Source organism: Schistocerca americana, chromosome 2 (assembly GCF_021461395.2).
Source record: "Schistocerca americana isolate TAMUIC-IGC-003095 chromosome 2, iqSchAmer2.1, whole genome shotgun sequence".
Lineage (NCBI taxonomy): Eukaryota > Metazoa > Arthropoda > Insecta > Orthoptera > Acrididae > Schistocerca > Schistocerca americana.
In genome coordinates, this window is record NC_060120.1 from 471,221,524 (window position 1) to 471,509,881 (window position 288,358).

At 42.3% G+C, this 288,358-nt stretch overlaps 1 protein-coding gene and 1 non-coding gene across 2 annotated transcripts; one reads left to right on the forward strand and one right to left on the reverse strand.

Annotated features, from left to right (window-relative positions):
* Positions 1 to 56,793: 56,793 nt before the first annotated feature.
* On the reverse strand, positions 56,794 to 208,975 carry LOC124593733 (lysosomal acid glucosylceramidase-like). Its single transcript, XM_047132063.1, has 10 exons — positions 208,827 to 208,975; positions 168,525 to 168,743; positions 147,763 to 147,904; positions 126,720 to 126,882; positions 117,680 to 117,840; positions 104,480 to 104,717; positions 96,648 to 96,792; positions 89,858 to 89,940; positions 76,516 to 76,805; positions 56,794 to 56,983 (listed from the first exon to the last, which is right to left on the reverse strand). Exons 1-10 carry the CDS (start codon positions 208,876 to 208,878, stop codon positions 56,866 to 56,868), a joined length of 1,611 nt encoding a protein of 536 aa, XP_046988019.1. The 5' UTR covers positions 208,879 to 208,975; the 3' UTR covers positions 56,794 to 56,865.
* Positions 86,426 to 86,500, forward strand: Trnat-ugu. Its single transcript has one exon. It is a non-coding gene; the product is annotated as a tRNA-Thr (tRNA).
* Positions 208,976 to 288,358: the final 79,383 nt, after the last annotated feature.

A 288,358-nucleotide genomic window follows, 5' to 3' on the forward strand; every position in this document is an offset into this window, starting at 1 on the left:
ACGGAGAGGTTTGCAGCAAGTTATCTCTGAGGACAACTTATTCTGCCTATTCTACTTTCAGGTAAATTTAGTTCAGTTATCAAAAATTGTGCTATTATTCACATGTTGTCCAACGAAAAGTGATACTGCGGGACTCGAGATAAAAACAATAAAATTTACTAATACTTTTGGAATAAATGAAAAACGGTAGCCAGCCCAACTGCGCACTGTCTGTTCACTAAGTGATTACTATTGCGAACAGCAAAAAGTAAGGAATAATTTGAATATGTGCCGCAACAGAATGCTATACGCGCGTTTGCAGTAAGAAAACACATCGTGAAACAATAATGAGAAAGAATTTCGGTTATTACTGCACTTGTTATTAAACAAAATGAAATGAATTTGAAATAAATAAATCTCACACAGATGAACTGGAGGCTGACTACTATTAAGGTAAATAGGTACATAACCTCACAGCAGCATTTACCCACTTTTGCTAACTTGGGGATTGGCATTGAAGCACGAAATAAAACTACAGTTGACTTTAGAATTACTTAAATAAAAGAACTACCCATGGATATCAACACAACTGCAAAGTCAAAATACGAACAAGGCCAACACACAAAACAGCATCACAAGTTTATGTAAAATTAGCAAGTGCGAATAATTGTTTTCTTTTAAATAAAATCTTTCGTTTCAAGTGCCACGAATTAGTTTACTTTCAGATTACTGAATTTACTTTTGATCTACAAGAATAACTTTGGCTCTAAACAATATTTATCTCAACAGTGAAGTTACAGAGGCGCATTAAAAATACTTTTACTTTTACTTTCAAAATTGTTAAAAAATATAGAAACGAACTGGCACTGAAATTAATTTTGATGTGTCTCTTTCTTTTCAAATAAATAACACTCGGATTGTTTCAATAACAGGACTGGACATGGGACCTTCTTGGTAATAATGACTTGAGATAATTATTTGGTTAAAGTTTCTAAGTTTTTGCAATAATTATTATTAAAACTAAAAGTTCGTCAGTGTCACTAGGTAATGCCGTTATAGTTGTACAAAACGTGAACTACGTGGAACAGCCTTACACTCGTTCGTTGTTTAAGAGATGAAGCCGTAGCCATGTTGGGACAGTCCTGCAGTAGCTCCAGAAAAAAATTTGCGAGTACAGATTTTCTTAGCGATGACCACTGGCGGAGCAGGATCTTGATGTGAATGGACCTGACTTTCCTCTGCCCACACTCCTCAATTGCTGTCGTGCCGCTAATTAAGACTTCTCTTCACGTTGACTTAACGCGCAACTCGCGCGTACGATCGGTTCAGTCAGCATCCAAGTGCCCGTGCAACACACACCTTCCAACGTCACTCCGCTCTCATCCAGAGACGTCGCTGTACTGAGCGTTTTTACTCTTTGATACACATCCGTAAAATTTCCCTAACCAGCTCTAGCCAAGTATAAATTACAGTTATTTGCATTATTATTCACACATATCAATAAACATTCCTTACACACTCTAATATCTTTTAAGCTTTACAAGAAAATCTAAACACAATATTTATAGTATAGGAAGGAAAAACTTTTAAATATGTACATCTGTATTAATGTGTGGCAGTGACGAGCTTGAGTCTACCCTCAGCAATTGCTTCAGGTGTGTGGATAGGATGGGGGTTACTTGGGGTTTCCCTGGGTGACCTTGAATAAAATTCGTCCTATTGCCTCAAGTGTAACACGGGAAGTCCCTATCGTTGACGCTGAGATAAGACTCTGCTCATAACTGGATTGGTACCAGAATACCTACAGATAATCTACCTGTCGCCTTACGAGATTTAGGGAAATCAGGCTAAAAACAAATCTGGATAGCTGTATGGAGATTTTATCTGCCATTCTCTCGAATATGAGTCCAGAATCACCATTTGCGTTTTGATGGTCAAATATGAGTCGTGTTTGTAGACATTCAGTCCTGGAAAGAAGGATATGGAGGAGAAATAGCTCCGCCACTGATAAGCTGATTATTTCCAGGATGAATCTCTGACTCTGCAGCAGAGTATGCACTGTTTTGAAACTTCTTGGTAGATGACAGCTATATGACTGACCGAGAATCGAATCTAGAAACTTTCTTTCGTAGACAATGCTCTCACAGTCTGATCCTTCCATTGAAGATCCACGTCCCATTCTCACAGATCCTACTTTTCGAATTTCACAGAAGTTGTCTTGCAGACACTGATGGACGAGCACTCCTTGAAGAAACTGTATTTCGGTGATATGTCTTATTCGCGGCCAGAGGATTGTTTCCTGAATCAACGTTCTAATCTATACTGGAATGTGAGCTGTTTTGAAACGTCCTTGCTCTAAACCCCGTCTCACAGGAAAAATACATTTTTCTACTGAAGTGCCCACTTTGTTTGAGTAGTGCACGCTCGACCTACTGAAGGGGGATGTGGAAGGGAGGGAGGGTGTGGCTGTAAAAAGTATCCACTCATTTGTAAAAGTCAAGATATTCGTATCTGAGATGAGATGTGCTGTGTGCTGCCACAGTTGTTCAAGGCTGTATGTCTTCTTCTCCAAGGGAGGTGTTTTCAAAATGGTGGAACACCATTGTAATCAGATATTAACTTCTATGAGCACCTGAAGAAAAGATAGCTGTATCGTAGGATTTGTAGGAGAAGTTCTGTCTCATGTCTCTCTGGTCTCCCACCTACTGATTTTTTGCATATTCTGTTACGTGAAGTGGCTGATCTGTGAAGTCCGGGGAGAAACTCAAGGATAACTGGTTGGTAGGTCCTATCTGCCTGTCTCATTGTACAGGGATATTTGTGAGAGTGCCATGTTGTAATGCCGGCCAGAGTGGCCTAGCGGTTCTAGGCGCTACAGTCTGGAACCGCGCGACCGCTACGGTCGCAGGTTCGAATCCTGCCTCGGGCATGGATGTGTGCTGCCTTAGGTTTGTTAGGTTTAAGTAGTTCTCAGTTCTAGGGGACTGATGACCACAGATGTTAAGTCTCATAGTGCTCAGAGCCATTTGAACCATTTTTTGATGTTGTAATGCATCAGTCAAGACATGTAGGCTACTTTGAACAGCTGTTATGAAGTTATTCTAACGTGCAAGTTTCTTATTTCAATACAAAGCTAAATGGTACAGAGAGTTTCAGCTTACATCCTGAAACACATTCGAATGTTAATAAGTAAAGTATTGGTGCAGCTATATGGTGTTTCTGTAAACGCTCAGAAAATTTTAGTTTTATTATTATTTTACTATTTCTGCATTGGAGCTGCAGTGATTTTGTCTTTTAGTATACTTTTTCTGCATCTGATTTTGATATGTCCCCTTTCATCATTTTTCATCCAGTTATTAATGGTTACAGATCTCTAATACGTAACTGGATTTTAATTTCTGTAATATGAGGTTATCAATGCACCTATTTCACTTCTTTACGTCATTCAGTAATTCTGGTGTCTTTCTCAATTTCATCAGTTAAAGGTGGATTTTCCTCCTACAGCAGTTCACAAAAATTTTTCTCGATGGAACCCTTTTGAAATACTACATATTTTAAAGGGCCCTAAAATAAGCAAACCTGGTTGTATGTTATTTCTTTAGCTCTTTCAGACCTGAATTTTTCTAGAGGAAGGAACATTTTTCTTTTTGTCGTAATGTTCTTAGGTAAATTTTTGGTGATTTTAAATGGAATACTGATATAAAAATATCTATCCATTTTCAAAAGATACTGTGTACACTCGGCTTCATTTCATGGACTAAAATAATTAATTACGAAATATTCTCTACTGCAATAAATAATAAAATGTTCATTCAATAGTTAACATGCAAAATAACAATAACAACATTCCGTTATACAGTGGAATATAGCGAACCAATCACATCTGTGTATTCTGTATAATATAATAAAAATATACAATAAAAAATGATAAAATGTTTTTAGATACATTTAATTAACGATATTATTTTTTCGGGACTCGGACAAGCACAATAAGCTGGGCTCTGCCTGTAAATGAATTCTTATCGGTTCATATTGGTTCTACATGCACAAAGTACTCTTTTCCCTCTGTACATTTTTGCTTAGCAATTCATAATGCTATGTCCGATCTCTGTATCCACCTACAAAATCTTGACCGTGTCCATGATGCGTTAATCGGATCTTCGTTAATACTGCAAAGTACACAGGTGGGCTTCAATTCTCATTATTACAGTACTACTTGGAATAATGACTCATACAATCTTTCAGCTAGTAAAATAATATAGTATTCTTTTCTTCGATGCACACAGAAAATACATACTCTTCACTTATTCACATAACCCAAAATGCTATCTCCGGTTACGCTCAAAGATTACGTGCGTCTACCTTCGTTCAATAGCAGAGAGGGAGTCCTTCCTCTTACCGAGGAACAGGAAAACATCTTATATTTTTTGACATTTAAATATCAAAAATACATGACGGTAGGCGCAGGCTCTATGCAGGGCTACTGCTTCATCTTTTCGATTTGCCTTTAAAGAAAACGAAAACATAAAAGCAAGAAACGCAAAAGGTGCATCACATCTGGTAGTTACGAGCCGCTGTGCACTGCTATGCTAACTTGCTGATATTTTCATAGTGATGCCCAACGGTTGGCAGCACTTGTGAATAATGAAAAGGTTGAACATTCAAAAATGTGTACCTCAGGTTTCTATTGGGAAAAAAAACGTCTGTTGCAGTCAAAATGCAGTGAAAGTTAATCTACACAATTTTAGCTAGAGAGTTTGAAATGATTAATTATAATTATTTAATGAAAATCATACAAAAATGATTATGTTACATACTTAAAATAAAGTTTAGCAACCATATTTAAGTTTTAAGGAAGAGCAAAAACAGTCAAACAGCGGCACAACTTTTTTTGCATTGACGTGGTTTTGGTACCACCTAAGGGTATCTTCATCAGCATAACTTAGTTACCTATAATTTGTTAATAAATATAGGGTGAAATGCAGCAGGAAAATTTGCATTCCTTTTTCGTTAATTTTGATATCAATTTGGTAATTTAGAGAATGGGTATGATGGGGAATGCAGTAACAAAACATTTATTAAAGTTCTGGGACCGCAGTGACTGGCAGTACAGTGCCCTAGGTAATTTCCTTTCTTTAACATGGTGAAGGACTCACTTTTTTTGAATGCTTTTGCGTGTGGAGCAAGACATAATGCGCTGGAGGTGAGATGGGTGAACAGAAAATATTACAGAGAACGACACTATACGGGGTGACCGAAGCGACAGGCATTGACTTCATGAAACTGGAACTACGGTAGCTTCCCAGGGGGATCCAAAGTGTTGTCTACCTTACAACTATGAGCGGGCCATCACACAGTGGAGAGGTACCACGAACTGCTGGAAATGGTTGAATTCCCATGTTGTGCAGTCCAGCTTTGTAGCCAGCTATGGGCCACTTTCTAAAACACAAGCTGCGAAAAATAATGGGCTACCTTCACGAGTAGTATTTCCCAATCCTAGAGGTCCTATGATGCGTGGCTAACTCCATGGACGTGAAGAGGCGGAATTGGTTTGTTAGAGTATGGCGTCACAAGCACAAGTTTGATGTGAACTTTTTTGACAGTAGTGGAGAGTTTTGCGAAATGATTGGCTTCTGATGGTGACACACTGTCTTGGCGGAATTCTTTATGTTGGAGGGAAACCTCGCTATTGTGCTACAGTGTTTTGTACATCTGTTACTGGCAACAGACACTGTTCGGTGGGAAAGAAGAGCGCAGAACGTAAAGGAAAGCCAAAATTTTCACATTCATGAGTTCACCGTGGCAATTAATGGGCTGACTTCCTTTGGTGGTGGCTCGTACAGTTTCACAGAAGGATTTCAATCGGTGGCACTCCGTTGAGATTTGCTGGTGGACTTTCATTGAAAAGAGAGGCACATTTTAGCAGAAGACCATGGGGTGGTGTTTCAGATACCGTGGCACGACCTCGTCTTCTCCACCAAGCCACCTCCACACCGGCAGCGAGCATTAAAGGTGGCCCTGGCGAGCCAATTCATTCTGTTCCACAGTTGTGAAATTTCATACAATTGCCCGACTCAGGTTTAACGTACATGTGTTGAATGTGTGATCGATTTACTCAGTCACCTGACTTTGGGTCCCAGTGTTTTTCAATAGATGTTAAATTGTGTCTAAGATTGGGAACTGAGTTAACTGGGTGCAGTTTGTTGGGTAGTAGAGTAACATTGATATCTCTTAAAATCTGCAATCAGAAAGTTCATACAGATACAATTTAACAACTGTTTCAATGTTTCTTTCCCATGAGTATGATAATCATTGTCTTAATGAATTAAATTGGAATATTTCAATGGAAGCTTGTTTTTGTCCGATACCCTCCTATCACATTAATTATTCTGCGCATCACCCACTTTGGGACCATATCTTGGGCCCCACATCACGTTCTCTGTTTAAAATTGTGTGTATGTCAATTCATAGGATGTATCTAAGAGAAGTGGCTAACACAATTAGGTTTCTGCGTTGGGGAGATAAAATCTTGTAGTGGGGATCTTACATAAATTGGTGAAACCTGTGCCAGGACTAGAACCTGGATTCTACTGGTGTTGTTGTTGTTGTTGTGGTCTTCAGTCCTGAGACTGGTTTGATGCAGCTCTCCATGCTACTCTATCCTGTGCAAGCTTCTTCATCTCCCAGTACCTACTGCAACCTACATCCTTCTGAATCTGCTTAGTGTATTCATCTCTTGGTCTTCCTCTACGATTTTTACCCTCCACGCTGCTCTCCAATATATTCTACTGGTATACAGTCAAAAACAATAGCAGTCGGTTTCATATAAATTTGGGAACCTGCTCAGTTAGAATTGTTAGATTCAGTTATTATTCATTCATGTTCTACTTGGTGACTAAGTAAGAGAAAGTATCATAAGGCAGTAGTTTTAATACATACTTACACATATCACCAATCTTTGTACATTCTTTCCTATTGGTGCTAATTATGGATTTTGTTCAACACCTGATGATGCATCAGCGTTCAACACCAGCGTTGAAATTTTGGATTCGAAAACGAGATTATCTAATGTAGACTACAATGAGCATAAACAACTATACCAGTGTCAGAATTTCAATTTTTGTACTATGTGTTAGTGCAGTCAAATCTGGATGTTAACATGGAGCAAGGTGCGGCGTGAATCATTGCTCCTAATCAAACCTATCATTATCTACTGCCTCAAATTACCAGTAAATGAAATAAATGTATCATTAACTTCTTGAATTGGAGGTAGAGCAGTGTGATTATAGTATAACTCACCTGGCGGTCGTGTTATGAGACAAAAGCATTGTGTGAAGTTGTGATATCAATGTTGGGTTCCCCTCCCCCTCCACAAATGAACTTACAAGTACAGGAAACTGTTGGTTGGAATTGTTAAAGCATCTTGGCTTTGAAATAGATTCCTAATCGTCTCATTATTATTAAATATCACCAAAGCGAAAAGTTTGTCGGAGAAATATTCCTGGCTGATAACTCACTCTTGATGTGGAATTTGAGGTATTGTATCAAATGACGGCATTGCATGGTTTCAATCCTCCCAATTCTAGGAACTTGTAATTCTCCCATGTTATCACATTGCGCTTTCACTGAAGAATGGTGCATTGATGGCTGCGTGCATCATTTTTATATGTTACACCCATACTGCTTCAGTTGTAGATGTACCACGAATTTCTCATCTCGATAATCAATTAAATTTCTGTCCTGGTCCACAATATTCAAATCGAGATGATCTAATGTCTGAACAGTCACTGAGAGGTATACTGCGCTGAAAGGTGCCTTATCTATCCTATATGCTTGACCCACTGTAAGGAGATTTCCATAGTTTGCGTTAATCAGTCTCCCACTGAGGCACGATTATTACAGTCGATGTGTATCATGCTAAGTGGCTGTGTATCCACTAGATAATTGGAATCGTAAATTTTATGAGAATTCTTGGCCAAAATTTGGCTGCTTGAGAAACCCAGTAGTGGTTCTATTGTACCCTCTGGCCTAAAGTCTATTTTGACGCTTTTACTTTTGCTTTAAACGTACTAACATTTGCACGTAACTCTAACCCATTTACGAATTGTTTTATAAATGGATTTGAATCGCCAGTGTCGTATTAACCAGGTGGTATTGCAACAATCTTACCTCTTCCCCGATACATTTTATTGTTCACATTTGCAATATCTTGAATAATATTTTCAAAATTCAGTCAGTGCATTCCATTGCTTCTTGCTAAGATCTATTGGTGGAAAGTAATTCTCACATAATGTTGATTATCATTCTTTTAAATTTAGAGTGTATGACACCTCAGCTGACCCAGTGGTGTACTTGTTCTTATGCAGTCCCATGGGGCAACATGAGGCAGTATTGCCCACACAGGTACGTATCAAAGTCTTGGTAGCATCGAAAATTATAGAAACACAGTTGATGGTAAAACATTGGTGTGGCCATAATTACCTGAACTGGTCGAAATTCTAGTACACATTATTATGGTTATTTGAACATATGCAACCCAGTGCGTTCCTGATCCTTCTGCAACATCTAAATGTATAATCCCACACTCTTCAGATTTCCACCTTGTCTCTAGCATTTTATTCTGCATGAACATTCTGGTAATGTTCATTTTTTTATGAATTTAAGTAGATCTGTATTTTTAAGCGTTCTGTCAGGTAGTATAGCTAAGAGTTTCTTTATGAACAGTTCATGTCATTTTCTCTGTGGTTTCATACGCATAACTTTTCCAATAGTGACAGATTCCATAATTCTGTCATATTTTTTCGAGTTGTGAAGCTTTTTTAGTGAGCTTTTCGGTTTATTCAACGTTTGGTCTCCGGTTGATGCTCCTTCAGCCAAAGAACCAATTATTGAAAGACCCATCAGCACAGAAATTAGGAATGGGCAAATTTCACCAGATGTCTTCGGGTTCAGTAAAATGTGGGGTACTTTAACCACTCTTCTTCTTCTTCTTCTTCTTCTAGCTGCTTCCATTTCAAGACACTTTTAGCCACTAACACTGCTGACTGGATACATTTTTTAAACATCCTAAAAGTCTTTTCTTCTGCTTCTTTAGTGTATCACAACCTAAATTTATAAATTGTCATAAATTTATTTTAGCATCCAATTTAAGTTTGGCATGCGTTGCTTTATCATCTGCGAACGTCGCAATATGTTGCCCTTTGCCGACGTCCCCTCTTCCATGTATTTGCTGGGCTTTGTCAGCTAAAATTCGATCTGGAGCATGCTGTTTCACCAAACCTTCATTTGCTGTACACGTTATATTGTCCTCCTTGCAGGCCCAGTCCAAGAGATTAATCCCCTTATAGCCATATGCTAGTCTTTTGTAAGTTTTGTTCCAGGCCTACAGTACTTATATGAAAGAAAGTGCAATTCAGTTGATAGTTTACCAAGAATGCCGCCATCACCTTCGATGCACTTCCTAACTCCCATCTTATGCTACTTTACTGTTTGTGGTTTGTACACCCTGTTATATATGAAATCACGATAGTTCACCCAACTGTTGTGCAATGATGAGAAGTCAAGCCATTTTACTATAGTCTTGTTCCCTCAACACCTTATGAAACGCTCTATGAGAAACACATCTGGTTCAGAACTTCTCTGTGAGCCTTCTGTGAAAAAACTCCTAGCAATTTTTTCACCTTTGCCTCCATTAAGTTCTTGAGTTTCTTCGTTGCGCTTCGAAAACTGTGATTATCTCTACTGATCAGTTTGCTACGTAAGAGTTTTCAAATGTAGTCTTCTTTCTTGAAATAAAAACCATATCACCTGCATTTTTGTTTTGCTTATGTGGATGCAACATTTTAATACGATTTACAGGCTCACTGCCATGAACATCAACCAGTTTCATTTTTTCATATGATGTTTAGTATAGTTAAACTGCCTGCTTACTTTTGGAAAAATATCTAGCCTTTGAATGAACCATAAAAATTAAAACACATTCACATATGGGTTTTCCACAACACTCCCTGTCATATGGGACAATGTCGAGTAGTGGTGTATTCAATACCTATCTGATACCGTCTCGAAATACTTTTGTAAAATTCGTCTCAGTGGTTGGTTTGAAGGTTTATGGGACATCGATTCGTCACCATCTACAGCAATTGTTAAAGCATTCTGTGTACTTCGTTTTCCAGTCTTTCATTTTACAAATAGTGCCTAACAGAGCTTGGAATACATATTGATAACCATTAAAATATACATGAAATCTTTATTCGCCTCATATCTATGACATCTGCCTGCCATAAATCATTTAAAATTTGTACTATAACACTTCTAAGCAGGAATGTTCTGTGCACCAATTTATGGAGTTGTAAAACTACAATCCCCGAAATTATTCAATAACGCATTTTTCTTGACGATCTGAAATGATTGATACGATTTCATCCATTGAAGCCATATTCCCGGGTCTATGAGCAACCATAACTGTACTCTTATTTGATTGTGGTCATCATAATATATGGTACATACTTTACATGTTGACTGTTCATTATTTTTTGCTTGCCAGCGTCATGTACACCAGCTAATGCTAGTCTACTAACATTTCCTGTTATTTGGAATATTTATTCGTCAGTCTGGAGTGTTGTGTCACCTATGTTTCACCACATGTTTGTATCTCTTTCCCCAAATACTTGTCGGGATTCAATGTTAAGAATGTTAGCTCCATTAATCTGGTTGCTCTTTCAGTTTCTCTATCCTCAACCTTTATAGCATACTGCAGTAAATATATGGGATGCCTACCTGGTATATACTGTTTCTTCCTGATGACCACATACGTTACATCTATTTCGCTAACACTGCAATGATTAATGTAGCCAGTAACTGTATATCCTTGCTTTTCTTCTTCTTCTTCTTCTTCTTCTTCTTCATCATCTTTTCTTCCTCTTCTGCCTACTTCCACTGTGACGTTTAAGACTTTCAGTTTTGAGCTTCAACGTTTCTGTGAGAGAATGATCTTGCACCATCTGTCCCAAATCGAGCTACCACAAATTTCAACGAACAGCCCTGGGCACCTCAATGTCTTTGCATCTTGTCAATATGCCATTGTGTACTAAACTGACTTTGAGACAGGATGCAGTTTATACTGCTTCTCATGCTTATACATATTAATGCATGGGGTTTTCTCTTCACATGCCTAAAACTCAATCTCATAACCTCTGCATTTACTATACTGATTAAGCTCAAGAGGGTACTAGTGCTTCCTTTCCCAAGCATTTGTTTTCTTTTAAATTTTCAGGAGGCTTTTTATCCCTCTAATTTTTCTTATTTCATGGATCTCTAACAGTTACTGTTTTCATAGTGTTTCCCAATGTCTGCATTTCCATAGTGTGATGTATAAGAATTTCATTGATACGTATTTTGAATTTCTATAGTGCAGCTTTAAGACTTACGCTTATTGCTTCAATTTTTGTACCAATGAATAAATGGGTGTTTGGTCTGATCATCATCCACCTGGAATGAGTGCATGACATGCATGTGAACTTGTCCATCGAACACTACCAACCGACACAGTTACATGTTGTTATACTATCTTTTAAACACTACCAACCGACACAGTTACATGTTGTTATACTATCTTTTAAACAGAAAGTAAGTTTTGTCTATATCGCCGATTATTTAATTTTCTTGTTTTATCAATAGCCAGAAACCCGTATTGTGAGTGATTCCAGCAATCTCCGCATATGGTTATAAATTCAAGTCATTTCCTACATGTGCTTGATAAATGCGTTTTAAATTCATATCGTCCTTTCTGAAGGCAATAACACACTTTGAATTATCCCTTACCAACTGTTCCAGAATCCTGGAATATGTATGACTCAAATGAAAAACGTAAACAGCTATATAAAACCATAACAGAAATATTTCCGTATGTGATCCTCGTTTTCTACTGCTGCATCATCAAATATGAACACAATACTAGGCTTTACTCTTTCCATTGGCAGATATCACCATTTTCATTGAATATTTCATGTAACAGCTGGAATTTCAACTGAAATAATGTATTCGATAATATATACACATTTTAGTAGCAAATCCTATCAGGAAGTGTTACCAGTGGCACAATAATATTCGTTTTGCCACAGTCAGACGGTTCAACTATTATAGTTTGTATATAATGTGTAAGGAGTGATACATTCCTCTTGTTGTTGTTTTTGTTGTTCTTCTTCTTCTCCTTCTTCTTCCAGTTCTCAATATCACTGCAGGACCAATTGTAACTACAAAGTTCTTCTGACAGGGGTCATTGTCCACTTATCATGGTGATGTCTAACAAGGGAACCTCCCCATCGCACCCCCTCAGATTTAGTTATAAGTTGGCACAGTGGATAGGCCTTGATAAACTGAACACAGATCAATTGAGAAAACAGGAAGAAGTTGTGTGGAACTGTGAAAAAATAAGCAAAATATACAAACTGAGTAGTCCATGGGTGACATAAGCAACATCATGGACGAAGTGTGCTTAGAAGCGCCGTGGTCCCGTGGTAGCGTGAGCAGCTGCTGAACGAGAGATCTTTGCTTCAAGTCTTCCCTCGACTGAAAATTTTACTTTCTTTATTTTTGCATAGTTATTATCTGTCCGTTCGTTCATTGACATCTATGTTCACTATAATAAGTTTAGCGTCTGTGTTTTGCGACCGCACTGCAAAACCGTGCGATTAGTAGACGAAAGGACGTGCCTCTCCAATGGGAACAGAAAACATTTGACCGTAAGGTCATAGGTCAACCGATTCCTCCACAGGAAAACACATCTGATATATTCTATACGACACTGGTGACGGCATGTGCGTCACACGACAGGAATATGTTGTCGACCCACCTAACTTGTACACTTGGCGAATGGGTAAAAAGATTCTTCTACCTTGCCCGATTTAGGTTTTCTTGTGGATGTGATAATCACTCCCAAAAAAGTGATGAAAACATAAGAGTTTGTCACATAAACTGAAAATAAAAAATTAAAATTTACCCTTGATGGATGATTTGAACCTAGGACCTTTCGTTCCGCAGCTGCTCACGTTACCACGAGACCACGGCGCTCCTACGTCATTATAGTCCTTATTGTTGCTTATCTTCCCTTGAACTACTCAGTTTGTATATTTCGCTTATTTTTTCTGTTCTACACAACTTCTTTCTGTTTTCTCAATTGATCTGTGTTCAGTTTTTCAAGGCCTATCCACTGTGCCAACTTACAACTAAATCTGAGGGGGGTGCGATGGGGAGGTTCCCTTGTAAGTGTTAGCGTTAGCATATAGGGGATTTTACGGAGAAATAAAACCACACATGTAGCTCTTAAACTTTTTTTCTTTATAAGATCTTACTTACAGCAGGATACGTCAACATACATATTCATACCTATTTCCATGTGTGAAATATACAGGATGGTCCATTGATATCTCACGAAATAAGCATCAAACGAGAAAACTACAAAGAACGAAACTTGTCTAGCTTGAAGGGGGAAACCAGATGGCGCTATGATTGGCCGGCTAGATGGCGCTGCCATGGGTCAAACGGATATCAACTGCGTTTTTTTTTAAATAGGAACCACCATTTTTTATTACATATTCGTGTAGTACGTAAGGAAATAAGAATGTTTTAGTTGGACCACATTTTTCACTTTGTGATAGATGGCGCTGTAATAGCCACAATCGTGTAAGTACGTCGTATCACGTAACATTCCGCCAGTGCGGACGGTATTTGCTTCGTGATACAGAACCCGTGTTAAAATGGACCTTTTACCAATTGCGGAAAAGGTCGATATCGTGTTGATGTTTGGCTATTGTGATCAAAATGCCCAACGGGCGTGTGCTATGTATGCTGCTCGGTATCCTGGACGACACCATCGGAGTGTCCGGACCGTTCGCCGGATAGTTACGTTATTTCAGGAAACAGGAAGTGTTCAGCCACATGTGAAACATCAGCCACGACCTGCAACAAATGATGATGCCCAAGTGGGTGTTTTAGCTCCCGTCACGGCTAATCCGCACATGAGTAGCAGACAAATTGCGCGAGAATCGGGAATCTCAAAAACATGGATGTTGAGAATGCTACATCAATATCGATTACACCCGTACCATTTGTCTATGCAACAGGAATTACATGGCGACGACTTTGAACGTCGTGTACCGTTCTGCCACTGGGCACAAGAGAAATCACGGGACGATGACAGATTTTTTGCACGCGTTCGATTTAGCGACGAAGCGTCATTCACCAACAGTGATAACGTAAACCGGCATAATATGCACTATTGGATAACGGAGAATCCACGATGGCTGTGACAATTGGAGCATCAGCGACCTTGGCGGGTTAATGTATGGTGCGGCATTATGGGAGGAAGTATAATTGGCCCCCATGTTATTGATGGCAATCTTAATGGTGCAATGTATGCTGATTTCCTACGTAATGTTCTACCGATGTTACTAAAAGATGTTTCACTGCATGACAGAATGGCGATGTACTTCCAACATGATGGATGTCCGGCACATAGTTCGCGTGCGGTTGAAGCCGTATTGAATAGCATATTTCATGACAGGTGGATTGGTCGTCGAAGCACCCAGATTTCTTTCTGTGGGGAAAGTTGAAGGATATTTGCTATCGTGATCCACAGACAACGCCTGACAACATGCATCAACGCATTGTCAATGCATGTGTGAACATTACGGAAGGCGAACTACTCGCTGTTGAGAGGAATGTCGTTACACTTATTTCCAAATGCATTGAGGTTGACGGACATCATTTTGAGCATTTATTGCATTAATGTGGTATTTACAGGCAATCACGCTGTAACGGCATGCGTTCTCACAAATGATAAGTTCACAAAGATACATGTATCACATTGAAACAACCAAAATAAAATGTTCAAAAGTACCTACGTTCTGTATTTTAATTTAACAAACCTACCTGTTACCAAATGTTCGTCTAAAATTGTGAGCCATGTGTTTGTGACTATTACAGTGCCATCTATCACAAAGCGAGAAAAGTGGTCCAACTAAAACATTCATATTTCTTTACGAACTACACGAATGTGTAATAAAAAATGTGAGTTCCCATTTTTAAAAAAACGCAGTTTATATCCGTCTGACCTATGGCAGCGCCATCTAGCGGGCCAATTATAGCGCCATCTGGTTTCCCCCTTTAAGCTAGACGAGTTTCGTTATTTGTAGTTTTTTCGTTTGACGCTTATTTCGTGAGATATTTGACCCGGTCACGATCAATGGACCACCATGTATAGTTGAGCAATGATTTCCTGTGACAGATGAAGAGATTGGAACATTAACTCCAACATACTCATCCATATTTTCTTGTAGGATCTGTTTACATACGCTTGCCAGCTTAGCCACTTGTGAAGAGTATGCTCGATTCGTCACTGTCAAACACTAAATTTTTAAATGTATGCTCTTGTAGATCGACACATTCTGTCTCCATAAAAAGGTTAAGTTTTTGTGGGAAGCCTCTTTCGAGTTCATATTATCACATTCTTTCTCTGAGGGAGGCTCAGCATTTCCATGGAACATGGCAGCAATTTTTATTCCTTTTTCACGTAGGAGAACCCATGCATACATGGAGACTATGACTTTTGCAGCACTACACCGAGGATTCTCGCAAGCCACCGCTGGGTATAACTCACAATCTGAGAGCATTCCCACACTGGCGTATTCACTGTCGCTACTGCTTAAACTATATGTCAAATTTAACATCATAATTTGCATGTGAGGTGCCTGCCATGACTTTGCCTCACCCGCCAGATAAAAATATGGGTTATACATATATTTCTAGGACTACAATCATATTTGACTCATCAAGGTTGGGAGTAGTACTATACACTTCGACTATCACTTGCTCAGGCACTCTTGAAAAATGAATAAGATTAAGACACTTCCTGCTATACATGATAAATGCAGACTGATAGCTGTAGTTCTTAATTTAAGTGGTGGCAATGATTGTATACTGCAAGCTCTGAATACCAAAACATATGTCTGTTCTCTGAATACTTCCATTAACTCATTATTAGAGGAGAATTATGACTGCATAATACTGGTCTATTCAGGAAATCTACTAAGCCCAGAGATCCTAAATATTTCAGAATAAATTATTTCCAAATTCATCACAATGCTGCAGTTGGATGTCTATGGACTCAACAATAAGTAAGAAGAAAGTGTTAACTCTTATTACCTGTTTGAGTGGTTTACATGTAAATACATGTGTGAGCTGCTTTTAGACATTTATAAGAAACTTACTGAAAGACATCATAGTTTGAATGCAGTTTGAGCCGTGGTGCGCCTTTTCGGGCACACCAGCTTTTGGCACGACTATCGATTACCTGGCTGTACTATGATCGTTGCCCCTGTTGTTATCTGGCGGCGGGTATTGGCGTCAGAAAGTTGGTTGTGGGGCTCGCTACGATGCGCTAGGACGTGCTTGAGGGGACTACGGAAAAAAAAAGCAGCCCTCGGGCTCGGTAGCGGCCCGGACGGTCTACCTTGCGGGGCGGTCACGAGTTGGTGGTGCACCTGCCTGATGTCAGTCAACTCCGGGTGTTGCTCGTCACATTGCTTTGGTGCCTGTTCAGACCCATTCCTCGAGACCATCTCGAACAACGCTCTCCATCGAACGTGTAACTGGTTTTGGTGCCTTCGTTTCGTGGAACTATTTGCGTTGTAGCGACTGTCACGTGTTGGTTGGTTGCCCTTATGTATGGGTTGTAGAAGCAAGAGCAGCCACCAAGATGTGTGATCGTATGGAAACCAGCAGTCATTGGCCGCGGTGGTCTAACGGTTCTAGGCGCTCAGTCCGGAACCGCGCGACTGCTACGGTCGCAGGTTCGAATCCTGCCTCGGGCATGGATGTGTGTGCTGTCCTTAGGTTAGTTAGGTTTAAGTAGTTCTAAGTTCTAGGGGACTGATGACCACAGATGTTAAGTCCCATAGTGCTCAGAGCCATTCGAACCAACCAGCAGTCATTATCTGTATCCCCTAAAGGTGTAGTAACTGTGAAGTATTGAACATATTAGCTCATAGTCTAGATCTGTTTTTCTGCATATTAAGCTTACACAATTGGCACTTACATGGCAGACCTATGCAACGAAATTAAAGTGGACAAACCTAGTTTTGTTGTGAAGTTGTGCATTTGGATAACGTGATATTATCTTGAAATTATTTCCATTTCATCTTGGTACACACTGTCGACCTTAACCATATGTGTAAATGTTGTTGGGTAAACTATAAGAGTGTAAAAGTCTCATATTATTTTCCATCTGTGTACAAGTCTTGGTTTAAATGTCTTGCGGCACTGATATTGCTCCAAAATTTAACTAGTTTCCATTGAAAGCACCTATCGGTTTTTAAAAATTATATTGTTTATTGATCTCTTAACTTATATTAAGTGATGTTTGCTTGGTGTTTGCCGTGTTTTCTGAGGTCTGTTTGTGTTCCAGTTTTCTGCGAATTTGGGTGTGTGGGAGTGGCGCCACGTTCCGCTTCGGTGCACAGAAGCTGTGCCGTGCCGTCTAATGAGAACTGACTCCCAGTCGGGCCTCGGCGTTTAGGTATTGTTTTGGACGGCTGGTACGCTGCTTCCGGCATTTTAAGTTAAGTCACCTTTTGCCCAGGGCAGCCTGGCGACACTGCTCATTTGATAAACATTTAACATCCCTCACGTATTTTTAAAAAGATTATATTTGCTTGCCAATGAATTATATTATATGTAACGTATTGTGCTGATTGTGTATTGCTCAAAAAATTTATCTGAGCCACCTTTAAATTTCTTCAGATTTATTTTTCATTAAGTAATTCTAATTTGGTGCTTGCTTGAGAAGGAAGGTATTGGTCATTTTGGATATTGTTTTTAAGACGGCCACGTGTTGATTGTATGTTAGCTGTTTTATAAATGTGGTCTTGAATAAATTGTTAATTTATTAATCTACTAGTTGTTGTGTTTAAGGAGTGACATTATAGGGGCATTGACGTTCCACGCTAAACCCGACTTCCTAAGTCTTATGTGTTTATTAAAGAACTGATACCATTCTTATGTGATATTTCACACAGATTTCGCTGGCTATCTCATTTCTTTCAGAGTGATGTACTCGTTTCTAAGTATCTACATCTACATGGATACTCAGCAAATCACATTTAAGTGCTTGGCAGAGGGTTCATCGAATCACCTTCAGAATTAACTATTATTCCAATCTCGTATAGCACGCGGAAAGAATGAACATCTATATCTTTCCGTACGAGCTCTGATTTCCCTTATTTTATCGTGCTGATCGTTCCGCCCTGTGTAGGTCGGTGTTAACAAAATGTTTTAGCATTCGGAGGAGAAAGTTGATGATGGAATTTTGTGGGAAGATTCCGTCGCAGCGAAAAACGCTTTTCTTTTAATGATTTACAGCCCAAATCCTGTATCATTTCTTTGACACTCTCTCCCGTATTTCGCGATAATACAAAACGTACTGCCTTTCTTTGAACTTTTTCGATGTACTCCGTCAGTTCTACCTGGTAAGGATCCCACACCGTGCAGAAGTATTCTAAAGGAGGACGGACTAGTGTAGGCAGTCTCTTTAGCAGGTCTGTTACATTTTGTAAGTGTCCTGCCAATAAAACGCAGCCTTTGGTTAGACTTCCCCACAACATTTTCTATGTGTTCTTTCCAATTTAAGTTGTTCGTAATTGTAATACCTAGGTATTTATTTGAATTTACGGTTTTTAGATTAGATTGATTTATCGTGTAACCGAAGTTTAACGAGTTCCTTTTAGTACTCATGTGGATGACCTCACACGTTTCGTTATTTAGGGTCAACTGCCATTTTTCGCAGCATTCAGATTTCTTTTCTAAATCGTTTTGCAGTTTGTTTTGATCTTCTGATGACTTTATTAGTCGATAAACGAGAGCGTCGTCTGCAAACAACCGAAGTATGGTCCTATCTATAAACATTACGAGCTTAATGCATGATGTCAAATTGGTGGACTTCCTCCTATTATACTGCGTTGTGATGGTTGTTGAAAAGAAAAAAGAAAATAATTTCTCACTCTATTACATTTTCTATTTCTTTAAAACAATAGTCTATTTTGTGACTGCAGCTTCACAAGTTGATTGGATTACAGTGATGGGACACTTTCTGTATAAACCTCTGATTAAGAAACAGACACCTTATTCATTGACTCACAATGACTACAGGTTGGTGTGGGGGAAGTGAGATTAGTCGGTGCTTTCTCCTCTTCAGTGTGCTTAACTGGTCGATAAGTTCGGGCAGCTTGTATGTGTAGGTGGGACTGTTATCTCTCATGTGTTGGCTCCTGGACAGCTATGGCGCGTGACTGCTGTGGCTGGTGGTTACACATTGGCTACACATCTTCATAAATATTTGAATAACGAGATGGGCAGGAGGAAATAAAAGATATATATATATATATATATATATATATATATATATATATATATATATATATATATACACTCCTGGAAATGGAAAAAAGAACACATTGACACCGGTGTGTCAGACCCACCATACTTGCTCCGGACATTGCGAGAGGGCTGTACAAGCAATGATCACACGCACGGCACAGCGGACACACCAGGAAGCGCGGTGTTGGCCGTCGAATGGCGCTAGCTGCGCAGCATTTGTGCACCGCCGCCGTCAGTGTCAGCCACTTTGCCGTGGCATACGGAGCTCCATCGCAGTCTTTAACACTGGTAGCATGCCGCGACAGCGTGGACGTGAACCGTATGTGCAGTTGACGGACTTTGAGCGAGGGCGTATAGTGGGCATGCGGGAGGCCGGGTGGACGTACCGCCGAATTGCTCAACACGTGGGGCGTGAGGTCTCCACAGTACATCGATGTTGTCGCCAGTGGTCGGCGGAAGGTGCACGTGCCCGTCGACCTGGGACCGGACCGCAGCGACGCACGGATGCACGCCAAGACCGTAGGATCCTACGCAGTGCCGTAGGGGACCGCACCGCCACTTCCCAGCAAATTAGGGACACTGTTGCTCCTGGGGTATCGGCGAGGACCATTCGCAACCGTCTCCATGAAGCTGGGCTACGGTCCCGCACACCGTTAGGCCGTCTTCCGCTCACGCCCCAACATCGTGCAGCCCGCCTCCAGTGGTGTCGCGACAGGCGTGAATGGAGGGACGAATGGAGACGTGTCGTCTTCAGCGATGAGAGTCGCTTCTGCCTTGGTGCCAATGATGGTCGTATGCGTGTTTGGCGCCGTGCAGGTGAGCGCCACAATCAGGACTGCATACGACCGAGGCACACAGGGCCAACACCCGGCATCATGGTGTGGGGAGCGATCTCCTACACTGGCCGTACACCACTGGTGATCGTCGAGGGGACACTGAATAGTGCACGGTACATCCAAACCGTCATCGAACCCATCGTTCTACCATTCCTAGACCGGCAAGGGAACTTGCTGTTCCAACAGGACAATGCACGTCCGCATGTATCCCGTGCCACCCAACGTGCTCTAGAAGGTGTAAGTCAACTACCCTGGCCAGCAAGATCTCCGGATCTGTTCCCCATTGAGCATGTTTGGGACTGTATGAAGTGTCGTCTCACGCGGTCTGCACGTCCAGCACGAACGCTGGTCCAACTGAGGCGCCAGGTGGAAATGGCATGGCAAGCCGTTCCACAGGACTACATCCAGCATCTCTACGATCGTCTCCATGGGAGAATAGCAGCCTGCATTGCTGCGAAAGGTGGATATACACTGTACTAGTGCCGACATTGTGCATGCTCTGTTGCCTGTGTCTATGTGCCTGTGGTTCTGTCAGTGTGATCATGTGATGTATCTGACCCCAGGAATGTGTCAATAAAGTTTCCCCTTCCTGGGACAATGAATTCACGGTGTTCTTATTTCAATTTCCAGGAGTGTATATATATATATATATATATATATATATATATATATATATATATATATATATGTGTGTGTGTGTGTGTGTGTGTGTGTGTGTGTGTGTGTGTGTTTGTGTGTATAGGTTATAATAGTTAAAAATTGCAGTCATTCTGTTTCACAATAATTTGTAAATAATTGTTTACTCTATATCTTAAATTCACCTTCTATCACATTTAAACCAACAAGAGCAATAAGATACTGAGGTATTTTATCTGCAAAGTTTGCTTCTATGGATTTTATACTTATAGGGGCAAATAACAGTGTACTTTGGTACTGTATGTACACTGGAGTATATGTACCATTCTATCTTACTCACATGCACACTGAGCTCATATAGATAGCTTACAAAGTATTAGAATGTGGATATGACGCATGGCCACCACTGACTGGACCTGTATGTCGTGATCGATAATGCACAATATAAGTCTCATAACTTACAACACTTACATGTTGTGTGTAAACACATGGCTCACAAGATTTTAATTCCAACATTACTTTTCTGTACATATCGATAGTGAGCACACTCCTGCCAAATATACGAATGTTGACAGCTCTATGAGATGGGTCACACTCGGTTGTCTTCTTACTCTCGATGTACTCGATTATGCTATGTAAATAGTCTCACTCAAACCAGGTACAATGCACTTTAGCACCACAAAAAACATTCTCAACTTCAATTATTACATCAAAGTCTCTATCCAGTGCTAAACTTACATTCATGCACTTCAAACCACTGGAAGTTACGTGACAAGTATTTGCGAAGGACAATATTCTTGGAATCACCTAACTGTAACTCAGCTGCTTGAGGAGACTCTGAAAGCTACTCCAATAACCAATCAGTGTACTGCTGTAAGTGCTCTGTATTTCCTGGTCTCATAATTCATATATGTGTTGCAGCACTAACTGCCATGAGTCCTGGTCCAACGTATCAGCTGGTGGTGATTTCGATTTCAGTACATCAGTGGGGGGTGGGGGTACCATACTGTTGGAAAAAAATATAGTAAGTATTTGCAAGAAAAGCTTATATAAAAAGAATAATTGTGGGCAGTCAGATAATGATACTTACATTCAAATGTGACAGTTTTCTTATTCTTTTCATTCTGCCTGGTGCAGTGTTTGGTCCCTGGTGATGATTAACGACAACTCTTCCACTATGGTGTACAGAGCATGAATAACAAGATTCATGCAATTATCCTAGAGAGTGAAGAGGGAGGGGAGGTGATAAAAGGGGAGGGAACTTGATTTTACCGTTATGCTTATGTGCCCAATTGACCTTGATTAAGAGGGAGAGGGTGACCTCGAATTTGATGCTTATACCAGCCTAGAGGATGAGTGATCTTCATTTTCCCACTAGTTTTATGTCACATAAAGGGCCTAGAGGTGAGGGCGGAAGGAGTATTACCTTGACACATGATAACATATCACATTACATTGTGACCTTGAATTTACTGCATGCAGTTCCCCAGAGGGGTGGCCAGGGCATCAGATTACATCATGACCTTGAATTTGGTAGTCATGCCAGCCCTGTTCCTCTACTATCCAGTTTGTGCGAAGTGAATACATCTGGAATGCTATTGGACTTTAACTCTAAACCTGTAATTTATGTAACTTACGTATAAACAATCATCATCTTGTGGTGCAGTTCTTCTGCACTTTTACATAATGTTGTAAACGACGAAAATGTTAATATGTTAACAACAAATTTACAGTTAAAAATAAAAATAGAACCCACTGATGATAGCACAAAAGTGCTGAAACATGTATGGGTGAAACAAAAGAAAAAAGGTGTCTTGCATAAGGCGGAACTTCTCATCCCATTTCCGTATAAACATATGAATGAGATACCTCTGGGAGAAACCATTGTAAAACTGATTCATCTACGTGCTTCATCTGGCAATAATCGTAAGCCTGCGTACAGGATGCAGTTTAAGTCATAACAGCAGACCTCTCTATCCTGGCCTTAAGTAAACATCCCAACTGGAATGGTATGGGTCCTCATCGTATCCTAGCATCTTCACTATTGGTCTAAGAACTCTTTCCATTCTTCCTTTAGCTTGAGGATTGAAGGGGCTCTTTCTTAGTTTTTCACGCACAACAGCTTACACAATTCCTTCAACAAATCCGACAAGGTCTCAGTATCCAGTTGTTTACTAGCGATTGTGCGACAGTTGCTGCCTTTTGATGGGGGATCGTGGCCATTTCTAGATATCTCGAGAAATGGTCTATAATCGTACGTATTTGTTGCCTGCAGGTTTTTTTCTATTGAAAGGACCTATGACATCAACCCTGATCAAATGGGACGGTGTTAATGCTTCAGGTAACCTCTGTAATGACACTCTTGTCCGACACAAATCCGTTTTCTGTGCACACTCTATGCAATTCTGCACATATTTGTCGACGTCTGCCTTCCTATTCCTGCACCAGTACCTCTCCGCTACCCTCCTATTGGTAGACCTAAATCACCAACACCCGCTGACGTGTGATCATGCGTCTCCTTCAATACTCTGTGTGTCAGCTTTGCTTGCACCACTACTCACAGACCCAATTTAGTTTCTCTGCTCAGTAAGCCATCCTAAACACGAAACTGCGATTTTCATGCTTAATTCGGCAGCTATCTGCTGTGCTCTTGACACTCCCTGAGCTCATTATAAACAGTGACTGGTAACAGTAAACTTGTTGTTTCATTTGATGTCAATAACAGACACGGTAAAGCCTAACCTACAATGTTTGTATTTAAAGTTAATCTGCCTAGTCAGGCAATCAAGGCTATTTTTGGGCAAACAGTGACTGGTAACAGTAAACTTGTTGTTCTATTTAATGTCAATATAAGTCACCGTAAAGTCTAACCTAAAATGTTCGCATTTAAAGTCATTATCTCCTACTTATAGTACTGCTACATTCCTATTCAGTTCATCCACGTTTCCGTTTCTCTATCCAGGTTAATGAATTATCTCAAAATAAAATAAAATTGTCTATCGACTCAACCTGCTAGATGGATCTTTCAACCCTAGCAACAGTTTCAGCAATTACTGGCCCATTACCACTAGAAAATTTTTCCCACAAAGATAACATTTGAAGTGGGTGATTCCATACATAAGGCTCAACATTTGCATTTCTGTCATGGAGTAATTCTTCTCTGCTGAGTTCATTTGCCTTGATGCATAGGCCAATGGACGTTTTACGCCCTGGACTTCCTGGGACAAAACGCAGTGAAGTGCATGGTTGAATGCATCGCAAGACGGAACGAATTCCTTGTTGAAATTTGGAAACTCTGAGATCGGACTCAACGCCAAAGATTCTTTCAGTTTCTCGAAAGCATGCTACAGACCTCTGATCAAGTAAATTTTAAATCTTTATTCAGTAACTACATCAATGGTCTGGCAGTATCCACAAATTCTTTTTCAAATCTTCTGTAAGAATTCTTGACTCCACGAAATGATTGCAGTTCATTCACTCATTCAGGTACACAAAATTCATGTAGTTTTCATTTACCTTTGGTTTATCCTATCACCAGCCTTACTGATTATGTGACCAGGGTGTGCCACATCTTCTAACATAATATTACACTTCTCTGTACTCAACGATAAATTCGTGGCCCTCAAGCTCAGGAATACCTTTCATAGGTATCGTTTGTGCTCCTGCATATCACTCGCAAACACGATTATATCATCAAGATACTGGAGCAGTGACGTGGTTTCAACTAGGGATGACGGTTATCGCTGAAACAACCGATTTCGGTAATATCGTTTATTTTTCACGTAATTTTAACCTGACTCTTAAAACCGCTCAAAATAACTGGTTTCTGAAATAAACGATTTTGGTTTTTTTTATTCCTATTATTCCCTGTAATAAACGTCGACATCGACCAAAGATTGAAATATTTTGATTCATTCAGTTTCAAGATACATAGAATCAACATATGAAAATAAATAGGCGATGAAAAGAAAACATATTCTGTGCATCGTTCACTGCGTTTCTAGGAAAGTGGTAAGCGGTTGAATACTACAAGAAACAATCAGTATTCTCCAATTGATTCTAACTTTCGTAACTCTGCTCAAAAATCATATTATAATCGGAAATCATACCACTATCTGGGCATTACGTATAGACAGTGCTAAAGGGTGAAAACGGAGGTTGAAAAAGTCTATTTTCCGTGTTAATTTGTACGTTTTCGAGGGCTACAAGTAGACAAAGGCTTATCATGCATACACAGGCAGCAGATCAGCTACTTTCCATTTTTATTATAAGCCATGAATTAATTTATTAGTTATAACCTTCCTCCTTATATTTTGTCACGAGTTTGTTGTGTCTCCTCCCGTGTTTAATCTTTTAAAGCCAATGGAGAACTCTACTTGACTGATGCCGCACTTCGTAAAATTCTTCCAGACTCGAGAGTGTGCCATTCGGCAAAAAAAAAAAAAAAAGTCTGACGACGACAGTAAGAGACTACCGTACAGACCAGATGGGACAAGTCTTGCGCACTGCATGTACAGATGTACCCATCAATAGGCTACGCCATGTAGTAACAGGTCATTAATGTTTCGGCGACGCTGTACCAATTCTTGAGACATGTGTTTGTTGCTCGTTTCTGTCTGCGTTGTTATTAAAATAGCACTGATAGCTTTTCCCATTTTCTATTATAACGCGATATTTCTCAGCAATGGTAATTTTACGAATTAAAATCAATAGTTTTTTAAAAAAGGTTCATTTAAAAACCGAAAATTTTAGCACTGCTGCTATGGCTAATTGATACTTCTGCTTTTTTATCCGGTGAAACTCCTATATTAACCGAGGGCAAAAAAATTCCGAAAAATATCTGTTATTCAGAGCTAATACCGGTATTGGTTTAAACTGGTTGGTTTTTCCGCATCCCTAGTTTCAACCCTCTGAGGACTCCATCCAGTAACCTTTGAAACTTCGCAGGTGGGTTTTAGAACACGAATGGAATACTTCTATATTGATAATGTCCCCATACCTAAGAAAATGCTGTTTGTTGGCGGTCCAATTGCTGGTAGCCACTCTTTAAGTCTATTTAAGTCCATCATCGGCAAATACTTGCACTGGCTTCAATAGTCTATGGTTTTTGTAACGTTAGAGAAAGAGTAGGCATCCGTTATAGTCTTTGCATTCAGATTTTCGTGATCCACTCACTGACTTTTTGGGCACGACGACAGTTTCGGTAACCCATGGGTTATTGCTTTCCTCTACAATCCTATCCTTCAGCGGTTGATACATGAATTCCTTCAGAATCAACTGTATGTACCTCGGCATACTGTATGATTTGCGGTAAGCCGACGATTCATTTCCCGTCGGTATTCGGTACTGTGTAATATATATTGCTGGCAGTGACCCTTTTGGAAAAAACTGATCACTAAATTCAAACAGTAACTTATCCATCTGTTGCTTATCGCTTCCCTTTAGGTGCTTCACTTTCCCTCGTAAGGTAGTTTCAATGACATTCAGCGATTCACGCCCCGTCCTCTCAGCTTTACTTCTGCCAGTACCTCGTGTCCTACCTTCCAAACTTTACAGAAGCTCTCCTGCGAACCTAGCAGAACTAGCACTCCTGAAAGAAAGGATGTTACGGAGACAAGGCTTAGCCACAGCCTGGGGGATGTTTCCAGAATGACATTTTCATTCTGCAACGGAGTGTGCGCTGATATGAAACTTCCTGGCAGATTTAAAGTGTGTGCCGGACCGAGACTCGAACTCTGGACTTTTGTCTTTCGCGGGAAAGTGCTCTACCATGCCTCCGCAATATACTTTCTTTCAGGAGTGCTAATTCTGCTAAGTTCGCAGAAGAGCTTCTGTAAAGTCTGGAAGGTAGGAGACGAGATACTGGCAGAAGTAAAGGTGTGAGGACGGATCGTGAGTCATGCTTGGTTAAAAAAAATGGCTCTGAGAACTATGGGACTTAACTTCTGAGGTCATCAGTCACCTAGAACTTAGAACTACTTAAACCTAACTAACCTAAGGACATCACACACATCCATTCCCGAGGCAGGATTCGAACCTGCGACCGGAGCGGTCGCCCGGTTCCAGACTGTAGTGCCTAGAACCGCTCGGCAGTCGTGCTTGGGTAGCTCAGATGGTAGACCAGTTGCCCGTGAGAGGCAAAGGTCCCGAGTTCGAGTCTTGGTCCGGCACACAGTTTTAATCTGCCAGGAAGTTTCATATCAGCGCACACTCAGCTGCAGAGGGAAAACCTCATTCAGCGATTGTCTGTGACTGACACATCTCGTATCCCTTTGTCGCTCCTCCAGGATATCTATGTTAGCGTACAGCAATCTTTTTGTTAAGCTTAAATCCCCAGTGCTGAAATTGTCAACAAACACAGGTACCTGTTTCCACTATTTACCTTTTGTACAATTCTTCCTTTGACTAAGCAACCTGCCTAATCCAATACTTCATTTACGTCTAATGGTCCCATCACATGCAACACCCCTAGTGGTAAATTAGACGTAACATTATCCCAAAGCTATATCCCACTACACAACTATATGAAGTAAATTAGAGTGAGATTGTTCACGGTTTAAACAGCTTGTTATATTCAATAGACTCCGCTCACAACATCGCTACACTGGCAGCTGATTTGGCCGACTGAATCATTTTCCCGTCAAGCCCCACCATGTGTTGCTGAAGATCGATTTAGGCACACTACTGATGCAATAAATTCAAACCCAGGGTAATGTCATAGCCACCACTCATATCTGGCACAATCTCTACACTTAGTCTAAACTGAATCGTATCCAGGCAAAAATCTATGTCCACTAATCCAAACAGTGTAACATCGCTATTCCCTGTTCCACGCAATTCTGTACCATGGTCGATTCAATTGGTTAAGTTCCACCAGATATCCACTACACACTTGTGTCCAACAATATCCTGCAATTTTCTTCCCCGCTATTCCTTTGACTGCGCAATCTATCTACGCATATGAGGTCGTAGCATCTAATTGTACTAATAATGGCCGTAGGCGTACCTCGGGTTCCCTTTGGTGTTTAACGCCTGCTTCAACCCCTGGTTCCCTACCTCTGAAACTGCCATTACCATTATGCTGACCTCAGTTTCCACTTCCACTGTCCCGTGGCTGGCGGCATTGCTTCCACACATGCCCCATCTATAACACAATGTATTGGTCGAAAGTACTGTCTAACTTGCAATCCAGTTAACACATCAATTTCCACGCATTCTACTGCCAATCTAACACCAGCGCACAAATCTCTTGGTACCCGTGGTAGTACTCTCCTTGGCAACCCTCTTAAAAATGCGTCAAGCGCCTTCTGCTCAGCCTCCCGGAAAATTATTTCGTTCACTGTAGCATTCTGCTCCAACTTGTATGTACAACCTATGAGCTTCCTTATTCTGTACGAAAATTTTTCTAGTTATTCTGTACACCTGTTTGTTACTGTGCCCAACTGTTTCCTAAAATTCCTGACAATATTCTACTTCGTATACCTTTGAACTAACCCCTTTTTAAATTGTAACCTATTTTAATACACACAATTGTAATTGCATTTAAGTTGTTTATTTTTTTTTTTTTTAGATGACCAGTTTCGATCTTCTAAGAGATCACAATCAGATATTACATTCTGTGAAGAGGAATTTAAACACCATATCGAAACGGACACGAAAGTAAAATGATGAGGTAAAAAATCGCAGCTGATATATCCTTCAAGACCGTAGGAACTGTTGTCGTGGAGCAAGTCCATCTGTGCAGACATGGAGAACACTGCTAGAGATAGCTCGGCTCCCAGTAGTTGAATAGCAGAAGCCCCACCCATTGTCTCTGGCATAACGTCATTGGTAGACAATGGCAGTGAGACTTAATTACATTGTGAGAAGAACATGTGTTTAAAGCGGCTAAAGTCTTGATCAGGGCTAGCGGCTGTCACTGCGATGCTTATCCACTGCTCATAGGTTGGCAACGTGTCGGTTTCGCATCGCCAATGGGATGATTCTTTCAGATAACCAATGACAGCCGAGAAGAAAGGCAATGTATTTCTAGCGCCTAAACTGAAATCATTGTCATGTTTGCTGTTTTTCGGTGTATTAGCTAGTTTTGAGAGAAATATTTTGTGATTATGGCAGTGAGTGTTATAAGTGGACTGATTTAAGTGATTTAGTCCTACACAGCGTCATCCGTTGATGCACACCTCATCGATTAATTGCAGAGACATGAAAATGTATCATCTGTGGTGGTGAAATGACTACGCAATCGAACTGCGGGAGGACACTGAGTAAGTGGATTCATAAAAGATCAACCTGCGTTTCCCATGATTTAATTAATAACCATTGACCCGCTTGCTCAGTGAGAACGTGCAGATCGACTGCGTAGCAACACAGAGCAGAGAAAAATTTCACAGATTTTTCGAATTCATCATGGCTTGCAACTCTGTTCTTGATTTTCAGACACTAGCACAGCTTATTAAATAGCTGCCACTCAAACAAGGAGTAATTAAATCTATAATCCTCGTTCACGGCAATACGTCATCCTTACTTCCGAATGTACTACACTTCGAAACACGTCGTCTGCCTGCTGCTCTCCCTTTGGTTGCGTAGCACAAACAGCTGACACACCTCCTTTTGGTCATATCACAGCCCACTGCTAGCGCTGACAACATTCCTGCACGAAACACGTAAGTACGCCAGTGGTCCCATTCTAGACGGTTATCATTAAAGGTATAATTATTATGAGTTTGGCCCTTAAGAAAACAACGAAGGATATTTTGATGTTATAAAGAAGAACATATATTATAAGCGACGAAACAGAAAAACAGTCACTACCCAATGACAGGGCTGCCCTCTGCAGGACCTTCTGGTAAACGTAGAGAAGACGGTCTTGGCCCTTGGGTAACCACGAAGACGATGTACGTTCCATCATCAGTCAAAGTTACTGGCAACAAAGATGACAGTTAGTAACCACGGGAGCGATGTGGAATCGATAAGCACCGTCATCTGAACCATTTGCAGTTAGTGTGAAGCACTTACGTAAGGCGTATTTTACGTAAATAGCTACTTGTTATGCCGTTACGTTTGCCCAGATATAATTGTTCTTTGTTTAAATGACTGAGTCACCGCTTACAAGGAAAATACAGTCCTTTGCAATGAGCAATTAAACTAACAATAGTGATTAAGTGGTACAGCAAGAGTTATCCTGTATTGCCATTTGGTAGAAATTTACAGATATACATATAATTTGCGGTTCGTTGTAGCGTTACATGTGCACTGTCATAATATTTATCATTTAAATGTCAACGTCAGTGTTTACAAATATAATAATACAGTCTTACAGTATGGGTAAAAAATATTCATGTAACTTTTGTACAAATGTAAAATACATCCATACATCAACAATCTGAATGATTTTAGATCGTAGGTGCGTCTTAGTCACAAAGAACGATGAAATTAATTAGTGATAAAGTGGTATAAGGAAAGCGGTTCTGTGTAACCCTTTGGTATATACTTGTAAAAGAATTCATGCTAGCATACAATACTACATTTACGTTACATAAAATGAATGACAGTTATTACAGGCGAAAATGCTGTAATGTCGGGATTATAAAACGCAGTAACGTTTGCTAAATGTTCACTGTATGCAATTTACATGTTGTCATAAGAGTAAAATATTTAAAATTTTAAGATAATCAGTAGCAACTAAGAGTTGGAAAACTGCTGGCTGTTACGTACACTGAATTCTGAAAATATACATATGGATGGCATAGGGTAATATCTGCAATCCATGAACGTTTCTACGAAAAGTGAAAAAGTTCATGTAATTGCTCGATCAGAACTGCAAATGACTTCCGACCATAGACAACTCTTAGTCGCCCCGACAAGTTAATAACAGTGATGACACGGCACAGTAAAAAGCTAATTGTAGCCATTAGGTACTACATTTACGTTACATGTAAAGTAAAAGCGAACATTTAAAGCTGAAATACAGAAATGGTGATCTTGTGATACGAGGTACGTCCACAAAGTAAGTTCCGTTTGGTTATATAAAACGTCTACAGATACAGAAAAAATATTTATTGTACAAAAATATACAACTGTTAAACTACCATTCTACACAACTTCCGAAATTTTGTAGGCATTTGTAATAGCGTGGCACAAGTTTTTGTATGCCTTCTTCATAAATGGTAGCCACCTGTGTATTCAAACACGTGGTAACATTTCTTTCAGCTCGTCATCATCGTTGAAGTGTTGACCACCGAGGACAGATTTTAGGGGTAAGAAGAGATGAAAGTCGCTAGGAGCGAGGTCCTGGCTGTACGGAGGATGATCAAACGTATCCCAGTGAAATTCCCGTAAGAGTTGTTTGGTCACATTCGCCGTGTGAGATCGGGCATTATCGTGGAAAAAAACAGCACCTTTTGACAGTAATTCTCGACACTTGTTCTGTATTGCGCGGCCCAATTTCTTAATGGTCTCACAGTCACCATGTGCATTGATTGTTTGGCCTCGTGGTAAGAAATCAATCATCAAAATGCCTTTTCTGTCACAAAAAACTGTGCACATGACTTTTCGAGGTTCAAGATTTGCTTAGGTTTAACCTTCGCTGGGGTTGAAGTGTGCCTCCATTCCACTGATTGCCGTTTTGTTTCACGGGTGTCGTGCGATACCCATGGTTCATACCCCGTGACTATCCGAGAAAGAAAACCATCGCCTTCTTCGTTGTAGCGTATCAAAAACTGAAGTACACTGCCCATCCATTGTTTTTTGTGTTGTTCAGTAAGAATTTATGGTACACAACGTGAGAAAAGTTTTCGAAATTTCAGTTTTTCAGTAACAATTTCATTAATTTGTGATCGTGAGCATGGGTACTAAGTGTAAACTTACGGTTGTGCTTCATACCATAGACGGGCGTCCACTCCATTATTCATCGTGCACTTGATCACGCCCTTCATTGAACAGTCTGGCCCATCTTCTAACCATTGAATCACTCTTAGCTTTTTGTCCGTAAACCTCGCAGATATGCCGATGGATTTCCTCTGGTTTAACTTTCTTTGCATTTAGAAAACGAATCACAGATCTGATTTCACACACGGCGGAATTTTCAATTACGGCTGACATTATAAAGAAGCACTACAAAGCATACGTCGGCAGCAGCGGTCTGAAAATGGCGTACATGTCTTCTCCTTGAGTCAGAGTAACTGCCGCGCATGCTCGGAACTGCGGTTGTAGCGCTGCCGCGGACAGAAATAGAAACGGAACTTACTTTGTGGACGACCCCCATATATAGTATTATCTGCGAAATACGTTATAGACGAAAAGTACATATTGTCATAAATATAAAAACGTTTTATGATCATAAGTTGTAAAATAGCCAGTACCACTAGAAAGAACATAAAACTGCAGGACAATGCTTACCCCAGTTTGATTACAACGAGATAAGTGAAAACATACATTGATCTGTGGGAGAGTAGAATCTAATTGACAAACTGTGAACGTGAGGAGCTGGGAACTTTTTTTTTTTTCATCAGTCTTCTGACTGGTTTGATGCGACCTGCCGCGAATTCCTTTCCTGTGCCAACCTCTTCATCTCTAGCAACCGACGTCCTCAATTACTTGCTGGATGTATTCGAATATCTGTCTTCCTTTATACTTTTTGCCCTCTACAGCTCCCTGTAGTACTATAGAAGTCATTCCCTCATGTCATAACGGATGTCCTATCATCCTATCCCGTCTCCTTATAAATGATTTCCACATATTCCTTTCCGCTACGATTCTGCACAGAACCTCCTCATTCCGTACCTTATCAGTCCACCTAATTTTCAACATTCGTCTGTAGCACCATATCTCAAATGCCTCAATTCTCTTCACTCCAAACGTACATTCTCAGTATTTTCTTCCTCAAATTCAGGCCTATGTCTGACGCTAGTAGTCTTCTCTTGGCAAGGAATGCTCTTTTTCCCATTGCTAGTCTGCTTTTGATGTCCCCCTTACTCCATTCACTATTGGTTATTTTACTGCCTAGGTAGCAGAGTTCCTTAACTTCACCAATCTCATGACCATCAATTGTGGTGCTAAGTTTCTCGTTGTTCTCATTTCTGCTACTTTTCATTACTATCATATTTCTTCGATTTATACCAATCCATATTCTGTACTCATTAGATTGTTCATTCCGTTCAGCAGATCATGTAATTCTTCTTCACTTACACTCAGGATAGCACTGTCATTAGCGAATCGTATCATTCATATCCTTTGATCTTGAATTTTAATTCCACTCCCAAACCTTTCTTTTATTTTCATCATCGCTTCTTCGATGCACAGATCGAAAAGTAGGTGCGAAAGACTACATACTGTCTTACACCCTTTTTAATACGAGCACTTCGTTCTTGGTCGTCCGCTCTTATTATTCTCTTTTGGCTCTCGTGCATATTGTATGTTACCTGTCTCTCCCTATAGCTTACCCCTATTTTTCTGAGAATTTCAAACATGTTGCACCATTTTATATTGTCGAACGCTTTTTCCAGGTCGACAAATCCTATGAATGTGTCTTGATTTTTCTTTAGTCTTGCTTTCATTATCAACTGCAACGTCAGAATTGCCTCTATCGTGCCTTTACCTTTTCTAAAGTAACTGATCGTCATCTAGCACATCCTCAACTTTCTTTTCCGTTTTTCTGTGTATTATTCTTGTCAGCAACTTGGATGCATGAGCTGTTAAGATGATTGTGGGAAAATTGTCTCATTTTTCAGCTCCCGCAGTCTTCGGAAATGCTTGAATGATATTTTTCCGAAAGTCAGATGGTATGTCGCCAGACTCATACATTCTACACATCAACGTGAATAGTCGTTTTGTTGCCACTTCCCCCCATTATTTTACAATTTCTGATGGAATGTTATCTATCATTCTGCCTTATTTGATGTTAAGTCCTTCAAAACTCTTTCAAATTCTGATGCTAATACTGGATCCCCTTTCTCTTCTAAATCGACTCCCGTTTCTTCTTCTATCACATAAGACAAATCTTGCTCCTCATAGAGGCTTCCAATGTATTCTTTCAGCTATCCACTCTCTCGTCTGCATTTAACAGTGGCATTCTCGTCGCACGCTTAATGTTGCCACCCTTGCTTTTAATGCCACCGAAGGTTGTTTTAGCTTTCCTGTATGCTGAGTCTGTCCTTCCGACAATCAATTCTTTTTCGATTTCTTCACATTTTTCATGCAGCCGTTTCGTCTTAGCTTCCCAGCACTCCCTATTTATTTTGTTCCTCAGCGACTCGTATTTCTGTATTCCTTAGTTTCTCGGAACATTTTTGTACCTCCCCCATTCATCGTTCAACTGAAGTTTTTCTTCTGTTACCCATGATTTCTTCATAGCTGCCTTCTTTGTAACTACGTTTTTCTTCCCAATTTCTGTGATGGCCCTTTTAAGTGATGTCCATTCCTCTTCAACTGTACTGCCTACTGAGCTATTCCTTCTTGCTCTATCTATGGCCTTCGAGACCTTCCAGCGTATCTCGACATTCCTAAGTGCTTCTGTATCCCATTTCTCTGAGTATTGATTCTTCCTTCGATATGCGAACCATGAGTGACCCGGCAGACGTCAACACGGTAATCGAATTCTTGCCATACCCGACCCAGCACGTCATCGTCCACTGCTGTGGCAGTCGCTTCCCGTATTCTCTCCCGGATCTCTGCTACATCACGTCTTAGAGGCGGTACATGCACCAGATCTTTAATGTGTCCACATAGAGAAAGGCCACACGGAGTGAGATCTGGTGATCGGGGAGGCCATTTCATGAAAGAGCTGTCCACTTCTGTAGCCGGGCCGATCCATCGATGAGGCAGCTCCGTGTTCAGGTACCCAAGAACTTCACGGTGTAAATGGGGTGGAGCCCCATCCTGCTGAAAGATGAACGGAGAGTCCGATTGAATTTGAGGCATCAGCCATTGCTGCAACATGTCCAAGTAGGAATATCCAGCGACAGTGCTCTCGGCGAAGAAGAATGGCCCGTAGAGTTTTCGACGTGACAAGGCACAAAAAACATTTACCTTTGGGGAATCACGCTCAAATTCAATGCATTCGTGGCGATACTTTGTACTTACTTCTAAACATCCGTTGAACAGCTGTAGCACACTTGTTTTTGTCGAACTTCAACACACAGAAAGCTCGCTCTGCACCTGAACTCGCCATGTTTGCGATCAGCGCTGACTATCGGCTAATTACCAAACTATGCTGTGGTGGTATACATGAAAAAAGTTCGACAAAAACAAGTGTGCTACAGCTGTTCAACGGATGTTTGGAAGTAAGTACAAAGCATCCCCACGAATGCATTGAATTTGAGCGTGATTCCCCAAAGGTAAATGTTTCTTGTGCCTTGTCACGTCGAAAACTCTACGGGCCATTCTTCTTCGCCGAGAGCACTGTCATTGGATATTCCTACTTGGACATATTGCAGCAATGGCTGATGCCTCAAATTCAATCGGACTCTCCGTTCATCTTTCAGCAGGATGGGGCTCCACCCCATTTACACCGTGAAGTTCTTGGGTACCTGAACACGGAGCTGCCTCATCGATGGATCGGCCCGGCTACAGAAGTGGACAGCTCTTTCATGAAATGGCCTCCCCGATCACCAGATCTCACTCCGTGTGGCCTTTCTCTATGTGGACACATTAAAGATCTGGTGTATGTACCGCCTCTAACACGTGATGTAGCAGAGATCCGGGAGAGAATACGGGAAGCGACTGCCACAGCAGTGGACGATGACGTGCTGGGTCGGGTATGGCAAGAATTCGATTACCGTGTTGACGTCTGCCGGGTCACTCGTGGTTCGCATATCTGTACAGAGGGTTCTTTTGCAATAAATAATTGAAAGTGTTCCGGACTTTATGTACACCCTGTATATCTGCTCGTGGGGACTCCTTACAATCCCGTATTTGATTTCGGAATCTCTGTCTGACCATGATGTAATCTAACTGAAATCTTACCATATTACCAGGCCTTTTCCAAGTATACCTCCTCCGCTTGTGAATCTTGAACAGAGCATTCGCTATTACTAACTGAAATTTATTACAGAACTCAATCAGTCTTTCTCCTCTCTCATTCCTTGTCCAAGCTCACACTCTCCTGTAACCTTTCCTTCTACTCCTCCTACTACTGCATTCCAGTCCCCCACGACTATTAGATTTTCATTTCCTTTTACATACCGTGTTACCCTTTCAATATTCTCATATACTTTCTCTATCTCTTTATCTTCAGCTTGCGACGTCGTCGGTGTTGGTTTACTGGCGATTTTGATAAGCTCAACCCTATCACTGAATTGTTCAGAGTAACACACTCTCTGCCCTACCTTTCCGTTCAGAACGAATCCTACTCCCGTTATAACATTTTCTACTGCTGTTGATATGCCCTATACTCATCTAATCAGAAATCTTTGTCTTCTTTCCATTTCACTTCTCTGTCCCCTGCTATATCTAGGTTGAGCCATTGCATTTCCCTTATCAGATTTTCTAGTTTCCCTACCACGTTCAAGTTTCTGACATTCCACACCCCGATTCGTAGAACGTTATCCTTTCGTTGATTATTCAGTCTTTCTCTGATGGTAACCTCCCCCTTGGCAGTTCCCTCCCAGAGATCCGAATGGGGGACTATTCCAGAATCTTTTGCAATGGAGAGATCATCAAAACACTTTTTCAATTACAGGCCACATGTCCTGTGGATACACGTTACGTGTCTTTAATATAGTGGTTTCCATTGCCTTCTGCACCCTCATGCCGTTGGTGACTACTTAGGCCGGAAGTCTTCGGCCGCCAATACTGATTTTTATCAAAATTTAAGCAGTGGTGGGATTCGAACCCGGGACCGAGAAAGTTTAGATTACTAGTCAAAGACGCTATCCCTAGATCTCTGCATCGAAAAGATCGAAAAAACACTTTCCAATTACTTGTTAAGTTGGGCTGATGGTTCTTTTTTGTGATGGCTATAAATCCCAAGTTCCTACAAGGTATTAAGCAACATCCCTTTAGGGATTGTATGAAGAAGTTCGAGGTTGTTATCAATAGTCCCCTCAGAGTGTTTATTGTGGATGATGTTTGGATCATAAGAAGCTTTAATACTAGTTGTTCTGTAAGTATGTTCATGAAATCTAATCCTAAAATTCCTGACTGTCTAGCCTATTTAATGGCTGTTGCAAGTGCTACATTTTATTTTATAAACTCTAGAATTTAAAAATTTGCTCCCAGTGAAGTAGATTATTTGTTGAGAATGCTGTGGTCACTTCTGTGTTTGCGAAAATTTCACTAATTTTATCAGAGATATTGCCTAGGTAAGTAATTTTAGTAAATCTGTAGTCATCTTTAATTGTGGTTTCGTTAGAATTTTGGTAAGAATTTTTAGTTTATTAAATAAAGTGTCAGTGTATTCCATGCTGTAATTATTAGCTATAGCAAACTGTTTAGGGGTATTCAATTCTTTCTAAATTTCCTGTTTCTAGTGGCAGATTTATAATCCTCAAACTCATAGAATAAAAAAAACTTTTTGTACATGAATCGATGACAAGATTTCGCGTTAATAATGGCATCTGTGGTAATTGGTTTTCTGTAGATAACGAAGTGCTGTTTACCATTAATTAGTAATAATGATATCTAAAGATTTAATTCTTTTTTGGACCTCGTGTTCAATTGTCAAATGCAAATTTGGATGAATGTTGTTCAGCATAATTTTCAAAGCTTCGATTTCTTCTAGAGATCCATTATAAGGAATGATTGTGTCCTCTATGTATCATGTATAATAGAGGGCTTTATTGTTTATATCAGGATTGGTTTTAAAAAATTGTGTTTCTATGTGGTTAACAAATATCTGCAAATGTGCCTGCCAAAGAGTTACCCATGATGAGGCCATCTTTCTGAAAGTAAATTTTCCCATTAAATGAAAAATAATTGAAGGTTAAGATATTCTTGAGTAACTGAATGAACTCAAAAATTTCTTTGAAGTTCATGTCTTTATGTTTGGTGAGATTCTCTTCAATAATCGCATTAGTTTCTGTGATTGGAACATTGAAGGAAAGGTTAGCAATATCCAGTGATGCAAACCTTGCATCTGGAATATTAACTTCGTTTATTTGTTCAGTTAATTGAAACATATTCTTGGTGCTGAAATTTTCATCAAAGAAATAGAAAATTTTCAAGACACTACTTAGATTGCTATTTAATTTATAATGGTGGGCAATTTTTAACTATAAGGTGGATAGGCAAGTTTGCCTTATAAATCTTTATCTGAGACCTTAATTTTGGTAACTGTGGGTTCATAACTTTGAGAGAACATTTTTCCTCTGGCAAGAATGAGAAATTGTTGTCTTCAGTTAATTTTTTAATTTTTACTGAAACCATGGGGTTGGGTCTTTCGTCACCTCTATGATATTATTTTCACTGAAGAACCCTAAGGTCTTAGAAATGTAACCACGATCATGTACTGTTACTAAGGTGTGTCTTTTATCTGCTTTTATAATTATGGCATTATTAGCAGCTAAGTTACATAAATTCCGACAATTGTTTTCAGTTCTTGCTTTATATTTATGTTTGTTTTGTTTTACTGACTAAAAATAAGGTCTTTGGTTTTAAGTGCTATTTGACATGTTTCAGATTTCGTACATTTAGCGAATTTGGTGGTGATCCCGACATCAGATATTAATCATTGAACATTAGTGTTATTAAGAGGGAAGGCAAATTGTATTTTAGTCCTTTATTCAGTATAGCATTCTCAGACTGTGTAAACTGTATGTTAGTCAAATTTGAGACTAGAGTAAAACTCATTCACATCATTACTATATTCTAAATTTAATTTGTGCTCTTTTGTTACTAAAGAATCTATTTTCTCCTGATGTTTTTCAGTCACAGTTTTCTGTAAGTATTTATCCATCTGTCAGTGACAACAAATCTGAGAACATCAGTGTGGGAAGTTGATTACCAGCGACAAATGCAAATTATACATTTTGTGATTTTATTTCTTTGTAGGCATTCCTGATTTCGACTTTAATTCAAAATATCCCACTCTTCTGTTTTACAAAATTAGTGACATCACAGTCAGAACCAAAATTCATATTGACGTATTTATGGGTGACAAATTTCAGTAAACAAAGTTAATTGAAACTGTATTTTGTCTTCAACTTCTAAATTCTTCAAATGTTCTAGCTTCCTTGACAGCCTCAGTAAAACCTGCATAAGCTTTTGCTTTTCCACTAAACTTTTCTACCCTCAAATGTTCTATCAGATCACCATTCTATATCTGCCCTATTCCTAAGATCCTCCACAAACACTTACACTTACTCAGTGTGTAACGCTGGAAATGCATATCCTCCTATTTCCATCTATTGTACTATAATTTGTTTTCCTTACTTTTGTTACCTGAATATATGACATTTCTGTGTCTTTACATATTGTAATTGTTTTACTATTTGTATATATATATTTATGCATTTATGTCGATGTATAATTGGTTTGTTTCGTAAATATTATTTGTATTTTTACGCTGGGTCTTGCCTAGGGAAAACTGCTATCGAACGATTACATCGATAGGTCGTGTGAAGACTCAAAGCGTGTAGGATCTTTGGTAGTGTTATCTCTGCCGCGTGGAGCGCGGGCAGAGCGGTGAGAGTCTGGCTGGAGTAGCGAGTGGAGCAGGTGTGTTGTGTGACGCTCCCGCGAGTTGCCGCGCTTTCGTGGTTTGGCAGCATGTAATTGTGCTCGACTCACGATGATAGTTTCTGACATGGTGTCGCGGACGGGAAGCATTAGCTGGCGCACATCAAGAGCCCGTTTCGCCTGGTGACCGTGTCGAGAAGAAGGCGCGCCAACATCCAGCTTCTGCAACAGCGACGGCTGACAATGAGTGACTGTCGCCACCTCCTCGATCGACGGCTTCATACCTTCAATCAACCAACAAGGAAGGCTAAAAGCACGTAAAATTTCAGAACAGTATGGCAGACCTCAGCTTTTCAAATTGTTCCATTTGCCTCGCAAAATTACAGCAACGTAGCATGAACCTTTGTTGCTCATTGTCCCAGTTGCATTGCCAAGCAGGGTCCCTTCCTTTTCCGAAATGAACCCGAGTGTCGTTGAAATTCAAACCCCAGCATAATTCCATTTCACTGCTTTAATTTCAAAGTTCAATTTAAGTATTCATAGCTGGCTACAATAGTTAGATTACACAAGCACAAATTAAGGGTGCGAGTTTTGTTACCGTATTTTAGCTTACCTGTGACTGCAGCTCAGCTTGGTACGTACTAAATTTTACTATTGTTAATTGTTCAGAATCGTTTAATTCAAGTTCAAAGTTAAATCTCTTCTTTCTAAATTGTGTAGATTCAAGTAGCTTTAGAAATGATTGTTGAGGTAGTCCAAGACTAACTGTATTTCGATGTGCTTCAGAAAGAAAGCTCACTATTAACTTCAGTCACTAAATTAACTTTCGATTTTCCGGTTTCATTAATTCTTTTGCTAAATTAAGTGTAGCTAAATTTATTACTTCTGACAAACTTTCAGTTTTCACACTACACGTGTCAACCTTCAGTTGCTACGCTTCTAGTGCTAATTATATGTGTAATAACCTTTCTTTTTCAGTTATTTTAGTAATTGTCCATAAGACTGGCGACCATAATTTCCCCCAAATCTCAAATATCTAATTACCGCTAGTTGATTGTTAACGTAACGGCCGCACTATTACTTTCTTTATTAACTTTATCCCTATTTCAAAATTGATTTCCATCAGTTTCACTTGCATTTTTCCTTTCATTTAGATGTAACCCTTTCCTCCCTCTTTACCCACAGGTTAACTTCGGTGACGATTGCTTTTCCAAAATTCCCATTAGGTACACGCGGTTTCATTTTTCACTGTCATTAAGGTCGATAAGTGAGGGGGAGGTTACACGTGGCGACCTGGTGACAGGACAATCTTCAAATTTGAGGTTGTTCTGGACACGAATTTTGCATTGTACAAATCTCGTAACAAAGTACTGGTTACGAAATAGTCGATACGTCAGCGAGAATATTAGTGTGAGGAATCCTAATTAGATTTGAGATTTGGCATTTATATTGAGAATTATTAAAATGAGTGAAGGCAACAATTACCAAAATTTGGTAAGCTTGGATAAGGAACAATCGGTCGAACAGTGGGGAACGCGCACTGCGGTACCCATTGTTCAGGGACAGGCGGCTAGCATGAAAGACGCGACCGCCGAAACGCAACAAAGAGCAGAAATGGAATTCCACACTTTAGAAAATGTTTCGGAGTCGGAAGTGAAAACCAAATGCGAATCCCTTGATGACGAATACGGGGGGGACAATTAAAGAGGAAGCCGCTACGGAAGTAAAACCGGTAGTTTCCGGGAATTTAACTGATTTATTGAATGTTTTGATTAACGAAATCAAGAGTCAATCGGCCAAGCAAGAAGCTCAGTCTTAAAAAATCGAACGAAAGCTAGACAGTCACAACAAAGCTATTAATGTTGTTAACAACAATGTTGGAGTTGTTAACACAAAAGTTGATAAAATCAAAAAAGATATTGTTGTGATTAATAGCGAAATCGGTAATCTTAAACAGGAAATGATAGGCGTTCAGGCGGAAATTGCGAGCATAAATACTCGTTTTTATTCCGAAATTAGCAGAATCGAGAAAAGTGTAGGAGAATCAGTTGCTCCGATCATCGAGAATAAGGTGACGGAACAAATTCAATTAGTGAAAAAAGAGGATCAAAAGAAGGTGGAAACTTTAAAGGCTTTAGTATCCGAAGTAGATACCAAAGTGACGAAGCAGGCTAATACCTGCGAAGAGAAAAAAAGGGAAGTAGAAACGCTTGCGACAACCACTTGCCAAGTAATTACGAGAGTGTCGGAATTAGAAAAGATACTTGACGAAAAACAGAGCTATGTGCCAATCTATGCACATAGTTCGGAATTGTTGACGAAAGAGGAGCGGTTCGACCCCTTGAAAAAAGGCGGTATACACGCGATGGATTTCATTAAGAATTGTGAAAGAGTTTTACCCAGATCATGGACTAATGAGAGAAAAATTAATGCGATTATTGATGTGTTGGCTGGTGATGTCAAGCGATGGGGCTTAAACCTCAACATTACGGATCTGACTTTTGACGAATTTAAAAATTTGTTTCTGGCTGAATACTGGTCAGAGCAAAAACAGCAAAGTGTCTGGCGCGAATTTGTCGTATCGAGGCCTTTCGATGCGAATTCGCGCGGTTCGATGAAGGAGTTTTGTGAGGGCTGGATCCGCAAGTTGGAATACTTGCGTGATCGCCGCACGGAATCCGAAATAGTCTGGGAACTCTACAAAAAGCTTTCAGATGATACAAAACGCTACGTAGGAAGCAATTACAGAACAATAAATGATTTCCTGGAAAGAGTGGAGGACGAGGACAATTGGCGCAATAATCGCGACAGTGGTAGAGGCCGTGGTAACAACAACGGGTACCACAGCAACCACAACAACGATAACCATGGGAATAATGCATACCGCAACCATGGCAGCAATAACAATAATGGTTCGGATCGTAATAACAATCGGTACAATGCAAATAATAACAGGAATGACGGAAACCAGTATCATACTAACGTGATATGGGCTTCACAGAATAGTAATAACGCCAGAGGGTGTGATCAGCCGCCTCAGCAGCATCCGGGGACCGTATCTGCTGGGACGAGACAGGGAAACCATTAGCCGCGCCGGTGAGGGGCCGACCGGGCGTGGAGAAATTTTGGCGGCCCAATAGCAGGAGAAAACCCAGGTGTCGTCGATATGAAAATTCCGTGTGGAATAATCAACGGCGGGAGAGTGTGCCAGTGTTAGGAGAAAGGAGTGCGCCCACAAGTAGTAGATCAGCTGTATACACGGCAGTAGGAAGTACATTCACTGTCAGTGAGAACAATTTAAGTAGTGTTCCGGAAATCGATTATAAAGTGGCAGCTGTAATACCCACAGCGGAACTGGAGATTGAGTTTAAGAATGATTCGCAAGTGTTGAGAGAAGATCAGATGTCGGATAAAACGTCCGTCATCGAGCGAGGGGATGCAGAGAGGGATGAGGTCTGGTTAAGGCGGTTCGGTCGCTTATACGACGAACTAAGAGATTATAGGGGCCTGTATGGGAGAAGTGTTTATGGGGAGCGCGTGCAGGATTTTCCGCGTCTCGTCCCGCAGGAAGATAGTGTTTGTGAAATGATAGAAAGTTCTGGCCCTAACCGGCAGACTTTACCAGAAATAGTTGATGTTAATGGGGAGCACTAGCAAGATTGGTCGTGTTTCGTCCCGCAAGAGTTGGATGTTGAAGTAGTAACGGAAAGTTCTGGCCCTAACCGGCAGACCTTACCGAAAGTTTCAGTGGTAGAAGTAGCCGACCCATCCGACGCAAACCTCCAGTTTAAACATTGCGAAAGTATTAAGGAGAAAGATTGCGAAAATTTTAGTGATAGCCGGATACGATTGGTAGAAAACCACGTAGATTACAGTGTGTATGAGGTTAGAGCTGACGTTATACGGTCAGACGAAAACAGTGTGGGTTGAGCAGATCTAGAGGAAGTAATTGCAGATACTACTGGGCACATTTCTCCAGGTAGATTGGCAGATGAGATCAATCTGGCTAAAGAGGAATCAACGAAGGTGACAATTAGTGAATTGACAGCAAAGCAACACTCGCTAGTTGACGAGTTACAGGAAAAGGTTTCGGTATTGGAGGCGAAGCTACAGATAAAGCCTCAGGACAAACGTGTTGAAATTAAAACTGTATGTGAACAGAGGCTGAAAAAGCCGCCAGATAAGCCGGATTTGGGATCAAAGCCGGATGGTTTTTTCTGGAATGACCTGGATATAGACGAGGATTTACTGTGGGAAAATAAAGAAACAGTCGAGGACAAGTGTAGACGGGTAGTGGTGTCTGCTAATATGCACGACCTACAACTAAACGTGTTGATTGACACCGGTGCAGAATTGAGTGTTGTATCTGGGAAAATATTTGAGTTACTGAAAGATAGACCTGGCATCGTAGTTATGCCAGTAACAGGAGTGAAAATTATCGGTGCTACTGGGAAGGCCAGTAAACCGGTCACAAAACAGATTTTTGTCCACTTCGAGATATGTGGGGCACGATTTGAACAAGAGTTTGTCGTCGTGCCAGACTTAACTACGGAAGTAATTATCGGGTTAGATTGGCTATTAAAGTACCGTGCAGTGGTTAATTGCGAAAGCAAAACTTTGACATGTACGTCACAAGATAAAACAATAGTAGTTAGTTTTGACGAGGCAGGAGACGGTGTGCATAGGCAATACCAGCCTACACACATTGTTAACTGGCCGGATGCTATTGACGTAGGTATGAATTTGAACTACTGTAATGTGAGGAATCTCGGCATTGACAATAGTGTAGAAAGTGAATTGGAAAGTATTGTAGACGGTGTGTCAAACGTAACACACGAACAAAGACGAGGCCTGTATGAAGTGATAATGAGGAATAAGAGAGTGTTTTCAGACAAACCGGGACTTGTGGAAGGATATAAATGCAAGTTGCATGTAATTCCGCACGAACCATTCTTCGTGAGGCCGTATGCTATACCGCTGTCCAAAAAGGAGGCAGTGCAACGGGAGATAGATAAGATGATCGAATGGGGAGTGATTGAAAGAAGTACGAGTCCATACAGTAACGGTTTGGTCATTGTAGCAAAACGGGATGGTAGTGTCCGTATTGTGATTGACGCACGCACGTTCAATAGGGTCGTTCAACGCGAAACAGACAGACCAGAGAGTATGCAGGACATTTTGCAACGTTTTCATGACGTTAAATTCATGACTAGCCTCGATCTGACGGCTAGTTACTGGCAAATAGAACTCGAAGAAGAATCTAGGCCATACACCGCCTTCTTGTTTGCGGGCAGGTGTTATCAGTATAGAGTACTGCCGTTTGGACTTAATATATCTGTGTCCGTATTCATCAGGGCCCTAGATAAAGTGCTAAGACCGGCTTTGAGTTCAAGATTAACTGTATATGTTGACGACCTATTGTTGGCCAATGCCACTTGGCATGACCATTGTGACCTGTTAGATGAAGTTTTTAGAGCATTGCGCCGTGGCGGAATGACTCTAAAGCTAAAGAAATGCGAATTTGTGAAGCAGGAACTGAAATTTTTAGGGCATGTAATTACCACTGCTGGTATTGCAAAGGACCCAGAGAAACTGGAGGCAATAAGGAATTGTCCTCCACCCAAGTCTAGGAAACAGTTAAAAAGTTTTCTAGGGCTAACAGGATTTTATCGTAAATTTGTAAAAGGACAAGTGTTTAATGTTGAAAATTTGAATAACCTCTTACGCAAAAACGTTCCGTTTGTGTGGACTGACGGGTGTCAGGCCGCTTTCGAGAGATTAAAAGACGAGTTGTTAAGATCTAACATACTATTTCATCCTGATTTATCGCTACCCTTCCATCTGGGAACGGATTCGTCGAATTATGGGGTGGGGGTAGAACTGATCCAAGAAGTTGGTAAAGGAGAGAATAAGGAACACCGGACGATAGCGTTCGCGAGTCGAACTGTATCAAAAAGTGAGCGAAACTACACGATTTCTGAGAAAGAGTGTCTCGCTATCGTGTGGGGATTCAAAAAGTTCAAGGGTTACCTATGGGACCGTAAGGTGATTATTCATACGGACCATAAGGGGCTCACTTATCTGAAGGATTGTAAACTACTTCACGAAAGACTGACTAGGTGGTCGCTGTATTTACAGCAATTTAACTATGACATCTGTTACGTAAAAGAGACCGACAATTGCGTAGCGGATGCGCTGTCGCGTTTGCCCGAGTCTAATCAAGAGATATTGAAAGATGAGTCAGATGGAGTGGTCAAATTATACTATTTTAAAGAAGTTGAGGGACGTAAATTAATAATGAACATCTGTAAGAATCTACGTCGTCATCAGAACGAGGACGGTTGTTTAAATATGGTGAAAACCCGATATGACGAAAGGAGTCCAGAAGGAGAAAAATTAAGCAAGTATTACAAGATATACGATCATATCTTGTACATATGTAAGAGTGAAGATAGTAATATTTGGCGGGTATGCTGGCCCACCAAATACGTCACGGAAATAATTGACTACTACCATTTGGCGTATGGTCACTGTGGACCAAAGAAATGTACGGAAAAGCTGAGTGAAGTAGCGCATTTTAACAACATGTTAAAACGCGTTACTGACAGAGTGAAAACTTGCGATTTATGTCAGAAGGTGAAGGTTACCAACTGTACGAGTCGTGGTCCTATGCAAAGTATAAGGCCTAACGACACCTTTGAATTACTGTGTGTGGACTTGTACGGACCTTTGCCCAAGTCATCAGGAAACTTCGCCTACAATTCAGTAGTGCTAGAAGCTTTTTCCAAGTTCATCAAACTATACCCGATTAGGAAAGCTACAGCCAAAGCGGTCTATAGCAAGCTTGTGAACGATGATTTTGTTCATATTGGTAAGCCCAAGGCGATTCTATCAGACAATGGGGCACAATTTACTTCTAAGTTGTGGAATGAAGGCATGGAAAGTAATGGGGTCGAGGTGATCCATATTTCAGCTTATTGTCCGGCTGGGAATCCCGCTGAGAGGTATATGCGCGAGCTAGGCCGACTTTGCCGTACCTATTGCCATCACAACCATAGGGCATGGGGCAAATATGTGGCAGTATTTGAGAGAATTATGAACACCTTGAGACATGAATCTACGGGATTTTCTCCAGAGGAAATCCTGTTGGGTGACAGAAGTAAAAGTTTAGTGGAAGAGATAATCAAATTCCCTCCACGGATTGACATTAGTATTTGTGTGAAAAAAGATCGTTTGCGAGAAGTAATGAAGCTAAAAGCCGATGCTCGCATACGTCGTCATGACGCTAAAGTGCGTTTTGCTAAGTTTGCAATCGGAGACTTAGTACTTGTAAAAGCTCATGAGAAATCGAGCGAGATAGACAATGAAATCTCTAAATTTAAGTTTGTTTATAATGGACCATGTAAAGTCATTGGTATACCTCACACAAATGCTTATTGCTTAGAGTATCCAAGCTCTGGAAAACTATTAGGTATACGGAACATTGTAGACCTGAAATTGTACCAACCTAGGACTGATTAATACCACAGAATGGGTAATTTGTACAGTATGTAAAATAGAGTGTAACATTTAACGATTTGCTAGATTGCCATGCTTTTGACTGACCAAGGTCATTAAAGAAGTTGTAATTAATAAGTAATTAATTTTGATTAATCAATTTAATTTTAATCAATTTAATCATGATCTAATCAACTGAAACATCCAAGCTGCTAGTTTAAGTTTTCAGCTGAGTCACAGTAGATTAAGGAATGTAAATATGATTTTGTAAATAGCTGTAAGTTTCCATAAATATGTGATTTACTAGTCATTGCCGATGTACTTAGACGCTGTTTTAAGTTTCAGGCTAGTACATGCGTGTGATGATGGACAGTGTTGAGTTATCCACTGTGATAGTGTTTATGGACTCCTTGAGATTACTCGGGAGTGAGTTTTACCGAAAGAATTCAGTGAAACGGACGTTCTGGAAATGCCGTTACAAGGGCGAGAGAGATCAAGCGTGCCGCACAGGCGGGCGCAACAATATTGGCGGGGTGGAACCGCTGTCGGCTCTTGTGCCGCTGTCGGCTCTTGTGCCGCTGTCGGCATTCTTTGTACTTGCGAGTACGGAAGGCGGAGTTGTTTTTCTTCCCGGGCAGCTGATATGAAAGAATTCTGTTGTCAATATTTATGTTTTTGTCGATCTGCTGTATATTATTTTCTTGTTTAGCGTTAAGTGCACACTCATGACGAGAATATTAATTATGAAAAGTTTATATAAAATACGTATTCTATGTAATTTATTATTAATTTGCGTATTTAGATATACCTGTTTTCTATGACCATGTAATCTGATTAATTTTGTAAATAGTATTCCATTTCTTGATACTGCTAGGAATTTAGATTTTTAGAATAGCTAAACCATTTTCTATGTTTTCTATGAATTTTAATATGTTGTCAACCTGTTTTATTTTGATCAAGATGACAGAGTGGAATAAGATTAGGAGTGTCTCCACTCAATTATTATCGTCTAAAAATTGATTTATGGTTAATTAGGCGAATGCTAAATTTTGTTGATGTTTTGAGCATATGCATTTCCGCTGTTTCTTTTTTTTTTTTTTTTGGACATTTTCTGAGTCTGTTTACGTTACACGAACATCCTCAGACAATTTGGGGCACGTGTAACGCCGGAAATGCATATCCTCCTATTTCCATCTATTGTACTATAATTTGTTTTCCTTATTTTTGTTACCTGAATATATGACATTTCTGTGTCTTTACATATTGTAATTGTTTTACTATTTGTATATATATATTTATGCATTTATGTCGATGTATAATTGGTTTGTTTCGTAAATATTATTTGTATTTTTACGCTGGGTCTTGCCTAGGGAAAACTGCTATCGAACGATTACATCGATAGGTCGTGTGAAGACTCAAAGTGTGTAGGATCTTTGGTAGTGTTAACTCTGCCGCGTGGAGCGCGGGCAGAGCGGTGAGAGTCTGGCTGGAGTAGCGAGTGGAGCAGGTGTGTTGTGTGACGCTCCCGCGAGTTGCCGCGCTTTCGGGGTTTGGCAGCATGTAATTGCGCTCGACTCGCGATGATAGTTTCTGACATGGTGTCGCGGACGGGAAGCATTAGCTGGCGCACATCAAGAGCCCGTTTCGCCTGGTGACCATGTCGAGAAGAAGGCGCGCCAACATCCAGCTTCTGCAACAGCGACGGCCGACAATGAGTGACTGTCGCCACCTCCTCGATCGACGACTTCATACCTTCAATCAACCAACAAGGAAGGCTAAAAGCACGTAAAGTTTCAGAACTGTATGGCAGACCTCAGCTTTTCAAATTGTTCCATTTGCCTCGCAAAATTACAGCAATGTAGCATGAACCTTTATTGCTCATTGTCCCAGTTGCATTGCCAAGCAGGGTCCCTTCCTTTTCCGAAATGAACCCTAGTGTCATTGAAATTCAAACGCCAGCATAATTCCATTTCACTGCTTTAATTTCAAAGTTCAATTTAAGTATTCATAGCTGGCTACAATAGTTAAATTACACAAGCACAAATTAAGGGTGCGAGTTTTGTTACCGTATTTTAGCTTACCTGTGACTGCAGCTCAGCTTGGTACATACTAAATTTTACTATTGTTAATTGTTCAGAATCGTTTAATTCAAGTTCAAAGTTAAATCTCTTCTTTCTAAATTGCGTAGATTCAAGTAGCTTTAGAAATGATTGGTGAGGTAGTCCAAGACTAACTGTATTTCGATGTGCTTCAGAAAGAAAGCTCACTATTAACTTCAGTCACTAAATTAACTTTCGATTTTCCGGTTTCATTAATTCTTTTGCTAAATTAAGTGTAGCGAAATTTATTACTTCTGACAAACTTTCAGTTTTCACACTACACGTGTCAACCTTCAGTTGCCACGCTTCTAGTACTAATTATATGTGTAATAACCTTTCTTTTTCAGTTATTATAGTAATTGTCCATAAGACTGGCGACCGTAATTTCCCCCAAATCTCAAATATCTAATTACCGCTAGTTGATTGTTAACGTAACGGCCGCACTATTACTTTCTTTATTAACTTTACCCCATTTTCAAAATTAATTTCCACCAGTTTCACTTGCATTTTTCCTTTCATTTAGATGTAACCCTTTCCTCCCTCTTTACCGACAGGTTAACTTCGGTGACGATTGCTTTTCCAAAATTCCCATTAGGTACACACGGTTTCATTTTTCACTGTCATTAAGGTCGATAAGTGAGGGGGAGGTTACAAGTGGATGTACTAGAAAAAGGAACAACTAAATTTGCAGCTGACAAATTTATATTTCTCTGTGGTGACTGCACTGCTAATAGACCATGTCATTTCCTATTAACTGCTTACTGTCAACTGTGCTACCCTTTTAGACACTACGCAAACTGACTCTGTGTCTTTGATTTATCCAAACCTTGCCCCTCTCAGCAGTCATTTTGAAACACCAACAGTTACAAGACAAGTAAAATAAAATACTTTAACTTAATTCTTACATTTAATCATGACCCATTTTGATTTGTGACACTGTCTAGTCTGTAAAACTTACATTTGGAACATACCACTGACATTAGCTGTTTGCATGAAACTGAATGACTTTCCAAAGTATACTATGTAATACTGACAGGTATTAGCAAATCATGTCCCTCATTATCTCTAAAGTGCGACAAACACACTAGTTCCTTACCATTAACAAAACTCACCTTACAAAGAACGTGGCGGTTAGGGTTCTTTTCATAACCTAGACACTATGACATTAACAATTCAGTTTCTTGACTCATTGTACAGCAGCCCATAGCTTCAGACATGGCGCTGAAAAGACGACGCCAGTGCTCTAACACTAAAGATTTCGGCAGCCACCAGTGACAAAAAGATTTCGCAATCTTCCGATTAGGTATTGTTGTGTCAACTGTTTCAGTACCTCGCCAGGCTGGCTCGCCTCACAATGTTGCAAAGGCTGTGTTATATTTTGTAAGTCATAAAACCCGCGCTTGCCTGCGGCTGAGACAACCGCGGGCCATTTCCTACGTTGCCCATTTCTTATCAAATATGGTCAGCATGCTACAGTAACTTGTGTGCAAGCTACATGTGTAGAGGATGGCTAGGCTACTACTAGTAAGAAGAAACAGTGTGACAGTGTGTGTGTGTGTGTGGGGGGGGGGGGGGGGTTAATTTCAGACTTCTATAGGTGATACAATTGTGATTGGGTGCAGTGTTGAGGTTTTCTTTATGAAGAATTTTTTATATCTTGTGTTGCAGTTGGTGTGGTAAGTTGTGTTTGTGATATGTTGTCTACATACTGTGAAGCAGGAGCAAGAGGTGAGACAGAGGTATCAGTGTGTTCACAAACTATTGGCAATAAGCAGTAATCATAGTTGCATCATATTAGATTCTATAGGTGCAGGACAGGAAGGTGCAAAGTGATTAGTTTTGCTTAGGTTGTGAGGCGAAGGGCTATTGTTGCTTAGGAGTGGGTAACAGGGAGCAAGGTTGTTGCAGGTGAGACAGTGGATGGTCTTCCGGTACTTAGAGGATTTTGTGGATAGTGAGGTGTTGAGCCTGGGGGCATGTTTCTGCCATTCACCTCCATTTCTTTACATTTAGTGGGTTTCTCATCTATCTTCGAATTTTCGGTTTGTCTCATTCGTGAATCTGCTAAAGGTAGTATAAGCGGCAGGTTTCACACAAAAGGATCATAGCTCGTGGAGGGAGTATAGGGTGGGGTGGATAAATTTATTTGATAGGAATGTGGGTGGATACGATATGGCATTTGATAAAGCCTGCTGTAAGAAGAAACAGCATAGGGGATAAGAGTTTTGGAAGGTTAATGGATGGCTTCCGATGTGGATATCTATTGACTTCCGCCATGTTTTGCACTTGGTGAGGAAAGTGTCTTCGATAAGCTTTCGACAGACATTAAAAGTTTACGATTTTGAAGGAAGATGTCTTTTTTTAAAATTATTGTAAGACGTAGTGTATGGATATTCTGACCAAAGAGTAACCACTTTATCGGTCTATTGTGATAGACAATTCATCATATAAAAATCTGGACAAAAGCAAACAAACGATTCTTGAGCAGGAAACTTTATATTAATAATAAAGATATAAAGATAGAACAGTAGATTAAAGTTAAAGCAATGACAGCCCTCGGTCACAAAATTTAAATCTTTTGAGCAGATTTCAACACTTCTATGAGTGCCTTCACCAGAAATTTAATATTCAAATTGGCCTATAACATATATACAAAATTGTGGGGAAAATGTTTATATAAAAGTTTAAGTGCTGACTAACAGTACAGATAAAGAAACAGTATTTATATGTCATGTATAAGATAAATATCAAGCGAGAAAACAAGTCACAAAAAGTTTAAAAAAGAATACATGGTAGGCGAGCCACTATGGACTGCTGATACATATGAAACCACAGGTAGCAACTGCGGGCAGGTGAACGTTACACCAAGAGTGCCATCTAGTAGCCGCAAGTACAACCTGGCTACTTAACATTCAAATAAAGACAGACGAATATTATAATGAACAATATTCAGTATATGACTTAAGAGGCAATATTTTGTTTGACATTGACAGTTAAGGCAACATTTTGTCTACATCAGAGCTTAGAAGTACAGTTTAAAGGATGAAAACACAATTGTAGAAAATACAAGAGTGCTGAATGACACAGCCTGTAGAAAAAACGATATAACATGAAATGCACCCCATGTAAACCATTTAATAAACGAAAAATTATGCGTTGGCTTCGATGGAAAAACATTTCTGTAAACCGGAAATCAAATATCAAGTAACGGATTTATACCGTTGAAGAAGCTTTTATTACGCAACTGCAGATGCTCATTGAGAATGAGACTATCATTTCGAGAAAGATGTTTAAAAATTTGTAATTCTTCGAGAATATCCAATCTATGCCCTTTCTTCGCGGCGTGCAAAATGTTGATATCGTGAGTAGGTTTAGGTGCGTGACCTATAATCAGAAGGTGGTCGCTAAAAGACGAATTTTGGGTGCAAATGCCATTTTCTTTAAAGATGTTCTTCGTATCTGGTTGTAAAGGCACGTCCTGTTTGTCCTATGTTGTAAGAAGAGCAGGTGTCGCAGAAAATTTTATAGACGCCAGAATTTTCCAAGCGGGTACGAGAAGATTTTAAATTATGAATCAAGTTTTTTTTTCAAATTATTTTTGGTAGAAAAGGCAACGTTACAGTTGTATTTATTACGAACATGGAGTTGAATCTGATACTAGATGGGCCTCAAGAAAGGAATAGAAAAATACTATTCTGGGTTAGCTTCTATGATAGAGGTGCCGAGCGTAGTAACTCTTTTAACACTTTTATTTTTAAGGATGTCATCCACTATGCCAGGTTCATATTCGTTATTAACTGCTATCGTTTTGCGTAAATTAATGTCTTCATTGAATTCTTCTTTCGAGAGTGGAATAGAAGTAGCTCTGTGAATAGCAGAGTCAGAAAAGGCGCTTTTATGAGACTGTGGATGCACGGAAGAAGCAGGAACGAGCTGATCAGTGTATGTTTCTTTACTACAAACATTGAATGCGATTTTATTTTGTTCTACTGTAAGTATCAAGTCAAGAAAGTTTAACTGGTAGGCCTCGTTTTCGAGTTCGTTGGTGAAAGATTTTTTCTCATGAATTTCCTTAAAGAGATTGAAAATACGGTCAATGCCATCAGCAGGTCCTTGCAGATGACTAAAACATCATCAACGTATCTGAAATAGGAGAGAATGCCTAGTGCTGTAGCTGAAAAACAGTTGAAAAACTTTTCTTCTAGAGAGTTAATGAAGATATCAGCTAACGGATTTCCCATAGCGAGACCGTCGAACTGCTGGTACAATTGTTCATTAAATTCAAAATAGTTGTATTTGACTACGACTGTGATGTGATTCATGAAATCAGTGATTTGTTCATCTGAGAGATCTTTTTTGAAATGACATAAATTTTTTCCTACGATTATAAGCGTTTCTTGTATGGGAACATTAGTATAAAGATTTTTCATGTCTAATAATACAACTTGGTATCTGAACTTTATGCTAAATCTTTTATTTTGTGGACTAAGACGTGATTATTGGGGATGGAATAATTGCTCTCGGGAAAGAATTAATTTTTCAGTTTCATGCAGCAATTTGGCTAAATCATGGTACGCGCTATTCATACTATTAGAAATCGGACGTATCGGATGGTTGGGTTGGTAAATTTTAAATTGATACCGTAGTTTTAGGGGCTGAGGGTTTGTTTTAATAAGCGTTTTCTTCTGAAAAGGTTTGTTTAGAAATTTTGAGTTATTGATGGCTGACCTGACCTGTTTTTTGTAATTCTGGAGTCGGATCCTAATGCAGAATGAGATTTTCACCGTGCAGCGGAGTGTGCGCTGATATGAAACTTCCTGGCAGATTAAAACTGTGTGCCGGACCGAGACTCGAACTCGGGACTTTTGCCTTTCGCGGGCAAGTGCTCTACCATGTCTCCGCAATATCATTTCTTTCAGGAGTCCTAATTCTGCTAGGTTCGCAGGAGAGAGACTGTAAAGTTTGGAAGGTAGGAGACGAGCTACTGGCAGAAGAATGGCAGTGAGGATGGGTCGTGAGTCGTGCTTGGGTAGCTCATTTGGTAGAGCACTTACCTGCGAAAGGCAAAGGTCCCGAGTTCGAGTCTCGGTCCGCCACACAGTTTTAATCTGCCAGGAAGTTTCATATCAGCGCACACTCCGCTGCAGGGTCAAAATCTCATTCTGGAAACATCCCCCAGGCTGTGGCTAAGCCATATCTCCGCAATATCCTTTCTTTCAGGAGTGCTAGTTCTGCAAGGTTTGCAGGAGAGCTTCTGTAAAGTTTGGAAGGTAGGAGACGAGGTACTGGCAGAAGTAAAGCTGTGAGGGCGGGGCGTGAGTCGTGCTTGGGTAGCTCATTTGGTAGAGCACTTGCCCGTGAAAGGCAAAGGTCCCGAGTTCGAGTCTCGGTCCGGCACACAGTTTTAATCTGCCAGGAAGTTTCGGATCCTAATGCAGTTCCGAAATATTATTTTCGTTGAAAAATCTAAGGTTTTAGCAATATATTCAGAATTGTAGGCAATAGCTAAAGAGCAACCTTTGTCAGACTTAGTTATGAAAGCATCAACTTCTTTAAGTTTATTATTAATGGATTTAACCAATTTTATATCGTTACGTATAACATTATGAAGAGAGACTGTGTTTTTACTGAGAATGAGAGCATTTTTCATCAAGATATACCTGTTGAAAAAATTTAAACGTTATGTGTTCTTCCTGAGAAACGAGCAATCAGCTGAAAGAACTAGACGCAGCACTACAGTACATGAAGATGACCTGTCTGTCGTTAGAGAATAAGAAACAACAGTTGCGAACAATTCAGAAGGAAACAATATCCTCCTCACTTAGATCAATCAGGTATATGCACAGTACACTTAGTACTGTCGCACTCTAAACGCAGCCTGCAGTGCACACAAAAATACTATTTAATATCTACCAAAGTGTGTGAACACTTCCTCTTAAAGACCTTAAGAATGGCTGTTTGTAACTTAAATCCTTTGAAATTGTGTTACTGAGCGGCACATTGTGTAATTCCTAGTTGATTCAGTACGTAGTTGTTTCACACTGCTATTTACAGAGAATGGCATTGAGAAAGAAATCCCCATCATCGATGTCACAGCACACGTAGAAGCCACACTAATGCTGAAATGTGACCCAGACGCAATCTCTGTCTTACAATGCAACGACGCTACATGGTGATTCAGTTGGTCAATACAGAGCCTATCCCTCTTCCTTATTTTCTCTCTCTCTCTCTCTCTCTCTCTCTCTCTATCTCTCTCTCTCTCTCTCTCTCTCTCTCTCTCTTTCTCCTTCCCCTCATTCCCTCTATCTCGCTCATCCCTTCCCAATACTTGTTCGCTCTATATTTCAACCTATTCTCTGCTCTTAGCGTCTCCCCAGATTTCACTTAACTCCTCTCCTTCCTCTATCTTCCTCTATTTCTCTCCTCTCACCCTTACTTCCACCTTCTCTCTCTCTCTCTGGTATAGGCATGCGTATTCAAATACAGAGACACGTAAACGGGGATAATACGGCGGTGCGGTCGGCAACGCCTATATAAAACAAGTGTGTGGCGCAGTTGTTAGTTCGTTTACTGCTGCTACAATGGCAGGTTATCAAGAGAGATGGGACACAACATCTACGAGGTAGCGATGAAGAGGGGATTTACCCATACGACTATTTCACGAGTGTACCGTGAATAGCAGGAAACCGGTAAAACATCAAATCTCCGACATTGCTGCGGTAAGAAAAATATCGTGCAAGAACGGGACCAATGGCGAATGAAGAAAATCGTTCAGCGTGACAGAAGGGCAACCCTTCCGCAAATTCCTGCAGATTACAATGATGGGTCATTAACAAGTATCAGCGTCCGAATCATTCAACGAAACATCATCGATATGGGCTTTCGGAACCGAAGGCCCACTCGTGTACCCCTGATGACTGCACGCCATAAAGCTTTGCGCCTCGCCTGGACCCCTCAACACCGACACTGGACCGTTGATGACTGGAAACACGTTGCTGTACGGACGAATCGCGTTTCAAACTGTATCGAGCGGATGGACGTGTACGGGTATGGAGACAACCTCATGAATCCAAGGACCGTGCATGTCAGTAGGGGACTCTTCAAGCTGGTGGAGACTCTGCAATGGTGTGGGGAGTGTGCAGTTGGAGTGATATTAGACCTCTGATACGTCTAGATACGACTCTGACAGGTGACTCGTACGTAAACATCCTGTCTGATCACCTGCATCTGTTCATTCCGTTGTGCATTCCGACGGACTTGGGCAATTCCAGCAGGGCATCGCGACACCTGACACATCCAGAATAGCTACAGAGTGGCTCCAGGAACACTCTTCTGAGTTTAAACACTTCTGCTGGCTACAAAACTACCCAGACAGGAACATTATTGAGCATATCTGGGATGCCTTCGAACGTGCTATTAAGAAGAGATCTCCACTCCTCGTACTCTTACGGATTTAACGATAGCCCTGCAGGATGCATGGTGTCAATTCCCTTCAGCACTACCTCAGACATTAGTTGAGTCAATGTCACGTCGTGTTGCGCCACTTCTGCGTGCTCTTTGGCGCCGTACACGATATTAGGCAAGTGTACCAGTTTCTTTGGCTCTTCAGTGGGTTACAATACACAGATAAACATCGAAGTGTCACTTGTATGCACTAGTAGGGTTCCTGGAAGTCGCAGTACAACACAGAAACACAATACAAGGATTTTTCACTGTGTATATTTATTTAATCAGTAATACAAGTGTGTTTCAAGAGTGTTGTGGAGAAGCGGTTTTCACACAGTGTTGCTGGCTCTCTGGTAGACGAGCGTGTGCATCGAGTGGCCGGGCAGCGACAGCGACGCCTCTCCCAGCTGGGGGTCCGACACCACCACGGAGCGCCGCGTCCCCTGCCTGACAACACACAAACAACGTGGTCAGCACACAGCCTACCACGCAAACAGAGGTACCAATGGGCACTGATCTCTAGAGTACCCGGAAACAGCACTCTGAGCACAGAACTGAAGTGTGCCTGTATGGACTGCCATATTGCAGTTGACAAAAAATATTTTCGGTCGGCCTGCACATAGGAAGAGGTATCAAAAAATAACTGTATTAATTATTTAGTGGCCGGCCAGAGTGGCCGAGCGGTTCTAGGCGCTACAGTTTGGAACCGCGCGACCGCTACGGTCGCAGGTTCGAATCCTGCCTCGGGCATGGATGTTTGTGATGTCCTTAGATTAGTTAGGTTTAAGTAGTTCTAAGGTCTAGGTCTGTTTCTAATATTGTGCTATAATTTCATGTATTGACTCGTTCCATGACCATGAAGACTTCTCCTTAATTTGGTCCACGGAACAATAAATAAATAAAATAAATAAATAGAAGTTAAGTCCCATTGTGCTCAGAGCCATTTGAACCATTCTTGAATTATTTAGTGGAAAACACTGCTCACCTTCATTCAAATTCCATTACAGACATCCAAAGTAATATTTCTTGGACACTATACGACGATTTCAGTGTTCAATCCAATGTTCAAAACACTCCCTGAAACCCCTTTGTGATAGTCGGTTGAGTACACCAGAAGATCTAATTGTTTAAATCTCGATCACTCTGAAAATAAAAATTCTGAAGCTCTTTTTTCACTGCAGGAAATAGGTGGAAGTCACATGGCGCTAGGTCAGGTGAATAAGGTGGATGTGGCATCACCTCAATCCCTAATTCGGTGACTGTTTCTTGAGTCTTGATCGCGTTACGAGCTGGTGCATTATTCTGATGAAGGATCCATCCTCCTTAATGGCCCCTCCACAATAGTAATTGGCATTAACAGTACGTTGTTCATTCACCACGTGATCGTACACAATGCGTTGCTTATCGAAGAAGACAAGGTGCATGATTTTTCCCGCACTTAGTTGAACTTTGGCCTTTTTGGGTCGTGGACTTTCAAGTTTCCATTGGAATGATGATGATGATGATGATTATGTTTGATTTGTAGGGCGCTCAAATGCGCGGTGATCAGTGCCTGTTTAAAGTCCCAATTTCTACACAGTCCAATTTTTTTACCCAATACAACCTAACCAATGTCACGAATGATGATGATGATGATGATGATGATGATGATGATGGAATAATGCTTCCATTGGGAATGTCCCGTTTCGTCTCTGGGTCATAATGATGAAATCAGCATTCGTTGCATGTGATGACTTAGTCCAAAAACTCTGGTTCTCGCTGAGGCCTTCCCTTCCTTTGTTGACACGCCATCACATGGTGAGCCTTCTGTTCGTCACTGATCAGACAAGACACCCACTTTGTTGCAAATTTTATGTACCCCACAATATTTCATACAATGTCTTTTGCTGACCCATAATATACATTCTAATCTCTGCAGCCTTTGTTAGCGATAAACGACGGTCTTTCCGCAACATGACATCAGTTGTGTTGACATTGGTTTCAGTCTTCGAAGTTGATAGCCTTCTGGGGCGTGAAGCATCGGCACGGTCATTTTCACCCTCCTGAAATGGTATATGCCACTCAAAACTTGTGTTTTCCTTACAGCTTGCTCTTTGTAGGTTTGTGGCAACATTTCCAATGTTTGTGATGGAGTTTTGTCGATAAGAACGCAAAATCTAACTGACACATGCCGCTGCAACCTGAGATCCATGTTTCGTGTAATAAACACGCCTGTACATTTTCCATGCTTCCCACCAACTGCGCATCATCAGGAGACTGATGCATAGGGTAACACGTCACGCCAGGTCAGACCTCTCCCTTCCTGCCAACGTCAATCTCAAGTGCAGACGCAATAAAAAGCAAAAAAATAATCCCTGTTTTTTTACACTCCATTGTAAGTAAAAACTACTCACTTCTGACTAAGAACCTCATTTCATTGATTGTGACACAGTCAGGATAAGGGAAATGTCACAAACGACAGGATTGCAATACTTTATTAGACGATGCCCACAAACCGAAATAAAGCTGTCTTATGGTTATATTTCCACCATTGGATACAGAAATTATTTTGTGTGATTTGTGTCCTTACTGTGTACATCCTGCAAGAAACTGACAACCATTTGTAACATTACCAAGTCTAGTCAAGTAGTTTTAAATATTACATCGAAAAAAAAGTTACATAATTAATATCTCTGTTTGCAAGTATCTGTCTGTAGTCCTGGTATATACGCTAATCTCCGAACAACAGCACCGCAGCCCACCGCTAGAGGAGCCAAAACAAAATGGCGTCCAATAATTCGTTTCCTGCATTCGAAGGGAAACTACGCTGCAACAATACATACTGTGTTGGTGGAAGAGTACAGTAACAATGGATCATTATATGAGACAATGGTTGAGTGTCGCAAGCGCTTTGAGTGAGATAAGACAAGTGTGAACGACGAAAAACGGTGTGGCAGACCATATCTCTGCAAAGAGTCGGGACTCGCAAGACAAGAGGATGCACTGCTACTAGATGAACGGCGGATCACAAGAGGTTTTCAACGTGATGAACGTCACTTTGTACTAGGTTCCACGATTGCTTACAGTCCATCAAACAGCCCGCTAAACTGATGCAGTAGCACCAGCGTCACAGCTGTGTTTTGGTAAAGAACTCATTCCTGGAAATGTAACGTTTCGATGTAAAATAAGCTTCAAACTCGGATTACTTTCAAATATCCCGCTACACGGTATACACACAGCTCTAGAACGTGTGCTGCACAGGAGACCATGGGACGTGTAAGGTTTCGAGTACTCGCCGTCGGGTTCTCTTCTTTGCAGCGAACGACACCCTTTGCCTAGTCGATAGCGTGACGCGTCCGTGGAGCACCACGGTCAACCTTCCCAGTTTCCAAAGAATCAGTTACCTGCACCCGTTGCTACAGCTGGACGGGAATGCGAGATCATATAATTACAATGGGGACTGATGACGGAGCTCTCTTCTCAATTTCTGTGCAGTCAATGAAGCGAAAAATTTGAAACTGATGTGATCCTCAAATTTATTTTACATCCAAACTGTACATTTCTGGACGTGGGTTCCTTACCTACAACCCTTAAAAGCCTATAATAGGAATTGTAAACATCCTGTACACAAAGGTCCAATAAAGAAATCACTATTGACGATGAGAATTATTTCCCGAAAAGCGCCGTGACCAAGACAAATTTAGTAAAGAAAAGTCGTGAATGTCAGAAGCAACTGATCTGTTGTTAAAAACTAAACAGTTGCATTTGTAGTCACCTGCTTTCGAGAACCCAATGTTTTCTCGTTAAAAACCAAATAACTGGCTATATATCCGTCAGTTTTCAAGACCATTTTGTAACGGAAAAAATAAGAAATATTTATAACACGTACACAGCACAAACTAAGTTTTCAACCATTATTCTATCTGTGTCATTTAAAGGTTAACCCTGTGTGAGAGCGCACTAATTACATATTGCTTGCAGTGCACGTAGCATACTTCCTTAGCTGTTAGCTGTAAAGGAGCTAAGGATTAGAGAGACTAGTTACAGGCGATAGCATTCGCACGCAACGCTGATATCCCTGAAGTCGACCTTGCCCGTCCCCATAGTCCAAGCGTTGCCGCGCGGGATTAGCTGCGCCTTAGAGGCGCTGCAGTCATGGACTGTGCGGCTGGTCCCGGCGGAGGTTCGAGTCCTCCCTCGGGCATGGGTGTGTGTGTTTGTCCGTAGGATAATTTCGGTTAAGTAGTGTGTAAGCTTAGGGACTGATGACCTTATCGGTTAAGTCCCATAAGATTTCACATACATTTGAATTTCCAGTCCAAGTGTTGCTCGACATGCAACTATAGCTGTCCGAGTACTGCCACGTGCTCGTACTGCTGTATCTGGTTTAATAGATGCCAGCTGGCTGTTCAGTACACTCTAGATTCATTACCGATCGTCCTATTGCAATCCCGTTCCGGTAGCTTTTGTCCTTTTCTTTGGTTTTCCTTCCCACGACGTCATTAAACCTCAAAAACAGAATACAAATAATTAAGTAACTCAATGATCTTTATTCTCACCTTTAGCCCTAGTGGACAGCTATAATGCACTTTTATTTTGAGAGAAAATCGTTTAAAAAGGTGCACCATTGTATGTAAAAAAAAAAACTAGCAATTAATGGACGATCTGACTCTATGCTATGAGTCGTTTCTAGAGGCAATATGACACCTGAAACTTGTAATTTCACTCACAGCTCACAGTTATCGAAACATTCCTACTATAGTGGCCAAAGCTGTGTGTAATTTTAATTGTTCAATAGCTACATGACAGAAACACAGCTAGTATAATGATCAATTGTGCGAGCAGTTTTAACAATTCTCCAGCCATAGCAATCTTGCAAAGTATAATCTTTGCTAGGAGACGATACTTTAAAATATTTACAGTGTCAGTTGGGGTCCTGCATGTGATACAGGCTCTGAAAGAGTAACTCCATCAGTCTGTAGAGGTCGCTGAGGAGTTCAGAATGAGTTAAAAATATACAATACGTCATATTATTTGACCAAAAGCCTCAGATCAGAATGGGCGATCATAAAAAATTTGCTTACTGTCAGACACATCCAGCGGAGAGAACTCACAAACTCTTAATGGAACATAATAGGAGATGCCACTCAGAAAGAGAAGGTTTATATGAACCCAGGTCTTGTGTAAATAATGTTTCTGTGATGTGGGGATACAGTAAACCAATAAATACAATCATCACTCATAGCCCTTCGAAGGTAATGCAGACGACTACCATCGCAACTCTGAACCAAAGAGTCGTGACAGGATGGGAGTAGAGGGGCAGTGTATGTTCTGGACATCATCGCCGATGTAAGCAGTTTTCTGGCGTTACCGTTCCTGAAAGTGATGACAACAGAAATAGATCTTTTCCTGGAATTTCTGACGACACCATGCGACCCTCAGGCAATGACATTTATTCTTGGCATTTCCCCCTCCCATATCTTCCCACAGCGAACGACATAACGCGTTTTTGCGAAAACACGGAGGGGCCCCAGGGAACCAAATGCATGCAAGCTTGGCCCCCCACTCCTCAATCAATTTTGATATTTATAGTTCAGTTGCATGTACATCGTGATTTCTTTGCTCTCTAGAATGAAGGGGTTCCCACTCCTTATGAGCTAAATGCTCTCCATTGTTATAACAACTTTTGTCCCCAGTAGTATCTGAATGATCTCAAAGTGTCACACCAGCATATGCGGTATACACATGGCGTTGTGATGACATGATACAGGTGTTATGTCGCCATCATGACAGCGTCAATGCGAGTGTAAAATTGTATGCTGGCATACAATTTTATGTCTCCGTTTATACCACAATTACGCCATGTCTTAACCAAATACATACCTCCCAATGTAGCCTCATTGCTTGCTATTTAGGCTTTGAGACACATAGAGGCTACTGCCAGGCGCTTGACAGCCATACGCTGCTTCATGCTAAGTGACAAACTTCTCCACAGCTACGCTTGTTGCAGATAAGAACTTGGATGTCTCCCTACATATGGAGATTATTATATCGTAGCACAGCCACAGCAGAAACCGCCCACAGCCCAAACAGCCCCTAATCCAGTGGTGGACAAGGACACGCAGTAGCCACAGTTTATTTGAACAGTCAAGCAATCACAAGGAATATACGAGGCTAGACGACAGCCGGCCGCGGTGGCCGTGCGGTTCTAGGCGCTGCAGTCCGGAACCGCGGGACTGCTACGGTCGCAGGTTCGAATCCTGCCTCGGGCATGGATGTGTGTGATGTCCTAAGGTTACTTAGGTTTAAGTAGTTCTAAGTTCTAGGGGACTGATGACCTAAGATGTTAAGTCCCATAGTGCTCAGAGCCATAGCTAGACGATACATGGCTATTTCTGTAATTTTCAGTTGTAATTTAATGACATATATACTTAAATAAATATGTACAATAAATTTCCTTTTATTTTTTCAACCCTGTCAACCAATAACAGCAGACATGGGCGCGCAGACACACACACACACACACACACACACACACACACTTGCAAGCACGCATGCACACAAACAATGCTGGCGTGTACACCACAGTTATGCTTCATATACACTGCACAAATGTCAAACATATGCCACAATAAGATAATTTGATAGTATAAATTAATGACGACATCATGGGATAATCTGCAAAATGTTAGTCGAACGGCAGGAAATCTGGAAATTGGTAAAAAATTTGTAGGATACACAAAAATGCAGAAGTACCTGCAAAGAAAGTGATAACTTTATGTGGATGTGAGTGTATTTACGTGCAATGTAAATAATTAACTGTCTGACGTTAATTTGCAGGTCTCTGCCCAAACAGCACTTGAGCAAGAGCTAATCACAATGTTGCTACATAGCCTATACGTAAAAGTATCGGAATTATTTATCGATCATGAATTGTTGCTCTGAACCAATCACTGTAAGGCTCATCTGCTCTTTGGCAAGATGCTCTCCATTGTAGGTCAGTGCTCTGAGGTGAGAGGAGTAGGGTGTGAGTATTGAGAAAACACATCTTACAGTGCCCTCTGTGCATATGTACATTAAAATATTCGACATAACTCGCTTTTTCTGCAAGTCTCAGCTTGTCCCTTCACATGACATGCAGTTCTACCAAGTCTAAAGACGTATACCTGTTGCTTGTGTTCCTCTCACTATACTTCGTCCTTATTCTCAACACTAGCAAAGAGACTCGCTGTGGAGGCAGTGATTTTTCGCCAGTCATAGAAACTGCAAATAGCCATATTTTGGCGTGTTGATCGAAAAATATTGGAATCGAGACCGTTCACTGCAGTAAGGGACAAATGATACGAACATAACAACTGTTTCTGCAGAGTTTAAAGCAATAGATTAACTGGTTCAACGGCAATTTGGAAGCACTTTACAGCAGTGTGCTGTCAGATTCCAATAGGTAGCCTCTGCCTAAATGCAGTAAAAAGTACCAAACTGTGTGTGGTGTTCTGCAGTTTAGCTACTGGACAAAGAAGCCCCTAAAAGCACAGTTAATGTGATACATACATGTGTATGTGCTGACTAGGTACTTCTGTCAGAGCAAACATTCTGCCCAGTGGTCGAATTGAATGTTGTGCGCAAAAATGAATACCAATGTCGCTACACAAGTGCTTTATTAAAGCAGCAGGAGAAACGTATGTTTTGCCACAATACCATCAAGCAATGTTATTTCGTGGGTCTGAAGACAAGGACAAATAGAATCAGTGTACCAAACGCAAACTATCACCTACCTGTCTATAGTTGTGGAGTGTTTTTAACAGAGTCTGTATGCAGGAAACGTTCTGTGAGATGTCTTTAGCTTGGACGCTCAGAAGCGGGCCCAGTGGCACCATGCAAAACTGCATGTGTTGCGGAAATGCAGGTGTGAGCACTCTGGCCTAATCGATTTCTCAAAATTTCATTTATCCACACCGCTGTCACCGATTTTGAAAACTCGATCTGCGCCACAGCACTCACACCTGTATTTAGGCAACACATGCAATATCACATGCCCCACGGAGACCTCGGCCTAGTCGCTCCTTAGCATTCACTCTGAACAAGTCGCACAGAGCATTTCCTGCTTAAGACCACTGTTAAAACAACACCACAACTCCCGACAGAAGCCTACAAAATAACATTGCTTGACTGTAGTGTGGAAAGAAATGGATCACACGCTTCTTTAATATAACACTTGCACAATGACATAAGCATTGGGTTTTACACAAGACACATGATTCGACCTGTGGGTTGTAAGGGGTCCATAGGCCCTTACTATAAGTTTTGCGACAGCACAGGTCGACAGGACAAACAATCGATAGTGTGTGTCGGGTTGCGAGAGCGAGAGCGAGTGTTGAGACAGTAGTGGGGTACGCGCTGCGGGCCGCGCCGGGTGGAGTTCTGTTGCTGGAATGCAAGACCGTACCGACAAAGGGAGTGGCCATCGCCGTGGTTTAACCCCTTTGTGTTAGAAATATACGGGAAAGTGAAAAAAGTATAATTACTAGTGTGATTCAGTGATATTTTTGTGCCAATATTTGTAATTACGCGTCTACCGCGCCGGCATCATTTGGATTACAGTGTTGGATTGCAGTGTTGGATTATAGAGTTGGATTACAATGGTTGAAATTGCGTGTGACAATAATGATTAACGAAAGGGCCTGTGCTGCGATTAGTCGTTATTAATGCTGTACGACGAAGGCAGTGGCTGTCTCCTTACTTTGTGTTTTTGTGATGAATATAGGTCATTGATTAATGAAGCTGTGTTGTCGTTCTTCTTGGCACCAGACATTTCTTTATTACAGCATTTGAGAAGGACAGAATGGAATGTAACATCTCCGTAGCAGTCCAATCCGATTGCCAGCCCCATTAGGTACACGGTCACATTAATTATTATCTATTTGGGCTGCTATCAGATCCCAATCGAGCGGGATAAGTCAGTAAAATAAACCGGAGTGTTACACCCTTGGCTTACCGTGAAAGGACAAGTGCAATTTTCGGACGAATCATAAAGAACAATAGGTAATATTATCTTATTTAACGTGAGAAAAAATTTTCCAATGTTGGATCGAGACAAAGCATAAACTTTCAAATCGCAACAAGAAACAGTGCATTTTGAACAATACGAAGTAATAGCACCTTACGATTGTGACTAAACTTTTTCTTGCCATTTTAGATGAGAATAATAGTGTCAATAAACTGTGTTGTAATGTGCAAACGCGTAAATCCGCACGAAAAACTGTGAAAAGTGAACACTAAAGAAAGACACGTGTGAACATTACTATAGCAAAACGAACTAAGAATTCATCACGAAAGCTTTTAAAGAAGTGTTTAGTGGTAATATTTTGACTGAAATTGCCTTTTGAATAGTGAAAATCGGGCAGCTTCATGTGGACCCATAAACTGTTATGCAGGCGACAATTTATGTGGCAACGCAATTTTTGAGTGACGTCACGCAGACCCTTGTAGCAGTTGCGCCAAAGAGCTTCAATCTGCGAGGTGATTTCACACGTCATCCCTACTACCTGTGCAAAGAGTAGTTCAAGCACAGACGCACTACACCGAGCGCCGAACTACAAACTACGCCCGCCTGCAACGCCGCGGAGCGGCCGGCTGAGAACTACGACGTCCCACCACAGTGAGACCTCACGCAGTTCCGGCGGCAGTACAGCGCCACGCCCACTTCAAACGTCAAAACATCGCGACTCGTGGTAACGTCGATTGGTGAGTGGAGACGACTGGTTGACATAACAATTAAATTGCAATGTGCAGTTTTCGTGGTAAATAAACGTTTGTAAACTGAATTGCGTGTTAGGAAAAGTTCCCAATTGCAGTAATTTCCGAGAAGTTTGCGAAAAATAGTCTGAAATCGAGCATACTTATTTATGCATACTGCGCTGTCTAATGATAATTATACAGATATGCTTATTGTTTTTGGGGGATTTTATCTGTATAGATTTTATGAATGGTATGATTTATCTTATTTAAAACATTTTACATAAGCTGTGTATGTGAAAATTGATATTTGAAGTGATTAGGTTTTGAGAGTTGTTATGTTCGATGCTCTTGCATATTGTATCAATTTAGGGATTAACTGAAAATACTGCAGGTGCTGTTTGATTAGTTTCATGGTAATTAGGAGTGTTTTGGGTTACTAGAGGTTATTCTATATTACTTCCTGTGTGTTAAAAATAAACAAACATGTCTACTGAAGATAAGCAGGTTTGTGAGGCAGTAGTTGAAAGGAAAGGGATAGGACAGGAAGACCGAGATGATTCGGGTATCAGTGATTATGGAGTGTCATTAGATAGCCCATTAGCACTTTCAACCAGTTATCCCGAGACACCGGGACAAACGATGAGAAATAAGCCAGTTTCAGAGGGTGCAGATATACAGTCGATGTTGGCAGCCTTGCTAAAAGAAAATAACGCATCACTAAAGGAAGATTTACGAGAATCATTAGAGAAGGGTTTAAAAGAAACTAGAGAGAGGGAAGAAAAGTTCCACAAATCAGTAGAGAAAAGTTTACAAGAAAACACGCATCACTAAAGAAATATTTTCAAGAAAGGAGAGAAATAGTCCACAAGTCAATACAGGAAAGTTTACGAGAATTCAGAGAATCATTAAAGAAAACTTTACAAGAAACTATAGCACAAGAGATCAAAACATCATACATGAAGATGGAATGCAATCTGAAGGAGGAAGTGCAGGAGTTACCCGAACAACTGAAGGTGAACATCGACGAGAGAGAGAGGAAGCTACAGGACAATATAGACAAAGTCCAGGGAGACGTGGAGAAGGTAGAAGGGAAGCTAACAAAAAAGGCAGAAGACGATATTGAAGAAACTAAAGCCGAATTGGGAGAAAGGATCACCGAAGTGGAAACAAATTGCGATCATGGAATCGCCGAGATAACGCAGATGCAGAAACAATGTAATGATGCGGTTAAGGGGATAGGAGATAGGCAAAACCAACTGGCTGTCAATCTGAGAAATGCTATAACCATGCGACGAGAAGAGGATAGTCAGAGGGTTGCAATGGAAGGCGAGGCCTTCACTTGGGGAATCAAGAAGAAGGAAGGGACTAAGGTTCATGCAAAATCAAAGAAAATAAACTCTGAAATACATAAATTTAACCACATTTATAAGGGACCATACAGGATTATAAAAGTTGGTCATCCTAACACTATGGATTTGGAGTATGCACGGACAATGAGAGTGCATGGTAAGGAACATGTGGAAAACATAAAAAGGTACTACTCACACGAGAACAGGGATAACCCAGATGAGAGAAGAGGTGATAGACAAAGGGATCAAGAGGTACGAATTGAAGAAAGTTAGGTGTAGGGAGCTAGCAACTCTTTTGCTGGTATACCAAGTGGCGACTGGTACACTCCCAGCTGGGTGAGACTTTATTTCTAATTTCAAGTGTCACTCCTCTACCATCTTTCTCTATCCTTAGGTTAAGAAAATTAGTGTAGTAGTTAGGATTGGTAGTGGTCATCCAACTAATTCAGTCAGGAACCATGTAGTAAATTTATAGTTGACTTAAAATAAGGATAAGTAGTTACTGTTGATGTAGTGTGTGAGGTGTCAAAGAATCAATAAGTTGAAAGCTCAGTTTAGTGTGAGTACATTACAAAGTGAATAGTGCCAGAAGTAATAAAATGAGAACCAGATAAAAAAGCTAATGTATACAAAATGTCGTGGGAAGCTAATTGGTCAAACAAGATTTTGTGTAATCTTATAGAGTTGTTTTATGAGACATGAAAAGGTCAACTGTGGTAAGAAAATTGAAGTAGTGTATCAGCTTGTAAGTAGATGAACATATAAAGAAACAATTACATGGGGAGATAGTTGTTCGAATAAATGATGTGAAATAATGATGTATATTGAGTATGAGATGTTTGAAGTATTGAAGTATATGGAGGATTGATATAGGTTGAAGATATATATGTGTTTGCAGTTGAAGTTGGTGTTAAGTTATATGTAATGAAGAGTTTGGAGTATGAGATGTTTGAAATATTGAAATATGTCATTTAGCACATGAGCGACATCTGTTTGCAAGTTTATACATGTTTATCTGAAGTATGCTGATAAAACAAGGTGTAACTAATGAATAATTAGTAATTCATGCATCCAATTAGCTATCAGAGTCAATTATGGTTATATGTAGGTCAAGCTTTAGAAGCAGAATTCTGGCACTGAGTAATGAATGACGAATATCCATATAGTGGATTTAAATTAGTGTGAATATAACAGGACCTCTCATCTAAGCTTTCTTGATAACAATTCACATATGGGAGTAATGTTTGGCAAAATGAAATGATCAGTAGTTTAAAATTTTTCATTGGGTGACCACATTAGTTGTAGTGTTGCAAATAATTATGTAAGACATGCTCAGCGATACAATGTAGCATTTAAATTTATGGAATCTGTGATGAATAAGTTGTGAATTTCTTCCTTAACTTTTATGTGTGTTGGCCAAGTGAGTTATAAATTAGAGTGATAGTAGTATGGCCGGCACAAACCCCGCTGAAAGGACAGCATACCAAAGGGGTAGCTGGCATTCAATGTATAAATGTCATATTTTGTCTCAATTTCAATTGCTTGTGTTAAAGATTTAAATAAGTTGTGATTTTTTCTTCCTTAACTTTTATATGCGTTGGGAAGGGAGTTATAAGTTAGTGTGGTAGTAGTATGGACGGCACGAATCCCGCTGAAAGGACGGCATACCAAAGGGGTGGCTGGCATTTACCTAGTTTGTTTTCTTGTCTTTGATGTAGCAATAACTTGTGAATTTCTTCCTTAACTTTTATAAGTGTTGGCCAAGTGAGTTATAAATTAGAGTGATAGTAGTATGGACGGCATGAACCCCGCTGAAAGGACAGCATACCAAAGGGGTAGCTGGCATTCAACTAGTTTCTTTTCTTGTCTTTGCTATAGCAAGTTATAACAGATATGTAGTTAATGACTCGTACAATCCTTTGAAAGTGAAATTTTTTTGGAAATTTTTGGTAAGATAAGTTTATAAAAAAAAATATTTACCATGCTATGTTAAGTAAGTAGGATTCATGTTGTGTGTTATTTGGACAATGCCATATTTTTGAGATGTAATAACTTTTTGTAGAATATTATTGTAGAGGCAGCCCACTACCAGAGTCAAGGATTTTCTTGGTGATTGTAATTTCATTACTTATTTGCACTGTGTGTTTTGTTCATATGTAGCTATGTCTAAATTCCCTAGCTGATTCTTTTACGCCTGTGGCTTCAAAGAAGTTTTCGAGGGCGGGGATGTAAGGGGTCCGTAGGCCCTTACTATAAGTTTTGCGACAGCACAGGTCGACAGGACAAACAATCGATAGTGTGTGTCGGGTTGCGAGAGCGAGAGCGAGTGTTGAGACAGTAGTGGGGTACGCGCTGCGGGCCGCGCCGGGTGGAGTTCTGTTGCTGGAATGCAAGACCGTACCGACAAAGGGAGTGGCCATCGCCGTGGTTTAACCCCTTTGTGTTAGAAATATACGGGACAGTGAAAAAAGTATAATTACTAGTGTGATTCAGTGATATTTTTGTGCCAATATTTGTAATTACGCGTCTACCGCGCCGGCATCATTTGAATTACAGTGTTGGATTGCAGTGTTGGATTATAGAGTTGGATTACAATGGTTGAAATTGCGTGTGACGATAATGATTAACGAAAGGGCCTGTGCTGCGATTAGTCGTTATTAATGCTGTACGACGAAGGCAGTGGCTGTCTCCTTACTTTGTGTTTTTGTGATGAATATAGGTCATTGATTAATGAAGCTGTGTTGTCGTTCTTCTTGGCACCAGACATTTCTTTATTACAGCATTTGAGAAGGACAAAATGGAATGTAACATCTCCGTAGCAGTCCAATCCGATTGCCAGCCCCATTAGGTACACGGTCACATTAATTATTATCTATTTGGGCTGCTATCAGATCCCAATCGAGCGGGATAAGTCAGTAAAATAAACTGGAGTGTTACAAGGTGGAATGTTGTTTCTGAGAAAAGTACCCAGTCGATACTTTTAGCTTTTTCTTCATATAAATATCACATTAACTGTGTTTATAGGGGTTTATTATTCCAGCAGCCAAACTGCAGAACACTGCACATAGATTGGCATTTTCTTTTTACTGTATGCAGAGAGAGGCTCCCCACTGGAATATGACAGCAATCTGTTGTGGACCGCTTGCGAATTACCGTTAAAGTTTTAAAATCTTCAAAAATGGTTGTTGTGTCCCCGTCATACGTTTCCTCAATGCAGTTCCCAGCGGTTTTCTTTGCTAGTACAAAGAATAGCTGTACATATCTAGAGAGCTGGCAGTCTGCATGCAATAATACCTAAAAGAGTCAATTTGTTGACCTGACTTAACTCTTTACCTACTAAGAGCTTGTAAGCTGGCCACATGGCCATGACTCGCTTTTCGTTCCTTTATGGCAGCTGTCTACATCATACACTCTAGTTTTCATTTATTTGGCTTCAGTTTTCTACATTTACAGTACACAAACACATTAACAGTGCTTTTATGGACTTGTTACTTACTGTAGGCAAACAGAGGCTCACCATTGGAATATGACAGCAGGTTGCTTCTGAATTGCTGTTAAGCCAGTTATTACTTCGGTTTTTCTGTAAATTATCTCTTTTATGGTTGCTTCTGAATTGCTGTTAAACCAGCTAGTCCCTCGGTTTTAAACTCTGTAAATCATCTTTTATGGCTTTAACAATTAGCTCTGTTACTTCCTGCAAATCTTCTAGTCGATGGCATTTGAGGAGTTTAATTTTATCACTTACTTCCCTGCATAACATTATGGTTATAGAAGTTCACATCTGTCTTGAGTGCATGCTACTAGCCCTTCTGCTGCATATCCTTGTGGAATTCCCGTGTAGCTCTTTAAGTTTACAACTTTTTCTGTAAAAATATATGCATGATTATCCCTCATGTTCGGTCCAATCTATAATTATAGAGCATAAACATTTACATAGATACTATTTGTTTAGTGTGTGTAGCAATGGATGGTGTGTGCGTGTGATTGTCTTTCTGGGCACGCATACAAAAAAATATCTATCATTTTATAGTAATTTATTTTTCTGTTGCACGTGCAAATGGAGACAGGGAAAACACGTCTGTCTCAGCACCCGACACTGTGGACAGGGGTCTCCGTGGTGGTTGTAGCTGGGCGCTGAGTAGCACTAAATACTGCTGTGAATCGACTTCGGAAAATTGGGTTCATGCTGAATTTGCATTAGGTGATACAGTTGTCTGTGTCAAGTCGCCACAGCACCTCACGAAATGTACTTCATGCTGGCTGGCTGCGTGGCATCAAGAGAAGGATGGAGGTCATGTTTACAGACATGGTGGATAGTGGAGGTAGTGCCTCTGATCGTGTTATTTTATCGTGAGGCAGCTATGTCTACCAATTTTGGCCTGTTCCAGCACTTTTTTACTGCTGATTCACTTGACAAGTATGTCACGTGCTCATGCTAACGTCATTATTATTATTAACCATGTTCTGTCTGTACTCAGCTTTAATAAACTACACTGACTCCAACAAATAGTACACATTAGTGCTACATTAAAGGAGGAGAAACATATTCTTTTTTTTATGATAATACCCATGAGCAATGTCATTTGAGTGGTGCTGGCTTCCATGTGTATGCACTTTCACCACCTTCGATACGTTTTAGCAGTCAATGAAAAACAGACACATAAAAACTGAAGAGGCCTTGAAGGCCCAGTGGTACCGACCAACCGCCATCTCATCCTCAGCCCTTAGGCATCACTGGATGAGGATCCAGAGGTTCAAATGGCTCTGAGCACTATGGGACTTAACATCTATGGTCATCAGTCCCATAGAACTTAGAATTACTTAACCCTAACTAACCTAAGGACGTCACACAACACCCAGTCATCACGAGGCAGAGAAAATCCCTGACCCCGCCGGGAACCGAACCCGGGCGCGGGTAGCGAGAACGCTACCGCACGACCACGAGCTGCGGACGGATACAGAGGACCATGTGGTGACCGGTGCCGCTACTTCTCAATCAAGTAACTCCTCAATTGACCTCACAAGGTCTGCAAGGTCTGAGTGCACCTCGCTTGCCAACAGCACTCAGTAGACCTGCATGGTGACCCATCGAGGTGCTAGCCAAGTCTGACAGCACTTCGGTGCTCTGATGGGAGCTGATGTTACGTCTGTGGCAAGGTCGTTGGCTTTAGCAATCACTGACTCGATAGAAATCCATGTGTATATGACGAAACAGGCTTAAACCTGCAGAAAACGCGATTTCAGTCGAATATTTTAATGTAGATATGCACAGAGGGCGGTGTAAGACGTGTCTTCCCGAGATCCATACACTAATCCTGTCACCACAGATCACCAAACTAGAATGGAGAGTAAATTCCCAAAGAGCAGATGAGCCCTGTAGCTATTGGCTGAGAGCAACAGTGCATATCGATAAATAATTCCAATACTTTTGAGTACATGCTTTGTAGCAACATTGTGATTAGCTCTTGCTCAAGTGCTGTTTGGGCGAATACTTATTGTTTACATCGCATACATCTTTTTTCTGTATTTACACAGCAGACACATACATATTTGCATAAAGTACTTAGTTTTTTCGTTCATGTACCCCATCAATCTTTACCAATTTCCAGATTTGCTGCAATTAAATTGACATTTTAAAGTTTGCTGTGACATCATTACTATTTTATACTGTCAAAGTATCTTCCCATAGTGTATAAGCTGCACATGTGCAGTGTATGTGTGGATGTACGATCGAACAAGTACAACTTCAGAAAAATTGTATGATTTATTCCAGAGAAAAAGCTTCACAAACTGAGCAAGTCAATAGCGTGTTGATCCACCTCTGGCCCTTATGCAAGCAGTTATTCGGCCTGGCATTGACTGACAGAGTTATTGGATGTCTTCCTGAGGCATACCAGGCCAAACTGCGTCCAATTGGCAAGTTAGGTCGTCAAAATCCAGAATTGGTTGGAGGACCTTGCTCATAATGATCCGCACATTCCCAATTGGGGAGAGATCTGACGACGTTACTGGCCAAGGTAGAATTTGGCAAGCACAAAGACTGCAGGCAGGCATTATCTTGCTGAAATGTAAGCCCTGGATGGCTTGCCATAAATGACAACATATCAGGGTGAAGAATATCATCGATGTACCACTTTACCATAATGGTACCATGGTTGGCAACCAAAGGGATCCTCATATGAAATGAAATGGCACCCACTCCTGGCTGTCAGGCTATATGGTGGTGACATTCAGGTTGATTTTCCACTGCTGTCTGGGGCGCTGGTCATAGGGACCTGTAATCTCACTGACTGCTGTAGAATTGTCTTCAGTGATGAGTCCCATTACGAAATGAGCCCTGATGACCAGCAAAGTCATGTCTGGACACGCCCCATACAGTGGTGTGATACCAACCTGACTGTCACCAGTCAAACGGCCCCACAATCAGGAGAGATGGTCAAAAGTGCCATTTCATTTCATAGCAGGACTCTTTTGGTTGCCACGTTTGGCACCTTTACAGCACAGCAATACATAGACAATATTCTACGTCCTGTTTTGTTATCCTCCATGACAAGCCTTCTTGGGCTTACATTTAGGCTAGATAATGTCTACCTTCACACAGTGAAAGTCTCTACTACTTGTCGTCGTGCTTCCCAAAGCCTACCTTGACCAATAAGTTCGCCAATCTCCCCCCAGTTGAGAACTTTTGGTGCAGTATGAGCAGGGCCGTCTAACCAGCACGGAATTTTGACGATCTAGCGTGCCAGTTGGGCATTATTTGGCACAGTATCCCTCAGGAGGACATCCAACAACTCTATCAATCAATGCCAAGATAAATAACTGCTTTTGTTAGGGTCAGGCGCGTACCAGCACATTATTGACTTTGTCAGTTTCAGAAGTTCTTTCTCCTGAATAGATCATCCAATGTTTCTGAAATTGTAATTATTTTTGTCTATACATGTATGTAACTTCAACCGATTTCTGCCACATTCATATAATTCCTTCGTGTTGCATCTTTTTTTTTGTCTTAGAGTATACTTATCATTAATTTACAACCGACAGTGACAGTAATAACCACTTATTGTCAAGCAGTATTCTTCCTGTTTGCTTGATAATGCAAATGTTCTGGCCCAACATTGGAGCTCTTTGGGCTGCAGACAGTTCCTTCTGGGCATAGTCGAGCAACAGCAGGTCCAGTATGACACGCAAACATCTATGTCCTCATTTACAAGCACAGCTGTGGAGAAGTTCTTCACTTAGCAGGAAACAGCACACACCTGTAACACACCCAGCAGTAACCTCTATGTGTGTCAAAGCCAAAGTAGCGAGCAACGCGTCTTCATTGTGAGTTATGTCTATGGTCTATATGTTGCATAATTGTGGTGTACACGGTGGCAAAAATTTTACACTGGCTGGTGTAAAATCTTATGCCGGTGTTGATACCATCTCCACACAAACCTGATACATGTATGCATACATTGCATACACTGATGCTATGGCATCATATCGTTCAGACATTTTTTAGGCAAAAAATGTTAAATTCTTGTAACAGATACGCAAACACTGAGCTGAAAGAGAGAGCATGTTTCTCGAAATCAGTGGGAGCCTGTTATCCCTGAAGTACAGACTGCAAAGGAATGACAGTATGCACGCAATCGAACTAAAAAGGATTAAAATTACTCGATGGGTGAAAGGCCAAGCTTGCACGCCATTGGTTACTCAACGTTTTTGAAAAAACGCGTGACATCATTGGCTACAGGGCGATGGGTGATGGGAGAATTCTGGAAATAATGATATTGACCGACAGTCAGATACTGGTGTCAGTTAATGCGGAAAAAGAACAGATGCTGATGTCATCAATTTCAGGAATGCTGCCATCAGTGATTATGAGCCCTCTACTGATAGGCTGTAGGAATTGATTTTTATGATCTTGTTGCTGACCAGAAGATACAGAACTCAGGATAGAATCACAACATCGCCACAACTAGAGTAACCAACACCATAATTGATCTGTGCTGAGAAGGATGTGGTTTTGTGGTGTAATGTGACTCCTTGAGTCTGAGAGGTTAAGTTTGGTAACAGTGCTATGATCATCTGGGTCTGTTTGTCTGGCAAAGGCTCAGACTTTTAGCTTTGGCATAGAGAAAAACTCGCATTTATATTTTGGACCCCCCAACGGTGCTGCAACATGCGGAAATTGTTACTACTTTGCAATGCTCCATCCACGAAGCAGTGACTATTACATCGTGATGTGAAGAGAATCATGTTAATTTGGAAGACAGGCCTACTCATAGCAGAGGAAGCGGATGTGCCATGTCAGTTTATCTAAAAACCAATCAACAACTGCCAGCCGGTGTGGCCGAGCGGTTCAAGGCGCTTCAGTCTCGCTTCGCAGGTTCGATAGTAATTTTAATAATTTGTGGTAAGTTCCTATGGCTGATGAGGTCATCGGTCCCTAGGCTTACACACTACTTAATCTAACATAAACTAACTTACGCTAACGACACCACACACACCTACGCCCGAGGGAGGACTCGAACCTCCGACGGGGGTAGCCGCGCGAGCCCTGGCAAGGCGCCGTAGACCGCACGTCTACCCCACGCAGCCGCAGGTTCGAATTCTGCCTCGATCATGGATGTGTGTGATGTCCATAGGTTCGGTAGGTTTAAGTAATTCTAGGGGACTGATGACCTCAAATCTTAAGTCCCATAGTGCTCAGAGCCATTTGAACCATTTTTTCAACCAACAACTATTCTGTACACTCGCGTAAATGAGGTTATAAAATAAGGGGCGATCAAACGACAACAGTTCCGCAACTCAGTTCGACAGCCGTACGTGCCACATGTTGGAGAGTAAAGAAGCACAGCCAGACTAGTGTGAAACTGTATGGACTTCACAACTCGACCTCAGGTTGCGGAGAGAGCTCCGACTTACTTGTTCTGCAGGACGACGACGACGTCATCCTGAGGCGTGAGGAAGGCGACGCTCTCGACGTCGGTGGAGTTGGCGTCGGCGTCCATCTGGAGGCTGACGCGCCGGGATCCGCGCGGCACGAAGCGCGAGAAGTGTGCGATGGCGTAGTACATGGGCTGCTTGTAGAACTCGTCCGCCGTCGAATTTGACACGATGGACGCGTCCGCGGGGTTGCCGATCCAGCTGGGGCCGCCCTCAGTGTTCACCACCATGTTCCAGTCCTCCCACCCAGACGTCCAGTGGTTCGTCGCCTGTGCAGCACACAGAACGCATCTCAACAAGGGAGGCCAAACACGACTGCATCTCTTAGTCTCGTACTCGCGTTAGCACAGTACAGCTCTCAGGAAAGTGAAGGCAAAGTAGGATAGGTCCTACAAAGCAATATTCTAGAACAGGTAACATTAGTACACTACTGGCCATTAAAATAGTTACAACAAGAAGAAATGCAGATGATAAACGGGTATTCATTGGACAAATATATTATTCTAGAACTGACATGTGATTACGTTTTCACGCAATTTAGGTGGATAGATCCTGAGAAATCAGTACCCAGAACAACCACCTCTGGCAGTAATAACGGCCTTGATACGCCTGGGCATTGAGTCAAACAGAGTTTGGATGGCGTGTACAAGTACAGCTGCCCATGCAGCTTCAACACGATACCACAGTTCATCAAGAGTAGTGACTGGCGTTTTGTGATGAGCCAGTTGCTCGGCCCCCATTGACGAGACGTTTTCAATTGGTGAGAGATCTGCAGAATGTGCTGGCCAGGGCAGCAGTCGAACATTTTCTGTATCCAGAAAGACCCGTACAGGACTTGTAACATGCGGTCGTGCATTATCCTGCTGAAATGTAGGGTTTCGCAGGGATCGAATGAAGGGTAGAGCTACGGGTCGTAACACATCTTAAATGTAGCGTCCACTGTTCAAAGTGCCGTCAATGCGAACAAGAGGTGACCGAGACGTGTAACCAATGGCGCCCCATACCATTACGCCGAGTGTTACGCCAGTATGGCGATGACGAATACACGCTTCCTATGTGCGTTCATCGCGAAGTCGCCAAACACGAATGCGGCCATAATGATGCTGTAAATAGAAACCTGTTTCATCCGAAAAAAATGACGTTTTGCCATTCGTGCACCTGGGTTTGTCTTTGAGTACACCAACGCAGGCGCTCCTGTCTGTGATGCAGCGTCAAGGGTAACCGCAGCCATGGTCTCCGAGCTGATAGTCCATGCTTCACGTCGTCGAACTGTTCGTGCAGATGGTTGTTGTCTTGCAAACGTCCCCATCTGTTGATTCAGGGATCGAGACGTGGCTGCACGATCAGTTACAGCGATGCGGATAAGATGCCTGTCATCTCGACTGCTAGTGACACAAGGCCGTTGGGATCCAGCACGGCGTTCAGTATTACCCTCCTGAACCCACCGATTCCATATTCTACTAACAGTCATTGGATCTCGACCAATGCGAGCAGCAATGTCGCGATACGATAAACCGCAATCGCGATAGACTACAATCCGACGTTTATCAAAGTCGGAAACGTGATGGTACGCATTTCTCCTCCTTACACGAGGCATCACAACAACGTTTTACCAGGCAAAGCCGGTCATCTATTGTTTGGATATGAGAAATCCATTGGAAACTCTCCTCACGTCAGCAGGTTGTAGGTGTCGCCACCGGCGCCAACCTTCTGTGAATGCTCTGGAAAGCTTATCATTTGTATATCACAGCATCTTCTTCCTGTCGGTTAAATTTCACGTCTGTAGCACGTAATCTTCGTGGTGTAGCAATTTAAATGGCCAGTAGTGTATTTTGCAAGCATTCTCCTTTGCATCTTGGGACAAAAGAAGGCCTTAATGATTGACTTTCTTAGTTGCTGATCACTTCCCGTTTGTGTAGTCATGATCCACGAAACTGTTTTGTCCCCAGCATTTTGTCCAGAGCTGCGGTGACATTGTCAGAGGTACTCCTGATTCTGCTTAGGTTTTTCACCCGATTCCAAGTCACAGTAGAATCAGGAGCACCTCTGGGGATCCAGGACTAGCCCTGAACGAAACATCAAGAACAAAACAGTTTCATGGACCATCATCATACAATCTGAAAGTCACAAACAGCTGACTGCTATTTCCCACTGGTCTAGCCTACAAGTAAACTGAAGTGTACCGCTTGCTTTTCCTATGACTGATCTTGTGTGGTCATTGCATTTCATATCCCCACAGATTTGTACACCCAGGTATTTGGATCAGTTGAATGATTATAATTGTGACTCATTGATTTTGTAATCATAAACACCAAGATTTTTTTCGTTTTGCGAAGTGCACAGTTTTACTTTTGCGAACATTCAAAGAAAGTTGCCAACCTTTGAACCATTCAGGAATTTTACAGGGGTCTGACAACTTTTTTCAGATACAAGTAGGGCTTCATTACAGGCCACTGCATCATCTACAAGAAGACTGAGGTTAAAGATTAATGTTGTCTGCCAGGTCTTTAATATGCAACATGAACATCAACAGAATTTCCTGACGACATGCCTGAAGTTATCCCTATATCTGTCAAAGACTCTTTATCCTAGGTAATAGGTGGCGTCCCCTGTGCCAATAAGGTCTCAATCCAGCCAAATATTTCATATGATACCCCACAGAGTCAAATTTTATTAATAAGCGTTGATGTAGTACTGAGTCAAATGTTTTTTGGAAGTCGCGAAATATTGCATCTATCTTTTTGCCTTGATCAAAAAGAATTGGGTTTCACGTGACTGATGTCTCAAGAATCCATGTTTATTGGCATGGAGGGAGTCATCACATTTGAGTTCAAAATATGTTCTAAATTTCAAAAAGTGGATGTTCGTGATATTCTACAGTAGTTTCCTTTATCACTTCTGGTGCCCTTATTGTAGACAAGTGTGACCTGTGGCCCAGTGCCTTGAATTCAACTGATCTGAAACTTATCAGTTATTTTTGAGGCACAAAAAACAGCTCTTTTTCTTTATCTGCGAGGATAACAATTTTATTCCTCTTCTATTTTTTTAAAAAAAAGGCAAATGGAATCAATGGAGACAGCACACAGCTTCATAAACTAATGGTATCTTTTCAGTATAATCTCCGTCTTTCAGCCTACGTATAAAGATGTTAATGTCTATGTGATAAGAATAACTGCCTCTGTTCCTATTGCTAGGGAACAGGCTCCACATCCTCAAAGCGGTGACAATAATGATGTTCCCATAGATTGTACAGTTACCTTATCCTCAAACACCTTAAATGTCACCTCACATTTCTGTTAATCCACAGATGATTAAAAATTGTTATACGTGAATACCAGAATTTGTCCATGACATCAACGCTCCTTTCATGTAGCTGTTTCATTACAAAAATACAATAAAGAACAGTAATTGCTCAGATGAGTAGTGTGCTCCTATGACGATCACATGAAAGGCACACGTTTTGTTGCTGTCAGTTGCTGTGTGCTGCCGTGTGATGATGGAGTGAACCACAGGCAGAGGCACCCTGCTGAAGGAAGCCTATGTCAGTGTGAGTAGGATTGTAGTAGTGAGAGGACAGAGTCTTATTTGTGTGTCGTGGAATATGTGCAAAGAATTGATAAAATTAATAACTAGCATAGTATGTCAAGGGAGAAAGAAACACAAGAGTACTGCAACTAAAATAAAGTAGAAGTATGGACATTACTTCAGTGTTCAACGAAGTGTTTAACGTAATTGATCAAGGTTGTGCAATCGGTACAAGTTTTGTATGTGGATCACAGAAGCAGAACAGTAATTTACAACTCCTAGAAAGGCTAACCGATGGTTTCTTCCTTAATTTAATAATCTTCCCACAAAAATTAGTGCAATTAAAATTTACGACGACGCTACCGTATGGTGCACGCAGTCAGCCACAGTTCGCGGCTTTGATGCGTGTAAAGTAAAGCAAATTATTGGTATGCTCTGGAAGCCATACCTTCAAGTATAGAAGAAAGATCAAGAAACACTTAAACATAAAAACTATGGTGTTCAGTACTGAAGAATAGATATTGCTTGTGGCATATTCTTTCATAGACATTTCCTTTTGCAGTCAGATTGGATAATGTAAAAATAAAAACGTTGAGCAAATATAAAGTAAAAATGATATTTGTAGGGTCATAAACAGTAGTAAACAGTTCTTATTTTACAGAATAAACAATCAAAAGTAACGCAATTTATCGATTATACACGATTTGCAGTAATGACTTCGTATCTCAGAACTGTAGGGATAGTACTAAGTTATTTTCCAATGGCACTGGACAGGGAATATATGGCAGGTTAGGCAAACCGTTCCAGTTTCGCAGTCTTAGCAGTTTCTTGGTCAACCTGGGTCTTGCACTGTCATGCAAAAGTTCCAGGATTTAAATAAATGAACTAAGGGAGAACGTGCCTAAGGTTCCTTCAGATTGCTCATTCATTACGCCCAAATCAGTCCCTTTTCTACAAGATGCATGAAAGCCACATGCTTTTAATCCGAAAGATTACTTTTCTTCGCTTTTTCTGCACAGTATTTAGTTACTTATTTATTGCAGCTTTCTGCCAGATTAAAATTGTATGCCAGACCAGCGTTCGATCCTGCGACCTTTGCCTTTGGTGGGAAAGTGCTCTACTGACAGAGCTGTTCAAATACGACTAGCTAGCCCTTCTCACAGCTTTACTTCCTCTTCTCTTAGCTTCCAACTCTCATTCAAGTTCTCTTGTATGTCTTATTCTTACTTGAATATTGCTCGTCAGTTTGGAATACTTATTTATTTATTCATTTATTCTAATGACAACATTTTGTGACATAATTCCAACAACCAACTCTTCTATTCATTTTCAGATCAATAAATGTTCCATCTCTCGTTACAAAGCTGCTTAATAACTCATCTCATTCGATTCTGAAGCGATATAAGAAGTTGATAATTATTTGCTTCTTTATTCCCGTTGATCAATATTTGTGTTGCTCATTGTGAATAACCCAGATCACTAATAATAGCACTCATTGTAGCAATGTAACACATGGGATACACTACTGTCTACCCGAACTGTTCACAGATTCTATCTGAACCTACTCTCCATTGCACACCTTAATGGTGGCAGTTATCTCAAACATCACAGTGCTGTTAAACAGAACACACAGATACAGTAAGTGTTGGGACAAAGCCAGTTCTGATGCATTTTGTTTGTGTGAGTTGCATACATTCAGGAGTAAACATACATTCAGAGGCAAATTACAGCCCTCCCCTTAATAGACTATTATGATAACTGATTTATGATTCTTTCTGAGAAACCCACAACCCTCCCTCTCCTCCACATACCAGGGAAATCCTCAATCCCACTCTCGTCCTTGCTGATAAGAGCACACTTTTGATATCAAATTAATTGGCTGATTAATTAAATTGATCAATTAATTACCCACTCCACCTCTGGAAAATTCCCCAATCCTCCCCCCTCCCCACTTCTCCCCTCTCCTCCCCATCTGGAAATTGTCAGGAAGAAATTCAGTCTGTGCTGGAGAGGAAGGATCTCACGACATAAAATTCAAATCAATGTCAATAATTTATTGTTCAATTCAATTTGAATATTCTTTATTTAATCAGTTTGCGGAAGAAAAGGTTCTGTCCCATGGGCAGAGCTCATGTCTGCACCCTCTGCCTCCACTTCCATGATGTAATACCTCCAATCACCGATGAATGGAAACAAGTGTGATACTTTAGCCACCATTTTGGGTCACTCACGTGTGTGTCTGTCATCAGGGCGCCGCTGCACCAGGAAGGGCGTATCAGCACACCACATAGGTTGAAAACTGCCCAATGCTCTAATTACAGATCACGATACTAAAGACTACTGACCACGGACCAGAAGTCAGTGTCCTTTGGTATTCAATACTCTCCCTCAAGTGGGTACTTCCTGTTGTAACATTTGCGCCTCAAACCTGTAGACCAAGGGGATATGCCTACCCGCCCAACAGACCGCCATTTGATCTCGAAGCCCCCAAACAAATCATCAGGTGGCAGCATTCCTTTGATCGGGAAATTGCAGACTCAATTCCTGTCTCTGTCTCCCTCAAGTGACTATTTTCTGTTTGTGTGCACACATGCATGAACCAACATGTCCAAACACGCAGAATATCGTGTTCTTATTGGCTAGAACGGGGACAAATGGAGAGCTGACGCTACTGCGATATCAAAAATGGCGAGGAATAGCCCATTTGCACCCCCCTATCAAACTAACTTTTTAAAAATTGACAGGATTCAAACAGATCATTTAAAACACTCACCACCACCTTACAATCATTCTTCTATGCAATCAAATATATTTTCAACATTTAACAACTAAACACAAACATTTTGCAAGTAAAGTAATTAAATTAGTGCCATAAGTAAATTGTAGCGCTAAATGTATCCAAGGTTTTCTATGTACTGATGTTTGGGAACACAAGGACCCTCCTCCATCACAATGTTTACACCTTTTGCTGAAAATATCTGGCAAAAAAATTTCCCACCACATGCACTCATGATAGTAAAGTGCGCCATCTGCTGACTGCGAGGGAGCCACAGCCATGCAAGCCAGAAGAAGACTAGAGACAACCACCTGCATTGGCCACGCCATCAGTTATGTGAACATCTCCAGCTATACCAGACGCTCAGAAGCTGAAGACACTGTAACTGTGACTGCATGGCAGTCAACTGATAACTTTAGATGGAGGAACAATCGTTAAGTGCAAACACTCACCATACTGAATCTTCTCATGCACACACACGTTTGCTTCTGTCACGGCTCAGCCAGCATACTCGTTAGTTCGCTATTCAGGCATCCAGGGGGAATTGTGACTGCCATCACCAGGCAAGAGCTGACAGGTCTGAGCATTCTTTGTACCAACTGGTCACATGAACTAAGTCACAGTTTCCGGTCAGCCAAAGCCTTGTGTCCACTCATGCCACTGGCTGCATCACACTCTGAGACAAGCAGGTGTGGCTTGGAAATATAGTTCTAATTGCAATTTCACACCCGACATAGAGTCTCCCCAGTTTAAAATATCCACTTTACCCAACCAGAAATGGGAATTTTGCTATCCATACACCTCACTTATACAGTGTAAGTCACCTAACATTACCGCTGGATATATTTCGTAAACCACATCAAATACTGACGAATCGATTCCACAGACCGAACGTGAGGAGAGGGGCTAGTGTAATTCGTTAATACAAACCATAAAAAAAAGCACGGAAGTATGTTTTTTAACACAAACCTACGTTTTTTAAATGTAACCACGTTAGTTTTGTTAGCACATTTTAACGTATAAACAAATACGTAATCAGTGCCGTTTGTTGCATTGTAAAATGTTAATTACATCCGGAGATATTGTAACCTAAAGTTGACGCTTGAGTACTGCTCCACTGTTCGATCGTGTGTATCGGAGAGCACCGAATTACGTAGGGATCCAAAGGAAACGGTGATGGACCTTAGGTACAGAAGAGACTGGAACAGCACATTACGTCCACATGCTAACACCTTTTTATTGGTCTTTTTCACTGACGCACATGTACATTACCATGAGGGGTGAGGTACACGTACACACGTGGTTTCCGTTTTCAATTACGGAGTAGAATAGTGTGTGTCCCGACATGTCAGGCCAATAGATGTTCGATGTGGTGGGTATCATTTGTTGCACAAAATTGCAATCTCTGGCGTAATGAATGTCGTACACGCCGCAGTACATCTGGTGTAATGTCGCCGCAGGCTGCCACAATACGTTGTTTCATATCCTCTGGGGTTGTAGGTACATCACGGTACACATTCTCCTTTAACGTACCCCACAGAAAGAAGTCCAGAGGTGTAAGATCAGCAGAACGGGCTGGCCAATTTATGCGTCCTCCACGTCCTGCGAAACACCCGTCGAACATCCTGTCAAGGGTCGGCCTAGTGTTAATTGCGGAATGTGCAGGTGCACCATAATGCTGATACCACATACGTCGACGCGTTTCCAGTGGGACATTTTCGAGCAACGTTGGCAGATCATTCTGTACAAACGCGATGTATATTGCAGCTGTTTGGGCCCCTGCAACGAAGTGAGGGCCAATGAGGTGGTCGCCAATGATTCCGCACCATACATTTACAGTCCACGGTCGCTGTCGTTCTACCTGTCTGAGCCAGCGAGGATTGTCCACGGACCAGTAATGCATGTTCCGTAGATTCACTGCCCCGTAGTTTGTGAAACCCGCTTCATCGGTAAACAGGTAGAACTGCAACACATTCTCTGTTAATGCCCATTGACATAATTGCACTCGATGATTAAAGTCATCACCATGTAATTGCTGATGTAGCGACACATGAAACGGGTGAAAGCGGTGACGGTGCAGTATGCCCATGACACCACTTTGACTCAGTCCACCGGCTCTCGCAATGTCCCGTGTACTCACGTGTGGGTTCATGGCAACAGCAGCTAACACACCAACTGCACCCGCTTCTCCTGTGACGGGCCTGTTACGGCCCCGTTTGCGTGCTACAACCATACCTGTTGCATACAGTTGGCGGTATATGTTTTGCAATGTGCGGAACGTTGGATGCTCTCTGTCCGGGTACCGTTCTGCATACACCCTGCAGGCTTCAGCTGCATTTCGTCGCCATAGATGAGTATCATCTCCGCCTTTTCAGAGTTCGAATACGCCATAGTCACAGTTCCTACAACACTACACTATCACAGACGTCTGGTAACACGGTGTACTACAGTTGGTCTGCGTGCGGAGACGAATGCAGAATAACAATAGCAGCAAGCGCTACATGCGGACACTGCGACAGCTAGACCAAACCGCAACAGTGCACTACAGCCACACTCGTAAACACGGTCGTCACCGTAAACATGTCTCTGCAGATGCTGCTCGCCGACCGTGGCCCGTGTTTGTTACAACACGCAACTGAACGTCGGAGATTTCAAGGGTCAACTTTAGGTTACAATATCTCCGGATGTAATTAACATTTTACAATGCAACAAACGGCACTGATTACGTATTTGCTTATATGTTCAGATGTGCTAACAAAACTAACGTGGTTCCATTTAAAAAAACGTAGGTTTGTGTTAAAAAACATACTTCCGTGCATTTGTGTATGGTTTGTATTAAACAATTACACTAGCCCCTCTCCTCACGTTCGGTCTGTGGAATCGGCTCGTCAGTATTTGATGTGGTTTACGAAATATATCCAGCAGTAACGTTAGGTGACCCACCCTGTATATGAGTTATTTTCGATGACAGACGCAGTCAGAACATACACGCATTTTCACATAGCTAAAGTATCGTTACTTGTGAAAATCCTGCACATCAGAATGGTATAGGTTATATTTCATCTAAGTATTCTCTCATCAGGTAAAAATGAATTTTTTCTTGTCATTTTAATATCTGTTACGTCCTGCATCACAGGACTAGGATATTGAACTAATTTTTGACCCATGATGCAGTGCTAAGAGCGTGTTCTATATCTGTCACAGAATGCCCCCTCACACTCAAACTATCTTAAAGTATCCAAATGCCTCATCACCTAAGAAGACTTTTAAGGCAGCAGCACACGGGAATTGTATATATATGATATACTTATATGGATATGGTGTCTGTTCTTTTGGACATGTCCGAAAGAACAGACACCATGTCCATATAAGTTTATAGTTCTGGTGATACCGGCCATGAACGTCTGCTTCTGTGCGGATGCACACACATTCCCTGAACTCGTACAGGACTTGGAAGAATGTCTTCCACGAGTAATGAGTGTGTTGGGGTGGGACACAACGAACGTAGTGTGTGGACATACAGGATGAGAATGTGAGTCTCGCGGGAGACGTGCGCGAAATAGTCCCTGCAGTTGCACTATCACCTGTGCCCTCGGTGGCTCAGATGGATAGAGCGTCTGCCATGTAAGCAGGAGATCCCGGGTTCGAGTCCCGGTCGAGGCACACATTTTCCCCTGTCCCCGTTGATCTATATCAACGCCCGTGCGCAGCTGACGGTATTAATACAATTCTAATATCATTGTATATATCAGGTTAATACTGTGTACCACTTTATAAATTTGGTAATATAGCTGATTACAATGGTTATCTCTCCCTATGTAAGTGGGAAATTGAAGTTTCGTGAAAAGATCTCACTGCAACGAAAAAACACCTGATCAGCACTCTAACTCGTGAATCATATTCTGGTACTCCTGCTCTCGCCTCCACTCTCCCAGCGGCACGTCCTTTATACCAAACTGATTAATTAACGAGAGTCCCTCTGTACAGTGAGTATCCTTTTTCATGCAGTCGGATTACACTCGCCAGGTAACCTTTACAGACTCCTCTGTGACGTCCCTGAGGGCTTCCCATAAGCTAGGCCGTCACTTCTTCTGATACAAAAATTGGGGGTAACCATCGTCAAATAGCTGAAGATATCCAACGCTAATCATGTTGTGTCTGCTAGTTGCCTTACCAAGCTGGTGAAAGTAAGTCACTTAGAATTCTAGTGTATTGCTCCCAAACTAATCCTGTTGTGTTGAGACCTGTTGGTCTATGGGAGGAGGGAGGGGGGGGGGAGGGCAGTAGGACGTTTACTCTCTTCTCCATCCTCACAATGCCTCCAGCCCCGTCTGCCACGGTCAACAACCTTCATGTTCAAGCAGCTACTGCCGCCACTACTAAACGTGTATGAGCCTGCAGACTTGGCTTTCCCTCAGAATGTAGCTCTGTAGAAGCATGCCTATTGGCTCCCGCCAAATTACTGGCTGGATGCTTCGAGAACTCAAACGAGAATCGCTAGAAGGAAGATAATGTTCTTCTTGAGGAACACTATCGAGAAAACTTAAAGAATCGACATTCGAAGCTGTCTGCAGAAGGATTCCGCTGCCGCAAACATTGATTTCGCGTAAGGACCAAGAAGGTAAGGTATGGGAAATTAGCAGTCATATGGAGGGATATGGTCAGTCCTTTCTCGATCGCTGTATTTGCGAGTGGAACAGGAAAGGGAATGACTAGTAGTGGTACAGAACACCACCACCACACACCACACAATGGCTTGCAAAGTAAGCATATAGATAGATGGAAATTTAGACTACCTATTAACATGTCCCTCCATCCATTTATAGGCACACAAAACTCATGGAAGAATGTTGTCTCATATTTAAACAGGAAACTAAAAGATGGAACTTCTACTGATTGTATCTCGATAAAAATCTTCATATTAGCCCCTAATTTTCTCATTTCAGGCGCTTCACGGGACACATATGAGAGATTGTAATATGTGTGACCACAATACCAACAAGGAGCAGTATATAGCTCACGTCTCGAACCCCCCCCCCCCCCCCCCTTCATCAGAGTAGTCTTCGCTATATTGCATTTGAATCCATTTGATTTTGGCGAGTAAGAGATACAGGACAGTGGCAGTGGCAGGGATGGGGCTGGAGGTGTGGATAAGAGTTTGAAACATCCTACAGCCCCCCGCCCCCCATAAACAGGTCTCAGCAGGATTAGTTTGCGAGCAGTATACCAGGATTCTAAGTGACTTAATGCCACCAGCTTGATAAGGCAACTAACAGACACTATGTTTAGCGTTGAAAATCTTCAGCTATTTGATGACAGTTACCACCAACTGCATAAAAAAATTAGTCACCATCCAGAGGGACTCTTATGATAAATTTAATTAATCAGTCAATCAATTTGATATCAATGACATGCCACCGGGTGTGAGGAAGCGAGGGCGAGGGTACCAGGATTTGATTCGTAAGTTGGAGCAGTAACCAGAATTTTTTTCATCTCAGTGAGACTTTCAATGAAATTTCTATTTCTCCCTACACAAACAGAGGTGACCATCGTAATCAGCTCCTGGACGACAGACACACAGGTGGGTGACCCAACACTGCAGCTAATATCGCACTTCATTCCATTCCTAGGTGTTTGCAGTTATTACATCATGGGAAGTGGGGGTGGAGGGTGCAGGCGTGAGCTCTACCCAAGTGGGGAGCCCTGTCCCCTGAAACTGATTAAATAAGTAATAAGCAAATTGAATTGAACAATGTATTATTGATATCTATTTGAATGTCATGTTGTGAGGTTCTTCCCCTCCAGTACAGACTGTCTTTTTCCCACCAGTTTCCAGATAAGGGAGGGGAGGAAAAGTAGGGGAGGAGAGGGGAGGGCAGAGAGATTTTCCAGAGGGGTAGTTAAGAGATTAATTTAATTAATTAGTCAGTTAATTTTCTATCAAAATATGCTCGTATTGCTGAAGGGGAGGGTGGGGTTGAGGATTTCTCAGAGAGCTGGGGAAGGGGGAGGGAATTGGTTTCTCAGAAGAATGGATTATCTTCAGGGGGTCAGAAATCAACCCCCAAGTGGTCATAAATCAATCAGCACAACAATAGGTTACAGAGAGGGGTATAATTTAACCCTGAATGTATGCTTGCCTCTGAACATAAGCAATCAGCACAAACAAAACGCGCCAGAACTGGCTTTGTCCCAGTATTGCTGTGTTAAATAAGGTTAGTCAGAATGCACTAAAGTCAGTTTATTTTTGTATGTCTCTCACACAAAGAGCACTGGACACATAGTGAAACACAGTCACTGAAATTGCTGCTGATATCAAATACTGCGTTGGTGACGTGTCCAGGCGCTGCGTTTAGTTGAGGAGAAGTAAAGGTATGGAGACTACCGCCGGTGTAGCGGCCGCTAAAGGCAAAGGGATGGCACTTCTGGATGAGAAGGCAGAAACAAACCACACAGCAGATACCACAGAATTACATAGTGAAACACTGAGGTGCTTAAATATGTGTGTGGCGACTAAAAGAATGAGCGAATGAAGTCATATCTCAGGCCTTACTACAGGGACTGAAATTCATTAACATTACCACCTAAAAAAGCAGAAGAAGAACTCGACAGCATCTACATAACAAACAATTTACACTTATATTTCCCGTGCTTCAGGCGAATCCCATGGTGGTTGCTTTAGTAATAAGGCCACAGACAAGTCTTTCCTCAGTGCTTGACCAGTAGGTATTCCTCTGTGGCCACGACGTCCTAGAAAACAAATCAGTACCGTTTTCCTACTGATTTATATGTTGCGTAAAATATTGTAGCCTATTCTTTTCTGTATCTTTTAAAAGTTTAGGCCCTATGTACCTAATATCACTCTTTAACATGGTGTCGTATTTTTATTCATAGTGGCTGTTGTTTACATAAAACACCTACAGCTGCTGCAAACATTTTTAATACCTCGCTTGCTGGGTGGATGGTACTTTCTTACACTACACATGTAGGAGTGTAACGCGCTCAGACTGCGTGAGTTACCTGTATGATGTCGCTGGTGTAGTTCTCTGCCCGTTCCCACATTCCCAGCCTCACTGCTGGGTACCCAGTGCCTAAGAACGGACCTGCAACACAAAAGCACGTGGACGGCGGATGTGAATTGTGTGGCAAACAACTGGCACGACTGGCACTTCCTTAATGTCACGTAATCATTAATGTGTTGTTAGACGTAAATTACCCTGATGATATAACTGAAAACTTTTCTAGTGTATGACTTCTCTGAATCATGAAATACAGACACACACGATACAGAAATGAAGAGGCTGTAACACACAGACCTCGGACTATATCGATTTTGACTGGGTTACTACACTGGAAATTGACGAATAAGTAAATTGGCGAATTGTAATTCTGATCATCTAATGAACCGAAACTGCATTCACACAATAACGCGGGTTTTTTTTCTTTTTAATTGATATAGTGTTCACTTTTGTCATCTTTCTCGTGCTAGTTAAGTTGTATACGTATGTTATGCACTAAAAGCGTATAGCTAGATTCACAACGAAACATTGTACCTAAGCATTTTGAAATCAATGATGTTTTGTACTTACACTATATGATCAAAAGTATCCGGACACTTGGCTGAAAAAGACTTACAAATTCGTGGCACCCTCCATCGGTAATGCTGCAATTCAATATGGTGTCGGCCCACCCTTAGCCTTGATGACAGCTTACACTCTCGCAGGCATGCGTTCAATCAGGTGCTGGAAGGTTTTTTTCGGAAAATAGTAGCCCATTCTTCACGGAGTGCTGCACTGAGGAGAAGTATCGATGTCGGTCGGTGAAGCCTTGCACGAAGTCGGCGTTCCAAAACATCTCAAAGGTATTCAGTAGGATTCGGGTCAGGACTCTGTGCAGGCCAGTCCATTCCAGGGATTTTATTGTCGTGTAACCACTCCATCACAGGCCGTGCATTATGAACAGGTGTTCGGTCGTGTTGAAAGATGCAATCGCCATCCCAGAACCGCTCTACCACAGCGGGAAGTAAGAAGGTGCTTAAAACATCAATGTAGGCCTGTGCTGTGATAGCGCCACGCAAAACAAGGGGTGCAAGCCCTCTCCATGAAAAACACGACAACACCACCGCCTCCGAATTTTACTGTTGCCACTATACATTCTGGCAGACGACGTTCACCGGGCGTTCGCTATACCCACACCCTGCCATCGCATCGCCACATTGTGTACCGTGATTCGTCACTCCACACAACTTTTATCCACTGTTTAATCGTCCAATGTTTACGCTCCTTACACCAAGCGAGGCGTCGTTAGACATTTACCTGCGTGATGTGTAGTTTATGAGCATCCGCTCGACCATGAAATCCAAGTTTTCTCGCCTCCCGCCTATCTATCATAGTTTTTGCCGTGGCTCCTGATGCAGTTTGGAATTCCTGTGTGATGGTCTGGATAGATGTCTGCCTATTACGCATTACGACCCTCTTCCACTGTCGGCAGTCTCTGTCAGTCAACAGACGAGGTCGGCCTGTACGCTTTAGTGCTACACGTGTCTCTTCACGTTTCCACTTCACTATCACATTGGAAACAGTGTACCTAGGGATGTTTAGGAGTGTGGAAACCTCGTTTACTGACGTATGACCCAAGTGACACCCAATCATCTGACCACGTTCGAAGTCCGTGAGTTCCGCAGAGCGCCCCATTCTGCTCTCTCACGATGTTTAATGACTACTGAGGTCGCTGATATGCAGTATCTGGCAGTAGGTGGCAGCACAATGCACCTAATATGAAAAACGTATGTATTTGGTTATGTCAGGATACTTTTGATCACATAGTGTACATTATATATTCAAAGTAGTCAGTGTGTTGCTACATGATGCGAAAACATTACTGTTACGAACTATGAGGAATGATAAAAGGATGTTATTAAATTACTTGAGATAAGAATGTGAAGGTATAAAACTACTGATTTCATCTGGCGAATTAAATGTGAGAATGGCTGAGAAAAGTAAAATAATAACATATGTATTTATGGAATATTCGGTCATTACTTGGGTGAAGCTACGTATTAGAAACGAAATGCATAGCCGGCTTTACTTGTCTGGCTAAGGTCCCGAATGTCTAAAGTCAGCTCGCAACAATATGTAAAATAAATATAATTGTGAAACATTAATACTGTGTATATGAAGGTAGTATCTGTTCCCGAAAGAACAAATACCATCGATGACCGTGCAGCTCCTCTAGAATGAATATCAACGCCTGTTTGCTGCTAGGGTGTCGATTTAATTATCATTTCATCAATACTGTGTATTTCAGTTTTTAAATAATAGTAGCTTTGACCTTTTGAGTGATTCGTATTACTGACACATTGTTACAATAGTAGTAACTCAACATTTCCAGCATTCAAAGAGGAAGTGCATCTTTTGAAATGACATGGTCAGACTGTTTGGTATGTCACTTGGATAAGATTAACAATTGAGAAAGTAGCTGAACCACTAACGGCGAGATCCATGCCTGTCTCCACAGATTCAGAGTGCACCTAATCCTGCTCATGGCCCCACAGAAAGTAGTCCAGGTAACAAATATTGTTATCGTGATCAGCGTCTAAACCCTAAGCAAGTCAAACACTCTTTCTTATCATAAGTTGTTCATTGATACGTAATGAAGCGACCCTCTTAGTCTAGAAACACCAGTTCCTCGCACTTTTTCTAGGGTTCAGTGCTTCAATGTGCGAAAACGGAACCCCTATAGGATCCCTTTGTGGTCCGTCTATCTGTCTCTGCCCGACAGTTAAGAAACTTTTTTCTCATGAAAGTTGAAATTTATGTCACACATTAAGGCTTGTGGTCCCATGAAACTGTAAAAATTTTATGCTTGTAAGTCACTTCAGTCAAAAGATACGGCCAATTATGTCACATGTTTATGATACTCGAAAACTCACTCACCAAAATCTATTAGGAAGCTTCTCGTGGACGCAGAGTCATGAAATTTGACAAGAAGCAAGGTTTCACACTACAAGCACAGGAAAAAAATCTGGAAATTACGAATTTGTTATGAAAAAAATATTGTTTGTCATTTCTTATCAGACTGACTGTCTATTTGGCTGTCAGTTTAGACCCCTTTTCCTCCGGAACAGGTAGACGTATCAATACTACGATCAATGGTCTCTTATCAGTACAAGAACTGCAAGCTTCTAGTTCAATGCCACCAAAAGATACGGCCATTTATACCTTAAATATCTTCACTCGAAAACTCACTCATCAAAACTTACGCGAGAGGAGGGATCCTACGACGATGTGGTGCCTTTTTCAACTGGCGATCAGCTGACCTATGTCAGCAGACGTCGTAGGCCATTCCATTTTACTGATTACCTCTACATGGTCGAACAAGAACACAGAGTTCGGAGCGTGTCATCGTATATCACTGAGCTGAAGACCTGAATCCAGCTCCAAAATGTTGACTGTAGGGCTAGATGAAAGGTTGGTGGGTACTGTCGCGGTATTGCCAAGACCTCAAATTAGTTTCGACAGGTGTAAGAGATGTTTGACTTGCATTTATGATAAGGGTCCAAAACATGACTGACCTACCTCCATACTGGACCCATGGGGCTCTATGCCTCACTCATGATATGATACTTGGCCTCATCGGCACTCTTTTACGGGTATCACCAGGCAAACTCTGTTGGAAACGAGAACCAACCTTCAAGAGATCCAGGTATAGAAAGAAAAACACCGTGTAGGTGGATGTCAGATGACCTGCGCTTCTTAGTACTCCATAATTAATTGTCCTTAGGATGGATTAAATAAAGTTCGAAACTGGTTGTACAAAAAAATAAAAAAGTGCCGTAGACTGTGTCTATCTTTCTATACGTCTGAACTGGTCACGATACCCCGTGTCTTCAACTATGAAATTGATTCAGGGTTCACTCCAGATGTTTTCTCGCCCACCTTCCTTTTGCACCATGGTGTTGACGAGAGGGAGAGTTATAGTGTTGCTCGTAGTGAATGACAACAGACGAAATTGACCATGCTGTTACCGTGGAAATGGTTACGTACTCTCTACGTTCTCGTTGTTTCCTTCAAAAGGAAAGGTGCAGTTCTGTAATCTGTGGGCAGCGGTTACCAGCTGGTTTTGCTGACTATGAGTAACCACTACAAGGCAGACCTTTAGCTTTCTATGCCTCATAATAGCGATGGACTGTTCAACTGACGATGCTATGTTGTACCGCGATTTGTTGTTAATGTCCTGTAAAGACTACTCTTCTTATGGTAAAGTGAAAATGCGATCAGAGCTTCAAATGATCATTCGAGAGATGTTGGCCTACTGGAAAGTGCACACAGGCCGTGATATCTCCCTCATGACTGAAGACACGGCATGTTCGATTGAGAAACACTGATAATCTAGCTTTACTTTCACCTCCATTATACAGCTGGATGTTCTTAGCGATTTCTTGCTGTCAAAAAAATTATTGACAAAGGGATTTCAGACAAAAAGAAACTATGCAAGACATGTGGGTGGTTGAAAATATTTTTGAGCCTGTTTATTTGGCGTCGGTTTAAGAAATGCCAATACCTGTGACTACGAGGATCATTTCAAAAGTCCTGCACACTGCCCATGCGCGACCGTTACGGTGGCGTGACAATGTTAAAATTCATATCAATTGTGATCGAGAATTTAGGCGTGACGGTCGTATATGAGTTTGCTGCTTTGCATGGATGTATCGTGCGTAATTTAGTTTTAAAATGGCAGCCGAAACCGAGTTAGGTCGGATTACACGTAGTGATCAGCGTTCCTAAATCAAAATCGAATGCCCACGTGGAAAGGACCAAACGGAAGTTTACAGCGGTTTTAGAGACGTGTGTGGGAATAGTTTAGTGGATCTTAGAACATTTCTACGGTGGTCTGCTCGTTTTTCGTGGAGATCGGGTAAACACTGAGGACGAGCCAACAAGTGCAATGCCATCAGTTGCAACAGACTATACCTCTCAGGTTATTGTTAATGATATTTTGAGACAGCATCGACGAAAAACATGAGCAAATTTCAAATGAGACCAGAATGTCTGTCATTTCAGTTAGCAGACCCATAACTGAAAAGTTAAAGATGCGAAAAGTTGCTGCCAGATGGGTTCCCCACGATCTGAGTGAAGAGCACAAATCGGGTTGCAGAAGAATTACTTCAGCGTTGTCGAACAGTTTGTGAAAAGGACTGTTGCTCTTATGGAACCTGGATACGACATTTTGAGCCAGAACTGAATGGAAATGTTGCGACTCTCCACGTCCGAAGAATTCCACCGGTAACAATCACAGGTGAAACTGATGAAGATCTTTGCGTATGACTTGAATAGAGTAACAGCTACAAATAGAGTGCCGCTGGGGACGTCTGTAACAGGCACGTACTACAATCTGTTTCTACAACACCTTTTGTTGGCAAATGGTTCAAATGACTCTGGGCACTATGGGACTTAACTTCTGAGGTCATCAGTCCCCCAGAACTTAGAACTACTTAAACCTAACTAAGCTAAGGACAGCACACACATCCATGCCCGAGGCAGGTTTCGAACCTGCGACCGTAGCGGTTCGAAACCTGCCTCGGGCATGGATGTGTGTGCTGTCCTTAGCTTAGTTAGGTTTAAGTAGTTCTAAGTTCTGGGGGACTGATGACCTCAGAAGTTAAGTCCCATAGTGCCCAGACTGTAGCGCCTAGAACCGCTCGGCCACTCAGCCAGCCAACATCTTTTGCGCCCGAAAATTCGTCAAAGAGGGCCTTACATGCTTGTAGCTGATGTCCACATTTTGCACGGAAATGCAAGACCTACCAGTTCGAAAAGCGCTCGACAAATGCCGGTGGAAAATACTTTCCGACTCACCACACAATCGTGATACGAGCCCATCAAACTTTGCTTTCTTTCTCGAATTCAAGGAACAACTCCGTGGAAGACGTTTAGATGCAACCGATGACGCATTCAGAGACATGACCTGAGTAATCAGAGAGCTCTACAGTTAATATACCCTATCCGAAATAAAGAAGTTGCCAAACGTTGGTAAGCTGTCATAAGCAAAAGTGGAGATTATACTGAAGGCCTGTAAAGGGATTTTGTAAATTAATTTTCTCTTCAATTCAGTCTTACAGTTTGCGGCACTTTTGATGACCTTCGTATAAGAAAACGTTCATTTGAAAGCTATTTCAAGTATAGAACGATTAGCATACTACAGGGAGATAACTAGAGCCGCGCGGGGTAGCCGCGCGGCCTGAGGCGCCTCGCCACGGTTCGTGTGGCTGCCCCCGTCGGAAGTTCGAGTCCTCCCTCGGGCATGGGTGTGTGAGTTGTCCTTAGCGTAAGTTAGTCTATGTTAGATTAAGTAGTGTGTAAGCCTAGAGAGTCCACAGCTCGTGGTCTCGCGGTAGTGATCTCGCTTCCCGAGTTCGGGGTCCCGGGTTCGATTGCCGGCGGGGTCAGGGATTTTCACCTGCCTCGGGATTACTGGGTGTTGTGTCGTCTTCATCATCATCGTCATTCATCCCCATTACGGTCGGAGGAAGGCAATGGCAAACCACCTCCGCTAGGACCTTGCCTAGTACAGCGGTGCGGGTCTCCCGCATCGTCCCCTACTATCTGTCAAGGAGTATGGGACTTGATCATCATAAAGTCTAGAGACCGATGACCTGTGGAGTTTGGTCCCACAGGAACTTACAACAAATTTCAGAAAATTTCCGGAGATAACCAGACTTCGAAATCTAGAATGTCGACTACCAGGAGAAAGCAGGCCTACAAGAGATGTAGCGCGTTCGCTGACATTACAGTAGTGCAGGCCCACTTACCGTAGCAGGCCTCCGTGTAGAGGATGAAGAGGCCGCTGTGGTTCCGGTGCAGGTCGTCCAGCACGGCGGGGTCGGTCTCGCTGTCCCCGTACCAGTGCACCGCCACGCCGCTCGCCAGGCGCTCTGCAGCCTTGCTCTCCAGTATCTGCGGGCCAAGCGCACGTTTCTGACACACTCCCGTAACACACCTTCCATCGTGACACAATAATGATGTTGAAGCTGCAGTGAGCTAAACGCCAGGAAGACCCAAGCGACACAGTTGCTCATTCTCTGTCTCACTCACTTCTGCAGTGGAAAAGCCCGCTGTGATGCAAAGACTGGCGAACGGCCAATGGAGGTGATGTTAAAGTCCAGAAGCCGGGGTTGCTTCTGAGGGGTACAGTGTTCCACGGAAAATGAAAATAAATTAAAAAGCAATAAGATATTCTAGTATCTGTTACGAAATCAAATGAGATAATACAAAGAAAACATAGCAGAACAGGTAGTGCAAAATTGCAGAAAAAATAATAACGAACATATAACGATGAGCCAAAACATTTTGAACCCCGCTTAATAGCTTGTTGTTCTACTTTCCAAACACAGTACAACAGAAATTCTGCTCGGCATTGGATCTACAAGTCCCCGACATAATTGCAAAAGTAGTGGCAGCAGACGAGTGGGCATAGGTCAAGTAATTCCCGCAAATCACGGGATGGTGGTTTACGGACAAGCAGCTGGCGTCCAAAATGTGTTCCAGTGGGTACAGATCGCGCACATTTGCTGGCCAAGACGTCAATGTGAGCTCACCATAATGCCTCTCAACCCACTGTAGCACGATTCTGCATCTACAACACGGGCAGTATGGGGAGACTCCAACCATGAAGCGAAACAAGCGGTCCGCAGTATTGTTCACGTAATTGACTGCTGTCACGATGCCTTCAATCACCACCACAGATCCCATGGAAGCCTAACCCAGCGTACCAAAAGCATAATTCTGCTCTTACCGGCATGCAACTGTGGCGTGGTGCAGCCATTCGCCTAGATGACGGCGTGTAAGGACCCAACCATTGACCTGGTGTAACAAGAAACGCGATTCAATCAACAGGCGACACGTTCCTATTGATCAATGCCGAAAACTCAGCTGTATCCACTGTAATCATAATTGACGATGTCGTTGGCTCAACACGGGAACAAGTAGGGGTCATATGGTGTGGAGCTCCATGTTCAACAATGTTCTTTGAATGGCGCGCTACGAAACACTTGTGCCTGCACTAGCGCGGTACTCTGTCGTCAGACCTGACACTGATCGCTGCCTACCCTGTATTACATAGTGGGGGATCCTCCGACCTGTACCTTTTGCGATGAGACGTGGTCGTCCACCACCATACGGCGTACTCCTTAGTTCACCATCCTTCAGCCACTTTCCACGGGTGCTCACGACAGTAGTACGCAAACAGTCGACCAACTTCGCCATTTCTGAGGTTCCCGTTTCCAGCCGCAGCGCCACAACAAAGTGTTCTTTATCAAAACCGCTTATATTAGTGGGTTTCCGCATTTGCGGCCCGTATCTTCGCTATAATGACTGCCCATTCGTCTTTTTGTCGCTTACGTTCTTTCTTTACTGCGTCACGTGCTCGCAGGGACGATTCTAGAAGTCGGTCAAAGAGGGGCAAAGAGGGGAGTGCTAATGGGGGGGGGGGGAGGTTGAGGGAATGGGATATCGCTTAACGAAAGGAGAGCTGGGGTCCTCCACTGACAAATTGGTAAAATTTGGTTTTGCCTAAAGTAGTTTTTGGTAAGAGTTTTGGAGTTCAGGGTAAAATATGTGTATTAATAAATAATAATACACCCATTTTAAATTAAATTATATTTATTAGTTTAGATAGTAAGCTATTTGCCTGCTCTTATTATTTTGGAAAAATGTGAAATACAATGCAACCTATTGTGCTACATAATTATAAAAAAAATTATTGAACCTGTTGCAGTAATATATTCACTGATTTCTGGAGTCATTTTATTCAGTGTAATATGATATTCCATAGGGGGGGGGGGGCTATAGCCCCCATAGCCCCTCGCCTTGCCATCGCCCTTACATTCTCGCAGCACCACCACCAGGGGGCCATCAATCTCGCGGTGGGCAGTAGTCACAATGTTTTGACTCATCAGTGTAGGTATTGCAGAGTAATTTAAACGTATTCAAAGAGACAAGTGGACGTCAAGCAGACGATGGTAAGGCTGTCCCTGCACCAGCACGCAAGCCATCAGCAACGGCGCACAGAGGAGGAGATGCCTGGCGCAATTCAGAAGAGATGGACGTCACGCTTATGACATCATGGAGTGGGCAGAAGAATAATTTTAAATACGTTTAAACCACTGTGTCACGACAGCAGTAGGAAGTATACTGTAGTGGAATACAAACGACCAGTAGTAAACGACAATGTGCGAAAGAAAGTTCACAGAAGTTCATAATTTAACATTTTAAAGATAAGTCTGTCAGTACAGTTAGAAGTCCTTAATGATTGGAACCTGATGTTGCTGATGTCGTATGTTAAACACAAAACGAAAGTGTGGCGCAAGAGGAATTACGGCCCAGGATCGAACAATTTAACCCAATCCAACAGGCTTTCAGTGTTTCAAATCAGGCCGACATTGATCCTTATCAAACCACTAAACAATTAAATTCGGCAACTTTTGATCTGCTTGTCACTCGAGGTTCACTTTGAGTAGCTTCTTTCATTAATGCTAATCGATTGTTTTCTCTATCCAATTTTATATGTGAACACAAAGCGCTCGGTAAAGAAAAATGGTTAACAGATGTATTATGTAGTATACAGGGTGGTCCATTGATAGTGACCATGCCAAATATCTCACGAAATAAGCATCAAACGAAAAAACTACAAAGAACGAAACTCGTCTAGCTTGAAGGGGCAAACCAGGTGGCGCTATGGTTGACCCGCTAGATGGAGCTGCCATAGGTCAAACGGAAATCAACTGCGTTTTTTTTTTTTAAATAGGAACCCCCATTTTGTATTACATATTCGTGTAGTACATAAAGAAATATATATATATTTTAGTTGGACCACTTTTTCGCTTTGTGAAAGATGGCGCTGTAATAGTCACTGACGTGTAAGTACGTGGTATCACGTAACATTCCACCGGTGCGGACGGTATTTGCTTCGTGATACGTTACCCGTGTTAAAATGGACCGTTTACCAATTGCGGAAAAGGTCTATATCGTGTTGATGTATGGCTATTGTGATCAAAATGCCCAACGGGCGTGTGCTATGTATGCTGCTCGGTATCCTGGACGACATCATCCAAGTGTTCGGACCGTTCGGCGGATAGTTACGTTATTTAAGGAAGCAGGAATTCTTCAGCCACATGTGTAACGTCAACCACGACCTGCAACAAATCTGCACATCAGTAGCAGACAGATTGCGCGAGAATCGGGAATTTCAAAAACGTCGCTGTTGAGAATGCTACATCAACATCCATTGCACCCTTACCATATTGCTATGCACCAGGAATTGCATGGCGACGACTTTGAACGTCGTGTACAGTTCTGCCATTGGGCACAAGAGAAATTACGGGACGATGACAGATTTTTTGCAAGCGTTCTATTTAGTGACGTAAACCGGCATAATATGCGCTATTGGGAACGGAAAATCCACGATGGCTGCGACAAGTGGAACATCAGTGACCTTGGCCGGTTAATGTATGGTGCGGCATTATGGGAGGAAGGATAATTGGCCACCATTTATCTATGGCAATCTAAATGGTGCATTGTATGCTGATTTCCTACGTACTGTTCTACCGATTTTACTACAAGATGTTTCACTGCATGACAGAATGACGATGTACTTCCAACATGATGGATGTCCGGCACATAGCTCGCGTGCGGTTGAAGCGGTATTGAATAGTATATTTCATGACAGGTGGATTGGTCGTCGAAGCACCAGACCATGGCCCGAACGTTCACCGGATCTGACGTCCCCGGATTTCTTTCTGTCGGGAAAGTTGAAGGATATTTGCCATCGTGATCCACCGACAACGCCTGACAACATGCGTCAGCGCATTGTCAATGCATGTGCGAACACTACGAAAGGCGATCTACTCACTGTTGAGAGGAATGTCGTCACACGTATTGCCAAATGCATTGAGGTTGACGGACATCATTTTGCGCATTTATTGCATTAATGTGGTATTTACAGGTAATCACGCTGTAACAGCATGCGTTCTCAGAAATGATAAGATCACATGTATCACATTGGGACAACCGAAATAAAATGTTCAAACGTACCTACGTTCTGTACTTTAATTTAAAAAACCTACCTGTTACCAACTCTTCGTCTAAAATTGTGAGCCATATGTTTGTGATTATTACAGCACCTTCTATCACAAAGCGAAAAATGTGGTCCAAATAAAACATTCATATTTCTTTACGTACTACAGGAATATGTAATAAAAAATGGGGGTTCCTATTAAAAAAAACGCAGTTGATATCCGTTTGCCCTATGGCAGCGCTATCTAGCGGGCCAACCATATCGCCATGTGGTTTCCCTCTTCAAGCTAGACAAGTTTCGTTCTTTGTAGTTTTTTTGTTTGACGCTAATTCGTGAGATATTTGGCCAGGTCACGATCAGCGGACCACCCTGTATGAAATCCACATATCAACCTCCTGTAGACAATATCGTAATCAACCAAACATACGAAAAGGAGGATCACATGATTTTATTTCCTTGTGCCAATTGCTACTGATAAGTGGTCAAAATTTTAAAATGGCTGTAGTTTCGTGAATGTGACACTAAGAATTAAATATGATGTCCTTTCTTGATGATGGCCGCTATGGCACAGAAAGGAGAAATGTGCTTTAATTTGTATTTCAAACGCAGCATAGGTATTGATGTAAATTTATTTTTATAGTAACTGTAAGACTCGTATTCTATTATTTTTGTAAATATTTTGATCATTCCTGATCATAGAAAGATATTGTGAGAATGTTCCAAGAAATACACATATATTGTGGCTCTCTTTCATAATAAAACAGGACTATCAGCTCTGCTGGAAGTGATGGGATGAAGAACGGCTTAAATAAGTTCTAAAGTTTCTGCCATTATAAAACTGTTCTAGTAGTGTTACGCCCCAGGATAACATTCCTGACGGCCACCGAAAATTCTTCCAAGTTCTACTTTGGCAACTGCCAGCAACGGAACCACCTGTGTCTATGACCACCAAGCGGCCAGCTATGGGGAAATACTGAGCGATTTGCGGCACACACGGAAGTAATTGCAACATCAGGGAATGATCCAGCGCTAAAGTGCGTAAGCGAAGAATAATCTCATCGCGGTAGCTGAGAGACACCGTCACACCATGGGCAAAGCAGTGTCACAGGAGAGCTGACAACCAGGGAAAACCATAACACATGATGTCATTGCTATCCCCGCCGCCGTATATCGCACAAAAAGCAGCAATACCCCACAGTTCTTAATGAATGTCTCATCTGCTGAGTGCTGACTGCTGATTCCTCGGTGCAGTCTCACCCCTTGTCTCGGTTACGCCTATTCAGTGAGAGGGGAGGCTATGGGAGTTATCCCTCGGCACGCCTAGCGGTCTTCTATCGCCTGTGGAGCCACAAATCCTGCTGGAAGGACTCTGCCACTGCCAGATGCAGTGCCAGCTCCCGAGGCAACACTGATGGCGTGCGGAGACTGCCATCAGCCTGCAGGCCTGGTGTAGGCTTGACCTGCGTGACCAGGGTGCTGTCCGTCACCTGCCTTTGAGAGGGAGAGCAATTGTTGCCGCTCACGCCATTCCTGTGGCAGACATTGATGCTGCCAGCTCCTGTCCACTAAATTGGGGCTGAGAGCAGACCCATGCTTGACAGCAAGTACTCAAGGTGGACCTGGTGGCATGTTTCGTGAGTGCAAAACTTCGCTGTCACCGAAAGCATTTTGGAGAGCGATACGTTGAGCAGGAGTCCACCGGCGAGCGAGCGTCGGCAGCCGTCCAGCGGCGTTAACCGCCGCCACCCGAAATCTCACTCCGCCGGCGGAACTGCAAGTTGAGCGCATGCCGCCCTGCTTCTGCTGACGAGGCCGCTGCTTCGCTGGCCTAAAGCCGTCGGCACACGGGACGTGCTGTCGAACGTCAACGTTGAGCGTGCTAAGTTCAACGTGCTGCTGAACGCTCAGAAATGATGCGACTTATGCATGCGGTACGTGGGCCCCAACGTGGTGTACGCGGTCACAACGCACTCCATCGGCAGTTGCGGGATGTTTCTAGTTCGCAAATCACACTGTTTACGAATCGAGCGCGTCTAAAATTCCCATGTTAGCTCTATTAAAACACACATTTCCTCCATCGTCCACGAAAAGGAAAGTACCATGTCCAGTCAATAAGGAGATAGGCTTATAAAAGTTCCATTACAAACAGTGCGATACAAATTTGCAGTTCTTCTCCACATAAGATAAACATTATTTCTTCATTCCAACATTTAAGTAAAACCCCAAGGTCAGCCTTACTTGATCACTGTTCCTGCCCAGTAGCAGAATCTGTGTAACATCTGAATTACGAAGCGTAAAAGAAAAAGGAGCAAAATTACTTTATACAAGTAGCGCAAGCTGTCCTATAGATTAAGCCAATCAACAAAGTCACCCTTCAAAAAAAGGTGAACTTATCTTTACATAATATCGATTATTATAATACGTACTTACATTAAATAAAGCATCAAAACCTAATAAAAACGCAAATGTTAGGAAAATATTTGGAAGTGTCGAGTCGCGAACCACTGCACAAACGTTTTACTATTTATAGGTCAGTGACACTACTGACTTCGCTAAAGCTACAACTCGCTGTTTCACGCTCAATCAAAGCATGTTACCACTTACTGAAAACCGTAATCGTAGATATCTTACTAACTGAAATTTAATTATAACAAATATACCAAGAACAATGCGTTTTGGTGGCTCTTCAAATAGCATACTCTCATAATACGTAAATTACAATTCTTTTGCCAGGAATATGATGTTTCTCATTATTTTATTGGAACGAATCACACAGTTAACGACGGGTTATGCAGTGATTCTCAAGTTGCTGGAGCCCAGAAACGGCAGGTATACGTATAAGCATGAAATGAATGCCAATTGGCGCCTCACAACTCTGTACTGAAGGGAGACAGCGTGCGTGTGACGTAGGTGGCGTTGTGCCATCTCATTGGACAACGCTCAGACGCACGCTCAGAATATCTGACATGCTAGATATTGCTCTGCGCGTTCGTAAAGACTCCCGAACGTGCTGTTCCACACTATGACGTCAGAAACTCAGCACGCACAACGCTCAACGTTCGGTTGCACGGTCCGTGTGCCGACGGCTTAACTGTGGCGCGGCACCTTGGGCGACAATCCTAAATTACTGCTTAATAAACGTGTTGTTGCCAATATAATAATGTTTCCTTGAGGCTCTCGAGCGTAGCTAGGTCCTCACCACCGTGTCCTCACCGACTCTCTCCTGATGACTGTAGGGGTCTGTGACCAGACCCCTACAGCAGCGTGGTATAATACCCATAGAGTTATAAATTATAGAAAAGAAATCTTGTATATTAAAAGCTCCTGATGGCTTTCAGTGTGAGGTCAGTCAGTTTGATAGGTAAGATTCCTTCCCACAGAAAGCAGACGCTATGAAACACATCATATGAAGTTTTCCTTTTAATTTCCACTACAAGCTAATCCTGCTGCACCAGCATGTATTGCTTTTAGGTCTCTATGAAGTCTTTATATCCTACAGAATTATTACCATTACTCTAAGAGAGGCAGTTATAAGTAGTGTCATGGGAGACAGAGAAGAACCAGACTCACCTCCTCGGACCACTCCAAGTAGTTGCGTATGTCTTCCCCGATCATGATGTCCATGTCAGCCAGAGAGGACTCACGGCGCAGTGTGGGGCCCAGATAGTCTACAAGGAAGCGACGCAACCACTGCGGATTCCAGCCCATGCTGTTGAGGCCGTTGGTGACGACAGAACCAGATGTGGGTTCGTTTTGCAGCGATACAGCCCACACGTTCACGCCACGCCGCGCATACGCCTTCAGGAACCTGCCACGGACAAGTGAGCATCACAATGGTTGTCGTATTCCAGGCTAAATATGTCAGGCTATCCATTTATTCACTGATTTATTTCTAATCTATCAGGCCGTGCAGTCCTCGTCATAACCCTGGCTAACTAGGAACGGCACCTCCTATTGTGTCGAGAGTTTTTGTACTCGCTTCGCGGATGCTTTCTCGAGACGAGCAACATATGAGGAGCTCACCCGAAGCCATTTCGAGAACAACGCCCTGCAGCTGTCTCGCAAGCAGGGAGTGACATCACAGGCTTCAGGCGAACAGCTGCAACGGACGGGCAGACGGCAGTTGAATAGTACTGTTTATTGGTGCCCTGTAAATCGTTTGCTAAATCATTCTTTTCTTCTCTACTTGTGTGTAGATACCTGCTGCCACCTACCTGCAGAAATATAACACCTACTCGTCGAATCCATATCACAAACAATCGCTGCCGTGTTGCGTTCTAAAGGTGGACCGACACGTTATTAAGCTGGTGGTTTTAATGTTTTGCCTAATCAGTGTACCTGAATAGCTGGCTTAGCAATATTGTCATTATGCAGTGTTGGGTGAGAAGTGTTAGTATATGCTGACCAGGTGGTATGAGGAAGGTATTCTCAAGTTAGCTTTAGGGCTGAAAAGTGTGTATATTTTTATTTGGGACTTTTATTTTTTGTACCTCTCTGAAAACAAAGGAGCTTCATTTTGGATGTTTAAATTCTTTATGAGGTTTCCTACTTCTTAATATTTATAAAAGCATAATACTGAAATAGGATTTAGTTATTTTCTTCATCAAAAGTAAGCTACCCAAGGAATTCACAGCAGATTTCAAGAGGCACAGGTGTTAATGGATTGTTTGGTTGTGCTCTTAATATAAACTACTGTGATTTATTGGTATTGGGTCTCATTTCATCAGGTAAAAGCGTGTATTGTAATTACAAGCTGTTTGGTGAAAATGAGTGGTATTACCAGGGCGTGTTGAAAAGCAGTGCCTCAGAATTTTTTATGTGAAAATTATCAAAGCTTTCTTAATGAAACAAAATTTTTGTTGATGTCGTTACTGTAGAATGTTTGACTTTGTTGACGGAGCCACAACCTGACCTTTGCTTGTACCGCTTCATCATTATCAAAATGAAGTCCTCTAAGGTGTTCTTTAAGTTTTGGAAACAGATTAAATTCGGCTGGGGCCAAGTAGGGACTGTACGGAGGATGAAGTGAACTCAAAGCGCCCGTTTGTTGCAAATGTCGCAGTGCTCGTATGTGGTCTGGCACTGTGATGCGGAACGAAAGTGTCCTCCATGTGTAGACTAACTCTCCAAATTAGTGCTTTCAGTTTTCTGAGGAGCCCGCAGTGTATTTTTGTAGAGTCATGGTGGTGCTTTTAGGCATGAATTCCAAACGCACCACACCTTCTACATCCCTGAACGCTGTAAGCATGAATTTGCCTGCTAATGACATGGTCTTTAACTTTTTTGGTGTCGGTGATCCTTCGTGGCAGAGCTCTACTGGTGCTCTCTTGTTTTCAGGCTCAAAATGGAGAACCCAGCTTTCATCAATTGTCACGAGGTTGTTAAGCAACCCGTAATTCTCAAGCTCAAAACGCAAAAAAAAATTGTTGACACATGTCCAGTTTCCTCTGTTTCATGTCAAACGTGAGCATTCGAGGCATTCATCGAGCACACAGTTTTCTGTACCGCAGTTCAGCAATTACAGCCAGTATAATAAGCTCCTGTGATGCTCCATACTTATAGCTGTGTCTGTGTCGCCAGAGGATTTTTTCTGGTGAATTTATCAACACGATTCCAATGAGTCTTGTCTCTTGCCGTACGTGGTCGTCCGCTACGAGCTCTGTCAAAAAGGCTGAGGTTAGCACCACTGTTTCCTGCATTATGAGCACGGACAGCCCAACGTCGCCCATTACTGATGTCGATACAACCGTCACCATATGCACCTTTCATTGTTCTACGGATTTCAGTAGGAGCACATTTTCTGAGGTTAGAATTTCGACTGCAGCACACCGTTTCTCACGCACCGACATAGTTGCGTTACAGACAGCTATGTTACATTCCATAGTTCAGAGCACTCTAGCAACGGAAGGATGCAGCTGGTGCCAGTCAAGCGGGAAAGTCGAATAAGTCACAACCGATATTGAGAACTGAATTAAAAATTCGGCGACATTACGAGGTGCATTCAAGTTCTAAGGCCTCCGATTTTTTTTCTAATTAACTACTCACCCGAAATCGATGAAACTGGCGTTACTTCTCGACGTAATCGCCCTGCAGACGTACACATTTTTCACAACTCTGACGCCATGATTCAATGGCAGCGGCGAAGGCTTCTTTGGGAGTCTGTTTTGACCACTGGAAAATCGCGTAGGCAATAGCAGCATGGCTGGTGAATGTGCGGCCACAGAGAGTGTCTTTCATTGTTGTAAAAAGCCAATAGTCACTAGGAGCCAGGTCAGGTGAGTAGGGAGCATGAGGAATCACTTCAAAGTTGTTATCACGAAGAAACTCTTGCGTAACGTTAGCTCGATGTGCGGGTGCGTTGTCTTGGTGAAACAGCACACGTGCAGCCCTTCCCAGACGTTTTTGTTGCAGTGCAGGAAGGAATTTGTTCTTCAAAACATTTTCGTAGTATGCACCTGTTACTATAGTGCCCTTTGGAACGCAATGGGTAAGGATTACGCCCTCGCTGTCTCAGAACATGGACTCCATCATTTTTTCAGCACTGGCGGCTACCCGAAATTTTTTTGGTGGCGGTGAATCTGTGTGCTTCCATTGAGCTGACTGGCGCTTTGTTTCTGGATTGAAAAATGGCATCCACGTCTCATCCATTGTCACAACCGACGAAAAGAAAGTCCCATTCATGCAGTCGTTGTGCGTCAACATTGCTTGGCAACATGCCACACGGGCAGCCATGTGGTCGTCCGTCAGCATTCGTGGCACCCACCTGGATGACACTTTTCGCATTTTCAGGTCGTCATGCAGGATTGTGTGCACAGAACCCACACAAATGCCAACTCTGGAGGCGATCTGTTCAATAGTCATTCGGCGATCCCCCAAAACAATTCTCTCCACTTTCTCGATCATGTCGTCAGACCGGCTTGTGCGAGCCCGAGGTTGTTTCGGTTTGTTGTCACATGATGTTCTGCCTTCATTAAACTGTCGCACCCACGAACGCAGTTTCGACACATCCATAACTCCATCACCACATGTCTCCTTCAACTGTCGATGAATTTCAATTGGCTTCACACCACGCAAATTCAGAAAACGAATGATTGCACGCTGTTCAAGTAAGGAAAACGTCGCCATTTTAAGTATTTAAAACAGTTCTCATTCTCGCCGCTGGCGGTAAAATTCCATCTGCCGTCGGTGCTGCCATCTCTGGGACGTATTGACAATGAACGCGGCCTCATTTTAAAACAATGCGCATGTTTCTATCTCTTTCCAGTCCGGAGAAAAAAAATCGGAGGCCTTAGAACTTGAATGCACCTTTTACTTTTCAGCACGCCTTCGTACATCTCCTAATTTGTTTACTGTTACTAAATCACTGATTTTCAGCTTTGAAATTTACGTACAGTAGGTTTAATTACGCAACTATATCTCATGTACATACTGTCATAGTCTTCCGCCAGTTCGACGTTTGTAGCTAAATTTTCGGAATTAGTTACAAATAAATGTTGTAGATTTTGTGTTATATTTTAATCTGTCAATTTAACAATAAAATGGTGTAGTAGTATCGTAACATGACATTCATTTCAAATAAAACTTTCATACAATCACCATCATCATCTTCTTCTTCTTCTTCCTCATCTCTTCCCATCCCTCTATGAGGTCGGCATTATTAAGAGGTCTGTTCAAAAAATTTCGATCGTAATTGCGCGTCAATGGTGTGTAACTTCCGGAAGTTTCATTGTTATGTGTCGCTTAGTTATTGTTCAGTACTGTATTGAGTAGAACGTTGTGTCGCACAGTTTACGAAGTTCGAGATGGCAGAGTCAGAGGAGCAACACGTCTGCATTAAGTTTTCCGTGAAACTCAGGAAAACCTCTACAGAGACACGCCAAATGATGCAGGAAGCCTACGCTAATGAGTGATTAGGTCGTACTCGGTGTTACCAATGGTTCACACCGTTTAAAAATGGCTGGACGGAAGTTAAAGATGACCCTCGTCCGACGTCTACCGACGACACTCATGTCAGGAACTTCAACGAAATTAACCATGCCAATCGAAGACTGACTGTCCGAGAGACAGCACAAGATTGTAACATTTCAGTTGGATCATGTCATGAAATCCTGAAACGGCATCTTGATATGTATCGTGTTGCCGCCACGTTCATCCCACGGTTCATGAGTCAAGACCAGAAAGACCTTCCCCTCGCAACCTGTCAAGTGCTTTTGCATCGCGCAAATGAAAACGATATGTTCCTTAAGATAATTTTAACTGGTGGTGAGACATGGTCTACGTTTACGATGTTGAGACCATGGTTCAATGTTCACAGTGGGTCGGAAAAGGCTCTCCAAACCAAAAGAAAGCTCATCAGGTCAAACGTCAAAGTCACGTTGATAGTTTTCTTTGACTTTGAAGGATTAGTTCATCATGAATGCGTGCCACAGGGGCAAATTGTCAATTGATGGTACTATCGGGACTCGTTGCGATGAAGGCGAGAAAATGTGAGAAGGAAACGGCCTGAAATGTGGTTCTTGAATCACGACAACGCACCCGCACACTCATCCCTGTTGGTGCGTAACTATTGCACAAAAAACTAAATCACTGTGCTGCCTCGCCCTCCACACTCTCCAGACCTGACCAATGCGAACTGTTATTTTAATTTCCAAAGCTGACAGTCCCGTTGAAAGGACGCATATTTGCAACGACAGACGAGATGAAAGAAACTCAGCAGACTGCACTTCGCGCGATCCAGCAAGAGACGTACCAAGGCCACTTCCAGAAGTGGAAACGGTGTTGGGAGCAGTGTATCAATTGTGGAGGAGAGTATTTCGAAAGAGACCATGCACAATAAATAAAAGATAAAAGTAGAAAAATTCCCAAAATTTTTTGAACAGATCTCGTATACGAGTTTTGGCAGTGTTAATGATAGATGGTGGCCGGGTGCCATTCCTGTCACCACCACTCACCCCTGGGACAGAAGTTGTGTAACCTATCTGCCTGCGTGTAGGGTAAATATATTTTTCTAGAGTGAGAATGTTTTCTAAATGTTTGCGTAGGGCCTGTCTCGAGCATGAAGTGGGTACCGGCCCAGTATTCACCCAGTTGAATGTGGAAAACCACATCGGCCCTCGTCATTAATCCTTGAGCTTGTTCCGATACGGGGCAGGCTAGCTTCCCCCAATCCCAGATGCGACGCGTTAATTAGCCCGACTATCCAGGTACGGTAAAACTTTGGTACGTGTGCTGCAATATATTTGAAAGGATAAATGCTTACACTTAGTTTTAATGGGAAAAATATAGTACTCAGGAAATTCCTTTGCGTCGGATACATCATCACTGGAGAAACAGAGTGCTTATTATCATTCGCCAGAGTAGAGTTAGTTCAACAAGTTTGATGAAGTTACCACTAGCTGCTTAGCCTGCAGTGCATGACGTCATGCCTGAGCTGAATGGCCTCGTCTCTACATGCCAATGGCTGAACCTTGGTAGTCAGTGTCCCGATCGCCACAGCCACCCCACTTCTGCTGCTGTTTGTGTGGTAATTATCCCTTCCTTTATCTAGTATTTGATATTACTTGGTTATCAAATGATGTATTGAATACAATTCTCCATAAACTATAGTATTTATGTCACGCAATCCAACTGCATTTAAAAAATAGTACATGATATACACTGCTCGATAAAATTAAAGGGTCACTTTTTTCAAACCCTTAATTGTCTCCCGTTGCGACACAGAAGTTTGACATTCGTCTCTAGAGTGCCTACAATCTTCTTCCGTAATCGCGCAAAATCCTGGTGCCCTGCGATCTCACACTCGGGCTCGGTGACGCTTCCAACAGCAAGATGTCGACATATACGAAAGAAAGGGCAGAAATCAGAATTCATGTGACGTGTAAATTTGGTTAATAATGTCACGTAGACGCAAAATTTTACAACAGTTCTGCGCAACACCACAGTGGACGTGTCACACGATGGGAAGGTCATCACGACCAACCTTACTCATATCTCATTCCTCTTCTTGACGCCTTTGCGATGTAGGTCAGAACTGAAACGCCCAGCGTTTCAGTCACGCGGTTTCCTTATGGGTAGCCGAGGAAAACATTTCAGATACATTGCCGCTCACAGTCGAAGTGAAAACTGTTGACACCGTCGGGAAGATTCAACCCTTCTCTGAGGACATCATGGGGCTGCAAACCCCACTGAATATGATCTGACCCCTTTGGTTTCTAGCGTGACGGCAGTTCTTGCTCCGGTATATACGGAACAACTAGGAGCCGTTCAAAACCATCCGATCAAATTTCTGTGGTGTGATCAGGAGGGGAGAGTTTGGAGGGGGGAGGGGGGAGATCAGGGGGTTGCAACATTGACACACACGTGAATGAAATGGCAAACGGTATCTCTAACGCCTCCCATTTCGGCAACACCTTCGGTGCCACCTGTGAACCTTCGTTGAGCACTTTAAACATGTTCCTGTACAGAGACAGGTTCCTAGGCGTCGACCTGACAAGCATCCCTTTCGACACCCGTTAGATTTCGCATGCCGCCAGTAGGTGCTACGAGTAGTTTAGTGCCGAGCGCTTCTAGGCGCTTCAGTCTGGAAGCGTGCGACCGCTACGGTCTCAGGTTCGAATCCTGCCTCGGGCATGGGCAGGTTCGAATCCTGCCTCCGGCATGGATATGTGTGATGTCCTTAGGTTAGTTAGCTTTGAGTAGTTCTAAGTTCTAGGGGACTGATGACCTCAGATATTAAGTCCCATAGTGTTCAGAGCCATTTGAACCATTTGAAGTAGTTCAGTGACGTAGCGCCACTCAGCTTAGGGCTGTCGAAATGGCTGCCTCTCACGTCAGGCGCCTAGACTGGCTGTCTCCGTACAGGAACATTTTTACAGCGCCCAGCAAAGCGTCACAGGTGGCACTGAGCATGTTGCTGAACTGAGAGGTCTTCTGTTGAAGTGCTGATGCGCCTCTGATGAAGTCGAAGTTAACCAGATGGTCAGAAGCAGCTGGCGTAATTATTGAGCCTGGTGAAAAAGCTTCTAAGACTATTGATGAAGTGGACCTGAATGGCAACCACCCACGGAAAAGACAGTTGTCATTATTTATGTTATTTACTTATTTGTGTTAAGGTCATGCGTTCCTGTGTCTAAAAACAGAATTTGTTGTAGTGATAGGTGTCATAATATACTAGGAGATAACAATGAATCCGTACGATATACTCGTACATTTTTGCTGTCACTCTTAACACTCCAATATGACTACACTACGACGCCTCACATTGTGATGGTCACTTAGAACTAGCCACAGTAGCAACCATGTGGTCCTCAGTCGAAAACTGGAGGTTGATGCAGCTCTAGACGCTATTCTATTCCGTGCAGGCCTCTTCATCTCCGAATAATTACTGCAGCCTACATCCTTTTGAATCTGCTTACTTTGTTCGTCTTCTGATTACCCCCTCTTCCTTTCAATACTAAATTGATGATTCCATGATATTTCATAATGTATCTTAGCAATCGATTCCTTCTTTTAGTAACATTAAGCCATAAATTTCTTTTCTCCACAATTCTATTCAGTACTTCCTCATTACTTACTCGATATAACAACCTAATCTTCAGCATTCTTCTAAAACACCACGTTTCAAAAGCTTCTGTTGTCTTCTTATGTGAACTTCTTATTGTCCACGATCCATTTCCGTACAAGACTACTCTCCAGACAAATTCCTTCAGAAAAGACTTCATAACACTTAAATTTGTACGCGGTGTTAACGAATTTCTCTACTTCAGAAACGATTTTCTTGTCATTGCCAGTCTATATTTTATACCCTCTCTACTTCAGCCATCATCATTTATTTTAACGTTGGAATAGCAAAACTCATCTACTACTTTTAGTGCCTCATTTCCAAATACCGCTGATTGAATTCGACTACATTCCATTATCCATCTTTTGCTGTTATTGATTTTCATCTGATGGCCTTCTTTCAAGATGCTGTCCATTCCGTTCAACCGTTCTTCGAAGCCATTTGCTGTCTCTTACAGAATTATATTGTGATCACGGAACCTCGAAGTATTCATTTCTTCTCCCTGATCAAATTTTTCTTTAGTTTCCTGTAGTGTTTGATCAGTGTACAGATTGAATAACTTTAGTCATAGGGTACAATCCTCTCTCACTCCCCTCTCAACCACTGCTTCCCTTCCATGTCTTTCGACTCTTATAACTGCCATCTGGTTTCTGTATGAGTTCTACATAATCTTTCATTGCCTGTACTATACCCCCACCCCTTTCTCCTACTGCCTTCAGAATTCCAGGGAGTGTATTGCCAAAAACTTTCGAAGTACTTTTGACCAAACTATCTCAGAGTTGCATGGACCTCCATTAATCGTATTGAGCAGAAACGTACTCGTTGGTATTTTCGAGTAAATTAAACTCTTTTCTGTCACTGAAATGCGTTAACACTACATCCATCTTCTTTGAAACCGCTTACATATCACAGATCGTGGAAAGGCAGTATTACATGAAAACTGAATTAGGCATAGCTACTGTGTTGCACAGAGTGCTCCTATCACAACGGTGCATGGAACCCTTCAGAGGGTCACATGACTGGGATGTCATGTGGCTCTGTATTGACAGTCAGGGAAAGGGTGAAACGCTCCATGTTGGTGCGTTTGATCAGTCACGTGGTGGGTGTCGAAACCACGAGACACAGCATGTCTTATATTCTGCTACTGCATCGTGGATGGATTGGATTGGATTGTTTGAAGAAAGAGACCAAACAGCGAGGTCATCGGTCTCATCGGATTAGGGAAGGACAGGGAAGAAAGTCGGCCGTGTCCTGTCAAAGGAACCATCCCGGCATTTGCCTGGAGCGATTTAGGGAAATCACGGAAAACCTAAATCAGGATGGCCGGACGCGGGATTGAACCGTCGTCCTCCCGAATGCGAGTCCAGCCATCGTGGATGTATCGTAATTCGATTTTGGGACAACGTCCGCCACCAGTGTCAAGTGTCTTGGACATTAAGTAGCATGTTGACCGCCGATGTAACCATCAACTCTAACGAACTGTAACAGAAGTTAAGTGGATCACAGTGTTGCAAATAAGGTTGCAAATAAATCACTAATTCAGTACTGGACAACTACAGACGGTCAGCAAGCCATAAGATCCAGACGCACCTCCTCCTGTGGCCCTGGGATAACACCACCTATTACGTTTACAGCTCGCAATAAACGGCGTGGCACTGGCACACAAACGCATTCTCGTCGTCATCGCTAGGCGACTCCACCCCGTGGTTCCCAAGGGCGGCCGCATCAGCTGACTGCTGCTTGCCGAAGTGCTTACTGCTCACTGTAGACGCAGGGGAAGTTCTTCATAATCAGGCACGTGTGATTATATGCGATGCCATTAAATTTTTGTTGGGAGAAACAAATGAGAAAGCAAAAATTTCTTTAGAAATTGAGCGTGGGGGCGCTGCAAGTTCCGCTGGGTATTCCAGTTGTTAAATAAAGTGAATAAAAAAGAGTGGAGGGAGTGACGAATCACAGCTACAAGTATGTTCCAAGGCTTCGCTACTTTGTAAAGATCGAGAAGAAGCAGAAAAAAATTTTATCGTTAGGTAATATTACCGAAAAATTTATCAGAAGACTGACACACATTTTCACATGGCAAACAAATAAACACTATCCAACAGGCCTTGAAGGTCCAGCGGGACCGACTGGCCGCCGTGTCATCCTCAGCCTTTAGGCATCACCAAATGCGGATACGGAGGGGCATGTGGTCAGCACACCACTCTCCTGAAAGTTGTCAGTTTTCGTGACCTCGTGACCAGTAACTTTTATATGACTCATATTTTTTATTTTACATTCTCAGTACCGTAGTATGTGACATTGTGCACTATCCTACATCTACTAGCCTCACCTTATTTTGCGAGATATCTATCTGGCAGCCCATCTTCGCTCTTGGTATGCTTCGGTTGATTCTCGTTGGTTATGTGATTATTTCTTTTTCCATATTCTAATGAGAAGCTATTTACTTTGAACGTCTATATTTGTCGAATTATTAGTCATACTGACATAACTTGTTTATACTCACATGAGATTAGCTAACTATTGCTTGTAAGTTATGCAAGGTAAATGTCTGTGCACAAGCTTCAAATGTCGAGCTGCAGTTCCCCGACTGCTCGGTGGCCTTTCACACTGGAGCCCCCACCACTTCTTTGCCCCACTTTCAAGTGCACTGCCTGTGGACCTACGGTTCAAGTTACTTTGTGTGCACTCTAACTCAGCCCACTGTACACCACAGGTCACCAACGCTATCATGGATGCAGGAGTAGCACCACTAAATCTTTCAAGGTCTGACTGATCGGTACAGTCAGTATATGACAGTTGTACGCTATGAGCATATCTAAAGCTACATGATGTGGTGCATCGCAGTTTCGAACAGGGCATCAAGCAGGCGGGTCTTAGAGGTGTTCGCTTGTTGGTGATATTTCCATGGGATGAAGAGAGGGCTCCTTCATATGTTTGCCGTCATCTCTTACCAGGAACTGTACCAGAACCTACTGTCCAGTCTTGGGCATCAGTTAATTTGACTACAGAGCTCCTCAAATCACCCATGCCTTCAGAAAGATAATACATCAGAACACTTCTCTGTAACTGTGTTAAGAGTTGTTGAGAAACATATTACGGATTTAATTCCGTTATCTAGGCGACATCAGGCATTACACGTTACTACCTTTGCGTCTCCAATTTACACTACTGGACATTAAAATTGCTACACCAATAAGAAATGCAGATGATAAATGGCTATTCATTGGACAAATATATTATACTAGAACTGACATGTGATTACATTCTCACGCAATTTGGGTGCATAGATCCTGAGAAATCAGTACCCAGAACAACCACCTCTGGCCGTAATAACGGCCTTGAGACGCCTGGGCATTGAGTCAAACAGAGCTTGGATGGCGTGTACAGGTACAGCTGCCCATGCAGCTTCAACACGATACCAAAGTTCATCAAAAGTAGTGACTGGCGTATTGCGACGAGCCAGTTGCTCGGCCACCATTGACCAGACGTTTTCAATTGGTGAGAGATCTGGAGAATGTGATGGCCAGGGCAGCAGTCGAACATTCTCTGGATCCAGAAACGCCCGTACAGGACTTGCAACATGCGGTCGTGTATTGTCATGCTGAAATGTAGGGTTTCGCAGGGATCGAATGAAGGGTAGAGCCACGGGTCGTAACACATCTGAAATGTAACGTCCACTGTTCAAAGTGCCGTCAATGCGAACAAGAGGTGACCGAGACCTGTAACCAATGGCACCCCATACCATCACGCCGGGTGATACGCCAGTATGATGATGACGAATACACGTTTCCAATGTCCGTTCACCGCAATGTCGCCAAACACGGATGCGACCATCATGATGCTGTAAACAGAACCTGGATTCATCAGAAAAAATGACGTTTTGCCACTTGTGCACCCAGGTTCGTCGTTGAGTACACCATCGCAGGCGCTCCTGTCTGTGATGTAGCGTCAAGGATAACCGCAGCCATGGTCTCCGAGCTGATAGTCCATGCTGCTGCAAACGTCATCGAACTGTTCGTGCAGATGGTTGTTGTCTTGCAAACGTCCCCATCTGTTGACTCAGGGATCGAGAAGTGGCTGCACGATCCGTTACAGCCATGCAGATAAGATGCCTGTCATTTCGACTGCTAGTGATACGAGGCCGTTGGGATCCAGCACGGCGTTCCGTATTACCCTCCTGAACCCACCGATTCCATATTCTGCTAACAGTCATTGGATCTCGACCAATGTGAGCAGCAATGTCGCGATACGACAAACCGCAATCGCGATAGGCTGCAATCCGACCTTTATCAAAGTCGGAAACGTGAGGGTACGCATTTCTCCTCCTTACACGAGGCATCACAACAACGTTTCACCAGGCAACGCCGGTTGGGTTGGGTTGGGTTGGGTTGTTTGGGGAAGGAGACCAGACAGCGAGGTCATCGGTCTCATCGGATTAGGGAAGGACGGGGAAGGAAGTCGGCCGTGCCCTTTGAAAGGAACCGTCCCGGCATTAGCCTGGAGCGATTTAGGGAAATCACGGAAAACCTAAATCAGGATGGCCGGACGTGGCAACGCCGGTCAACAGCTGTTTGTGTATGAGAAATCGGTTGGAAACTTTCCTCATGTCAGCACGTTGTAGGTGTCCCCACCGGCACCAACCTTGTGTGACTGCTCTGAAAAGCTAATCATTTGCATATCACAGCATCTTCTTCCTGAGGGTTAAATTTCGCGTCTGTAGCACGTGATCTTCGTGGTGTAGCAATTTTAATGGCCAGTAGTGTAACTGCTCATCTACCTAGTCAAAACATACCGTCATACTCGGCCTACACTTCAGACATATATGGCACTTGTAACTCCCAATTTCTCAAGGCAATCGTTTGCAACTGTATCGTTAGACCACCTGCGTTACACGTTGGCCACATAGGTAAGTGAACTGTTTGCAGACTTCAACGTCCCAGAAATACTGCCCCTTTGGCTCAAAATACTAAGATGATACATGCACCATATTAGCAATGAATGACATGTGTGGAGACTACGTGTAAGTCTCCTTACATTCAAACTTCAGCCACGCACATGATGTTTCATAACTCATGAGCTACATACGGTGCAGGTAAAATCCAGGAAATGAAAGTAACAGTATTACTCAACAGTTTAAGTAAAAAACACATTCTGATTGCTATGAAATGACAACAACGTACATTCTGCTGTATCTTGCTAAATCTTACTTGACGAAATAGTTGGCCCAGGTCTGGTAGTATTTAGACTGCAGCCAGCTAATGCCACTCGTCCCGTTGTAGACTTTCATCCATCTGGGAGCTGACCAGGGCAACGCATGTATCTTCACCCCATTGTTTGTAAGGTTCTGAGCCATCAGTATCAGTGGAATCTGTAACCAGAGATTACTACTATATTACTATGTGTGACAATTTATTTTAGTTTAAATGCGAACTATAAGCAGATATTATCTCAAAATTTTCATCACTTATTTCACCTCCCTTAAGTGCTGCATTTCCAAAAAATGTGAAACATATTTTTTTTAATTTCTGATACTGAAGGAAAATATAAATTTCCATATATTTAGTTATGAAAATTATTTTATAATGAAATAATTTCATAAACTTTTCATCCCTTATTTCGCTCAATTACGAGTTAGAATTTCCAAAAACACTGAAACATATTTCTTTAATTTCCAGCTGAGGAGTCAAATACCAATTTTCATAGATGGAACTTTAAAACTGCTTTAGTAGTTCTTTAATAATGATTTATTTTCAAAAAAATCTTTCACCCACTATTTTACCCCCTTTTAAGTTGAATTTCTAAAAATTCTCAGACTTTTTTTTCTTGTTATCTTAATAGCGACATATTTTCAAAAAGGCTATTATCCCTTATTTAGCGCCTATTTCATCCCCTAAGGTTAAGAATTTCGAACAATCTTCTCGTAAACAGTCCTAGAGTTTAAGATGAATACGCTTTCCAAATTTGAAGTTTCTGTCATTCATTGGTTTGAGCTGTGCAGTAATGACCTCAGTGAATCAGTCTGGCATTATTTCGCTCCCTTAGGGGTAGAATTTTCAAATACAATGAAAAATATATTTTTTCATTTCTAACCGAGAAGCCAAATACAAGTTTTCAAAGATTTAGTTTTAAAGATGCTTTCACAATGAAACATTTCCATAAAACACTTCACCCCCTATTTCGCCCCCCTTAGGAGTTGAATTTCCAAAAACAGTGACATTCCAGTTTTATTTATAAGGAAGTCAAATAGATATTTTCATATATTTGGCTTCAAAAATGCTTGCATAATGAAATACTTTCATAAAAAAATTTCACCCGCTACTTCATCCCCATAGGGATTGAATTTACAAAAACAGTCAAACACATGTTCTTCATTTCTAACTGAGAAGCCAAATTCAAATTTTCATGCACTATATATAAATTTAATAATGCTTTGATAATTATATTTTGTCATAAAACATTTCATCCCCTTTTTGTCCCATCTGAGGGTTGAATTCCCAAAAACACTGAAACACATATATTTTTATTTGTAATAAAGAAGTGAAATAGCAATTTTCATAGATGTAGCTATAAAAGTACTTCAGTAGTTCTGTAATAATTATTTATTTTCTAAAAATTTTTCACTCACTATTTCATCCCCATAGGGTTACTCCTGAAAAATGCCGAAATATGTATTTCTTTATTTCTGACCTTCCCTATTTCACCCCATTAGGAGATGGAACTTCGAAAAATCGTTTCTTGAACGAGCCCATAGTATAAGATCAACACCCTCTGCAACTTTCGAGCTTCTATCCTTAACGGTTTTTGGCTGGGCGATGATGAGTCAGTGAGACAGTCAGTCGGGACGTTACATTTCATGTACAGAGATATGTGGAGGAATGTGGAGCACACAAAGAGGGTGGCAGGCACACAAGTAAACAATGTTGCTGCTGTGACCTTTACTGCAAATACTTTTTGGTGCAGCCCTCCACACTAGTTTATACTGTCCAAGTCTCTTCATATCAGCATAATTACTGCTATCAACACACGTTTGAACCTACTTGCTGTAATCGAGCCTACAATTTTTTACTCACCACACTTCCCTCCGCTACCAAATTTCCGACTCTTTGATACCTCAAAATGTCTACTATCAAACTGTCTCTTCTTTTAGTTGAAGTATCCCGGGGCCTTGTTTCGACTTAGATTTTACAGTGCTCTGTCAAATCCTCACAGTATAATATTTCCCCTCGCATCTTCGTCTACGTCCTCTTCCCTTTCTATAATACTGCCTTCAAGTTCATCTTCCTTGTACAGTCTCTTTATATACCCCTCCCACTTTTCAGCTTTCCCTTCTTTGCTTAGTACTGGTTTTCCATTTTAGCTCATGACACTGATACAACCGCTTCTCCTAAGGCCTCTTTAATTTTCCTGTAGGCGATATCTATCTTTCCCCTAGTGAGACATGCTTCTAAATCATTACATTTGTCCTCTAGGCATTTCTGCTTAGTCGTTTTGAACACCCTGTCAATCTCATTTTTTAGAGGTTTGTATTCCCTTTGGCCTGCTTCGTTTACTGCTTTTTTATATTTTCTCCTATCATCAATTAGACGCAATATCTCCTGTGTTATCCATGAATTTCTGCTTGGCTTTGTTTTTTTATGTATTTGATCCTCCGCTGCCTTCACATTTTCATCTCTTAAAGCTACTCATTCCGCCTCTACTGCATTCCTTTCTCCTGCTTTTCTCAATCGTTGCCTAATGCTCCATCTGAAACTCTCAACAACCTCTGGTTCTTTCAACTTATCCAGGTTCCGCCTCCTTAATTTCCTACACCAATTACATGTAAAAAGTATGTGTCTGGACTAAAGAATTGTATACATGCTTCATGGAGAATACATACTGTTCTGTCAACTACACACATCAAAAACAGTGTTGCATCACCCCAGTTCCCAGTTCTGAAGATAGACGTTGACTGTGGATATTGTATCACAGGCAGAGTCCCTTTGACTGTTAAAAGATGTCACTAAACCCTCCCTAAGATGTAACCGAGCATGCATGAGCTTCGCGTATTAGACGGAGGCCTCGTGTTGTCTGTAGTTCAACCATGCCTAGACGGTTAATATCGTGGTTTGATCGCTTCGGCATTGTTACTTTGTGCCAGGAAGGGCTCTCAACAAGGAAAGTGTGCGTCTCGGAGTGAACCAAAGCGATGTTGTTCGGACATGGTTGTGGTTGTGGAAGGCGCCGTAACGGCTATACGATATGTGATTGCCACCTTCCAACTGATAGTGCAACTACACCGGCAGCATATTGGCGAGGCATTCGTCTTCGTGGACGACAATTCGCGCCCATATCGTGCACATCTTGTGAATGACTTCCTTCAGGATAACGACATCGCTCTACTAGAGTGGCCAGCATGTTCTCCAGGCATGAACCCTATCGAACATGCCTGAGGTAGATTGGAAAGGGCTATTTATGGACGACGTGACCCACCAACCACTCTAGGGATCCACGCCGAGTCGCTGTTGAAGAGTGGGACAATCTGGACCAACTGTGCTCTGATGAACTTGTGGCTGGTATGCCACGACGAATACAGGCATGGGTCAATGCAAGAGGACGTGCTACTCGGTATTAGAGGCATCCATGTGTAGAGCAATCTGGACCACCACCTCTAAAGGTCTCGCTGTACTATGGCGCAACATGCAATGTGGGGTTTTCATCAGCAATAATAAGGGGTGGAAATGATGTTTATGTTGATCTCTATTCCAGTTTTCTGTACAGGTTACCGAACTCTCGGAACCGAGGTGATGCAAAACTTTTTTCATGTGTCTCTGTGTAAAATATTTTTGTATCTGTTTTCAAAGTGCATTGTGTGCTAGCTTAAGCTGGTGGCAGCACTCTGGGCGGCAAAGAGGATGCGAGAAGATCGATAAGTGAGCAGGAGATAGACCAAACAGAGGCTCACAAGCAACGTGCCGCCAACGCCCTCTCGACCGCTAGTATTTAAATCGCCGCCGCGGACCAGTCAGTCCCAATCAGTAATCCAGTGAGTCAACAATTCGAGTCTTCAGTCGCAGCCGAGTGGGAATCGCAGTCGCAGTTAGCGCAGCCTCTAGCTCAGAGTCAGTCAGTGTCTAGCGAGTAGAGTAGTGTGCATAGCGGGATGTATACTACACCAGCAGTGAGGCTAAAGTGAATTATTACAGAAGAGCTTGTACCACAACACCTGGACTATCTTAAGTAACTTCTTGTTCTTATGAATAAAGAACCGTGTTAACAAATGCGTGCAGTCTGTGTTATGGAAGAGGATATCAGCCACCAAACAACATCCACCCCTTGGTTCCTATGGTACAAGCCTACAGTGACAATGAGGCGACACAAAACATTGTGCACAGGAAATTGGAAGAGAGATGTACAATATGTGAGACTTGTTGCATAAGAAGACTAAAAGAAATAATAAGGAAGAGATTTTTGTAAATTTATCTTGAATGGATTCCCACGTAGATTTCGTCGAAGTTGTTATGGCTCATCTTGTTGATTCTAGGGTGATTCCAATTTGACTGCTAGAAGATTCAGATCTGTATTTTAGCAATATTTGAAGACCTAACAAATGCGTTTTTCAGGAAATTGTTAATGATCAAACAATCCCAGATCAGAACAATGGTATGGTAGAAATAATTTTTGACTTGGTGTTCACGATCCACATTTTTATTAAACTTCTTGTAAATTCAAATATATTTCTTCTTAATTGTCACATCATCAAGAAAACAGTTTTGTATCAATCTTCATATATTTAATTTCCACTTTAACCAAACACAAGACTTGACTGTTCTTTTACAAAGCGAAATAACAACTCGACTTCTGAAAAGTGAAACAAAGACTGCTCTGTGCGCATTCGCGCCAAAACGGTTACAAGTAAGTCAAAGATTATGACAGTCTCACAGAAATGAATACACACAAGAACCATATCACTGTAACATCGGAGTACCTACACATTAATAAAACCAAATGTGAATATTGTCACAAAAATATGTCTGTTACTTCGCAGAAAAGTAGTACGATATTACTGGTATCGAGAACTGGGGTTGGAGGGCCGTAACGGTCACGTAAATAAAGAACCATTACACTGTATATATACTCTGACAAAAAAGTGAAGCACCAAAACACATGGTTGGATGTCATGCACCCAGCATCGGTGAGTACATAAGTCATTAGAGTTACAATTCTGTGCGACAGGTGGAAGGTCCACCAGAATGCATTAATGTCGATCGTGTTTAGTGTTGTTACCAGATCTGGTAGGGTATAAAAGGGACGTGATCAGCGCCAGATGCTGACTGGTCACTGTGAATGACACGACGATGCCACATAATCTAGTATGATAGCATTATCAGCATCTGACAGAGTTGGAAAGGGCCACATTGATGCTCTCCATTTGGCAGGCTGATCGAATTGTGCAGTACACAAATTTTGGACATTCGAATGTGACAGTGGCCCGATACTGGACAGCATGGGAAGGCGAAGGCAGGCATACTGGCCGTCAACATTCCAGTCGATCATGTCTAATCACCACAAGGGAGGATCGCCCTACTGTACTCCAAGCAAAACGTAACTCCTTTATATATAGGCCTGGCATACAAGAATAAGTAATGGATTCGTTTCAATACTCTGCATCATTTCGCACCATTGGTCGGTAACTAACAGCAATTGGGGTAAGGTCTTACCCTCCCATGTGTAGGCAGCCGTTAACACCGCAGAATAAACGGGTAAGTTTGGAGTTTTGTCGTGACCTAGAAGCATAGACTGCGGATGAATAGCATCAAATTGTGTTGAGCGATGAATCGCGGTTGTGCACCACCACAGATGATGACCGTCGTCGGGAGTATGGTGGCGACCTGGGGAGGTTTCATTCTTCCACAGCCCTGTTGGTCCTGGCGTCATGATGTGGGGAGCCATCAGCTACCACTGGGTCAGCGATAGTAGATCCTGTGTCTTCATCTCTTATCTGTCATACGACAGTCTCGTGATGCTGTTTTTCAACAGGAAAATTCTCCTCCACACATGACACATGTCTCTACGAACTTTCTGCGTGATGCTGAGATATGCCCGAGGCCATCAAAATACCTATATCTGTCCCCGACAGCATATCGGGCGTCAACTGCATCCCAGTAGCAGTTCCATGATATCAAGGACAAGTTACAACAACATTGTGAGCTAGTTTTCCTCGGGAGAGGATTCAAAGGTTTTATGATAACCTTCCAAACGGAATCAGTGCATTCATTCTTGCCACAGGGGGTATAACGTCTTTCTGAAAAGTGGGCTCATACTGAGAAGTTCTTCGTAAATTCGACTCCATTTTATAATCACTGAAATAGCATCACATATCCTCTCAACGCGTGAACATTCAATTAGTTTTCCTTTTCGTCAGTCAGTGTATAAAGATCTGTCGTTATTTAGAAAATTGCGCAAGTTGACATATCACTGGAAACGCAACAGAATAATGCAGCAACTCACGCATAGAAAGCATCGTGCATGAATACCATTATACACGAAAACGCACTTCAGCATAGGAATCATTTCCTGAACGGTGCCGTGAAATAAATGCATAAAATTTAAATGATGAACGGCAGCAGAAAAATTTTTAATAACAAACTATCCCATAGTACGAAACTTAAAAAGTTGCATCGAAATGAAGACAATATTCGGTTCATTTCCTGAGAAGAATTCATCTTCGAAATTCGCCGGAAAGCCTGAATTCGCACGTAGCTTACATGTCTTAGACACTTGCCTACTGCGTAATAATATTAAAAAGATTGTCACAAACACATACAGTTAAATTACTCAGCAAGTGGATTTCTGAGTGGGGGCTGCAAACGACAGAATTTATAGTTGCAAGGAAGGAATGTAGTAATATACACATTTTATGTAAGAGAATATTCTGTTGTGGGGCGCAGTGTCACACCGTGCTCTGACCTACTTGTCCTGCGGAGGCAGGTTACAAGGTAGAATATGTCAAACTACTATGTGACGCTTTCCACGCGATGCCACAGTGTGTGTTCCCTAGTGGACGAACTGTCCACAAAGATAATATTGCTTCCATTCACATTTCTGGAATTGTCCAAGACTGGTTTAAACAACACGCTGATGTAATACTACAACTCGTGTGACCCCCTTCCCCAATGCCCGAAGTCAGAATAGCTATGAAATCTCTGTGGGGCATTGTCGAAATAAATTGTCCAATTTTCCCGCTCAAAGGACAAATTCTGAAATTGGTGCCTTTTTGCAGAAACATCATACTGTGTTGTGCATGATCGTTCATCGGACAAAAGTTGTAATTTATACACAAGGAGGGCCAACATCCTACCAAAAAAAACCAAATATTTCTTTCATAGTTATTCATATTATTTAATCGAACCATCTTTTCTGTCGTATCGTAGTTAGACGGAGGTGGGTGGGGGCAATAGTCTTTGACTTCTTTTATTTTTCATCATGGAATATACCTTTTAACCCGTTCGTGAGCCGTGGGAAACATGCTTCCCACTACAACGAACTCGCTCCTAGTCCCATGGGATTCACAGTTCCCACCTCTGTATGGTGTTACCACCTAGTGAACAGTATAGGGTACTACTTCCAATCGAAAGTTCCCGCCGTTTTTGCTGTGCCTTCGCGCAGAGCCATTGTATAGCTGAGTGTTGCTCTATAGAGGAGCCTTTCAGTGGTGTTTGCGTGACATTTTGTGATTTTTTTCCTCAAAGCTATAGTATAAGGTAAATACTTTTGATTTACCCAAATTTAGCACGTAAAATTGGAACGAGGAAAATTCCAGTTTGAAACAAAAGGAGCCATTTCTGCAGTAAAATGGATGGATAACCATCCAGTCACTTTCCTGTCCTCAATTCATGACCCATGAGAAACAGCCACAGTGAAAAGAAAAAACAAGGATGGCACTAGTACAGAGATTTCTTGTCCTGAAGTTGTCGCAGAATACAACAAAATAATGGGTGGTGTCGATAAGTTTGATCAATTACGAGAAAGGTATGCTATTGGCAGACGTTCTGTAAAATGGTGGTACAGAATATTTTATTTCCTGGTGGATGTTGCTGCAGTGAACAGTTTTATCCTGTGGAAAATCAGTAAAAGAGAAAGTGGACAGCATGATCAGCTCACATACAGGATCCATCTAGCCAGGCAATTGATCGCTGGCTTCTCATCCCAAAAAAGGCGTGGACAAAAACCTGTCTTTCTGACAAAAAGGGGTAAAGTACCTGAAGATTTTCGTCATTTGGCTGTAGGGGAGCATCAACCCATTTTAGGAGAAACCTACTGGACGTGCCGTCATTGTAGTACCAAAGCTGCGGAAAAGAGCACTCGCTGTGTTTGTACATACTTTCAAATACCACTTTGCATAGACCCATGTTTCAGAAAATTTCATGGCAAGTAACTGTGAACAATCATTGTAACAAGAGAAGTAAATTTATCAAATAAATATGGCATACATTGAAAAAGTTGTTTTTGTCATTTAACTCCAAGGAAGGGCAGTGGGAAGAATACTTCCCACCTTGTTGTGTGACCTCACTTTCAAGGTTGGAGCAAATTTGATATTCTGCATGATAAATTTACCTATCTGTTAACTACTAACTAATCTCCATTCATTTAAAAAACTGCTCAATAGTTGTGCCCACGAAAGGATTAATTGTTACAACTGCGAAGACTGGTCTTGACTTTTGGCGGAAGTGAGAACTGATGAATAATCAATAGCAATCCCAAATAACTTTGAAAAGAAGTAGTCTCACACTTCGGAAAATAAAGTGCATGAAATTAATTGAATTGTGTGTCGCCAGCGGACCAACCCTGTAACTAATCATATGGAATCCTAAGGAAATGCAGTCCGAAAACAAAGGAAGTAGGTTACAGTACACTTGTTCACCCACTGCTTGAATATTGCTCACCGGTGTGGGAACCGTACCAGATAGGGTTGACAGAAGAGTTAGAGAAGATCCAGCGGAGAGCAGCGCGCTTCGTTGCTCAAGGTACCCTCCGCCACACACCGTCAGGTGGCTTGCGGAGTATGGATGTAGATGTACAAGGAAACAAAACGCTATCCTTGACATGTTTACATAAATTAAAGTGCTTTTTATTTTTAATACGTTTAGGAAGTATACAGACAGTTGTGTGACGTGCTGTAGGAACAGGTCTATACAAGTTCTGATGATCATGCAGCATCGGAACTCTTGATTCCCAAATGTAATGCAGGAACGTAATAACACAAATTACCTTGTATTCGATGTCTTCCGGCTGGAGAGCAAAGTTCTTTAGGGACGGGTCAGGCTTATTGCTGTCATCATACGTGTAGTTGCGTACCGAGAAGTCGGTGCCACCCATGGGCAGACGGATCAGCGAGTACTGTGAGCTGCCGTCGCTGCTCCCGAAGTAGCTCCTGCAACACAGCGCCGCCTGTCAACACACCTGGCACCGAGCAGTTCTACTCATCAATGTACTGCATCGCTTGATTGGCTGGAAAGCAGAGCATAGGAGGGCAATTCAGAAAGTCTTTCTCCCAGTTTTTTGGTAACCAAATTACGGCTATAAGTCCGAAGTCACCATATCCATTACCAGCTTGGACCTTTCTTGGTTCATGCCGGCTTTATCTGCCGGTAGCTCCGCCGCAAGGCGCAGCTGTCAGTTGTTAAAGATGGCGCTCGTGCTTCACACGTCCAAGGCGTTAGAACAACGAAGTTTTCTATGGAGCAAGACAAGGATGCCTTCGAAATCTCCAGGTGAATGCAGCCCACGTATGGGGAAAACTGTCTCGCTTTGAAAACTGTGAGGTACTGGTGCTGTGAGTCCGACAAAGGCTGTGAAGTCTTGCATGGCAATGAGTTGACTGACGACAACATTTCCCGCGTAAATATAATGGTGAAAGCAAATCACAGCTATTTTTTGAGAGCTTAGCACATCGCATGGGAACGCAGCGATTCACAAGTAACGATGAAGCCAAGACAGCTGTCCGAACATGGTTCTGTAGTCAGTCGGATGCAGGAGCATCTCATATTTAGTGCTGCAATGGAATAGATGTGTGAACCAGTGTGGGGACTATTGGAAAAATAGTGCAAGGTACATAGAATAGGATACACATTTTTCACTTATTGTATGTACCTTACTTTGCCTAATACAGAACAGGGCCAAAGACTCTCTGATTTGCCCTCATGAATGGCAAATAGTGGTAAAACAATTCAGTCACCAGCCCACTCTCAAGAGTTGGTAAGAATTTAAACGACCCACTGTAGTAATCACGTGTACACAGAAACTCTAATTTTCTTGACTTGACAAACAGTTTACCTAAACATTTGAACTTCCATCACATCCGCCTTCATCTTTGCCTCTGTGGCAGATGTGACGACAGAGTACAATGCTGGTGCATGCATAGTTGTTTGGGAACATACCATTCGGCGCCCATTGATGAACATGGGGCTTCGCCGTAGACGATCCCTATTTGTTCACATATTGACCCACCGACGATTGCCATGGACATGGGATCATAGAGACTGGACCGTGGACCAATGGAAACGTGTCACTTGGTCGGATGAATCACGTTTCTTGCTAGACCAGGTCGATGGTCGTACCATGATACGCCTTCATCCAAGCAAAATCATGCTCGAAACATGCGCCAGTTCAAGGACGCAGGATATTGAGGGCAGGACTGTGCTTTGAGAGACATTCACCTGGGCTTCCACAGTAGTAATTGAATGTAGCATGGCAGGTGTGGACTAAGTGCACATTTTTATGGACCACCTGCATCCCTCAATGTTTGATGTCTTCTCCGATGGCACTGGCATCTTCCAGAAAGCAAGAGTGATCCTGCAGTGGATTGAGGAGCAAGAAAGTGAAGTCACGTTAATGTCTTGGCCACCAAATTCGCTTGATATGAACGTGATGATGCACGTCAGAGACACTATCTTGTGCCAGCTCCGCCCCCAAAAACCATCGGCCCTTAATATACAGGAATTGCGTGACCTGAGCACACACACCTGGTGCGACATACCTTCGAAAAGCCTACCAAGGGCTCGTCGAAGCCATGCCGGGCAGACTCGCTTGTGTACTGCCTTTCAAAGGTGAACAACAGGGGTAGGTGCTCGTACTGTTTTAGCTCATCAGCGCAGTTTTTTTTTCAGGTTTTGAATGATGCCTTCCTGTCAAATTCGTCAATAACAGGGACAAGGCGTAACTGGTAACACACAAGTAGTATAGCAGTGCCTGTGCTGGAAATAAAGGAACGTAATTTAAAGGGACAGGATTTAATGGGACGTGATTTAGAAGTAAACATAACTTGATTTAAAGAATCAGTAGGATGGCAGTGCAGGTGCTGGCCCACAACCAGCTATAACCAGTTTGATGACATCACTTGTAATGGCAGATTATGCATTGGGGCAATTTATATTGAAGGCCATCCTGGGGTGAAGTAAAAGCACACACACAACTACATACAAAATTTAGAAGCACATACACTCCTGGAAATGGAAAAAAGAACACATTGACACCGGTGTGTCAGACCCACCATACTTGCTCCGGACACTGCGAGAGGGCTGTACAAGCAATGATCACACGCACGGCACAGCGGACACACCAGGAACCGCGGTGTTGGCCGTCGAATGGCGCTAGCTGCGCAGCATTTGTGCACCGCCGCCGTCAGTGTCAGCCAGTTTCCCGTGGCATACGGAGCTCCATCGCAGTCTTTAACACTGGTAGCATGCCGCGACAGCGTGGACGTGAACCGTATGTGCAGTTGACGAACTTTGAGCGAGGGCGTATAGTGGGCATGCGGGAGGCCGGGTGGACGTACCGCCAAATTGCTCAACACGTGGGTCGTGAGGTCTCCACAGTACATCGATGTTGTCGCCAGTGGTCGGCGGAAGGTGTACGTGCCCGTCGACCTGGGACCGGACCGCAGCGACGCACGGATGCACGCCAAGACCGTAGGATCCTACGCAGTGCCGTAAGGGACCGCACCGCCACTTCCCAGCAAATTAGGGACACTGTTGCTCCTGGGGTATCGGCGAGGACCATTCGCAACCGTCTCCATGAAGCTGGGCTACGGTCCCGCACACCGTTAGGCCGTCTTCCGCTCACGCCCCAACTTCGTGCAGCCCGCCTCCAGTGGTGTCGCGACAGGCGTGAATGGAGGGACGAATGGAGACGTGTCGTCTTCAGCGATGAGAGTCGCTTCTGCCTTGATGCCAATGATGGTTCAAAATGGTTCAAATGGTTCTGAGCACTATGGGACTCAACTTCTGAGGTCATTAGTCCCCTAGAACTTAGAACTAGTTAAACCTAACTAACCTAAGAACATCACAAACATCCATGCCCGAGGCAGGATTCGAACCTGCGACCGTAGCGGTCTTGCGGTTCCAGACTGCAGCGCCTTTAACCGCACGGCCACTTCGGCCGGCGCCAATGATGGTCGTATGCGTGTTTGGCGCCGTGCAGGTGAGCGCCACAATCAGGACTGCATACGACCGAGGCACACAGGGCCAACACCTGGCATCATGGTGTGGGGAGCGATCTCCTACACTGGCCGTACACCACTGGTGATCGTCGAGGGGACACTGAATAGTGCACGGTACATCCAAACCGTCATCGAACCCATCGTTCTACCATTCCTAGACCGGCAAGGGAACTTGCTGTTCCAACAGGACAATGCACGTCCGCATGTATCCCGTGCCACCCAACGTGCTCTAGAAGGTGTAAGTCAACTACCCTGGCCAGCAAGATCTCCGGATCTGTCCCCCATTGAGCATGTTTGGGACTGGATGAAGCGTCGTCTCACGCGGTCTGCACGTCCAGCACGAACGCTGGCCCAACTGAGGCGCCAGGTAGAAATGGCATGGCAAGCCGTTCCACAGGACTACATCCAGCATCTCTACGATCGTCTCCATGGGAGAATAGCAGCCTGCATTGCTGCGAAAGGTGGATACACACTGTACTAGTGCCGACATTGTGCATGCTCTGTTGCCTGTGTCTATGTGCCTGTGGTTCTGTCAGTGTGATCATGTGATGTATCTGACCCCAGGAATGTGTCAATAAAGTTTCCCCTTCCTGGGACAATGAATTCACGGTGTTCTTATTTCAATTTCCAGGAGTGTATATTGTGCAGTCATTCCCACGTATTCAGATAGACAGACAGACACACACATACACACACACACACACACACACACACACGCACACACACACACCTGTGACAGGTTACTCATCCAACTATTCCATGTAAACATCCACTCTAAATTAACCTGGCACACACTCAATCACTCAGTGTTTAGTATGAGTACAGGAGGCTCTCGACCCCAGCCTTACAGATGAACCACATGTCGTCCTGACAATGCAGTATGTACCTCATGGCCTCTCAATAGGAAGATTACGTGGTGCAACAGATGCGGAGCATTGGTGACGCCCTCGAGCAGGCACCTCTTGTAATCCTTGTTCATAAGAGCCTTTGTGACCACATGATGCACACCTTAGGCTGCCTTGGGTGCCATCTTCATCTACGTGGTATGTGACAAATCCTTGATTGAAGATGGTGGCCTGCTTAAAATTTGACCTGGTGTTGTAATTTCTTATGCTGTACGTCCATCCCAAATGCAAACTAAATGAATTCCCCAGTATTCCCTAAAATTTTCCATGGTTCTTCCGAAAACTGAATCGTTCATTAATTTCTAAAATACTTTTTTCGAAATCACACATTGTGGATGCCTTCTTTTCGCTTTCTAAATCATAGTACTCTTTTAACCAGATTGACTAGGACTAGTCGAAGGCATGCCACATGTTACTCCAGCAGGTTTCATCTCTAACCTGAGAAAATATTGGACATTTCTGTAGCATAGAATATATCTCTGCTTTTTTCCCAGTGTTGTCACCAGCTTGGAGACCGAACTGCACTGTGAGGCTAGGCGCTCTGGACACTGTGCGTTTCATGCAAATTGGTAGTGTCCTACACGTTTGCCTGTAGGACATATCCCTTACCGCAGCACTCTGCCACACCATGGATCATTTCCTTCAGTCTGGCGACTTTTCCGTTGGACATCCATCAGAACCATCCAATCGGCACAGACTAGTGCACGAGTTGCCCAAAGAGGTTGTTTGCATCCATGTAAAGGACGTAACTCAAGTTTTCAGACGTCCTCTATTCCTACTCGCTCATTCCTAGGCTGTCCGCCTAAGTACACCTGTACACTGACTGGCAAAGCCGACCATGAACCCTGAGTTTGAAGAAAAACAACATGTCAGTATCAGTCAACAGTTGAATACCGACATGCAGCTTCCTTAACACTATGTCCCTTGAAAGTCCTGGCGCAGTGAAGCAGAAGGCAGATGCCCAATCCTATACTCCGAAATTTCTCGAAGATGTCCACGAGCAGTCATACATCGCTATTGATGTACGATCTCGCATATTCCCCTCACTGACAGATAATTAACTCTTGTCAAACATTCTCCACAGGCTCATACTCAGCATCGGTTACGGTAGTGCCTGTCAGTTTCCTGGATAATGTTGTTATGTCCAGCAACGTGATTTCATGGAGACACTTCATCTCATTCAGGTATTTGTATGGAAAGACCCCCTTCTTAATCACGGTCCGAAACTTTTCAGCATCGTGATACAGAGCTATGGTGATATGCACACATTCTCCTGGTGCATCATCTCAGCAGCTTTCTGAATAGAGGCGTGCTTGAAGTGTAGCGAATCCGTGAAGCAGAGAGTTATTTTTGGCAGGATTCAGCATGATTCACTTGGTACATGAAATGTAATTTTCAGTGTTATCAGGAATTACACTCATCTTATAACGTTTCAAACAGAAATCATCCATGTGCTCAGTAAAGGAGCAGACATCATACCCACTCAAATTATGTTGGAAGAGAGGTACCGGTTGTGGCACCTGGTACTTCGAGTTGTATTCATTCCGGACTGCACTGCTGAACTTCCCATTAGATGTCAGTGGTCACTCTGAGGAAATTCCGATTTCCTATCCAATGGCACCCCACAAATATGACAAGCAACTGCCTGCTTCTACCAGGCTTGATTCTCCTGTGTGTCAGATAGCCCATCAGTGAGAGAGCAACTCGAGTTCCTATTGCTAATAAGGCGAGTAGACCGTTCGTTTGTTATATATTTTTACGAGCTTCCAACAGGAGCGACATATATTTATAGATACCTGTTTAATTGCTAGTTTATTTTTATAATTTCTTGTGTGGTCGAGTGCTTATAAGGTACAAACTTTTATTTTAATAACAATGTAGCATACAGTGTTGCTGTTGTTATCGACTCTTATGTCGACACTCGTATCATACATACTTTTGTTTGTTTTGGTTAGAACAGCTCAGTGTCGGATAGATCGTCAGTGAGAGAGCACTTCAAATTCCTGCTACTAACAAGCCGAGCACACCGATCGTTTATTACATATTTTTACGATCTACAAATAGGAGCGACTTCAGTAATGGATAGGAACTGCGATTGCTGTGTACAGATGCGAGCTGAGTTGGTCACCCTTCGCTCACAGCTCCAGGCTGTGTTGGCTTCCGTCACACAGCTTGAGGCTGATGCCAAGGGTCATCACTGTGGGGGGTCAGATGCGGGGATGCAAGGGACGTCGAGCATGACCCACGTGTCCTCCAATCGGTCCACTGCTGTGACCGCCCCGGGTACTGCCTGCACTGAGGCTGACGCCTCACCTGTGGTCGAGTTGGAGATCATTCTAAAGTCTGGCAGGCAGCGAAAGACTTTCCAAGGGACTGGTCATAGGGCCTCCCTGGTTCGTTTGACGAACATGTTTTGGGCGTTATCTGTGGCTGACGAAGTCTCTAGGCTGGATGCAGTCGTCTACCCTGTTCCCAGAGGAAGTTTCTCGGCCCACAAGGCCTGAACATACACAGAGGATGCGTTTGTTGGTAGTTGGGAGCTCGGACGTTAGGCTCGTAATGGGACCCCTTAGGAACATGGCTGCCATGGGGAGGGGGGGGGGGAGGAAGCCAGTGTGCACTCAATGTGCATACTGGGGGGAGTCATTCCGGATGGGGAAACGGTGCTTGCGGATGGCATGAAGAGTACAGCACGCAGCTGACTGCAGGTGGTGGCTCATGTCAGGCAAACGACGTGTGTCACTTTCGATCGGAGGAGATTCTCTCTGGTTTCGGGCGGCTAGCGGAAATGGTAAAGACTGCCAGTCTTGTTTCCGAGATTAAGGCGGAGCTCGCCATCTGCGGCATCGTCGATAGAACCGACTGTGGTCCTTTGGTGCAGAGCCGAGTGGAGGGTCTGAATCAGAGTCTCAGGCCGTTCTGTGACCGTGTACGCTGCAGATTCCTTGACTTGAGCCATCGGGTGGTGGGTTTCCGGGTTCCGCTTTATAGGTCAGGAGTACACTACACGCAGGAAGCGGCTACACAGGTAGCGGGCCTGTGTGGAAAGGACTGGGCCATTTTTTAGGTTAGAGCTTCTCAGGAACCCACAGAAAGGGCGTCCGTCTAAAAGGGGGCAGGTAAAACACAGTAAGGTAGTTGTTGAAACGATCGATATTGTATTTGTAAATTGTCGTAGCTGTGTTGGGATAGAACTAGGGCTCTAAGCCCTAATAGAAAGCACTGAAACTCAAATAGTTGTAGGTTCAGAAAGCTGGCTAAAACCGAAAATAAATGCAATCAAAATCTAACGTTCAGAAAGGCCAGATTAAATACAGTTGTTGGCGGAGTTTTTATTGCTGTCACAAGTAGTTTATCTTGTAGTGAAATTGAAGTAGATAGTTCCTACGAAATAGTATGGGTAGAGCTTATACTTGACAATCGGACTAAACTATTAATTGGATCGTTTTACCGACCCCCGACTCAAAAAATACAGTTCAAAGAAAGCTTGAGTCTCATTTCAAATAGGTACCCCACTCACACAATCATAGTTGGTGACTTCAATCTACCCTCCATATGGTGCAAAAATTATACGTTTGAAGTCGGCGGCAGGCATAAAACGTCAACCGAAATTATACTGAATGCTTTCTCAGAAAATTATTTTGTACAATTAGTTCATGAGCTCACTCAAAGCGTAAATGGTTGCGAAAGCATACTTGACCCCTTAGCAACAAAAAATCCTAGACAAATAGGGAGTATCGCGACGAATACAGGGATTAGCGACCACAAGGCAGTTGCTGCTAGACTGGATACTGTAATACCTACAACCAACAAAAAGAAACGCAAAGTAGGCCTCTATCTATTTAAAAAAAAAAGGTGATAAAAATGCTCTTAACGCCTTTTTTAAGAGACAGTCTTCACTCCTTCCGATCTGACCATATAAGAGTAGAAAAGTTGTGGAATGACTTCAGAGAGATAGTGTCGACGGTAATTGAGAGATATGGAACACATAAATTAATAAGTGATGGTGCTGATCCCCCATGGTACACAAAACGGGTCAGATCGCCGTTGAAGAAGCAAAGAGAAAAGCATGCCAAATTTTAAAGAACGCAAAATCCCCAAGATTGGCAAAGTTTTGCAGAAGTTCGACATATAGCGCGTACTTCAAAGCGGGATGCTTTTAATAATTTCCACAACGAAACTGTCACGGAAACTGGCATAGAACCCAAAGAGATTCTGCTCATACATAAAGCACACCAGCGGGAAAACGCATCAATACCATCATTGCGCGATAACAACAGTGAAGTCACTGACGATAGTGCCACTAAAGCAGTTATTAAACACGGTTTTCCGAAACTCCTTCACCAAAGAAGATGAAGTAAATATTCCTGAATTCCAGTCAAGAACAACTGCCAAGATGAAAAACGTAGAAGTAAATATCCTCGGTGTAACAAAGCAGCTTAAATAATTTAATAAAGCCAAGGCCTCCGGTCCAGATTGTACACCGGTCAGGTTCCTCTCAGAGTATGCTGATGCAATAGCTCCACATTTATCAATTATATAAAACCGCTCGCTTACAGAAAGATCCGCACCTAAAGACTGGAAAATTGCTCGTCACATCAATACCCAGAAAGGGAAATAGGAGCAGTGCGCTAAATTACAGGCCCATATCACTACCGTCGATTTGCAGTAGGGTTTTGGAACATACATTGTGTTCGAACATTATGAATTACCTCGAAGAAAACGATTTATTGACACATAGTCAGCACGGATTCAGAAAATATCGTTATTCTGAAACACAACTAGCTCTTTATACTCACGAAGTAATGAGTGCTATCGACAGGATATGTCAAATTGATTCCATGTTTTTAGAATTCCAGAAGACTTTTGACACCGTTCGTCACAAGCGTTTTCTAATCAAAGGGCGTGCCTATGGAATATCGCTTCAGTTGTGCGACTGGATTAGTGATTTCCTGTCAGAAAGGTCACAGTTCGTAGTAATAGACGGAAAGTCATCGAGTAAAACATTTCCGGCGTTCCCCAAGGAAGTGTTATAGGCCCTCTGTTTTTCCCCATCTATATTAACGACATATGAGACAATCTGAGTAGCCCTCTTATATTGTTTGCAGATGATGCTGTCATTTACCGTCTTGAAAAGTCATCAAATGACCAAAACGAATTGCAAATTGATTTAGATACGGTATATGTATGGTGTGATAAGTGGCAATTGACGCTGAATAAAGAAAAGTGTGAAGTTATTCACATGAGTACTAAAAGAAATTCGGTGAATTTCGATTACGCGATAAGTCACACAAATGTGAAGGCTGCACATTCAACTAAATATTTAGGGATTACATTTACAAACAACCTAAATAGGAATGATCACATAGAAAATTTGAGTAGAGCAAGCTAAAGACTGCGATTCATTGGCAGAACACTTAAAAGGTGCAACAGGTCTACTAAAGAGACTGCTTACACCACTTGTCCGCCCTATTCTGGAGTACTGCTGTGCGATGTGGGATCCGCATCAGGTGGGAGTGAGTGAAGACATCGAAAAAGTTCAAAGAAGGGCAGCTCGTTTAGTATTATCGCGAAGTAGTGGAGATAGTGCCACAGACATGATTTGTGAACAGGAGTGGCAATCACTAAAAGAAAGACGTTTTTCGTTGCGACGGGATCTTCTCATGAAATTTCAATCACCAATTTTCTCCTTCGATTGCGAAAACATTCTGTTGGCATCTACCTACATAGGGAGAAATAATCATCACGATAAAATAAGAGAAATCAGGGCTCACACAGAAAGATTTAAGTGGTCGTTTCTCCCGCGCGCCGTTCGAGAGTGGAACGGTAGAGAGACAGTTTGAAGGTGGTTTATTGAACCCCCTGCCAAGCACTTTATTGTGAATAGCAGAGTAATCACGTAGATGTAGATGTAGTCGGTCATGCGAACTTTTTTGTGATTAACGCCATCTACTTCCCGAACAGGTTTGTCGAGCTCAGCGAGACATCGTCTCACAGGATTATCCCCAATGCATATTTCAAATTTGTTGTGAACTCTGTCATATGAGCATACAACTTGATACCATGCCGCATGTAATATGTGTCGTTCTGTGAAGACAGAATGACAGGCAGAGGCGTCACCTTCACAAGTCTGCATACATGATTAAGGGACATTGCTTCTTATGGAGTGCATTTTTAAACTTCAAAAACATTTCATCCTCGGCAAGCGTTTCCAAACATACCAGTTTTTAATCCAATCAATCAATAAGATGCCTCTCAAGAAACTATAGTCCTAGTAAAAGAGTTGAGACATCTGCAGCAAAAAGGTCGTTCGTGTTGATTTTTGCTCTATTGCTCGGAAAGCAGGTGGGATATGATTTTCATCAGGACGTAGTGTTGCTTCTCATTCTTGGAGAATAGCAACAGATCTACATGACTGAATACTGACTGCCTAATTTTGAAAAGTAGAGGTGTCCAACTGCTTTGTTCTTGAGTTCTTTGTTCTGCACAGTGTGCTAACGGCCGTTTTCTTCTGGCTCACTATCATCATCAACATCCAAGCTGTAAAGATGAACTCTATGGTCTGGATTCTGCTTCTCTAGTTTCGGTATGTCTTGGATTTTTACGAGGAATCAAACACCTGTGAAATTATAATGCCTGTGGACATTTGATGTATTGTAAGCGCTCAGAAGCACTCCATTTGCAGGGCAATTTCTGTCGCTAACCAGAGGTGACAATGTGAAGCAGTACTCATCCTCCTCATCTACATTCTGGACTGTAAATACATTTTTTTAGCAGTAATATCTTTCTGAAGAGGGATGAAGCTGGACCAACCATTAACTGGTTCATGGGCATGTGATTATATATCGAGATACATACACTCCTGGAAATGGAAAAAAGAACACATTGACACCGGTGTGTCAGACCCACCATACTTGCTCCGGACACTGCGAGAGGGCTGTACAAGCAATGATCACACGCACGGCACAGCGGACACACCAGGAACCGCGGTGTTGGCCGTCGAATGGCGCTAGCTGCGCAGCATTTGTGCACCGCCGCCGTCAGTGTCAGCCAGTTTGCCGTGGCATACGGAGCTCCATCGCAGTCTGTAACACTGGTAGCATGCCGCTACAGCGTGGACGTGAACCGTATGTGCAATTGACGGACTTTGAGCGAGGGCGTATAGTGGGCATGCGGGAGGCCGGGTGGACGTACCGCCGAATTGCTCAACACGTGGGGCGTGAGGTCTCCACAGTACATCGATGTTGTCGCCAGTGGTCGGCGGAAGGTGCACGTGCCCGTCGACCTGGGACCGGACCGCAGCGACGCACGGATGCACGCCAAGACCGTAGGATCCTACGCAGAGCCGTAGGGGACCGCACCGCCACTTCCCAGCAAATTAGGGACACTGTTGCTCCTGGGGTATCGGCGAGGACCATTCGCAACCGTCTCCATGAAGCTGGGCTACGGTCCCGCACACCGTTAGGCCGTCTCCCGCTCACGCCCCAACATCGTGCAGCCCGCCTCCAGTGGTGTCGCGACAGGCGTGAATGGAGGGACGAATGGAGACGTGTCGTCTTCAGCGATGAGAGTCGCTTCTGCCTTGGTGCCAATGATTGTCGTATGCGTGTTTGGCGCCGTGCAGGTGAGCGCCACAATCAGGACTGCATACGACTGAGGCACACAGGGCCAACACCCGGCATCATGGTGTGGGGAGCGATGTCCTACACTGGCCGTACACCACTGGTGATCGTCGAGGGGACACTGAATAGTGCACGGTACATCCAAACCGTCATCGAACCCATCGTTCTACCATTCCTAGACCGGCAAGGGAACTTGCTGTTCCAACAGGACAATGCACGTCCGCATGTATCCCGTGCCACCCAACGTGCTCTAGAAGGTGTAAGTCAACTACCCTGGCCAGCAAGATCTCCGGATCTGTCCCCCATTGAGCATGTTTGGGACTGGATGAAGCGTCGTCTCACGCGGTCTGCACGTCCAGCACGAACGCTGGTCCATCTGAGGCGCCAGGTGGAAATGGCATGGCAAGCCGTTCCACAGGACTACATCCAGCATCTCTACGGTCGTCTCCATGGGAGAATAGCAGCCTGCATTGCTGCGAAAGGTGGATATACACTGTACTAGTGCCGACATTGTGCATGCTCTGTTGCCTGTGTCTATGTGCCTGTGGTTCTGTCAGTGTGATCATGTGATGTATCTGACCCCAGGAATGTGTCAATAAAGTTTCCCCTTCCTGGGACAATGAATTCACGGTGTTCTTATTTCAATTTCCAGGAGTGTAGTTGAGTGCCTTACCAAAGCTCTTTCCTGCATTTCGAAAAAATGGCCGAGTATCACACTCTTAGAAACGACTTTGCGATTGAATCACATCATGATATCACACCAGACTTCCCCGAAATTTGGACTATGCTCTTTTCATCACTAACACCACCAACCTCTCTCATAGGGTAAGTCAGCTCACAATATAGAGCTACCTCTAGAGGCAAGTCATACAACAGTCGACTGGGGCGTTCTGACGGATGTCGAAAGGGAAAATCGCCAGACTGAAGGAAAAGACCCATGATGTACCTGAGAATACTGCTAAGCGGTATGTCCTAGAGGAAGACCTGTAACACACCACCAATTTGCATGACGTGCACAGTGACTGGCCTCTGCGTCCAGAGCACCTAGTCCCACAATATAGTTCGGTCTCCAGGCTGATGCAGGGGAAAATGCAGACACACATTCTGCGCTGCAGATATCTCCAGCAACGCCTCAGGTTGAGGATGAAAATTGTTAGAATCACCTATGGCATCTCCTTCGACCAGTAACGCTGGTTGAAAGAGTGCATTTATTCTTTGAATACCGCAAAATATGTTTAATTTATGGTTGGGATGAGCGTTAGGGCGCAAGATATTACATCGCCATGTCAATTTTGAAGTGGATCAGCATCTTCAATCAAGAACTGTTCGCTGTGGATATGGTTAAGATTTCAGTGCCATTCAAGAAGCCGATTTATATGGGTATGAGTATTCTTGATTCTTCAAACTCCACATGTACCGCTTTCACTACGAGTTTGCAAACCCAATCTTCGCTGATCCCAACTTACGTTATAGGAATACAGCTCCATCCTCATACATACTTTGCAAGCCACCATCAGAGCCTTTTGGCTGCGCGGTTCTAGGCGCTACAGTCTGGAACCGCGCGACCGCTACGGTCGTAGGTTCGAATCCTGCCTCGGGCATGGATGTGTGTGATGTCAGTTTAGTTAGGTTTAAGTAGTTCTAAGTTGTAGGGGACTGATGACCTCAGAAGGTAAGTCCCATAGTGCTCAGAGCCATTTGAACCATTTGAACAGAGCGTGTTGGAGGGTACCCTGTACCTCTGCTGATCATTTTCATTACTGTTCCACTCGCAAACAGAGCGAGTGACAAACGACTGTCTATATGCATCCGTACGAACCTTAATCTCTAGTATCTTCGTAGTCCTTGCACGAAATTTACGTCGGCGACAGTAGTATCGTTCTGCAGTCAACTTCTAATGCCGGTTCTCTAAATTTTCTCAACAGTATTCCTCCAAAAGAACGTTGTCTTCCCTCAAAGATTCCCACTGAAGATCCTGAAGCATCTCTTTAATACTTGTATGTTGATCGCACCTGCCTGTAACAAATGTAGCAGCCTTCTTCTGACTTGCTTTGATGTCTTCCCTTAATACGACCTAGTGCAGATCAGACACTCGAGCAGTGCTCAAGAATGAACTATACTAGTTTCCAACGTTCTGCCTCCTTTCCAATAAACCGAAGTCGACCATTCGCCTTAACTACTACAACCATGTGCTCGTTCCATTTCATATCGCTTTGCAAAGTTATTCCTAAATATTTAACCGATGTGACTTTTTCAAGTGGTACGCTGCTGATGCTGTATTCGAATATTCCGGGTCTTTTTTCCCTACTCATCTACACTAACTTAAATTTTTCTACTCGAACATTTAGAGCTAGCTGCCATTCATCACGGCACGTGCAGGCCATCTTGTACCCTGCTACACTCACTCAACGACGAGATCTTTCTGTACATCACAGCATCACCAGCAAGCAGCCGCAGATTTTTGTTTGTCCTCTCCGTCAGATCATTTATGTCAGCAGAGAATAACAGCGGTCCTATCAAATTTTCCTGGGGCTCTCCTGACGATACCCTTGTCTCTGATGAATACTCGCCATCGAGGATAACGTACTGAGTTCTGTTACTTAAGAAGTCTTCGAGGCACTGACACATCTGGGAACCTATTCTGTACGGTTGTTCCCTTGTCAACAGTCTGCAATGGGGCATCATACCAAATGCTCTTTGGAAATCTAGAAATATAGACTCCGTCTGTTGTCCTCCAACCTTAGTACGAGGATATCATGTGAGGAAAGGGCAAGCTGAGTTTCGACCGAGCGATGCTTTCTGAAACCATGCTGCTTCGTGAACAGAACGTTTTCTGTCTCAAGAACTATGCAGCAAACCGATGTTAAGGACTTTGGTCTGTAATTTAGCGCTTACGTTCTTTTTGCCTTCTTATACAGGGTGTTACAAAAACGTACGGCCAAACTTTCAGGAAACATTCCTCACACACAAATAAAGAAAAGATGTTATGTAGACATGTGTCCGGAGACGCTTAATTTCCATGTTAGAGCTCATTTTAGTTTCGTCAGTATGTACTGTACTTCCACGATTCACCGCCAGTTGGCTCAATTGAAGGAAGGTAATGTGTTGACATGCGACTCATTTCCCTACAGTACTAGCATCAAGCACATCAGTGCGTAGCATCAACAGGTTAGTGTTCATCACGAACGTGGTTTTGCAGTCAGTGCAATGTTTACAAATGCGGAGTTGGAGATGCCCATTTGATGTATGGATTAGCACGGGGCAATAGCCGTGGCACGGTGCGTTTGTATCGAGACAGATTTCCAGAACGAAGGTGTCCCGACAGGAAGGCGTTCGAAGCAATTGATCGGCGTCTTAGGGGGCACGGAACATTCCAGCCTATGACTCGTGACTGGGGAAGACCTAGAACGACGAGGACACTTGCGATGAACGAGGCAATTCTTCGTGCAGTTGACGATAACCCTAACGTCAGCATCAGAGAAGTTGCTGCTGTACAAGGTAACGTTGACCACGTCACTGTATGGAGAGTGCCACGGGAGAACCAGTTGTTTCTGTACCATGTAAGCGTGTGCAGGCACTATCAGCAGCTGATTGGCCTCCACGGGTACACTTCTGCGATTGGTTCATCCAACAATGCGTCAATCCGCATTTCAGTGCAAATGTTCTCTTTACGGATGAGGCTTCATTCCAACGTGATCAAATTGTAAATTTTCACAATCAACATGTGTGGGCTGACGAGAATCCGCACGCAATTGTGCAATCACGTCATCAACACAGATTTTCTGTGAACGTTTGGGCAGGTATTGTTGGTGATGTCTTGATTGGGCCCCATGTTCTTCCACCTACGCTCAATGGAGCACGTTATCATGATTTCATACGGGATACTCTACCTGTGCTGCTAGAACATGTGCCTTTACAAGTACGACACAACAAGTGGTTCATGCACGATGGAGCTTCTGCACATTTCAGTCGAAGTGTTCGTACGCTTCTCAACAACAGATTCGGTGACCAATGGATTGGTAGAGGCGGACCAATTCCATGGCCTCCACGCTCTCTGACCTCAACCCTCTTGACTTTCCTTTATGGGGGCATTTGAAAGCTCTTGTCTACGCAACCCCGGTACCAAATGTAGAGACTCTTCGTGCTCGTATTGTGGACGGCTGTGATACAATACGCCATTCTCCAGGGCTGCATCAGCGCATCAGGGATTCCATGCGACGGAGGGTGGATGCATGTATCCTCGCTAACGGAGGACATTTTCAACATTTCCTGTAACACAGTGTTTGAAGTCACGCTGGTACGTTCTGTTGCTGTGTGTTTCCATTCCATGAGTAATGTGATTTGAAGAGAAGTAATAAAATGAGCTCTAACATGGAAAGTAAGCGTTTCCGGACACATGTCCACATAACATATTTTCCTTCTTTGTGTGTGAGAAATGTTTCCTGAAAGTTTGGCTGTACCTTTTTGTAACACCCTGTATAAAGGGGTCAGCTGCACTGTTTTCCAATCGCTTGGGACTCTGCTCTGGGTGAGAGATTCGCGATAAATGCAAGCTATGTAAGAGTAGAGTACTCTTTGCAACACCGAAATCTCTACGCATATTAGCATGTCCTCCATATGTGAGCCCGTGCGAAGATCAAATGAAGGCATGTTTGTATGATTCTTCTGCGTGAACAATTTCTTAAAAGCGAAATTTAAAGAGCAGCTTTCCTTTTGGTATCTTCTACAGCCACACTGAAAATGTCGAACCTACAACACGCAGTTGTTCCAAACTAAAGTGACTAGATGAGACAGACGCCATATTTATTTTGGTGTATTTAGGTGGTTTCTATTATAACTTGCAGTATGCCGTTTCAAGGTAAAGATGCATTGAAGATTTATAACAAACACGCCATCCTCATCATTAAATATCAGGTAATGATGCATCAACGATATAAACCTTCAAAGTGCCGAAGGAAGTAGGTTTGTGCGTTTTCGTCCTGTTATGTACTCATATGTTTGTTTTTTTTTATTTTTTATTTTACCGTTGTTAACGTTTCTGGGAGTATGTTATGAATGCCATAGAAGTGTGTTCTGCAATGTTCGGGGTAGATGAAAAGGGCTGTTTATGGACGACATGACCGACCAATCACTCTGAGGGATCTACGCCGAATCGCCATTGAGGAGTGGGACAATCTGGACCAACAATGTCTTGATGAACTTGTGGATAGTATGCCACGACGAATAGAGGCATGCATCAATGCAAGAGGATGTGCTACAGGGTATTAGAGGTACCGGTGTGTACAACAATCTGGAGCACCACCTCTGAAGGTCTCGCTGTACAGTGGTACAACATGCAATGTGTGGTTTTCATGAGCAATAAAAAAGCGGAAATTATGTGTATGTTGATCTCTATTTTCTGTACAGGTTACGGAACTCTCGGAAACGAGTGATGCAAAACTTTTTTTGATGTGTGTATTGACTTCAGTAGCCATAGTTGCTATGATGACATCGTAATCACCAATCCCTGTATCTATACCGATACCGTCGATAAGGGCAGGTCTGTTTGTAGCTATAAGGACTATATTAGCGTGTAGGCTGGCGAAGTAGCTGCTCAAGACGCTTTTTGAAAAACGTGTTGAAAAGCATTTCACAAGACTGTCTGTCTGTCTGTACATTCTGTAATAAATCCACTGACATTTCGGTCTATACTCGGTAGATTAATTTTATCTTCAACTAATATTGGACGATCTCCGTATGCCCAACCTACTGACCGCAGTCTTTCTTTGACCGACTCAAAATTTTTATAGCGGAACTTGGTGACCAGTAAAACATCCAAAAATTAACATGATTTCACCTAGACCTGTTATACGTGGTAACTTCACTGTCACATTAGGATCCGACAATATTTTTGTTAACTACTCCTTCTAAGGTGCGTAAACTGAGTTTCCGATATACAACCCATGACTCGCTAAATATCTCAGAGCTTTCTGCTTCGGGTTTCAGCCAGCTCTCGGCCCCAAGAATAATTTTAACGTATGAAATTTCCTGGAGGACAATAAATTTCGGAACTTTGTTGTGAATACTCGATGATTTACTGATAAAATTTTGACAGTTGAAATGCCTTAACTCTGAACACGGTCTGATACAGCAGTATGCATGTCGTCTGGTGAGTATTCATTAGACTACTTCGAATTACCACATACCCTAAAAACACCCATGTGAAATCCACAAGCACACTGCTACCTGAATAGCTGCTTGCTTTGTGTGGTGCACCCCTGACCTATGAACAGTAGTTCTACAGTTCTCCATCCGACAATACAAGTCCAGAAATCTGCAGCCAAGACCATCCCAGAGTCGACGAAGCTTTTAACTGAGATCCTCCGCTCAGCTCCAAACCAAAGGCCTCTGATCAACTCTGTGATCCATGCTGAAAATTGTAAGCCCTACTTGCACCTCCCACGCAAGGTCAGCAGTCTTCACCACTTCCTCTAGCCGCCTGTATGAACTGAGGTTGGCCTCACAACTCAAGTGACAGGTATCGCTGGTGCTGACATTAGCCACAACTTGCATAGTATTGCACCCTGCACGCTCGAAAACCACGTGAAAGGCCTCCTCCATTACTCAAATAAGTTCCCCGTAGCAGACATACCAAGTGCACGTTGGTTTTATTTCTGTCTCTGAACCGCACCTAACGTTGGAGCCCCCAGTAGCTCAGTAACTAGCAAACCCATGCCTCAATGTGCCTGCTCAGAGCCTGCTGAAGGAATGGCCATCTGTCCACCCACAGTGCGAATAGGCTAGGCCAGACAACCAGTCTCCACGTCGGCCCTCCGCCAAAAGTGACATGAACGCGTTGCCACTCACCATGCACAGAACTTTTGGGCGAGACAAGCGATACCTGAAGTGTCCCATGAGACACAACAGATTCTCTGTTACCGTTACACACTGAGGCAGCAGCCTGAAGATGCCCGACTGCAGCCAAAAGTGCATTCAGCTCTTCGCAAAATGTAGCCAGCTCCTCCTGCATCTGCATGAACCATGCACACGTCCTACCCACCCTATCATGACTGGTTCAAGAAGTAAACCATAAAATACCAGACAGAACCTAGATATGCAACTTGATACCCTCCTAAAGTGTCGCCAATGGGGGCTGACGCCTTAATTTCCTATGTAGACAGTTTCATCACTGAGTAGAATGTAGCGATCCATATGAAGTAATTAGATACAAATCCCATTCGCGGCATTTGGATATACAGCCAGTAATCCTTACACAACAAAACAAGAAGGTTATCGCCCTAATAAAAGATGAGCTGAAGAGGTTGCGGATTGTAGAGTTTGTAGGGCTCATGTCAAAGATGTATACTTACCGCATAGATGCAGGTGCCACTTAGAGTCAGACTAAGAGTGTGCATCATGCAGCTTCAAAGGCTCTTACAATCGAGGATGACAAGAGGTACCTGCTCGAGGGGGTAGGCGCCACTCCACATATGGTGCACCAAATAGCCTTTCTACCAAGAGGCCATGGGATATATAGTGCAATTGCAGCTGAAAGTCAGGTGTCACATCATGACACTTCATCGTGAGGGAGCCACCCATACTCACACAATTACCTGGGTAATTGAGTGCCTGTGTGTGTGTGTGTGTGTGTGTGTGTGTGTGTGTGTTAATTTATAGTGGCTCTGTATGAGAATGAGTTGGATGAACTGCTTGTCATAGGTGTGTGTGTGTGTGTGTGTGTGTGTGTGTGTGTATGACTACATATCATATGTACTTGTAAACATTATATATGATCTTATGTGGGGTTTCTCTTCACCCTGCTGCTTCCAATTCCCGTTTCCCATACCCTACGTTGTAAACAGAAAAAAATATCAGAAGAAAACCATTAAAATGTAAATATTGTAAGTAGAGATTGAAAAATTGTAGAAAAATTATTGTTAACAAATTTTATGGCAAAAATTGTTAAAAGATCTCAAATTAATTTGTGGAACTCCATTATTATTTCCTAACTCTTATCCTATAAAGAAAAAATTACTGCTTTTAACGAACCTGATGGTCCTCTCCCTATGGTGTCCAACATTAGAATGAAGCCACCCACTGAAGTGCTCCAATTATAGAAGCAGGAGAGAAGTATAAGGAACAGCTCTAATCCCATTAGTCCAGACTTTACGAGCATCTTACCACCTGCACGTCATATTATTGGTTCCCAGCAGTCCTTATTAGCCGAGTGAAATGGTTCAGCTCAGTACATCAGGTAGGAGGAGGGCGATCTTGAATATACCCCCTCTCTAGGTCTAGTGTAACCTGACTCCAGAAGTCCTTATGAGGTGCATGGACAGGTATTGGAAGGATGGAGGGGTGGGTAGGCAGGATGTGTAACCTAACACTCATATCTGACAGTCATGGTCAAGGTCGTCTAGTCTGCGCATTTGCCTCATGTGGAACCAAATACCTCCTCTCAAGGCCAAATGTAACTTGACACTGGAAGTGACGTTATCAAACCGGTTAAAACCGATTCTGAGCTCGAACCAGCAGTATCTCAAGTGTGTGAACAACAGGAGGGTTTCCCTGGATGACCTTCAATAGAACTAGTCCAACTGCGTAATCTGACATCGCAAGTGACGTCTTCAAACTGTTTGTAACCGGTTCTGCGCCAGAACCTGCCCTCCTATCGTACTGGTCCTATAAATAACGTTATTGTACATTTTGAATAGCGCACTTTCAAATCACGTCCCTTTAAATTGTGTCCCTTCATTTGTAAAACTGGCACGGCTTTTCTAGTGTAAGATACACAAATTTCCCTTTTTAGATACTTGGTTTTGAAAACTGTAAGTGGCTCATCCAAATTGCTGCAGGCCATTTTCACTCTTCTACTCTGCTACTGAGCAGCACTTTCTGATAAATTAAATATCAACTTTGTGCTGAACTGCAGCTCTATGACCACACAACAGAACTGTAAGGGTTGCTGCTTGGACTTAAAGCTTGGTAAATAAACTCTCAAAAAATTATTGTATCTTCAGCGCTAATATGTAAAAGGTACGAGGTTCAACTATCATGCGTGGCGGACAATGTATTACCTTTCACGACAAATTGAAGCTACAGATTTCAATATTTTTACATATTACATATTACACCATTAATAAATGTTGGCGAAGTGACAGTGTGCAGTGATGTGCGCAGACACATAATTGTTTCCTTTAATTTCTGGAGAAAATAAGTTGTTTCACCAATCTAACAGGCAGGAACTGCTTTATCGGGTAATACGTGACAAGCGAGAGAAGAAGTCCGTTAGGTGAGGTTGGCCCTACCTGAGCAGATGCTGCTGGGTGGCCGAGCTGAGCGCCCTGATGTTGATGGCGGTGGAGTCCGACATACCGCCGCCGAAGCCCAGCATCCGCTGGAACTGCTGGCTTGTATCCACCCGTAGGCGCGCCGCTCCAGACCGCAGCTCTGCAACCACACAACAGGACTACAGCACGACTGTTATCAGCAACATTGCTTTGGTTCAAATGGCTCTGAGCACTATGGGACTTAACTTCTGAAGTCCTCAGTCCCCTAGAACTTAGAACTACTTAAACTAACCTAAGGACATCACACACACCCATGCCCGAGGCAGGATTCGAAGCTGCGACCGTAGCGGTCGCGGGGTTCCAGACTGTAGCGCTTAGAACCGTTCGGCCACCCCGGCCGGCCAACATTGCTGTGTTTGACTGTCTGTTGTTGTTGTCTCTATTCTTTCCATAAATGTCTATGCTGTTTAAACCTCTTAGTCTGTATGTAGCATGTGCAACGTACATCCATTTGAATCTGCTTACTGAAGTCAAGCCTTGCTCTCCCTCCCCCCTAAGACCCCCCCCCCCAGCCCCCGCACATACATAAGTACCTGATTACAAAACTGACATTTCGATGGTTTCTCAGGATTTGTCCAATCAACCCCACCCTTTGATTTAGTAAAGTTGTGCTCCACTGTTTCTTTCTTCCTGATTCGACTCACTATCATTTTATGAATCAGACGTGTACCCAGTCTAATCTTCAGCATTCTTCTGTAACTACATATTTCAAAAGTTGATCATCCATGTTTTACTGCCATACAATGTTTCAGTCCAGTGAAATACTTTCAGAAGGGACCTACCGATCATTAAATTTATTTTCATATTTTTTCCAATAGCAAGTCAGTATTTTTTTTACTGTTAAAACATTTTTTTGCAGTCTTCTGTATGGTTCGAGGTGGCATCCCCACGAATTCCGCTCTCCGATTAGCACTTACAAACAGCGTCCTCTGTTATTTGATATACTCCAGTCTCGGTCTTCCTCTACAGTTTTTACCTTCTACAGGTTCCTCTAGTACCAAGAAAGTTATTCCCAGATGTCTTAACACATGTTCTGTCATCCTGTCTCTTTTTCTTGTCAGTGTTTTCCATACATTTCCTTCCCCGCCGATTCTGAGGAGCACCTCCTCATTCCTTACCCAATCAGTCCACTTAATTTTCAACATTATTCTGTAGCACTATAACTCAAATGCCTCTATTCTCTTCTGTCCGTTTTTCCCACAGTCCATGTCTCACTATCATACGGTGCTGTGCTCCAAACGCGCATTCTCAGAAATTTTTTCCTCGAAATAAGATCTGTGTTTGACACTAGCAGACTTCTCTAGGCCATGAATCCCTTCTTTGCCTGTGCTAAGCTGCTTTTTATGTCCTCCTTGCTCCGTCTGTTATGTGTTATTTTGCTGCCTAGGTATCAGAATTCCTTCATCTACTTCGTGATCACCGATCCTGATGTTAAATTTCTCGCTGTTCAAGCCTATTAATCTAATTTCCCTAGTATTATCCGACGTCATTCATCTACTTTGTCTTATACTTTCAACATTGCAGCACAGTCAGCAATCCTGATAGTCTAATATATAAGAAACTATGAGCATCGATTGCGGTAATGAAACCAAACTTTACCTAGGTTTCAGTCCAAATAATTGAGCCTTTTTCAGAAGATATACCTGAATCTATAATTTTTAAAATGTGACTTACGCCTATTCAGGCTGTTTTAGTTTCATTTCTAGACCCTGCCCTCTTAGACAAATTATAGATTCAGGTATATCTTCTGAAGAAGGCTCAATTATTTGAGCTGCAACCTAGGTAATGGTTGGTTTCATTACCGCAATCCAGTCTGATAGTTTCTTATATATTACTTTGTTTTACATTTATTGACATTAAGCTTATAATCGCTCTGCAAGGTACTATCCGCTCTGTTTTCTTAGCTGTCTCTGTCATAATTACAATGTGACTGAGTAATGGAATGGAACATCTACGTAAGGAGACAAGAAGTTTAGTGTCAGATGCTGTGGGTACACTCAAATATGACGTGAAAGTGGGTGAAGAAGTGGAAACCCTCGGCTAGGCATGATGGCCAAGAAGTTCAAGGTGGTGGTGGTTAGTGTTTAACGTCCCGTCGACAACGAGGTCATTAGAGACGGAGCGCAAGCTCGGGTTCGGGATGGATTGGGAAGGAAATCGGCCGTGCCCTTTCAAAGGAACCATCCCGGCATTTGCCTGAAACGATTTAGGGAAATCACGGAAAACCTAAATCAGGATGGCCGGAGACAGGATTGAACCGTCGTCCTCCCGAATGCGAGTCCAGTGTGCTAACCACTGCGCCACCTCGCTCGGTAAGAAGTTCAAGAGCCTCAATACACAGGGGTGGCAAAAGTCATGGGATACCTCTTAATATCGTGCCGGACCTTCTTTTGTCAAGCGTAGAGCAGTAACTCGACGTGGCCTGTACTTAACAAGTCGTTGGAACTCACCTGCACAAATATTGAGCCATTCTGCCCCTACAGCCGTCCATAATTGCGAAAGTGTTGCTGGTGCATAATTTTGTGCACAAACTAACCTCTCGATTATGTCCGATAAATATTCGATGGGATTCGTGGCGAGCGATATGTAGGGGGGGGGGGGGGGGGGGGAGACCAAGTCAGTAGCTCGAATTGTCCAGAATGTTCTTCAAAGCAATCGCGAACAATTGTGACCCAGTGACATGGCACACTGTCGTGTATAAAAGTTCCATCATTGTTTGTCAACATGATGTCCATGAATGGCAACAAATGCTCTCCAAGTAGTCAAACATAACCATTTCCAATCAATATTCGGTTCAGTTGGACCAGAATACCTAGTCCATTCCATGTAAACAAAGTCCATACCAGCATGGAGCCACCACAAGCTTGCACAGTGCCTTGTTGACAATTTGGGCCTATGGCTTCGTGGTATCTAAGACACACTCGAACCCTTCCACTCGCGAAAGCACTTTGTCAGTGGCACTCGACAACTGAGGACGCGCAATACGTCTCCCTTGGCACTAGTGTGCTTGTGGGTGAGTTTGCATACGGTATTGCACAATTTAGGTGGGATGTTATGTATCAGTTACCTTGTTTCATTAACGTTGGCTTTTCCTGGCCGAGAACAAAATGGTTCAAATGGCTCTGAGCACTATGGGACTTAACTTCTTAGGTCATCAGTCCCCTAGAACTTAGAACTACTTAAACATAACTAACCTAAGGACAGCACACACATCCATGACTGAGGCAGGACTCGAACCTGCGACAGTAGCGGTCACGCGGTCCCAGACTGTAGCGCCTAGAACCGCTCGACCACTCCGGCCGGCGGCCAAGAACAATTCATGCCCTAGCTGCAGTAGTGAAAATAATAGTGGTACAAAATATCAATAGCACTTCTGCAAAGTCAAGTAAAACGAAGGCAGGACGTAACAATTATCATAATCCCGACTCATCTTTGTTTTTTCAAGATTGATAACCTCGGTGTTTTTATTAGTTCCTGCTGGTGTTGTTTCACAGGCTTTATGCGTAGTACCCGGTGTAAACATTGTGCAACAGGGCACAGAGGGGAAGGTACGAGTAGTGGTCAACTGTCCTTGGCAGTACGAAACATATCTCAATCCGCTGGTTTCCAAAGATAATGACATTTCAAACCACTAATGTTTAAGCCTTATACCATCGCAATCGGCAAACCTTAACCTTTTTATTAATTCTCCCTTACCTTCAATTTCTTTTCCGAATTTCCCCTACCGGTTCTACACCATACTGTATGAAGAGGATAAATAACATTGATCGTTGGGGGGGGGGGGGGGGGGAGGTTACAACGTCCCACTCCCATTTTTACTCGGTCGTTTTCACATCCGTCAACTCATAACTAAAGATTGGTTTTTATACAAGTAGTCAACAATGTTCACTACTTCAGAATTTCAGACAATGTTTTCCAGATAACATCATCAAAAGCCATGAATGTGCGTTTGCCTTCCTTCAAATTACCTTATAAGACGTGTCACTGTTTCAGTATTGAATTGAGCGCTGCTGCATCTCACAATGTTCATAGCATAGGCTATGCTGTTGCTTATGAGTCGTTCCTGGAAACTCTGAATGACTTCCTGACAAACTCTCGATGGGCATCCAGCTTACCGCGTGTTTCACTGAGTGAGCACAATACTAAACTGGAGCGACTAATCAGTTGTGACTTCGCGCAGAATACCATGGCGATGTTTAGCAAGTACACCATATTCCCGGCGGTTGTTTTCAGTCATTATTAGCGCTTGTGCTTGCGACTTTCGAATGATTCATCCAGTGACTTACAAACTCAACTGAGACAACTTTGTGCAGTATCAGTTTATAGGTATTTGACTTCTCCTGTGTAACAGGACAATATGACTGTCTGCATGGTAGCTGCAGCGTTACTCGTTTGGCTTTGCTTCGTGGAGTAATCTCTCCAGTTTATTACTGAGCTCACTGGTTCCATAGTTTCAGCTAATGGAGAAGATAAATTGTAGATAATGTCAGTAACTGTTTCTTGTATTTCATTTGTAACGACAAACAACTTTTTCTGTGTCTGTTGGTTCATGGAAAAATAGTGTAATTTCCTCGTTAAGCCTTGTATTCTAAACAAGTCCTGACATTTTGAAGAAAAGCATATAAGTACATAAAAACAGCAACCGAAACCTAGTGATGCTGTTGGTATCGATTCTTTTATCCCAGTATTATCAAAGTATGATGCAATTGTAATCAGACTTGTGCAAAATAACGTGTCACATGTGCAGAAACGCATTCTCGTCGTGAGCGCTGGGCGATTCCACCCCTTTGTTCCAAAGGGGCGGCCGCCTCAGTTGGCTGTCGGCTGCCGATCTGCACAGTTCAAGCGGTCTCGCTGTTCAAATGGCTCTGAGCACTATGGGACTTAACTTCTGAGGTCATCGGTCCCCTAGAACTTAGAACTACTTAAACCTAACTAACCTAAGGACATCACACACATCCATGCCCGAGGCAGGATTCGAACCTGCGACCGTAGCGGTCACGCGGTTCCAGACTGAAGCGCCTAGAACAGCTCGCCCACACCGGCCGGCGTCTCGCTGTTGTCTCTTTGCTACATAACGTGGCACTGCAGTTCTTCATATTTCGGCACATGTGATTACACAGGGTGGAGCACGAAACACCGGCCCCGAATACTAGACTGCTCATTGTCGCCCGCCGTGTGTCATCTTTTACTTGGAAGTCCTTGCGACTACGTTTTGTACTGACAGTACGAAAGCCGTTGCGCGTTGCTTAGGTAGTGTGAAGTAAATATCTCACAGAAATGTACCCTCTACAAGAAAGAATCGCTGTAGTGAAGGCGTACCTTTCTACTGGTTCACTTAAGGAAAGGCCAGACATTTTTTTGGAAAGAAGTTTCCATACCAACAAAGATCAGTATAGCATATTACAGGGTCAGTTGCAAACGCAAAAAAGAATCTAGCACCGTCCGTGCGTACACCTGCTGTGACAGCAAATATTAGAGCACAAATGATCTAGATCCTGAAGAGGGTTGGGTTGGTTGGTTAGGTTGTGGGGTTAGGGAAGGACGGGGAAGGAAGTCGGCCGTGCCCTTTCAAAGGAACCATCCCGGCATTTTCCTGGAGCGATTTAGGGAAATCACGGAAAACCTAAATCGGGATGGCCGGACGCGGGATTGAACCGTCGTCCTCCCGAATGCGAGTCCAGTGTGCCAACCACTGCGCCACCTCGACCGGAGAACCTGAAGAACTTGTCGCGACGAGTGAAAGTTTCGCCTACGTGTCTGGTCAATTCCGTTTACACCATATAGGGATGTAAATGTCGTGTGACTAGGGCCTCCCGTCGGGTAGACCGTTCGCCGGGAGCAAGTCTTTCGATTTGACGCCACTTCGGCGACTTGCGCGTCGATGGGGATGAAATGATGATGGTTAGGACAACACAACACCCAGTCCCTGACCGGAGAAAATCTCCGACCCCACCGGGAATCGAACCCGGGCCCTTAGGATTGACTTTCTCTCACGCTACCAGTCAGCTACCGGGGGCGAACATATAGGGATGAAGCCCTACAAAATGGCATGTGTGCACGAACTGAAAGAGGAAGATAAGTCAAGGCATGGAATTACTGTTGACTTTTATCTGTGAGGCAGTCTAAAGGGAAGAGAGAATGCAAATGACTCAGTAACGTTAGAGCCGCGTGGAGTGACCGCACGGTTTGAGGCGCCATGTCATGGATTGCGCGGCCACTCCCTCGGGCATCGGTGTGTGTGTTGTTCTCAGCATACGTTAGTTTGAGTAGTGTGTAAGTTTAGGGACCGATGACCTCAGCGGTTGGTCCCTTAGGAATTCACGCACATTTGAACATCCAACATTAGAAAACTTGAAGGACAATATTTGTAATGAAATTTTTTAGGAGTGTTGCGGCAATGTTGTGCAAAGTCTATATTAACATGTTAGGACGCGCGCAAAGGTGCACTGGAGCACAGGGAAGTCATTTTCAGTATCCAGTATAATGTAATGTAAAAGTCAAGATCAGTTCAGTAAATATACGAGTAGACATTTGTATTAGCTTATTAGTTGTTCTTTTACTATCTAATTATTACACGTTTGTTTGTTGTTGTATCTACTCGTGGCGGGCGACAATTCGTGTGTAACTGGCGAGCAGTCTGTACTACCGACCGGTTTTTCGTGCGCCACGCTGTTTAAGGAATGTACCAATTGCAGTCATCACGCAAGATGTGGACACAGCAGCAGCGTTTGCGGAGCGTGGCGATCAACTACTGGCGCCTTAGGGATCTCCCTGGCAAAACTGTCGTGTATTGTAATTCCTGAAGCAAAGTTATCGTGCTGCACCTAACAGATGCACGTATTGCGATTGATTGCCGGTATAATGGCGAGTGCGGAGGCTGCGGCCGAGATCTGCATGGCAGAGGAGCTGGTTTTGGTGCCGCCCTTGCCGCTCCTTCTACTTTCCTTGGCCGCTGCAGGGCATCCTCTCTGCTGATGGGGCATTTGCAGGCCTGGGCTTGATGCGCTGTAACGTTACCTGTGTTTGCTGAGGCACAGTAACTGGCTCTGATGAGGATACCTGCCATTTCGTTATGGAGGTGAGAACTAACCATCAACCAGTGTCTCATGGTGGTACCATAAAAGAAATTTACCGACTACCGTGGCTTCATCGCATACCTCGAGGGAGATCTCATCATCAGTCCTCTACGGCACTCGCAAGAATACAAGCAATTGAAATAGGGCTGCACTGATAACGTATCACAATGGCAGGGCTAGGCTGACTGTAGGAGAAGGACACTTCGGACGATGAGAAACTCGTCATTGACGAAAACCGGAAACGAGAAGGGGACAGAGGATGGACGCGAGGGGGCGGGGGAGTCAGAAAACCAACAGGTTGGGGCGAATGTGCCAAATGCAAATTCGTTTCCCGCCTTCAAAAACGATGGCGCAGAAGGCGAGATGCACACGTTTAGGCGGAAAAAGGAGTGAGTAACCCCAATCATAGCCTACCTTACCTGGATCATTTCATATCTTCTCAAGGAATTACAGGGAGTGGGTTGGGGGGGGGGGGGGGGGAGGTTAACAGGGAAACTAACAGCGGTCTACAGCGCCAAGACTACCAAAATACGGGGTCCATAAAGGACTGCCAGAAGGTTAAGATAGAACTCAAGAAAAAAGAAAATGAGTTCCACAAATACTTGATGGATCCGAAATAGGCACTGAGGGTCGTATTAAAACATGTGCCTATAGACGTGGAGGAGGAAGATGTAAGACTGGACTTAGTCCCAAAAGGATTGTGGTGTCCTCTGTACACCAGTTCTCCAAACCAGCTCAGCCAGGGAAGAAAGGACATGGCCAAACTTCTTAACGGTGATAGAAAATAATGAGTAAGCTCAAAGCGTCTTTAAGTTAAGTTTTATGCCGAACTTTCAGGTAGCAGTAGAGTGATATAACAAACTTGAAGATCCAGACCAATGCCATAGGTGCCAAAAATACAACCACACCAGCAAGAACTGCAGCTTGCAGCCCAGGTGTGTTAAGCGCACAGGTCCTCACCTAATCAAGCCATGCAAAACACCGTTGGGTGACTTGAGGTGTATAAATGTAGATGTAGATGTAGAAAGGACCGCCGACCCAGTCTGTGGAAACTGCAAGGGCACACATCCAGCCAACTATCGTGGCTGCGAGGTTTACCAGAGATTTTTGCGAAGTAAGTGGCAGCGGAAAACTGCCACCACATCTATAGCCACCTCGACAAATAACTCGCCAAAAGGTGAGATTTGAGCTACAGATTGATCATTTTCCAGCTCTACCGCCAAAACAGGCAGCTTAAACATCCCCCTTCACTTCTACTGCCGTGGTACCACCTCAGAAAGAGAGCCCGCCCCAACAATCAGTGCACCCTCTACCTCAGGAGTCCACAGAGATTAATGTAGCTGCCACTGCAGGCACTGAGACAACACCAGATCCACCTCAGGGGGAGGCAGGCACTGGCAGCCATCTTAGTAGTCTGCTAAGGGAACTCACAGTATATAGAGCGTTTCAGAAGTGATGGTCAATATTCAGGGATAAGACAGGAATGATCCTTCGAAACAAAGAAGTCAAGTAAAGATAGGCTGTAAAACGCATACCTTAAGAGCTACGAGCAATTCTTGATCTTTTATACTGTGAAACAAATCCTTCTACTGCAAGCTCTTTGCTTTCCATATTTTGGGAAGTGGTAGTACGGACCAAAACAAAACAACTGTTCACTGGGCTCACCTGGGATAAATAGGCCAAAGTGAGTGAGGAGACGCTACAGGTGGTTCACGCCCAAAAAGATGCTGATCATAGCTGAAGCCCCTATGTCTCTCTTCAGCGATGGCTTCAATACGACACGGGCGTTCAGAATTTTAACGTGGAATGCTGACAGCGTTTCTCCCAAAATCCCCTCGTTACAGTCTTTTCTAGACTAGCATGCCATAGATGTCCCTTGCATCATGGAGAAGCGTCCGTCACCGACTGATCGATTCAAGATGCGTCAGTTACTTTGGTCGATCGAAAGACCGCGCAGGTGGAGGAATTTGCGTGGCCACGTTCGAGGCTGCCAGGATAGAGATAAAGGTAGACAACCACATTATTTCGGTAGTTTCAGCATACAAGCCTCCAAAAAGAAAGTACCCCTTACAGGACCTTCGGAGTTTGCTTGGCATTGGTGAACGAGTTATAATAGCAGAGGACTTGAACTCCAAAAATACGCCACTGAGTGTGGGGCACTAAAAATGGCAGAAAATAGAGACGGTTTATCGGTATCAGTTACTCCGTGGGGTAATTGCTCCCGACGAGCCTACTCATATCCTCCACAAGGCCGACTGCGTGCCAGATATCTTCGACATCTTCCCGTGCAGAGGCCTATCTTGGAGAGCTGTACCAACAGTTCACTATGAGCTGGACTCAGACCACAGCCCAGTCGTCCTGGGGTGTGACAATATCGAAGACACGCGGTGTGTGGTAAAAACAACGTTCTTAACTAACTGGGAACAATCTACTGCTCTGTTAGGACACCACGTAAAGGACATACAGCAAATGCGGAATAAAAGAGAGGTGGTCTCGGTAGTCGAGTATTTATAACCACCCTCCACTTCTGTGCTCCAGGGACAAACACCAGACTGACCAATGAACCCGGTGCTAGGGACCTGCCCATGATGTCTGGGACCTAATAGTCACTACCGGAGACTGAGGAAGGACTGGCAGCGTTACCGCTATCTCGCCGACCTTTGATAGGCAGTAGGAAATAATATTGGACCAGTAGCTCTATTGAGACGAGAGAGGCAGAAACAGATTTTACGCCTGTTTTCGATCGCCTTGTGTGCACCTACGTCAGATGGCTAGGGAACAACCAATCCCCAAGTCCCGACAAAGCCCATATCCCCATACCTAAATCACCTACCACAATCACTTCATACAACCAATGCCTATCATTAAATTACTTCCCAACCATCTGGAAACCCAATAAGAATCGCATCCTTCCCCAAAGCTATGGACCCATTTCACTCATATGTTTCCTAGGGAGCTTACTAGAGTGTTTTGTCCTCAGAGACCGCACCAAATTCCTACGTGACAACAACAAAGACTCACCTAAGCAGTTTGGCTTCCACCCAGAACATAGCACAATTCATCAATTCCTGCGAACACATGTGTAGGACGAGAGATAGGAAACACAGTATTGCAGCAATCTTTCTCGACATCGAGAAAGCCTTTGACAAAGACTGGCATGATGGTTTAATTTACAACTTATCCTAGTTAAAAATTCCAGGACACATGATCAGCATGACTGACCCATTCCTGTCAGGGAGGCAGTAGCAGTACTTCTTCGGGTGGGGCAAACATGTCAATATGATCGAAGATGCTGTGGCTGGGGTTCTGCAGGGCTCGGTTCTAGGCCCCATATTGTAGTGATTATACACCAAGGATGTGCCAGAATTGGCAGGTGGCGAAACAGGGCTATATGCTGATGATATTGTGGTCTATAAAAGGCAGATGCAACTTTATGCTACAGGAGAACCTAGGCGAAACCGTCCATTGATGCAGCATCTGCCATACCAAGATAAACCCGCAAAAATCTGTAGCACTAATATTCACAAATAAGTTGATTCCTAACAGACAGATCTCTGTGGCCGGCAGAGTATTAGAGTGGAGCGACTCGGCGATTTATTTCGGCCTTCAGCTGGATAGACGCTGAACTTTTGCCGCACAAGTTAGTAAGTTCAGAAGCGCTGTTTATAAGGACTCCTCAACGGGAGGCGGGGGCATACTTTAGAGACCAAGTTAGGCTTACATTGAGCTGTCATAAATCTGGTTATATTACATGGTCAATTACTGCAAACACGCATCTGCACAAGCTTCAGACGCTTCAAAATAGTATCATCTACACCACTGCAGATGCAGATCGTTATACGCCCAACACACACATTAAGATCGTCTTAGGCGAACCATCGATTCTTACATACATCAAAAGGAAAACAGAATTTCTCTATGAGGAAGCTCCCACTTCGAACCACTATCTTATTCATCAGTTAGGCACACAGTACCCCGACGCTTCGCGTAAGAGACCAATCAGCATTTTAACCAGGCTATTTAGGGCATAACGGACATACAGTCACACATACAAACAATCATTTACATAAATAAACAAAAGCCGTTTTCAAACATCATTCAGTCATGCTAAAAGTCGGATGGTCAAAGCCCTGTGGTGCTTCTAAAGGATAAAATTAGAAATAAGCAGGCTACTGTCATCAAAGATACAAAGAAGAAACTTAAAATAACAAAAGAACTCGATGAGTATATAATGATTTATGGCAGTGTTGCACAGAATATGTGGGCAAAAGCTGGGATAGCTATATTTATTCACAAAAACTGTAATTGGAAAACTGACAATTACAGCTTCAGTAATGAACGCTTATATCGTTGAGAGTAAGGATAAGTAGTAGCCACATATAATGGGCATATTTGTTCCAAAGAGGGGAAAAAACAAGAAACCGAATAATTCTATGTGCGTCTGTAATGGCTCATTGTAAAATTAACAAAAATGATCATCAAATAATATGTAGAGATTTTAACGCACTGTTAAGTAATACGTCTGTATTACGAGCAGTAGAATTATTTCAGAGAGTGATTGCAGTAACAATGATAATGAACTCAAAGCTATTAGCTTCTATATACCATTTAAAAATCTCAAATGGTTCAAATGGCTCTGAGCACTATGGGACTCAACTGCTGAGGTCATTAGTCCCCTAGAACTTAGAACTAGTTAAACCTAACTAACCTAAGGACATCACAAACATCCATGCCCGAGGCAGGATTCGAACCTGCGACCGTAGCGGTCTTGCGGTTCCAGACTGCAGCGCCTTTAACCGCACGGCCACTTCGGCCGGCTAAAAATCTCAAACACGTTCTTCAGAAAATAGCGTATTTATAAGTACACATGGTATGCATGAGAACATAGGTCAATAATGATGCAATATTTGCTCAGACCACTATATATGGTGAGTCACCTAAAACAGGCACGCGGAAATATTACGGAAATGGTAAGTTTTATTGATGTGTGGTTTTCGCAGAATGGATTGGTTGTCAGGGGCTCTTATTGTTAGCTAAGAAACAGATTGTATTAATATTTAGAAAGCGTATTTATTGTGCAAACACTTTTTAAATGGTCAGTGCCTACCGACATTAACAGGCTGAAAGTAATGTAAATTAGAATGTCAGTGGTGTTTGTTGCAGGATTGTAGTGCGACTCGTTTACATGATATCATATTTTTAACACCGACACCTGTTTGTGCCATTCAACTCACGGACCGGTAGTTCCTATGTACGACGTTCTTATGTTTGCTTACAGTGTGCTTTTGTGTTCTTTGAGTGCACTGCAACTTGCTATAGTCAGATAAAAATTACTTAACAATTGACGCCTGGCACTTGCCGCTACAGCGTTGCCGGCTATCGCTCGGTTATAAAATGGTTCAAATGACTCTGAGCACTATGGGACTCAACTGCTGAGGTTATTAGTCCCCTAGAACTTAGAACTAGTTAAACATAACTAACCGAAGGACATCACAAACATCCATGCCCGAGGCAGGATTCGAACCTGCGACCGTAGCGGTCTTGCGGTTCCAGGCTGCAGCGCCTTTAACCGCACGGCCACTTCGGCCGGCTGCTCGGTTATAGGTGACACACAAACATGGCGGGTAACTTCACAAATTCTGTTAATGTGTAACGCAGAGAGATTTGGGAAGCAGCCGCCACGAGGTACGACGGGAATGCGAGATACTCTGTTGTCAGCTGATTTTAAGTGGTCAATGACTGAACTGCAGCAGCCAATGCGATTTTAACACCGAATTTAAACTATTGTTCTCACCTAACCACAACCTTGTGATGTGCAATGTATCCTAGAAACCGGCGGCCAGCAATCAGAGGCGCAACTACATTCACGATCGCTTTGTTCATGGCGATTAAAGCTAACCTCTACGAACAATTTCAAGACGAAAAATTTCGAGTTCAAAGATTAAAAAATTAAAAATAAATCAAGCATTCATTGGTGACCTGAAACTACCGTCACACTGACTGCACGGATTGCCACGTTGCCATCCGATGAGCAGTCCTGGCGGCACTTGCTTGTAGATTATAGGCAATACTGGTGGATAGGAAGAAAACTTATGTCAATAATGAAAATGACGCGGCGAAGTATTAGAAATTTAAAAAAAATCATCTACATCAATTAACTGAATAAAAATAATAATGACAGTCTTTTGGTCAGATTCAGAAATGGAAAAAAATTCATTATGTTTCACGAGTTTCGGACCTACGATCTTCTATACATCACATCCATATAAGTACATAGATCTCCCAATACCGACCATGACCTTCTTCTTCTGTGCGAATGCACACATATTCCCCGTACTCTTACGGGACTTCGTAAGAATGTCTTCCACAAGTAATGAGTGTGTTGGTGTAGGACACTACAAATGTAGTATGTGGACACACAAGGTGAGAATGTGGGTTTCGCGGGAGGCGTGCGCGAGATAGTCCGTGCAGTCGCACTATATACTCTGTCCGCTCGGTGGCTCAGATGGATAGAACGTCTGCCATGTAAGTAGGAGTCCCGGTCGGGACACACATTTTCACCTGTCCCCGTTGATATATATCAACGCCCGTTAGAAGCTGAAGGTATTAATATAATCCTAATTTCGTTCTGTACATCATTTTAGTGCGCTAACCTCTGCGGTACGCCGCTACGATGCTTCAAGTTGTCACATTTATGACTCTGACAGCCCACTAGCAAGTTGGCTTCACGCAATGCCGTGAGATACTTTTCTAATGTAAGCCGATCTTCCGATCTTTGTGATGATAATAAGTGTGACGCAGAATCGCGTACAGAAGAATCGAGTAGTGTTTGTTTGGTGCTGTGTATGTTTGTTTGGTGCTGTGTATGTCGTTAGCATTGTGTGTGTGTGTGTGTGTGTGTGCTGTTTTCTTGGTTATCATGTGTGATGAAGTACGAAATTAAAGGGCCAAATCCAGGATTCAGGCTCCAAAAAAGAAAGCTGGATGAGCTGAACTGACCTACCGTTGTGGCGGTTTGGCAGTTACGAACGGTTCGGGCGTGACGGGAGGGGGGTGCTCTGATTTGATTGGAGAAAACCAGCTCCAGCCTGCTGTGATGAAATGTCAACCATCGAGTAATTTTAATCGACTATAGTCAGCTACTGTGTGGAAGTCCAAACAGTAGGTTATATGAGTGGAAGGTGAGATTTAACAGTGTAGAAAAAGCCGGCATGCTCATGGAGTGTGAAGAGTGTAGGAAGAATCCAGTTCGTTATTGTACGGTGTATGCGGCAAGATATTCCAATAAATGTCAACCACCTCGGCAATTATTTATCAACATTTTCAACCAGTTACGTGAAAATGGTAGTGTAACATCTAGACAACATAACAGAAGGAAAAATGTGACGACAGAAGAGAGGGAAACTAACGTTCTTGCTGCTGTCGCAGTTGATCTGCACGTTAGCGCCTGCGTAACCGCACGAGGAAGAGGCATGAGTCAGGTACGCGTCCTATACCCAGCGCATTCTTTATCGGCGTAAGTTCCATCCCTATCACACCTCTCTCCATCAAGAGCTGCATGGAAGCGAGTATAAAAATCGTGTCAACGTTTGGACCTGGTCGTTACGACAGGATACTCCTGATGTATCATGTAGCTTATTAAGTGATGAAGTCACGTTTGCCAATGATGGTCACGTAAACCACCGAAACATGTACTACTAGTCTGTTGACAATGCCCATTGGCTTCGTCAGGCGGTACGTCAGCGTCTGTGGAGTGTAAACGTGTTGTGTGGGATAGTGAACCATCACCTCATATGCCCGTTTTTCATAGATGGAACAACGAACGCGCATAAGTATCGCAGCTTCCTGACAGACCATCTTTCACGGATACTAGAAGACGTTCCTCTGCAGACTAGGAGGAACCTGTGGTACCAACATGATGGCTGTCCAACCTATAGTGCACGAAGTACCACAGCATGTCTTCACGAATTGCTTCCAAATCGTTGGATTGGACATAGAGAATTTGTACCTCGGCCGGCCCATTTCTTGGATTTGAGGCCGGTAGACTTTTTTCTGTGGGAAAAGCTGAAAGACGCTGTTTGCAAGGACATACCGGCTACACCCGAGGATATGCGACAACGTGTTACTGCAGCCTGCTCGGACATCTCCACTGAACTGTTAGCAAGTCTGTTGATTAGCAAACAATACGAGTCCTTGACTAACAATCCATTCTGTGAAAATCGCCCATCAAAATAATTTTCCTTTTCCTCAATATTTACGACGCAAGTTTCAGGTGATTCACCCTGTATACGAGAAGCAAAGTGTGAACTGTGGATATAATGTTAAGTACGAAAGCTTCATCAATGTGGTCCATCATGTGAAGTGCACATAAGTGTACTTATTACGAGAAGAGATCGTCGATCAGCTCTATGAAAAAAGACTGAAGCAATATCTGCTAGAAACACCTACTGAAAGTGGTCTGGAGATGGAGTGGCAGAATGTTCGCTGCTACATAGAACCAGCAATGATGCAAGCCCTCGGGAAAAATTAAAAGCAGAGCAGGTCTGAGAATATGGAATGAGGAAATCGAAGAAGCTGTAAAAAATAAACATTTTGTTGAAACACAAAGTTTGCAACACAACTCGAAAAATAGTAAAGAATTATGTAAGATAAGACAATAATCAGGAAACCGCAACAAGAAACTTCAGCTGATTTATAACCCAAATTGAGAATTACAATCACAAAAGACAGAACTTTTGAATATTAAACGGTTAGACATAAAAACAAGGATGAGAAGGACACAGTAAGAATGGATGTGATAGTGAAGGATAGATGGGTTCAGCACTACACGGTCCTATGGTACCAACAGAGAGAACAAGAAGATCAATCAGAAAACGAAGAAGAAGGCAATCCTGTAGAAGTAGATCCCATTATAGTGGAAGAGCTACAGAAATTCCTAAAAGAAAATAGGAATAGAGAAATAACTGGAAAGCATAAAATATGTGCCGAGCTGTTGAAATATGGAGGCACGATATTACATAGGAGTCTGTTACACTTATTCAACCAATGATAGCAGACAAATGAAATATAGGGTGTACATATTGTCCGGTAACACTTTCAATTATTTATTGCACAAGAACTAAACATTGCACAGATGTCATACATATTACATTTGTAAGAAAAACCCCGAAAGTTTTTTTTTTTTTTTTTTTTTTTTTACAAATATTCGATATGCGAACCATGAGTGTGACCCGGCAGACAATACGGTAATCGAATTCTTGCCATACCCGTCCCAGCAAGGCATCGTCGATTGTGGCAGTCGCTCTTTCCCCGAGCTCTGCTACATCACGTGGTAGAGGCGGTACATACACCAGATCTTTAATGTGTCCCCATAGAAAATGCACAAGGAGTGAGATCTGGTGATCGGGGAGGCCATTTTATGAAACAGCTGTCCCCTTCTGTAGCATGGCCGTGCTTGCGACTAGCGCTGACTATCGGCAAATTACTAAACTACGTTGTGGCGTTATACGAAGAAAAAAGAAACTTTCAGGGTTTCTCTCCAAAATGACATATGCATGATATCTGTAGAATGTTTGGTTCTTGTGCAATAAAAAATTGAAAGTGTTCCCAGACTTTATGTACACCCTGTACTTCACTCGTGGAAGACATGAGAAGTAATATCTCTGAGTAAGAAAACTTACCGGAAAATTGTAAAAAATTTAGAGCGACAAGCCTTCTCAACTCAGTACAGAAGTTATATGCAAGAATAATAAACAGTGAAATTAAAACAATTTCAGAAATTGTCATTAGTGAAGAACAGACTGAATTTAGAAAAGCAAGACCAACCACACCATTTTTTTTTTTACTCTGCAACAAGAAAAAGAGAAAGGCGAGAACATAACACACAAACAATTTACATAGAATCTGCGGATTTCGTTAAGGCGTTTGACAATGTGAACAGAAACAGAATCTGCATTGTAATGGAATGCAGCGGATACCTCAGAAAATTAGTAAAAGCCATAAGAAACCAATATAACGAATAAAGGATACCCCAGAAAATTAGTGAAAGCCATAAGAAACCAATATAAAGAATTTAAAAAATTATCATTAATACAAGTGAAACAAGAACAGAAGAAATTTTAATAAATAAAGGAGCATGACAAAGGTGTCCAATATCACTCACTTTTTTTAATATTCACATTAATGATGGTATCCTAAACAGGAGGCAACACGCACAACAAGGTATTAAAATACCAAAAGACACCTTGTTGAATGTATCGCGTAATGCAGACGAAGTCTTAACATTGTACGAAAAAAAGATTGTTTGCAAAGTGCACTAATCACCTGAATTACCGTTGTGAAGAATATGACGCTGAGTTCTACAAAACAAAGATTAATGTGATGTCTTTGAAACTATTTTGACTATTTTTCGACTTTGACTGTCTCAAAAAATATGTAAAGGTTTTTTTTTAAATTACCGCTACCAGTTACAAACTTTGTCAACGGTTGAGAAAGTTTGTGACTGGTAGCGGTATTTAAAAAAAAAATTAAAAAAATTAAAAAAATACTTTACATAATGTGATGTCCTCCTGAGGCAAAAATCTAGTCTGATACAAAATCATTATGAATAATGTGATTTTAGAACAAGTGTAGTCCTTCACTAAATGGGATGTAAAATTTGCCTAGACAGCGAAAAAAAAAGATCTAGATGTAAAATTGGCTTTATTTGGAAATTTAAGTGGCTCCATTCATAATACATTTAAAAATAAAACCAGACAAGAACTGAGAGTGAAATTTTACGTAACTAGCTCTTGCAGCACATCTTCATGGGAGAGAATGTCGGATACCGCAAAAGAGAACATTTGGTAAAATACACAGTGAAGAAACGAAATTTCTAAGAAGAACAAAAGGTTACCCGGCAACAGACAACCAAGAAACGAAACAGTATTACAAGAACTAAAAGCAGAGCTACTTGAAAGCAGAGTATCCAAATACCGCAATGTTAGTGGTCATATTGACGATCGTTTGCAGACTCGCTAGCAGTAGCTTACAAGCTACACAAGATGTGCGTTCCAGTCCAGTCAACGAAGGAAAATTAACAACTACCTATAAGTACTCATTTAACAAAGTAAAAATAAGTCCACTATATAAACAGGAGCATGTAAGAGAATTGGACAGGAAATGCTGGGGAGGTACGATCTGTCCGTAAACTGTAAAGAGAGCAGCCCTCATGATTGGGGAAGCTACCTGTTCTGGAAGAACTCTACAGCTGCCATACAGGGCGACTAAGAATAAATTTTCCCTGTAATAGTGTAGGACAATGTGCAGAGATTTAAGAAGATTCTGTCCATATGTGTTTCTTGCGTTAGTATTATTAGTGATTCATATCTGTATTCCATGTACTGTTAACGCACTTTTTGGAAAATAAACGCCCAACGCGCATGTCTACACATTGCATCGGCAGTGATTCATAAGGCGTACTGCTGAAGGTCACTATAACGTTTTGAAACGCCCTGTAGTTACTTCTTGTGACATGGTGGGGTGGTAAAAAGGGGAATCATCTGCTCGCTCATCAGTCTGCAAACCTATGAAGAAGGGAAGTGCATGACCAAAATCTGGGGACCTATCTTCCCTCACACTTCTACCCTCCGACTTCCAACCTCCACCCCTTCATCCTGTTACACTCCAGGGCACAATTTATCCCTTAATATGGCTCTACTGCATTTATACGTGATAGACACATTTAATATTTGTTCTTAACCACTTCATCTAACAATAAACATTAATTTTATACCTTTCAGTCACATTTTTTAATAATCTGCCATCCCCTGCTACCAAGAAAAACTATACATCTCAGAGAAAATAAACATGACCCCTTTCATAGGTAATGTGGCGTAGTTTAATTTTTTAAACTGGGAAATAGTTTCGCTAGAAGTCGTAGTATTCGAGTGATTCAAGAAAAACATAAGAGAGTGACCCTCACCACAGCTGGGATTTTTAGTATGTTGATCATGGCGCTCCCTCCAACCACGGTGCAAAATGTTTCCCGTATTCAGTCTTGCTTTTTTCTTCGCTGACTGGGCTGTTTGTGCACAGGCTTCAGCTGTCAATCTGTACCTCCCCTGTCTTCCAGTAGCCGAACCCACCACTAAGTTGATTCCTCGCCTACAGCGTCACATCTGCAGGTACAAGTCAACCTTTTTTTTTCCCCCATGCACTATGTGATCAAAAGTATCTGGACACCCCAAAAAACATGTGTTTTTCATACTAGATGCATTTTGCTGCCACCTACTGCCAGATACTCCATATCAGCGACCTCAGTACTAATTAGACATCGTGAGAGAGCAGAATGGGGCGCTCGGCGGAACTCAAGAACTTCGAACGTGGTCAGGTGATTGGGTGTCACTTGTGTCATACGTCTGTGCGCGAGATTTCCACACTCCTAAACATCCCTAGGTCCACTGTTTCCAATGTGATAGTGAAATGGAAACGTGAAAGCACACGTACAGCACAAAAGCGTACAGGCCGACCTCGTCTGTTGACTGACAGAGACCGCCGGTAGTTGAAGAGGGTCGTAATGTGTAGTAGGCAGACATCTATCCAGACCGTCACACAGGAATTCCAAACTGCGTCAGGATCCACGCCAAAAACTACGACAGTTAGGCGGGGGGTGAGAAAACTTGGATTTCATGGTCGAGTGTCTGCTCGTGAGCCACACACAACGTCGGTAAATGCCAAACGACGCCTCGCTTGTAGTAAGGAGCGTAAACATTGGACGATTGAACAGTGGAAAAACGTTGTGTGGAGTGACGAAACACGGTACACAATGTGGCGGTCCGATGGCAGGGCGTGGGTATGGCGAATGCACGGTGAACGTCATCTGCCATCTGTGTGGTGCCAACAGTGAAATTCAGGGGTTGTGGTGTTATGGTGTGGTCGTGTTTTTCATGGAGGTGGCTTGCACCCCATGTTGTTTTGCGCGGCACTATCACAGCACAGGCCTACATTGATGTTTTAAGCACCTTCTTACTTCCCACTGTTGAAGAGCTCAAACGTTCAAATGTTTGTGAATTTCTAAGGGACCAAACTGCTGAGGTCATCGGTCCCTAGAATTACCCATTACGTAAATTAACTTACGCTAAGAACAACACACTTGCCCGAGGGAGCACTCGAACCTCCGACGGGAGTGGCCGCGCTGTTAAACAGCAATTCTGGGATGTCGATTGCATCTTTCAACACGATCTGGTTACACGGCATAACATCCCTGTAATGGACTGGCCCGCACAGAGTCCTGACTTGAATCCTATAGAACACCTCTGGGGTGTTTTGGAACTCCGACTTCGTGCCCGGCCTCACCGACCGACATCGATACATCTCCTCAGTGCAGCACTCGGTGAAGAATGGGCTACCGTTCTCCAAGAAACCTTCCAGCACCTAATTGAACGTATGCCTGCGAGAGTGGAAACTGTCATCAAGGCTAAGGGTGGGCCAACACCATAATAAATTCCAGCATTGCCGATGGAGGGCGCCACGAACTTGTAAGTCATTTTCCTTCAGGTGTCCGGATACTTTTGATCACATAGTTTATTATAAGAGCCAACACGCAATGCACTGTAATGTCTCTACGCACGAGAGGCGTTTGCAAAGAGTCTCAGCACTCACCTGTTGAATCAGTGAAACTGCGCAACCGCAATGCCAGCCGTTGCCCGCAACGCGAGGAGGTGTAGTGTGCGATGCCGCCATTGCTGAGCGCTGGTGTCGAGGGCGGCGCGTCGCAGTAGGTGGCGTTGCAGACACACACGAAGCTCGAGTAGTTGTACCAGCGCACGGCGCACGGCTGGCCACCTTCCACTCTGGTGCCGGTGCAGGACGCAAACCACACTGGAACACACAATCACACACAATGGATGAGCTGCTCCCACAAACGGGATAAATTGTTTCTACACTTCCTTTTGGTTTTGATCACTGACAATCTCCTTGTCGTCTCTCTGTCATGCGTTTGTATTTGGAACGGTGTCTTTGCTGTCATACTTGATGGCTACTGCAAAATATGGAGAACAGAAATCGTGTGACAAAAGAGGATTCCAATCATTAAATATGATATGCGCTGAACTGCGAGAAGTGCCCGTAAATTTTTAACTTTTAACTATGATCTCACAAAAACAGAGTTACATAAGTAATGTTTTGTTTATTTACAGGCACATGTCTGCTGTCCTGATATACGTTCATATCCTGACGCCACAGTGCTGTAGCATGACGCCAGACCAGACTCAATGAAATGGCACAGCCAATCTTCACTTTAGCAGATCTCCATTCAAGTTACCGCACCACAACATGACAACACGCTGCTAGAGGAGTAAAAATTATACATCGTAGCGTATCCCCACTTTATGGATGGGCTGCTCCATTCTGTTTTGCCTCCTCTAGCAGTGTGTGGTGTGGGATACTTCATGTACCAGGACTGCAAACATGTACCTTCAAAGGAAGGAAAAAATGGTTATGTAACAGCTTTATATTTACACTGAGTTGACCTAATATCATGTCAGAGCTTCTACTGACCAGTGTAATGCAGCAACTCGACATGGGATGGACTCAACAAGTCCGTGGAAGTCCTCTGCACAAATATTGAGCCATGCTGCCTCTATACTCGTCCATAATTGCGAAAGTGTTGCCGGTGCAGGATTTTGTGTTCGAACTGATCTATCGATTATGTCCCATAAATATTGACGGGGTTCATGTCGGGCGACTGGGTGGTCAAATGGTCCAGAATGTTTTTCAAACCAGTTGCGAACAATTTTGGCCCATTGTCATCCATAAAAATCCCGTTGTTGTTTGTCAATACGATATCCATGAATGACTACAAATGCTCTCCAAGAAGCCAAACATAACCATTTCCAATCCATATTCGGCTCAGATGGACCAGAAGACCAGTCCATTCCATGTAAACACAGTATGGAGCCGCCACCACTTTGCACAGTGCCTTGTTGACAACTTTGGTCCGTGACTTCGTGAGGTCTGCGTCACACTCGAACCCTACCATCAGTTCTTGCCAACTAAAATCGAGACTCATCTGACCACGACACGGTTCTCCAGTCGTCTAGGTTCCAACCGATATGGTCACAGACCGAGAAGAGGCGCTGCAGGTGATGTTGTGCTGTTAGCAAAGACAGTAGCGACGGTTGTCTGCTGCCATAGCCCGCTAATGTCAGATTTCGCCACAATGTTCTAACAGATGTGTTCATCGTACGGCCCACATTGATTTCTGCAATTATTTCACGCGATCTTTCTTGTCTGTTAGCACTGACAGCTCTAAGCAAATGTTGCTGCTCTCTGGTTTTAATTGAAGGCCGACAGCCTCTGCGTTGTCCATGGTGAGAGGTAATGCTTGAAATCTGTTTTTCTCAGCACACTTGACGCTGTAGATCATGGAATGTTGAATTCCCTAACGATTTCCGAATTGGAATGTCCCATGCGTTACCACTCTGCGTTCAAAGTATGTTAATTCCCATCGTACTGCCGTGATCGTATCGTAAAATTTTGTCATATGGATCACCTGAGTACAAATGACAGCTCTACCAAAGCACTCTCTACCAAAGCACTGCCCCTTTGTACCCTTGTACACAATAATATCACCACCTGTATATGTGCATATTCCTATCCCATTACTTCCGACACCTCAGTGTATCTACAGGGTGGTCGGAAATTCCAGTTACAGACTTATAGGACATGTAGAGAGTAGTTAGTACAGAACATTTTGAATAGGAACCCATGTCCAGAAACATATCGTTTCCATTCTACGACAGTTTCAATGGAGATGATTATCTCATCCACACCCACGTGAGGAATGCACTTAGGCGTGACCCAGTACAATTGTTGCAATCCATTTGAAAAGAATACTAACTGGTTCCGTTATTACTTACGCATTTGCATTACAACTTGCACCTTATAGTTTATATTAGTCGACAACAACAAGAACACAGCATCTACGGCACCAGCCGCAACGTACCGATGCATTACAACAGTGGCTCGATGTGGCGACCACCAACGTTGTTACACATATTGTATCTCTGAAGCATGTTCTGGCACTCTCTCCATCCCACCTGGTGTCTCTTCAATGTCTTGTGCAGCGGCCGGAACTCGTGCCAGCAGATCTTCCTTTGTCTCTACAGGTGTCTGATAAATCAGACACTTCATGTGGCCCCACAAGAAGTAGTCCATAGGGGTTAAATCCGGCGATCGTGGTGGCCACGCGGTTGGACCACCACGGCCTATCCATCTGTCACCACACCGTCTGTTGAGATATTTCCGGACATCCAGTGAAAAGTGAGGTGGTGCTCCATCATGCTGAAACCACATTTCCTGACGGACATTCAGTGGCACAGCTTCTAAGAACGGGTCCATTACGTGTCGCAGGAAGACTAAGTATGCGGGGTCCGTGAGCTCGGATGGAAGGAAGTATGGTCCAATCACATGACCGTTCAGAATACCTGCTCCCACGTTAATTCCAAACTTGTCTTGAAATCCCTGAACATGCGTGGCATCAGGGTTTTCGTCCGCCAACACATAGCTATTTCGAGCATTCAGAACACAATCCCTTGTGAACCTACATTCATCTCTGAAGAGAATTCGACGTGGAAAGAGGGGCGCGTCGATGCAACGGTGCAGGAACCATGTGCAGAAGGCGACGCGTTGTGAAAAGTCTACTGGACCCATAGCGTGTACCCTTTGTACGTGATACGGATGTAATTGTTGTTCATGCAGGACGTCCAAGACGGTTCTGTGACTAACAGCCATTGCACGCTCAATTGTTCGCGAACTCGTTGACGGGCTATCTTCAATGCGACAAGGTACACCTTTTTCAAATTTGGGAGTGCGGCGTCGCCGTGGAGCACCACAGTACTTCCTCCTCACGATCAACGTACCCGTTTCTTGTAGCCGTTGTGTAACTTGGGCAAACAGTTTGTGCGATGGAGAGTGACGGTGTGAAAAACGTTCATGATACAGCCGACTAGCAGCTCTTCCGTTACCTCCAGCTTCGCCATACACAAGGAGCATGTCTGTGTATTCCACAAACGTGTACTGCACCATGTTTCATCTATCGGTGATGCACAGATATTGACTCGGTCTCACAGCAAAGCGAACAATAACTGACATCTGGGGATCGCCTGACGTAGTACACGTCATCGTGTCTACCCTGTTGCATACCAGGACAGGGAACTCTGAGACGTTTCTCTTTCACTAAGCAGACGTTGACTTGGTACACATCTGAATTGAAACTGTCGTAGAACGTAAACGATACGATTCCGGACATGGGTTCCTATTCAAAATGTTCTGCACTCGCTACCCTCTAGAACTTTGTAACAGAGATTTCCGACCACGCTGTATACAGGGTGTTACAAAAAGGTACGGCTAAACTTTCAGGAAACATTCCTCACACACAAATAAAGAAAAGATGTTATGTGGGCATGTGTCCGAAAACGCTTAATTTCCATGTTAGAGCTCATTTCAGTTTCGTCAGTATGTACTGTACTTCCTCGATTCACCGCCAGTTGGCCCAATTGAAGGAAGGTAATGTTGACTTCGGTGCTTGTGTTGACATGCGACTCATTGCTCTACAGTACTAGCATCAAGCACATCAGTACGTAGCATCAACAGGTTAGTGTTCATCACGAACGTGGTTTGGCAGTCAGTGCAATTTTTACAAATATGGAGTTGGTTGGTACAAATGGCTCTGACCACTATGGGACTTAACATCTGAGATCATCAGTCCCCTAGAACGTAGAACTACTTAAATCTAACTAACCTAAGGACATCACACACATCCATGCCCGAGGCAGGATTCGAACCTGCGACCGTAGTGGTCGCGCGGTTCCAGACTGTACCGCCTAGAACCGCTCGGCCACATCGGCCGGCTGTGGAGTTGGCAGATGCCCATTTGATGTATGGATTAGCACATGGCAATAGCCGTGGCGCGGTACGTTTGTATCGAGACAGATTTCCAGAACGAAGGTGTCCCGACAGGAAGACGTTCAAAGAAATTGATCGGCGTCTTAGTGAGCACGGAACATTCCACCCTATGACTCGCGACTGGGGAAGACCTAGAACGACGAGGACACCTGCGATGGACGAGGCAATTCTTCGTGCAGTTGACGATAACCCTAATGTCAGTGTCAGAGAAGTTGCTGCTGACAAGGTAACGTTGACCACGTCACTGTATGGAGAGTGCTACGGGAGAACCAGTTGTTTCCGTACCATGTACAGCGTGTGCAGGCATTATCAGCAGCTGATTGGCCTCCACGGGTACACTTCTGCGAATGGTTCATTCAACAAGGTGTCAATCCTCAATTCAGTGCAAATGTTCTCTTTACGGATGAGTCTTCATTCCAACGTGATCAAATTGTAAATTTCCACAATCAACATGTGTGGGCTGACGAGAATCCGCACGCAATTGAGCAATCACGTCATCAACACAGATTTTCTGTGAACGTTTGGGCAGGCATTGTTGGTGATGTTTTGATTGGGCCCCATGTTCATCCACCTACGCTCAATGGAGCACGTTATCATGATTTTATACGGGATACTCTACCCGTGCTGCTAGAATATGTGCCTTTACAAGTTCGAAACAACATGTGGTTCATGCACGATGGAGCTCCTGCAAATTTCAGTCGAAGTGTTCGTACGCTTCTCAACAACAGATTCGGTGACCAATGGATTGGTAGAGGCGGACCAATTCCATGGCCTCCACGTTCTCCTGACTTCAACCCTCTTGACTTTCATTTATGCGGGCATTTGAAAGTTCTTGTCTACGCAACCCCGGTACCAAATGTAGAGACTCTTCGTGCTCGTATTGTGGACGGCTGTGATACAATACGCCATTCTCCAGGGCTGCATCAGCGCATCAGGGATTCCATGCGACGGAGGTTGGATGCATGTATTCTCGGTAACGGAGGACATTTTGAACATTTCCTGTAACAAAGTGTTAGAAGCCACGCTGGTACGTTCTGTTGCTATGTGTTTCCATTCCATGATTAATCTGATTTGAAGAGAAGTAATAAAATGAGCTCTAACATGGAAAGTAAGCGTTTCCGGACACATGTCCACATAACATATTTTCTTTCATTGTGTGTGAGGAATGTTTCCTGAAAGTTTGGCCGTACCTTTTTGTAACACCCTGTATAGGCAGACCACATCTCCAAGAAGATAAATATAATGAAATAGTGCTTTTTAGCAGCGAGACTTATAACTTTATGGATACCCCTCCTGCATACGCTGCTTTATCACTGGGCTATGTCATTCCAGAACCATGGACCTTGCCGTTGGTGGGGAGGCTTGCGTGCCTCAGCGATACAGATGGCCGTACCGTAGGTGCAACCACAACGGAGGGGTATCTGTTGAGAGGCCAGACAAACATGTGGTTCCTGAAGAGGGGCAGCAGCCTTTTCAGTAGTTGCAGGGGCAACAGTCTGGATGATTGACTGATCTGGCCTTGTAACATTAACCAAAACGGCCTTGCTGTGCTGGTACTGCGAACGGCTGAAAGCAAGGGGAAACTACAGCCGTAATTTTTCCCGAGGACATGCAGCTTTACTGTATGATTACATGATGATGGCGTCCTCTTGGGTAAAATATTCCGGAGGTAAAATAGTCCCCCATTCGGATCTCCGGGCGGGGACTACTCAAGAGGATGTCGTTATCAGGAGAAAGAAAACTGGCATTCTACGGATCGGAGCGTGGAATGTCAGATCCCTTAATCGGGCAGGTAGGTTAGAAAATTTAAAAAGGGAAATGGATAGGTTAAAGTTAGATATAGTGGGAATTAGTGAAGTTCGGTGGCAGGGGGAACAACAACAACATGGTTCACCATGTATTACAAATTTTTAATCATCGGATCCTTGAGGGAAAAAGTCTTGTATCTTGTAAATGAAAAGAGAATCACACACAAACAACACTGATCACTTAATATGATAATAATAAATGCGTGGCAAATTGAAGTTGTCCTATATCTGGAACAGTAGAATGTGTGTATGAGATGGGTGGGGGAGTACTTAGGCATAAATCACCGTAAAAGTGAACATTCCTATCATTAAATATCAAATGCAGTGAAGTATGACGTATTAAGTTTAATTTACGTTACAGATTTTCGATTATTGGGAGCAACGAGGGCAGGAAGTGATCTAAATCATCAGCATGTTATCAGATTTTTCACTGAGAAAGGGTACTGTAATTGAAAAACTCCATGGAATAGGAAAAAATTAACTAACTATGACTCAAAAACAGAATTCATTATACATGAGAATAGGCTAAAAGTGAATACTTTAGTTAATATAATGTAAATGAAATTGCAGAATTGCAAGTTCGATAAATCTTCCGGTAAGATGCTAACTAACAAATATGCTGAGCATACACAATTTCACTTGCTGTCTGCATTCACTCTGGTCATGGATCTGATACTGACTGCACGTAACTGTTCTGATGCAGGTTATACAATCATCTTGTGAAATTCCTGAACTGACACTTTGTAGAAACGATTGGATCAGATGTTGCACTTTATATGTGTCTATATTTAATAAAGTACAGAAACGAGGTGAGAAAAATAATGTATTTTCATTATTTTTACTGAAGATTCGATATTTAATGCCCATGTTTGTTCTCACTTGTTGGAAATTTCGTTGCAGTTACATGCTATGGAAATTGTTTGCCGAATTGACGGTTGGATTTCAAGATCATATCCGTTCGAGTAAAGACTGAACTCAGTACCTGCATCTTCAGAATCAATTTTCAATGAATATAGAATTACAGCTTACAGTCTTAACAGTTATTGTTTTCTCTGCTGGGTCAGACTGTACAGGCAAAACATATACTGCATGTGAGTTCATTGTGCATCACAGGATACATAACCAACCAACGTAATCCGAATTCTGAATATTATTTTCTTGTGATATGTTGTTGTTGTTGTGGTCTTCAGTCCTGAGACTGGTTTGATGCAGCTCTCCATGCTACTCTATCCTGTGCAAGCTTCTTCATCTCCCAGTACATCTACATCTACATCTACATTTATACTCCGCAAGCCACCCAACGGTGTGTGGCGGAGGGCACTTTACGTGCCACTGTCATTACCTCCCTTTCCTGTTCCAGTCGCGTATGGTTCGGGGGAAGAACGACTGTCTGAAAGCCTCCGTACGCGCTCTAATCTCTCTAATTTTACATTCGTGATCTCCTCGGGAGGTATAAGTAGGGGGAAGCAATATATTCGATACCTCATCCAGAAACACACCCTCTCGAAACCTGGACAGCAAGCTACACCGCGATGCAGAGCGCCTCTCTTGCAGAGTCTGCCACTTGAGTTTATTAAACATCTCCGTAACGCTATCACGGTTACCAAATAACCCTGTGACGAAACGCGCCGCTCTTCTTTGGATCTTCTCTATCTCCTCCGTCAACCCGATCTGGTACGGATCCCACACTGATGAGCAATACTCAAGTATAGGTCGAACGAGTGTTTTGTAAGCCACCTCCTTTGTTGATGGACTACATTTCCTAAGCACTCCCCCAATGAATGTCAACCTGGTACCCGCCTTACCAACAATTAATTTTATATGATCATTCCACTTCAAATCGCTCCGCACGCATACTCCCAGATATTTTACAGAAGTAACTGCTACCAGTGTTAGTTCCGCTATCATATAATCATACAATAAAGGATCCTTCTTTCTATGTATTCGCAATACATTACATTTGTCTATGTTAAGGGTCAGTTGCCACTCCCTGCACCAAGTGCCCATCCGCTGCAGATCTTCCTGCATTTCGCTGCAACCTACATCCTTCTGAATCTGCTTAGTGTATTCATCTCTTGGTCTCCCTCTACGATTTTTACCCTTCACGCTGCCCTCCAATACTAAATTAGTGATCCCTTGATGCCTCAAAACATGTCCTACCAACCGATCCCTTCTTCTGGTCAAGTTGTGCCACAAACTTCTCTTCTCCCCAATCCTATTCAATACTTCCTCATTAGTTGTGTGATCTACCCATCTAATCTGCAGCACCACATTTCGAAAGCTTCTATTCTCTTCTTGTCCAAACTATTTATTGTCCATGTTTCACTTCCATACATGGCTACACTCCATACAAATACTTTCAGAAATGACTTCCTGACACTTAAATTTATACCCGATGTTAACAAATTTCTCTTCTTCAGAAACGCTTTCCTTGCCATTGCCAGTCTACAGTTTATATCCTCTATACTTCGACCATCATCAGTTATTTTGCTCCCCAAATAGCAAAACTCATTTACTACTTTAAGTGTCTCATTTCCTAATCTAATACCCTCAACATCACCAGACTTAATTCGACTACATTCCATTATCCTCGTTTTGCTTTTGTTGATGTTCATCTTATATCCTCCCTTCAAGACACCATCCATTCCGTTCAACTGCTCTTCCAAGTCCTTTGCTGTCTCTGACACAATGTCATCGGCGAACCTCAAAGTTTTTATTTCTTCTCCATGGATTTTAATACCTACTCCGAATTTTTCTTTTGTTTCCTTTACTGCTTGCTCAATATACAGATTGAATAACATCGGGGAGAGGCTACAATCCTGTCTTACTCCCTTCCCAACCACTGCTTCCCTTTCATGTCCCTCGACTCTTATAACTGCCTTCTGGTACCTGTACAAATTGTGAATAGCCTTTCGCTCCCTGTATTTTACCCCTGCCACCTTCAGAATTTGAAAGAGAGTATTCCAGTCAACATTGTCAAAAGCTTTCTCTAAGTCTACAAATGCTAGAAATGTAGGTTTGCCTTTCCTTAATCTTACTTCTAAGATAAGTCGCAAGGTCAGTATTGCCTCACGTGTTCCAGTGTTTCTACGGAATCCAAACTGATCTTCCCCGAGGTCGGCTTCTACTAGTTTTTCCATTCGTCCGTAAAGAATTCGTGTTAGTATTTTGCAGCTGTGGCTTTTTAAACTGATTGTTCCGTAATTTTCACATGTGTCAACACCTGCTTTCTTTGGGATTGGAATTATTATATTCTTCTTGAAGTCTGAGGGTATTTCGCCTGTTTCATACATCTTGCTCACCAGATGGTAGAGTTTTGTCAGGACTGGCTCTCCCAAGGCCGTCAGTAGTTCCGATGGAATGTTGTCTACTCCGGGGGCCTTGTTTCGACTCAGGTCTTTCAGTGCTCTGTCAAACTCTTCACGCAGTATCGTATCTCCCATTTCATCTTCATCTACATCCTCTTCCATTTCCATAATATTGTCCTCAAGTGCATCGCCCTTGTATAGACCCTCTATATACTCCTTCCACCTTTCTGCTTTCCCTTCTTTGCTTAGAACTGGGTTTCCATCTGAGCTCTTGATATTCATACAAGTCGTTCTCTTATCTCCAAAGGTCTCTTTAATTTTCCTGTAGGCAGTATCTATCTTACCCCTAGTGAGATAAGCCTCTACATCCTTACATTTGTCCTCTAGCCATCCCTGCTTAGCCATTTTTCACTTCCTGTCGATCTCATTTTTTAGACGTTTGTATTCCTTTTGCCTGCTTCATTTACTGCATTTTTATATTTTCTCCTTTCATCAACTAAATTCAATATTTCTTCTGTTACCCAATGATTTCTACTAGCCCTCGTCTTTTTACCTACTTGATCCTCTGCTGCCTTCACTACTTCATCCCTCAAAGCTACCCATTCTTCTTCTACTGTATTTCTTTTCCCCATTCCTGTCAATTGTTCCCTTATGCTCTCCCTGAAACTCTGTACAACCTCTGTTTCTTTCAGTTTATCCAGGTCCCATCTCCTTAAATGCACACCTTTTTGCAGTTTCTTCAGTTTTAATCTACAGGTCATAACCGATAGATTGTGGTCAGAGTCCAAATCTGCCCCTGGAAATGTCTTACAATTTAAAACCTGGTTCCTAAATCTCTGTCTTACCATTATATAATCTATCTGATACCTTTTAGTATCTCCAGGGTTCTTCCATGTATACAACCTTCTATCATGATTCTTAAACCAAGTGTTAGCTATGATTAAGTTGTGCTCTGTGCAAAATTCTACCAGGCGGCTTCCTCTTTCATTTCTTAGCCCCAATCCATATTCACCTACTACGTTTCCTTCTCTCCCTTTTCCTACACTCGGATTCCAGTCACACATGACTATTAAATTTTCGTCTCCCTTCACTATCTGAATAATTTCTTTTATTTCATCATACATTTCTTCAATTTCTTCGTCATCTGCAGGGCTAGTTGGCATATAAACTTGTACTACTGTAGTAGGTGTGGGCTTCGTATCTATCTTGGCCAGCCGGCCGCGGTGGCCGTGCGGTTCTGGCGCTGCAGTCCGGAACCGCGGGACAGCTACGGTCGCAGGTTCGAATCCTGCCTCGGGCATGGGTGTGTGTGATTTCCTTAGGTTAGTTAGGTTTAAGTAGTTCTAAGTTCTAGGGGACTTATGACCTAAGATGTTGAGTCCCATAGTGCTCAGAGCCATTTGAACCATTTTTTTATCTTGGCCACAATAATGCGTTCACTATGCTGTTTGTAGTAACTTACCCGCATTCCTATTTTCCTATTCATTATTAAACCTACTCCTGTATTACCCCTATTTGACTTTGTGTTTACAACCCTGTAGTCACCTGACCAAAAGTCTTGTTCCTCCTGCCACCGAACTTCACTAATTCCCACTATATCTAACTTTAGCCTATCCATTTCCCTTTTTAAATTTTCTAACCTACCTGCCCGATTAAGGGATCTGACATTCCACGCTCCGATCCGTAGAAAGCCAGTTTTCTTTCTCCTGATAACGAAATCCTCTTGAGTAGTCCCCGCCCGGAGATCCGAATTGGGGCTATTTTACCTCCGGAATATTTTACCCAAGAGGACGCCATCATCATTTAATCATACAGTAAAGCTGCATGCCCTCGGGAAAAATTACGGCCGTAGTTTCCCCTTGCTTTCAGCCGTTCGCAGAACTAGCACAGCAAGGCCGTTTTGGTTATTGTTACGAGGCCAGATCAGTCAATCATCCAGACTGTTGCCCTTGCAACTACTGAAAAGGCTGCTGCCCCTCTTCAGGAACCACACGTTTGTCTGGCCTCTCAGCAGATACCCCTCCGTTGTGGTTGTACCTACGGTACGGCTATCTGTATCGCTGAGGCACGCAAGCCGCCCCACCAACGGCAAGGTCCATGGTTCATGCGGGGGGGGTTCTTGTGATAGTAAATGCCAATTTACGCTACCACAATAAATGGAATAATAATATACGCAAAATCCTCTTTTTCATTCTTTTATTAATATTATACTGGCTTTCAGATCACAGGACCAGTTGCAGATTGTAGTTTAAAATGAAATATAATAATTTTATGTACAACTGTATATTATTGTAACAACAAATGTTTCTTTCTGTACTTCACGCAACATGAAAAAATGAGTGGTGGATGCAAATAATAATTTTAAAAAAATAGCAATAGTCAAGAACTTCTGTCAGTGGTGCAGCAATTAAAGTCGAAAATCAAATATATCTCACTTGTTCTATGGGCTCCCATGTTTGCATCCAAGTTCTTTTAACCCTCCGAATTTTGTTTGTAGTCATAACAAAAATGTTCATTGTAAATTAGTCGTTTTCATAGTGACAGACTTTTGTGATTTCAAAGTGGGAAAAATTATGCACTACATAGGCAAAATGGGGATGCGTTCTTAAACTGCTTTTATTTTTAAATAATATGAGAACGTAATTGTCGAATTACCGAGCCAGTACAAAAGTAGAAATAATTCAAAAGCCAGGATCGCTTAAATACTGTTTGCTGGATAACTGGTTTCAACACACTAAACGCGCCATCATCGGATCTGAATGTAGATTAACATCTATAAACCATTTGGATATAACGATAAATGAGGCAGACAAGCTGATATAAATTCATTGTCACAAAAAATAAAAAACAACAGCTCTCATGGTCATTCTTTTTCGCAAGATATGAAAAACCAAAGTCACAAGATAAAACTAACTGGTACATGACCGCTGCTCGACTAACAACTGTCTTTGTCTTTTGAGTTATTTCTACAAGAGAGTGATCGCCCCACTACGCACTATGTGACGCACTATGTGTTCTCTGCAGTTCAATATTGTTAGGATTAATTAATTATTATTTTGAAGTCAAATCAGTGATCTCTAACGATTTAATTTAATTTTGTCTAGTATGGTAAAAATTGCAAAGCAATCCAATATGAACGCAACAGTTAAAATAATGTTGAACGAAGTCCTGAAACTGTTGAACCAATGCTCAAGGTATTCAACAAATGGGTCTGTCAGTAGAATTCACCCACCAAATGTGATTAGCAGTTAGTACCGTGGCCGTGGTAATGAATCACGTAGGGAAAAATCTTGTCAAAGCAACGAGCAATGTTGTCAAAGCAAAATGCTACATTGGAAAAGCCAGAAAAACATGGTGAATTCAGTTTCCAGTACCAAAGCAAATATGCCCAAAGAAGTTTCCGACATACCAGCTGTCACGGCAAAGGAAATCTCTGAGAATCAAGATCAAATATCAAACGAAACTGCGGAGTTAAGACTTGTTTTCGTTGTGGTCTTCAGTCCGGAGACTGGTTTGATGCAGCTCCCCATGCTACTCTATCCTGTGCAAGCCTCTCCATCTCCCAGTACCTACTGCAACCTACATCCTTCTGAATCTGCTTAGTGTATACATCTCTTGGTCTCTCTCTATGATTTTTACCGTCCACGCTGCCCTCTAATACTAAATTGGTGATCCCTTGACGCCTCAGAACATGTCCTACCAACCGATCCCTTCTTCTACTCAAGTTGTGCCACAAATTTCTCTTCTCCCCACTTGTATTCAATACCTCCTCATTAGTTATGTGATCTACCCATCTAATCTTCAGCATTCTTCTGTAGTACCACATTTCGAAAGCTTCTGTTCTCTTCTTATCCAAACTAGGTCTTTCAATATATTAACTGAAGAAGTAGTAAAAATCAGACTCTGACAACGTCATCTCAAGTCGGCAGTCAGTTGTCTGAACATGGTAGTAACGTATCTGCTGAGCAGGAGCAGAAAACACACGAAGAGTTAAAGTTGCAACGGAATTAAACTGCAACCGAATTTGCAACCTGAATATCTGTAAAGGATGAACAGATTGTGAAAGAAATAGTAAAGTTCAGGCCACTCCAGTCCATGTCTTGAACAAACGTTAAAGTTCGACATATGTCGTAAAAGGTGAGCAGCGCGAGGTAAAGTAACAGATAGGACAAGATTTCTCAAGATGACACCGTGCAGTTAGTGAGAGGATCGAGTCTGAAAACAAGGTATTGGTTGAAGTTAAAGAAATTGTTTATGGCAGTCAGTGACACATGAATCTGAAAGGCTGCAAAGGTTTGTCCCATTGTTAAATTGGGCACAGCGATAGCAATGTGAGCTAGGGGCTTATTTATCGCAGGATGCGCAATGCATAGTGGGGCCTGAGCTCAATTTTACTTGTACGTCTGTGCTAAGGGAAGAAAATGTTATTAGGCACTGTTAATTCCAAACGTTCACCCTGGACGGAAAAATCGTTCATCCAGTTGTATTTATTCGCTCATTCCAAGGTGTGCTGCCACACCCATAGAATGACGTTTAAAAACTGGGATTAGTAAGTGGATATGTACGAAGAGATGTTGGACTCTGGGCAACAGAGACAGCAGTGTACTGCTGTACACATAACGAATTCGAGAGATTATCTTTAGACAAGTATTGATCAAATGGAATAGAAGAAAGACTCAGGAAAGACATTTTCAATCCTGAATCCTTCAACTTCTGCCAGGGAAGCCTGAAATGCTACTTTGAAAAGTACATCAAGGAGACGTGGTGTGGGAATGGGCCTATATTGTATTGTGATATTCTGCAAGTTCTAAAAGCAAAATCGCCCACTGATGTATTGGAGTAATTTATACACGTATCAGCCTCAAATATACGAGCTCGTAGAGGAACTTATGGCAGTCTTCGACTCAATAGATTTAATACACAAGGACGCAAACGCTAGGTAAAGTCAAGCAACAAATAAATGGACTTTTACTGGTACCTGCAATAGTCACAGCTATAAAACATCAGGCATCTATCTTGTGGTACGCTCTGAGCATCAAACAAATGCTCAGGGTGAACAGCACAGCCATGGTCACAACAACAGTAACAGCCATCGTAACAAACCAAAACGTCACGAATAATGGTATAATCTTCGTTATATGTCAAGTAACAACTACTGGCACAAGATCCAGCAGAATAGGCGAACTAGAGGAATTAACTGCCAGTAATAACAGAAGCTTTTGTTATTTCACGCAGTGTTGTTTGTCTGTTAGCACTGACATCTCTGCCAAAATGCTGTTGTTCTCGGTCGTTAAGTGAAGGCCGTCGACCACTACGTTGTTCATAGTGAGAGGTAATGTCTCAAATCTGGTATTCTCGGCAGACTCTTAACACTGTGGATCTCAGAATACTGAATTTCCTAACAATTTCCGAAATGGAATGTGGCATGTTTGTAGCTCCAACTACCATTCCGTGTTCAAAGTCTGTTAGTTTCCGTCGTGCGGCCATAATCACGTGGGAAACCACTTCACTTGAAACACTTGAGTACAAATGACAGCTCCAGACAAACAGAAGTGACACACATGCAGTCCATGCACGGTTGATGCAGGTTAAGCAGAGCCTGCCGTTCCTGCTTCGGTGAATCATAATGTACTCGTTTTCTTCTCTTTTCGGCTCGTGTTCTTGTTTGTCACTTGGTTGTATTCTTCTTCTCTTGCTGCCGGGTTATCATTACAGGAGCAAGTCCGTCCATCTGGTAGCCGGGCGCCAGTGAAGTTGGTTTCCCAGTCCACTGGCCAGCGGGTTTCTCGATGTCCTCGCCGACGCGTAAGTCTCGTCGCGAGCCCGCGGAAGCGTCGCTTCAGAGTCGGGTTTCCAGCGACGTCGTGATACTGCCTCGTGCCAAAGTCTCGAGGCAGATGAAACGCCAGCCTGAGGACTTTGTTCTGAACTCTTTGCAGTGTCTGCAAATGGGTTTTTGCGCTTTTCCCCACAGCACGGCCGCGTACTCAAGCACCGGTCTGATGAGTGCTATGTACAGCGAGATTCCGCAGTGTGTGGGCAGAGTAGTCGTGGGGCTGAGTGGAGGTACAGGAAGAGAGTCCTTCCGAGTGCTCGGCCTCTAGCTCCCGGATGTGTGGTCCCCTGGTCAGGCGCTGGTCCGAGGTGAAGCCGAGGTATTTTCCAGTGCGAGACCACGGAATGGGGCCCCCCTGACCCGCATTTGCTGCAGCGCATCGGGAATGCGCCTGCGCGTAAACACCACAGTTTGGCTCTTCCTAGCATTTAACTTGAGCCGCCATTTGGTAGCCCAAAGTCCGATCTCGTTGCACTCTCATACTGCTCGTGTACAGCGCGGTGTCATCTGCGTAGAGCGCAAGATGTACTCTCGGCGTCGTCTTCGGGACGTTGGCGGTGTAAAGACAGTACAGCAGGGGGCCAAGCATGGACCCCTGCGGTACACCAGCTCGAATGTGGCGCGCTGTTGACACACCACTATCAGCTCGCACATGGAATGTGTGCCCACGCAGATAGGACTGAAGCAGGCGGGCGTGCGACACGGGAACCCCCAATACCAGCAGCGTGTACAGGTGAAATGACAGCTCCTCCAATGTACTGCCCTTTTATGTCTTGTGTATGCGATACTACCGACAGCTGTGTATGTGTACTTCGCTATCCCATGACTTTAGCCACCTCAGTGTATATTCGCTGTTGTAATTGAGAACTCTTTTGCATCACTTCCAGCTCACTTGGATTTGGCTGAAGGATAGAAAGAAAGAGAGAAGAAAAAAAGTTCTGTAAGAGCTACCCATCGCTCCCAACTGCATGAGGACTGTACCCTGCAGTTGGGAATTAAGTTTTATTCATTGTCCAGTTAGCAAATAATGAGTGAAGAAATAAAATTATCATATAAACTTTACACTACCTACAAAAACAGTAATCTAAACTCTGCAGGAAGCGTAGCTCCGTTGCCAACAAGTACACAATGTCATTACACTTATCTCCATGGAAACATTTCATATTTAATTAGTGTTTCCTTCTTTTATCTAGAGGAAGACAGGTAAGTTGTATTGCTCTTATCGGCTGGTAGATACTGAGGTGTTGCAACGACAAACTGGTTTCTACGCTAGTTCATTGACAACTGGCTTTCGGCAATGGGAACTGCTTCTTTTCTGCATGTCTAGCCTTCGATACTAATGAAAGACTACAGAGTTCAGAGTAAGTTGCAAATGGCTGACAGATTGACTAATAAACTTCTGTAATACACAAGTTTCCCTTTGTGCGGTTATCTCTAGTGCACGTAGTACTGTAGTACTTAACGCTATCTCTGTGTAGCTTAACAGCTCTGTGACAGAGAGCTGTTCCGTTTTTCATTCAAAGGCAACTGTACTTATTTACCTAACATGAGCTACCGAAGTAATCAAAGCATCAGCACGAAGACAGTTACTCCATATGTAACAAACCACCAAGTATAGGCGATTTGTTCCATGTTGCATAGCCTTATTAGAAAGACTCACTGTTACGTGTATTGTTCTAAGAAACAAGTTCTTTTAACCTCACATTTAAGGATCCGTCGTGGTAGCAGTTCCTGTTTAGATAAAAGGACTTCCCCTGAGCTCATGCCACACAAGTGTGAGACTGCTTACCAAATGGCTCCAGTGTAAAATATACAACCTCTCAATGTACGATTCAACCAACGAATGTGATTGGTGAATGTGGGGAGCGGTGCCAGGGCCATATCCAGTGTGGGGCGGGGGTTGGGAGGGGGGGGAGGGGAGGCATGGGGAGGGGGGGGGGGGGCTAACGGAGCATTTGGTCTGGGCGGCACAATAATTTAAGGGGCAGAAAATTTTGGGTGAAATTTTATTTTTAGGTTAAGTATTAAATGTTCATTTCTACTAAATTTTAGTAAAAATAATCGTCACATAACTATCCGTACACATGTAAAACAAGTGCAATCAAAGAGTGATAGTATTCAATAAAACTACAGTTCCGTCAAACTCACAAGTGGACCGCGCCTATATATATATATATATATATATATATATATATATATATATATATATTAAAAAAGCTAATTTTGAGGCGCTAGGCTTGTGCCATTTGCGTCAGCCACTTACGTCAGCAGCTAGCGCATAGGAAACAGTACGGTCACGGCAGTCAAAGTATCGAAGGTTCGAGTCCCTACGCAGAAACTATTTTATTTTTTATTTTAAATTTTTATTTTATCTGCACTACAAATAAATCGAAATAAAGCTCAATACATAGTATTTATCATGAATCTCATAAATCGCAAGAAAAGGAATGGTAAGGGTAAAATTTGGATTTCAAATAAATTTCCAGGGAGAAATTGTAAGGCGCACTTTACACGAGAACTTCTTTTACAAGATTAGCTACTTTTATTATTTTTACAACTTATGGTTAGACTTGCTGGCGTGATATTCATAGTAAAATCAGTGGAAGCATGTCGGGATCTTGCAAATGTTGTAAACGCATCATTTTTTACAATTACACGCTTGTTTCAAAGTTTCTGTAGGAAAACAAAAGTTCACATTCATAAAAGGTTCTCTCTCATAGAACAGTTTGGTAGCAAACCATGTATAACGCATCATTTCACCAAATATTGGTTAGGATGCCTGACGATGTACACTGGGTTGTATTCTGATGCTGTCTTCTCGGAACGCTATTTTTTTGTCCTTTCGATAAGGGCAGATTTGAAGCTTTTTGATCAAATACTTTACCTGAGTATAAAAATAGACATTGTAGGGTTACCCTAGCGGAACGAATTTGATGGGAATCCTAGCATGGAAACCACGAAGCTCAGTTTATCATTCTGTACTCTTTTTGCTACGCTGACCACTGTCTGGAGACTACGATACTGTAAATGGGTCATGCCTCGCCCGACCCGCGCAAGAAAGAGCAAAGATACTCCGTAAACCAAACATTAGGCCACGAGCTTTTGTTTTATTTTTATTTTTGGTTTTTAAAGTTCGGGGGCGATTCTAGAAGTCGGTCAAGATAGGGGGGGGGCTAATGGGGAGGGGGGGGGGGGGGGGGAGAGGAATGGAATATGGCTTATCTAAAGGAGAGTTGGGGTCCTCTACCGACAAATTGGTAAAATTTGGCGTTGTTTAGTTTATGGTAACTGTTTTGGAGTTCAGGGTAAAAAAATGTGTATTAATAAATAATAAGACGCCTATTTTAAGTTAAATGACATTTATTTGTTTGGGTAGCAAGCTATTTTCCGCTCTTATTCTTTTGTTAAAATATGTTTGGAATACATTGAAATCTATATTGCTACATAATTATAAAAAAATGATTGAATCTGTTGGAGTAATATATTCGCTGATTCGCTGGTTTCTGAAGTAATTTTATCCAATGTAATATGATACTCCAGGGGGGCAGCCCCCCCGCTTCCCCCCCCCCCCCCCCCCTCTTGCCACCACTCCTGATCAAGTTCGTTGAAGTCGAGAGTCTGCAATACGTATGCGTTTGAAGAGAAACCGTGAAAAAAATTTTTACATCTACATATATACTCCGCTATCCATCAAGCGGTGTGTGGCGGAGGGCGCTATTCGCGCCAAAGTCATATCCCCCCGTCCCCCCTCCCACTGTTCGACTCGCGGATCGCGCGAGGGAAAAACGACTGTCTGAACGTCTCAGTACGAGCTCTAATTTTCCTTATCTTTGAATGGTGATCATTACGCGATTTGAAAGTTGGTGGTAATAATATATGCTCTACATCCTAGGTGAGGATCGGATTTTGGAAATAAAGTGAGCAGCCCCTTCTATTTAGCGTGTCGTCTACCGGCAAGTGTGTCCCACTTCAAACTTTCTATGAGATTTCTAACGCTCTACGCGATGGCTAAATGTACAGTCGTGCTCAAAAGTATCCGAACGACCTGAATTGCATTTCGCCTGATTCGAATGCAACCCACATAGCGCAGCTGTCTAGCAGGTCCTCTAATCGCCCCTCGATACAGTCGTTTGACTATTGAAAATGGTTCCAACAAGTCACCACTAGAAAACACTGCTCTGTATCGCAATAACTCTAGATGTAATGTAGTACCAAGGTACTACAAATATCAGATAAGACGGTTCTTCAAGCTTGTAAGCTCACATTTCTTACAATAAATGACATACATGAAATGTTACCACTCCCATTATTACGTCAGATAGGTAATACACGTAATAAGTTCGTCATATTCATGATTTCCTCTTCAAAATAACATACCATACTTATTATTTAACACAAAATGACATTAAAAATTTGAGTTATTCACGAGCAGCTAGTTGAGAATATGTATGAACTTCAAATGACACGACGAACCGTCTCGTTCTGCATATGGATGCAAACCCAGGTCATGCACAGTAACTAAAGACTTCGTGACTGACAGAAACTAACAGTCATTCCTGACTAGGCATACAGAGAGTGATATACCTCGATTTTAGACAGTATCAGTTAGCAAATATCAACTTTAAATTACATAACGTAAACACTGTTAACGGACGCGAATTCCTACCCACCATCTATTGTTCTTGTTAACGAACTACGAGAGATGTTATATATTGCTTCTTCACAAGTAACTTACTTGAAATACCGTGAGGTAAAGCTTTGTGTTGGACAGGGATTCGAACCCAGAACCTAATTGGATTGTCATCGAAGTACAATCAACTGTGACATATCGAATTTTCTCGGCAGTAGCTAGATGTTTTAACTGAAATGACGAGACGAAACATTAACTTTTTTCTTTCCCAGGACTCCAACCTGGCACCTATCACTGTTATATTCTAGAGAAAACGAACGTTAAAAATGGGTTTCTTACACCAGCAGCGACATGTGAGCATGTTTGAACTAGCAATAATATGACGAAGAGTTCACTGCTGACTGGGAATCGAGCCCCCCACACATATCGTTGTTGACTGCACACAAAGAGACGTCAGCTACCGAATTTTTCTCCACCAGCAGCTCGGAATAACTTCCTTGAATTTACAATGATTTTGCAAACAGTTCTGTGTCTCACTGGGACTCAAAAACTTCAGATACCGTTAATGTTGACAACGAATGAAAACACATTAAAAATCAAAACTATTACCCACCAGCAGATAGGTGTTCTCATGCTAGAGCTTGATAATACATAATGAAAGCTGTAGTGCCGGGCCAGAATTCGAACCCTTTCACGCGCAATATGTGGAGATGTTGAGGAATCTGCAGTTTTGAACAAGCAACAAATTGCAGTCGAGCTGTATTGTCACAAAGGGATCAAATTCCGCGTTAAGGGCGGTCTGAGTTGCATTCCCAGATCAGAACCAATTTTATCGACATACAGAAGGTCAATGGCGAAAACCTTACAATGCTGCACAACAGGTAACGCCTCTTTCCGCTGCTGACAAACTAATTTTGGGTTTCTAGGAATACATAACTTTATTTATGAAATGCCACATTTGCATACCACTTGAGTATGACACAGCATACCAATCAAACACAGACCCAATCAAAATCTAAGTGATTAGTGTTTTGCTAATTCGTGCCGATAGAGGCACGCTTGTGTACAGATACTCAGTTTTATTGAAACAGACTTTCGTCGTAAGGTTACCGGGGGTAGTTTTATTTCATTTCTTATAATACAGTGCACAATTTTCGTACGGTTTCTTTTAGTGTTGTTGAAACATTAGTTAACGTGAGAGAGAAATTAATCATCAACGATATATGCGAATTATCTGATGTTATCTATAACAGTCTGACAATGCACATGGAGTTTATTGATTACACGCATGTAGAAAACTTGTTCTGAGTTAAAACTGTCAAACAAGGTTTTATGAAGAATAAAATGCCACTGCCACACGACAGCTAATGTAGAAAATACTTTTCCGACGTATTTTGTCACGATGCGATCTCCCCATACATAGTACAAAAGTTTCGAGATGCATCTGCAGTCTGGCCATCTATTAAACCTGAAAATAACAAAATGTCGCAGAAGTTAGCCTCCACATGCGACTATTTTGGGTTGAGAAGTGAAGAGAATTATGTTCAAAGTTCCATTAGATCGATAACTTCAGCCGACAGCAGTATGGCGTTTTAAAAAATGTAGCAGTGAATGTACCCAAACTCGCGACGTCTTATCTACAGTGCGCGACGCTTACCGTTACACTACTAGCTGACACATAGCTACAACACCTCCAGAAATCTAAAACAATTCATCCAGAACTAGCGTATTGCACAGTACTGCGAGATAATGCAAACGGCCGGTTCAAAATGGCTCTGAGCGCTATCGGACTCAACTGCTGTGGTCATCAGTCCCCTAGAACTTAGAACTACTTAAACCTACCTAACCTAAGGACATCACACACATCCATGCCCGAGGCAGGATTCGAACCTGCGACCATAGCAGCAGCGCGGCTCCGGACTGGAGCGCCTAGAACCGCACGGCCACCGAGGCCGGCCCATATGGCCGGATCTAGACTTCTGAGAGACAGACAGTTACAGCTTTTCTTTTGCACTGCACAACGTTTCTAATGAACAGATAGCGCAATAGAGTAGCTCAAGTCGAAAGGGACACTTCCTGTTTAAATTTCTGCATCCTACACTGTTGGCAGTTCTGTGTAGGTGTCAGTTACGTGATTTTATTGCGGTGATTACAAAATAGAGTCGAATGTATGCAGTGGGTAGCCGAGGCAGCTAGTTCATGGCGATTCGGTCAACCAAGTAAATGAATGTACTGAACATGCTGCAAACCATTACAGGGAGTCTGCGTGTCAGAATTCTCATCCAGTGTGGTGCAACATTGTTATGATAGAAAAATGATTGGTAGAGAAGAGAATTTGGTGGTCTCTTGGATTGATGCTAGGTTCATATACTTATGGTCTGGGTTCGATTCCAACTTCTGCTGATGAGTTTTGATAAGGAGAGACAGAGTCTGTTCTCTTCTGGCTACACCAAGTGAAGAAGGTATAATGGTATTGTGGTCTGACATTCATGTTAAACATCATATTCCTTCTCTACCAAGTAGACGTTAGGTTGAACCCTCAATAAAGTCAGGAGTCGCGACACGTAGGAACCTTTCTTATACGAGTTATTTATTTCTAGTGACGAAACAAACGCTATGTAGGGTCACAGGACACTTATTCCATCTTTTATTTGAGCTTCTCTATGTCGATAAAATTGGTTCTGATCTCGGAATGCAACTCAGACCGCCCTTAACGCGGAATTTGATCCCTTTGTGACAATACGGCTCGACTGCAATTTGTTGCTTGTTCAAAACTGCAGATTCCTCAACATCTCCACATATTGCGCGTGAAAGGGTTCGAATTCTGGCCCGGCACTACAGCTTTCATTATGTATTATCAAGCTCTAGCATGAGAACACCTATCTGCTGGTGGGTAATAATTTTGATTTTTAATGTATTTTCATTCGTTGTCAACACTAACGGTATCTGAAGTTTTTGAGTCCCAGTGAGACACAGAACTGTTTGCAAAATCATTGCAAATTCAAGGAGGTTATTCCGAGCTGCTGGTGGAGAAAAATTCGGTAGCTGACGTCTCTTTGTGTGCAGTCAACCACGATATGTGTGGGGCTCGATTCCCAGTCAGCACTGGGCCGGCCGCGGTGGCCGTGCGGTTCTAGGCGCTGCAGTCTGGAACCGCGGGACTGCTACAGTCGCAGGTTCGAATCCTGCCTCGGGCATGGATGTGTGTGATGTCCTTAGGTTAGTTAGGTTTAAGTAGTTCTAAGTTCTAGGGTACTGATGACCTAAGATGTTAAGTCCCATAGTGCTCAGAGCCATTTGAATCATTTTTTGAACCAGTCAGCACTGAACTCTTCGTCATATTATTTCTAGTTCAAACATGCTCACATGTCGCTGCTGGTGTAACAAACCCATTTTTAACGTTCGTTTTCTCTAGAATATAACAGCGATAGGTGCCAGGTTGGAGTCCTGGGAAAGAAAAAAATTAATTTTTCGTCTCGTCATTTCAGTTAAAACATCTAGCTACTGCCGAGAAAATCCGATATGTCACAGTTGATTGTACTTCGATGACAATCCAATTAGGTTCTGGATTCGAATCCCTGTCCAACACAAAGCTTTACCTCACGGTATTTCAAGTAAGTTACTTGTGAAGAAGCAATATATAACATCTCTCGTAGTTCGTTAACAAGGACAATAGATGGTGGGTAGGAATTCGCGTCCGTTAACAGTGTTTACGTTATGTAATTTAAAGTTGATATTTGCTAACTGATACTGTCTAAAATCGAGGTATATCACTCTCTGTATGCCTAGTCAGGAATGACTGTTAGTTTCTGTCAGTCACGAAGTCTTTAGTTAGTGTGCATGACCTGGGTTTGCATCCATATGCAGAACGAGACGGTTCGTCGTGTCATTTGAAGTTCATACATATTCTCAACTAGCTGCTCGTGAATAACTCAAATTTTTAATGTCATTTTGTGTTAAATAATAAGTATGGTATGTTATTTTGAAGAGGAAATCATTAATATGACTGGGTATTTATTTTGTACTCGTTCATTAATGGGGATTTTAGCTTTGTCATACGCAGTTGGTTACACTTACTAATATTGAGAGATTACTGCCCGTCATTACACCACTTATTTATTTTCTGCAAATCCTCATTGATTTGTTCATAACTTTCGTGTGATACTACTTTCCTGTAGACTACAGCATCATCGGCGAACAGTCTAATGCCGCTGTCAATACCATCAACCAGATCGTTTATGTAAATCGTAAAAAGCAGCGGATGTATTACGCTTGTTTCTGTTAAAGTCTCCCCATTCAGGACGACATACTGCTCTCTGTCTGTTAGAAAACTTTCTGTCCAACCGCAATGTTATCGGATAGACCGTAAGTGCGCACTTTGTGGAGCAAGCGACACTGTGGAACTGAGTCGAACGCCTTTCGAAAGTCGAGGAATACAGGATCAACCTGGGAGCCGCTATCTAGAGCCTGTTGTATATAATGCATAAAGATGGCCAGCAGTGTCTCGCATGACCACTGTTTCGTAAAACCGTGCTGGTTTCTACAGATGAGCTTCTCAGAGTCTAGAAACGTCATTATGTCTGAACACAAAATATGTTGCATGATTCTACGCCACAGCGTAGTTTGGTAATATGCCGGTAGTCGCAAACATGGCGAGTTCAGGTGTGGAGCGAGCCGTGCTACAAAAGGGGACAGCTGTTTCATGAAATGACCTGCCCGACCACCAGATCCCACTCCGTGTGACTTTTTTCTGTGGGGACACATTAAAGATCCAGTGTATGCGTCGCCTCTACCACGTGATGTAACAGAGCTCCACCGAGCGAGGTGGCGCAGTGATTAGCACACTGGACTCGCATTCGGCAGGACGACGGTTCAATCCCGTCTCCAGCCATCCTGATTTAGGTTTTCCGTGATTTCCCTAAATCGTTTCAGGCAAATGCCGGGATGGTTCCTTTGAAAGGGCACGGCCGATTTCCTTCCCCGTCCTTCCCTAACCCGAGCTTGCGCTCCGTCTCTAATGACCTCGTTGTCGACGGGACGTTAAAACAACACTAACCTACCCTAACAGAGCTCCGGGAGAGAATACGGGAAGCAACTGCCACAGTTGACGATGCCGTGCTGGAACGGGTATGCCAAGAATTCGATTACAGTATTGGCGTCTGCCGGGTCACTCGTGGTTCGCATATCGAATGTTTGTATTAAAAAAATAAAAAATAAAAAAAAACTTTCAGGGTTTCTCTTCAAGATGCAATATTGATGACATCTGTACAATGTTTAGTTCTTGTGCGATAAATAATTGAAAGTGCTCCCGGACTTTATGTACACCCTGTATGTATATAAGGCAATGTCCCAACTGGCTGACACTGACTCATCATCAGCCAGCCCAAACCAATAGGGACAGAAACTTGAAATTTGCAGAGGGTGTTGATCTTATACTGTAGGCGTCTTTTAAGAAGGGATTTTACGATATTAGGCACCTAAGGGGGTGAAACAGGCGATGAATGGTTTTTCAAAACATGTCGCTGTTAAGGCAATTTTGAAGCTAGAACTACGAAAAATGGTATTTGGTTTCTTGGACAGAAATAAAGAAATAGTTGTTTCAGCATTTTTGGGAATTTAACTCCTATGGGGGTGAAACAGTGGGTGACCGTTTTCACTGAAAATAAATCATTTATTAGAAAACTACTAAAGCATTTTGAAAGCCACATCTACCGAAATTGGTATCTCACTTCTCTTATACAAATAAAAAATATCTCTTTCAGTATTTTTGGAATTCAATATCGAAAGGTCAGATACAAGTTGGATGAAATATTTTATAAAAATACCTCGTTACAAAAACATTTTTAAATCTAAATCTACGAAATTTTTGGCTCCGCTTCTCGGTTAGAAACATAAAAACACGTGTGTTAGTGTTTAGGTAAATCCAACCCCTAAAGGGGTGAAATGTGAAATAGGGCGTGACTGATTCACTGACTCATCATCGCCATGCCCAAAACCACTAAGGGTACAAACTTAAAATTTCTATGAAAATATTTCATTATGAAGTATTTTTAAACGTAAATCTAAGAACGTTCGTATTTGGCTTCTCGGTCAGAAATAAAAAAATCAGGTGTTTCACTGTTTTTGGAAATTCAACCCCTAAGGGCGTAAAATAACGAGGTGAAAATTTTTATGGAAATACTTAACTACGGAAACAATTTTTAAGCTAAATCTCTTAAAACTTGTATTTGGCTTCTCGGGTAGAAATAAAAAAAATATGTGTTTCAGTGTTATTTTGGAAGTTTCCCTAAGGCGGTGAAATAGGGGATTAGAATTTTATGAAAATATTTCGCTATATTTAAACATTTTTGAAACTAAACCTATGATAACTTGTATTTAACTTCTGAGGATACGTATGTTAGCGAATGAAAATTGTTATAGAAATATCACCAAAACAATTCAAGACGCGGGATTAACAAAGACCTCTGACCTCACCTACCAGAATGGCTTTTTGGTCAGAAGTACATTCGGGAAAAACCTTCTTCTACGGCCTTAAATAGCGTGAAAAGTTTAGAAGATGTTTCAGTTAGTGAAAAACATAAAAATTCTATTTAAAAAAACTGTGTAGACCATACAGTCCACACGTGCGAAACAGTGAGAGCTAAGCTAGTACAAAATACTGGAGCTGAATGCTGTATGTTCTAAATCAATGACGTATACACATGAAATAGAAGATGAAATGGAGCATAAATGTTAATAGAAAGTAACGGATGAAAATATTTATGTAAGCTTGAAGCAAATAACGGTAGATTTTTATTGAATTATCTCATGCTATCGTACAAATTTTACGTTACTGATTGAGACTATCATTACTGATAGAGACTATAACCAATTAAATATGGATAGCTTTCTTTTTGTGTCCGTTTTTATGCGTAATTTTTAAGGGATTAACCACTTAACGTTATTGTAAAACTGCCACAACAAAAAAGGACAGTGAATCTCACAGGTTTTGTATCGATTTCATAATTTTTTGTTTCAGGTGAAATTGAAGTTAACCACTAAGATGCCTCGAATAAAAAGGAAATAGACGACGCAGTGAAATATGAAACACCAATTCCTGGAACATCAGCTGATCTTCATCAAAAGAGGGGACTTGTGAGTTTGAATTGTGAGGCTGAAGAGATTGGAATTGAAAGGTGATATGTCATAAAAATGAGAGCAGAAAACAAACAGTTTCATTTTGGTTCAGATTTTGAGTCAAAATCATTCTTAGTTAAAGAGGAAAGGATGATTAATTGGAAAAGGTTTAGAGGGAAATTGCCTCGCCATGAAAATTCACCAAAACGTAAGCTTTATTTTTACCCATGGAACGCTGTATAGTTTCCTCAAATAAACAGGGGTATTGATAGAAAACTATAAAACCAGGTTAAGAAAAAGGAATCTCATTGGAGAGCAGTGTTGCGCTGTATTATTGATGCTGTTCTTTTTGTAGGAATGTGAGGAACAAAAGAATTTGGTTAGTCAGGGGATCCATATAAATTTCGACATACCATTGATCCCATATCACACTATAGTGCTCCCTTCGTCTGCATATAAGGCCAGATTAGCTATTTTTCCAAAAATATACGAAATAAGTTCTTTGACGTAATTATCAACAAAATAAGACAAGATATAAATATATTTTCATTAATGTTTGACTGCGCTCCAGGTACAAGCCACAATGAGCATATGATTCAAGTAGTTCACTACGACAAGTCGAATAACTGAGTAGTTGTGGAAAGTTTTGTTGGCTTTTTTACAGTTAGAGACAAAACATGAGACGGTCTTAGTCAAGAGAAATATAATAACATGGATTGAACCGGAAATACTGCAGATGACAGTCTCATGACGACAGCACAAAGCGGTCCTGTCAAGAATATTTTGAGAAGAATGAGCTGCTCTATATTGCAGCATGTGTTACTCACTCTTTAAATTTAGTAGTAACACATGCATCCGACGCATCTACAGAAGCTCAAATATTTTTTTGGAACTTCCCGTCAGTTATATCCATTCTTTACGCCTTGAAATTCAAGATGGAAAATCTTACAAAAGCATGTTCCCATAACATTGAAATCCCACAGCAAGAGTAGATTGTCTGCAAGAATAGAAGCAGTCAAAGCTATTTACAAGCATTTTGATCAAGTTACAAAGGGTCTTTGGAAGACGTTGAAACTTATAACTTGTCAATACCAGAAACAATAACCGAGGCTATATCTATTTTTAAAAAATATGAGAAAACTCAGATTCATTGATTTAAGTTATTACTGGTATGCAATTACTGTTGATAAAGCTGCTCGAAATATTCAAGACTTTTTGAGCTCTCTTAAAGCTTCTAGAGACTTCTACAGTCCTAAGCTATTTCTGAGGCCAAAATATTAGCAGAAAATAATGAGCTATCAAGGAATTCTGAGAAAAAAAGATTAGTGGGAAGAAAAAATGACCGAAGAGGTTTGTGGGACTGAGGGATGTGAACATTCACAGAAGGATATGTTCAGGATGTTGAAACAACTGTTTGAAGCCGAGGTGCACGTTTAAGGAACTGGTGAAAATTAATGCAAAGTTTAGTTTTTTGTGTGGAATCCAAATCAAGAAACAGATGTGGAGGACTTAAAGACCAAATCAATGCAACTGCGAGACAGCTATGTAGAAGACCTTAACAACGAAAAATTTATTTTTTTAAACTCTAAGTTTCAAACACCGTGCACTGGCAATAGAGAGAGACTTGCTTGATGCGACTGCATCATCCACTTTAAGTTCAATTCATAAAAATGTATCCCAAAAATTATATTTATCATAAAAATATATTGGTATAGGTGTAGCCCAATCATTCTACAGCCTTACAAATATTCCTTATTATCACAGTTTCTGTTTCCTTTGGAGAAAAGAGTTTCAGCATGCTGAACCTAATTAAAAAATTTTTGAGGAGCACCGTTGCTTAACGATGATTAACAAATCAGAACACAGTCTCCACAGAGCACAGACGAGCTGTTACCACAAAATGTGATGAGATCATAAACACTTTTGACCAAAAAACTCGGAAAGTGAAATTTTAAATTTATTATCTGTGTAATGAGTACTCATCTTTTACTTTTTGTATTTATTTAATTGTTTTTGTTTGTTTTGAGTCTCACCTTACTTCAGTCAGTAAAATAAGTTAATGTTATGAGATAGTGATGTTCATTTGGGAATATGTTACCTAAATTAGTGTTATAAAACTGTTGATTTTTATTATGGGTGAGTGAGAGAAGGGACAGCAAAGTGAAGCTTGTCTCATTTGGCAAAGATTGTAGTTCCGGCCCCAAAAAGCGCTATCAGCTTCGAACACTAGGTTAGACGAACAAACAATCCAACTGATAACACTTTCGCTACTTTGACATTGTCCGGACTTGCACTATTTCCTTAACAGCAGTACATCGCATGAAGGACGTAGCTTCGAATGCAGTTTTATGTAGCGCTATTATCTTCATTGAAGTTCCTGCAGGGCGACCATCAGTTCTGGTCGGATGAAGATGGTGACAGGAACTGCTATGATATTAACGAAAAATATTCTGTGGACTGAGCCGTATAGATCGCTCAATATATCTCTCCATTTATAATGTCGCTTCGACTGGTATCATTATCAGATCACAACTTAGAACAGTAGAACTCCAATTATCCGGATGATTCGGGACTGTACCAGATCCGGTTAATCAAAGATCTGGGTAATTGGATAAACAATGACGAAAACAGGTCATTTCTTTAAAAAAAACATAAATTCATGTATAAACACTAATGTAACAATAATTTAATGACTACATAACAATCTTGCTTGGATTTTGTACAGTACTATACTCACACACAGTTTCAGTTCTTGAACATATCGTCCACAGTCAGTTGTTTTGCTGTCTTAAATTTTTTTCGTAGAGCCAAGTCTCGTATCCGCTTGACGTGAGCAGCTGTATATAGCCGAACTCAGGCTGCTGCTCCATTTACTTAAGCGCAGTGTCAACACACGCAAACGCTTCCGCAACTGACGGTCCAGCATCTGGTTCAGTGACAATGTCATAGTCATGGCCATCAGTTTCTTCTCTCACACTGTGAGTGATTTCATCGTCACTAAGAATCTGGAATCCACGTTCCGAAGAACCACAAGCAAGCCACTCGCCTATATTCTCTGCACTGCACGTCCAGGAATTTTCAAAAGGATCTCTGTTATGTCCTCAAGTAATATTTCGTCGTCTTCTGTTTCTCTTTCTGCCTCTTCCTTTTCACGCTTCTTCTTTTCATCATCGTATTTCTGCACCCAGTCTTTGGTTGAAATGCCTTTCATTTCAGCCAAGCCCTTTTCAAAGTGGTTGTCTTCACCAAATGTCATGCTTCCATCACGATGCAAGAGCAGTCTTTTAAATTCAATTTTTCGTGATGAGTCACAATGCCTTCTTCGTTTCAATTTTCTGTCAAGAGTTTCCTCAACAGTTGTCTTCTGTAATGTCGCTTCATAGCTTGGACAACCAGTTGGTTCACTGGCTGCAGCGGACTCGTTGCGTTTAGCGGCAGGAAGAGTGTTTTAAAATGTATATCTTCTCTGTCACGAAGGCTTTCTTTGGGGTAGGAGGGTGCACTATCCAAAATTAACATCAACTTACTGTCATCTTTCCCCGTGGCCTTTTGGTATTTTTTTTTTTTTTACTTCAGGTATGAAAACTGAATCGTACCATACGCTAAGCAAAGTAGTAGTAATCCAGGCTTTTGATTTATTCTTGTAAAAGATGGAAAGTTTTTTCACATTTTTGAAGCACCGCGGGTTTTTCGATTTTCTTATCAACAGAAGGGGTGTTTTCTTTAGTTTCTCATACACTTAGTACAGGTTATAACGATAACATGGTCTTTAGTAAATGCCCAGGAGCACTAGCTTCCCCTTTAGAAGCTAAAAATGTTTCACGTAAAGCCTTCAAAATTAGGTCTGTCTCATCTGCGTCGTGTAAAAATTCAGAATCGCACGTTTCTGCTTAAGTTTTGAATTTTTCAATAAAATTTTCTGCTGCTTTTGAATCTGCTGATAGTTTTTTGCCACTTTAACCCAAGTCATGAATAGCATGCTTTGCCTTGAAATTTTGTAGACAGCCACTGTTTGCTTTACATGAAGACAAACTGTCGATTTTCTCGGCTAAAATTTTTGCTTTTTCACAAACAACCACTCAGGCCTTGGTCTAATTTGTTCGAGGCCTTACTTTGTCTGCTAACGATAAGACAACGCGTTTCCTTTTAGAAGACGTATGCCGCACAGCGCACAGTCAATTAAAACGCGCAAGCAGAACAAAAGACACGGAAGACGAAACGTAATAGCGACACGACACGACACAGACTGACGCAGTCCTCACTGAATGCCGGACACCACAGTCACAACAATGCGCGTATTGCGGGTACGGCAATGCGTGTACTGTGTTAATTGTTCACAAGAAGATTTTGTCTTTTATAGATTAGCTGTGAACTGATTTTAAAGCGATAAAGAAACGTACAGTGTCTGTGTACTGTAATAACTATCTAACAAACCCAACAATTAGTTATACAGTACAAATTTCTTTTGTCTCAAAGCCGGGAAAGAGGATAGTTAGATATAAAGAAATTGTTGTACGGAACTTGTAAAACAACGTTCAGTGTCAGCGTCAACACAACCTATGACCCGCTTATGCAAAGTTTTCATGATCACGAGAGACACACAACACCGAGTCCCCTTGCCGGGAATCGAACCCTGACCCCTTGCATGGCAGGTGGAAACGCTACCTCTACGCTACGGAGGCGGACTTAGCATTCATGATTAACGGTACCTTAGGAGTTCTGTTTTGATCAGATGACTGTAGTTGCCGGAACTACGCTATAGAAAGGAAATGTAGGTAGTGAGGAGCGGGAGTTATAATTACGACGATAAATAATCATTCACACTATCGTCATTTACTATGAATATGAATACTTTTACTCTCGCAGCGTATACACAACGCGTATAGCATACAGCGCTACTACAGAGATCTGACGTGGCAAAGTTGCTGTTGTTCTTGCTGCGGTAGGGCAGCGATATTATTGGGGGCAGAGCCGGCGGTTCTACGTCCCCACATAAACATAAGAAGTGATGTCGATGGTTATATTCACAAAATGCACTGATGTGCAAAACTTAAGGACGAAAGTAACTAACGCATAATGGGTTGCTGCCAAGTAACGTAACTTGATGAAACTTGGGCCACGCATAGAAAGAACTGCTAGAGTGTAGTTCAGAAGATAATTGAAAGAAGTATGCAGTGAGACGAACAGAAATGACATTTGTGTTCAAAGATAATAATTACACTTAAGTCACAGTAATCTATGATGGTCCCCTGCACATTACTGAAGGCGTTACTAGATTCTTAACACTCGTAAAACCAACGCGTTTTCCATAACGCGCATTACCAAGGGCAGGGGGCCCTTTACATCCACTCTATAAAAATCTTAAAACGCCGCTTCCGTTAATTCGTTCATTTTGTAGACTTACATTAACAACATACTTTTTAAAAAGGCTATGATGTGTAAGTAGTGCCCAGATACTGAAAATATTGTTTATCACATTATTTGCAACATCAACGCTCTTTCAAATGCAAATTTCGTTAATTGTTGTTGACCACATTTAATCACAACATACTTTCCAAAGAAATGTTGATGTGTAACGGTCCTGAACCTAAAAATACTGAATATGACATTCAATGGGGAAAGGGACGTTTGTTATTAAGACTTAATTTTTTGGGTTAAATTTAACTGAAACATCTAAAACATTACTTAAATCTGGTAGAAGATTTCCAATTTTGAAACATAAGAAAAGTTGTAGATTACAATATTTTCAAAAGGTGGGCATAAAGTACCCCTCCTCCGCCTCCCACTTGGTATTGCGAAGATTAATCACCAAGGGCTGCAATGCATATTGCAAAATTTGCTCCCGTGCTGGTGACGAAGGTGGCAATGGTTTCTTGCGGTCGCGCAGTATCAACCACAAAAAATGAAGCCATGGCCGAATGCACCCCCGAAAAGACGCGCAAGAGAAAGGAGTACGATGTTAAACAAAACTGACCGGCTAGTGTACCGTGCTGAAAGATTTGGAGGTCAATAGCCCCATGTGATATTCTGCCTCCCCATAGCGTAACACATGAACCATCAAAACGATCATGTTCAACTGTATTCCTTGGTGCTTCAAATAGCCTCATATGGCGAGAGGCGTAAGCTCTAAAGTATCTTGGACTAACAATCGTCCGGCGACTGACATGGAAACCTCATCTACTAGTGTTCATCAGAGACAAGGATATTCTCAGAGGTACCCCAAGGGAAGTGTGACAGAACTGCTATTTCCAGAATGAGATTTTCACTCTGCAGCGGAGTGTGCGCTGATATGAAACTGCTATTGTTTTCTGGTTACATAAAAGACCTGGTGGAAACGGTGGGCAGCATTTCGCGGTTGTCCCCTATGATGTTGTGGTGTACAGGAAGGTGTCCATGTTGAGTGGCTGTAGGAGGATACAGTATGACTCAGAAAAAATTTTTAACTTGGTGTATTGAATGACACATAGCTCTAAATGTAGAAAACTGTAAGTTAATCCGGAATTAATAGGAATAACAAACCCTTAACGTTCGAATACAGCATTAGTAGTGTCATGCTTGACACAATCACGTCGTTTAAATGTCTGGACGTAACGTAGCAAAGTGGTATGAGATGTAAAGAGCATATGAGGATTGTTGTAGGGAAGGCGAATGATAGATTCGGTTTATTGGGAGAATTTTTGGGAAGTGTGCTTCATCTGTAAAGGAGTCCGCATATAAGAAGCTAGTGCTACCTGGTCGTGAGTACTACCCGAGTGTTTAAGATCCATAACAGGTCGGATTAAACTAAATCGAACCAATTCAGAGGTAGACTACTAGGTTTCTTACCGGTGGGTTCCAGCAGCAAGCAAGTGTTGCGGAAATGCTTCGGGAATTCAAATAGGAATTCCTGGAGGGAAGGGGGCGTGCCTTTCGATGAATACTAATGAGAAAATTTAGAGAACACACATCTGAAGTTGACTGCAGAACGGTTGTACTGCCGCCAACATACGTTTTGCGTAAGGACGAGGAAGAGAAGATACAAGAAATTTGGGCTCATACAGTGGCATATACACTCCTGGAAATTGAAATAAGAACACCGTGAATTCATTGTCCCAGGAAGGGGAAACTTTATTGACACATTCCTGGGGTCAGATACATCACATGATCACACTGACAGAACCACAGGCACATAGACACAGGCAACAGAGCATGCACAATGTCGGCACTAGTACAGTGTATATCCACCTTTCGCAGCAATGCAGGCTGCTATTCTCCCATGGAGACGATCGTAGAGATGCTGGATGTAGTCCTGTGGAACGGCTTGCCATGCCATTTCCACCTGGCGCCTCAGTTGGACCAGCGTTCGTGCTGGACGTGCAGACCGCGTGAGACGACGCTTCATCCAGTCCCAAACATGCTCAATGGGGGACAGATCCGGAGATCTTGCTGGCCAGGGTAGTTGACTTACACCTTCTAGAGCACGTTGGGTGGCACGGGATACACGCGGACGTGCATTGTCCTGTTGGAACAGCAAGTTCCCTTGCCGGTCTAGGAATGGTAGAACGATGGGTTCGATGACGGTTTGGATGTACCGTGCACTATTCAGTGTCCCCTCGACGATCACCAGTGGTGTACGGCCAGTGTAGGAGATCGCTCCCCACACCATGATGCCGGGTGTTGGCCCTGTGTGCCTCGGTTGTATGCAGTCCTGATTGTGGCGCTCACCTGCACGGCGCCAAACACGCATACGACCATCATTGGCACCAAGGCAGAAGCGACTCTCATCGCTGAAGACGACACGTCTCCATTCGTCCCTCCATTCACGCCTGTCGCGACACCACTGGAGGCGGGCTGCACGATGTTGGGGCGTGAGCGGAAGACGGCCTAACGGTGTGCGGGACCGTAGCCCAGCTTCATGGAGACGGTTGCGAATGGTCCTCGCCGATACCCCAGGAGCAACAGTGTCCCTAATTTGCTGGGAAGTGGCGATGCGGTCCCCTACGGCACTGCGTAGGATCCTACGGTCTTGGCGTGCATCCGTGCGTCGCTGCGGTCCGGTCCCAGGTCGACGGGCACGTGCACCTTCCGCCGACCACTGGCGACAACATCGATGTACTGTGGAGACCTCACGCCCCACGTCTTGAGCAATTCGGCGGTATGTCCACCCGGCCTCCCGCATGCTCACTATACGCCCTCGCTCAAAGTCCGTCAACTGCACATACGGTTCACGTCCACGCTGTCGCGGCATGCTACCAGTGTTAAAGACTGCGATGGAGCTCCGTATGCCACGGCAAACTGGCTGACACTGACGGCGGCGGTGCACAAATGCTGCGCAGCTAGCGCCATTCGACGGCCAACACCGCGGTTCCTGGTGTGTCCGCTGTGCCGTGCGTGTGATCATTGCTTGTACAGCCCTCTCGCAGTGTCCGGAGCAAGTATGGTGGGTCTGACACACTGGTGTCAATGTGTTCTTTTTTCCATTTCCAGGAGTGTAGATAGTCGCTTTCGCCTCGCTCTATTTCCGAGTGGAACAGGAAAGTGAAGCAAGCCATACTGTAGCTTTCGGAGTACGTATGTAGATCTCGATGTAGAACAGAAAGATCACAATAGACAAAAATTACTAACTGCTCGTATTTTGGGGTTGCACCTTTCCAACATACCTACAAAAACTTGATCCCACAGATTCTGTCCTACGAAAACGTTGCTTGGACATCTGCCTACCTAAGTTATATGTCTCTCCATATCCTTGCACGTGAAGCACTCCGGCTCGCTATCCGCATTCATTTACCTTCGAACACATGAGTCCTTTACCATCCCATCAAAGTCCCACCTCTCTTCACTTACAATTAACATTCCCTAACAACCTACACCATCTGCAAACTCGGCTCCGATAACCTATTATTTCCCCTCTATTTTCCAACCCTAGCAAGCTACCGACACATTCCGCCAACTCTCCACCTGCACACCGTCAACGAAATTTCTACCGTCTCCCTCTCCCAGACTAAGAACTCCAACCCACGTTTACCCATCCTTCCAACTATAAATCCATGTCAGCCATTCTACCTCATCAGGGGTCCCTTCTCCTACTCTACCCAGATTTCCCTACCCATTTTTCTGTATCCCATTCCTTCTCTGGTCCCCTTCTCGCCTTAAAATTGTGGCCTTACTGACACCCACAACTGCTTATCCCTTCCTGCCTCCCAAAGTTGACTCCTGGTCCATCGACACCACACATCAGTCCTCCACCTTTACACCCCCCGCACCCTCCTACCCTCCTCAATCCCCAACCTTTGCCCTACAGCAACAACGACAGGGCAGTTCCTTCCTGTTTAAGTAACAGTGAACTGCATCTTTTTCAGAGTAGTGTTTTACATCATTTTTTCGATGTATACTTATTGTTTTCAGTTTTACCTTTTGTTTTTCCTCTTTTAAATTACAAATGAAGAAAGTCAAGTTTCGTATATATAAAACTTTCAATGATTTCACCTGTAAAATTTTTTAATTCGCTTGTAAATATCTCACATTTATATTAGTATTTTTCGTCTCGGTTAGTTTTACTTGTCCATGGTCTGAAGAGTGGGATGAATGAACCGCTGACAGCCTCCCACGCCCCATTACCCCTCCATCCCTCCCCCTCACCCACAGAGGGGGAGGGCGATGAAATAACTAACAGGGATAATGTCCACTTCAATACTTATACTATTCATTTCGACTAGATCATCTACTTTACTCCATGTACTCGTAAACAAATAGTCTGTTACATAAACTACCCCTTCATTACTTTTTCTTTGCGACATATTGGCACGGAATTAAATTAAAAATCCTGATTCTGACCAAGATTTCTGAAAGGTTTGCATTGGTTGTCCGATCTGGAACGAACTTTGACTACCGCCTGGACGTGCGACGTTCATAGAACATTTGGAGAGTGCAAATTGCAAACTTGGCGACTTCATAGTTCTATTCATTCATCAATCATATTTTTACATGTTATCCATCGCAAAATGTAGAGCTTTGAGGAAGAATAAGTCTTTACAGTAGCCCTTTATTAACGTCATGGTTTCTAACATCATTACACGTCACTGCTTTCAGGAGTTATACGAAATCCTGTTGCCTTGTGCATAGCTAGGTAGTATTTATGTGGATTTTCGAAAGAAATAGAGCCTCTCGTGTTTAATTGGTACTTTAGACGTTAGGGGACAGGATTGCCTCATAGAAGATGTCTTGATCTAGGTCGTACTATATCACGAATAGAAATACAGGTTGTTATACAAATAACTCATGAGACACCGTATCCATAATGCTTTTAACTTGACATGCGACTGGCATTCGTCGTGGCGTAGATATGTAGAGGTTTTAAATTGTTTTGACGAAAGCATGCAGAAAAATAATGCCTCCTAATCTTTTATGTGAAAATTCATAAAGCATCTTTAAATGAAACAAATGTTGCTAACATTCTACGTCCTATTCATGTCTACGCATTTATTTCCCAATATAGTCACCTCGGCGACGAACACATTTCTCCCAACGAAATACCAGTTTATTGATGCCGTCACTGTAAAATTTTCGACTATGCTGACCTCCGCTTGCACCGCTTCACCTCTATCAAAGTGAAGTCCTCGAAGGTGCTCTATAAGTTCTGTAAACAAATGAAAATCGGATGGAGCCAAGGTGGGACTGTATGGAGGATGACCGATGACGGCGAAGCCACGGCGTCGGACTGTAGCAGATGTAGCAACGCTCGTGTGTGAATTGGCATTGTCATGCTGAAGGATAGGGTGACCCATGTGTGGACGAACTCTTCGAATTTGAAATTCGATTACACATCCACACAGTTGCTTTACATACGGCCATGTTTCACGCCTCAATTCGGAGCCCTCTAGCGGCAGATGGCTGCAATTTGCGTCAGCGGAGCGGAACAGTCGAATACATCACAATCATGGCATGTAATACCTCAGCCGATACTGAAAACAGAGTAGACCATTCAGAGGTACTACTTTACAGCACTCCTTCGTAGATAGCGATCACTTGAGGAACATTAGACAGCCATCCTAAAGTATTTCAAGACTTTCCCAACGACAACAGAATGAAGGTACCTTATTTCTAAAGTGAGAACGGTGCTGCGATCAGCTGTTGTGAAACGTTTAACGCTCGTTCAGTACAGTTTCTAGGTGGTATGCATTTAAATTAAGTGGGTGAAGCGGAATGGTCGCCAAGTCAGCTCATATGTAAGGCGGTTTGGAAAACCGTTTAAAACAAGTGGGCACATAATTGACGCATTGATGTATTGCTCTCATATTCCTCAGGATACAACTTGCCCACAAAAATTTGATTGACATTCAGTATCGGTGTCACGCAGTTATTGTCCTATTACATAAGTGGTGTGCCTGACGATTTAAAAAAAGTTGTGTAAGGTCATACAGAGGACATCATGGTAGATCATCATGATAACTGATAACAGCAGCCAGTAGTGGCCTAATGATTTTAAGGAAAAAGTTTGCAACTTGTTATTATCAAACAGGAACAACAGGAGTAGTAGTAGTGGTAACAGTACCGCAGTAGTTTTATTCATCCGTGGATAATTTTTAGGAAGCTATTGGTATAACAGTTTAAAAGCAACCGACAGTTTTGGTTTGACAAGGATGCCACATGTAGTCGGCTGTGGTCTTATAATAGGAACCATCCGAGCATTTGCCTGAAGTGATTTTGCCAAAACAAAAAATTAAAAGACATTTAATGGAGAATAGAAATACGCCTATCGATAAAATGAAAACGCAATACTGCGCAGAATAACGATCCACACTGAAAATTTGATATAATAAGCAACCGACTTTTCGTTAGGATTAAATCCTTGTAGGCTACATCAATCGAGATGAATACGAAAAATACGAAACGCATGAAATCTCACTAAGAAAAAGACAACAGGTTAACAGGTATGTCTGTTGCCTCGTGCTACGCATTATCAATTCATTTGCACATGACCTTTTAGGGCATTGCGACCTCGTTCTGCCTATATCTACACGTACTATGCAATCTATATTGAGACCCGAATACAGCCCATCTTCTACAACCACTCAGCATCCTTAAGTATTCGAAAGATCTGTCGATCCACTTATGTTACCGCGGTTATTGTGGCTGATGATCTCTCTCCCACCAAGAGATTTGACACAGAGGCTATAAACACACATTACCGATGGTCACATTGATTTAGATTTTCTGCTGCCTCTGAAAACCACTTCCGTCAACTGATGGGAGTGCTCCACTGCAAAATCCAGGGCAGACTTCATTCGCCATTGTTGTCGGTTGTGGCTTTTGTGATCTCTACAAACGTTAATTTAGCAGCAAATTCCTAAATGTCTTTAATCCACTAATACGGAGTAAAGAGTATCCTTCTACAGGCTAAACCTGTTGAATCTCATACGTGCTTTAAACCACAATATACAAGTATATCTTTGCTACTCGTGGCTAAGATTAATACCAAGTGCACAATACATTTGATTCATTTATCTGATAAACACATGACGCGTAACTGTGATATCTGTTTACACATTGCGTGTAGAAATCGACAGGCCTCACAATTACGCAACTGCACAGACACATACTAAAATCATACTAGGTAATGGTTCCTTCAGTGTGTTAACGAAAACAAAATTACTTGTGTAAAAGGAAATCTGACGACATTCAAAGAGGCGAGGGGTGCCAGCTATCCGTCTGAAGGTACGGGGTGAAAACCTTAGGACTGCCTTATAGTGGAGGAGATGGACAGGGAATTAAGTTTGCAGGGCGAATTTTCACTTTGTAGCGGAGTCTGCGCAGATCTGAAACTTCCTGGAAGATTAAAATTGTGTGCTGCACCGGAACTACAAACTGGTATCTTTGTCTTTCACGACGAAGTTGTCCACCAATTGAGAATTCAAGCACGTTTCACGACCGGCCCTCACAGCTTTGGACAGTAGAAGCTGTGAAGGCGGCCTTGAGTCGTGCTTGGATGGCTCAGTTGGTAGAGCACTTGTTCGCGAAATGCAAAGGTTTGAACACGTTCGAGTCCTCGTCCGACGTAAAGTTTTAATCTGCCACGAAGTTTGAAATTACTTTATTTTAACGGAACAAACCGGCGACCCCTTACTTCAGAGAATGTTTTGAACTAGTTACGCGAATGAAAAATGATAAATTGTTTGACCGATAAAGAAAGCGATAGATCTGCAAACACAGGTGTGGTGTCGTATCGGCAATGAGATGCTACGAGTCGCTCTTTAGCGCACAAATTTGATGCCTCAGAACGGTTCGTTTCAGCGGACTGTCTCGCTCATTGGCACCACTTACCGACGTTCAGAGCCACCAGTAAGACTGCGGCCGTCAGAAGAGCGGCCGCCATGCTGCCGTGTTATTGCGATCCCAGAGCCGTCCGCCACACTCGCTGACCGCTGATGCACTACGGCCGGTAAGCGAGAGCGCCTCGACATAGAACCGTAAGTACAAGGTTAACGGCTCGCTGACAAATGACGTACATGACAAACGCGGAAAAATCACGCCAACAACTGGTGGTTAGGCACTAACAAGTATGAAAGGGAGATATTCTTGCGATAAACTTGAAGGTCATTCCTAGATTAAGCTTTTTTCACGTGAAATATTTCACCTTGTTGCCTCGCATTAGCGGCCAAATTCTTTTCCTATTTCTAACCGCCATATAATTACGTGGCAGTCCGTATCTGTCAAAGTACATATACAAAGAAGTGAAATTTTGCTCTGGATATACTCTTAAGCCCAACGATCAGCTATATGGGGATAAGCAGTCGCTAAACAAACGTTTGGAATTTCTATAGGAAAGATATCTGAATGCTCCATTGTAAAGAATCCATGTTGTCAGTCAGCCAGTCATGTACTGTATCGGTATGTTTACCGTGCGACGTGGTGCCGTATTCAGACGCAGAACTTTTACTCGGGAGTGCAAGCTAAGGTTCCCGTTGGTTCCTTTGAAATAGCAGGGTCAATTTCTCTCCCCATTCTTTCCCATTCCGCGCTTGTTTTCCGACTCTGATAGCGTCGTCATCGATGAGACGTTAAACTCTGATGTTCCACCCTTCTTCCTTTGGAGCGTGATTCATACATCATGTTACTTTACAAAGACAGACTTGAACTGATGGGTATAGCCATAAAGTAAAAATAATAGCAATACACAGAAGAACAAACAAGCGAAAATCGTCACAGAGCACTTACTGGTTTGTACCACAGTCTAATATAACAGTCGCGACACTCACTGCTGTAAAAGTTGTTGCCGTTTGACAGATGGAGCGACACTAGCGCTCCAAGCGGTAGGTAAGGTGAACGTCAGACGCGTCGTAAGCATAATGTTTGTTTACATCCATTTCCTACGTAATTTCCGCATTATTTGAGTTATTTTCTTGCCTCCAAGGGTTTGTGTGGTATCAGAAGGCATATATGTTTCTAAAAATGATTCTAAAATAAGCGCCAGCACGGACAAAAATCATGAATAGAGTGGCAAGCTACAACACATTCGTGAAGAAACACTTGTGACATTGGACAGAATTGCAGCTTACCACGTTCATATCAAAAGAATATAAACACACAGATTCACATGTCAGAAGCACAGACATGTACCTCTACTTGCAAAAACGATCAACAGCTCGTTTATCGTTCTGTAGGCCTACTGCGTTTGTTTGTCATTTTCGCCTGTTGCCACAAGTACGACCTTCATCTTTTTATTATTCTAAGTGGGACAAGCAACTGCCAAATAGTGGGAAGAATATGCTGAAAACACTATAATGAGCTGATTACACTACATTTCACGAAAAACCAAATATTTGTATAATTTTCAAACAATCTGTCAGTGAAGAAGGTGCTGACAAAATAATGTCATCACACGAAAGAAGCAAGGGAAATTAAGTGACTAACAACAGAAGTGAACGAAATACATACCAAAGAAATCAGCAGCCCAAATGAGCCAACTTCTTCAGTTTCTTATTTGCTTTCTTGTTGTTAGAAACTACGTCTTGATTCCAATATTTCAGCCTGTAAACGAGTCTCACTTTAACAAATAACTTGATTAACAGCAGTTTCGCTCGAAGTCTAGCGATTTGCACATTCTGACACTTCACACGCTTTTGCAAGACACGAACAGCTGCACTTAATTTAACCACTTCATCGTCAAAGCAGGTCTGTGTTGACGATTCACACGAATCTGGCACTGATACATGGTGAGCTGAACCAGCTGCTTCTGTGTCATAGGACTGTTTTACTGCTTTAGATTGACTGTCGAATCTTTGTGGCAGTTTCCTCTTCATCGTCAGCTGAGGTGGCTTATTTGGAATGTCAAACAGGGTGGGTACTGCATTCCACACGAGTTTGTTGTTTTCTGCGTTCATGAACTGGTTTTGTTCGAAATGTAGCGAACAAAACCTAATATTACTATACAGGTACACTGGGTCTTTCTTCATGAGGTCTTCTCGCCTGCTATTAACAAGCCATTTTCTGCTCCTAAAACGAAACATTCATCATTTATACACATATAGTTTGCAAGTGAATCCTGACGATACAGTTTAGTAACATGATGGTTATACCTCTCAGGATCCTTAGGAAACCTAAAAAAAGACAGCTTTGGTGTCTTCTTTCTGTTGTTGGTGCAATTTATTGCGCTACAAACGCTCCCGCCAGTAAAAGCCATTGTAAAAATCAAAATAAACAACCACTATTCTCCTTCACGATCGCGCCGAACTCACAGTGTAACCTACCAGCCGCTTGGGGCGCTGCTGGCGCTGTAGGCAACAAAATCGAGGCGAAGTGTCGCGACTGTTATAGTAGACTGTGGTTTGTACATCATTCTTATGTTCGGGCTGTTATTCACTACAAGAAGTTCAACTGTTTGAAGTTACGGTAGATTAACGGGGTTAACAGTGATCTGTTTATTGTGTTTCTTTTGGCATAAGACTCAGTACGGCCCGTCCAACTAGTTAGCCTGCTTAGTTGACGATAAATATCGCACAAACAGTATCTCCTTTGCTGGGATGACAACGACTTTATTCATTCATAGGTCAAGTAATACAGAACGTCTTTCAGACCCAGTATACGCAAAGACAAAATCGAGGGAGAACGATTACGACTCTTGTTAACACGTTACTAAGGACTATGCACGGGAATAGAACTGAACACAGAGTAAACATGAACATGAAAATATAAACTGTTATAAACTAATAGAAAACGGCACGGAGTTCGTAGACAAAACATAGCCCTGCTGCCGCCCGGCGCGGAACTAATTTGGCAGCGCCATATCGAACACTCACGCACTACACTGCACCGAACTGCCGGCCGCGCTTGCTACATATCTGTACATATTCAATAGTATTATTATTTCAAAGTTCGTCGCTCTTTTCTGCCCATATGTGAAAGTTAACCTCAAGAAATACTGCAGAGATTTTGAAACGGTTTTCACAAATAGATAAATTTACGAGGAATGTTTGTGTATAAAATAATAATAATGAGTGTATACTATACGTATTGTGATCTGTTCCACACTTAATTGTTTGTGTCGAGTGACATCTAGGGGCAATGATGGGAACTACGAACTGGTCGGCTACAGACGAGGGGATATCTGGCGGGAAAAGCAGTAAAGTAAGCAACGCCAGCAACTCCAGAGAGCAGCGAAGCTTGACCAGAATATATGTATCTCTATACACATATTATTCAACTCTCCCACCGCGTTTTTATGTCTGTATGTGAAGACTATACTCAGGAGCTCCTGTAGGGAATTTGATACGGTTTTTACAGATAGGTATATTCGTATTTATTTATTCATTCTTTATATGGCCTGAATAGATTAGGGCCTTAGGCTCCTGTTTTTACATATGACAAGGAACAATATACCCCAAAATATATTACATAAAACTCACAACAATAGTTATTTGCAGTGATAACAATAATAATTAAGGGCAGTAAAATGATGTTGATTAGTTCAGCACATTTGAAGCTGTGTTTAGTATTATGAGAAGTGGAACGGATAATGGAAGAGTAGAAGATTGAAATGAAAGTGACAATGAATGTTAAGAATGACCAGAATTTCAATAGAGAACTCTGTGAACAAGGGGGAGAGAAAAGTTTTGGTGGATGGAGGGTTAACAGGCGTATCCTACAGTATATGCCAGTATATGGAAGAGGGCGGTTGTGATAGAAGGTGGACCATCAACTGTCTTTGAAATGTGGAAGGAACTTAATTGCTCTGATGTATTGAGAAATACTGTTTCTAAGTCGAGACTGAGTCACGAGGAAGGTTTGTATACATAATTTACGCATGAACATAGAAATGCTTTGCAATTGCTAAATATGTATGGGAATTGGCTACACGTCCTAATCTCCTCCTTCCCCCCCTCACCCTGTCCATCTCCTCCTTCCCTCTCTTCGTCTGTCTCCTCCTCCTCCTCCCCCCCCCACTCTCTGTCCATTACCTCCACCCCTCTCTCTCTCTCTCTCTCTCTCTCTCTCTCTCTCTCTCTCTCTCTCGATCTCCTCCTCCCCCTGCCTCTATCCACCTCTCCCTCCCCCGTCCCTCTGTCCACCTCCTCCTTCCCCTTCCGTATGACGATTCCCTCCCCCTCTCTATCTCCTCTCCCCTATACCTCTTTCTGACCCTGAGCCTGTATTGTTACTGCCAATGGAACCTTGTTTGGAAATTGAAGTCACTTAAAATGAATGGGTAAATCGACTGGGATCATTCTCAAAGAGGGTGAGAGAGGCCTCTTCTGCTGTTAAATCTGTGAAAATATTAGCTTTAATGACAGTATTTAGCGTAGTTTTAATCTACGAGCAAGTAGGATTACAAAGTATTGCACGATTTATATTCTGTACTAGTATTCTAATCATAAGGCTGTAAGCCATAGATACAACTTTCTACATCTACATGTACATCCATACCCCGCAAATCAAAGTGAAGCGCATGGCAGAGAATACGTCACATTACAGTTTCTTCCCATTCCATTCACGTCTGGAGCGCGGGAAAAATGATTGTTTGAACGCCACTGTGCATGCTGTAACAATTCTGATTTTGTCCTTTCCTGTTATCTGTTGAAACCAACTGCGAGGAAGAAAACGAAATAGCACACAGCTGGGTATGCAACAATTGTTTAAAACTATATACCACATAGCCGGCCGAAGTGGCCGTGCGGTTAAAGGCGCTGCAGTCTGGAACCGCAAGACCGCTACGGTCGCAGGTTCGAATCCTGCCTCGGGCATGGATGTTTGTGATGTCCTTAGGTTAGTTAGGTTTAACTAGTTCTAAGTTCTAGGGGACTAATGACCTCAGCAGTTGAGTCCCATAGTGCTCAGAGCCATTTGAACCATTTATATACCACATCTTATGAAAGAATACATATCAGAGGAACAAGTTGTCTAACAGCTTAAATGCCCTGCTGTCGCAGTTAAAAGTGACTGTGAGAAAGAGCGTTATCTTCCTTGCAGTTGGTTTTAAAAGGTATATACCGTAGCTTATGCCTGGCTGAACGTTTATTGCCATATCATGTAAAAACTTGAAATAAATCAGTCAAAATCTTTACAAGATTTTTACTAACAATGCTTCCCCTTACATGTTATATATACCTATATTTCACATATATTAAAATATATGGCCTATGTCCATCCAAATGTTTTTTAGAGAACAGTCTAAAATCCTGAATATATTAAAGAAATATGTACCCTATGTTCATTCGAACGTTTGTGTCGACCCTCATATCATACAGACTTTTGTTTGTTTTGGTTAGAACAGCTGAGTGTCGGTTAGAGCATCAGTGTCAGAGCACCTCGAGTTCCTGATGCTAATGAAGCGAGTACACCATTCCTTTTGTTACATATTTTTACGAGCTTCAAACAGGAGTGACTTCAGTAATGGATAGGAACTGTGATTGCTGTGTCCAGATGCGAACTAAGTTGGTGGCCTTCCTTCACAGCTCCAGGTGGTGTTGGCTTCCATCACACAGCTTGAGGCTGCTGCCAAGGGGCGTCACTGTGAGGGGCCAGATGTGGGGATGCGAAGGACGTCGAGCACATCCCACGTGTCTCCAGATCAGTCCACTGCTGTGGCCACCCTGGGTACTGCCTGCACTGAGGTTGACCCCTCACCCATGGTCGAGAGGGGAGAACATTCCAAAGTCTGGCAGGCAGCAAAAGACTTTCCAAGGGACCGATTTTATGGCCTCCCCAGTTCGTTTGACGAAAAAATATCGGGTGTTATCTGTGGCTGACGAAGTCTCTAAGCCACATGTAGTCGTCCAACCTGTACCAGAGGATGCTTCTTGCCCCACAAGGTCTGGACATTCACAGAGGGTGGGTATGCTGGTAGTTTGGAGCTCCAACGTTAGGCGTGTAATGGGGCCACTTGGGAACATGGCTGGCAAGGAGGGGAAGGAATCCAGTATGCACTCCGTATGCATACTGGGGGGAGTCATTCTGGATGTGAAAAGGGTGCTTTCGGATGCTATGAAGAGTACAGGGTGCAGCCAGCTACAGGTGCTGGCTCATGTCAGTACCAATGATGTGTGTCAATTTGGATCAGTGGAGATACTCTCTGGTTTCGGGCGTCTAGCGGAAATGGTGAAGAGTGCCAGTCTTAATTACGAGATTAAGGTGGAGCTCACCATCTGCAGCATCGTCGATAGAACCGACTATGGTCCTTTGGTGAAGAGCCGTGTGGAGGGTCTGAATCAGAGGCTCAGGCGATTCTGGAACTATGTAGGCTGCAGATTCCTTGACTTGCGCCATCGGGTGGTGGGTTTCTGGGTTCTGCTTAATAGGTCAGGAGTCCACTACACACAGGAAGCGGCTTTACCGGTAGCGGGGGCTGTGTGGAAGGGACTGGGCGGTTTTTTAGGTTAGAGGGTCTCAGGAAACCACAGAAAGGGCGTCCTTCTAAAAGGGGGCAGGTAGAACAGAGTAATATGTGAGTGCAGGCTTTCTTGGCGAATTTTATATATGAAGTCTTCACGTGTTGTCAGCCGAGTAGCGTCGTCGTCTCGTAGCAACGATTCGATGGAATGCGTCTCCATCATCTTCAGGAGAAGTGAAGATGATGGAGACGCATTCCATAGAAACGTTGCTACGAGCCGACGACGCTACTCGGCTGATAGCCTGTGAAGGCTTCAAAAACAGAGTTAGTTAGTTGTACAAGCAATCGGTATTGTAGTTGTAAATTGTCGTAGCTGCGTTGGGAAAGAACCAGAACTCCAAGCCCTAATAGAGAGCACTGAAGCTCAAATAGTTATAGGTATGGAAAGCTGACTAAAGTCGGAAATAAGTTCGGCCGAAATGTTTCAAACGACCTAACAGTGTTCAGAAATGATAGATTAAATACAGTCGTTGTTGGAGTATTTATTGTTGTCAGAACTGGTTTACCTTGTAGGGAAATTGAAGTAGATAGTTGGTACGAAATAGAATGGGCAGAGATTTTACCTGACAATCGGACTAACGTATTAATTGGCTCGTTTTACCGACCCCCCGACTCGGAAGATATAGTTGCTGAACAGTTCAAAGAAAATGTGAGTCTCATTTCAAATAAGTACCCCACTCATACAATTATAGTCGGTGGTGACTTCAATCTACCCTGGATGTGCTGGAAAAATTAGACGTTTAAAGCCAACAGCAGGCATAAAACGTCATCCGAAATTGTAGTGAATGCTTTCTCAGAAAATTATTTTGAACAGTTAGTTCATGAGCCCACTCGAAGAGTGAATGGTTGCGAAAGCATACTTGACCTCATAGCAACAATTAATCCTGAACAAATAGGGAGTATCATGACGGATACAGGGATTAGCGACCACAAGGCAGTTACTGCTAGGCTGAATACCGTAACATCCACAACCATCAAAAAGAACGCAAAGTACATCTATTTAAAAAAGCTGATGAAAATGTTCTTATCGCGTTTTTAAGAGACAGTCTTCACTCCTTCCGATCTGACCATGTAAGCGTAGAAAAGATGTGGAGTGACTTCAAAGAAATAGTATCGACGGAAATTGAGAGATATGTACCCCATAAATTAATAAGTGCTGGTGCTGATCCCCGATGGTACCCAAAAACGGGTCAGATAGCTGTTGCAGAAGCAACGAAAAAAGCAACCCAAATTTAAAAGAACGCAAAATCCCCAACATTGGCAAAGTTTTGCAGAAGTTCGAAAGATAGCACATAATTCAGTGCGAGATGCTTACAATAATGTCCAAAACCAAACTCTGTCACGGAACGTGGCAGAAAACCCAAAGAGATTCTGGTCATACATAAAGCACACCATTAGCAAGACGCAATCAATACCTTCACTACGCGATAACAACGGTGAAGTCACTGATGACGGTAGCACTAAGGCAGTCATTAAACACGGTTTTCCGAAACTCCTACACCAAAGAAGACGAACTAAATATTCCTAAATTCCAATCAAGAACAACTGCCAAGAAGAGAAACTTATAAGTAGATATACTCGGAGTAGCAAAGCAGCTTTAATCACTTCATAATGGCAAGGCCTCCCGTCCAGACTGAATAAACTGTATACCAGTCAGGTTCCTTTCAGAGTATGCTGATATAACAGCTCCATATTTAGCAATTATATACGACCGCTCGTTCACAAAAAGATCCGCACCAACACCCAGAAAGAGACATAGGAGTAATCCGCTGAATTGCACAGTCGATTTGCAATAGTGTTTTGGAACATATACTGTGTTCGAACATTATGAATTACCTCGAAGAAAACGATTTATTGACACATAGTCAGCACGGATTCAGAAAATATCGTTCTTTTGAAACACAAACAGCTCTTTATACTTACGAAGTGATGAGTGCTATCGACAAGAGATGTCACTAATTGTTGACACCAAGAATAACTCCGAAAGTATGATAGGAGGTGACAAGTTTGTGAGACAAATGTTGCATGGGACAACGGGGGTTTTTTGTTGCTAAGTGGGGACCTAGCAACATTTGTCCCACAAACTTGTCAGCTCCTATCATACTTTCGGAGATATGAAGGTCGAGTTTGTTTCTTTTTTTTTTTAATGGAATGCTATAGTTTGGTACTTATTTTCTTATAGCGGCTATCGTGACGAATCCAATGGCGTATAACAGTAAGGTCAACGAAGGTCACAAAGGACGTACTAACGTCCATTTACAGAAGGAATTCGAAGTGATGGCCATTGGTATCAATACAGTGCTGCAATCTTCTAATCATGGATTGAGTGATATTTTTTATCACTTCTGCACTTATCGAAGCACATGCTCTGACAATTATCTCTCGCATATCTTCTGGTTTAGTTGGAACGTCTTTATAAACAATGTCTTTTACGAATCCCCACAAGAAAAAATCCAGAGGCGTGAAGTTTGGCGAACGAGCCGGCCTTGACACATCTCCTCCGCATCCAATCCAACGATTTGGGAGTTGTCTCTGCAACCCATTTCTAGCCATCAGCGGGAAATGTGCCGGATACCCTTCGTTTTGATACCAGAGCCTGTTCCTTGTCCCCAAAGGAATGTCTTCCAACAACAGACCTAATGTTTCTTACAGGAATGTGGTGTACTTTCTACCCTTGAGGTTTCCTCCGATGAAATAGGGGACTATAAAGCCACCACATTTGGTGTCAGAATAGCGAACTTCGTCTGTACAGTACGATATTCGAGCCCACTGCCCACAGTACAGTCCCAAGACGTGGTGAGTGCCGACAAAATTGTTCTTTTTGAGTGTTGGACTTTTTTTTTCTTGTTTGTGTTTTGAGGATGGCCTGCCAGGAGTCACATTTTAGACGTTTTCGTAGGCATACTATTTTTTTGTCAGAATAAGTGTTAGTGTGTTTGGATCAGTAAAAATTTTATTTTTTGTGGCATTTAATTAATTTTGTATTGGTTTATGATGCTACCGAGTATGATGATACTGAGGTGTAGGGAGTCAGGTTATTCTTGTACTTAAATGTTCTGTTTCGAGATTAACTGGGAATGAAAGCAACACAATGGCAGAGTGAGAGACGCAAGGTGTGTCGGAACCAGAAGCGGTACGGATTTTGTTGGAAAAAGTAGCACAGTTGACAGAAGGCAATACGCAGTTGAGAAATGAATTAACATCTAGAGGTGAGCGGGAAACCCCATCTGATCAGTCGTTGTTGCCTAGGGCGCAGGAGATTGGTCCAGCTGCTGCGAGTTTGATTATTCCATTTTTTTGCAAGGCACCTGAGGATGTACATTCGTTTAGCCAAGATTAGATTAACGGGTGAAGTGAAAACATATGTAAGGTGTTCTGAGGCCGTAAGGAAGGCAGGACACTGTAAGCAGTTAAAGGAAGGGCTTTTACAAAGGTACAAAAAACAGAATAGTGCTCGGGACTTTAGAGAGAGGTTAAGTACAATGTCAAAGCGACAGGGGGAGACGATGGAGAAATTTGCGGACAGGATAAGGGAAATTAATAAGCATACTTACGAGTTGGGTCAAAGCAATGAAGCGAACAGTGTTCTGTTGCAAGAGGCCGAACAAAGGGCACTTGATGCATTTTTGTGAGGGTTACTGGCGCATATGCCACGGAAAGTGCGTGAAGGGACTCCAAAAGATTTGTATTCGGCCATTCACCTGGAAATTCAATGTGAGGAAATAGACGTGGCAACAGGGGTATGCGAGCGGCAAACTGTGTTTACAGTGGGTGTGAAATGTTTTAAGTGTGGTCGTACAGGACATGTGCAGAGGCAATGTACCCAGTTACCGAGGAATAAAGGAAGGGTTGGAAATCAGCAGTAGGGAGGATGGAGAAGTGGAGATAGGAGATGTGGACAAGCGTTCTATGGCAGAGGGCCTAAGGGAGCTCCCGTTTAATTTCGATGCTACGAATATGTATACAGAGGTGGAATGTTCAGTGGCAGGATCCATAGGAACCAAACAGTTTAAGATTTTGTTGAACACAGGGGCACAAGTGTCAGTGGCTACCAGGAATATAGTGGGACGAAGGAAGCTAGACCCAACACGTTATAGGTTGCTTGGAGTGGGGGATAAGGAGGTCACGCCTTTGGGGTTGGTGACAGTTGACTTTCGAATAGAGAAAGTCCGATTCAATGCATGCTTGGAGGCCGTGCCATGGGTAAGCGAGGGCTACGACATGACCCTAGGAGTAGATTTCTTGCATCAACATCATGCCAAAATTGACCTTGGACAACGAAATGTGGAAATTGGTGGAATGTTATTTCAGCTAGGGGAAACTGTTGTCAATACAGAGCTGTCGCGAGGGGCGTTCAACGTAATGAACAAACCAATTGAACCGTGTACATTAGCATTAAGGCTTAATTCGCATGAGTGTGTGTGTAGTGGCATCAGTAAGTCGCTTTGGGTAAGTGTGGAGTCAAATCTACCTGTGGGTACAGTATGTGCTATTGTACCATAAGAGGATAACGAAGTTTTGGATCCATTGGGTTGTTTTGTGAAATGTACTCGTACAGGAGGGGAACGAGTAGTTCCCGTGAACGTGGATAATTTTAGCGCTGTAGACGCGAATTTGAGGAAAGGAGTTTTAGTAGGAAATTTCGATGACAAAGATTGGTGTTCGAGAGGTAGGCGAAGCGATCAACCACAAGCTACCGATAGAACTGCATTGTGTGACAAAATTAAGCATTTGAAAGAAGGAGAAAGAGAGCATATGGATGAATTAATGTGGGAATTAAGGATTCGTATTTTTCCACAAGAGACGTTACCAGCAACTCCATTAGTTCAACATAGGATATCAACAGGGAATGAGGCACCTGTTTAACGTAAACCATACAGAACACCGAGATATTTGCAGCCGATTGTGGAGGATTTCATTGATCAGCTGCTTGCGGACGGTATTATAGAGCATAGTAATAGTTGCTGGGGAGCGGGTATTGTCGTTGTGCCTAAAAATCTATGGATGGAATTAGGAAATACAGGTTCTGTTGTGACCACCGGTACCTCAATAATAAGACAGTAACGGACACATACCCCATTCCAAACACATTGGAGACTTTGTATCACTTAGGACAGTGCCAGTACTTTTCTACAATGAATTTGACAAGTGTTTATCATCAGTTAGAGGTGGCTCCAGAGGATCGTCCAAAAACTGCTTTCTCTACTCCTGGAGGCGATTACCAGTGCATTAGAATGCCATTCGGTTTGAAACACGCTCCGTCAACGTGTCAGAGGTTCCTAGACAGTGTCTTGAGGGGTTTGAAACCACGGCAGTGCCTGATCTATTTGGATGGTATTGTAGTGTTTTCAAGTATTATGGAGTAACATAGACAACGGTTAAGGGAAGTCTTTATGCGGTTAAGAGCAGCTCGTTTGACCCTGAGCCTGGAGAAGTGTCATTTTGCATTAGAAGAAGTAAAATATTTGGATCAGTAAGGACGGAGTGCGAACAGATCCGACGTTGGTACAGGCTATAAGGGATTTTCGGGAACCGAAAACAGTTAAGGAAGTGCAGTCATTCATCGGAATTTGCAATTTCTATCGAACGTTCGTGAAGGGTTTTGCGGATTTAGCGCAGTCGTTGACGCAGTTGTTACAGAAGGGTGTGAAATTTAAGTGGACGGAAGAGTGTCAGACAGCGTTTGACAAACTGAAAGAAGTGTTAACATCACCTAGTTCTTGTGTTTCCAGATTTTGAAAAGGAGTTTATGCTAGCATGCGATGCATCGAATCAATCATTAGGGTGTGTTCTTAGTCAGGAAACTGATGGGAAAGAACATCCTGTAGCCTAGGCAGCAAAGAGGAATTACTCAACAACTGAGAGGGAGATGCTTAGCGTAATCTATGTATACCATGTTCGCAGAGAACAGATTTGAGTCAGATACAGTTACAACGATTACCAGAAGCGACATGTCCATTTTCTTTGTTGGGGATTGATGTCTTAGTGTAACAATACGAGTCAAGATAGATGTAACGGAACTTGAGTAGCGTATTTGCCTCTATTGGTTACGGTAGAGAGATCGATCTTTCGGTCCTGTCTGCATATTTATATATAATATTGCCTGAATAAAGGCTGGGCGAGTGTAAAGCTATCGTTAAAAACGCACGCCGCGCGATTTGTCACGATTTGGTCGGACATAATAATAATAACATGCTTTTGAATACAATTAAAATATAACGGCGATGCCTGTTTAGTGTTATTGGAAATAATATGTAGTAAATTAATGAGTAAGGTAACCGATCCTATATGAAGAGGTAAAATTGGGCGTATTGAGGTGTTTTACTTTATATCGACGAAGCCGATGATACGGTGTCTTTTTTTTTTTTTTTGTTTACTCTTAGAAATAAACAAGTAAAGAAGTGCTAATTGTGCGTAGTGAAAAAATATAGGGGCGAGTTTTAAATAACTACGGTCTACAATCAGAGTAACAAAAGGACATTTAGTTACACAGAAACGGCGGATAGCGAAGTGTGGTCATGAAATTGAATACACCTACAGGGCGATCAATTCCGGGATAAATCTATACGCATCTCACGAGGGACGCGATATTGAGACCGTTTTTTTTTTTAATCATGTCGCGGCGAGCGGGCTCCAATTTATGAAAAGGAGAAAAACTGTATCATTATCATTGACTGTTGGTGTCGAGAACCCAAAACTGTTCATCAAAGGGTTTCGATGGAACTTGGGAGTTAGGGTTCAGGCACTCGCATATACTCCACATCAGAGTGTGAATGAGTGGTGAATGCGAAAAAAAAAACTGTAAACAACGTTACGTTAAATAAAACAGAAGAAACAAGAGAATTTGTTCGTATCTGTTATTATTCCATAAACTGTAACATTTCTTATCGTTGTACGAAGCCTTTGTAGACGATCTTCATGACAATTTGCTTCGAAGGGATCTCGTTACGAGTTAAGTTTTGGGGACCTGGTCAAGAGGGGGTGGTTCGTAGATCCTAACTACTGCAGCTATTCTGGAATCAGGTGCTACCGTGACCGTTGTGTGTTGTCAATGACTTATAGTTACCATATCTCATGCTCTAAGATCGACGCGCCTTTCCACTTGGTATAACGGTGCCTCATGGCAACAACGACAACGTCGACGACGAAGGAAGATACGGTAGATTAGGACCTTTTAGGCGAACACCATCAGGAAACAGATTCGTTCTGATAATAATAGACCATTTTTCGAGGTGTGTCGAGATGGTGGCTATGCCAAATCGACAGGCAGCAATGGTCGCACAAGCTTTAGTAAACAACTTAATTTTGAAGTTTGGTGTACGGGAGACAATAATTACTGACCAACTTCATGTCAGATTTAATGAAGGAGCTGTGTAAGTTGTTGAATGTAAAGTAGTTGATGATGAGCACCTTGCATCCACAGGCCAATGGAAGGACAGAACAGGTACACAGAACAATTGGGAAGGTGCTGATTTTTTATGTGGATTCTTACCACCATCAGTGGGACGAGTATTTGAATCATACTGTATGCGCATACAATGCAAAAGTCCATACAAATAGCAGCAGATGGGGCGCAAGCGTTCCAGTCCACGTCGGGTTGCTGGTTCGACCCTCTGAGGCCGACGCAAGGTCCAAAGCCAACCAGCGGCGGGCCACTCCACGGCTCGATACCACGGTCAGTCGTCCTCGCTTCCAACACACACTGGAGGCATCCCAAAGCGAGGGCTGCAAATTCGGACGCCGGATCACGTGCCTTGTTGTCACTGTGATCTCAGCCACGCCGGCGAGAAGGAAACAGCTGGCCGCCTGCGACTCACACCGAGCGGCGCTGAGTCGTCAGGGACGCAGACCACCAAGTCAACTGCCGGCATCCTGACGAAGCCACAACTCCACTGGTGTACAAAGCTCGACACGGCATTGCATCGCATGGGCCGCTGGGATGCTTCCTCAGCATTGTGGGACCCTGTAACGCAGACTGAGGTGTATGAGGGCATTATGGCTGAAAACAATAAATCACTTGGAAAACTCGGACGAGCCTTCTACCTCTTCCCACTATATTTGGTCATCCTGATACATTCAGTGGCAGAAGTTACCTCTATAGTAGTCATGTTGGCAGTTGATGTGGTGTGTTGTCAAGTGTGTGAACACTGCACCTTTTGTTCCAACATAAAATAAAAATAACCTTTCCTCGAAGAAAAAAAGCTTAGTTAAGAAGTTTAATATAAAATTTGCAATGCCACGTACTATACGATTGCACAGAGTGGGAACTTTGATATCGTGCAGGCTGCAGCACAATAAATGAGACAAACGAAAGTTGGTTTCTTCTTCTTCTTCGCCAAAAAAAGTAACAAAGTAGATAAATAAATAAGATTTTTAAACTGTTGTGAAGTATATTTCACACATTATCAGATATTCTGCTTATGTTCTTTTCATATAAACATGTGTTTAAAAATGTAAAACATTCCCAGTATCAACATGTTTTGTTAAATGGGTGTCATTAAATCAAAGCTCAGATATTTACCACAGAGCTTTCGTATTAATTACAGTAATGGGGGGTTGACTTGATACCTCCCCATAATTTCTACAAGAAATTTAAGTAGAGTCAGGTTTTTCATACTGAAGCCCACACATGTTACAGCATTTAAGAAACTGCTGATTAGTTTATCATAACTTTTCAGGGGTTCCGGCATTTTCATGGGGAAAATATGGTAGGGTTGAGTAGAAGCCGACAACATTCTCAGAATAATAACGTTTCAAACATTTTACTGTAGGTTGCCGTCCTGACAGCTTATTTCAAAATATTTTGAACAATCATGAAGATGATACCAGAGAGAAAACCCAATGTTAAATTTCCATTCAGTCACCAATAAACTATGTGTATTTCCAAGCTTGTATTGTCGAATTTCTTTCTCAGACTTATTTAAATTACCAAATTGTTTAACAATATTAAAAAATTTTGTCGTTTGTAAGCGCAGTTATTTTAAAACGTAAAAGGTGAAAATGAGTGCAGAGCAAAAAATGCCGCCCTCATTAAGGTGACGCCCCTAAGCTGGTGCCTAGTAGGCCTGTATGCAAATCCGCCCATGGCAAATACTTCAACACACACCCTGCTGATCACCTTGAAAGGGTACAGTACCGCCCGACATTGAAAATAGGTACAACATTCTTTCGTTATTCTTGTCAGTACAACATATTTTTTCTAATAATAACTCAATTTCAATTAATACAGCGAAGCCGGATACCAGTGTGGGAAAGAATGACAATTTATTTATTTAATTGATCACATGTGCACTCTCACAAAATAAATCCCTACATCCAGTTTGGTGAGATCTGTGAAACGAATGAATGTATGGTCGTCTGCTAACTGCAGATGGTGAATGTGATTATATGATCATCTTTGAGACGATCTTTTGGTCACCTTTGGTGGAACCAAAGAGATGAAATTTACCGGAGCTTTGAGCGCCTGAAATGTGGCTGACCAATGGGTAGCACGGTCTTCCCCCACCTCGACGGAGGTGCGAGATGACCTGAAGAACGGCCATGTTTCAGCACTCTGCCGCTGGATCTAGTGTTGGTAAGACCTGTCTTAGGTGTGCTCCGTAAAGACAAAAGAGTGGAGACATGTTATGCATGTGAAATACTTAAGAGTAGTTTGAAATAATAATTTCTCTATTTCAGGAACTTTTGTGGGGAGAATTAAATGTCAGGCACGTAATATTAAGGGGATCGTAGTAATCTTCGGAAGTGACCAACGGTCACAATGAAACCACGTGTAGCAATAAGTTGAAATACTTCCGAGTGCTTAAGTTAAGCTGAATTACTAGCGTGTGTACTATAAGTTGGAAATATTTAAGAAATGGCGTGTGCAGGACTTGAAATTAGAGACGAGTACTTCCACGTGGTGAGTACTGTGTGAGTCTCAATCTGTGTATGAGACAAAGGATAAAGAGAAGTACTCGTCCATGGTATCAGTTGAGGACTCGCGTGTGTGATGAATATGCTCTTAATATTACTTTGCGTGTTATGTTTCCGCGTGACGCTTGATTCAAACTATAATACTCTGCGAGAGAAGCAAGGTGAGTCAGCCGTCTATCCAGCAACGCCACTTGGCTTGCATTGCACAGGAAGACGTGCATATATCCTCCAGTAGGAAAGCAAAATTACGAAGTGGGGCAGTGTTGTGTGAAACTGGGATAAATACTAATTGAAGTGGGAAAGCTGAAAGTGATGTGATTGTAACGTTGTCACTATTCTTTGTATTTTATATTGCCAGTGTGATGTATTTCAGGAAATTTAAGTATGTGTGGTTGGCATGGGAGAGTAACAAGATAGTTTCAGAGGCAGTGGGTTATGCATGTTCCTTTTTGTACCGCTCGGTCTGGAGGAAATTTTCATAATGATGGGAGTGAGAGTCGAAGTGTGAGATATAGAAAAAGATCCACCATCCTATCCAGAAAGTGCACTGCAGCGTTAAATAATTACGAGACCATAAGATAGAGAATCACCAATGTAAAGCCATGCCCACTGGGCGGAATTACTCATGTGTTATTGTTGTAGGTTATAGAATTTGTGTGTTTAGGTTAGGTAGGTAACTTAATCATAGCTAATACTTGGTTTAAGTATCATGAAAGAAGGTTGTATGCATGGAAGAACCCTGGAGATACTAAAAGGTATCAGATATATTATATAATGGTAAGACAGAGATTTAGGAACCAGGTTATAAATTGTAAGACATTTCCAGGGGCAGATGTGGACCCTGACCACAATCTATTGGTTATTAACTGTAGATTAAAACTGAAGAAACTGCAAAAAGGTAGGAATTTAAGGAGATGGGTCCTGGATAAACGGGAAGAACCAGAGATTGTACAGAGTTTCCGTTAGAGCATAAGGGAACAATTGACAGGAATGGGTGAAAGACATATAATACAAGAAGAATGGGTAGCTTTGAGGGATGAAATAGTGAAGGCAGCAGAAGATCAAATAGGTAAAAAGACGAGGGCTAGTAGAAACCCTTGGGTAACAGAAGATATATTGAATTTAATTGATGAAAGGAGAAAATATAAAAATGCAGTAAATGAAGCAGGCAAAAAGGAATACAAACGTCTCAAAAATGATATCGACAGGAAGTGCAAAATGGCTGGAAGGAGTATATAGAGGGCATATACAAGGGCGATGTACTTGAGGACAATATTATGGAAATGGAAGAGGATGTAGATGAAGATGAAATGGGAGATATGATACTGCGTGAAGACTTTGACAAAGCACTGAAAGACCTGAGTCGAAACAAGGCCCCCAGAGTAGACAACATTCCATTAGAACTACTTACAGCCTTAGGAGAGCCGGTCCTGACAAAACTCTATCATCTGGTGAGCAAGATGTATGAGACAGGCGAAATACCCTCAGACTTCAAGAAGAATATAATAATTCCAATCCCAAAGAAAGCAGGTGTTGACAGATGTGAAAATTACCTAACTATCAGTTTAATAAGTCACAGCTGCAAAATACTAACGCGAATTCTTTACAGACGAATGGAAAAACTAGTAGAAGCCGACCTCGGGGAAGATCAGTTTGGATTCCGTAGAAAGATTGGAAAACGTGAGGCAATACTGATCCTACGACTTATCTTACAAGCTAGATTAAGGAAAGGCAAACCTACGTTTCTAGCATTTGTAGACTTAGAGAAAGCTTTTGACAATGTTGATTAGAATACTCTCTTTCAAATTCTGAAGGTGGCAAGGGTAAAATACAGAGAGCGAAAGGCTATTTACAATTTGTACAGAAACCACATGGCAGTTACAAGAGTCGAGGGGTATGAATGGGAAGCAGTGGTTGGGAAGGGAGTGAGACAGGATTGTAGCCTATCCCCAGTGTTATTCAATCTGTATATTGAGCAAGCAATAAAGGAAACAAAAGAAAAGTTCGGAGTAGATATTAAAATCCATGGAGAAGAAATAAAAACGTTGAGGTTCGTCGATGACACTGTAATTCTGTCGGAGACAGCAAAGGACTTGGAAGAGCAGTTGAACGGAATGGACAGTGTCTTGAAAGGAGGGTATAAGATGAACATCAACAAAATCAAAACGAAGATAATGGAATGTAGTCGAATTAAGTCGGGTGTTGCTGAGGGAATTAGATTAGGAAATGACACACTTAAAGTAGTAAATGAGTTTTGCTATTTGGGGAGCAAAATAACTGTTGATGGTCGAAGTAGAGAGGATATAAAATGTAGACTGGGAATGGCAAGGAAAGCATATCTGAAGAAGAGAAACTTGTTAACATCGAGTATTGATTTAAGTGTCAGGAAGTCGTTTCTCAAAGTATTTGTATGGAGTGTAGCCATGTGTGGAAGTGAAACGTGGACGATAAATAGCTTAGACAAGAAGAGTAAAAGCTTTCGAAATGTGGTGCTACAGAAGAATGCTGAAGATTAGATGGGTTGATCACATAACTAATGAGGAGGTGTTGAATAGAATTGTGGAGAAACGGAGCTTGTGGCACAACTTGACTAGAAGAAGGGATCGGTTGGTAGGACATGTTCAGAGACATCGAGGGATCAGCATTTTAGTATTGAAGGGCAGCGTGGAGCGTAAAAATCGTAGAGGGAGACAAAGAGATGAATACACTAAGCAGATTCAGAAGGATGTAGGTTGCAGTAGGTACTGGGAGATGAAGAAGCTTGCACAGGATAGAGTAGCATGGAGAGCTGCATCAAACCAGTCTCAGGACTGAAGACCACAACAACAACAAGTTATAGAATTTATCGGAATAAATAAGATCGTGAAAAGAAAAAGATTGGTGGCCTTTTCCTTCGAATAGTATGTTGTCACGTTACCCAGAATTTATAATGTGTGCGCCATTCATATTCAGTGTGATGGCCACGTGTTGATCAAACTCGTTAAATAAGAAAGAAAATGTGGTATTGCCAGTGCGTAGTGAACAGTCAGATTTGTGTAAATTAGTAACAGAAGTGCGTTTCCATACCCGTTGCGTAATATTCAAACAGGAGAATAACTTGTAATTTAGTTGTGAGTACTAGAGTTCATGTTACTCGATAAATAAGAATGAGTCCACTCGCTTGGCAGACCACTCATCTTGCAGGCCTGACTGCTTGATGCCACAGTATGAGCAAGGCATGTGGGTGCCTCTCATAATTCGACCCTGCCAGGATTTTGTTGTTAGGGTTTGCTGTTAAGATTTTTTTTCTTTTTTTTTTTTTTTTTTTTTTTTGATGGGATATATTGTGATAGCGCTAAGAAGTAAAATTTATTTGTTTGCAATTTCTTTCTGGATTGGTGATGATCTGTTTTTTTTTTTTTTTTTTTTTTTACGTAATTGCTTGCTACGTTGTCCAAGGTTGGAAGATCGTTGTATTTTTTTTTTTTTGCGTAATGTCCGTAGTAACTAGGTCGCAGTCGAAATGTGTAGTCACCATGGAGAATAGTGATTCTGGGGTGAACGAAGCAGTGCAGCAGGAAGTAGGTGTCGACCTTGCATTAATGAGCCAGAACGGCAAACACTCGGAAGGGGCTGAGTTGGTCAGCGGACCGCGGCTAGGTGATCCTTTAAGCGGCGGGCTTTGTCCACAATTGGGGGCTTTTCCCAACGACGCAGGCGAGCCGGGACTAGGTCAGGTATGCAGTGAAAGTGTAGCTACCCTTAGCGAAGCTACGGTTTCTCAGGCGAATGAGGTGAGCGCACCGAAAGTAGCAAATGACAATGTGCTACCGCAGTTTTTACAGAGGATGGATAGTGATAATAAGGAAAGATTGGAAGCGATGGATAGAGATAATAAGGAGAGAGATAGGGAGACTAAGGAAAGATTGGAAGCGAATAAGGAAAGATTGGAAGGGATTAATAAAGATAGTAAGGAAAGATTGGAAGCGATGGATAAAGATAGTAAGGAAAGATTGGAGGCAATGGATAAGGGAAATAAAGAGGCAATGAGGAAGCTACACACAGTTATCGATGAGCGTCTGTCTGCAGTTAATAATCGGTTAGATGAGGGGGAGAAGAATCTGGATGCGTTGAAGCAAGTATGTGATGCCGTGAAAGAAAAAGCCAGTAATTTGGAGGTACAAATAAGTGCAATAGAGAGTGATATTACGGAACGTAGGGACTTGTTGCCGGGTGAGCGTATCAAAGAGATAGTGGAGGACTTACTTGCAGATAAACAAGGGGCATTAGACAGCGTGGAAGCTCAAGTCACCCGGCTGGAAGTGGCGCTAAATAAACACAGGGATGAAGTTGCGGAGGTAGTGGTCAGAATGAATACGATTAGCGCAGATGTATAAAAGATCAGTATAAGAGGCGAAACAGGCGCTGACAGTACGCAGCGAGAGGTTTATGCCGACCAGAAGGAGATACAATCACTATTACAGTTTCAAGAGGCACAATTAGAAATAAATAGGAAACATAGGGAAGAACTAGCATAGTTGCAATTAGCGTGCAGTAGCGAAGATGAAACACCACCAGGTAGATTGCAGACGGAGAGTGAGATAAATTCAAAAAAGGAAAATACGCATAAAGAGGAAGACGAATTGAGAGAGTCAGAAGAACGGTTGTGTCGGATAAAACAGGTGGGAAACCCAACTGGGTATAGTCCAAGGCTGTCTCAATTTCAAGATTCATTACCTTCATCGTGGGGACCGCTCCTCAAAATGAAGTTTATGTGTAACCATTTGAGGGACGAGGCTAGAGCGTAAATGCAGGAAGTTATTAAAGACTGTAGTAGCTACAAGATATTTTGTGACAAGTTTTTAAATGAATTCTGGTCGAAAAGTAAACAGGACCAGGTTACGCAAAGCATATTGATGATGCCAAATTGTAACGGAGGTGGTATAAGAGATCCATTGGCGTGCTATCAGGAAATGCTGAGACGAAATGGGTATTTGGATGTGCCATACGAACCTGGGGAGCTCATTAGGATCTGTATAACGAAATTGCCAATGAAATAGTTGCGCAGAGATATAGTGATAGCAGGCAGAGGCTTAGACGATTCTGCATCATTTCAGCCCTTGTTACAGGAACTGGGAAATGAGACCAACATTGTGAACGGAGAAACGACTCATAGGTCAGACAGAGTCGAGGATAGGAACGGCAGAAACTATCAGAATGACAGGAGAGCATGGAATCAGAGGAATGACGGAAATGGAAGATGGCGAGGAAATAGGGGGCAGAATTCATGGGGATATCGACCGGCAAACCAGGAAAATAGAAGATGGGACAGAGATGGAAGAAGAAGGGAAAATGAAAATGGTGGGCAAAGAGAGGATAGGCAGTCATTGGGTTCACGGCAGGACAATCACTGTCACAATGACGGAGGGACAAGAAGGTGACTACTTGATAGACGGGTACAAGCCAGGACTATTAATGATGTAAATATTAGGTATATCTATTACGGAAAACTAAGGGAGACTCTGTTAGAGGAGGTAGGAGATGTGGGGAGTGAAGTCCACCCAATAATTAGCGTAGAAATAAATAATATAATCGTACCTTGCGTCATCGACACAGGCAGTGTAATGAGTGTTTTGAGGGAAGATGTGTTTAAGTGTTGTAGTCGTACAAAACCATGGCCAACATTGCCATTGCAAAGGACAACAGTGAGAGGGGCAGTTACAGGAAAGGGAATTGAGGTGAAGTTACGAGCGCAGGTAGACTTTGTGTGCCAGGCGAAGAGGTTTAGTACAGTGTTCATGATTGTGTCGTCTCTAACTGTTGAAGGGATATTAGGCGTTAATTTTTTGAACCAATATAAAGCAGTCGTTAACATGAGAAATGGTTCGATGGAGTTGAAACGAGATTCGGAGGAAATTACATTAAGATTCGACGATTGCGTATGTGCTAAAGATAACGCACACTTAGCATTACGTATGGCGCTAAAGCCCGGTAGACAGGCACAGAATACGGGGTTCGAACAAGAGAAGAAGGAAATTCATAAATGTTTGGAGGAGGAGATCAGGGAGAAAGTCTGGCATTTACGAGGGACCACGGTCTACGGGGAATTGCAGAAAATTTTATACGAGAATAGAAAGGTATTTAAACATGCTGCGGGTACAATAAGAAATTTTGTGTATAGATTCAAGGTCAAGCCACATAAACAGTTTAGGGCCCAAGTGTACCCGATACCTGTTGTGTACAAAGAAAGAGTAGAAGCTGAGATCGAAAGCATGCTAGAACAAGGGATTATCGAACCAGCATCGAGTCCGTACAACAGCCCCTTAGTCTGTGTTGAAAAAAAGGATGGGTCAATTAGACTAGTTTTGGATGCAAGAAGGATCAATAAGATCATAGAGCCAGAGACAGATCAGCCACTCACACTTGACGAATTACTGCAAAGGTTTCGCGGGATCAGAGTTCTCAGCTCAGTTGATTTGAGAATGAGTTTCTGGCAGGTGGAGTTAGATAGGGGGCGTAGAAAACACACTGTTTTCTTGTGCTACGGGAAATCATATCAATTCCGAAAACTACCATTTGGGTTAAATGTATCATCCGCGGCATTTATCAGATCGCTAAATTCTGTCATTCCTAATTAAATAAAAGATAAGGTAACACAGTACGTGGATGATGTCCTGATAGCAGACAGAAACTGGGAAGACCACAATAGAACGTTAAGTATATTGCTCGGTGCGTTGGAGAGACATGAGGTAACCGTGAATTTGGGAAAGTCAGAATTTAGACGAAAAGAAATCGAGTTTCTAGGTCACATTGTGACACCAGAGGGAAGAAGACCAAATTCAGACAAACTCGAAGCAATCCGAGATTTTCCGGTGCCAAGAACAAAACGTCAGCTATGGGGCTATTTAGGATTAATCAATTTTTACAGGAGGTTTATTAAGATTGGGGGTGCAGCGACACCCAGACTATGTCAGCTGACTGGAAAGAAAACGGTATGGAATTGGGACCCTGTCGCGCAGGAAGAGTATGAGGCGTTAAAGAAGGCACTGCTATCGGCACCTCTTCTCGGGCATCCAGACCTAGGGAAAGAGTTTTGTATGGCCACAGACAGTTCCCGTAGTGGACTTGGGGTAACATTGTTCCAAGAGCAAGAGCAAGGAGGAGAAGTAATGCAACAACCTATTGCATTTTCGAGCCGAGTGCTTAGCAAAGCTGAGAGAAATTACACGGTAACTGAGCTTGAAGCTTTGGCAATAGTATGGGGTTTCAGTAAGTTTAGATACTATTTGTATGGGAGGCATACTAAAATCTATACTGGCCACAAGTCACTACAGTTTCTGATGTCGGCCAAACTTAACCATAGACGACTCGCTAGGTGGGCACTCTATTTACAGGAGTTTCAGTTTACAGTCATGTATATTCCTGGGCCACAGAATATAGTGGCAGATGCATTGTCAAGGAACCCAGTAGGTCATGGTCAATGCTTTGATGAGGAGGTAAACGAGAACAGATATGACATATTGTATATGCAGGGCGTGCCGTTCGAGAAATACGTAGGGGCGGTACTGACGAATATCGCGAAAGAGCAGGATAAAGACGCGTCATGGAGAATAGTGAAGGACAGAGTTAGAGCGAACTTAGATGCCGATATAGCGCGCTTTTATGCAATTCAGAACGGGTTCCTTTTCTACCGTAGAAATCCGAACACACAGGACTGGGTGTTGTGTATACCAAACGAAATAGTCAACAAGCTGATCTGGTACACGCGCCTAAGTTACGGGCATTACGGGGCAAGGAAATGCTGTAAGAAGTTAAGGGAATCAGTTTATATCATTAGTATGGAGAGGAGGATCAAGAACGTGCTTGGTAGTTGCAAATTGTGCCAGAAGGCAAAATCGTTAACTATCTCATGCAAAGCATCGCTTTGTCCGATAGTTCCAGGTAGATTGAGGGAGTTCGGAGCAACAGATTTGTTTGGCCCGCTACCTAAGTCAGTGCAGGGATATAGATATGTTTTAGTAGCAGTGGAACTGGTGTCAAAGTGTGTGACTTTTACCGCATTGAAACGTGCAACGGGAAGGACAGTAGCAGCAGCGATCGTTAAAAACTTTTTGCGAGAAGTAGGAACTGTAGAAAAGTTCATAGCTGACAATGGACCACAATATAGATCCAGACAGTGGCTAGCCACACTGAAGAGAAGAAGGATAATACCGGTGTTCATATCCCGATACCATGCTGCAAGTAACCCCAGTGAAAGAGTGGTAAAAGAACTGGGAAAGTTGTGTAAGATCTATTGCCATAGGCAACATAGAAGTTGGAGTATTTTTCTCAAAGATTTTCAGGGCATCCTCAATGAGCTACCACATGGAGCAACTGGTTTATCACCAATTACGGTACTAAAGAATGAACCACCACCAGATCGAGTCAGGGAGCTGGTAGATTTTCCGCGATCAGGAAAGCAGAGGCACACAGAAATTGACAAGGTTGCGATAGAGCGTATTAAGAAAGCAGCTAAGGATAGGCAGGAGAAGCAGAAAGGAAAGATCCGTAAGATCGAATTGGCAGTAGGAGACAAGGTTCTAATTAAAACTCATCGATTATCAAAGAAGCACAGATTCCTAACTAGCAAATTTTTTACGGTGTATAGTGGACCATTCAGAGTGAGGCGGATTGTCCATGAAAATGCTGTACTGATTCAGACGATGAAGAGAAAGCAATCTCGTGCACTTCATCACATTTTTAACATCAAATTATGGAAAAGTTAAGGATAGATCGAAAGTAGGCAATTTATGGTAGATAGTCAGTGTATTTACTTGTGGTGTGTAACGTTGTGCAGGGTCAAATCGAACATAAGAATTTTCAGGCGCGGTGTCAGGAATTATGACAGAATAGACTGGTCGAATGAGTCATGAACAGGAGTCGACAGAGTGGTATATGTACGTATTTTTTGTCGTATGAATAAGGATCAAGCAGAAACGACGTGATGATCAATGAGTGGATAAAGATGGTAGATAGAGAGAGAAGCGACGTGATAAATAGTAGTGGATAAACGTGATATTTAAGGAGAGAAGCGACGTGAAGCAGTGTGATTAATAAAGAGAGATTCGACGTGATGAAACAGTGGTAAATGAAGGTGAGTAGAATTAATAATGTGGAGATGTCTTAGATGTATGTTACAGAGAGGCCTGTGTATGCTGCAATCGAGATTGATACGAATGGCGAAGGAAGACCAGGAAATGATGGAGTAATGGACGGACGGAGAGCCGAAATACGAATGAAGAGATGAGGACAACTGCACAACGTGAAAGGACATAAAGGGAGTATGAGATCCAGATGGTGAACGTTGTGGAATACTGATGTAAGATGTAATATAAGTGTAAATCTAATTCTTACCATAACATTTGCAATATGAAAAAAATAATTTTTGTTGTTGTTGTTGTTGAAGCCTGGTACCAGTATAACTAATCAAAACGGTACCAAGAATGTGTACAGTTATTTTGCAGGATGAATAATTTGTGTATTTTTTGTTCTTAGATGAAATGTCGCAATTCTAAAGTGATATTTAGCAGGATGAATAATCGGTAAAGTGAATGCAGAGGTAAGCCAATGGAGAGAGGTGCCAGGGTGAAAGGATGTAATCGGAGACTGGAATGCTATCTCCGAAACAACTCCATGTGTTATGTGGTTGAGTATAAGGGAGCAAAGGTATGGTATGTTGACGTGAGTGTGGTGGTGTTAAGGTTAGCTGACTTCTAGACCTATTCTGTTGGTGTATTAATGGATTGAATGAGAAGGAAAATGTGGTGTCAGTTGAGTGAGAGTCGTAGAGTAGTGTGATCAATGCGCACACTCCTGTAAAGGGGATGCTACCGATCCATAAATAAAACATTATTGTGCTTTATTGTTTAATTTGGATGAACCTCGATGGCAGGTCAGGATCAGGATCTGACATCATGTGGATGGTACATACATACATGTCCTAGAAACGTTGTTATATATAATAAAAGGTAAAATATATAAAGAGATACTAATTTCAGTCTGTCACAAGCACAAAGGTCCATTGTATGTTGTAGATTTAGAGTCATCAGTTTCTAAAATGTTTATTGTGTTAGGATGTTAAAGTAGTTTACTATTTAACATCATGTGGTAGGTAATTGTGAGCTGTGTAGATTATTTATTTTTTTGTTAGAACACTTTAAGGGGTATTAATTTCAGTCTGTCACAAGCACAAAGGTTCATTGTATATTGTAGTTTTAGAATCAAGAGTTTCTAATATTTTCACTGTGATAGGATGTTAGAGTAATCTACTATTAGATATTGTAATTATGAGCTGTGTAGATTGTTTCTTATTCGTTTTTTTTGACGCTTTCATATTTTGTATGAGGGATGTCAGGTACAATCAATAGCACAAGTGTGGGCTGTATATAGAAAATGGATAAATGTTGTTGTTGTATGTGTAGAAAAGTAGGGTGTATGATTTTATGTTTTCTAGAACAAAGATTCTTTTATTACCAATGTATCTAATAATCATACATGTAATCAATGAGTATTTAAATACTGTAAGAATATCCTTTTGTCTGTAATGTTGCGAGATGCACGGAAGGGTCTGACTGATTGGGTGTCATAGTGCTGAGGTGCTACGCAGAACGCGCCCATACCGCTAGCGGGAGGCCAAGCTGACGTCGCCATGGGAGAGGTGACAAAGCTGCTGTGCTCCCCACTCCACTGTCGGTCGGGGTACACTCCACGCGCCCGCTACAACAGGTAAACGGCCTGGGGCGACACGCACCTACCACTGGCTGCCATTCATAAGTTGCACCACCCTTACGACTGGAGACAGTATCCCGTGGAGGCAACAGCGGGTGGTTTTTCTGCGCAACGGCTCGCGCGGCGGCGGACCGACGGCAGAATGAACGACGCGCGGCAGAGACCGGCGGGCATTTTTTAACAGCAACTATTAACTAGTACTGGACTGTGGAGCTGTGAAACAAGATGACTGCTTGTATGTCTCCGTAAGCTGGAAAGTGAAGGACTGGTGTTTCCACATTGTGAGTGGTGGAAAAGATTTTGTCTTTAGCAGACAATTTTTTGTTTTGTCTTGACCACTGAACGGTGGGATCCATAAACTTTTGGCAGTGACTAGTTAAGTGTGCTTTGTAAATTGCATGTGGGTTGCTTGTTATACTTAAAGAGGACAGTTGTCGTATGGTGGCTAATTATTGTCTGAACGCAAGAAGCTAAAGTGGGACATTGACATTTGCATGAGTAGTAGGAGACATTTCTTTAATTGGTGCGGGAATAAGTGCTGTTTGTTGGAACTTACGACTTTTAATTACACCATGAACTGAAAGGACAGAACCGTAGGTAATAGTAGTCGTAGGGCCATTTCTGGATGACCAGATCCGTGTGGATGGTACTCTGAGAGTGACTATGACATTTGTGTTTAATGTGTTCAAAATGCCGATTTAAGTGACTTAAAGACTTTCGTCCAGGTAACCATGGGAGAGCTTTGACACCGAGGCAGTGTTTCTAGAAAAACTATCAGCAACTTTTTGACCCCAAGAAAATCACAGAATGAAATGATTGCGTGTGACTCACAAGATAGGGAATAATGTATTTGTACTTGTAATTGTGTAAATTTTTTTATATGTTTCATTCCTGAAGGGACAGCTAGTGCAATTGTATTTCATTAACATTTCTGTTTAGAATAGTTAGTGTTTTATTTTTTGTTCTGGGTTATCAAGTTCACGTAGCATCTTTATTAGAATATTTGGTACAATGATGTTTTAATTATTAGTCAGTGGCGTAATACTAACATAGCGGCTCTTGTTGCATTGGTCAGTAAGGTTGTCACAGGGGACAAGAGTTTGCATTGCATAACAAATATCGGAATTAACTGATGCATTTTGATGTCGTGGACAGTAAATATCTTGTTGGTGTGTTAACTGAAGCCACTTATTTGCATTATCACAGTGGTGATATTTCACATTAAAGTGTAACGAAGGCTAGTCGAAATGCAAGTTCTTGTCGTCTAAATGTCTAACAACAGAGAAATGAGCAGTAGAGTAAGATACGAGAGCTACTGGTGGATTCAAGCACTTATTGCTAACTATTTACTGCGTGTATTGATCAAAGTTGATGGACTGACTAGCTCAGCAACAGGTATTTGTACTGGTGCACAAGGATAAGGTTAAACTCACAGTCGAGTAGTGGTGGTAATTGCTTAAGTGATGATAGTTAATGAGGTGTGACATGATGTCTTTGATGAACTATATTACGTAACCAGTATGTAACTTGTGGTATATTGCATTGTTTTACTTCTCAGTTTTATTTCTCTGTAGGTTTGATGTATATTTTAGAGTAATGGTATGAAGCCTGACATTCTACATGTAACTAGTGTATGCAATGTTTTTCTTTTGTTGATTTTGTTTTGTATTTAGGCTTTGCTGTGTAAAGGTTTTTACCCCACAATTTGTGAATGTCAGATTACTTGCTCTGTGTTTGGATGGTGAGCTATTTAAAATGTCATGAGTACAATTAGTATTTTTTTTATTTGTTATAGAATTAGTGAAGTTTGGATTACTCATAAAAATAACAAAGATCCAAGTAACTAAGCAAATTTTTATCTCAACATTATTTTTTATTTGTCTGATGTAATGTTTTATTTGTCATGTGGATTGTTGTAAATGTGTATGTGTACATTACTCCGGATTCTGGAGAGTTCAATAATGCAATAACTGGGTCAATAATTTGGTAAAGTAACAGCATTTGGTCGTCTATTTGAGGTCACCAGGGGCTAAGGTCTCCTCCTGGCTATTATGATGACTTGCTACGTTTGTTCGAATACAGTTTTCTTAAAAAATGTTCGGAACTACCCTCGTATTGCAAGGATAGTACCGTGCCATTTTTTTCTGCATGGGTAGCCAGTGGTGAAAGGATACAGTACCGCCTGACATTGAAAATAGGTACAAAATTCTTCGTTATTCTTGTCAGTACAACATATTTTTTCTAATAATAACTCAATTTCAATTAATACAGTGAAGCCGGATACAAGTGTGAGAAAGAATGACAATTTATTTATTTAATTGATCACATGTGCACTCTCACAAAATAAATCCCTACATCCAGTTTGGTGAGATCTGTGAAATGAATGAATTTATGGTCGTCTGCTAACTGCAGATAGTGAATGTGATTATATGATCATCTTTGAGACGATCTTTGGTCACCTTTGGTGGAATCAAAGAGATGAAATTTACCAGAGCTCTGAGTGCCTGAAATGTGGCTGACCAATGGGTAGCATGGTCTTCCCCCACCTCAACGGAGGTGCGAGATGACCTGAAGAACGGCCATGTTTCAGCACTCTGCTGCTGGATCTAGTGTTGGTAAGACCTGTCTTAGGTGTACTCCGTAAAGACAAAAGAGTGGAAACATGGTATGCATGTGAAATACTTAAGAGTAGTTTGGAATAATAATTTCTCTATTTCAGGAACTTTTGTGGGGAGAATTAAATGTCAGGCACGTAATATTAAGGGGATCGTAGTAATCTTCGGAAGTGACCAACGGTCACAATGAAACCACGTGTAGCAATAAGTTGAAATACTTCCGAGTGCTTAAGTTAAGCTGAATTACTAGCGTGTGTACTATAAGTTGGAAATATTTAAGAAATGGCGTGTGCAGGACTTGAAATTAGAGACGAGTACTTCTACGTGGTGAGTACTGTGTGAGTCTCAATCTGTGTGTGAGACAAAGGATAAAGAGAAGTACTCGTCCATGGTATCAGTTGAGGACTCGCGTGTGTGATGAATATGTTTTTAATATTACTTTGCGTGTTATGTTTCCGTGTGACGCTTGATTCAAACTATAATACTCTACGAGAGAAGCAAGGTGAGTCAGCCATCTATCCAGCAACGCCACTTGGCTTGCATTGCACAGGAAGACGTGCATATATCCTCCAGTAGGAAAGAAAAATTACGAAGTGGGGCAGTGTCGTGTGAAACTGGGATGAATACTAATTGAAGTGGGAAAGCTGAAAGTGATGTGATTATAACGTTGTGACTATTCTTTGTATTTTATATTGCCAGTGTGATGTATTTCAGGAAATTTGAGTATGTGTGGTTGGCATGGGAGAGTAACAAGATAGTTTCAGAGGCAGTGGGCTATGCATGTTCCTTTTTGTACCGCTCGGTCTGGAGGAAATTTTCATAATGATTGGTGGGAGAGTCGAAGTATGAGATATAGAAAAAGATCCACCATCCTATCCAGAAAATGCACTGTAGCGTTAAATAATTACGAGACCATAAGATAGAGAATCACCAATGTAAAGCCATGCCCACTGGGCGGAATTTCTCATGTGTTATTGTTGTAGGTTATAGAATTTGTGTGTTTAGGTTATAGAATTTATCGGAATAAATAAGATAGTGAAAAGAAAAAGATTGGTGGCCTTTTCCTTCGAATAGTATGTTGTCACGATACCCAGAATTTATAATGTATGCGCCATTCATATTCAGTGCGATGGCCACATGTTGATCAAATCCATTAAATCAGAAAGAAAATGTGGTATTGCCAGTGCGTAGTGAACAGTCAGAGTTGTGTAAATTACTAATAGTCAGATGTACGTTTCCGTACCCGTTGCGTAATATTCAAACAGGAGAATAACTTGTAACTTAATTGTGAGTACTAGAGTTCATTTTACTCGATAAGTAAGAATGAGTCTACTCGATTGGCAGACCACTCATCTTGCAGGCCTGACTGCTTGATGCCACAATATGAGCAAGGCATGTGGGTGCCTCTCAACCTGAACTGTACTTACCGGCGTATATTACGACAATGCACTGGCAGCAAGAGGTTCAATGTTGTGTACGCGTTCAATACAGCGCAGCCAACCGAACTCTAAATAAGAAAAATATCCCTTCTAATCTTAACAAACTGAAATTTAGCTTTGAACTTCTAAATTGGTAAGTATAATGTTAAATGGCGTGCTTTGCATCCGGACATAACACGGCGACAGCACTGCCTTTCGAACTTCGCGGCTTTTGCAAACGTTGGACATTTAACGGGCTTTGCAGCCGACGAAAACGTGCGGTTGGCAGGTTTTGTAACCGAACACGATTTTCCACAGTCATTCTCAACGCTTTACAGCGGATTTTGCACCCTGAAACACAAATGGTTCAAATGGCTCTGAGCACTATGGGACTCAACTTCTGAGGTCATTAGTCCCCTAGAACTACTTAAACCTAACTAACCTAAGGACATCACACACATCCATGCCCGAGGCAGGATTCGAACCTGCGACCGTAGCGGTCACGCGGTTCCAGTCTGCAGCGCCTAGAACCGCACGGCCACTTCGGCCAGCGCACCCTGAAACCTACTCCATCGTTTAGACGCAGCAAAAATCTATGCGGCAGTGTGCTCAACTCAAAATCGACAATAAAATGCATTTACACTCGAACGCCTAGAGAGATCAAAATGACCCCTTTCGGTTTTTTAAGTACTAGCTATGTTTTGAAGAATGATTCAAGCGATATTTACTTTCGTGACATTTATTTATTTGGTATGTACTTTCATTATATTAAAAAACAGTGCATTTCACCTAACTGATTACCACTTCTTTCCAGTTTTACCTTTAACGCCCAGAGGGGTAATATTGAACCCTTTAGAAAAAAGATATACTTTTCTCTATATAGTTATGCCGCACATTTATCTAATACAATCTCAAGTCTCAGCTACTTTACTCTGTAGTACAATAATTTACTTTTGTTCATATTATTGCCGTACGAAATTACAACAACAGACTCGGTTCACCAATGTTCGTCATTCCCTTGTAAGAATCAATCTTTCAAAGGTGATTGTGTGCTGAAGATTGAAAGAAATCGGAAAGAGTATTGACGAGGTGAAAATATTCTTGCAGAGTTACAAAGAGCTATGAAGTGTGATTCAGATGGTGGCGAACTTTTTTCTGATGATTCAAGGGAAGAGTTTTTACTGCAGACATTGAGAGAAGATGAATCATCTAATACTAATAATACCGATTCTTCAGATAAAGATAATCGAAGTTTACAGTCTAGTAATTAATATTATTGTTATTATGGCTGCTAATTTATAATCATCATATTCTTCTCTACATATAATGTTACTGTACTTAATTTAGATTTTATGGTGACTTTCTTACATTTGTTCTATTATTTGCGCTCTATAGATCGTGAAGAAACATGTAACAGAAGAGAAGGTAATCCTGTTCCTAGGAGTGTAGAACAAGTGACTGCTTCTTCATCGTCTGATAAAAGACATAAAGAAGTTACTCCTGATAGAACAGTCTGAATAGAAGCAGTGCCTAATTCAAAAGCTGGGCGTTTTCACAATCGCATTATTTTGAGAGAATATCCTATACCTACACCACATGCAAAAAGAAATGTACGTAATGAACTTGTATCAAGTGCTTGGCACTTGTTCATAGACAGTTATATAAGCAAACATATCTTGAAATGTACTATAGGAGAGGCACACAGAGTACTAGGAAATGACAGCTGGTCAATCACCACGGAAGAACTAGAAGCATTTATCGCAATTGTTTATGCCCATGGTGTGAGTGGTTGTCGAAGTACAGACCTTCACAGCTTATGGTCACATTCCTGAGGCCAACCATTTTGTATGGAAACTATGAGTAGAAATAGATTCTGTGAGATTATGAGATTCCTGAGATTCGACGAGAAGTCTACACCGCGCGACCGCTACGGTGTTCGAATCCTGCCTTGGGCATGGATGTGTGTGATGTCCTTAGGTTAGTTAGGTTTAAGTAGTTCTAAGTCCTAGGGGACTGATTACCTCAGATGTTAAGTCCCATTGCGCTCAAAGCCATTTTTTTAAGAAGTCTACTCGCTCTGTACGATTACAGAATCATAAGTTAGCATTGGCTTCTGCTGTCTGGAACAAATTCATAGAAAACTGTACAATGTGCTACAAACCTGGAAGTGACATAACAATAGATGAGTAGCTCTTCCCAAGTAAAACTAGATGCCCGTTCACACAATTCATGGCTTCAAAGCCTAACAAGTATGGGCAAAAATGCTGGTTATCTGTAGATGTTGAAAGCAAGCATATACTCAATGGTTCCCCTTATCTTATCTTGGTATATCCCAAGATGAAAGGGTTTCAGATTATGTAGTGATGCGTCTTATGGAACTATTTCTGGGCAAAGGCAGAAATTTCACTACAGAGAATTACTTCACTTCATTTAAACTAGCCAAAAAATTGAAACAAAAATTAATCTCCGTCGTAGGAATAGTAAATAGAGCAGGAAGAGTAATACCACATGCTCTGAAGTCCTTGAAGAGTTATTACAACAAAACAAAATTTGGGGTTGACATAGCAGACAAAATGGCGAGGCAGTATTCAGTCTTCTACAATATTCATGACCTAGTAGGAATAAATGCTTGAGTAGTATTTAGGGCTGTTACTGGGAAGAAGATCAAAAGAAGACATTTGCTTCGGCAGCTTGCAGATGAACTACACTCTGAGTATGTGAAGAGTCGCTTTCCTCGTATGACCACAGACAAGTATGAAAGAAATGAAAATGAAGACGGAATGCTACAGAAGCGCCGTAAATGTCAAGTTCTTAAATTCGGCGAATGTAATAAAACTATTTTCAAGTGCAGTGTTTGTAAGAAGATGCTTTGTGGAAAATATACAAAGGAAACTGATATAAATGTTTCAATTGTGTAAAACAATGAAGTAGCTGAAGTTTCTGTACGCATGAAAAGTTCAATTTTGTATAAATTTAGAACAAAGAAAAGCCTGTCACTTGCTTACACTTGTTTGGGTGTTAGCAGGTTCAGTGAAATTTGTTTGTATGTCAACAAATAATATAATATGTGTCTGCTATTTTTATTCACATCTCTGTATCTGAAGTGACTATAAATCTTGTAAACATTAAAATATAATAAATGCTTAAAATTTCGAAATAATAGTTCAGAAAAGTTTTTTAAATGGCAGGGGTCAAAATGACCCTTCTGGGCGTTCGAGGGGGCAGGAAAAGTCTGGGTGTTTGAGTGTTGAGCGGCTTTTACATGTGGGTTACTCATATGGTATGATGTGTTGCACGGCTGTGTGAGGCACCTGTTTGTAAGCTGCATATATTTCTTTACCGACGCCGATGGCACTACCTTGGAAAACAATACACAGTCGCATGTGAAACGCCCAAGGCGGAATCTGCCTCTGTCTGCAGTTCATGATCGAATGTAGAAGATTGAGAATTGCTGGTTACGGCATCTCACAGATATTTATTACAGATGTAGTTCGGCAGGGTGTCGTGTTCTTTTCAAAGGTATTACCTCACCATTCTATTTAAATGATCGATTCAAAACCATGAAATTTTTTTGTGGATGGTCGAATGTGATTATTAACCTCGTTCTTCCTTTCCAGCGTCTTAACCACTATGGCACCTCAATGGATATGGAAGGTACAGCCTCTACTAAAATACAAGGTGACTATCGCGAACAAAACTTTTTGAAACAGTTAGTACGTGGCTGTTAGGTAGTTAGGATACAAAGCCACTTCACAATAAATAGAGCAGTGTACATCAGAGCATCATGGGAGGAATGTGGGCCAGCAGCTTCAGGAGAAATTAGGTGCAGGGCACCAGGTCACAAGTTTTGTGAAATCAAGTGCTAGCCTTAGCCAGGTGACAGAAAACTTAGGTCACCTATGCAGGGACTTTGAGAAGGAAGATCAGGTATTTATAGTTGGGGGAGAAGGAAACAGCCTGGCTATGAATCTAAGATACAGTATTAGGAGTGACCTGGATAAAATAGGAGCAGAAACTGAGCACACAAATGTGGGGTTCCTGGAGGTCTTTCAGCGCCACGATCAGCTCTGGGTAAACACTGCTGTAAGGCATGTTAACACTGAGCTGAACAGGATGCTCCAGGCACCGGCAAAATCTCATATAAGTGTTGTTCCAGTAAATACTTTGGTAGGTGGGGATACACTACACATGGCCCGCACCTGAATAGGATGGAGAAAAGTAAGTTAGCTTCTCTATTAGCAAAAACTGTAAGTGGGCCCACAGTCACACAAGGGGTGATCCCTGTGGTTAATGGGTCCAGGCAGGCAAGTTTTTTAGGTTAAAGCCAAAGCCCAGACCGATGACAATCAAGATAAACAGAATAAAAGAAACTTCACGTACAGTTAATAGGGGTAAAGCTAAGGGCAGTATCAACATACTTCATCAAAATATCAGGGGAATAAAAAATAAAGTAGATGAGCTATTAGTGTGTTCAGATGATCTCAAAAATAAGAATCAGATTGATATACTATGTCTGTCTGAACATCATGTAACTGTGGGCATGGATAATGTCTGTATTGATCAGCACTTTTAGATCTGTGCATGTGAACTTCAGCTAGAGAATGTAGTATTGATATTAGCAACAGTGTACATGTCCCTATTAGGAGACTGGGAGCTGTTCATAAAAAAGTTTGACGCCTTATTATGCTGTCTGTCAGACAAAAAGAAGAAGTTATTAATCTGTGGTGATTTCAATGTAAACTTTCTAAGTAATTCTGATAGGAAAAGTGAACTAGAAGTGTTATTAACAACATATAACTTAGAATCAGTGATCAATTTCCCTACACGTATAGCTCAGGACAGTAGCACGCTAATAGATAATGTATTTGTACAGAAAGAGGATGTAAAACAAACACGTGCTTTCCCTGTGGTAAATGGATTGTCAGACCATGATGCACAACTGATTAACTTACAAAACCTAACACGGTGTACAGTTCAGAAACCATTAAGTAAAAGTGTGAGGTCACTCAACCAGGTATCTATACAGCACTGCAGAGAAAGCTTGTTGTTGTTGTTGTTGTTGTGGTCTTCATTCCTTAGACTGGTTTGATGCAGCTCTCTACGCTGCTCTATCCTGTGCAAGCTTCATCTCCCAGTACCTACTGCAACCTACATCCTTCTGAATCTGCTTAATGTGTTCATCTCTTGGTCTCCCTCCACGACTTTTACCCTCCACGCTGCCCTCCAATACTAGATTGGTGATCCCTTGATGGCTCAGAACATGTCCTACCAACCGATCCTCCCTTCTTCTGGTCAAGTTGTGCCACAATCTTCTCTTCTCCCCAATCCTATTCAATACTTCCTCATTAGTTAGTGATCTACCCATCTAATCTTCAGCATTCTTCTGTAGCACCACATTTCGAAAGCTGCTATTCTCTTCTTGTCCAAACTATTTATTGTCCATGTTTCACTTCCATACATGGCTACACTCCATACAAATACTTTCAGAAATGACTTCCTGACCCTTAAATCTGTACTCGATGTTAGCAAATTTCTCTTCTTCAGAAACGCTTTCCTTGCCATTGCCAGTCTACATTTTATATCCTCTCTATTTCGACCATCATCAGTTATTTTGCTCCCCAAATACCAAAACTCCTTTACTACTTTAAGTGTCTCATTTCCTAATCTAATTCCCTCAGCATCACCCGACTTAATTCGATTACATTCCATTATCCTTGTTTTGCTTTTGTTGATGTTCATCTTATATCCTCCTTTCAAGACGCTATCCATTCCATTCAACTGCTCTTCCAAGTCCTTTGCTGTCTCCGACAGAATTACAATGTCATCGGCGAACCTCAAAGTTATTATTTCTTCTCCATGGATTGTAATACCTACTCCGAATTTTCTTTTGTTTCCTTTACTGCTTGCTCAATATACAGATTGCATAACATCGGGGAGAGGCTACAACCCTTGCTCCCTTCCCAACAACTGCTTCCCTTTCATGTCCCTCGACTCTTATAACTGCCACCTGGTTTCTGTACAAATTACAAATAGCCTTTCGCTCCCTGTATTTTACCCCTGCCACCTTCAGAATTTGAAAGAGAGTATTCCAGTCAACATTGTCAAAAGCTTTCTCTAAGTCTACAAATGCTAGAAACGTAGGTTTGCCTTTCCTTAATCTTTCTTCTAAGATAAGTCGTACGGTCAGTATTGCCTCACGTGTTCCAGTATTTCTACGGAATCCAAACTGATCTTCACCGAGGTCGGCTTCTACTAGTTTTTCCATTCGTCTGTAAAGAATTCGTGATAGTATTTTGCAGCTGTGGCTTATTAAACTGATTGTTCAGTAATTTTCGCATCTGTCAACACCTGCTTCTTTGGGATTGGAATTATTATATTCTTCTTGAAGTCTGAGGGTATTTCGCCTGTTTCGTACATCTTGCTCACCAGATGGTAGAGTTGTGTCAGGACTGGCTCTCCCAAGGCCGTCAGTAGTTCCAATGGAATGTTGTCTACTCTGGGGCCTTGTTTCGACTCAGATCTTTCAGTGCTCTGTCAAACTCTTCACGCACTATCGTATCTCCCATTCTATCTTCATCTTCATCCTCTTCCATTTCCATAATATTGTCCTCAAGTACATCGCCCATGTATAGACCCTCTATATACTCCTTCCACCTTTCTGCTTTCCCTTCTTTGCTTAGAACTGGGTTTCCATCTGAGCTCTTGATGTTCATACAAGTGGTTCTCTTATCTCCAAAGGTTTGTTTAATTTTCCTGTAGGCAGTATCTATCTTACCCCTAGTGAGATAAGCCTCTACATCCTTGCATTTGTCCTCTAGCCATCCCTGCTTAGCCATTTTGCACTTCCTGTCGATCTCATTTTCGAGACGTTTGTATTCCTTTTTGCCTGCTTCATTTACTGCATCTTTATATTTTCTCCTTTCATCAATTAATTTCAATATTTCTTCTGTTACCCAAGGATTTCTTCTAGCCCTCGTCTTTTTACCTACTTGATCCTCTGCTGCCTTCACTACTTCATCCCTCAAAGCTACCCATTCTTCTTCTACTGTATTTCTTTCCCCCTTTCCTGTCAATTGTTCCCTTATGCTCTCCCTGAAACTCTGTACAACCTCTGGTTCTTTCAGTTTATCCAGGTCCCATCTCCTTAAATTTCCACCTTTTTGCAGTTTCTTCAGTTTTAATCTACAGCTCATAACCAATAGATTGTGGTCAGAGTCCACATCTGCCCCTGGAAATGTCTTACAATTTAAAACCTGGTTCCTAAATCTCTGTCTTACCATTATATAATCTATCTGATACCTTTTAGTATCTCCAGGCTTCTTCCATGTATACAACCTTCTTTCATGATTCTTGAACCAAGTGTTAGCTATGATTAAGTTGTGCTCTGTGCAAAATTCTACCAGACCGCTTCCTCTTTCATTTCTTAGTCCCAATCCATATTCACCTACTACGTTTCCTTCTCTCCCTTTTCCAACTACCGAATTCCAGTCACCCATGACTATTAAATTTTCGTCACCCTTCACTATCTGAATAATTTATTTTATTTCATCATACATTTCTTCAATTTCTTCGTCATCTGCAGAGCTAGTTGGCATATAAACTTGTACTACTGTAGTAGGTGTGGGCTTTGTATCTATCTTGGCCACAATAATGCGTTCACTATGCTGTTTGTAGTAGCTTACCCGCATTCCTATTTTCCTATTCATTATTAAACCTACTCCTGCATTATCCCTATTTGATTTTGTGTTTATAACCCTGTAGGCACCTAACCAGAAGTTTTGTTCCTCCTGCCACCGAACTTCACTAATTCCCACTATATCTAACTTCAACCTATCCATTTCCCTTTTTAAATTTTCTAACCTACCTGCCCGATTAAGTGATCTGACATTCCACGCTCCGATCCGTAGAACACCAGTTTTCTTTCTCCTGATAACGACATCCTCTTGAGTAGTCCCCGCCCGGAGATCTGAATGGGGGACTGTTTTACCTCCAGAATATTTTACCCAAGAGGACGCCATCATCATTTAATGGTACAGTAAAGCTGCATGCCCTCGGGAAAAATTATGGCCGTGGTTTCCCCTTGCTTTCAGCCATTCGCAGTACCAGCACAGCAAGGCCGTTTTGGTTATTGTTACAAGGCCAGATCAGTCAATCATCCAGACTGTTGCCCTTGCAACTACTGAAAGGGCTACTGCCCCTCTTCAGGAACCACACGTTTGTCTGGCCTCTCAACAGATACCCCTCCATTGTGGTTGTACCTACGGTACAGCTAACTGTATCACTGAGGCACACAAGCCTCCCCACCAACGGCAAGGTCCATGATTCATGGAGGGAGGAGAGAAAGCTAATGAAAAGTGCTACATATTTCTTGATAAATTTATATCCCTCTTTGAACACTTTTCCCCAAAGAAAATTACTAAGTGTAACACCACACACTTTTCAAAGAAACCTTGGATTACTACAGGTATTAAAGTGTTTTCAGAAAGAAAAAGAAAACTGTCTGAGACAGCAAGAACTAGTAAAGATCCAGAAGTAGTTTTACACTATAAAAATTATTGTGACATACTGATAAAAGCTGTAAGGAAATCAAGAAATACGCATGTTAGAGAAGAAATTAACAACTCTGGCAATAAAATCAAATCGATATGGATTGTTGTTAGAAGGGAGACAGGAAAAGTAACCACTGGGGTAGGTAGTATTACTGTTAAAGAGAATGAGGCCATTATAGCCAACAGTACACAAGTAGCTAGTGTATTTAACCAAAAATTGGTCAGAACAGTTAAAATGAAAAAGCTAGGCAGTACATGGAAGAGTCTGTTATGAAAAAAATTTAGTCAGATTAAATTTCACCTAACAACCTCTTGTGAAATACATACAGTTATTAAATCCCTGAAAAATAACTGTTCTGTTGGAGTAGATGACATCTATAATAAGATATTAAAACAATGTGGAGCAATTACAGCTGATGCTCTGAGTCACATATGTAATGCATCACTAACTCAAGGTATTTTCCCAGGCAGGTTAAAATATGCCATTGTAAGGCCTCTCTACAAAAAGTGGGACACTACAGATGTCAATAATTATCGGCCAGTATCCTTGCTTACAGCATTCTCAGAAATCTTCGAGAAAGTAATGTACTCAAGAGTGGTTGGCCATCTCCACAGTAATGGGATACTTAATAAATCACAGCTCGGATTTCAAAAATGCTGTTCCACTGAGACAGCAATATACAGCTTCACTGTCCATATAATAGTCTTTAAATAGTAAAATGTCACCAATACGAATTTTCTGTGACTTGTACAAAGCATTTGATTGTGTGAACCACGACATTATGTTACAGAAATTACAATTCTGTGGTATAAATGGAATAGCATATAAGTGGTTTAAGTCATACCTATGGAACAGGAAGCATAAAGTTTCTTTATATGGGTCAAGTGATTTAAATAAGTTTGCCACTTCATCTAACTGGGGTGAAATTACATTAGGTGTTCCACAGGGTTCAATCATGGGTCCCCTTCTGCTCTTGATATATGTGAACGACCTCCCTTCCTATCTGAAACAGGAAGCTGAACTGACACTGTTTGCTGATGATACAAGCATCATTATTAATCCAATAAAGAAAGTCCAACTGAAAATGATACAAATAAGGTCTTTGGAAAAGTCATTAATTGGTTTTCTGCAAATGGGCTTGCTCCAAACTTTGAAAAAACACAGTACATCCAATTTTCTGCTGGAAAAAGTACAGTTCCTTCAATAAATATAACACATCAACGGAAGTCAGTAGACAGGGTAGAGCATACTGAGTATTTGGCTGTACATATAGATGAGAATCTTAACTGGAAAATTCATATTTTGGATCTCCTAAAGCAGCTCGTTTCAGCAACATTTGCGATCAGAATACTTGGCAATTTTGAGGATATAGAAGCTAGTAAGCTAACATACTTTGCATAATTTCACTCTCTGATGTCATACAGAATAATATTTTTGGGTAACTCAACATTTAGACAAAAAGTATTCACTACTCAAAAGAAAGTGCGTAGAATAATGTGTAGGGTTCATAGTCGCATATCTTGTAGTCATCTTTTTAAAAGATTGGGAATGCTTACAACAGCCTCACAGTACATCTACTCACTAATGATATTTGTTCTCAGCAACATGGACCAGTTTAAAAACAACAGTGACATTCATGATTATAATACCAGAAAACAGAAAGACTTACACTATCCTTTGCTCAACCTATCTTTGGCACAGAAAGGGGTAAAATCTGCTGCTACAAAAATTTTCGACAAATTACCAGATGAAATAAGATGTCTGACAGACAGCAGTAATAGATACAAAAATAAACTGAAATCATATCTCCTTGACAACTCTTTCTATCCCATAGATGAATTTTTGAATAGGATAAATAAATCTATAAATATAGTATATGCATTTTGTACCATTTGAGGGAATGGGGTAAATAATAGAAATATTAAAGAACTCTGTATTGTAATATATATATATATATATATATATATATATATATATATATATATATATATATATATATGCACAAATATATACATATATATACCGAAAAAAATTTTCGGTATATATATATATATCGAAAAAATTTGTTTCATTTGTGCATTTATTGTGCACTTGACACGTTCCACATCATTACGGCTACCGTACCGTGAGATCGATCAATGGAACACGTAACCAACTAACTAACTAACATGAGATGTATATGTAAGAAATAGCGACTTTGCCAAGGCAACTTTACCGTGTTCACTGCAACCTTGAGCACTGAGCTACACATTTCGGCCAAAATACGATTCTCAGGTGGATTCACAGTCCGAGAAAGACGGGAGGTACCAGGAACACAGAACAAATGTACACAGAATAATTTCGCAACTATCGCTAACCTGTCTGGAACAAATTTATCGTCGTGGATAGATGAAGGATGTCTAAGGTTCTCGACAAAGAACAGTACGTTGAGCAGAATGAACTATCCATACAGCACAATCTGGGAAGACGATTGGATACTATGTTAGAACATTCATCATTGAACACAGGTTAACTTGTCCATGATATTCCCACTTCGGGAAATACCGTGTGTAGAGTGATGGTGGACAAGCAGCTGTACTGTTATTAAAAATAACGTGTGCAGCAATTGGACCAACGGTTTTAAACAGAGTTTAATTCTATCAATACATTTAACAGCGCGGCAGTACAGTGCCTGTCATTGTACAGTTTGTATCTTACACGGATGAGGGTCTTTCAACCGTGACGCTGAACCTCAGTCTGGTATTCCACTTTCCCAATAATAGTTTAATCTGCTCGTTCCACTTTATGTCACTCCAGATATTTTAATGTTGATTTATCGTCAATAATGCAGTAAACAGTAATATTGTCATCTAAGTGTGTGAAAAATGTTGACGTTCGACTGCCAACACCTGCAGCGAATCGTCGAGCTTCTGCAGCTTTCCCTACATTTCGTCTGACTTTTCTGGCGTTGCAACTCATATTATATACAACAGCTTAGCCGTAACAGTCCCGCAAAACTCCCGACATTATCCGTTTATGTATACACTGCCTGACAGAAAAACTGAAGCACCCATAAGATACGATCGGACATCCATCCCTCTGGAGCTTGGTAGATGTACACGGCCTCGGCTTGTATGTAAATAATTAGAGTTGCAGTTTTCTGTGACTGGGTGGACAGCCACCAGAATGCATTAGCGTCATTCGTGTTCATTGTATACCAGGCCTCGTAGGCTATGCAAGGGGGCTTGAATAGCAACAGAGGATGAAAAAGGAAGAATGAAGATTGGGCTTTAAGCTCCTTTCGACCTCTACAACGAGTCATTTGAGACGGTTCAGTCAGATGCTGAGTAATCACTGAGAAGGATACAGATATGCTGCGTTCTTGGGTGGGACAGCGTTCTCAGAACCTGACAGAGCTTTAGCCCTTTGTGGCCTGAATTTTTATTCTTTGAAGTTGACAACTCTCAATTTTTTTATGTCACTGTGGCTGATTGTAAATTACTTCAGTAGAACGAAAACTAGAGAATACATATTTTTGGTCTTTTATTTCATTTTCTCAAAAAGGAGCTTCAGAAAACCGTCAGGTCATAATGATCCTGTCGTCGTCAAACATAACTTCCTGAGAAATGGTTTTGATAAAAACAGTTTTCTCTCTCGTTGTCACACAAAAACGCCTTACATTTGGAATACTTTATATGAATTCTTGATTGTATGATGTAAATGGCATAGTTCTCACATTTTCCACGATTAACAATGAAATCTGGCATGATCACCTAGATTTTGGATCCAAATTTAATTTGAAAGTGAAAATCTATTGTTTCTTCTTTCATTCTGAAAATATTTAACGGATATTTCTTGCTACCTCTGCCATCTTCACACTGAATTTCTTGATGAGAATAAATGGAAATTTTCTGTTGATGACGACATTTGGTGTGGAGTCTTTTTTGTTTGTTTGGCTGGTAAATTGCCGAGTTCCATTTAATTATTTAAGAAAGTGTTTCTATCAGAAAAAGTACTGAATTGGTGTATCAATACTATATGGGGAAAACTTCTGGAGCAACTCCATTTTCTCCTTATCTTGCCGTTTCCTTTACATGCCCTCTCACGCAAAAACATGAAGCTATAGACCTGATGGGACCCACAAGTGCAGAATATTTTACACTGAAGTTTTCTAATAACCTTCAATATTTTATGCTTCTAAACAGTTGTTAGCATAAATATATTGAAGACGAAATTGGGGGAAAATATGATGACCAGATTATAACAGTAAACACTCAAAATCAAACACAGAATGATTCACATCTAGCTATATGCAACTGAACAGCGTCTGGACAGCAAGTGCTGAGACTCAAACTGCTCTAGAACCACAGACAATATATTCATAAAAGTTCTGCGATATGTTAACAGTGTACCAAACTGAGAATAAAGAGTGCGCAGCAGATCTCTCAGGCCCGTAACAAAAGAGAATATTTTATGCTTTTGATTTCAAAGTGTGTCTCAAAAGTCCCGTCAGAAAATAAAGAATTAAAGGGAACTCATTGTGGGTCTCCAGTTGGCTGGCTGGTCGAGTTGGGCAATATCCAGATTTGTGGGACACTCGTATGTCGCACTTTGCTGATGACGGGCTGGATGGGAACGTGAGGACATGTGTATTTGCCATCTAGGTTCTAGTCGACCACGTCTGACCACCACAACAGAGAATCGCCATTCTGTGCACCAAGAACAACGTTACCCCTTCATAGTCGCGCCTACTTTACGAGAACAGGTAATGGACTCTCTGCAACAGTCCGCCTGCTTAGCTGAGTGGTAACGTGCTTGACTCCCATGCAGTGGGCCTGTGTTCGATTCCGGATGGGTTGGGGATTTTCTCCGCTCGTGGATTGGGTGTTGTGTTGTCCTCATCATCATTTCATCTTCATCATCTGCACGCAAGCCGCCCAGTGTAAAATCGGCTGAAATAAGACTTGCACTCGGCAGCTGAACTTCCCCAGTTGGGGCCTCCCGGCCAACAATGCCACACGATCATTTCATTTTTTCTCTGCAACAGTGTGAGCCAACCCATCCTATTGGTAGGAGACTATCAGCAGACAGGTTTGGGAATTACAGTCCTGTGCACGGGCTGCCATTAATACTACAACACAAATGGCTGCATTAGGAGTGGTGCCACGAACGAGAAGTATGGACTGCTGATGGAAGGCATCGTATTGTGTTCAGCGACGAACTGCGGCCTGTGCTACTCCAGATGTCTGTCATCAGCGAGTAGGGCGGCCACCTGGGGAAATATCCCATTCTTCCAATGATTTGGAGAGGCACAGCGGTGTTTCTCGTGGAGTCATGGTGTGGGGAGCCATCGGGTCGCAGCTAGTAGTAACTGAGGGAACACTGAGAACACAGAGATTCATGAACTTTCTGTATCCTCGCGTAGATAGCTCTCATGCAGCAGTACAATGGTGCCAGTTTTCGACAGGACACTGATCAGCCAGGAATGGCACACGTCTCTATGAACGGTGTAATGCTGAAATTCTCCCATGGCAAGCAAGACCCCCAGATCTGTTCCCAACAGAACATTTGTGGGATCAGCTCAGACGTCAACTTCGTCCCAGTGCCAGTATCCAGGACCAGTTACAATCCAACGGCTTTGTGGCACACTTCTGAACCAAATCAGGGCATGCATCAAGGCTAGAGGGAGTGCAACGTCATACTGATAAGTGGGCTGTTGGCTGGGTTCGAGTGTGGCACAGACCCCATGAAGCCATGGACCCAAGTTGTCAACCATGCTCTCTGCAAGCTGGTGGTGGTTCCATAATGGTGTGGGCTGTGTTTACATGGAATGAACTGGGTTTTCTGGTCCAACTGAACCGATCATTGGTTGTAAATGGTTATGTTCGGCTACTTGGAGATCATTTACAGCCATGCATGGACTACATGTTTCCAAACAACGATGCGCCATGTCACTGGGCCACAGCTGTTTGCGACTTGTTTGAAGAACATTCTGGACAATTCGAGTGAACAGCTTGGCCACGCATATCGCTTGACATGAATCCTATAGAAAATTCTCGTGTCACCGTGTGGTGCGGAGTTGCTTCCTTTGGGATTATTGGCCCTTACTTCTTTGAGGATGACAGGGGTGTGGCTGTAATTGTCACCAGTGAACGCTACATAAAGATGCTGCAAGACTTCGTTCATCTCCAATTAGGTATGGTCGATGTGCATATGGAACAATTATGATTTCAACAAGACGGAGCGATCTCGCACACAGCCAGAATTTGCGTGGATTTCCCGGTAGAGTAATTTCCCGTCTTGCTGACATTTACTGGCCGCCTCGCTCACCTGACCTTTCATATGCAGACTTTTTCCTTTGGGGCTACCTGAAGCAAGAAGTGTTCCGAACACGTTGTGCCACCATTCCTGAGCTGAAGGATCGCATCAGAACTGCCGTCGGCAATGTCCCAGGGAATACGTTACGCCGAGTTATGGAAAGCATTCAACGCCACCTAGATGAATGTGTTGTGCTGAGGGGGCATCATTTGACAGGAGTCATAGTCAAAAAATAAACCACGCAATGGACAATGACTTACACATTAGTAAATGGCATACCTTTAACTATTAATTGACAGAAGAGGTAATAAATAAATTACAGTTACTGTCTGATTGTGTGTTTTTAATATCCTACTACGAACGCTGCAGGCTTTCAAATAAATATGAAATGAACGGCCCCAACTACGTACCCTCCGACTCAGAGTTTGCAATGTCAAAAAGTTTGGCTGGTTTCGTTGTCTAGGCTCTGGGATACGTAGTTGCCGCATTGGAGGCCAAATACTGCTGAGTCTACAGTATACGATAAGAATACACACATGAATCAAATGGTCGAAGGTTTCTATCACTCGGCGATTGCGAATTATGAAAATAACATCTAAAATTATAAACGAAAGATTGCAATTAAATAAATTCTGCAAGTACTATCTGAATGAGTCGATGGATGATATGCTGGGGCTACCCCTCTCGTCCGGCTAACGTTCCGCTCCACGTGTTTGCTGCCGGACCCCGGCTGGCCACTGCTTCCTCCGAACTTCTATTTTCAGGGAGGACGACTCGCCCGTTACCTCACAACGCTGCCGCACCCTGTATAAAACATGTTTCTGTTATTGTTAAACAACTTTTGCACGTATCAGTTATAACAGGAAATTCTTGCCTTTGACCATGATGAAGAACGTTCAGTTGAGTACAAAATAACAACAATAATTATACAGATTTTTTGTATTCGTGCATATAAATCATACTTGCATTAAAAGTAATCGTTTTGGTTACATAAAAGCGCAGAAATTACGCGAGCAGTTTTTTTTACTTAAAATGCAGTTTATATTTTGTAAGGGCATAAAATTCACGTTGGGCTAACAGTGAAGGATGTGCGGTTCTAATTATGTGCAAAAGAAACAAAAGAAAGAGAAGTCACCGGTTCCCAGTTGCTCTCTCACACACTCATTTAACTTTCTTTATGTATCTTTGCTACCAATAGCATCGATAATGCGACCATTTATGATGTGGTTTATGTACTGTACCAAAACTACCTAACCGTAGTTTTGGTAGAGCACAATTTCCCCTACAAATGTGCGGATACGGCGAGGATCCTTCTTCATAATGGGAATACCTACGCCTTTTTCCCTTTAATGTTCGAGCGGCCCACGGTAAACTGCTAGTAAAAGTAGCATTATGCACATAGAATCGTAGAGGTATCTCATCAAATCTTTTTATTTGCAATTCGGCGTTCTTGCGATGCATGAGAGGAGCAACCGGAAAAACGATGCCTAGGTCGTTTGAGACAGAGCGCAAGCTCGTGGTGGGGAAGAACGTGGTAGGAAATCCGCCACGCCTTTTCGGAGGAATTATACTGGCAGTCGTCTTAAGAGCTTTAGTGACATCTCGGTAAAACTAAATCCGGATAGTCGACTGGATATTTTGTCCGCCGTTCTCCCAAACACTTGTCGAGAATCATCATTTGGTTTTTTATGATCAAATACCAGCCGCGTTTCTAGGCATTCATTCCTGGGAAGAAGGATAGTGTGAAGACGTGGCTCTACTAGAGATGAGCAGATTATTTTCAGGGTGAATCTATCTTCAGCGGAGCATGTGCTGTTTTGAAATTTTCTGGTAGTTAATAGCCGCATGCCAAACCGGGACTCGAACGCAGAACCTTGCCTTTCACGGACTGCACTCTTACTGACTGAGCATTCTACTCAAGTTCATGACCCACTGTCACAGCATTACTTCCGCCAGTATCTTATCTTCCACTTTATAAATTTCACAGAAGGTCTCTAGCACACATTGCTGGACAAGCACTCCTTGAAGAAAAGATATTTCGGAACGTGGTTTACACACAGCTAGATAATTATTTCTAGAATGAATCTTCCACTCTATATTGGAATGTGTGGCGGTTTTAAAATTCCTTGCTATAACCCCCGCCTCATAAAAACCCTTCTTCTACGCGAGTAGCCGCTTTTTTCGAGTACTTGTTCCGTAGAAGGCAAGAAATTCGTGTCTGAGATGGTGTGTGCTACCGCAGTTGTTCGAGGCTGTTCGCGAGAGGTGTTTTCAATGTGGTGGCACACACTACTGCAGTAGATATTACTGTCTGTGGGCACCTGAAGAACAGATACCCCCATTGTTGGATTTATAGGGGAAGTCCTGTCTCATGTATGGCAGATTTCACTCCTACTGATTTTTTGCACATTATAAGTTATATGAACTAGTTGGTTTATGAAGCCCCGCAAGAAACTGAAGGAGAATTGGTCGTTAGGTTCTAGCTGCCTATAAGGGAGTATTTGTGAGAGTGCAGCGTTGTAATACTCCAGCTGAGACATGTGGGCTACTTTGAACAGTTGTCATGCAGTTAAGTTATTGAAAAGTGCAAGTTTTTATTTCAATAAGAAAAACAAAATATTCATTTCTGAGTATTAGTTAGTTATCTCCCAGTGCTCCCTAGTACCAACTGCATAATTTTGACCCCAAAGGTTTGGGACATCCTCTATGGTCGTTATCTGAAAACATAGTATTAACATCCACTTACTTCGTCTATCATACACTATGCCAGTCGCAAAATCTGTCGAGACAATTACAAGGCAATCAATCTTCTCTATTTACTGGCTATCATGCAAAAGCGCATCTGAAGAAAAAAGTTTGAAATAGTTGTTAATACACTCCCAGAAATTGAAATAAGAACACCGTGAATTCATTGTCCCAGGAAGGGGAAACTTTATTGACACATTCCTGGGGTCAGATACATCACATGATCACACTGACAGAACCACAGGCACATAGACACAGGCAACAGAGCATGCACAATGTCGGCACTAGTACAGTGTATATCCACCTTTCGCAGCAATGCAGGCTGCTATTCTCCCATGGAGACGATCGTAGAGATGCTGGATGTAGTCCTGTGGAACGGCTTGCCATGCCATTTCCACCTGGCGCCTCAGTTGGACCAGCGTTCGTGCTGGACGTGCAGACCGCGCGAGACGACGCTTCATCCAGTCCCAAACATGCTCAATGGGGGACAGATCCGGAGATCTTGCTGGCCAGGGTAGTTGACTTACACCTTCTAGAGCACGTTGGGTGGCACGGGATACATGCGGACGTGCATTGTCCTGTTGGAACAGCAAGTTCCCTTGCCGGTCTAGCAGTGGTAGAACGATGGGTTCGATGACGGTTTGGATGTACCGTGCACTATTCAGTGTCCCCTCGACGATCACCAGTGGTGTACGGCCAGTGTAGGAGATCGCTCCCCACACCATGATGCCGGGTGTTGGCCCTGTGTGCCTCAGTCGTATGCAGCCCTGATTGTGGCGCTCACCTGCACGGCGCCAAACACGCATACGACCATCATTGGCACCAAGGCAGAAGCGACTCTCATCGCTGAAGACGACACGTCTCCATTCGTCCCTCCATTCACGCCTGTCGCGACACCACTGGAGGCGGGCTGCACGATGTTGGGGCGTGAGCGGAAGACGGCCTAACGGTGTGCGGGACAGTAGCCCAGCTTCATGGAGACGGTTGCGAATGGTCCTCGCCGATACCCCAGGAGCAACAGTGTCCCTAATTTGCTGGGAAGTGGCGGTGCGGTCCCCTACGGCATTGCGTAGGATCCTACGGTCTTGGCGTGCATCCGTGCGTCGCTGCGGTCCGGTCCCAGGTCGACGGGCACGTGCACCTTACGCCGACCACTGGCTACAACATCGATGTACTGTGGAGACCTCACGCCCCACGTGTTGAGCAATTCGGCGGTACGTCCACCCGGCCTCCCGCATGCCCACTATACGCCCTCGCTCAAAGTCCGTCAACTGCACATGCGGTTCACGTCCACGCTGTCGCGGCATGCTACCAGTGTTAAAGACTGCGATGGAGCTCCGTATGCCACGGCAAACTGGCTGACACTGACGGCGGCGGTGCACAAATGCTGCGCAGCTAGCGCCATTCGACGGCCAACAGCGCGGTTCCTGGTGTGTCCGCTGTGCCGTGCGTGTGATCATAGCTTGTACAGCCCTCTCGCAGTGTCCGGAGCAAGTATGGTGGGTCTGACACACCGGTGTCAATGTGTTCTTTTTTCCATTTCCAGGAGTGTATTAAAACAACGCTAACGCAATGCACAAATCTTCTTCCTCTGATTAAATGGTAGTTGGAAATCATTAAATAGGCTGCGTTCTCGGAAACTATGGTGTCCAAGTACTTTGTCCGCTGCAAAACATTGGCAGCCCCCCTTGAATATTCGGTAGTGCATTGGCAGGAAGGAGGTTGAGTACATATGTCTCCATGACCAAATCCAAGTCGTATTTAACGATTATTAAATGACTCCTCATATTCAAACGAGAGACCGTGAGCCTACGATGGCTGCATAAGAATGGTGTCGTCCGAGAAGAGATGCGTCATCTTGTTTCTAAGATCCTATGGCAGTGGACTCGTATTCGGAAGGACGTCGGTTCAAACCCGCTTTCGGCCATCCTTATTTAGGTTTTCTGTGATTTCCCTAAATCTCTTTAGGCAAACGCTGAGTTGGTTCCTTTGAAATGGCACGGTCAACTTCCTTAACCATCCTTCCCCAATCCGCTGGGAGCGATGACCTCGCTGTTTGGTCCCCTCCCCCAAATCAACCAACCAACAACCAACCAAAGTTCAAACTGTGGCAGTGACTGATGATTAAGGTTTAGCACCTCTTCGACGACGACTTCATTAGAGACGAAGCAAGAGCCTGAATAGACAACAGTGGGGAACAAAACTGGTAAAGTCAGTACACTGAATTTCTGCTACTGAAGCAACGAGAATCCTAATGGAATTCGCGAAAAACATCTCCATTCAAAGCGTGAATAGTGAGGTATTCAAGCCGTAGTTTCACCATCATTTGCCTATACGTTTTGAAACTGAAAGTCATGCTAGTGTGGTATCAGTGGCGAACATTACATTAATATCTGCACACACTACTGAGAAGATGACCTATAGTCAACATTCAAAAGTTTTATTTCCAGTAGGACAATGCAATCCCACACACAGCCTGACTGTCAATAGCCGTGATTCCACACCTGTTTCCAGCAAAGGTAATTTCGACGTTCTGGCAACCTACCTTGGTCCCCAAGGTCCACTGATCTGAACTCACTGATCTTTTTTCTTTTTTGTTGGAATACCTATAAGGACAAATGTACACTCTTAGAAAAAAAACGGCCCTCCACAAAGGAATTATCTGAATGGGAAGGAAACCGGTAGAGGTGATCTACGTGTACAGACAAATAAATGATTATAATATTCAGAAAAATTGGATTATTTACTCAAGAGAAGGAGCTTCACAAATTAAGTTAATAACGCTTTGGTGTGTGGCTGGTCCCGTCGAAGGTTCGAGTCCTCCCTCGGGCTTGGGTGTGTGTGTTTGTCCTTAGGATAATTTAGCTTAAGTAGCGTGTAAGCTTAGGGACCGATGACCTTAGCAGTTAAGTCCCATAAGATTTCACACACATTTGAAATAACGCTTTGGTACACATATGACGCCTATACAAGCAATTATTCATCTTGGAATTGACTGGTAGAGTTGTTGTATGTCCTCCTGAGCGATATCGTGCGAAATTCTGTCCAACAGGTGCGTTAGATCTTCAAAATCCCGACATGGTTGGAAGGGGCTGCCCACAATTGGTGAGACATCGGGCGACCTTGCTGACCATAGTGGGGTTTGGCAAGCACGAAGACAAGCAGAAAAAACCCTCGCCGTGCCCGGGCGGCATTATCTTGCTGAAATTTGAGCCCAATATGGCTTCCCATGATGGCCAACAAAACGGAGCGTAGAATGTCGTAGACGTACCGCTGTACTGAAGATTACCGTGGATGACAACCGAAGGATTCTGCTACGAAATAAAATGGCACCGCAGACCCCCAGTCCTGGTTGTCAGGCGGTATGTAGAGCAACAATCAGGTTGGTATTCTACCACTTCTCGGACCGTCTCCAGACACGTCTCTACTGATCATTTGGGATCAGTTCAAAGCGAAACTTTTCACTGAAGACAATACCACTCCAGTCAATGATATTCTAGGCTAAAAAAGTGTCTGGAGACGCCCTGGACAGCAGGGGGATACCAACCTGATTGTCGCCTGCCATCTGTCCCGACAACCAGGAGTGCCATCTCATTTCATAGCAGCACCCTCACAGTACAACGGTACATCGACGATATTCTACGGCCCATTTTGTTGCCCTTCGTGACAAGCCATACTGAGCTTACATTTCACCAAGATAACGCCGGCATGCACACGGCGGGAATTTCTACTACTTTTCTTCGTGCTTGCCAAAGCCTGTCTTGGCCAACAACGACGCCGGATCTCTCCCCAATTGCGAACGTGCAATTTGGCGCGATATCTTTCAAGAGGACTTCCAAAATCCCTATCAATCAATGTCAAGCCAAATAACTTCTTGCGTAAGGGCCAGAGGTGGACCAATGCGTCATTGACTTGTTGAATTTGTGAAACTCTTTCCCTTGATTAAATTATCCGATTTTTTCTGAAACTGTAATAGTTTGTTTGTCTATGTATCTACATCACACCTACCCATTTCCGTCACATTCAGACAATTCCTTCGTGGTGCGACGTTTTTATTTTATTTTATTTGTCTTAGAGTGAACATTCACAAATCCCATACCTTAACGGAGGTCGAGGGGGTAATGAAGCAGGCGCTCGCAAAAATTTGGATGGTGAGATGATGAACCCCAAAAACGAGTATTTTCAGCGATGGCTTCAAAGTTGCACACACTATAAAGGAAATCAGCTACTTGAAATCATCATTAAATCTTAATATGTAAAATGCCAAGTACTTACATAAAGTATTTATCATAAAAAAGTATGGAATAGTAGCCACCAGAAATATTTGTTTCAATCTGAACAAATTTTGAATTGGTCACGAATCTAACAATTACTTATATATAGCATAGCGTATTATTCTCAGATGTAGGGACATTCTCTGGGGTGTTGAGAATACCAGAGTTTGTTTATGGAATCCAATGGAAGGGGGCTTAGTCCAGTCTGAAGATGACGGATAAGTCTTTCTGTGACCGAGCGAGGTGGCGCAGTGATTAGCACACTGGACTCGCATTCGGGAGGACGACGGTTCAATCCCGTCTCCAGCCATCCTGATTTAGGTTTTCCGTGATTTCCCTAAATCGTTTCAGGCAAATGCCGGGATGGTTCCTTTGAAAGGGCACGGCCGATTTCCTTCCCAATCCTTCCCTAACCCGAGCTTGTGCTCCGTCTCTAATGACCTCGTTGTCGACGTGACGTTAAACACTAACCACCACCACCAAGGCTTTCTGTAATCTGTCTAGGCGGTTAGCGATAGGAACCTGACAGGCTGGCTAAAGGACTAGTGACTCTCCCACGAAGAGACGTGTTTTCCACTGCCTGTTGGATGTAAACTTCTGAAAAAACTGACAAGAAGAAGCACTGTTCACTACAGGGCTATTAACGGGAGCAGGAAAGGCTCCTGAAGATGTCTAAATTTCTGCTCCTAAGCCTAATTAGTTAAAAGATCTGAATGAAAAGGAGGTTATTGAAGCTGGTTCAATCAAAGTGTCTGATGGCAGCGCTGTTGTTGGCCATCAGGGTGGAGGGCACAAGATCTGGAGTGAGCAGCCCTCAGTGATCAATAAAGTTATCCTGCCAGTACCGAAACCTACAATAATTCGAAAGTGTGTTCACGTGTGTGGGCGTGAAATTCTGAATGCACATACTGTGGTTTCCTAGGTGTGTTTTACAGTTTAGTGAGAATGCATGTGCACGGTAGTATCATTTCTCATATCAGGGTGTTACGTCATTACCTAGCTGGACGTAGTGTTTAACAAATGTAACGGGTCTTGCGAGGTCTAATTGAAGCTAACAAACTACATTTGCTGTTTAGTCTTTTGAGTGACTTTATTGTGTTTTATCTTTGTGGAGGCTATTGGTGAAAGTTTCTATGGGCCAGTAGAAAGCGCTGTATGAACTATTAGCGGTGTAAATTCTCCATTGCAGTGGTCGAATCTCAGAATCTCTTTGAATTCACCTAAATGGCCACAGGATACGAGTCATTGGTTTAGAAACAGTTACATGTTTAAATTCTGCATGTGGTAACTTTGTTTTATTTTTATTTTTATTTTTTTGAGTCGTTATTCTCCTGACTGGTTCAATGTGGAACACCACGAGTTCCTCTCTTGTGCCAACCTCTTTATCTTAGAGTAGTACTTGCATCTTATGTACTTAGTTATCTGTTTGACATATTCCCATCTTCGTTTTTCACTGTAGATTTTAGGGTATACAGTACCATGCAAGTTATTCCCTGATGTCTTAATACATGTACTGCCATCCAGTCCATTCTTCTTATCAGTGTTTCTCATATATTCCTTTCCTCGTCGATTGTGCGGAGAACCTAATCATTCCTTACCTTACCAGTCCACTCCATTTTCGACATTCTTCTATAGCGTCACACCTCAAACGATTCGGCTCTTCTTTTCCCCCATTCCCACAGTCCATGATTCACTACCATGCAATGCTATACTCGAAACGTGCATTCTCGAAAATTTCTTCCGCAGAATAAAACCGATGTTTGACACTAACATAATCTGTGTCAGGAATACCCTCTTTTCCTGTGCTAATCTGCTTTGTACGTCCTCCTTGCTTCGTCCATAATGTGATATTTCGCTTCAAAGGTAGCGGAATTCCTCAACTTCGACTATTTCGTGGGCCCAGTGTTGATGTTAAGTTTACCGCTAATCTCACTGCTACTACTCTGCATTACTTTCGTCTTTCTTCGATATACTCTCAGTCCATATTCTGTACACATTAGACTGTTCATGTCATTCAACACGTCCTGAAATTATTCTTCACTATCACTGAGGATAGCACTGCCGTCAATGAATCTTATCATTGATATTCTTTCAGCCTGAATTTTAATTACACCCTTGAACTTTCATTTTATTTCCGTCATTGCTTCGCTAGGAACGAAGTACTACATCCTTATCTTCCTATTTTTTTAATCCGAGCATTTCGTTCTTTCTTACCGTCCCCTCTTGGTCCTTCTTCAAATTGTATATTACCCGTCTTTCCCTGTAGCTTACTCCTATTTTTCGCCGAATTTCAAACGTTTTACACCATTTTACATTATCAAACAACAAACCCTAACAATATGGCTTTAATTTTCTTAAGTGTTGCTTCAATAATCAATCGCAGCGTCAGAACCGCCTCCCCGGTGCCCTCACCTTCCCGAAACTCAGTCTGATTGTCATTTAACAGTTCCTCAATTAATTTCCCAAGTTTTACTGGATATTACTCTTACCTGCATCTCGGTTGCATTATTCCTTGAGTTGATTCTGCGATGTTTCCCGCACTTGTCTACCCTCGCTATCTTCCGGAATGTGTGCATGATATTTTTTCGATAGTCTGTGGTATGTCGGAGACTCATAGTTTCTACACATCAACTTGAATAGTTGCTTGATTGACGCTCCCTCCCTCCCTCCCTCCCCCCCCCCCCCCCCGCCATTGATTACAGAAATTCCGAAGAAATATTATACATCCCTTGTGCCTTATTTGATCTCAAGACTTCCAAAGCTCTATAATTGCTGACTCTTAAATTGTATCCACTGTCCCTTCCATATCGACATCCATTTCTTCCTCAGTCATGTCGTCGGGTAAGACCTCCCCTTTGTAGTGGCCTTCAGTGTACTCTTTCCACCTACCCGCTCTCTCCTCTGCGATTAACTGTGGAATTCCCGTTGCGCTCTTAATATTGAGACTCTTTACTTTTAATTTCACTAAAGATTGTTCCGACTTTTGTATATACTAAATCAGTTCTGCTGACACCTTCCGTTTTCAATTTCTCCACATTGATCCAGTAGCTCTTCTCCTAAGCTTCCTTGCACTTTCCATTCATTTCATTTCAAAGTGACACATTTCTGTAGTCCTGAATTTCCTTGAATTTTGTACTTTAATTTTCTTGTTTTAAGTTTGTGTTTTCTTATTTTGTCGGTCAGTTGAAGTATTTCTGCTGTTACCCAAGACCTCTTCTTAGTCACCTACCTTGTACCTATGCTTGTCCGTCCAGCTTCTGTGACTGCACTTTTTAGAGATATCCATGCCTACTGTGGTATTCACTATCGCAGAATCTATTGGTTCAGTGAACTTCAAACGCATATCCTCATTCCCCAGTGTTCTAGTATCCCACTTCTTTGCCTACTTATTCTTCCGGAAGAATCTCTTAAACTTGAGTCTATTCTTTTATCATTACTACTTTGTGATCTCAGTCTATATCCGCTCTTTACAGTCACGTATTCGATTTGAATTTGTCTGACCGTGATATAATCCAGTTGGAATCTTGATGTACGTTCAATATTTATCCAAGTATACCTTTTCCTCTTTTGGTTTTTGAGTAGTGTACTCGCTATTACTAGCTGAAACTCATTGCAGAACTCACTCTCCTCTTTCATCCCTACTACCAAGCCCATACGCTCCTGCAACGGTTTATTACACCCATGTTCGCTAAAACCAGAACACATTGAACGACTAGAGACAGGACATTCATATTCACAGGACTTGTACATTAGTATGTTCTGCGCAAATGGTTAGCATGTGAACCATATCGGCCAGTGGTTAAAGGTCAACATCGATATCGCACCGCGACACAACCTACCGATAAAAAGTGCTTGTGGCTTTCGTTGTCACTATAAACCGGAGTTAATGGATCAACGTGACTTGAACAGGATTGCAGGATGTATGCGCGAACCTACTGTCAAATCAGTGAGTTTGAAAGAAGGTGCATTATTGGCATGAGAGAATGTGATGCTTTCATCTGGGAAATTTCTACTCGTTTGGGACAAAGTATTTCAGCAGTGCAACGGGTGTGTGCCGAATGGATCACGACGAGATGGGCCAAGTCGCACCAGCCAGACCATCGTCCAAATGGCACTGCACGACAGATCTGGGTACTTCTCGGCTCTGGCGCAACAGTAGAACAGTGTAACACATTGCACACTGTCAGGGGTGACAGTCCGTCGCCGTTTTTTACGGCATGGGTGTACGCGTGCTTCGTCCACTTCTCCGCCTACCTTTGACGAATGTTAAGAAACATTCTAGACGGCATTGGCGTATGGATCGATGTCACTGGGAACAGGAATGGCTTCAGATAGTGTTTTCGGACGAATCCAAGTACTGTTTGATTGAAAATGATGGCCGCATTTTGGTCCGCTGCAGACAGGGGGAGTGGCATCACACTGCACTCTCACAAGGCATACAGTGCCAACTCAAGGCTTTATGGTGTGGGGTGCTGTTGGGAACTACCACAAATCACAGTTAGTGCGCTTCCAGGGCACTGTGACCGGTGTATCCTATGTGAATGACATCCTGCGACCCGTAGTCATACCCTTTCTGCACAATACCCCAGACACCATTTTTTAGCAAGACAATGCTTAACCATATGTTGCTGCACGAACACGTGTCTTCTTGGTCCTACAGGAAGGCAACCTTTTTCCCTGGCCCACCAGATCACCAGACTTGTAGCCATTCGAAAATATGTGGGATATGATGAAAGGATGGATGCAGTGGTACGACCCAATGCTAACCACCATAGATTATCTTCGAAACTAGGTGAATGCAGTATGGATAGCTATATCACAGAAAGCCATTCGCGTTTTATGTGCGTCGGTATCATCACGCATGGAACAAGCTATTAGGGCCCATGTCGGACCCTGTGCCTACTTGGCAACAGGACACAAATTGAACCGAGGTTACGGAAACGCTAATCATTTCTACTAAAACTAAAACTAAACCCCTCACACACAGGCCATGAAGGCCCAAAGGAACCGACTGACCACCGTATCATCCGCAGCCCACAGATGTCACTGGATGTGGATATGGAGGGGCGTGTGATCAGCACACCGCTCTCCCTGCCGTATGTCAGTTTCCGAGACCGGAGCCGCCACTCCTCAATCAAGTAGCTCCTCAGTTTGCCTCACAAGGGATGAGTGCACCCAGCTTGCCAACAGCGCTCGACAGACCGGATGGTCACCCATCCAAGTGCTAGCCCAGCCCGACAGCGCTTAACTTTGGTAATCTGACGGGAATCGGTGTTAATACTGCGGCAAGGCCGTTGGCAATCATTTCTACAGAACATATTAATGTACATGTCCTGTGAATATGAACGTCCTACCTCTAGTCGTTCAAGGTGTTCTGTTTTTTTTTTTCCTTAACATTAGTGTACATTCCTTCTCTACTGCCGCATTCCAGACCCCTATGATCATTAGATTATCATTTACTTTTACATCTCTCTGCCTTTCTTTTCAATTCATAACGAATCCTACTCTCTTTCTACCATTTTGCACTGCTGTTGACATTACCCTTTATTCGTGTGATCAGAAATCTGTATTTTCTTTCCATTTCACTTCACTGACCCTTATTATTTCCATACTGAGCCTTTGCATTTCCCTTATCAGGTTTTCTAGCTTCCTTACCACGATCAGACCTGTGACATTGTACACTCCGTTCCGCAAGTTGTGATTACCTCTCTCTTGGCAGTCCCCTCTCGGAAATCTGAATGGGGGTGTAATCTGGAGTATTTTGCCATTAGGGAGATCATCATAACACCTTTTCAATAACGAGCCACATGCTCTGTGGATGCACATTGTGTGTATTGAATGCAGCAGTTTCCATTGCCTTCTGCATGCTCATGTCGTTGATCGTTGCTCATTCTTTCGACTTTAATGGGCAGTTTCCCATCTCACGGACAAAGGTTGCCATGAAAGTCTCTCCGCTCCTCCACCCTTTTTTACCTTTGACAAGGACGTTGACAGACCGAGGATGACTCCTTGTGCCATGAGTCATTGCTGATGATTTTTACTCAAAATTTAAGCAGTGGCTAGGTTCTAGCCCGGGACCCAGAACATGAAATCAAAGAAGCTATCCCAAGACCAATATTCTCTTTTTTTTTCCTCTCCTGTGCCAACCTTTTCATTTCTGATTACCACTTGCAACCTAAGTTCTCAATTATTTTCTGGATTCCAATATCTGTTTCCTGCTACAGTTTTTACTCTGCACAGCTTCCTCTAATACCACGGAATTTTTTCCTTGATGTCTTAAACAGATATCCTATCATCCTGTCCCCTCTTCTAGTCACGGTTCGTATATTCCTTTTCACACCGATTTTGCGCGGAACCTCCACTCTTCTTACCTTGTCAGTCCACCTAATTCTCAACATTCGTCTGCAGCATCACGTCTCAGATGCCTCGATTCTTTTCTGTTCCTGTTTTCTGACAGTCCGTGCTCCAAATGTACAATCCCAGAAATTTCTTTCTCAAATTAAGGCGTATATTTGATTGTAGTAGACTTCTCTTGATCAGGAATGCCCTTTTTGCCAGTGCAAATCTGCTTTTTATGTCCTTGTTCCGTCCGTCATGGGCTCTTTTTCCTGCCTACATAGCAGATTTGCTGAACTGCATATACGTTGTGATCACCAGTTTTGATGCTACGTTTCTCACAGTTCTCAATTCTGCAACTTCTCATTACTTTCGTCTTCCTTCGATTTACTCTCAATCCACAATCTGTATTCATTATACTGTTCATTTCATTCAAGATATTTTGTAATTCTTCTTTCACTAAAGATAGCAATCTCATCAGCGAATCTTATCACCGATATCATTTAACCTTGAATATTATTCCCACTCTTAAACCTTTCTTTTGTCTCTTCATTGCTTCTTCGGTGTATAAACTGAACAGTAGGGGCGAAAGGCTGAATCCCTGTCTTGTACCTTTTTTAATCCGAGCGCTTCGTTCTTAGTCTTTCAGTCTTACTTTTCCCTCTTTGTTCGTGTACAAGTTGTATGTTACTCGTCTTTCCCTAGAGCTTACCCCTATTTTTCGCAGAATTTCGAACATCTTGCACCATTTTTCTTTGTCGAATGCTTTTTCCAGGTCGAAAAATCCTATGAATCTGTCTTAATTTTTCTTCAGTCTTGCTTCCATTACCAACCGCAACGTCTGAACTGTCTCTCTGGTGCCTTTACCTTCCCTAAAACCTTTAACAGATCCTCAATTTTCTTTTCCATTCTTGCGTATATTATTCTTGTCAGAAACATGAGCTGTTAAGCTGATTGTGCGATAAAGGCAGACGACTGGATGGTAGTGAAACCCACTCTTCGAACTTAGCTGGAAAGGAATTATCAAAGCTAGGCATCGCCTTCGATAAAAAAAAGTAACATAAATGCAATCTAACAAATGTTAACACATGATGTTCATTTACAATTAGGTCTTCACAAACTGTCGGCCAGTACGTTTCCTCCAGCCAGATACTGACAGTTAAAATATATTTTGTCACCAGTATTCGATTTGAGGATCTCTAGACAGAACGTCAGAGAATCGTTTTGATTTATTATCCTGGACGTCATAAGCTGCACATATCCAGAACGAGGAAGAGCCAGCCGTACGCCTGACGCCATCGGTTAAATTTTCCTCGTAAGTCGCTAATTGGCAAAAGCATGTCGATAGGGCTATCGTCCTGTCACAGAGTGGTTTGGTCAGCGAAGGTGTTACTTAAGGAATCTTGTGCGTGTATGGCTAATGACAGACACTGCTGTGATGGCGCTAGCCGAGCGAATGCATTGTTATTACTGAGATATGAACATTTCGTTTCTAATGTTTCCTGCAAGCAGCCTTGACGGCTATTTTAGACATAATGAACATCTTCCGTAACCAGCATTTCTTCTGACTGTAGCCAATTAAGAAAAATAGCGCTACAAAAATGATCAGAAAGGTGCAAGCTGCTTAGCTTCGTCTATACTTATATACGCCGAATTATCTTTTAGTGCACAGATAGTGTATTTTTCTTTGTACTCCTGCTTTACGTTTTCCGTTCCATTCATGAAAATACCGTAATTATTTTCCTTTGTGAAAGGCATAAAGGTTGTAAATGATAACTCTAAAATTGACATTTGTGTAAAATTTACCTAAACGTTTTCTGAATTTTAGCATCATAAAATTAACAATTAAATCGTTTTGTTTGTCTGGCCTTCTGACTATAGAAGTAGTGTCCTTGCGTAATATTTAGAAAAGTCGTTTTTCTTTCATTATCCTCGTGGGCAAATTTACGTTAATAATGTTAACGAAACAGCCGACGAAGTCGGTGGCGTAATAACCCTATCAGTGAAGACCAGAAAGGTCGAATGTGGGATAAAATTCGTGTAGTCGCAAATTTTTATACAGTGGTAGGAGGGAGTGCCATGAACAACCAACTAGAAATCCTGACCGGTGGGGGCTGTGTACGGGGATGGGGTTGCGCTTGAACGTGGTCTCCAACGAAAAAGCAGCCCAGTACAAAATTAAACTGCATTAAATTCGTACAAAAAAGACTCTCTTCATTGTTTTGCGTGTAAAGAGCGAGAGAATATGACAATCTCACGCGGTCCACATGTTCTGTAGCTTATGCTGTTTTTCAATGCCAATTTGAGGCCTTTCCCTAGTTGATGAACCACAAGTGCCCCATATAAAATTGTTCGTCCTGGCTTCCTCTACACCAGACCGGCAGGTTGTAAATCATCGTTGGTCATCGGGGCTCAGCTGGAAGCGGAACTCATCACCGTTCTACTCCTATATAAATTCCAGGCCGAAGACGTGTCTGGAGAGTTCCCGGACAGCGCTGGGATACCAACCTGACTACTGTCCGCCGTACGGCTCGACAAAAAAAAAAAAAAAAATGGTTGAAATGGCTCTGAGCTCTATGGGACTTAATTTCTGAGGTCATCAGTCCCCTAGAACTTAGAAGTAATTAAACCTAACTAACCAAAGGACATCACACACATCCATGCCCGAGGCAGGATTCGAACCTGCGACCGTAGCGGTCGCGCCGTTCTACACTGCAGCGCCTAGAACCGCTCGGCTGCTAAGGCCGGCACGGCTCGACACCCGGGAGTAATGGTCTGGGGTGGCACTTCTTTTCATAAATCCCCCCTTGCACACCGCGAGTGTTTCTGCTGCTTGTCTTCGTGTTTGCCAAACTCTGTCTTGGCCAGCGAGCTCGCCGCATCTCTCCCCAAGTGAGAATGTATGGGGCATTACGGACAGGGCCTTCCAATCAACTCAGGAGTTTGACGATCTAACGCGCCAATTGGACAGAATTTGGCACGATGTCCTTCAGGAGGACATCTAATAACTCTATCAATCAATTTCAAACCGACTTACTGCTTGCCTAAGGGCCCGATGTAGACTAACACATTATTGTCTGGCTCAATTTGTTAAGTTCTTTCTATTGAATAAATTGTTCAATTTTTCTGAAGCTGTAGTCATTTCGTTTTTGTGTACGTGTACAGACTTCTGTCCCATTCGGATAATTCCTTCGTGCTGCGTCGGATTCATTTTTTACCCTCTCTTACTGTGTATCCATGCAGATAGGAGAGTGTGCAGCAACAGAAAAGAAAGTACAATCCATTCCCGATGTCAAATACAATTTTACGCATTGCATTTGTAGTGGCGCTCTATTTATGGAACTACGAGAGGTAGTTAAAATTTTAATTATCAACTCGAAAAAACCCAAGCTGCGATTCTGAGACATGGCGTTGACGTTAGCTTCTCTCTGCATATTCACCTTTTAATGTGACACATTTTTCCCACCGCTGAATGACGTGTCTGAGATCTCTGTTGTGCAGTTCTGCATTTTGGCTGTTGAGGAAACGATCCACCTTGAAAACCGCACCATCATTCTGTAAATGCCTGTCACGCAACAATTCTTCATCCGAGGAAGGAGGAAGAAGCGGCGGGTGCCATGTCAAGAGAATACAGGGAAATAAGCAAACCTTGATGCCCCAAAGGAGCAGCGTGTGTGACTGTGTCCTGCGCATAATGAACTGGGACGTTGTCGTGGACAGGAACGTACCTACAGCTTTTGCAACAGTTTAAAGTAAAAAGCTTTCTGCTCGTGTACAGTGTGGTACGATTTTCAACTGGAACTTTTTATTTACAAACTTTTTCGTGCTGGTGTTTTGTTTGACAATTGCATAAGTGTCTTTAACGTGAATAAAAGTGACAAAAACAAACGTGCAAAATTAGGTGGGGCGCATATATTACGGTGTGTTTAGGGGTGCAAAATTTTTTTATCCGTCACTGTTTGTCACATTTACTTTCCAACCAATGAACAGTCACCATTTATGCTGGCAAAAAAAGCTACTTCAACATGGACAAAGCTGCAACCATTATACAGTATTAAACTTCATAAAATTGTATCACACTGTACAGTGTCAGTGATCGTAGTTTCAAGATTAGATACCAGAAAAAGGGAGCTCCAAAACAATCACACGCTTTCTATGTGTATATTGGCCATGGAAAACTTATTTTAGAAAAATTATAAGAAACTTTCAATAAGTGATTGAATAATTCTGTAAGTAGATATTTACACTGCCAATACATGTGAATGTAGCCACATGAAATTTCATTAACATCAGACTAACACGTTTCAAGGGTTTTGAAGTGAGTAGTTCCTAGGGAAAACGACCATAATCCAGGCAATTGTTACTATAAATATAAATAGAAAATAGTTATTAAACATTATAACCAAATTCTGTCTTGTCCGTTTCATAGTTTTTTTTCAAACATGACTCTTTTAATAACTAAACACACGCACGCACAGTTCAAGCTGGCTTAACACACGACGCCCGAAACTTCGTCACTCTAATTGTGACTGCCCAAGGGGAAGCGACAGAACACACTGGATTGGTTCTGTTCAGTGTTGCCAGCCGAAAATAAGTTAATTCCGATACGAGCACATCCAAATTCCACACTTTCAAATGTAATGTATGATATAGTCTACATAATTCCTGACGATATACAGGCCAAATAAATAATTTAAGCTATAAACAAATATATGCCATATCTTTCCAGCTGGGGCATTTAACGATCAGCGACAGCTAGGACGACAGTGTCCAGTGATGGACCTGAATATCGTGCTTCATTCAAATAGTTGCTGTTAATATAGTAATTGTAGTTTGATGCGACAGGTAATTTTCCTCTTTATATGGAATCTGAACTGGCTAAGGCGTAAGGAATTAATGTACAAGGTTTTTTTTTTAGCATTGTGTGTGTGAAACGTTTCAATGTTTATTAAAATCACAGTGAAATGTATGAATTTGCTGATGCAGCAATTTTGATCACCTTCAGTTCTCAGATAATAATTGATACGTTTTTCAAACTTACGGAAACGTTCCTCTGTAATTGTGTACGAAATATAATAATGATCAGTAACGGTTCTTGTTTTGGATGTCTAGTTATACTTTCAACTTTTGCGAGTAGCTTAATAAGTATTTTAGTTTTAATGTCTGTCATCATGGAGAAAGGCTGTTCGGTATCTGCTTGCATGTATTACATGTTTTGTACTTGGCAGTGAAAATTTACGAGGGTTTTACATTTCGCCAAAGAAAGTTGAATTCCGCTACATTTTTAACAATTTCAGAATTTCGCCGCTACGCCACGAAGGCCAAACAACTCCAATACGCGTAGCGGAATTCCTCTACGGTTGGCAAGATTGCACTCACTTCCGTTGCACACATAGTGAGGGTGGGGGTAGACACCCCGCCGCAGAGCACAGCTATTTTTTGCAGCCTCATTCCTCCACGGCTTGTCACTACATCAACCAAGCGCACTGCACGACCCTTTTGTGGCATGGGGTTTCAAAAATGGGTATTCTAATATTCGTGTTTTTTGTGTAAACTAAGGAAGGGGGGGGGGGGTGTCCGGCCCCCTGCCCCCCCCCCCTTATATGCGTCCGTGGTCGTGGAGCAAAATCAGCCCGAATCATCACCACGGGCAGTTCCCTGCGACTCTTTGTCTTGACGGCCAGCCGCAACCTCGCTCAGCACAGTTTGGTAGTAAGCTCCTGTCTCGCCTTGCCCCCTTACGAGTGTAATCTGCTGGCACCACACCATGGAAGCTGGCGAATGAACTCAGCATCATCGTGGTCGCTGATGGCAGGGTCTTCACCTTTTTCGGCAGTGGTGAATCAACATGTTTCCGCTGCACGCTTCCCTCTTGCGCCCGGGGCCCCAGCGATACATCCAGCACGCTTCTATGGTGATTAGACGGCTATAGAAGTCACCTGGATCGGTCTGACACGTTTCCGCTGCTGCCTCAGCTAAGCGGACGTTTTGAATGGGCAGAACGATGCGAAAATGAGCGTAACGTCAGCAATGAGAGTTGCTTTCGACGACCTTGATGGTAAAATTTTGTCCACCGATCTGAGTAAAAACCCTAAGATGTTTCAGCCTTATGTAAAATCAATAAGCGGTTCGAAATCATCCATTACTTCACTCAGAGACCATACTGGCACTGAAACGAAGGACAACAAAGAGACGAGCGAAATACTTAATACGGTCTTCCTAAATTATTTCACCGCAGAAGACTGCAACACAGTCCCTCCTTTCGATCACCCTACGAACTTCGAAAAGGCAGTAGAAAAGCAAGTACAGTCGCTTAATAGTGGAAAGGCTTCAGAACAAGATTAGATACCTACAAGAGTATTCAAAGATTATGCGAAAGAACTTTCCCCCTTCTAGCAGCAGTTTGTCTTAGATCGCTGGAATGAAGAACGGTACCTAGCGACTGGAAAAAAGCGAAGGTCATTCCCGTTTTCGAAAAGGGCCATAGGACAGATGTACACAATTAGAGACTTATATCGTTGACGTCAATGTGTTGTAGGATCATGGAACATGTTTTATGCTCAAGAATTATGAAGTTTTTGGAGAATGAAAATCTCCTCTAAAACAATCAACATAGATTCCGCAAACAAAGATCTTGCGAAACTCAACTCTCTTCGTTCCTCCATGAGATCTACGAGTACAGCGCCGTAGACAACGGCGTTCAGGTTGATACCGTATTCGTTGACTTCAGGAAGGCATTTGACACTCTCTCGCACTGCTGCTTACTAGAAAAAATACGAGCCTATTAAGTATCGGACCATACTTACGACTGAATCCAAGACTTCCCTGCAGACAGAACTCAACACGTCGCTCTTAACGGAACAAAATTGAGGGATGTAAAGCTAAATTCAGGAGAACACCTGGAAGTATGATTGGACTGTTGCTGTTAACAATGTGTATAAACGATCTAATAGAAAGCTTCAGATGCTTTTTAAGACTTTTCGCAGGTGATGGGGTCTAGAATGAAATTTTCACTCTACAGCAGAGTGTGCGCTCATATGAAACTTCCTGGCATTTTAAAACGGTGTGCCGGACCGAGACCCGAACTCGGGACCTTTGCCTTTCGCGGGCAAGTGCTCTACCAATGAGATACCCAAGCACGACTCACACCCCGTCCTCACAGCTTTAATACCGCCAGTACCTCGTCTCCTACCTTCCAAACTTCACAGAAGCTCTCCTGCGAACCTTGCAGAACTAGCACTCCTGGAAGAAAGGATATTGCGGAGACATGGCTTAGCCACAGCCTGGGGGATGTTTCTAGAATGAAATTTTCACTCTACAGCGGAGTGTGCGCTGATATGAAACTTCCTGGCAGATTTAAGCTGTGAGGACGGGGCGTGAGTCCTGCTTGGGTAGCTCAGTTGGTAGAGCACTTGCCCGCGAAAGGCAAAGGTTCCGAGTTCGAGTCTCGGTCCACCACACCGTTTTAATCTGCCAGGAAGTTTCAGATGATGGGGTCGTCTACGAGAAGCTTTCAATAAGTAGTGCAGCACATTTTTATCTCTATCAGCTTCGGATGAAAAACGAGGAATTTGTTGTTGCACATCGTGCAGTATTCCCGCTTGAACCCCTTGAGTTTCATAAAGTTCCGATAGGTAGTAGCGCTACAGGTAGCCTTCAAAATGGTGTCTGTAACGAAGGTGCATTCCTAGCAGAGAGCTGTCATTGAGTTTCTTTTGGCGGCAAACCAGAGCATCACAGATATTCATAGCTGCTTGCAGAATATTTACGGAGACCTGGCAGTGAACAAAAGCCGTTGGGCGACGCGTCTGTCGTCATCACAACTAGGTCGCGCAGACCTCTCTGATCTCCCACGTGCCGGGCGGCTGCTCACAGCGGTGACCCCTTCTGTGTTGGAACGTGCGGACATTCTCATTCGAGGTGATCGTCTGGACACAATCAAACATTTCGGTGCCCAAATGGACGTCTCAGTTGGTGGTGATGACGCACTAGTGACAAGGACCAGTGTCGTGATACCATGTGAGCATACAGGCCCTCCCAGTAAAGTGGTGTAAGACCGTCGCATTGAACGGAGATTACGTTGAAAAATAGTATTTTGCAGCGAAAAGGGTGGGGAATAACATGGTACATTGTAATCCTGAATAAAACCAACTTACTTCCAGAAAAAAGTGCCCCTCGTATAACTAAATAGCAACGCCAGAGGACAGTATCGATTTGCAGGATTATCTGCAGAGGATTGATGAATGGTGCAGGGGCTGGCAGTTGACTCTGAATGTAAATAAGTGTATCATATTACGCATGCATAGAAAAAGAAAGCTACTGCTGTACGACAACACTATTGATGAGAAGCGCCCGGAATCAGTATCAACTGTAAAATAGCTAGGAGTAACTATCCAGAGCGATCGTAAGTGGAATAACCACATAAAACAAATAGTACGTAAAGCAGATGCAAGAATGAGACTGAGAATATTAAGCAAATGTAACTCATTCACGAAGGCAGTGGCTTATAAGGCGCTTGTTCGACCGATTCGTGAGTATTGTTCATCAGCGTGGGATCCTTGTCGGGTAGGACAGATAGAAGAGAGAGAGAGAGAGAGAGAGAGGAAATCCAATAAAGAGCTACACGCTTCGTCACGGGGTCGTTTAGTCGGCGCGAGAGCGTTACCAAGGTGCTCAACAAAATCTACTGGCAGACGTTACAAGAGCGCGTTATGCATCAAAAAGAGGCTTACTACTGAAATTTCAAGAGAGCACTTCCCGGGTAGAGTCGGACAACGTATTACTTCCTCCCAAAACTCGATTTTCACATTAAGAAGACATAAAAACAATTTTAAAGTATATGAGGAACATCAAAGCACCAGAAGCGAATAAAATAACATGGGGAATGGTATAACGTCTAAATGACAGTAATTGACCCATTAAACAAATCAGGTTTCAGTAATACTACGTAAATATCTTTACTCCTATAGCAGCAAAAAAATCTCTGATATTACTCAGAGAAATCACAGAAACCATTAATGAGGAATCTTGAGAATATAAAATGTTGCTTGGGGGAAGCAGATCTTTAATGAACAAGTCAACGATCTTAAGGTAATACTTTAAGAACCAGCTGTGAGAGCTAAAGAAGCTTTACTATTTTTTAGGTTGATCAATATTATTCAAACTCCTTAAGAATTTGGAACAGCCAAGAAAAGATGGAACATCTACAAGAAATGCAAGTACAAAATCTTAAGTACAATTCATTGAACAACTGGTACATGCATCTGAGATTAATACAGAAGTTAGGAAGGTGAACTGATCTCTAGTCCTTAATTGTGTACTTTAAAACGTTATCGTAGAATGCAATAAGAAATTGGTAGAAATAAAATATGTAAATGGAATACAAGCTGGTTGTAAGTAGGCTGTTTAGGTTTTCTTATTGGTAACGCCACGTAGCACTCTGTATGAAAATCACTGGCTGTGCTGTGTGCAGTCTGTGGCTAGTTTGCATTGTTGTCTGCAATTGTAGTGTTGGGCAGTTGGTTGTTAACAGCGCGTAGCGCTGCACAGTTGGAGGTGAGCCGCCAGCAGTGGTGGATGTGGGGAATTGAGATGGCGGATTTTTGAGAGCGGATGATCTGGACGTATGACTTTTGAACACTATTAAGGTAAATACATTGTTTGTTCTCTATCAAAATCTTTCATTTGCTAGCTATGCCTATCAGTAGTTAGTTCCTTCAGCAGTTTGAATCTTTTATTTAGCTGGCAGTAGTGGCGCTCGCTGTATTGCAGTAGTTCGAGTAACGAAGATTTTTGTGAGGTAAGTGATTTGTGAAAGGTATAGGTTAATGTTAGTCAGGGCCATTCTTTTGTAGGGATTATTGAAAGTCAGATTGCGTTGCACTAAAAAATATTGTGCGTCAGTTTAAGCAGTCATGTATAATTTTTCTAAGGGGACATTTCATATGGCGACCCTTAGCCGAGGATACCTCACTGGAATCTTCTGATTTTTTCTTGTACTTTGTGCAATTAGTGTAGCTTTTGTTTATTCCTAGTGCGTAGTTGTAGAGAAAATCTCCTTTGTAGTTGCAGTCTTTCATTGTTGTACAGTAAAACAGTTGTGGCATGCATGTAGATTTGCACCAAGTATTTCGCAGCTGCGCTTGCAATTAACTGGATATTATTTTCAGTGCTATGTTAATGTGTTCTCTTATTTTTGCTCTTCAAATTGTGCTTTTCTGTGTTATCGTGTGAAATATTGTGACAATAATGGCGCGTGAAAAACGTAACACCAGGCTCCAAAGTAAACTGAGAAATAATAGTGACGACGAGCGTAGCTTATCAGCACCACTGTGTAATGAATTAACAGACATTCAAAGTAGGAATTTGGTAATAGTGCATAGGGAAATGGAGCGGGCGGCAAATAATGGTGTAGACAGTAGTGAAGCATTATCGATCGATCGGTCGGCAACAGCTCGCCTCAGGAATCCGAAATGACAGAACACAATATTGCAAATACTGTAGACTCAGGTTTTGGGTCCTCAACGTTTTCTCAAATGAGTCAAGACACATTTTCTGCTTGTCAGAATGTGAATGTTGCCGGTGAATATGCACTGCCAAAAAGCATAGAGAAACAGATTCCAGACACTAATACATTATTATTGCAATTAATGCAACAAATGGAACAAAATCAGAGACAAACACTGCAAAAGCTTCAAAAGTCAGACATAATGGAACAAAATCTTCCAACGTTAGACACCACACTTGAACAAACACGTGAAGATTTAACTACTGAGTTACATAACATTGAATCAAAATGTCAAAAAGTCTGTAATGACGTAAAAACACAAATTTGTGAGCATTTTCAACCCTTTTTTCGCGGCATGAAAATGCGTTACAGGATCACGAAGCAGCCATAGAAGAACTGCAAACTATTGTTTATGAAAATCATGAAACCTTGCAAGCTAAAATTGATTCAGTTGCATCTACCGATTCGTTTACGCAAGTTGCAAAAACTCAGGAAAACTTAAAGGACACAGTAGATACTCTGAAAATTGGTTCAGAAAGACGCATGGAGGAAATTAGTTCATTATCAGATAAAGTAGTTGAACTTTCGGATCAGCTAAATAATTTATCTACGAAGGTAGATGATAATCTGAATGACACAAAACCGGTAGTCTTTAATGACACAGAAGAGTGCGAACAGATTAGGAAATTCAAACAAAATCAGAATCAAATTAATACGCAACACCAAAGAGAAATCCAGGAAGTACAAGATCAGCTGACACAGGTAATACAAGAATTACGTATTTCAGAGGACACTCGCGCTCCAATACGGGAAGAGGGACATAGAAATACGGAACAGCCACAAAATAATAACACAGAGCACTTCGGAAATTATGAAAGAAATTGGCAAGGTACACCGAATTTTGAGATGGAACCGCCGAAACGACGTAACAATGACCGACATGCGACTCGCCGACATGATGATTTTGACTATAAGCTGTTCATTACTACACGTAAATTCAAAACATTTAAGAATTCTGGCAACGACATTCATCCACAAGCATGGCTCCAACAATTCTCTCATTGTTTTCCTCCCAACTGGTCATTAGAGCACAGATTAGAATTTATGTGTGGCTACTTAGAGAATGAACCAGCTGTAAGAATGCGATCGGTGATTCACGATTGCCACAGTGAAGGAGAATTTTACCATGCCATCCTCTCAGCATATTGGTCTCAAGCCACACAAGGCCGAGTAAAACATAGCATCACAATGATGAAACATTTCGAACAATCTGAATTTTCCAGTCTTGTGAAATATTTTGAAGACATGTTGAACAAGAATCAGTACCTGTCAAACCCATACAGCCCCTCAGAACTCATCCGCATTTGCTTAATCAAATTACCTGATCATTTACGACATATTATTTTGGCAGGACGTTGCAAAAACGACATTGAAGCTTTTCAGGGACTCTTACAAGAATTAGAAATTGACACTGACAATCGCGGAACGCGAAAACAGGAACACAACAATTGCATGTCACATCCGTCGCAATTCCGCGATGAAAGAAATAATAACTGGACACGACAAGACTATTCTCACAACACAAATCGTGACCAAAACAGACGCCACCCGTATGACAACCGTTGGCAGAGTAGTAATAATTACAGGGAAAGATCACCTCTCTGCGGTAATGACTATCACAGAGACAATCAGAGAAACAGACAATATGGGAACCAAAATTAATATTATCAAGGGAGACAGAATAACTTTAGACGCAACGGTCCAGCGCGCAGTTACGATTCAGGGGGAAATTCTCCACCATGTGACCGACAAGAAAGAAACTATGGAATCTACCATCATGACGACAGACGATATGATCGTAACGACAGACCTGAATTGCATCAGAGGGTTGGGGGGTTGTTTGGGGAAGATCAGACAGCGAGGTCATCGGTCTCATCAGATTAGGGAAGGACTGGGAAGGAAGTCGGCCGTGCCCTTTCAAAGGAACCATCCTGGCATTTGCCTGGAGCGATTTAGGGAAATCACGGAAAACCTAAATCAGGATGGCCGGACGCGGGATTGAACTGTCGTCCTCCCAAATGCGAGTACAGTGTAATTGCATCAGAACTGGCGGGATGCAAACAGGACAGGGCCCTCTCGACAAGGTGAATTTTTAGAAGTTATGTCTCCAAATCCCAATAACGACGCATGCCAACAAAGAGACAATAGACAATGACTCATACCGCTGGCAGCCACAAAACGTGTGTATGAAACTGATGACGCAGCTGCCGTAGCTAGTAATTACGTAAAAATGGAAGACATTAGGAACATCTTACTCCAGGAACACGACGTAAAACATAACAACATTGCATATCCTGTGATTCACATTACAGTAAATGACGTTAAATTTACAGCAGTACTTGACTCTGGCAGTCCCATTTCAGTAATTAGTGAAACAGCCTTTAGCAAATGCAACAAATCGAACGATTGTCCCACACTTCCGTTACGTAAGATTAAATTACAAGGTGCAATCTTTGGAAAAAGTGTAGATGTACGCCAACAAACCAACTTACAATTCTTTTGTCAAAGCCACAGCTTCTCTATGAACTTTCTTATTGTTCCATTATTGTTGACGGAAATTATGTTGGGAGTAGACTTTTTGAATGAATACAAAGCAATCTTAAACTTTCACGATGCTGTAGTAAGTTTAGAGAAAGAAGGTAAGTCAATAGCTTTGAAATTTGAAGATTGGCTCTCAAACCATGATGAGGAAATTAATCGGCTTTACCTTCTGTTAGACAACAGTTCGGAATTTTCTACGGAACTAGACACTAACGATCACTCTGCAAGTACTGACAGGGATGATATCGACGGCATATTTGATACTAATGAGTTAATTCAGAATAAAATTCAAACAATTGAGAATTGTAATGAAACTGATAGGCAGGACCTTTTTGAGATTTTACAAGCACATTCCACACTTTTTACTCACAAAACAGGAACAATCAAGGAATTCAATACCAATTTCGTGTTCGTGAGCATACTATATTTTGTGCTGGACCATACGTAATTCCAGCACATTATAGGGACCGTGTTAGAACAGAAATACAATCTATGCTTGACGAGGGCATTATTGAGCCTGCAGTAAGCTCATACAACAATCCATTACATGTTGTTGAGAAGAAAAATGGATCGATCAGGCTTGTCTTAGATTCGAGACAAATCAATACTATCATCATTCCTGAAACAGACAGGCCGCAAACATTGTTGCATGATAACAGTTTCAAAGTGTGAAGAACTTCTTCAAAATGTTAATGGTGTAAAAGTGTTGTCTTCTATTGATCTCAGATCCAGCTTTTATCAGATCGAACTTCATACAGAATGTAGAAAATACACAGCTATTTTTTTGTTTCGGCGTTTGTTATCAATTTCGGTAACTTCCTTTTGGTTTGAACATTTCTTCGGCAGCTTTCATTGTCGGGCTAAATTCCATATTATCTGATTTCTTAAAACATCACCTCACCTTATATGTGGATGATATTCTAATAGCAGAAGCCTCATGGGAACAACATAATCGCATCCTCAACAGTTTGTTACGTATTTTTGCAGAATCTAGAATTACAGTTAACTTGGAAAAGTCTGAATTCGGTAGGTCAAAGGTGAGGGTTTTGGGACATATTATTTCTTCTGAAGGCATTCAGCCGGATCCTGAAAAGTTAGAAGCAATCAGAGCCATTTCAGTTCCATCCACAAAAAGACAAGTCCACAGTTTTCTAGGTCTCGTAAATTTTTACCATCGTTTTCTGAATATGCAAATTCTAATTACACCAAAACTTTGTTCTCTCACTCAAAAAAATACTATTTGGCACTGGGACGAACAAGCACAGTTGGAATTCAATTCTTTGAAAGAATCGCTACTTAACTCGCCAATACTAGCTCATCCACATCCCTCACAAGATTTTTACCTTAGCACGGATTCTTCTAAAGTCGGTCTTGGTGCCCATTTATTTCAAGAAGCCATAGAAAATGACACTGCTGTTCAAAAAACCATTGCTTTTGCTAGCCGAGTGCTAACAAAATCTGAAAAAAATTATTCCGTTACTGAATTAGAAGCTTTAGCTATCGTCTGGGCATTTAACAAATTCCGTTTCTTTCTTTCTGGTAAGCACGTAAAAGTATACGGTGATGATCGTGCATTACAATTTCTTACGTCTTCAAAATTAACTCATGACAGGTTAAAACGTTGGGCATTGTTTCGGCAAGAATTCCACTTCACAATAGTCTACATTCCCGGCAAGGAGAACATCGTTGCGGACGCACTGTCACGCGCACCGGCTGGGCTTGCGAAAAGTAACACAGAAGGCAACCTCGAGAAAAATTTCAGTATTCTTACATCCAGAAAGTCGCCTTTGAAAACTTCATCACCACATCTTTAAAGGACATTGCTCATGAACAAGATAATGATCCGATTTGGAAAGACATCAAAAGTAAATGGCACGAAATGCCGCACACTCAGATTCGGCATTATTATCTGGTTAGAAACAACATACTCTTCAAACGCTGCACTGTTGATGACAAGCTATGGGTACTTTGCATTCCAGACGATTTTGTTAATAAGCTCATTTGGTACATTCATTTCAGCTACGCACATTTTGGTCCACGAAAATGTTATCATATTCTTCGAACGACTTGTTACTTTAACAATATGGAAAAGAGAATTCGAAGAGTCTTGTCTATTTGTAAACTTTGTCAAAAGGCGAAACCATCTCCTATCTCACATCGTGCTCCGTTGTTTCCTATCATTCCTTCTAAATTAAAAGAATTTGCTGCTGTTGATCTCTTGGGACCCCTTGTCAGAACATCGAATGGATTTTCGTACGTTCTAGTCGCTGTTGAACTTACTTCAAAATTTGTTTCTTTCACTCCATTACGTAAAGCCACTGGACGGTCTGTATCCAACGCCTTTGTTAAAAATTTCTTACGTGAAGTTGGGCACGTTAGTAAAGTCATTTCAGGTAATGGACCGCAATTCAGATCTGGTGTTTGGTCACGCATGCTTCGGAACCATAAAGTCAAACCTGTTTTTATTTCACTGTACTCACCACATTGTAGCCCGTCTGAACGGATTATAAAAGAAATCAATAAGCTTTGCAGACTTTATTGTCACAGGAAGCATCAGCATTGGGACAGATATTTACACTTATTTCAAAACGTGCTGAATGAAATGCCTCATGACTCCACTGCTTTACCACCTATTCTTGTACTGAAGAATGAAGAACCACTGAACAGAATCAGAGAGCTTGTACCTTTTCCGAATACACGTAAACTTCGACGCAAGGACAAAATTGATTTGGCTATTAAAAATATAAATTCTGCAGCAGACAAAAGGAGAAAACTACACGGTAAAGCAAATGCAAAGAAATTATATATTGGTCAGAAAGTTCTCATTATAGCTCATTCATTGTCACATAAAAAGAAACACTTGAGTCACAAATTCTTTCTGATTTACAATGGACCTTACAGAATCCGACATATACTACATGATAATTGCGTTGAAGTTGAAACTCTGCGCACTAGGAAGAGTAAAGGTTTACACCACATTTCACATGTAAAACCGTTTATTGAAAGACAATCTGCTTTTTAACTTTGTCCTTGCCATAAAACTTTTCACTTCACTTTACTAGTATGCTTTGTCACACTTTGAAACTGTTATCATGCAACAATGTTTTGAAGTTAACTATCCAGTCTAGAACCTAGGGAACGTATTTAGACAGTAATTAGCACTGCATTGTGATAGTTAGTGAACAGAGGACACAGTGTGGCTGTGTGTGCACATTCTTGCTCGTTAGTTGCACGATTACGCAACGACTGTAAGGCTTACAAACTTAGAACATATACTGCTAATGAGATTTCAATGCAACATTTTGGTTTACTTGAAAAGACATTCCTTACTTGAAGTAGTTTTTGTGAGATTAAAGATGGCTTAGTATTTGGTTTCTTTGACAGCTACACGATTATATCACGACGTTACTAATGTGTGACAGAATTTACATTGTTGCTTTTGTGCTGTATCTGCTTTATATATCTGCTCAGTTTTTCTGAATTCTTCTGGAAAGTAAAACATGTTTTAGTAGTAACATTTGTGGTATAGCTACAATGAGACAGCTTTTTTTTGTAGCACAACAATATGTTACAGTGTAGTACTTTCTTGATCACGGTAATGTACGTAATAACTACGATATCTATACGCGTAGCACTTCGCTTTTGTTTATGATGAGGTAAGTACAGTGACTTCTGCAGAACTTAGATTTCGGAGGACGATAACTACTACACTTCCACAGAATTATCTTACAGCAAGACGCACATTTAGCGCTAAAGGACACGTATTTGAGTGATTAATTTTGTACTTAAAACATTTATTTTTAAAGATTTTTGAATTACAATGATACAAAGGTTTTCCCTGATACATTTCATTCCATTGCTGTAATCTGTAACACCTGAGGGTATAATTACATTAATCCTCAGGGGGTACACGCCTACATTGTGTACTATGTGTCTGGCAAGCACAAGGAGCCCTAGCTAATATGGTATTTGCTTATACAACTTTACACATCGGTACCATATTTCTCTAACACATAAATTACACAGCTATCTGATTATTTAAAAGAGAAACAAACATTTTTTTACTACGTCAGTGTCATCTGTCACAGATGTTTACGTAATTACACAGTTGGATAATTTCACACTTATGAAATTGTATTTTGTCTGTACTTTGTGAACTGTTCATATTTTTTCGGAACTTTTGTGATATTATGAGAGCTTTGAATGATGTATTTCGTATGGGATCATGATTTTTAAAGTACGTTTGAGGTAGATGACACTATTGAAATGACCAGAGAATTTTTTTTAGGTTTTGAAATTATTGCAGAAAGCTACGACGTTTTTGAGGTCTGACTGAGGTGTTATGATGTTATTATTACGACAACGATGTGTATTATGCTGTTGAGGTATGTTTATGATCAATAAGCTGATGCTATATGAGGAATCTGATTATGCTACATATTTATTATGATGAAATATTGAAGTGTCGACGCAAGATTGACGTGTCGACGAATATGTTTATGTGTAATAAGGTAAGGAATAATGAGTAGTGGTTAAGGACTCTGGTTTGTGAAAAAGGATGCTGGAAGCCAAGAATCGTACTTTAAGAGTTATGAAATGTGTGTAAATCCGTGAATGTATCACTGCAGCATTGGTTAAAATAAAATTTAATAGATGTACTAATATAGTTATAGGATTTTGATTCTACACATTTGTAATGCAAAGTTTCGACCTGTGAAATTTTTTTATGAGACTGTCACTGCAGCGCAACCTTCTGTCGTAAATATTTCGGTGAGAAAGCTAAGTGACCTTGTGTGCCCAGCTGAGCGATAATCGCCTGAAAAAAAAAAGCCATTAGGTGGAGAAAAGAAACAGGTCATTATCCTCACTATTAACATTTCTTTGTAGAAAGCGTCGCAAATACGACACGCTCGAACTTGAAAACATATGATTACACTGTGGAGCTCTTAATTTATGATATTTACTAAAATGCCTAATGAAATGATGAGAAACATTTTGCATCTATTGTCTTTCTAGTTGAGAGATTGCTCATTTTGTTTAAAATCTAGTTTTTAGCTGCACTGCAGCATTGGTTAAAATAAAATTTAATAGATGTACTAATACAGTTATTTTATGCCTACAGATCCAGTAAATAATAACTTCATGATCTACTTAAAAAAAAAACGAGGTAGCACAAAAAGACATTTCCCCTCACAGGAATTGCGTACATAATTTTTGTCAATGACTGGCAACTTTTTAGTAGTGTGAGTTAAGGTGATGCATCACTCTAGTGTTACGATGTGCCAAAGGTATTAGACATAGCCATCTTTACTGTAATATTATTTCTGCTTGACCTTTGTCATGTTTAGGTATAAGTTATTGCATTTGCTGCTGCTGTTTGCCAGGCATAGTTCTACTGAATTTTACATTGTATTAAGCTACACTCCTGGAAATGGAAAAAAGAACACATTGACACCGGTACGTCAGACCCACCATACTTGCTCCGGACACTGCGAGAGGGCTGTACAAGCAATGATCACACGCACGGCACAGCGGACACACCAGGAACCGCGGTGTTGGCCGTCGAATGGCGCTAGCTGCGCAGCATTTGTGCACCGCTGCCGTCAGTGTCAGCCAGTTTTCCGTGGCATACGGAGCTCCATCGCAGTCTTTAACACTGGTAGCATGCCGCGACAGCGTGGACGTGAACCGTATGTGCAGTTGACGGACTTTGAGCGAGGGCGTATAGTGGGCATGCGGGAGGCCGGGTGGACGTACCGCCGAATTGCTCAACACGTGGGGCGTGAGGTCTCCACAGTACATCGATGTTGTCGCCAGTGGTCGGCGGAAGGTGCACGTGCCCGTCGACCTGGGACCGGACCGCAGCGACGCACGGATGCACGCCAAGACCGTAGGATCCTACGCAGTGCCGTAGGGGACCGCACCGCCACTTCCCAGCAAATTAGGGACACTGTTGCTCCTGGGGTATCGGCGAGGACCATTCGCAACCGTCTCCATGAAGCTGGGCTACGGTCCCGCACACCGTTAGGCCGTCTTCCGCTCACGCCCCAACATCGTGCAGCCCGCCTCCAGTGGTGTCGCGACAGGCGTGAATGGAGGGACGAATGGAGACGTGTCGTCTTCAGCGATGAGAGTCGCTTCTGCCTTGGTGCCAATGATGGTCGTATGCGTGTTTGGCGCCGTGCAGGTGAGCGCCACAATCAGGACTGCATACGACCGAGGCACACAGGGCCAACACCCGCCATCATGGTGTGGGGAGCGATCTCCTACACTGGCCGTACACCACTGGTGATCGTCGAGGGGACACTGAATAGTGCACGGTACATCCAAACCGTCATCGAACCCATCGTTCTACCATTCCTAGACCGGCAAGGGAACTTGCTGTTCCAATAGGACAATGCACGTCCGCATGTATCCCATGCCACCCAACGTGCTCTAGAAGGTGTAAGTCAACTACCCTGACCAGCAAGATCTCCGGATCTGTCCACCATTGAGCATGTTTGGGACTGGATGAAGCGTCTTCTCACGCGGTCTGCACGTCCAGCACGAACGCTGGTCCAACTGAGGCGCCAGGTGGAAATGGCATGGCAAGCCATTCCACAGGACTACATCCAGCATCTCTACGATCGTCTCCATGGGAGAATAGCAGCCTGCATTGCTGCGAAAGGTGGATATACACTGTACTAGTGCCGACATTGTGCATGCTCTGTTGCCTGTGTCTATGTGCCTGTGGTTCTGTCAGTGTGATCATGTGATGTATCTGACCCCAGGAATGTGTCAATAAAGTTTCCCCTTCCTGGGACAATGAATTCACGGTGTTCTTATTTCAATTTCCAGGAGTGTAGTTTTACTACTGATTTATTTTTCTTGTTGCTGCTCATTGCCTCATATTAGTTGTATTTGCTTTGCTAATTTCTATAATGCTGCTTGCTTTGCCAATTTGCATTTTTTGTCATTGCTGTTTGT

What these genes read in the sequence shown, in the direction of transcription:
- LOC124593733 (XM_047132063.1), bottom strand. Translation starts at nt 208,878, where the DNA reads ATGGCGGCCGCTCTTCTGACGGCCGCAGTCTTACTGGTGGCTCTGAAC. An exon ending in ACTGGTGGCTCTGAACGTCG is followed by an intron (nt 168,744 to 208,826) that starts GTAAGTGGTGCC and finishes TGTGTGTTCCAG; the next exon opens with TGTGGTTTGCGTCCTGCACC. An exon ending in TGGGCCAACTATTTCGTCAA is followed by an intron (nt 104,718 to 117,679) that starts GTAAGATTTAGC and finishes TGTCCGTGGCAG; the next exon opens with GTTCCTGAAGGCGTATGCGC.